This window comes from Elephas maximus, chromosome 16 (assembly GCF_024166365.1).
Source record: "Elephas maximus indicus isolate mEleMax1 chromosome 16, mEleMax1 primary haplotype, whole genome shotgun sequence".
Lineage (NCBI taxonomy): Eukaryota > Metazoa > Chordata > Mammalia > Proboscidea > Elephantidae > Elephas > Elephas maximus.
The window spans coordinates 49,131,064-49,412,895 of NC_064834.1; the positions used below are offsets into that span (position 1 = coordinate 49,131,064).

Consider the following 281,832-nt stretch of genomic DNA (forward strand, 5'->3'; position numbering starts at 1 on the left):
CAGTTCGGCTCTGATACTCATGGGGTCTGCATAAGTCGGAATCGATTCCACGGCAACCAGTTAGTTAGCACTTAGAGACAAGAGCTATGGTGAAGAGGGATGGACACTGGGTTAGGAATCCCATGTGGGCCGGGTTACTTCATCCTTCTGTGCCTCAGGTTTCTCATCTGACAAATGGGGAGATGACCTTTCTTTATAAAATTGTTGTATTATTTGGGAATATGTATGGAAAGGCCCATCACATGAACCCTGAGGACAGTGTTAGAGTTAGGTTCCGGGGAGCAGGAATAGTCTTTAGTGATGTGCAGACTCAATGAAGGGTAAATTTGCTGCTTTGGTATCTAGTATTTAATTGTTTTTTCTTTCTTTGTTTGCCGAAAGGAGGTAATCGAGTCTTCGCCATGCTTCCAATGCAGACTCTGATCTTTTTCAGTTTCGAGGTCATGTTGAAAACAACACATTGAAAATGTCAGCTCACCTAATTGCCTCACTCATAACAGGGTTTTCCTGGCCATGGTGAACTGGGTCGTTGTCATTCCTCAGCATACAACGAATGCTTATCCAGAGGCAGCGAATGCTTATCCAGAGGCAGCGGGGACCATTGGCCTGATGAAGCTCCTCAGTAATCCTTCCCATTCCAAAGCCCTTCTGTTCTGGTCACCCGTCTCCCTCCTTTTTGCTAAAGATATAACACACAAAGATATAGGTTGGGGAAATTGACAAAATATAAAAGGGATTTTTTTTTTTTTTGCTTGTTTAAGGAAATTACTGTCTAACCTGTTGTCGTTGAGTCAATTCCAACTCATAGCAACCCTATAGGACAGAGTAGAACTGCCCATAGGGTTTCCAAGGAGCAGCTGGTGGATTTTAACAGCTGACCTTTTGGTGAGCAGCTGATCTTGTAACCACTGTGCCACCAGGGCTCCAGTCACCATCTCGGTGGTGGATATTGTTGTTAGGTGCCGTTGAGTCGATTTTTGACTCATGTTAACCCCATATGGCAGAATAGAACTGCCCCATAGGGTTTCCTAGGCTGTTTTTTAATCTTTATGGGAGCAGATCACCAGGTCTTTCTCCTGAGGAGCCATTACGTAGGTTCAAACCACAAACCTTTCAGTTAGCAGCCGAGTGCTTAGCTGTTGTGCCACCAGGACTCCTTACAACCATGATTAAAATTTGCCTTGGACAAAACTATAGTTTGAGCTAACAAATGAGTGGTTTCCAGGGGCTGGGAGCAGAGGAGGGTATGACTACAAAGGGGAGCACAAAGGAATTCAGGGGGATGATGGAACTGTTCAGAATCCGGATTGTGGTCATGGTTATATAAGTCTATACAGGTCTTAAAACTCAGAACCCTACTACACTAAAACCACAAACCATACTGAACTATAAACACACAATATTTTTATTGTGGTGGTTACACGGGTGTATACAATTGTCAAAACTCAACTAATACTTAAAATGAGTTAGTTTAACTATATGTAAATTATACCTTGATAAAGTTGATTTAAATTTGCCATGAAGGACCAAGGCAATGTATGCCTCCTGGATTCTCTATAAGTCAAATGATGTGGGGAAGTAAGAGAGACAAGCAAGTGGGCTGCTGGCCGCATGCCCAGACCAGGCCTTCCAGGGAGGGAGAGGTCCTGGCAGGGTCACCACAGCCTGGGGCTCAGCTTGAGAGGCCGTAACTCCATCCATTCTGTCATCCAACACACTGACGGGTGCCTACACAGACCTAGGCACTGTGCCAGGTTCTGGGGCACAGCAATCAACAGTGGAGCCAGGCCTCACAAAGCTTAACAGTCTATGTAGGTGCCCAACACCTAATCACTGGAACCTGTGAATATGATCATTTACATGATAAAAGGGATTTTGCTGATAGGATTAAATTCAGGATTTTGAGATGGGGAGATTATCCTGGATTATCTGAGAGGGCCCAATGTAATCACAAGGGTCCTTACTAGAGGAAGGCAGGAGGGTCAGTGTCAGAAAAGGAGATATGGTGACAGAAGCAGAGATTGGAGTGATGTCATTGCTGGCTTTGAAAAGTGAGGAAAGGGCCACAAATCAAGGAATGTGGGCAGCCTCTGGAAGCTGGGAAAGGCAAGGAAACAGATTCTTCCCTAGAGCCTCCGGAAGGGAATGCAGTTCTGGGGACGTACGTGGTTTTAACCCAGTGAGACCCACTTTGGACTTCTGACCTCTAGAACTAAAATTTGTGTTCTTTTAAGCCACTAAGTTTGTGGTCATTTGTAACAGCAGCAACAGCAAACCAATAAACAGTCTTCTGCAGAAAAATGCGTAAACAAACAACTGTTGTACCCTATCCTAGATAGGTGGAACCAGTCACTGGAGAAAGACAGCAAGCGTAGTAGAGATCAGAGAAAAAGAAGACGACCCTCTGTGAGATAGATTGACAGTGGCTGCAACAATGGGCTCAAACATAGCAGTGATGGTGCAGGACGGGGCAATATTTCTTTCTGTTGTACATGAGGTTGCTATGAGTCGAAATTCGAACGGATGGCAATGAGTTTGGGTTTTTGGGGTTTTTTTTTGTACCTTAGGGGTTATAAAGGGTTGGGTACTATGATCATGAAGGTTGTGTGTCACCTTGGCTGGGCCATGATTCTCAGTGGTTTGGCAGTCACGATGTAATTTGCACCTTTTGTATCAGATGTAATCACTTTCATGATGAAATCTAATATAATGTGATCACCTCCATGATGGGATCTGCTGTGAGTAGCCAATCAGCTGAAAGGGGGTTAGTTTCCTTGGGCCTGCATCCAATATGCGTGAACTTTCTGGCAAGGTTTGAGGGCTTTTGCTTGCTCTGAATCCTGCAGCTGGCTCCTGTTCTGACCTCCAGTTCTTGGGGCTTGAGCTCGCAGCTTTCCTGCCGATCTTGGGATTTGTTAACCTCCACAGCCTGTGAGCCAGAGACCTGTTGTCTGATCTGTCTATCTGGGGTTCACCAGCCCCTGCAGCTGTGTTGAGTCATGAGAAGCCTCCAGCCTGACCCATGGACTTAGGACTTTACCAGCCTCTACAGCCACATGAGCCATTTCCTTGGTATAAATCTCTCTGTATATATGTGTGTGTGTGTAGATAGATGTTTCACTGAGTTTTTTTTTAATTGTGCTCTATGCGAAAGTTTACAAATCAAGTCAGTCTCATATAAAAGTTTATATACACCTTGCTATATACTCCTAGTTGCCCTCCCCCAATGAGGCAGTATACACCTTCTCTCCACCCTATATTTCTGTGTCCATTCAGCCAGCGTCTGTCCCCCTCTGCCTTCTCATCTCCCCTCCAGACAGAAGCTGCCCACATAGTCTCATGTGTCTACTTGATCCAAGAAGCTCACTCCTCACCAGTATCATTTTCTATCTTATAGTCCACTCCAATCCCTGTCTGAAGAGTTGGCTTTGGGAATGGTTCCTGTCTTGGACTAAGAGAAGGTCTGAGGACCATGACCTCTGAGGTCCATCTAGTCTCAGTCAAACCATTAAGTCTGATCTTTTTACAAGAATTTGAGGTCTGCATCCCACTGCTCTCCTGCTTCTTCAGGGTTTCTCTGTTGTGTTCCCTGTCAGGGCAGTCATCGGTTGTAGCCAGGCACCATCTAGTTCTTCTGTTCTCAGGCTGATGTCGTCTCTGATTTATGTGGCCCTTTCTGTCTCTTGGGCTCCTAATTACCTTGTGTCTTTGGTGTTCTTCGTTTTCCTTTGCTCCAGGTGGGTTGAGACCAATTGATGCACCTAGATGGCCACTTGCTAGCGTTTAAGACCTCAGACGCCACTCTCCAAAGTGGGATGCAGAATGTTTTCTTAATAGATTTTATTGTGCCAGTTGACCCAGATGTCCCCTGAAACCATGGTCCCCAAACCCCCACCCCTGCTATGCTGGCCTTCGAAGCATTCGGTTTATTCAGGAAACTTCTTTGCTTTTGGTTTAGTCCAGTTGTGCTGACCTCTCCTGTATTGGCTTTACTGGTTTTGCTTCTCTAGAGAACCCAACCTAAGACAGGTACCAAATGTAGCGGTGGTTAAACCAAGAAGAAACAACCCAGTCGCAATGAGTTAGGAAAGGTATTCTGGAGAAAGTGATGCAAGCTGACACCTTAAGGATGGTGTGGCAAAGAGAGTTCAGAAAAATCCATTTCCTCTTCCCTGGGAGCACAGTTAGAATGTATTTGCCAGCCTCCTTTGCAGTTAAATGTATCCAAGTGACTGAGTTCTAGCCAGTAAGATGTGAATAGGAATGATGTGTGCTGACCCATAAAAACCTCCCTCCATAAAAACCTCTCTGATCCTGAATGCCAGGTCTATTCTTCCAAGGCACCTCTGGGTGGACTCCAACCCCTAACATTTTGGTTAGCAACCAACCCCATTAACTGTTTGCACCGCCCAGGTGCAATAGATAAACAAAATGTGTCAGTAATGAGAACACCTCACTCAGGAGCTATTTTAATCAGGGCAGGAAGACACCACTGCCACCCTTTCATCAACTTCCCTAGTCCCAAGTACCACCTCTTAACCCAGGCTTTCTGAATATACACTTCTAGAAACCTATTAGCCTTGATTTGGGGTTCCATCTTTCTCTCTTCCTCTATGATGCTTTCATGTTTTCTTTTCTAGCAGGCTTACTGTATGTTTGGCTTTTATTACATAAATCTCTGGATATAGATGGACTGTACATTCAAATAAATAAAAACGGGTATATCCTAAAAAGAACAAACCTACCTACCTTGCAAGGTTCAATTAGATAAAAATTCAGATAATAATACCTCACATTTATCTGTGTTTCTTACCTGCTGTGTACTGAACCCTGGTGGTACAGTGGTTAAAGTGATCAGCCGCTAACTAGAAAGACAGCAGTTGGAACCTACCAGCTGCTCCATGGGAGAAAGATGTGGCAATCTGCTTTTGTAAAGATTATAGCCTTGGGAACCCTATGGGGCACTTCTGTTCTGTCCTGTAGGGTCAGTATGAGTTAGAATTGACTCCACAGCAACAGGTTTGGGTTTTTTTTTGTTTTTTTCTGGTATGTACTGAGCTTTGTGCTTTACATATATGTTCACTTTATCCTCACAACAAATGTATGACTTAGGTATTTTTATCTCTGAGGAGATTATCTCAGAGGAAATGGAGTCATAGAGAAATAATCTGCCCAAGTCACACAGCTAGCAAGTGGGGCTCTGGACTTAGGGTGATCTGCCATCCCAGTTTGCCTGGGACTCTCCTGGTTCTAGTGCTGAACGTCTTGTGTCCTGGGAAATCCCAGTCCCAGGCAAACGGGGATGGTCACCCTAACTCGGTGGTTCTCAGCCAGAAGCAGTTTTGCCCCTTAGGGGACATTTGGCAACAGTAGCTATTATAATAACGGTAATTATTTTTATTACTATTACTACCACTAATAATTTTCCAACTTCTCACACTCCCTCCCCTTACCCCCACGGTATCCCTAAGAAAGTATTCTTTGTTCTGTCAAATCACTTCCCGTGTTTGCCGAAGAAGGAAAGGAGTTGTTTAGGGAGTACCCAGGATGAAGGGCACCAACGTTTTACTTCTTTTTTAAATTGTAGTAAAAGATACATAACAAAATTTAACCGTTTAAACCATTTTAAAGTATACGACTCAGTGGTATTAAGTGCATTTGCAATGTTGTTCAGCCATCACCACTGTCTATTTCCAGAACTTTTTCATCATCCCAAACAGAAACTCTGTACCCATTAAGCAATAGCTTCCGCCTCCCCCCACCCCAGCCCGTGGTAACCTCTACTGTACTGCCTGTCTCTGAATCTGCCTATTCCAAATATTTCATATGAGTGGGATCGTAACAGTATTTGTCCTTTTGTGTCTGGCTTCTTTCACTTAGCATAAGGTTTTCAAGTTTTATCCATGTTGTAACATACGTCAGAACTTTATTCCTTCCCATGGCTGAACAGTATTCCATTGTATGTGTGTACCACATTTTGTTTATCCATTCGTCCACTGATGGACACTTGGATTGTTTTCACCTTTTGTCTATTGTGAGTAATGCTGCTATGAATGTTGGTATACAAGTTTGTTTGAGTCTTAGGGTTTTCTTGGCTGTAATCTTTATGGAAGCAAATCGCCAGGCCTTTCTCCCACAGGGCTGCTGGGTAGGTTCAAACTGCCAGCCATTCAGTTAGTAGCCAAGTGTGTAACCATTGCACCACCAGGGTTCCTTATAAAGCTACTAACATGCTAAAATGACTCATTTCGTTTGTCCCTATCCCCCATGAAGACTGGGGTTCTGTTTTCTTTGTTCACTGTTGTATCCCCAAATCAGATCAGGTCAGTCCCCTATGCCCTCCTTCCCACCCCCTCCCATTTGAGTTAGGATAATTTAAGTAGCACCCTTGCCTCCTCAGCTTCTTCTGCGCTTGGCTGACCCACTGTCCTCCTTGCTCCCCTGGTTGGGCAGACAGCCTCAAGTCAGTTCTTTGAAGTCGTCAAACTGTCTTCGGCTACAGGGCCTCTGCATGTGCTATTCCCTAGTCTAGAACCTTCTTTCTCCCACTCTTGCCTATGGCAGCATGACCCAAAAGTGGTTTCAAGGAGCTTTAGCAGCACCCCCCGCCCCCTGCCCCAGAAACATACAATCTAAGTAAAAACAGTGAGTCTGCTCTGCAAACAGCTTTAAGACAAGTCTAGCACACCAAGCACACCTTCCAGCCGGATTGCTGCCCTCAACGCCTAGGTATCTAGACATTTTGGAGCCTTGGTTATTTACCTCCCTAAGGCCTTCTCACCCTTCAGGACTCAGCCAAGTGTCACTGACTCCGAGAGGCATCCCCCAACGGTCCCTTCCTCCAAATGGGATCCTTTCGTAGCACTTATCATGTATTTTATTTTTATTTATTTATTTAATCTGTTTCCTCCTCCTAAGCTTCCTGAAGCCAAGGATCCTGTTTGTTTTGCTCACTAAGATATCCTGAATGCCTCACGAAATGTTATTTTGGAAGGAAGTTCTTCATTTAGAATCAATTCTCAATGAAAGTGTGTGGCGGGGGGGAGGGGGAGAAAGAGAGACCAAGAGAATGAATGAGAATAAGGGATGTGTAAGAAGAAAATGAGGAATCACTGGGTGGTGCAAACAGTTAAGCACTCAAATAGCTAACTATCAACCGAAAGGTTGGCAGTTCACATCCACTCAGAGGGGCCTCGGAAGAAAGGCCTGGTAGTCTGCTTCTGAAAGGTTACGGCCTTGAAAACTCTGTGGAGCAATTCTCCTCTGCATATGAGAGGTTGCCATGAGTCGGAATCAACTTGATGGCAACTGGTTACTGGTTGGTTAAGAAGAAAATGATCAAAAGGAAGAAAGGAAGGACTTGCAGGCCGATTCCATTCCCTCTCCTTGAAAGGGGAAGAAGAAGGAATACCTAGCAGGCAGCCTTGCCCTTCACTGTCAACAAAGCCAGTCCTGGCACAACTCCCACTGAGTACCAAGAGTGAAGTCACAGAGGTATGAACAGATAGTTGGTTTTAGTTCCCATTGTCACAGGGCTTTGGGAGCACAGAGCCTGGAAGTTGATGAGCGGGAAGGTGAACAGCTACTGGTGTCCCAACTGCACAGGTTTTGAAATTCACAGCCAAGCCTCTTTGCAACACGCTCTTCTCCCCAGGGCTGCAGTTGCAGCAGCGTGGGCTGGAACCCTGGAGGCCGGGGCTCTACCTTACATGACCTGCTTAACTTTGTGCAAACCACTTATTCTTGCTGCCTTTAGGTTCTCAGCTGTAAAATGAGAATCATGACGACAACCATAATCATAACGTGACTGTTGCAGGAATCAAAGGAGATAGTGGGTGTGAAAGCATCTGGTGAATGGGGGAGCTCTGTGAGAGCCAGAGTTGTAATTACTTCTGCACCTGCACAGGAGATTCCGTCTGGTAGGCGGGGATCCGGTATGTCTGTGCACGTGACAGACGCTAGGCCCTGTGTGAAGTCCTGGGGAGGGGGGCCACATGGCCCATGTGACTGTCCTCATGTGGGCAGGAAAGAATTTCCTTCAGAATAAATGTTACACGCCAGCTTGGCTAGCTGGTGATTATGTGTGTTTGTTTTAGAGGTGTACCCCACCTACTTGCAAGGAGTTGAGTGAGCTGCTGGAATGATTACAGAAGGCATTTTTAGATAAGCGTTAGCACAGTGACCCAATCAATAGCCACAGTGTGTAAGATCTGCTTGGGTAATGTACCTCATCATTTTTGTGAGCATCTTTATGACTGAGGGTTGGTCCCTGGTTATCGGCTGTGTATGTAGTTCAGACTCAGTGGTTTCCCAGTACGAGATCTAACGCAAAGCAGCAGTTCTGGTCAATGTACCTTTCACGTGCTCGCAGAACCTACGGCTCCTGTGAGGACTATACAGCCTATTCTTGGCATCATTCACAAATCCATCGGCCTGTTGTCAGTGTTTCAGATCCTCTTGGAAATTCTGACTTAAAATTGTTTCAGCTCTGGAATTGGTACCTTGGGGGTACAGGGTGAATCCCTGGAGTTTGGGGATCTGGCTGTCCTTTGTAAATTAAACCCTTCAAGTCCACACATGATGGACAGGATTAGTTATCTGTCCAGGCACCGGCGGGAACAGGACGTCTCCCTGGTGAAAGCCGGAAGAGCTGGGTTTGGAAACTCAATCCAGGCACGCCTGCATGTGAAAGAAGCAGGAGCCTAATTAAGTCTCAGAAAAGCTTCTGAACAGCAGGAAAGTGGCTGCAAAGAGTCTAGAAGACACCAGAGAGGAAGGATCTGTCCGGTCTGTGGCACTCGGGGGGAACAGAGGGGGACCCAAAAGGCTGCTAGAACAGCCTCAGCTGTCCCCATGGAGATAAAACTGTCCTACCTCAATGACACTATTATGAACATATCACTTCCACTTACTCAGTTTTTATGCATGCGCAGACCTCCGATTTGATATCCTATACGAGGGGATAGTACGTGCGGAATAGTCACCATGAGTTTATCTTGGGCTCCATGGCAGTTATGTTCCTCCTTACAAATTATCATTTTGACTAGGCCTCTTGTGAGTCTGTTTTTCCTCTCTGAACCTGATCAACCCTGATTTAGACTTGTAAAGTTGGTAGCCAGACCCCAGCCCAGAATGGGGCATGTGGGGCTGTGAGCCACCACATCCTCCGTCCTGCCCTCGTGCTTAATCAGTCCTGTTGTTGTTGTTAGCTGTAATCAAGTTGATACTGACTCATAGCAACCCAAGATGACAGAGTAGTTTTTTTTTCTTGGCGATAATCTTTACAGGAGCAGATCGCCAGGCCTTTCTCCTGTAGAGCTGCTTGGTGGGTTCAAACCACCAACCTTTTGCTTAGCAGCTGAGGGCTTAAAGGTTGCACCACCAGGGCTCCATTAATGACTCATATTTACTGATTATTGACTACAGCCTCAAAATCCTGCCCTAGGCATTTCCACTACCTGTCGAGAGGACTTGGTGTGGGAGGAAAGAACATGCCTCTGCCGCCCTGGCCCTGGCTGACTCCACCAGCCTAACAGCTTGGTAAGTGTGTCTAATGCCCGCAGCTACATTAAGCATAATTTCAGCAAACGGTGAGCCAGCTTACATTGCCTCAAATCAGGGTTATTTTCTGGGGCCCAGTCATCTATCCATGATAATGTATATCAAAAATAGAACAAAGAGTAGTCATCATGTCATTTTCTAAATATTGCTTGGCACCCGATCTGGCATCCAGTGATGACATTAAATTCCTGTGTACAGCAAGAAGCCACATACTGATGGACTCAAACAGCCTTTGTAAATAAACCGCTACGTTTGCCAGGCAGATGTTTATACCAGTTCATCGAATATGTTTATGAAGCATTTATATTGGGGGGATAAAAGCTGTGTGTTATAGTCAAGTGAAAATTTAGACTATAAAGTTGTATTAAAAAACTTAATTTTTTTATTAAAAAAAAAAAAAGGCCCCTCTAGCTGCTAACCAAAAACTTGGCTGTTTGAACCCACCAGCCGCTCAGTGGGAGAAAAGACCTGGCGATATCCTATAAAGATATCAACCTAGGATAGGAAACACTGTGGGGCAGTGTTCCTCTGTCCTGTAGGATCGCTATGAGTCAGAATTGATGCAACAGCACACAACATCAACAGCAACGTAGAAAAAACAGGAATGAAAACTGTGGGCTTAACAGTGAGAACCTAAGTGGAGGAATTCTATTCCTTGCTTTACTTTTCTGTTTTTTTCCAAACGTTCTGAGTCTTTATTACTTTTATGGTGAAATAGAGAATACATTTTAATTTTTAAAGTTACTCTTTGAAGACATAAGCAACCAAGAAAAAGAATGGGGGAAGGACTCCGAGGACTGAAACAGACTTGAACTTCACATTTTCTGACATGTTGCAAACAATACAGAAAAAACATCCTTCCTGGGACTGATCAAACGCAAGTACCGAGGCAGGCTTGCAAATGAGACCCCAGACCCAGAAAGACTGCCACTGCCAGGAATGAAAAGACTGGACAGTCACCACCAACCATGCCACTACCTTCATGAGAAGTTACCTTTGCAGAGAAGGGAAATAGTGAAGGGATTAAAAACAAGCAAACAAAAAAAGCCCCGTTGCCATCAATTCCAAGGCATAGTGACCCTATAGGACAGAATAGAACTGCCCCATAGGGTTTCCAAGGAGCAGCTGGTGGATTCAAACCGCCCACTTTTTGGTTGGCAGCCAAGTTCTTAACCACTGTGCCATGAGGGCTCCAGTGAAGGGATAGGACTGGCTCAACCTGGCCTATCTGTGTCCAGAAGCATAGTATCGGGAGTCATAATTAGATGGCGTTTGCCAGTCTCCAATGTGAGACCACAGAACCGAGTCAATGCTTGACCACTCCCTCAGCTAATGCAATGTTGCTGTCTTGGTGCAGTTAGGTAGGGGATGTCTGTCTCCTGAGAGTGAACATGGACCCCAGGAAAGAAAGTCTGAAAAATCTCAGATTCAGATATTGCCAAAAGCATTATGAAGTTAGAATAGTAAATCAGGATCTTGGTGGAGGTTCTCGACATTCCTCTTTGCCCTGCAACTGAACAAGTCTTGCCCTGACAGATACTCCCAAGATCCTGGCAGTGTGGTGCTCTTGCCCCTTCGCCACTGTGGAAACAAAAACAGCCTTGACTTGCGTAGCAGACGTTTCAAGCACCTGAAGTTTCTGGGGCAGAAGATTAATTCTTGCCTCTGCATCAAGATAAAATCCATTTGAAGTCTACTTCCAAAAGAACATGGAGCTCGGCACATCATTAATACTAGCTCACCTGCCCATCCCATCTGTGAAAGAAAACAAAGCTCCTCGGAAAACACATTCTAATAAGCGGTTGGCTTCAAACTCTTGTGTTTTGTTTTTAAACATCAGTACTGGTTCATTGGCTAATGCCCAGACCCACTTTTACACAAAGCCTCCTAGGGCATGCGGTTGCATATCCTGAGAAGGGGAATAAGAAAGGGCTGGGATTGGCTTAATTTGACCCACCTTGTGTCCAGAAGCATAATAATGGGCATCATAGTTATACCCCCTTTGCAAATAGCCAGCCACCTCTTTGGACCATCTCTTTTCTGCTCCAATTCTAGGCTGTGACCAAGGCATGTACACAGCGCCACCTTTGGGTGAAGTGTGGCACTTCTCAGCTTCCTAGCGCAAAATCATAGGGAGAGAATGTCCAAATTTTGGGGGGCAATGAATCCAGTTAAGACCTGAGCCCCCTTAGAGGATGAGTGGAGCAGTATCATGGGACAGGCTGCCAGAAGGTGCCCAGGGGCTCCTGGAAGCTTTATCAGAGCCTAGAGCATTGCATTGCGCAAATCTGCTGCAAAGGACCTCTTCAAAGTGTTGAAGAGCAAAGACGTCACCCTGAAGACTAAGGTGCGCCTGACCCAAGCCATGGTATTTTCAATCACATCATATGCATGTAAAAGCTGGACAACGAATAAGGAAGACCGAAGAAGAATTGACGCCTTTGAATTGTGGTGTTGGCGAAGAATATTGAATATACCGTGGACTGTCAAAGAACGAACGAATCTGTCTTGGAAGTAGTGCGGCCAGAATGCTCCTTAGAGGCAAGGATGGCGAGACTGCGTCTTACATACTTTGGACATGTTGTCAGGAGGGATCGGTCCCTGGAGAAGGACATCATGCTTGGCAGAATACAGGGTCAGCAGAAAAGAGGAAGACCCTCAACGAGGTGGATTGACACAGTGGCTGCATCAATAAGCTCAAGCATAACAACGATTGTAAGGATGGAGCAGGACCGGGCAGTGTTTTGTTCTGTTGTGCATAGGGTCGCTATGAGTCGGAACCGACTCGACAGCACCTAACAACAACAACAGAGCATTAAACCAGAGTGGACACTATTGGGGGTTGGGGGAGGGTAGGATCTTATCTCAAATGGGGAGGGTTTGAGATAAGAAAAGCTATCAATCGAGTGTTGGGGGACAAAGCACAGTTCCTCATATGGGACAAGGGGTCCTTGCCTCCTGATGTCTGCTGGGAAAGCACACACAACAGGAAATGGGGGCTGACGGTGCAGCTGCCTCAGGAATGCAGGAGATCTGCACCATTGCCTTCTCAGACCAGACCAAAGAGCAGAGCTGGGCCAGGGAACCACATTTGCAACATAACTTGATCCACTGTCTGGGAAAGAGAATGTGAGGAAATAGGATGGTGGATGAATCGGCGCTTGGCACGTGGAGGGCTCGGTAGACATAGACACTGTGTTGGATAAATGAAGGAAGCTGCTGGGAGAGGGACTTGTTGCCTAGGGGCAGCCTGGGGCAGTAAGTACACGGCAGCCTCCTCCTCCTATTATGAGTCCCTGGTGCTCAAGGAGTACCTTCTGCTCCTCCTGGCCTGCCAACTGCCATTACCTGAGTGGGAAATTGTAAAGTGGAGGCAGGGAGGCCTTCTGACACAGGTGGGCACTTCTGGGCAAGTTCTAAAGTCCAGCCTGTGTACACGGCATCACTCTACATACACCCTGGGTTGGTTGCTGGGAGGTGGACAGCAAGGAGTCAAGCCACTGTTGCCAATGACTGAATACTGTTATTGTCACTGGAGGGGGTGGGTGATGAAACATTATCCAGGGACAGTGTGGGCTGGTACAGGTTTATTCTGAGTCTGGTTGTAAATCTCACACCCTAGTCCAGAGCTAGCCGACAGTGACGTGTGGCTACAAGCAGTTGGAGAGGGATGAGCTAGGTAATCCTTGGACTGTCCATCTGTTGCACAAGGCTGCTCTGGGCAGGAAGCACAGTGCCCCATTGGGCCCACTCAGAAGTGCTGAGGCCACACACATCTCTAGACTCCAAGGCAGTTCCCACCTGGAGCTAAAAGCCTGGGCACTGACCTGGGAGCCAAGCCCTGTTCCAACAAGTCATTCTGGCTCCATGCTCTGCCAGTCTCAGGCACCTGGAGCTGATGTCAAGGTAGCGTGGGGCTGAAAAGGGGCCTCGGGCTGGAGCACAGGGCAGCCCGGGAGCCCTGGGGCTTTAGGGCCTGCGGCGATCCTTTCTTCGGAGTTTGTGTCCTGCCTGGGACCCCCGCTGGGCAGCTTTCACCAGGCCTTTGAATTGTCCCTGTAGCTTCACCTTCTTCCTGTAGGGACAAGGAATAGAAGGGTCACACCTCATTGAGAACAAGCAGCCCTTCCCATAATGTCAAAGGATGCCTCACCCCAGCGCCAGCAGAGAGTAGGAGGCGGAGGCACTGCCCACCGGGCAGCATGTGGACCAGGCAGCCACGTGGGCAGCCCCAGCTTCCACACAGTTCCTTCCTGATTTCACCGTTCTGCTTCAGGCACAATCCCCCAGGAAACGTCCTCCCTTCCAGTACCTCCCCAAGTGTATGTACAGAGATGGTGAAAGCTCACGCTATCTGCCCATCCTCCCATCTGAAGGTAACTCTTCTTCAGCAAAGCACATCTGTGATTGAGTTTGGAACATCAATTCCTTGTATTTGTGTAATATTAGTTCCAAAGCACTCCAAAATATGCTATCCCACGTGACCCTCACACCTGCCCCCAAGAGCCCTAGTTATTAATGGCCAAAAGTTGGAAGCAACACTAATTTCCCACTAATAAGGGATTTGTTGTTGGGTGACGTTGAGTCGACTCAAACTCATAGCAACCTCATGTCATAGAGTAAAACTGCCCCATTGTCTTTTTTGGTTATCATCTTTACAGAAGCAGATTTCCAGGTTTATTTCTGGTGGAGCTGCTGGGTGGGTTTGAACTGCCAACCTTGCGGTTAGCAGCCAGGTGCCTAACCATTGCAGAACCAGGGCTCCAATAAGGGGGAATTAGAAAAGCAAATTACACAAAGATATTAGAAATGATGACTGTGTGGAGCACCCAAAACCAAAAACCAAACCCAGTGCCATCGAGTCGATTCCAACTCATAGCGACCCTACAGGACAGAGTAGAACTGCCCCATGAAGTTTCCAAGGAGCACCTGGCAGATCTGAACTGCCGACCCTTTGGTTAGCAGCTGTAGCACTTAACCACTACGCCACCAGGTTTCCGTGTGGAGTACAGATACTGGGAAATGTTTGTTGTTATCAGGTGCCGTTGAGTCAATTCCGACAGGACAGAGCAGAACTACCCCACGGGGTTTCCTAGTCTGTAATTTCTATCAGAACTGATCGCCAGGTCTTTTCTCCCATGCAGCTGTTGGTGCGTTAGAGCTGCCAACCTTTTGTTAAGCAGCTGAGTGCTCAACTACTGCACCACCAGGGCATCTTGAGAAATGTTTATGAGACACAATACCATGCTAAACATGCGGTTCTTGTCATATGTACACACCAACTATATGTAGGTGCATGTTAAAAAGTAAAAATAGAAAACTGGAAGAGACTTGAGCAACTGAGTTGAGAGTTTAGTGAGAACGAGGCCCTCCCTTCCATGGAGTACTGAGCTCCCTACCGCCAGCCTCTAGCCCCAGCACAAAGGCGTACCTGCGGTTGAGCTTGGTTCTGTTGAGGGGGATGTAGGCATAGGGGTCAAGCCGACCTTTCTTCTTCATGTCACCCTTTGCTTTCTGCTCATCCAGAGAAACAGAGTCAGCTAGGAGTGTGGGGTTCCCCTGCTCCCCTGCCCCCCAGTCTCTCCCAACTTGACGGAGCCATTACCCTTCCCTTCATTCTCTGCCATAGGTGGCACCAAAGAGCCCTGGAAGGCCATTCAACAAAAGCCCCCAACTTCAGGTACCAACTAGAGCTCAGCATGCCCCCTCCCCTTCTCCTTCCTCGGTCTGGCTTCACCCACAAAGGTGCCTCTCGAGGACAGTGATGGGCACAGCTGCCCTTACTCTTTCCCAGATGCTCTGCCTGGGCCGCAGGGCCTCTTCCTTGCCCTCCTAGCATTGTGCAGCACCAGGAGATCCCTCTCCCCCACCTTTAGCTCCTACCTTGGCCTTGTATTCAGCCCCGGGTGTGGCTTTCTTGGCCAGAGGGCGATGGATGCCAGAGCCTCCAGCTAGAGGGAGAACAGAGACCTGAGCCAGGCAGAGCCAGGGCAGCCGCCTCCTGCAACCCTGCGACCTGAAGAAGGGACGCGTACCTTCTCTTCAGAGAGTGGCTGGGAACAAGTGGGGAGAGGCACGAACTTGGCTCTGTCTCCTACCAACCAAGAACAAAGACCTTCCTCGAGGAGGGACTGTCCAGAGATTTGACAATTAGCCCACTGGGCTCCTCAGGTCGACCGAGAATCCTGAGAGACCTATCAGTGACCTGCAGAACATACGTATTCTCCACTAACAAAATACCTCACTCTCTTCACAGCTAAACCTCCATTTGTTCTCAGAGAAAGAACATGGGCTTTGAGGTCACACAGATCCAGGTTTAACTCCCAGCTGTGCCACTTAACAGCCCCAACCTCAACTTTGTGGAGCCTCTTAGCCTCATCTGTAAAATGAGGCACTTTAGAGTTTTTCACAGGCTTTCCTACCCCTTGTGTCATTTGTGCTTCCCACCAACACTGAGAGAGAGAAAAACAGGTATGCATCCCACCATACAAATGTGAAAACTGTGGCTTAGAGAGCAGGGTGCCTGCCCAAGGTCATGGTTAGTCACTTCCAGCATGGATCCCCACAGATGTGGATGGAATCCTACAGTGCTGACACAGGAGGACTCTCTAAGATGGTGAAGTAGAGGCTCATAGTGTGACCAGGCCAATGTCACACAGCTAAGCAGCAGCTGGGCACATAGTCCTATGCCCAGGCCTCCTGCCTCCTTGTCTGGTACTTCTCCGGGACCACATCACCTCAGAGCAGAGAAGGTGAGCTGGGCCCCGGCGTGTGAGGCCCCAGAAGGAGGAGCTGTGAGGTTCTCTAGCCAGGTTAGGATGCCAGAGCTCTAAGGACACATCGGTGCTGTGCATCAGGGTGTTCCCATGGAACCCCTGGACCTCCAGATGCACAGCCAAGGTCCTGCAGAGGCTGCCCTGGGAGGGAGGAGGGGAGATGAAGAATAAAGGCCGCCTGTGGCATTGAGCAGCTACTCTGGGGAGAGGTCAGCCTGGAGGCCCAGAGATAAATGCTACGGGAACCTCTCAGCCAGGCCCAATCCCAGCCCTCCCAATTTCACCCTTAAAACAGGCCGAAGTGGCTTCTCCACACCCAGCCTGACTCAGGGCTGGGGCACGCTGCAAGCCTCATGGGAGGCCTGGGTGAGGGGCAGAGGAGAAGGCTCAGGCTCCTCGGAGGGCTGGAGGTTCCATGTATAAATCTAACTCCCATGCTTCTCACTTCTTTGCCCCAGGCCGCCTCTCCCCCAAGCAGTCTTGGGTAATATACCAGCCAGTCTTTGTGGGTGCCAACTGAGTGCAACCAGGTTGTACAACCTCACGGCTCTGCCACCTCTCCAGAACTCCCTGCCTAGTGCAGGAGACAGGGGACAGCATGTCCTGAGAGAGAAGACCGGAAGCCTCACCTTGGTACTGAGGCAGCATCTCCAGCTCCTCGTCATCAGCCTCTTGGCGACGCTTAAGCTTCTGGTATTTTTTCTATACAGAGCCAAACAGGAAATTAGTGAATAAGGGCACATGACCATCCTGGTTAGTGACAACAGTAAAGGCAGCAGTCACCTGCATCGAGCATGAAAGGCCCTCTGCTAATTACAGCTGAAGAAATGAAGGCTCAGAGAGGGCAAACAACTGTCCCAGATCATACAGCTAGGAAGTACAGAGGGGAGGCTCCTGCCAGGTCCTGACTGCAGAGCGGGTATCCACTGCTTAGCCTCTCTGCACCGAACCCACCCCTCACCCTGCCTGGGCACCCCAACCCTCAGCCTGTTGTTGTTAGGTGCCATCGAGTGCTTCAGAGTGACCCAAGCCCCCCGCCCCCAGAGCCATCACATACCCTCCTCCACATATGCACCTACAACCCCTGGCTGCCCGCCATGCACATCCTTTAGGACCCACCGAGCACTCAGGAAGAGGGCAGGTAGAGAGGGAATAGGGGAAAGGTGTGGGGAATGGTAAAAAGAAGGCTTAGGTCTGAGGCCCCTACCCTCCGCTCAGCAGGAATTACTTACACTCCGGACACCCATGTCTTCCATCAGGTCAGCGATCTCCTCGTTCTCACCTGGAAGGTGGGGCCAGAAGGAAGAGAGGCCTGTGAGCATGCAGGGAGCCCTCCAGCTTTCCCAAAGCCCACCCTTTCCTCCAGATGGCTTCATCCTCCTGTTTGCAAACCTCCCACCCACCCCACATGAGCTGGACACTGTGTGGGGACAGAAAAATGTATGAGACTAAGCAGTTGGAGGGAAGACAAACTCAAGCAAAGTCAACCAACAACCAAAAGATGTCAAAACAGCATGTGACTAGGGGCCAAGGACTGAGCAATCTCTGGGCTTGGCAGGAGTTCCCGCGAATAAGGCCTGAAGGCTGGGGAGCCGCAGAAAGGTTACAATGGACTTGAGCTAGGTCTTCAAGAATGGGGAGGGTTTGGAGAAGCAGAAAAAAGAGGAGGGGCATTCTCAGTAGCAGGAATACACAGGCTAGAGGGAACTGAGGAGCCTGGAAAGGTTAAGGGGTGAGAACAGCGCAATGAAGAGACCCGAGGACGAAACTGTAACAGTACATTTACCCCAGCACAGGTACAACTGTGACCCCACTGCACCTGCATGACCACCCTACAAAGCAGGTAGCAGTACTATGCCCTTGTTGGAGGTGTGAAAACTGCGGCACAGAAAGGTTAAATAATTGTCCAAAGTCACAAGTCTGGTAAGTTAGTGGCCAAGATCCACATGCAGGCAGCCTGGCTCCAAAGTCCAAGTAACCCCCACCTGTACGTGCAGAATGGCACGAAGTCGCACAAGTGGCTAGAAATGTGGAGTGGGCTGCCTGGGTGCACTGCCCACCTGAATGCCCCTGGCACTGAGGGTGCTGGGCAGTGATGAGACCACTGGTGAGGAGGCCTCCACGAGTCAGGGCCCAGAGCGTGCAGTGGGAACCAAACAAAAAGGGAAGACAGGTGTTTTCTAGAAGGCCTAGGCTCTTATGATTCAAGGGATGGATACATGGAAACGGAGCGGGAAATGGTAAAGAGAACTCCAAGATATCACACCTGGTAAGTCCTGGACAGTACAAAACAAAGAAATCAGGAAACTGGGAAGGTGTCTTTCTACCTCTACATGACCTTCAGGGCCTCAGAAGAGTTTGCATTTTCAAAAAAGGAAGGAAAGAAGAACAGAACACAGGACAACAGAGTACATCACACATGGTAAGAGGAAGTACTGTTTTGTGAACATTTTGCTTGCATGACACATGCGCTGTTTAAATGGCTGGGTTGCAACATAACAGATTTCTTAGTGTGGTCATAGAAGTTTGAGAAACTCAAGAAGTTTGAGAAAGTCGCCTTAGAAGCTCCTTATATCAGTCTTCACCTTTGTTTCCCCAACAAATGGTCACTGAGTAAATGAATAAATGAATGAAAGAGGAAATGAATGAACAAGTGCAGGCCTGGCCAGGCCAGAAGCAGCGCAGGCCAGGATGGACAGGTGGCCCCACCTTTATTGCCGTCCTCTTCCTCCACCTGGTCGCCATCGTCCCCCTCCCGGATGATCAGCCGGCCGTCGGCGCTCACCTTGAAGCCGTGGTCCTTCCTCTTGCCCCGGCCTGGCCCGGGCTGAGTGGCTGAAGCAGCAAAGTGTGGGGTGAGGAGGTGGAGGGCCCACCCAGCCCACGAACACCCTTATCATGACCAACAAGTCCAATCTGTGTCCTGGGACAGTGTAAAGTGTGTGAGGGTGCCCACTGGCCTGCCACGAAAGCCCCTCATCTGCTTCCCCCAAGAATCTGGCACAAGTCATGCCTGTTCTCAGAGCTGACAGGCCAGCACTCTGCTTACCTAGGACTCGCTGGGCCACCTTGGGGTCTAGGAAGTTGAGGGGCTCGTCCCCACCACCCTCCTTCAGCCATGCTCTGCTCCTCTGTCGTGCCAGCTTCCGCTGCTCCTTGCCCCGGCTCCTTTCCTGTTTCTCGTCATCGTCCTCATCCTCCGAGTCAGCCAGAATCTCCTCGATGCTGAGGACAGAGACGCCCCAAGTCAGAGTGCTCCCAGGAGGGACGGGGTAGGAGGTCACAGGGGAGGAATCTGGTCACCCAGCCTGGCCCCTTCTCTGCAGGGCCCTGCTGGGCACTGCCTGAGCAGGCTCCAGGATGGGGGAGGCCAGGTTGCCATAAGCCCTGCCGTGGGTCTCACCTGTCACCTTTGCCCTGGGTGGGCTCCGCCTCTTCATCTTCCTCCTCCTCCTCCATAGCAGCCTGGTTCAGGTTACGTTGCCTCTTTGCCCGGGCCTCAGCTTTCCGGATGTTTACCAGGACTTTATGGTACTCTTCAGGCAGCAGCCCCTTCACTAGCTCAAATCTGACGGTGGCAAAGAAGGGCAGTGAGGGGCCCTGGCCAGAGAGCAGTACCCAGAGCAAGAGGTCACAGGGGAGGGACCTGTCACCCAGGCTGATCCCTTCTCTGCAGGACCCTGCTGGGACGGAAAACCCCTCCACTCCTCTGCTATTCAGTGCACAGACCCAAACTTGCGCATGAACTTGGTGAACAGGTTCCGAAGCTTCATACGGAAGTGGCGCCGCATGTCGTCTGAAAGTTTCCCAATGGCTTCCATCTGCCAGGCCAAGCACAGGTCTCAGGGGGGCGAGCCTTCTCCCCCACCTGCCCACTCAGTGCCATCCACACTGGGGCCAGGTGGGTGAGCGTTCTCCCCACCCATCCACTCAGTGCCATCCAGACTGGGGCCAGGGGGGTGAGCCTTCCCCCCACCCACCCACTCAGTGCCGACTAGACCCTGGCCAGGGCGGTGAGCCTTCTCCCCCACCCGCCTACTCAGTGCCATCCAAACTGGGGCCAGGGTGGCGAGGCTTCTCCCCCACCCACCCACTCAGTGCTGACCAGACCCGGGCCAGGGCGGTGAGCCTTCTCCCCCACCCACCCACCCACCCACTCAGTGGTGTCCAAACCGGGGCCAGGGCGGCGAGCCTTCTCCCCCACCTACCCACTCAGTGCCCACCAGAGCCGGGCCAGGCCGGTGAGCCTTCTCCCCGACCCGCCCACTCAGTGCCATCCAAACTGGGGCCAGGGTGGCGAGCCTTCTCCCCCACCCACCCACTCAGTGCTGACCACACCATCGTCAGGAGGGTGAGCCTTCTCCCCCACCTGCCCACTCAGTGCCGACCACACCTGGGTCAGGGCAATCGGGCCCTGCTCCTGGCCCACCCCTCAGTGCAATCACCCTTCCATAACCTGGGCAGCACCCCATCTTCCCCCTAAACCCTCCTTCATGACACAACCCTCCACCACCCCACCAAGATTACAGCTTCAGGATCGTTTGAAGAGTCTTTACATGCATGATCTCACTGGATCAAGAACAACCCAACGAGGCAGATGCCATTCTCATCCCCAGATTACAGATGAGGAAACTGAGGCACAGAGGGATAAGTGGCCACTACGTGGCCCCAGTGGCAGAGGCAGGAGTCTAGGCCAGGTCACGCCCAGCTTCCTCCTTCTCGGTTCCATGCTTCCCTTCTATTACACTGCCTTATTCTCTGGTTGGCTGCTCTCAAACCTTCATCCTGCCTGGTCTGGGTCATCTGTAACAGATCTTGTTATTTGCAGTGTCTCTCAGTGGGGTTGGGGGATAGGGCTTCTCTCTCCTATTCTTGAAGGGCTCTTTATCAATTCTACCATCCCCACTGCAGATCACGGCTCTGACCTGTCTTTGGTTCCCAGTTAGGCTGCAGGCTCTGGGGGGCAGGGGCAGGCTATCCTGACTCTCACCTGCTGCTTCCTGCCGTGACCTAGGGCCAGCCTCAAAGAGATATGCAAGAGGGACCTGGAGGTCTGATGGGACTCAGTCCAGCTGGAAATGGGTAACTGAGGGTTTGGAGGGTAGTCTCAGCTTGCTGAGAGCATGATGCCCCTGGGCCAGGCTCCCCTTGGGTAGGAGGGGGCCATGGACCTAATACCAAAGGGCTCTTCTGACCTTTCTGTAGCCCAAGCAGGGGGTGTCCGGAGGAGCCTCCTCGAACCAGGAAGGTCAAAAGGCAAGACGCAAAAAAAAAGGCAAGAAGGGGGTCCCTGCAGAAGAAGAGCCCTGAGCCTTGGGTTCTGGTCCCAGCACTGCTTCTGACCAGCAGTGACCTAAGGGACTCCCTGCCTCTGTGGGCCTCTGCTCCCCATCTGCAAAACAAGGGTTGGCCCTGCTCACTAGTCTTTGGTTCCCTGGAGGGGCCATGGGGGTAGTGAGAGGCAGCCTGGGCATCGCACCCCACCTCACCTTACCAGCACCCCTTCCAGGGCTTCCGTACCACCTTCTGTTGCACAAAGTAGTCTGTGGCTAAAAAACTGAAAATGTTGGGACTTGCTGGGCTGGCAGCCAGGAGGCTGTCTGGCCACTGAGAGGAGGGGACACTCACCACCAGCTGCACATGCTTGGCCAGGTGTGCTACATCCATGATGACCACCACCACCTTGATGAAGCCCAGCGCAGATTTGACGACATCGCGGGTGCGAGAGGCCAGGAGCAGGCACACATTCTTCAGCAACTGCTCCACCATGCTGGTTCCCATCAGGCCTAGGGTGGAAAGAAGGCCACTGTCAGAGCCGCCACCCAGACCAACACCCCCTCTTGGGAAGTAGCAGCTATCACCTCCCCCTGCCAGGCCAAACAGTAGGAGCTAACATTCTGGGGACTTCCCACATCCTTAGCACAGTTCTTATCACTTCCCATGGGGTAGCTCCTTTCGTCCTTTAACCACCTTATGAGGTAGGTGCCATTTTTCTCCCCCATTTTAGAGATAAGAAATGGAGGTTCTAAGAAAATATTCCATTTTCTATATATACTTGTATGCGTACATATGTGTATGTATACACATTTTTATAATTAGAAAAAAAAGAAAAACTTGCTCACTGTCTCACACCATTGGTGAGAGGCAAAACCAGGACTAAAATCCAGGCATCCGACTTAGTTAGCCTATGGTCCTGATGTAGGAGGCAGGGCAGCTAACCTGCATGGCTGCTTTGCACAGTGGGGCTGAAGGGTGTGCCTCAACCTGGCCAGAAAGGGCAGGAAGACAGAGACTATAGGAAGCAGATAGCCTTGGGTCCAGCTCTTCTTCCTGCTTCCTGTGGCCTTTTCCCAGTCTGGAGGTTATCCTGTCCTGACCTTTCAGGCCGTTTCCTACCCTGAGGGTTTCCCAGGCCTTCAAGGAAGGAAGCATTTACCTTTAAACTCAAAAAGGAGGTGAGTCAGGGCCAGGATGCTGCAGCTGACCATGGTCACAGCGCCCACAAGACCAGGGTAGATCAGGACAAGGTAGCGCTGCAGGGCCTCTGGGGGGCAGAGACCAGGACGGTGTCACATCAGAACAAAGCTCACCCGCACGCGCCATCCTGGGCCCCCCCAGGAGGGGATCCTGGGCCACAGAGGAGCAGCCTTCCCAACTCCAGGACCAGGGAGCTCGCCCCACTTTTTCTCTTTGACCAGTGACTCTGAGGGGTGCTTACCCCCGCCTGGCCAAGAACAGACCTTCCTCCCTCAGCCCCAATCACTTGGGCCTCACCTTCCTGATTCGAGCCAAACCGAAGGAAGGCACGGCCCATCTCCACCAGCAGGGCGAAGGCGTTCTTCCGGGCCCCCACTGACACCTCCTTGGTGCACAGGATCACCTGGCCCAGATAGCCTGTGAGCATACCTCCCAGAACCCACCCACTCCGGGCCTGCTGTCCAAGGCAGAACAGGGCCAGGTAAGGGTACCCATGGTTCCAGCGCAGAGAATCAATCCCCTCTCCACCCCCTGTCCTGCCCTCCCCTGGCCCTCAGGAGCCACACTCCAGGGAAAGCCCAAAACACACCAATACTCCCTCCTGCGCCCCTCACCTCTGGAACAAGGGCAGCAATGAACTCCTCATGCTCCGCCGAGAGTTTCCTCACAATGTGTATCAGGCACTTCAAACGGGGCTGCGGGGCAGGGCGACAACAGTCAGGACCCCTCCGTGCCAACCCCCCATGGCTCCTCTCCTGGCGTTGCCTGCCCTCCCTCCCTGGGCAGAGCAGGCTGCCCAGAGCCCCACCCTCTTGGCTGGCGAGGACGTGCTCCGCAGAGAGTCCAAAAGGGTCTTCTTCAGGTCGTCCAGGTGGCTCTGCACGAAGCGGGCCCCAGGGCCCTGGGGGCTGGCACACACTTCCTCCAGCACGCGGTAAGCCTTCTTCTGCACCCCGTGCGCCTTGCTCTGGGAGGTAGCACAGCAGTCAGGGGTGGGTAGGGAGGGGGCAGGGACAGCACCATCCACCCCCACTCCGTTCACTAACATTTACAGAAACATTTTCTGAGCATCCACCATGACTGTGGCCAGCCCTGGAGGGGATTCAGAGAAGAATCTGGCCCTGCCCTCCCAGGGCTCACGAGTCTGATGAGGCCAGCGGAACATGGACAGAGAAACTAACTCCTGTTCCAGGCACTGGGGGCACTGCAGCGAGTGAGCCCTGCATGGCCTCCAAGCACTGCACTCGCCCACTCCAAGCAGCACACACCCAGCAGCATGAATGCCCTGGGCCTGGAACGCACAGGGCCTTTGCACCTGCTCTTTCCAGCTGGAGCACTCTTCTCACCCCTCCTTCGCCTGGCTGACTTCCTACTGTTTCAATGTAGCTCTTACCCCCAGGTGCCTTTCCTGAGGTTAGGTAGCCCCGTCCTGGACTTGTGGGTTCGCCTGCATGGTCCCCCCAGAGCACTTCTCATGCTGTTTGGTAACTGATTATTAATCAGCCTCAGGGTGAAGGCTTTCAGGAGACCCCCACGGAGCTGTGCTTGCATAGTGGTTGGCTGCAGTGGGCAGGGCGAGCATTTCAAGCAGAGGGCCTAGCATGTGGAAAGGCACAGAGGGGCCTGCTATATCTGAGACTCTTAAAAGCAGCCTAATGCGGCAGGAGTGGCAGAGGAGGGTAAAGATCAGGCCAGTCTTGGATGGGCCTAGTCAGAGAGCCCACCAAAGGAGCCTGGCTTCCGTTCTACATAAGAAGCCTTTGCAGGTGAGGCCTGAGCTCAGCTATGTAGTTCAGTCGCCCCGGCACCTACGTGATAGACAGGCCAGACAGGTGCAGGGAGAAGCCACTCCAGAAAGCAGACAGGGGCCTGGTCTGGGGCAACAGCAGGGGATGAAGATGAGAAGGCAGGCCCCACCTTCCCAGGAAGCCCCATCTCCCTCCAGGGGTGGTCACTGGGACTCTGGGCCTCCCAGCTCACCTCTAGGTAGGGCTGGATGGTGGAATACAGCTTGCTGATTGCAGCTTCATCAGCATGAGGAGCCAAGGCCACGACCAGGTCCAGGACAGACAATCTGCTCAGGGGCAGGAGACAAGGAACGGGTTGTAGGGCGCTGGAGAAGGGCAGAGACTGTCAGTGGTCTCCAGTCTTCTGGTAAGGGGGTGGTCGAAGTCAGCATGAGGAGGACAAGAGGCCCCTAAGAAGCCTGTGAACGATAATGCCAGCTGGTACTAACTGAGCAATTATAATGTACCACGCGCTGCTCAAGGTGCTTTATAAGTTGTTTCAATTCTCACAGCAACCCTGTAAGTCAGGTACAGCTATCATGCCCATGTTACAAATGAAGACACAGAGGCAGAGTGGGTAAGTAACTTGTCCAAGATCACACAGCCAGTAAGTGGTGGAGCTGGGATTTGAACCTGGGCACCATGTCTCCAGGGTCCTCATTCCTCCCCAGTAGGCTATATGCCTCTCCAGGAGAAAGAAGTCAGTCAAGCCTCATGGTAGAGCTGTAACATTCAATATCTCAAGACTTTCCCAAATAATTCCAGAAAAAAGCCACAGGGCTTCTGCCAGGCACACCTCTAGCCCCCTGGGCTGCCCCAACTCAAGTGGGGAAGCTTGGAGCACGTTACCTGGTGAAGTCAGAGCTGGCAGGGTCGAGCACCTTCTCACTGGCTTTTTCCAGGAAACCATTCACCAACTGGCAACCCCAAGGGGATGAGAAGGAAGGGGTGTTGGGGAAGAGAGATACACAGAGAAGCAGCAGCAGGTCCCAGAGTTGTCTGACCCTTCCCTGCCATTGATACTTAGAAGCCGCCAGCCCAGCCCAAGCCACGACCACTGGTATCTGGTCTCCTGTCCTCCATGTGGCAGAAACTCAAAACGAGCCCCGGTGGTTTTCCAACATGCCTAACCCAACACTCGCCCACCTGAGAGCATTCCTCCACCCCTCCACCAGCTCACCTGAGGCTCGGTTATGGTGAGGTAAGTTTTGATGGTTTCAAGCACGGCCCGGCGAGGGGCTGGGGTGTCCCCAGTGGCAACAGGTTGCCCGTACAGGTTAAAGAGGATTGGCAGAAAGTTCTTGGCAAAGCGGCTCACTTCGGCTCGGTCAGCCTCTGGCAGAAGGACCACAGTTTGCATGAAAGGGGCTGGAGCTGTCCCCGCCAAAGGTCACCAGGCTGCAGCCTATGGGCATCTTTTTGAGGAACCCTGTGGCAGGGCCTGGGGGCCCTGGTTTTATGCTTCCCACTGACAGGAGAGGCTGAGGTCAGGGCACAGAGAACGAGGTGCCACAGTGGTCTACGCTCCTCCACGGCTCCTGTCCTGGGGCCAGCACTCTGCTAGCCGCACAATAAAGCCTTCAACGTCACGGAATAAATCCACAGCAACTGTCAGTACACTGGGAGCAAAGAAGAGAGCCGGGGCAGTTTTCAGCCCCCTACTAACTCCTCGAGTCCTTGCAAAGGATGAAATCAAGAGGCTAATTTCTTTGGCTCTGCCTAGCAGTGACCAGTGGTATTTTTAAATACCAGGCCAGGAGGTGGAGGGCAGGGGCACCCATGTCATCCCAGTCACCTGCCCTCTCACCCCGAGCCCACACGTACCTGCCTCACAGCCCTTGGTGATGAGGGTACGCAGGGCCTGGCACACCGTGACCCTCAGGTCTGGACGCTCACTGATGGCCGTGCCCAGCGTCCGTGCCAGCCCTTTGAAGGAGGTGGCCACATCTGTGGGCCTCGTGCAGAACCCAGGCAGGAGGGTCCAGATCTGGGGAGGAAGGTGATGGTTAAGGACAGTGACACCTAGCAGCCCGTGCCCTGTTCTACCCACCCATGCTGCCCCCACCCCAGCTCCATACCTGCCACTGGAGCGTGTCGTAGATCTTGGACTCCACTGTGCTGCCCACCTGGGCCAGCTCCATTGCTGGAGTGTGAGACAAGGACATAGTGTAACCCAGGGCACCCACCTGGCCAATGGCGTCATTTTACCAAAACCAAAAGTCTGGTGACGAGGGTTGAATTATCAGTGATTTCCTTCTCCCCATAAATAAAAACATAGTTCTTGTCCATTATAGGAAATAAACCAGACCTAGATCAAACAGAGAGCCAAGACCTCCCCAGAATCTTACTCTGCAGAGATAGCCACTGTCTCCTCTGACTTTATTAAGTCTCTGAACACACTCACGTGTATTAAAACATAAACAGGACTGTACAATACATATATCGGTCCGTAACTGTGATTTACTTGATGATAAACAGAAGTTGGTAGCGTTTATCAAACAGTTTCTACGTGCCAGGCTATGTAACGTGCACTTTCTATGCATCATTTAATTCTCGCAACATCACAATTTTCCTCCTCGCTTTACAGGTGTGCAGACCCCGAGGCGTTAAATAACTTGCCCAAAGTCACCACACCGTGGAGTGGCTGAGCTGGGATTTGAATCCTGTTGGTTCAGCTCACCATCTGCTACACACATCCATGCCCCCTCACGGCCTCTTTCTTTCTTTATAATGACTACATCATATTCCACAGGGGGCTTTATCTTAACTAACTTAACCGGTACCCACTGAGGGACGTCATGTAGATTGCCTCGGAACTTCTGCTAGTATAAACCACAGGGAACATCTTTCCACACATATGAATCTGTGTGTGCTTGTCTATTCCCTTAGGCCAGACACCTACATGCAGTATTGCTAAGTCAAAGTGCGTGTACAACCGTGAACTTAAGAAAATTTCCAGCGGCGTACTGCTAACGTTAATGACACACATTGGGGGCTGTATTTTCTTGGACGGGCAGGCACATACTTCTTTTGTAACCAGAAGAAAGTGTTATTTTTTAAATACCAGAAAAAAAAAATTTATGAATACGTAAAGTTACTAATATAAAAAGCATAATTCCAATTTAATAAAAAGATACTATTTTTACAAATAGGAAAAAAATGGAAAAGGAAATGCTTTAAAATTTTAGTAATAATTATCTCTGGTGGGGGGGAACTGAGTGGTTTTTAGTTTCTATTTTAAATGCTTCCTGTATATTCTCCCAAAACATGCATATTCGACAAAATACTGCTTGAAGTAAGAATGGCACTACTGCCATTTTGGGCCAGATAAATGTGGTGGCTGTCCCGTACTTTATAGGCTATTAACTGTGACAACCAAGAATGTCTCTAGCTTTTGCCAAATGTCCCCTCGGGGGCAAAATCACCTCCACCGAGAATCACTGCCCTAGACCAGGGGTTGACAAACTCTGTCAAGAGTCTATATTGTAGGCTTTGCAGGCCATATGGTTTCTGCTGCAACTACTCATCTCTGTCATTGTAGGGTGACAGAGCCACAGACAATATGTAAAATACGTGTCTGTCTTGCAATAAAACTTTATTTACAGCAACAGGCAGCAGGTAGGATATGGCCTGCAGGCCATAGTTTACCCTAGACCCTCAACATCTAATGAAAACAAGAACTCCTGGAGCCATTGCCTGGCCAGGAAAGGTGCCACTGCCCCTCTGCCTTTCCCTCATGTAGGTCTGAGTCTGCTAACACAGGACACAAGTAAACGAGAGGGTGCACAGAGGGATCAAGAATATGGGATATGAGAAACTATGCCTCAAAAGGAGATGAGGGACCAAGGACAACTAGCCTGAAGAAAGGGCATCTCAGAGAGGGCAATAACCACCTTTAAAAACTTAAGAATCCCCATTGTTATTGTTTAAGATAGATACGAACACGTGTGTGTGTGTGTATATATATATGTATTTATAAACAAACATATTACAAAATTTCTTTAAAAATCTGCTCCAAGGGAAGAAGAGGCAGACCTATTCTTTGGGATCCAAGGAGAAAGACAGCCCTAAGGTGGAGGCTCCCTACTGGAGGAGGGGAAGGGTCTGTATCAGGTTCTGGCCATGCCTCAGAAGGCTGGGCGTGAGCCCCGAGGCAGACATTCGAGCCCTGGCTACTAACCGCTGGCAGGGGGATGCTGCTGAATGCCATGAGGGCTTGAGGGTGCTGGGCTAGGACCCCTCCCAGCTGAGGCTCCAGGACTGTGGTTAGCCCTGGGCGGCACACAGGTGAAGGCCCCTTACCTTTGCTTTTCAGGGTGTTCGCCAGGGGCAAGAAGTAGGTGGTGAAGAAACCAAGTCGAGTTTCCTGGACATGGTCCCGGATGACAGGCAGCAGCCAGCTCCGTGGGAAATCCAGAGTCTCTCTGGGAAGTGGGAGGGAAGGACCAGGGAGGCAGAGGTGACAACCTGGCTGCTGAGCCAAGGAACAGCCTCTCCTCTGGCCTCTCCTGCTGACCCTGCCCAGCACACAGACCTCAGTAGGAGGAGTGGACACCTGTCCCTGGGAGCAAACAGATTGTCTGACTTTCCTGGTTCATAAGGAAGCCAACTAGGGCCACACTTACTCAGAGCCATCGATTTCCAAAGGCACAGCCTGCAACACCACCTCAGGTCCCATGCTGGTCACCGCAGCCCCCACTGCCTGGTCCAGTGCTGCCGTGTGGGGGAAGTGGGGGGATAGGCGCAGGTCACACAGGGACTGTAGGCACTGGAGCAGAGAGGCGAGATCACACGTCAGGGCAGCTCCTCGAGCAAGGACAGTGGCTAAGCCAAGCCTCCAAAAGGATGAGGTCTGGATCGTGGGCCAGGTTAATGCTAACCCAGAGTCACAAACTGACAGCAAATTCACCCCACTGATGTTTGATCCCTCACCCCCAGAATTTAAAAAACTCTATACTCACTAGTGATACGTAACAATCAGGAGATTTTACATACAAACCTAGACTTCTAGCTTATCTTGAAAAACGGGAATCCACAAAGGCAAGGATGGCCCATGCTGCTGGCACGGTGAAAATTAGCAAAACTAGCAAGCACTGAGAAGCTGGCCTCAGGGCAGGGACACAGCTGTGCCCTCTGGCTCACAACAGCCCCACCCCCACCTGCCAGTCTCACTTCTTACAGACCCACCTGACCTGTAGGAAGCTGAGTTGGCCACATTAATTACCCACGACACTGACCAGGCCGCTCAGGAAGCTCTACCTTCCCAGGGTTGCCCCTTTCTCCAAGCAGCAATGAGAGCCAGTAAGGAAAGCCCCATGAGGCTAGGTGTTCCAGCAATGGATGGGGGGGTCTATGCCTGTCCTCTAGTCTGGGTCTGCTCAGGATCCCTGCACTGTAGTGGCCTCCCTGAGACCTGTTGTTGTTGTTGGGTGCCACTGAGACAATTTCAGCTCATAGTGATGCCGTGTGACAGAGTAGAACTGCCCCATAGGGTTTTCTAGGCTGTAATCTTTACGGAAGCGGATTGCCAGGTCCTTCTCCTGCAGAGCTGCTGGGTGGGTTTGAATTGTCAACCTTCGGTTAGCAGCTGAGCGCTTAGCCATTGCGTCACCAGCGCTGCTTAGGCTAGAACCTGAGGCAGCTTAAAAACCAACAACAGTGCTAACTCATTACGGAACATTCAGACAATTACAAACGAAAAGTTGACAGGGTCGGAGTGGGGGAGAATCACACTGGTTCCCTGAGAGTTTCAAAACCATCCACCCCAGCTAAGACCAGCAGGCAGGTGGGGGTGGGAGAGGCTTCTGCCTCCTCCCCTTCCTTTTCTTCCCACTTTAGTCCATTTACCTTCCTGGGCACTCTGTGCTCTGCTGGGGGGCAGGGGATAGGCTACAGATATAACAAAAGACATGCCCCCACCTTCCAGGAGCCCACAGCCCAGTACTTAGGGGACCCAAACCCCAGACACAGCCCAAATACCATGTTGCCCCCCGGCCCCAAGCTCGCCTCACCTTCTTCATCACAGGGTGGGCCTGCCGCCCACATGCCTCGAAGAAAACACACAGCAGCTGCAACACGGAGCTCCATGCCGCGTGGAATTTGTATGTCAGGCCTTCCTCCACTGCCCTGTCAAGGGAGCAGGCACGATCAAGGCCACGTTCACGCCCACCCCAGGCCCCAACCAAGAAAAGGTGATGGCTGGCATCATAAGCTCTAGACCCCCAGCTGGTCAGTAAGGGTGGGGCCGTAGGAAAGGCAAAGAACTAACATTTATGAAACATCCACACTGCTCCAGACACTCTGCTAAGACTTTAATTTATGTGATCCTAGTCCTTAAAAAACCTGTGAGGTAGAGTACTTGTCTCATCTTCAGATAGGGAAACTGAGGCTCAGAGAGTATAAGTAACCTGCCAGGATCACTCTGCTGGTAGCCAAACTAGGACTCCAGAGCCCATTTTTTGCCCACTGTGCCCTGTTCTCTAGGACTGACCATGGCAGAAGGGCAGGTAAGCACAGGGTGGTCTGGGCAGAGGGGAAAGCTGCCGCAGGAAGGAGGGCTAGCCCAGCCTCCAGTCCCTTTCAGCCTGTGCACCCCTTCGTCTGCTTCATCCTCCAAAGAAGTCGAGCCCCTGGAGGACTTAGGCTTAGTCTGGGGAAAGGGGTGGAGTTGGGAGGGGTGGTGGTGGTGGTAATTCTATTCCTTGAGTTTTCCTGAAACTTCTTCCCAGACGAATCCCCAGGAAATAGGCCTATTTCTCATAAGGGATGGTAACCAACGTGTCATACTTGGAGCTGAGCAGAGACCAGATCCAGAGGGGACACCAAGGTTTCCAGCCCCTTCCTAGGAACGCTCAGGTACGCCTGGCTGCAATTCCTCCCAGCAGGGCAGGTGGGTGGCGGCTGTGTCAGTGAAGGGGGTAAAGGGGGTGAAGGGCTCTCTCGCAAGTGTGGAGTGCAGCACAGCACAAGAGGGGCTCTGTGGTCAGGCTGCCGCTTACTCATTGGGTGAGCCTCTGTGTCCTCAACTGTGAAATGGGGTTAGTACCTAAAACCTAAGAAACCCTGGTGGCACAATGGTAAAGCACTCAACTGCTAACTGAAAGGTCAGCAGTTCAAACCCACTAGCAGCTATGCAAGAAGACTTGGAAATTTACTTCTATAAGGATTACTGCCTAGAAAACTCTATGGGGTAATTCTACCCTGTCCTATAGGGTTGCTGTGAGCTGGAACTGACTTGGCAGCACATGGCAATTACCACCTAACTCCCAGAACCATAAGGATCTCTAGTAGCAGCAGTAGTAATAAAAGCTTATATTTACTGAGTACTTAACTATGTGCCAGGTACTGCTCTGACAATCTGACATGTATGACCTCATTTAATCCTCACAACCTACAAGGTAGAGAGCAAGGAGGAAACTGAGGCAAACAGAGGCAGAACTTGCCCCAGATGACTGGGGTTGCAGTCAGCAGAGCCTGCGCCACACTGTGCCACTCCTCGTGCCGGACAGGCGCCTGGAACGTGATGGCCACTCTAGTGGAGGCTCAGTAAACACAACCTGAAATACCATGAAGCACCTGGAACTCTGTGTGTGGCCCACAGGAAGGGACACACAGGGTACTTGTCAGTATAACGGACTCTCCACCCAGCACACCTTAGGCCCTGCTAACATGGATGCCACATTCTCACCTGAACATCTTTGCAATATATTGGGCAGGCCCTGGGGCTGCGGAGGTCACGGAGCCAATGCTGGCCATGTGAGGAGCAACACATTCCTTCAGAATCTCCTGCAAAAAGAGGCCACAGGCTGGCTGGGCCCAGGCAGCCCCCCAGTGCCACTCACCCCTCCCAGGGAACTCCTTCCTGAAACTTCTAGAAAGCTCATTTCCCACCCCAAGGGCCTCCTGCCGGCTCTGGAAGGCAGGGCAGCGGTGGGTCCTCTTGCGTTCTCTGCTCCCTCAGCTGAAGTGTCTCTGGGGAAGCTGGGAAGTGGGGTACCTTGAGGCTCTGGGTGGCTGCAGCCACCACCTGTGAGTGCGGAGACAGGAGGCAGGTCATTGCAGTTCCAAAAAAGCGAGCGAGGTGGCCCAGCCCCAGGTCCCGCTGCAACCTGCCAAGACAAAGGGCTTCTGTGTGGTCTGGTCCTAGGCCTTGGGGGCCTGAGACACTGGGCTCAACTATTCAGATGGCCCAGGCCTGACAATAATCACTGATCTGCAAGGCTCTGCAGGGCCCTGACTGCGGGCAAGCTGAAAAAAACAAAATGTACTGTTGCGCCAGTAATAACTAAAAAAAAAAAAAAATTCCAACACATAATCAGGGTATACAATGAAGAGCGTGCCTTCCCTAACAGAGCCTTCTCCTGGACTGTCTTCAGACCCACTTTCCAGGGGAAATTATGGTTAAGTTTCTCAAACAGTCCTCCAAAATCTTTATGCATATACAAACATATAATAATGACAGCTAACATTTATATGGCATTTGTTGCATACCACACTGATACAACACTCACTAATTCACTGGAACCTTGCAATAACCAGTGAGACAAGTCCTATTACCACCTCCACTTTGTAGATGAGGAAACAAGCACAGAGACATCAAGTAACTTGCCCAAGGCCACCGGGTCAGGATTCACACCCTGAGGCTCCGGAGTGTGCCAATAATCACACCCACTGTGCTGTTCTGCGCCTTGCTTTTCTCATTCCATCTTGGAGACTTGCCACATAGCATGCACACATCCACACTAAGTACTTCACTGTCTGGAAGGACTGGCATTTATTTAACCAGTCCCCTCCTGTGGGACATGTAGGTTGTTTCTGTTGTTGTTAGATGCCGTCAAGCCTGTTCCGATTCAGTGACCCCATGTACAACAGAACGAAACACTGCCCAGTCCTGCACCATCCTCCCAACCGTTGTTATGCTTGAGCCCATTGTTGCAGCCACTGTGTCTACCATTACCCACAGTGCTGAAGCAAACACCCTAGGGCATGGAAGGTGGACACTGTGGGAGTGCTCCTGAAGGATGAACCCTGAGAAGTGGAGAATGAGGCCATCTGGCCATTTTCTGGCACCTCTAGGTGAAAGGCAGCTTGGTGTAAGAAGACAAATGTGGGCCCCATAAACCTGGGCTAGAGACCCAGCTTTGCTCCTGAGTACCTGCATAACTACTTAACTTGTAGAACCTCAGTTTCTTTTTTATAAAATGAGCTAATAAGACCTTCCTTAGGAACTCTGGTGGCACAACAATTAAGCACTCATCTGCTAAAGCTGCTAACTGAAAGACTGGCAGTTCAAACCGACCCAGCAGCTCCATGGGCCAAAGACCTGGTGATCTGCTCCTGTAAAGATTACAGCCTAGAAAACCTTATGGGGCAGTTCTACTCTTTCAAATGAGGATGCTATGAGTCAAAATCAACTTAATGGCACCTAACGACAAGACCTTCCTCATAAGGTTGCTGTGATTAATGAGAATAAACAACAGACATGAAGCACTTAACACAGTGCCTGGTCCAGAGCAGGCCGCTGAGTCCCCTGAGGGGACAAAAGAATCACAACTTAGTGGAGCCAGAGGGGCCTTCAAGACCCTCCATGCAAACGTTCGGATAGGAAAGCAATCAGACCTGGCTAAAATGGGAGGTATCACCCTGCCCCATGCCTCATAAAAACAAGAGCTGGTTGTCATCACACACGACATGGAAACACTGCCAATCCCCAGGAAGCTGAATGACCTTTCCAGCTCTGGTTCACATCTCCCCCATCTGCACCACAGAGGAGGTACCCTTGTATATGCCCCTTCACAGTGGGACCTACCTGACCAGGTTGATGTGGGCTTTCTCCATGACTTTAAGCCAGGCCAGCAGGGGTTGTAAGTCATTCTCACTGGGGACGTAGTCGTACAAGGCCTGGAGGAAGAACAGGGAATAAGCAGGTGACTCAGTGAGTGCATTCTGCAGCAGCCTCAGTGACAAAGACCCCTCCCATTCCTAGGGCCCAGCCCGTGATCCTGGACCTCACAGCCATCTTGGCTCTCCCAGTTCCTGCCTTGCCCTGCTCCATAAAGGTCTCCTGGTTCTGATTCTTTTTGGAAGAAAGCCTCCAGGAACAATGGAGGACAGGCTGGTGTCACACACCCCTTTGTGAATCTGACAGAAGTCATAAAGCCCCTCTCCAGAAAAATGCACAAGTACAAATACACAATTTGCAAACAATTTTGGGGGGTTACACCCCCTTCCCCAGGTTCATCCATTGATCCCTAAGGTCAAGACCCCAGGCTCAAGGTATCCATTAACACCATGAGACCATGCTTAAATTGTCTACTAAGTTAACCACTACTAGGTCAAGAAAGACACCCTTATCCACCCAAGTCAGGTCCCCCAGCCACTGTGGACACTTATGTGACTTATGTGCTCAGTCTCCTGTCTGCCTGTCCATCTATTGTCCTCCTCTGATGAAGCAGCCCAGTCCAGCCCAATTCAGCCTCACTCTGCAGACAAGTAACAGGGTTGGCCCCACCAGCACAGCAGGGACCCTGCTGCCCCACCATCGGGCCTTACCGTGATGATCTGGGCGTTGAGCTCTGCCGTCAGGGTGCCTGGGCCAGGCTTGGCGTGGAAGAGGCTGTGAAATGCCTGCATGGCACAGGCTGTCACCAGCTGGAGAAGACACAAGGCTTAGTGGGGGATTACAAAGCCCATGGCCCCTGGAACCTCAAACATGCCCCTACACACGGACACTCAGAAAGATACAGCAATCACTGAGAAAATACTAATGTTTTAAACAAAGACAAAGGAGAAATAAGAATGCTTCTAACATGATAGTGAGCCAAAAAAGCAGGCTATAAACGGTAAGCATACTATAATTACAGCTGTAGTTTCACGTATTTTTATGCTGGTTTGTTTATCCACAGAGAAAATGTCTGGAAGGATACACTGCAAGTTGTTTGCACTGTTTACCTTAGCAAGCTGGACTTAGAAGAAAAAAGAAGCTTATTTTTTACTTTATGCACTTCTGAATGGCTTTTTTTCCTTTTAAACAATGATCACACTGTTTATATAACAAAAAACTTTAAATATGTACATGAACAAAAATTACAAGAGAATATACAAAGATTAACAGAATTGTGTTGTTGTTAGGTGCCACCGAGTCAGTTCTGACTCACAGCGACCCCATGTGACGGAGTAGAGCTGCCCCCACTGGATTTCCTAGGCTGTAATCTTCATGGAAGCAGACTGCCAGGTCTTTCCCCCGTGGAGCCGCTGGGTGGGTTTAAACTGCCAAACTTGCAGTTAGCAGCCCTACGCTTAACTACTGCAACACCAGGGCTCCTTAGAATTGTGCTAGGCTGGTAGAAATGCAAGAGGTGGTTTTTAATGCTCTTTAAGGCTGTTTTTATTGATGTGCTGGTAAGTAAGCAAAAAAACGAAAAGCAGAAGTGGGAATAGCTGTCAGTGACTCTAGCTGAGTCGAGCTCATGGAAAGGAGAGGAAGGAGGCTTTACAGCCCCACAGCCTCTCTGTCCTGAGGCCAGCGTCCAACTGTAACACGACCCAAAGGATGGCCCACTCCGCCTGACACCACGGACGAAATGGTGTCCTGAGATGGAGCAGAAAAGTGGGGCAGGGCAGGGAGACCTCAGGCCCTGCAGTGCCTGACCTGTGAGTTATCCAAGCACCCACACTGCGTGCCTGGATTCCGGAGGGATGCCTGCCCCGCCCTCCTCGGTGTGCCCCACCCTCTGGTTCTCCGCCCAGAGCTCACCACATGGCTCAAGGTCATGATCCTGAGGAGAGTCTCACTGCAGCTCTTGACCAGGCCTTCTGGGAAGCTGGGCAGCAGGTCCTTCAGCAGCGTTAGCATGTGCAGCGTGGTGGTGGCCTCCTTGGAGCCTGGCATACACAGGGGAGCTGAGATTCCAGCCCACTCTGCAACAGGTCCCGTCCTCCTGGCTGGCCACTGCCTCCCATCCCCGCTGCCCTCCCCCGGCTTCCCCACCTCCAGACTTCTCAATCTCCTGGATGCAGAACTTGGCAGTGGAAACAGCAGCAGGATGATGTGCAGGGGCCTTTTCACCAAACATGAACTCACTGCCCTTGAGGATCGAGCACACGCCATGCTGGGCAGCCTTCCGGATCTGAGGGGCAGGGAGAGAGGGAGAGAACAGCCAGGGCTGGGTCAGCATCCAACCACCAGCCACTAAGCCCGAGCAGAGCACCTACTTTATGTCTAATGCTCTGCCAGGGGCTCGTGTGTATAAAATCCTGAGCTATAAAGCAAGACAAACCTTCCTTCAAATCCCTGCTCTACTACTACTCACTAAACAGCCCTGAGCAAGCTAAACTACTTACTCTCTGAGTCTCAGTATCCTCATCTTTAAAACAGGATTTATTCATCATTCATCCAACAAATCCTGGTGCTGGCAACGAAGGAAGGGTAATTTCTTGTCCTGTCTTTGTCATTCCCCGGCTGAGTGACTGGGCCAGGAGTACCTCCCCCTTGTTAGCCTCCTGCTTTGTAGCACACGGGGCCACACCAGCTGTTCTCAGAGGCCCCTCTGGGCTTCTGACTATCTATGTTCTAATGAACTAAGCAGACAACTCATATTCTACTCATTTAAACACCAGAAGTTTAAAGTGCTTTGCAGAAAACGAAGCAAAGGTTGCTACTTTTTATAGGGTGGTTAGGAAAGAAGTCTCCAGTGAAGTGATATTTTAGCAGACCTGAAGAAAGGGAAAGACCACCTGCATATGTAGGGGAGGAGACTGAGCACACGCAGGATGTTAGTGATTAACACGACTACCACTATTATCACGGAGCCCTGCCGGCACAATGGTTAAGAGCCCGGCTACTAACCAAAAGGTCATTAGTTCAAATCCACCAGCTGCCCCTTGGAAACTCTATGGGGCAGTTCTACTCGGTCCTATAGGGTCACTATGAGTCAGAATTGACTCAATGGCAATGACTTTGGTTTGGTTTTTTATGATTATATGCTCCCTGCCCTTAATCTTGGAAAGAAAAAGAGCAGGGAACCACCATGTGCAGCCCCTGCTGTGAGCCAGGAGCTGACCCCAGGCCTGTGGTGAGCACTGGAGTCTCATCACGACCTTGCAACAAGGTTGGTATTTATCAGCCCTCTTTCACAGTAAGAAAACCAAGACTCAGAGAAACTAAGTAACTTGCTTAAGACCAGCAACAAGTGGTCAACTCGGTATCTAACAGTATGATTCCAATGCTCACACCCTCCCTCGCCTGCCAAAGTTAACAAATCTGCTGGAGATTCCATGTTACGGACTGATGAGGCATCAGAGACTCAGAGGGCCTGGCAGTGAGCATCCCTCCTGTACAAGGGGAGTTGCCTTGCCTTCTAGATCTTAGCAAATGAGGCCTCAGAGGCAGGATGTTGAGCCTCAGGGCAAGAGCCCAGTACTCAGAGCAACATCTCTGACCCCACTCAGATGGGCTAGCATCTGCGCTGCCCACTGGACTGGGCTGGGTCCCAGGGGTGGCTGTGCCCCTTCCCCATTTTCTGGGGTCCAGCAGTCTCACCTTGGGCTTGCCATGCACGGTGAAGCTCAGCAGCCCGTGGTACACCTGCAGGGTCACAGGGTAGCTCCAGGCCTCCAGGTTTTGCTTCCGCAGAAGGGTAGCCAGACAGGAGAGGACCTTGAAAAAGAAAAACACAGTCCCTCAGCCCCACCAGTCTCTACCAGATGGGAAAAGAGCCCAGGTTCTGATCAACTCCAGAAAACCTCAAAGGGATCAATCTGAGGGTTCACAGTGCATGTAGACCCCTCCCAGGGAGCATCCAAGCTTTAGGCAAATCAGGTGCGCTCTGGAAGACGACAGAGGAGAAACTAAGACCAGGACACTAACCCATCGGAGGGCAGACGTGGAGCCGCTGCTAGCCTGCGCTGACATGATGTCCATGAAGGCTTTGGAGGTGTCGGAGAACTTCTTAATGAGAACAGGGCTGGGCACGCTGTGGGGAGAGAACATGGATAGTCGGAAGCCCAGAGGGGCCTCTGAGAACAGCTGGTGAGGCCCGGTGTGCTACAAACCAGGAGGCTAACATGAGGGAGGCACTGCTGGCCCAGTCACTCAGCCAGGGAATAACAAAGACAGGACGAGAACTTACCCTTTCTGACACCCAGCTCAGCACACTCTCCACCACAGCTGAGCTCCTTGCCTCCCTCACCTTCTCCACTACCCACTCCCAGATCACCCACAAGATGGCCCTGCTAAGCCCGTGCCAATCCTCTCCCACCTCTCCCCTGGCTACAGTATCCAGAGAGCCTGGTGCCAACGTTCTACGACCTTTCTGCCCCACTCACTGCACCAGGGCTGGCCCTCTTCCCAGGGCCCAGGCTACCAACACTCGCACTCCTTGGGATGACAACCCAAGCTGCCCCCGGAAGCCTGATGCTGTAGAATGTCACCTGTTACCAGAGTATCTTTTAATAATTCCTTGATTTTGTTCATCACCTCCCGTCCACAATCCCTTCTCCCCCACCTCTATGAAGAGACCTGGGGTTCAAACAGGAACCAGGACTCACCGCTTTAGGACAAGGTTCAGCAGGTAAGCTACGGCGGCCAGAGACTCCGGAGACTCCACTGCTTCCATTGTTGTCATCTGAGGGCCAGATCAGGGGGGTATGAATGGGAAATGGGTCCTGCTGGGCAAACAGGAGGAGTGGGGCAGGGAAACCATGTGCCCAGTCCTGGCTCTGCCACTTACTAGCTGTGTGACTTTGGACTGGTAACTTAACCTTTCTGTGTCTCAGTTTGTAAGATGGAATAACCATATTATTTGTTAAATAGGAATAATACTGGTACCTACCTAATAAGTTGTTGTGGGGTTCAATGGAGTTAATACATGCAAAACATTTGGAACACTGCCTGGCATGTGATAAACACCATATATTGCATCTAATTTATTTCATTATTCTAGAGCAGGGGTTGGCAAACTTTTTCTGTCAAGGGCCAGATCGTAAATATTTTAGGTTTTGAGGCCTCATACAGTATTTGTTGCATATTCTTCCTTGGGTGTGCGTATGTGTTTAAGTAATCATTTAAACATGTAAAAACCATCCTTAGCTCCCAGGCCCTGGGTCAGATTTGACCCCCAGGCCATAGCTGCCAACTGCTGTTCTAGAGTAGCAGTTCTCAGACTTTTACATCCTTAAAAATTATTGAGGACCCCAAAAAAGTTTTGTGTCTGCAGATTATCTCTACTGATATTTACCATATTAAAAATTAAAACTGAGAAAACTCGAAAACACACAAGTACAATTCCATTAGCTGTCCAAATAATGATATCATCAGATATCATGTAACTTCTGGAAAACTCCACTGTCCACGCACGAAATAGAGTGAGAAAGGTAAATGCTCTAGTACTATTATAGAAATGTTTATGTTCTTGCCAACCCCCCTAAAAGGGTCTTGGGAACCCCCAGGGATGCCTGGACCCCACTTCAAAACCACTTTTCTAGAGGCTCTCTCAGATCTTACTCTGTTTCATAGATCAAGAAAGAGAAAACAGAGCAGTGAGTTTTTGTTTTACAAGAATCATGTGCCAAATACCACCAGCCCCGCAAGCCACCTGAGAATGGTGGGCCTTCACCTGTTCAAGGTTGTCTTTCTAGAACCCTATGTGCTAGAGGCAACCTCTGATTCTGTCTCCTCTCTATAGCCTGCACAAGCCACCGCTCTGAACACCCACCCGCAAGCTGCACCCACTCACCAGTGCAGCAAAGTACTCGGTCTCCGTCTCCTTCCCTCCCTGGGAGCGGATCACCTCAGTGACGGCAGCCAGGACAGCACAGATCTGCACATGAAGGAGAAGGCACCCGTGACAGCTCCTAGACTCAGCCCCATCCCACAGTAGCTTCTTTTTTCCTTGCTTCTTTACAAGCTATCCTCCTGAGAAAGCCCAGAGACAGACAAGACGAGCAACATTCAGAGCCAGGAGTATACACCACAGGGCCAAGCAAACGGGAAGACGCAGAACACGTCTGCCAAAGTCCCACCTCTAGAACTCTAATAGAAATATCTGCACACGAGTGCAAATATTTATGCACAAGTATGTTTACTGCACCAAAAAATTGGAAACACCAAGTGGCTATCAACAGGGGATTAATAAAGTATTATTGCAAACCACCACGCCTGTTGCCATCGTATCGATTCCAACTCATAGCGACCATATAGGACAGAGTAGAACTGCCCCATAGGGTTTCCAAGGCTGTAATCTTTATGGAAGCAGACTGTCACATCTTCCTCCTGAAGAGCAGCTGGTAGGTTCGAAACACCAACCTTTCAGTTAGCAGTCAAACACTTAACCACTGTGCTACCAGAACTCCTTAGATATTATTACATGATAAACAATGAAACATTCAAATACTATGTAACCATTAAAAAGACTGAGAAGTAGCTATATGTATTCACTTACAACTATAGAAATATAGTCCAATGGGGAAAAAGTTGCAGAACAGACAGCATCCGTAAAATATAATTTGTTTCAGTATATCTAAATAATAAAATGTGGGTGAAAAACATCCAAAAAGTCTAGGAACTGTGCTATTAGTGAGGAGCTACTGAGCACATGAAATGTGGCTAGAGTGGCCGAGGAACTGAATCTTTAATTTTTTTAATTTAAAAACTAATACTTGACTCAGTTACTGGAAAACATATATTTGGAACATCTTGGGTGTATGGATCTACTATTTCAACTGTGACTTTTATGAAACCTAAATACAAATCAAGCATTTCCAATAAAAATTTAGCATCCAAATGAAAATAGCCTGTAAATGGAAATATAGGTTAGATTGTGAAGATTTAGTATAAAAATAACGTACAGTATCTCATTAATATTTTCACATTGATCATGTTAGAATAATATTTTTAGCATATCAATCAATGAAATATATCATTAAAATGAATTTCACCTGTTTCTTTTGACTTTTTTAAATGTGGATACTAGAAAAAGTAAAATTACATGTGTGGCTCATACTACATTTTTATTGGACAGCACTGATCTAGGAGGATACACAGCAATGTGTTGACCATAATTTCCACTAAGGAGTCAAACATGGAGAACAACTTTCCCATTTTATTTTAGTCACTTCAGTACCATTTAGAATTGTGACATTTTTCATTTAGAAAGTGAAAAAAAAGTATAATTTAAAAATCTTAAAATAATATAAAATATATCACTTAGTTCTCTAGATAAAATCTTTTCTAACCACTGTTATTCAGCATTAATTTTCTCAACAAATGTGGCTTGAAAATATTCTATGTAAAAAATCCTATTAGGAATAGCTGGGATAAATGCTTGGAAGCTACTTCTACACTCAAGAACTTTACACTTCAGTGGGGAAGATGTTCTTACAAAAAGCAGGAAGTGGGACCTGCCCAGTCGTCGTTATGTGCTGTGGAGTCCATTCTGGCTCACAGCAATCCTATATGACAGATTAGAACTATCTCTATAAGGTTTTCCTGGCTGTAGTCTTTAAGGAAGCAGGCCACCAGGTCTTTTCTCCCACAGAGCCATGGGTGGGCTCCAATCGCTGACCTTTCAGTTAGCCGGTGAGCACTTAACTGCTGCTCCACCAGGCCTCCTTGGATTTGCCCTAAGCGAGCTAACAAGGAGAGGACAAAAAAGGGTAGGAGAGATGACACATCTTCCAGGAATACTAGGTGCTGTCATCTGACAGCAGGCAAACCAGAGCTGGAGGAAGATAAACATGAATCCGACTGCTGCGCACTCCGGCCCTCTCCCCCTACCTCTTTGTGGGCAGCCGAGTTGGACTCCCAGAAGCGCTGCACTTTGCTGAAGGTGACGTTTGTGCAGTCGGAGAGGCCGCTCAGGAAGGTGCCCGAGGACTTCTCGGTGACTGCCAGTTCCACCTCTTCTTCCATGGCCGTCTCGGGGGCTTCGCTTTTGCCCACGCGCAGCGACCCTGACTGCAGCTCATTATGTAACTTCACAGCATCAACTGTCAGGTCGCTCTTTCCTGAGAACCAGAGGCACTAGGTAAACCCCACCTCTACCCCGACCTCCCTTTCGCCGAGAGAACGATGTCTACGAAACAAACCAGGGAGTCCAGGCCCCAAACCCGACGGGCTCTTTAGCCCACTGTGCGCCTAAACTTAGAAAACCAAGAATAAAGCGTACTCAGGTAAAAGTTTCTGCTTCCCTGTCCCTATGGCATAAGCGCCAGCTGTACCCATGGCGCCTGGAAAATGAATGAATGAAGGTGAAGGCGCTTTGTAAAGTGTTACCTAGGGTTAACTGCGCCCAAGAGTTCCAACCTGTACACCTGTAGTAGTGCCGTACACAAATCATTCCCCAACTCAAGACTCCTCGTCTGCTAAATCAGAAAGGCAGGCCTTTACGGCGCGCTCCAGATCCGACATTTTAAGAGACGAAAGCTCCAACGCCTGGACTCCGGGCCTTCCAGAGAACCCCAGTCCCTTCTGGACTGAGGCCGGTCCAGAACCCCGCCACCCACCGCCGGAGTCTCCACCCTGCTACCTGAGGGCCGGCTGAAGAAGCGGCTACGGGCAGCCTGCCGGTGGCGGCAAATGGCAGGGTTGCTGTCGCTGCTGTGACCTTTCTTCCAGCGCTTCAGCTTAGCCGAGACACCGGAGGGCAACTTCCCGGAGCGACCCATGCCGACCCAGTCGCTGCTCAGAATGGACTTAAATGACTGGCTCCCAGGGACGCAGAAACACGCGCACAACCCACGTGGGTCTCCAGCCCCTTTCACTTCCTCTTCCTCTGACGCAACTTCCGAATTCGCTGCCCGTTACTATGACAAAGCAATCAACATCCGGTTTTAAGATTCCTCCAGGCTCCCGGGGAGGGAGGGGTTCCAAGAGGACGCTTAGCTGGAGGAGTGTCTGGAGCTCTGTCGCTTAAGAGTCTCCGGGGCTCGTTCTCCAGGGCTACGGTTCTTGGTCACAGGAGTGAGCCTATAAAACTGGAGTTCCTTTGCAGGATTAAAAAAAAAAAGTGCTTTTATATTATTTTTGAAAATCTAATTTCAAAAGTTAAACATAGGCACAAATTTATTTGAAAGTCAAAACCTATCCAGGCCTGAAAAAGTGAAAATCATCTCGGCCTGAAAAGAGAAAAAGCAGCCAGCGATGCTCCAGACCCCCTTTGCTGTTTTCATTCATTACTGGGACTACCCAGTTGCTGAGGCACCCTCACTTCATGCCAGCACTCAATCCCTATTTAATCCCCCCCCCCTTTTTTTTTTTTCCTAATCCTGCTTGAGAATCAGCACTCAATCCAAAGTGGATCTGTTACCCGATTAGGGTCCTTGCCCTGGAGCAGTTGAGCCAATGAAACATACTCCGAGTCAGAAAGAGTAAGAAAGTTTATTAAGGAGATGTATCCATCACCAGGGACCCAGCAGCAACACAGGCTGTCTCTATGGAGTCCCAAAGAGCAATTTTACATTGCAGCTTATATAGAATCTTAAAAGGGTTACAAGCGTCTTTGTGCCTGGCCTGACCTGAGGTATGCTCTCAAGAGGAGTTATTCATTACAGGATAGTGACAAAAGATACCTGTCAAACATTTCTTTACTAGGCTAAAGATATACATATCAGATACCTAGGCTCTGGTTTTCCTGTGGTTGTACTCCACAGGTGGTCAGACAGAACAAAGTTATTTGCATCAGGTTAAAACAAAGAACAAAGTCATTAGCATTAGGTCAAAACAAAGTCTTTAACTGAGGTATGGAGGCAAGCAGAGGAAGGAGAAAACACAGGTTCTTCATGGCTTAGTTAAGTCAAGCTCTCAGTTGCCCATTTTGAAAAAGGAGAATACATGCTGGGGAGTGTTGGGGTCACATATTCTTGCTTCCCTCTTCAAAATCCTTCAGCTGGAACCCAAACCTTGCAAAAGAGGGTTCTGTCGCCCTCGTGCCAAGCAGCATTCCAAGGTTCCTCTGGAATTCCCTCCCTCACTGTGAATTCATGAATCTGATTTTCTCGGGCTAAGTTACCCGTTTCTGGTGGGTTTGGGCTGATTAGGCTTTAGCACATACATTTCACAAACATTCTTTAGCTAAGTACGATACTAAATAGGATACCTATAGTCCATCTCCTAAATGAACCAGAAGTCCATATAGTTCTTAGAGTCTGCTTTTATCACTTGGTACGGTATGAATTTTCCCCCATGTTCTTAAATACACATCTGCAACAGCAGTTCTCACAACTGCTGCAGCAGAGTCACTGGAGGACTGTCAACAGGAACTCCTGTTACCCTCTTCTGGCTATAAGTGCCGTGAGGAAAGGAACTTTGTTTTTGTCATTTACATCCCTAGAACATTGCCTGGCACATAGTAGGCACTCAATGAAATTCTGTTGAATGAATGAGTGTGTGTGTGTTTTGTGGAGGGAAGAAGAGAGACTGAGACAAGGCTTCACATTATAATAACTCAAGGATGAAATGTAAATTAGCAACTTTGCATTCCTGGGATAAACCCCACTTGTTCATAATGTTTTATTCTCTTTATATATTGTTGGGGATCTCAGTGAAGGGTATACAGGAATTCTTTGTACTATTCTTGCAAGTTTTCTGTAAAACTGAAATTATGTCAAAAAATTTTTTAAAAATGCACCTTGACTCCTGCCTTACACTGTACACAAAAAGAAATTCCAGGTTAATTTTAGATCTACATGTGAAAGGTAAATCAATGGAGCAAATATGGAAGATATCATAGAAGAATATCTTCATGATCTTGGAGTAGGCAAATATCTCTTCAATGAGACAGTACTAACCGTAGAGGAAAAAATTGATAAGGGGGAATATATTAAAAATAAGACATTCTGCTCATGAAAAGACACCATTACCATTATGAGCATTAAAAGGCAAGCAAAAAAGTGGGAGAAGATATTTGTAATACATATAACTAGGAAAGTACATCCCGAATATTTAAAGAACCTACAGATAAATAAGAGGAGGCAATCTGATGAAAAGAGTGGGCAAGAGATGTGAACAGGCACTTTACAAAAGATGATATCCAAATGGCCAGTAAGCATGTAAAAAATGCTGTCTTAATCATCTAGCGCTGCTATGACATAAATACCACAAGTAAATGGCTTTAACAAAAAAGAAACTTATTTTCTCAGTCTAGTAAGCTAGAGTCCAAATTTAGGGCATCAGCTCCAGGGGAAGTCTTTCTCTCTCTGTCGGCTCTGGAGGAAGGTCCTTGTCATCAATCTTTCCCTGGACTAGGTACTTCTCTGCACAGAAAGCCTGGGTCCAAAGGACATGCTCTGCTCAAGGCATTGCTTTCTTGGTGGTATGAGGTCCCCAACTCTCTGCTTGCTTCCTTTTCCCTGTATATCTTGTAAGATGAAAGGTGGTGCAGGCCACACCCCGGGAAAACTCCCTTTACATTGGATCAGGGATGCGACCTTAGTAAGGGTGTTACATTCCACCCTAACCCTTTTTAACCACAGACAGAGATTATGATTTATAACGCATAGGAAAATCCCACAATGGAGGACAACCACACAATACTGGAAATCATGGCCTAATCAAGCTGACACATATTTTTGGGAAACACAATTCAATCCATGACAGATGCTAAATCTCATTAATCAACAGGAAAATGCAAATTAAAACCATAGTAAAATGCCTCTATACACACACCAGAAAGGCTAAAATTAAAAAGATTAGCAATACTAAGTGTTGGTGAGAATGTGGAGTAACCGGCACTTTCTCACGCTGCTGGTGGGCGAATAAATTGAAACAACCACTTCATAAACTGTTTGGTAATATCTACTAAACTGAATAAATGCTTACTCCATAACGTATTAATTCATTCCTGGGTATATACCCAAAAGAGATATATACATATATACATAAAAGACGTACACAAGAACGTTCATAGTAACCAAATAGTGGTAATGACCCAAATGTCCATCAACAGTAGAATGAATTAAAAAAATGTGCTATATTGATAAAATGAAATACTATACACTGCATAGCAGCTGTATATAGCAATTGAGACATAGTACACATCAACGAGAATGAAGAAACTATTTCTACATGCAACAACATGTATGATTTCGCAGACATAGTGTTGAGTGAAAGACTCCAGATACAAAAGAGTACATATTGCATGATTCTATTTGTATGAAGTTCAAAAACAAGCATAGTTAATCTACAGTATTAGAAGTCACTTGGCAGTAACCACTGGGAGAAGGTAAGAACTGAGATGAGGCACAAGGGGTGCCTCTAATTTTTTGTCAGTAAAACCCCAGTAGGGAGTGTAAATGGATGTATTCACTGTGTGAAAACTCATTGAGCTGTGCACCTATAATTTGTGCACTTTTCTGCATCTATATTACGTTCCATTGGTTTACAAAAAATAAAAAACATAAAGCAGAGAGAGGAAACTGAGGCCCAAATTGAGACTCATCTGAGCTGTGGGAAATTTCACAAAGGTCACTGACCAACGTGGAATGGAATTTACCCAAATTAGATGAACAGGAACAAAGGAGACACGGTGGAGACACAGTGGTCAGAAAATCATGTAAACCCCTTTTTGTGACAAGACGTCTGTTAACCATGAATTCGTTTAAAATTTATGTATCGCAAAGAATTTAACTTTAGGTAATTTGCCTTGCTTCCTGAGACAGAATTCTAAAACTTTAGATTTTCCTGAGCAGTTGAAGTGCCTTTATTATTTTTAAACCTCCAGATTACACCGTAAGATTTGTACAAATGAGTCGGGGGCTAGCCAGGCGACAGGGACCACCTAGTAACCTGATATCAGCTGATCGCGCAAAGGGGGCATGATTCAATTAGCCAATGGTTTAATTGTCTACTCTATTTCTTCCTTTCCTCCTTAAGACCTCATAATAACTAGCTTACACGAGCCCTCCTGTTTTTTCTTCTGAACAGATGTCCCTGTGTGCATATAAGTGAATTGCTCAAATAAACCCTACATACTTTCATTTCTTTGTGCTTAATTGTGTGTGTGTGTGTGCCCTTTAGGTGAAAGTTTACAGAGCAAATTAACTTCTCATTCAACACTGTATATACAAATTGTTTTGTGACAGTGTTTGCAATCCCCGTGATGTGTCAACACTCTCCCCTTCCACACCCCAATTCCCCATTTCCATCCATCCATTTTTCCTGTCTGTTCCTGCCCTTTTGTCATTGCTTTTGGGCAGGTGTTGCCCTTTTGGCCTCCTATACATGATTGAACAAAGAAGCACATTCCTCTTTGTGTCTCATTGTTTGTTTTATAGACCTGTCTAATATTTGAAGGGTGAACTTCAGGAGAGGTTTCAGTTCTGAGTTAAAAGGGTATCTGGGGCCATAGTCTTGGGGGTTAAATTCTTTTTTAAAAACTGTTAACGTTAGAAAGCATTGCTGCAGAGAAGGCAGAACTCAGCACTGACTCTGGGCCTCAGCCCTTCCAACCTTAGGAGATACCACCACCACCCTCCTGTCGGGGCCCCCACTCCTGGGACACAGGCTGAGACCTGGGCGGTAAGGCTGAGAAAAGGGAACTGGTGGCCTGAGGAGGAAAAGGAAGCAGAGTTTGGAAATTATTGTTACCAAGCTGGTGCTCACGACCAGAGATCTAGATGTGAGGACAGTTGCGGGGAGGGGGGGGAGGGGGGGCGGGAAGGCTGAAAAAAGGATTGAATTCAAAACTGGGCCTACTCTACAGCATGATACTGAGCAAGGCATTTAACCACTCTAAGCCTCTGTTTTATCTTCTGTAAGGTGACAAAAATAATGCTGAAAGCCACTGGGTTACTGTGAAGATTAAATGTGAAAACGTGTGTTTGTCAAAAATACACACCACTACAAAAAATTGTTAGTAGGCCCTTGCAAAGGATGCAGTGGTGCATATTTGCCACCAGAGGGAGCTCTGAAAACAACCGGCAGCTTGCCCTGTTAGCGCGAAAACCCTACAGACAGGCGGCAATACCAACTGAATTGGCTGGGATTTCACAAATCAGATGGGGAGATGAAGAAGCCAGCCCAGGTTCATGGCACCCTTCCCATCTTTTTCCCAGGCAGCAGAATTCTGCTGGCCTCCAAATTGAGTCTGCATTGTAAATAAATATAGCCCCTTGATGAGCCACTACTCTGAAAGGGGTGTTAAGGGGCCACAGGCAGCTACTGGTTCTCCATCCAGAGGCATCTGCTAGGAGCCCCTCCAGGAGGCATATGGTGTCAGGACAAGGGACAAGTGGCAGCCAGATGGCCAGAGTACGCTCTCTCCCACCCTGCATCCCAGGCTTCACCGTTTTGGTGAAGGGCCAAACCCTCAACCCTGAATTCCAGCAGGGTCTTCCTCCTACCGGCGTTAGCTGCCTCCATGACTAGCCACGCTACACCCGTTCTAATAAGAACCGCTCATGTCTATAGCATCAGTTCTGCAGTTAGACCCTCTGGGTTGGAACCTGAGTACCATCACTTGCTATGTGAACTTGAGCAAACCACCTAACTCCTTGAGCCTCAGTTTTCTTCATCTGCAATATGGGGATGACAGCAATGCCTACCCATAGGGTTTAAGAGAACAAAATAAGATAATGCAGGTACTTAGCACATTGCTTGGCACATAGTGACCAGCCAATACATGTGAGTTGTTGTTATCATCTGAAAAATTCATCAAAGGTTCCAACACACCTTCTCATCTATTATCTATGTGAGGAGGACAGAGCAAGTGTCTTATTTCACAGAAGGTTAACTGCGGTCCTCGGGTCTCAATGATACCCCCAAGGTCACACAGTTGGCTGATGGGCAGAGGGAGCTCCAAGTCCTAGCCCAGGCACCCTCTCCAAAGCCATTGTTCTTAAAACCGTCTACAAGGCTCAGTGGAGAGATGAAGGCGGCTGCACCCAGGCTTTGAGCCCACAGGAGCAGGAAAGCCGTTTTTAGGTCAGCAGAGTTGTAATCTGTTATGACACTGGGCAAGAGGAAAGGGAAATTGAGGCTTAGCCTCTTGCCCCAAAGAGGAAGTGAATGGTCTGGGTCTTTAAATTAAGGCTGAAGCTCTTGGGGTTGGGGGGAGGGGGAAGGCTTTATCACCCTGGGCAGCCCATTGCGGCCAAGGCAATAAGGGCTGCAGCTGCTCCTGAGGCTTGTCCTAACCACTGGAGCTGTGTTAAAGCCTAGGCTTTGGAGCCACACCATAGCTGTGTGACCTGGGGCAGTGGCTGAACTTTCTCAGCCTCAGAAAATAGGGTTACTATCGTGAGGCTAACACAAAATACGTCAGGCAAATGCTCAGCACGGTGCTTGGCCCACGATTGCCGCAGACCGACCAAATGTACCTTGGCTCTGCGGTGCTTACATTCTGTTTGGCCAAAGAAGAGCTTTTAGAAGGAAGCACTTGCTTCCTAGAGTAAGCCAGCGGGAAGGAGTGGATGGCCTGATTTGCTAGAGGGAAAATGCGTTTCCCTCCCAGAGATGAGGAGGACTGGAATCTGGGCCATGGCAGATGTGTTCGTCCTCAAAGGAGGAGACAGTCTCCCAAGTTAGGGTCCACCCCTTTCTTAGTTATCTAGCGCTGCTATAACAGAAATACCACAAATGCGTGGCTTTAACAAACAGAAATTTATTCTCTCATAGTCTAGGAGGCCAGAAGCCTGAATTCAGGGTGCCAGCTCCAGGGGAATGCTTTGTCTCTCTTTCGGCTCAGGGGAAAGGTCCTTTTCATCAGTCTTCCCGGTTGAGAAGCTTCTCAGTGCAGGGAACCTGGGTCCAAAAGATGTGCTCTTGTTTCTTGGTGGTATGAAGTCCCCATGTCTGTCTGCTCAGTTCTCTCTTTTATATCTCAAAAGAGATTGACTTAGCCACAACCGATGACTGCCCTGACAGGGAGCACAACAGAGAACCCCTGAGGGAGCAGGAGAACAGTGGGATGCAGACCCCAAATTCTCATAAAAAGACCAGACTTAATGGTCTGACTGAGACCAGAAGAATCCCCAAACCTTCTGTTGGCCCAGGATAGGAACCATTCCCGAGGACAACTCATCAGACATGGAATGGACTGGACAATGGGCTGGGGAGAGATGCTGATGAGGAGTGAGCTACTTGTATCACGTGGACACTTGAGACTGTGTTGGCATCTCCTGTTTGGAGGGCAGATGGGAGGGCAGAGAGGGTTAGAAACTGGCAAAATTGTCACGAAAGGAGAGACTGGAAGGAGGGAGCGGGCTGACTCATTAGGGAGAAAGTAAATGGGAGTGTGTAGTAAGGTGTATGTAAGTTTATATGTGAGAGACTGATTTGATTTGTAAACTTTTACTTAAAGCACAATAAAAATTATTAAAAAAATAAAACAAAAGAGAGGAAAAAAAAAGATTGACTCAAAATACAATCTAATCTTGTAGACTGAGTCCTGCCTCATTAATACAACTGCCTCTAATCCTACCTCATTAACATCATAGTGATAGGATTTATAACACATAAGAAAATCACATCGAATGACAAAAGGGTGGACAATCACAATACTGGGAATCATGGCCTAGCCAAGTTTTCACACATTTCTGTGGGACATAATCCAATCCATAACAATCCCTTTTTCCCATTTGGTAGTGGGTGCCTACAGCTGGCAGAACGGGTCAGGGCAGGAGAGACAATGTGATCGTCACTCTCACCTGGCATCCTGATCCCTGAAAATCCATTCTTACTCTAAAATTAAACCTTTTCCCATTTACCACTTCAAATCTCCCATTCTCGTTAGGGTCTCTGTATCTGTAATGAAGTGTGTTTAGCTGCTGTAACACAGCTTAAACTCATAAGCGTTAATTCTTTCCCATTCAGGAAATCAGGAGATACAAGGGCAGTCCAGGCTGGTATGTTGGCTCCACAGAATCTCCAGGAACCTGGGCTCCCTCTCCTTTTCTACTCTACCCTTCTTAACATGTGACTTCCATCCTCAGTGTCACTTCATGATCCAAAGACAGGCAGCTGGAGCTCCAGCCATCATATTCACAATCCAGGCTGAGGTTCAGACTTAAAAAAGAGGACGGGAAGAACAACCAAAAGGTGTACCTTCCAATCAAGTCAGCTCTCCTGAGGTCAGTTCCACTTATATCTGATTGGCCAGAATTTAGTAATTTGGCGAAACTTAGCTACACAGGGGGCTGGGAAATGTAGTCTTTTAGTTGGGTATTGCAGTGCAGTGGATTACTTAATATGGCCCTTCTAGCCATAGTCTTTGTGATGTTCACAAAATGATTGGGTGGGACTATGCAAATAAGGTGTATGGAGCCCTAACGAGGTGTGGTGGTTGGTGGTGTATGTTGGCTTTGCTAGGCCAATGATTCCCAGTATTGTGTGGCTGTACTCCATTTTGTGATTTGACATAATTATCCTCCATTTTATGTACTGGAAATCCTAACCTCTGTATGTTAATGAGACAGGATTAGTGTGGGGTGTGTCTTCAGTCACAGCCTTGCAGGAAGGCATGACTCAAGTCCCACCCTTAGTCAAGTCATGCTCTTCCCTGGGGTGTGACCTGCACACTCTGGTGTGGCTCTCTCTACATCTGGATCCTGCACCCAGCTCGTGTCTCTCTGTCCTCTGGTTCTTGAGACGTAAGCCAGAGGCCTGCATATGACCTGCTGATTCTGGGCTTTACCTACTTCTGCAGCCCCGTGCCCTGCAACCTATCATCTGACCTGATTCGCTAGCTTCTGCAGTCTTGTGAGCCAGCAGTCTGTTGTCTGGCCTGGGGATTTGGGTTTGTCAGCTCCTGTGGCCACGCGAGTCAGGAGGAGTCTATGCCTGACCCACGGATTTGGTATTTACCAGCTTCCACATCCACGTGAGCCATTTCTTTGTTATGGTTCATGAGGTCTGTGAGACTTTGCAGCAAATTACAGGACGGGTGGGAAAGTACTGAAGGGGGTTGGAGGGGTTGATGTTAGAAATGATGAAGTGGTATCCAGCAGTTTGGAGAAGTTGGACATTTGGGACATCTTTAAACTCTGCATCTTAGGAACCAGCTTTGTGCTGAGCCTTATAAAAGAAATTACTCATTTGGGTATACTGTAGCCCCCATTCCCCCCCTCACCACCAAAATGTGGGTTCTGTTGCTAAGGTGAACCAGTTGCCATCGAGTCGACCCCAACTTATAGTGACTGAGGTGTGTCAGAGGAGAACTGTGCTCCACAGGGCTTTCAATGGCTGATTTTTCAGAAGTAATCACCAGGCCTTTCTTCTGAGGCCCCTCTGGGTGGACTCAAACATCCAAACTTTCGGTTAGCAGCCGAGTGCGTTAACCACTTGCACCATCTAGGGACTCTGGATTTGGGTCTATCCTACTCCAATATGACCTCATGTTAATTAATTGCATTTGCAAAGGCTCTATTTCCAAGTGCGTTCACATTCACAGCCACCAGGGGTTAGGATTCCAACATACCTTTTTAAAAAAAAACCTTTTTTAGGAGAGCACAGTTCAGTCCATAACAGCTACTTCTTCTCAGAGACCTGGACTAACACATTACTAGTCTCCCAGTCACCAAACCTAATACAAATGAATCCCAAATAACACAGTGTCTGCCCCGTTCCGTACCTAGAATTTAACCTGAAGACCATACAGACTGGGAAACAGTTTCATGCAAATGAAAGTAGAAAGGTCAGAAAGGCTTCCCATTGCCCCGCTCTGGGCATTTTATCATCATAGCTTTCACACTCAGGACCTAGAGGCAGTGGTTCTGGTGCACGCCTGGTCGCTTCTCTTGAGACCAACGAAGCTCCTGTGAATCCAGAGAGAAGGGCTTGTACTAAAGCTGCGTTGGGCACTTGAGTCTGAAGCTGGGTTTTGAGGGCAGAGAAGAAAGCGTGTTGTCAGGGGAGAGGTTAGAGAAGCCACAAACCTGCAGCAGAACCCTCTTCTCTCTCTTCTTGCTAGCAACTCCAGTCCCAGCTGTTTATTTTCAGATGGAAACTGAATTTAGAGGCCTGGAGTGTGAGTTTTATCCCTCTGTGAGAACAGCTTCCTCTCCTAGAAGCAGAGTCCTGGGGCTGTAGCTAAGCTCATCTGGACTCACCCCTTCTCTGAGGCATGCATCATCTCCTCCTCAGGCACCGATGGAGATCGGGAAAGCTGAACATCGGGTGGATGAGTCTGCAAGATGGTGTGTAGAGCCATGTGGTGTCTTGACAGTGAGTCCTGGGGGCTGAGCGCCAGTCACCCCTCCTGCCATGCAATAGGAAACTTGGTTTGCCTGCCTCTGATTCTAAATTGGGTTCTTTACCGAATGTTCAGTACTCCTAAAGGAAGTTATTCTTCTCCGGAAAAAATGGGCAAGGCAGGCTGAGAGAGGTCTTCATTGTCTTACGGGACAATGGAAAGTAATAAGGCTGTGGTGTCTGATTATTATTATCTGGGTTGTTTTGGTTTGGGTTTTTGTAATAGCTTAATCAAGGAGCTGGTTGTTTGAAAGCTGTTGCAGTCCTGGGACTCTGTGAGGCTGGGGATTAAAGCACTGAGCTAGCAGAGGAGGGTGTCCGTCCTGAGTCCAGGGTGTGAGGCTGGATGGAAGCCCAGTTCTGATTTTACTTCATTGATGAGTGTCCCTGGCCCATGCGGTGACTGCTAAGAAGGCTACTGAGCACAGATACCCACCCCCCAAATTCCTGTAAGAAGGGAAACTTATTTGGCCACAGTACCTCTCTCCAGGATGGTGTAAATGGCTAATGCACTGAAATCCTAACCAAAAAGTTAGAGGTTTGAGTCCACCTAAGGCACCTCAGAAGACAGGCCTGGCAATCTACTTCCAAAACCTCAGCCACTGAAAACTATGCAGGATAGTTTTATTCTGACTTACATGGGCTCACCACAAGTCAGAGTTGCCCTGAAGGCAGCTCTTTTTTTTTTTTTAACTGGTACCCCGTTATGGATTGAATTGTGTCCCCCCAAAATGTATATCAATTTGGCTAGGCCATGATTTCCAGTATTGTGTGATTGTCTACCATTTTGTCATCTGCTGTGATTTTCCTGTGTTGTAAATCCTACGTTTATGATGTTAATGAAGTGGGATTAACCCAACCCAGTGCCGTCGAGTCCATTCCTACTCAAAGCGACCCTATAGGACAGAGTACAACTGCCCAATGGAGCTTCCAAGGAGCGCCTGGCGGATTTGAACCGCTGACCCTTTGGTTAGCAGCCGTAGCACTAAACCACTATGCCGCCAGCGTTTCCTCTACTCAAATAAGATAGCAAAATCAACACTTGGCAAATAGGTGGGTACCAGGTAAGTATTATCATGCCCTTCTTACAGATGAGCCTGAGACAGGTTACGCGACCTGCCTAAGCAAATAAAACGGAAGCATGAAGAGTCACAGTTGTGTGAATTAAACTGCGCCTACGGGTAGGAAAGTGACCTGGCGGAGCTAAAGAGCAATTCAAAATTATAAGGGTCATGTTATCACAACGAAGGGCTTACGAATGACGATAGGAAGACAGGATGGCTCTCGCACAACCCGGCCCCGACGCGCGCCAAGGGGACCGCCCGAAAGTCCCGTCGCCCCTCGCGTGCTTACGTGCGCTTCGTGACCGCCGTGGCGCATAAGGTGCCAGCTTCGGAGGCGCATGCGCCCTGGCGTCCTTGCGCTCGCCTCCTCCTCTCGGCGGCGGCGGCGCTGGGGTGGGGCGCATGCGCACACCAGGAGGGCGGCGGGCGGTCTGGAGCGAGCGGAAAGATTTGGACGACAAGGTGCGCGGGAGCAGACCGTGGGGTGCGAGTGCGCAGGCGCGACCGACCGTGGGGCGGGCCGCGACTCCGGAATCTCGGTGAATCTCAGTCAGTACCGCAGCCCCAGCCGACAGCCATGGCCGCCTATCAGCTGGTGCTGATCCGACACGGCGAGAGCACATGGAACCTGGAGAACCGCTTCAGCGGCTGGTACGACGCCGACCTGAGCCCGGCGGGGCAAGAGGAGGCAAAGCGCGGCGGGCAGGCGCTGCGAGGTACGGAGCAGGCCGGGCCGAGGGGGCAGCGAAGGCCCTATCTCAGGGCTTGCAGGGCCCCGGCGTCCTGCGCTCGGCCAGGGCCGCGCTGCTTGCTTTCGCGCTTCTCCAAGAGAGGGGCGAGACTTGGGGCATCATCTCCCCGGCGCTTTATTTTGCCGTTGAGAAAGTGGGCCTGGTGTGGGGAGTCGACTTGTTCAAGGTCACCCAGCGGAGTGTGAGAGGTAGCGCCAGGATGGGGACCCAGGGCGGCCACCCCGCAGCCCGTCGCTCTCTCCAGGACACCTCCTGCGAAGTTCTTCATTCTAGTCTAAGCGTTTCATCTCTCGGGGACTGGCGGTTATGGGCCCTTCAGGGCCAGAGGCAGGCAGTGAGGCCCTGGGCTCCTGGGGGGGATGCTTCACCAAGGGGCGGCCGCGGATCCTGGCGAAGCGGCAGCTGGAGGAGTGATTCAGCCCTGGGGAGTGACCTGCTGCCAGATAGCAAGAGAACCGCGTGCTCCTGGTGGGCTTTCTCGTTCAACAGCATCCCACAAATATAATTGAATGAATGAATGATTGATTTGAATTGATCCTTTCCACAATCCATAGACAGACTTTATCCATCTCCTTTTTGGCCGCTTTATAGTAAAGAGAGTTGGAAAGATGGCTTGTCCAAGGTTCTATCTTCTTATTCCTAGTGCAGTGCTCTTGGCCCAAGTCTGGAATTGAGTACCAGGTAGGTGTGAGGAACTGGTAGGCTGTTGGCCAAGGGCGCTGGGCAAAGTAGCAGGGAGATAAAGGCTTGCCTATCCGGGCTTGCCCCGCGGCAGACAGCTCTCTGTGATTTTGGACGCTTTCCCTGCTGTTCAGCGATTCAAAGAATCTCTGGGCTGAGGAGGTGATTAGCCAGATTCAGCCCTGCTCCCTTGCAACCTCTAGATGAAGCAGCAGCCATTTAAAAGGGCCGTTGAGGCCTGATGCCATGTGGAACAGGGATTTGGCTCCATGTTACTCTCCCCAGCTTCTTGCCTTCACAACTGCAGATCCTTTTGAAATGAAGCAAAGCTTTGGAAAGTCTGGGAGATGTCATCTTGCTGTGGGGGCGTGTGAATGCACTGGGATGGTCTGGTGTGAGGGATGAGCTGGTGTGACCACATGCTCTTTAGGAGGCAGGGAAAGGGGAGCATGCTGGTAAAGGAGGCCATTTTCTTTAGCGATCTGGTAGGAAGAGCTGTATGAGTCTGCTTGGTTTGATCATGACTAGCCCAGGACAAAGCAAATTGCAGCTGTCCTCTAAAGCTTATCAAACGGTTAAACTTGTAATCTGTCTGTAAAATAACAGGCCCTATTTCAGTTTTTAAGTAAATGTTGGCAGCATTATTTTTTAAATAAGGTAAAAGCTGATTTAAATTTTTAACATCTATTATAGGCCTCATAGTTTACATTAAAAAATAAAAGGAAAAACTCTGAATGATGAAGACCATTATAAACCTAATAACCAAATATGAAAGGCCAAAATATATTAAATTCATTAGTGTTTTTGGTGGTAGTAGGGTTTGTAAAATCTTGAATGTGATTTCAGGAGGAAGCCAGTTAGACTGAGTTTCCACATGCAGCCTTACTGCTGAGAAAGGGAGGATGGTCTGCGGGAGGATGGAGTCCACACCACACTGTCCACTCTTGTCCCTAGGCTGTACTTTTTTTTTAATGGACAAGTTAAAGAAGAGGCTTTATGCTACTCATCCTTCAGAGTTTTGTTGAAGAGTCCTAAGGGGAAACTGCTTTTCTCCTCGGGGACCTATCTGCTTATCCAAAGTGAGGCGCTCCGCTGCAAGTGGGAATAATTGCAATGAAACAGCGGTCGCTTTTCAGCCTAGGAACTGAGGCTTGCACTGTGGATATTCACATTCCAGTGACTCAGCTGTTTGTTGGGGAGCCATTCCTCCCCTTACGGTTTGGCAGGAGACGGAAGTAGAGTCTGACAAGGCCTTGTCCTGAGGCTCAGTGATGATACCGTTCCCTTGTGAGTGGGGATGGGAGCCCGTGGTGACTCACTGGTATAGTTCTTATTGGCTTCGTTTTCAGTTGAATGAGTAGCAGGAAATTTCACTTCACATTCTATTAATTACTGTTGCTAGCCTCAGTAAGAGGCAATACCAGGAAAGTTTGTGCTGACTTTTGAAGAGGGCCTGATAGCCTCATGGAGGAAAACAGGAGTGTTTTCCTGGCCCACTACATAAGGAAAGGCCCATCTCCCTGTTAAAAAAGGCCTTTTAGTGGGAAGGAGAATAGTCTTTCATTGAAGCATGAAATAAAGTGGTTAATTGTTGTAACCTATGGGTTGGGCCAACGTGACTATTGATTTCCACCTCTGCCTCTCAATGCTATGTATGGAGGAGAGATTCATTTATAAACCAGTGCACATTGGTTCTGTCTTTAATGAGTGGTTTCTTTTAAATTTGTTTAATAGTTGACCTAAGGTAGGTGAACTCTTTTTTTTTTTTAAATAATATTTTACTGTGTTTTAGGTGAAAGCTTACACAGCAAATTAGGTTTCCATTTAACAATTTTTATACAAATTGTTCTGTAACATTGGTTACAATTTTCACAGTGTGTCAGCATTCTCATTATTTCCATTCTGTTTGTTCTGTTTCCATTGATCCAGCTTCCATTCCTCTCCTTGCCTTCTCATCTTTGCTTTTGGGTAAATGTTGACCATTTGGTCTCATGGAGTTAATTAGTTAAGGGAGCACATTACTTATGGGTGATATTGTTTATAAGGTAGTTGTACTCTTAAGGAACCCTGATGGTGCAGTGGTTAAAGCCTTCGACTGCTAACTGAAAGGTTAGCAGTTTGAAACCACTAGTGGCTCCGAGGGAGAAAGATATGGCAGTCTGCTTCCATAGAGATTTACAGCCTTGGAAACCCTGTGAGGTTGCTATGAGTCAGAATTGACTTGATGGTGGTGGGTGGTGTACTTTTGAGGGTACTAGGAAATAAAAAAAAAAACCAAACCCACTGCCGTCGAGTCAATTCCGACTCATCTAGGAAATAGTACCCTCAAAATACTTTGACCATAGCTGAGAGGAACCATGGGATTAAGAGTCTGTGAGGTGATATATACAACCCATAGTGGAAATATAATTTCATTCAACAAACTGAAGTGGAGTTAAATCAACATCCTCTAAGAGCTCTCACAGACCAGAGGTCAGAGAGGGTTGAAGGTATTAGTAATTATCAGAAATGCCAATTCTAACCAAAATACAAACAGCACAATCCTTGGGGGTTAGAAAATGAGGATAGGTAGAGAAGGTGGGTGGGTAAGAGTCATACAGCTTGGGTTTTGATTTCTTATGTAATAACTGTGACCTTGGATATTTTCTTCATCTAGTAAAATGGGCTTTAAGGATTGTAACATGTTATGATTATTAGGACTAAATAAAATAATACACTAAATTTTTACTTAGTCCAGTGCATGACAGATGGTAAGCCCTCTAAAAATGTTAGCTATTATCGTTTATTAAGAGATTCTAAATTTTTAGGATCCTTACTTACTTGAAAGAATTCAAGCAGAAATAAATTCTTAAAATTTGCTTAAGCACAGCATTCTAGGGATCAGGATAAGGGGCACAGATCTCAGGTTTGCTAGTTGACAGTACATTTAGGCCTGGGTTAGATGAACTGTCGGGAAGCCACTGGGAGATATATCTTCAACTATAACATAAAGTCAGTAAATTCTGTCTTTCCCAAAGGCAGAATATTGTATTATAGAAAATAAAATATTTGGCTAAATAATTTTCATTTGGACTACCTGTATAGGAGATTTATTTGTAAGAAAATTCTGGGTCAGAGTAGGCCTGGTTAGCTTAACCCAAAAACCCCAGGGCCGTCGAGTCGAGCTTATCACTTTGAATTTATCATTTTCAGATGCTGGCTATGAGTTTGACATCTGCTTCACCTCAGTGCAGAAGAGAGCAATCCGGACCCTCTGGACAGTGCTGGATGCCATTGACCAGATGTGGCTGCCAGTAGTGAGGACTTGGCGCCTCAATGAGCGGCACTATGGGGGTCTGACGGGCCTCAATAAAGCAGAAACGGCTGCCAAGCATGGCGAGGCCCAGGTAAAGATCTGGAGGCGCTCCTATGATGTCCCGCCACCACCGATGGAGCCTGACCACCCCTTCTACAGCAACATCAGTAAGGTATGGACAAGCCACGCTCTGGTTCACTCCACCCAGGATCAGGGGATTAGAATCTGTACCTCACTTTTTTAAAAAAATTTGTTTTATTAAAAGTGTCTGCCTAGTCCCACTGAGCGATAATTTGTAAAATAGTTCATTGTAGTCCTCCCTTTTCCCAAGGAATGATCTTCATTTTTTCAAATTTTATAGTTTATGTTGCTTATCCAAGAATTTATATCTCCTTTGCAGTATTTCATAAACTTATTCATAGCCTTAGAGCCTTCCTAAGCCAACCCTAAAGTTAAAGTGAATTGGGAAGAGCCTTGTTTCATAACATTTGCTTTTCTAAGCTATCTTTCAACTGTTAATCTTCCCAGTAGTGGGTAATGGGAGAGGCATGGGTAAGATGATAATTATCCCCTTTTCCAAGCCCTCCTGGTGAGAGACCTTCATGCTCACTTTAAGCCCTCAGGGCATGAGTGGGCAGAATTGATACAGGCTGAACCCATTCCACAGGTGCAACTGCTAATACTTGGTGAGCCTGACTATTTTGGTTGTTTAGGATCGCAGGTATGCAGACCTCACTGAAGACCAGCTGCCCTCCTGTGAGAGCCTGAAGGACACTATTGCCAGAGCCCTGCCCTTTTGGAATGAAGAGATAGTTCCTCAGATCAAGGAGGGGAAACGGGTACTGATTGCAGCCCATGGCAACAGCCTTCGGGGCATCGTCAAACATTTGGAGGGTACGTACATTTTACAGAGTGGCTCTTGAGGGATAAAACAGCTGCCACTTATCAGGGACTTACATAATACAAAGACCTTCAGGAAGGGGCTGGACCATATTGATAAGCCTTAGCGACTCCTACTATGAAAACCCTTTACCTTTGCTTCTCAAATCTGTGATCTGCAGAGCAGGAACAGCGCCCCCTGCCCCAGCTCATTATACATGCAGAGCCTCAGGTCCCACCCCAGGCCTCTGGATTCAGAATTGGCATCTATCCCCCAGGTGACTGGGATGCACATTAAAGTTTGAGCTGCCCAGCCCTAGACTAAGATTGCCAATTGAAACTGCTAATAAAATCCTCCGAGTCACAACTTTTTACAACTTCCCCCTTGAATCTCAATTTGCATCTTAAACTGTTTCACCCCTGAAGGCCTAGAAGCCAATCTGAGATGATTTCTGGCAGGCTGGGTGGGACTATATAGGACATTTTAAATGTGTTTAGTCCTGCTTCGCTGTGGGTTTCCAGGTTCCACCTTGGTAGAGATACCTGGTACACAACTTTCTGTAGTTTGTTGGTGGCCCATCTTAGAATTTTGTATACCCTTTCATATGTTTTTCTTGCTCTTTAGTTCAGTGGCTGTGAAATAAGTCATTCTTTGTTTCATTCCTTGGGTGATAAATCTGCTAGTACAAAGATCAGAACCTGGGTGAAACGGCGTGTTGTTTTCATTTCTATGAAAGTCCTTTGTCACCTGGGGATAAGCAGTAAACCTGGAGAGGTGACGTGGATTCTTGCCTTGCTCGACTGATCTTGGTGGTGGGTATTTTCAGGTCTCTCTGAAGAGGCTATCATGGAGCTGAATCTGCCTACTGGTATTCCCATTGTCTACGAATTGGACAAGAACTTGAAGCCCATCAAGGCCATGCAGTTCCTGGGGGACGAAGAGACCGTGCGTAAAGCCATGGAAGCTGTGGCTGCCCAGGGCAAGGCCAAGAAGTGAAGGCAAGGGGGCAGACTGCTATCCCAAGGAATGCCCTCCCCGCCCATCCCATTCCTCTGCACTGCTCCCTGCACATGTCACACTGACCGCACCTGTAGGCATCTTAAGTTGTAGCTGCAGATGGGGGACCAGTGGCTCCCATTTCAGCCATTTTGTCTCCTGCACCCTCTCCTTTCATACAGACTAGTCAGAATGGCACCTCTGGAGTATGGTCCTCAGTCCAGGGCCTAGGGAAGACTCCTCTCATCCTAGGGAGTTAGCGACTCTGGGGTTTTTGCTAGTGTTTACTAAGGACCTGCTTGAGTAGGGGATAGGGAGGAGCCACGCTAGGTATGACCAATAAGGGGAAGCAAGAGAGCCTATTCCTGTTGCCAGGACCCAGTGGTCCTGCACTCTTCTGTAGTCAGGCTGCTGTCTGAGGCACTCTAGTCATTCCAGTGGAAGATGAATGTAACCCACGTGGTGATTTAAAAAAAATCTATTTCCTCCCTGACCCCAGAGGAGCTGGCTGCTGAAGTTGGGATCAACCCTGAAGGTGTATGTGTTGCATTTTCTTTTACAAAAAGAAAACTATAAGACAAAAACCCTCTGGGGTTTCTAGTGGCATTTGAAATAATAGTACCACATGTGATCATCAGAAAATAAGTCATTCCTCACACCCTGTGGGATAGGCTCCTTGACTTCTAAGGGGTAGTTACGAGTTCATCCTGCTGTGTATTTTAGAATCCTGCCCCTGCCTTACTGTTTTGTGGCAGTGAAATGCCTGTCAATCATGTCCAAATGTGTCTTTTTACTGTGTCTGATTTCTGAATCATGTTCCAGTTGCTTGGCCCTGCCACTTGGGCCCTATGCTCAGTTTGAGCATAACTGTACTAAATCTTTTTTCCAGATCAGTATAATAAAGGAGTGATGTGCAATATTTTCCTGTGTGATGTGTCGTCATATCTCGTGTCTCAGGGAAGCTTAGAATCCAACTTGAAATGTCTCTTCATTACCCAAGTAGGCATTCGTTATGTGGCCGATTAAGAGCTTTCAGACAACAGGCCCTGTTACAACTTTACACAACCTGCCCCAAGAATCATGTTTCCTGCTAGGTTTTCACCTTAGGCTGGAAGGCTAGGTTGTAAGGGGTCTTTGGGCTGAGCTCTTCATTCATGTTGCTTCTCTAGCTTTCTGGGTAGTGCTGGTTACTGAGTACCCCTTGACTGGAAAGTCAAATCTTGAAACTCCATCATGACCTCTTTAAAAAAAAAAAAAACTTTAGGGTAATATAAAGGCTTTTTTGCCAGATCTTTTTTTTTTTTAACCAGTCCTTTTCTGTCAGTCATTTTTAAACTTGATTTACAACTTTTTGGCCCAGAAAATTTTAACCTTGCTAGTAAACTAATATCCTTAAAAAATTCTAATCTCAAAATAACTTGCAGTAGAAAAAAACCAGTTAATTACATTATGTATCTAATAGGGAAGGGGCATTAGTCACATTTGTCTTTTTACCCTGAGGCCTTTGGAAAGATCATCAGAACATCAGAAATCCTGTAAGGCAAGAGAAAGAATATAGATGCCATCTAATAGGAGCAAGTGACATCATCTATTAAGCTCTTATTAAACTCCCCCGTGCCAGTCATTGGGTGAGGGACATTACATACATTAATCTTGACAAACACCTCTGAAGGGGCTGGTACCCCCAGTTTACAGAAGAGGAAACTGGCCAAAAGAGCACTAGAAACTTGCCACCCTTGCCACAGTATACACAAAGTACTGGAGCCCAGATTAAAAAAAAAAAAAACCCACTGCCGTCGAGTCGATTCCGACTTATAGTGACCCTATAGGACACAGTAGAACTGCCCCGTTGAGTTTCCAAGGAGCACCTGGCGGATTCGAACTGCCAACCTCCACTACTCCACCTTGTGACCAGGTGGAGCCCAGATAAAGGACATTAATTCAACCAAATCAAGGTCCTTATTCTAAAACCTAAAATACTTTCCAAGTTAGTTTTTCATTTGATCTACACAGTAATCCCAGGAAGACCAGTAATTTAAGTCTTTAAGAGCCTGGTGAGATGTTAGTTTACTTGGCCTGTACTGAATCCTAGACCAGAAGTTGCTCATTTTGGTTGACCTAGTGTTCTTCACCCAAATCAGATGGGACCAGTTTGCTCAGAGGCCACCCAACTGTAGCTGTGGGCAGGAGTAAGGGAGATTGTCAGTAGCAATATTTTAGTCCACCTTCCCTGTCAGAAAGGAGTGGTGTAAGAGCAAGGTCTATTAAAGGAACCGTGTACTTTTTCCTATCTTCCCATGGTGTTTGCAACCTCTGCTGCAAGGCTCTTGGCTCTTTTCAGTGCTCAATCTGCAAAAATGGTTTAGGATTTGCTTTTCATTGCCCTCTACTGCCACCAAGTGGGGTCAGGGCTAAGATCAGCCTTTCCAAGACTAGGAATGTTATTAGTAGAAAATAGGATGGGACTAAGATGTACTGAGTGCCAGCTTTTTGCTGGCTACTCAATGTATGCTTTCGGACATCACTTGGAGGTAGGTGTTTTTATGCCGATTTTTACAGATGAGGAAATAGGCTTGGGGACGAGGTTAAATGACTTGTCTAAGGTTTCACAAGGATTAAGTGGTAGACTGTTTCAACCTTAGGTCCTACCGACTGCAAGTCCACATCTACCGCAAGATGGCATTTTCCATGATTTCAGGTCTACTGAGATGAAGGGCCAGTGGCCAGCCCAGTGACAGCTGGATAGAGCTATTCAATCTGGTTGACTGGCTCCAAGGAATGGGCAAGGGACCACGACAACCAGGCTGCACTCCACTGCTTGGGAATGAGAGATTAAGGAGACATATCCCTCCTTGCCCCCAAGGTAGTGGGTGCAGTCAGAAGAAAGCTCTACCAGTTCAAATGACAAATTCCCCAAATGCAGAGAGGTCCAGGTCAGCAAGTGCCATTCTGTGGCCAAACAGAAGGTACGACTCAAAAGTTGAAGTTGGCTCTCTGGAGGAAAACTTCTGCCAAATAACCCACAGTGTCATTTGCTGGGAGCTAGCTTTCTGATAAAGTGCTTTTCCGTAGGCTAGCAAAACCAGCCAACTGAAAATGTAATCAATTTCAATTGTAACGAGGTTAGACAGTATCGGTGAAATGATGAAAGGAGATAACTGTCATGAATAGTGTAAGTAGAGACAGGGAGTCCAGAACAAAGAGCTGTTAGAGAAAGCTTATCCATTTATTCAGCTCCATGAGGCAGGCAGACTCTGGAGCTAGTAAAAATTCTAGTCCCTAGAAATATACATTGTACCGTGAGGCAGGTGGAAGCTTTACCACAGGTCCCATGGCAGAACCCTTAATCCATCCAACTCTCTTACGGTTTGTCCTCTTACGTCCTTACCTTTTTCAAAAGCCTACCTGAGCAAAACTGCTCCTCAGAGTTCTGTAATAGTATGAAGGTAATGTCTTAATGAAAAAAAATATTCCTCACTGGGAATCAATTTAAATGTATGTTCTGGCTTAGCAGCCAGTCTTTTGTGAATTAAGGAAGAATGAACTGATTCTCCAAAATCTGATTACCTCTAAGCATACATTTTCACTGAAGTGTGGCAAACCGAGATGACAAAGTTTGGGAGGTCTGGGCAAGAAGCACTCAAAGAACAATGTTATAAGGGGCAGGGAAGTGGCACCAACAACTCTTGCTCAAGTTTTGCCCCTAAATCCTACCCACCACTGTGCTGGGACTCTCACCAGTGCCTCACTTACGTAGTAGGCTGCCCTTTTGGCCCCAGGCTTCAGTCTCCAGGATCAGTCCTACCTTGGGGAATTTGGTAAAATCAAGTTCCTGAGTGAACGAATAGAGGACTAGATTCTAGAAACAACTGTTCCTGTTTCCTAGTTCTCATGAGGCCAGGCTGTCCTCATTTCCTATCCTTACACCCCATCTGATCCTATTACGCTATATCCTTACATCACTTGAGCATACATCAGTCTCCATTTCCTGCAACTTAGAGTCTGGACTAGAATTCCTGCCGTCAGGGCAGGAAATTAACACAAAGCCAGCAACACCTACCATTACCACTAGGCCAGAAGTTAGTATACCTCCAAGACAGTGCTTCCTAACCAGGTGGCACATCAGAATCACCTGTGGAGCCTGACTCACTTGTGGAGCTTAAAAAAAGAGACACCTGCTCTGGGTTCACCCCATGAGATTCTGGGGAAGGGCTAGGGCATCTGCATTTTTTTTTTTTTAAAGCTTTATAGGCAATTCTGAAGTGCTCCAAGCCCGGTGAGAACCCGCATTCCAAGGCATAGAAAGAAAATCCTCCTCTTTACTCTCTAGACCCACTTTCAGATTAGAGATCTCTCTCCATCACTCAGTGCTCCCTAACACTGTTTGAGCGCTACTGTTTAGTCAGCCATGAACATGCTCAGCACAAATTTTATCAGGGATTCAAAGATAGATAAGCCAGAATCCTGTCCTCGGAGAGCTCAGGCTAGGACAGGCAGGCACATAACTAACTTATAATACGATATCAAATGGGTGAGGGCGAGAAATCTAATCGGGCCCACAGCACATCAGGGAAGGCTATTATCCGGTTGCTTCAAATGCTTTTTGGAAACAAGGTGATAAATAAAAAGTAAAATTAGCATCACAACCTCCATTTCTCCATCCTGACCAAAATGATAATATGAAATTACCAGATGCCCTATTGAAATCAATTACAGTAAAACCTACGAAAGCCAGAACCTTTGTAAGTTGATAATCTGTCAGAGAAGGAAAACTCGAATATTTTCCACTAATAGAGAGCAATGGAAAAGTGGTAGGACTGCATGAGACCCAGAAAAACAAGACAGTACTGTGGAGTTCCAGCTCTCACAGGTTTCACTGTCTATACTGTAACTACAAACTCTATCAGCTTGAGAATTAAGCCTAGCTGGAGACCTGTTTCTAGTGAAAACCAACCTCATTTCATTTTTGGTTATCTTTAGTACTGGTAGACTAGGGAAGGGACACAAAGGTAATCATCCTGATTCCAATAAAGCATTAGATAACAACCCAGGTTAAACTACACTACTTTTTTATTACTTTCTGAAATGACAATATTTATGTATGTTTACTTATCATATGTCTTTCTCTACTAAAATGTCAGCTCCACGAGGACTGGATCCTATCTTGTTCACTGCTGTACCTAACTCTAGTTCCTGGAATAGTAGCAAGGAGAGTAGTGACCCGATATATGTTTATTGAATGAATGAAAGTCATCCAAAAAGCACTCTTGATTAATGAACCAGTGTCAATTTGGAGAGGCTCTGCATGCCCAAGGCTGCGTTCAATAACTGGCATAAAGGAGACACCATGGCACAGGCGAGAGCCTGGGCTTTACAGTAAGATAGCCCTGGTTCTGAATACTGCTCTGAGACTTGATAGATACGTGACTTGGGGCAAGTTAATTAATCTTTCTAAGTTTTGTTTCCTTCTCTGTAAAACGTGGAAATGATTGCTACTTTGCAGGTTTTCTGTGAGGTTCAGAGACGATGTAAATGGTTAACAGTGTTGCTGAGATAATCAATTGGCAGCACCTTTCTCGAAGGCAATAAGGAAGGACGTAATAAAAAATTAAAATGTGTATACCCTTTGACCCAGCATTCTACTTCTAAGAATTGATTTTACAAAAGAATTATAGGCATGAACAAAATGGATGGTATAGTGCTTTTCTCTGCAGCTTTGTCTGTAACAGAAAAAAACTGTAAAGTCTTTAAATGCCTGTCAATACAGGACTGATTCAAAAAACTACATGAAAGTGTCTAGCATAAGGCCTGGCATTGAGTAGACACTTGGTAAAAGACAACCAGATATATAATAATAACAATAATATTAGCATACATTAGGCAGGTACTTCTTCCTCCCAGTAATCCTATGAGGTAGGTCATACGATTCTAGATGAGGAAATAGACTTAAGAGAGGAAAATAACTTGCTCAAGTATCAATGTCAACATCTTGGTTGTAATATTATATGAAAATTTTGCAAAACGTCACCATTGGGAAAAACTGGGCAAAGTGTGTAAGAATTCTCTCTGTATCATTTCTTACAACTGCACGTGGATCTACAATTATCAATAAAAATTTCAATTAAAATAAAATATTAAGTGAAGCAATGTGTATAAAGTGCTTGACCCAATGTCTACCACACAGTAAGAACTCAACAAGCTCAGGCTCAAAACTAAACCCAGAAAATATCAAGAAGTTTGGAGATCAGGCTTTGTCCAGGGAAAGCGAGCACTTGATGTATCAGTTAATGAATGACCGCTGGCAAACTCTTGCTCTAAATGTCATGCCATTTAGATTCCTTTCCCGGCTCAAGACAAGAAACTATAAAACCCTTTTAATAAAAATGTTTTGTCACAGCAAAAAATACATATTTATAAGGACAATCAAGAGGAAGAGGCTATTTCCAACATCACACAGTTTGTTTTCTGGTACTTCCAAAAGAGAAGTTTCATCACTCAAGAGAATGGAACCCACTAAAAGGTTCATAAGAAAAATATTCCACTTACAGAGTAAGTTTCTGGCAGATTTTTCTAGAAGTTTCTGGCTGACTCCAGGTATGTGAATAAAGACAACAGCATTTTGATGCTACCTTCATACACGTACTCTTGGAATTAGATTACCCCCCTCCATGGGGTAAGATGTGGCTTCTTAGGTCTGTAAGAATTCAGGCTGTACTCGTGCCACTTTCCGGAATTCTTTAGTGTGGGTTTTAGGGCACTGCATTTCACACCAGCTGATGGGAACCATCTGGACACCTGGAAGGGAAAAGCTGTTGTTGGAGCTAGGACCCCAAATATTTGTCTGAAGACTTCTCTTTTCAGCCAGGTATGACACTTGGCAGAAATGTCCCCAAGCTACCTAGTAAACTTCACCTCGCACAGAATAAAACCTCGCTTATTCCACTGAATTATGGAGTGAACCCTGTTTCCTTTTAGATTTACGTAAGGAGAATCATTCCAATCTCAGTAGTATCTACCCCCATACTGTTTTCTAGATAATTAAGAACAAGGGAAATGAGGGGAGAAAAAGGATTAGTCCCAAACCCAAGCATGGCTCCCAGGCAAGTTATATGAAGCATGAAGGAACTCACCTGACTCACTGTGGGCCACCACCACACCGAGCTCGTTTTCGGCGGTGGTCAGCAGGTAGTTGGACTGTGCGTCACCCAGAGAGATCTAGTGATGGAACAGTGGTGAAGGAAAATGAAGGCATAGGTCTCCCTACCATATAGCTACCTGAGTTGTTTCTCTACTTTGACAAAGGACTCGAAGTCTGCTAGGATAAAGGATACCACTTTGGCCAAGACAATGTCGCCTGGGCGGAAACTCTTATAAATTTCAACCTGTGAGGAAAGAAGAGAAACGTCAAATGAAAGCTCTTGTTCGGCATACATGAAACTACTAATCCCTCTGGGTGGAGCCAGTCTATTCTAATTCCAAAGGATGGAGGCCAGGCAATTATGTAATTACGTAAATGGAATATTTTGAATTCAATAACTTGATCAAGACTTTGAGACAAAAGGCACTACAGCTGGCTCTGAAAGGGCCTGGTGTAAATCTGAGGGAACAGCTATGAATACATACCTGGCTTCAAAGACAAAGAACAAATCGGTCTCTATCTGGTCAACAGAGTGAATAAAATTTGTAGAGAAAGGAAAGGGACAGTGAATTCCATGTTTTACCGCAAGAGAACACATTAAACATCCTTCTACTCCACATTCCCGTGGATCTTTGAAGTTCAGTAGGATAATATCTTAAACAACTGAGATTCCTAAACCCATGGGAAAAAGAAAAATGAACCAACCAACCTTGTCTTTTTCAGTAGCTCGGACATCTTCTTTGCTATATTAAAAAAAAAAAAAAAAAAAATTAACAGAAAGATTAATTATCTTTAAGAAGAGCTGCAAGGGTAGATCGCACGTGTTGTAACTGGGATTTAGCCGCTACCCAGAGCTGCGGAGTAGAAAAGCGTGTCTGCTCCTTCCTGGGAGAGGAAAACATTTTCCCATTCTAAGGCCACAAAGAGCAGCAAGATCCGTACTTCTAACTACAGAAAAATGATCAGATTTGGCAGGAATAATAAGAAGCCCTGCCACTTCAGGAGAACCTGAACAGAAGCACTACAGAACCACATAGAATCCCAAGGCTGGAGAGGGCCTCAAAAATTCAATTATCTGGTTCGCAAGAATTGTTTGTTTTGTCTTAAAGAACCCCCAAGGGGGACAAAAAACTGCCATTTCACCCACTAACCTTTTCAACATTACAACCCTTGGGTTTAATCTAAATCAAATTCAAGAAAAAGAGGTACTCCCTAAAATGCCTTCTGTTTGGTATGAATCCCTCCAACAGGTGATCTTCAGCTCTGCTCAATCCTTTTTGCTTTGTTTTTAAACCCTCTCTCATTAATATTTTCCTTTTATCTTAGCTCATACGTTATAACATTTTCTTTGGCACTACTGGCAGAGAATCAAAGCACAAAGAGGAATTCTAATTGTTCCTAAAACTCCTGTCTCCCATTCTATCCTAATGTCATTCCAGATGCTGAGGCAAATGCAAAGACAAGAATACTTCCTACCGGATAGTTCCGCGAAAAGAGTTCTTAAGTGGTGTAGATCCCACATAAAGGATGTGTACTTTGGCAAAGCGCGAGTTGATGCTAGAGACCTGCGGAATAGAGAAAGGATATCTGCATCAGAGAATCAACAGTTGTCAGCTCAAGGAGGCAGCAATAAACTAGGACTTACAAAGGGTTTAGCCCAAGCAACCCCTACTAAGTATATAACTTAAGGCAAGTTAACTCATATTTATCTCCGCACAAGTGCTATCTGTAAAGTGGAATGAGAACCATTCTGGTCATCTGGTAGTGTTACTGTGGGAATCAAATGAGATAATGAGGTATAACACAAATGGACACAGGGCAGTACAGCAAATCTAGGCCTTTAACAAATCTTACTAAGAGGCCTATACATTGGAGCAGGTATTACACTGCTGTGTTATACCTGAATCACTGTCTCTCCAGTTACTTTCAGAATAAATAGATTTTCTGGTGGAGCAATTTTTAAAGACAGAAACTAAGATCTACAAGCAAGTTTATCCTAGCAGAGGACAGGGATGGGCAAGGAGTACTGGTGTGTCACAGCATCCATTTGTACTCCCCCTAAAGTGTCCTAGAAGACTTCACATCTACCAGGAATGCTAGAGAACAGACTAGGTTTCTGCCTCTCTTCAGAAAAAGGTCTCAGCTTCAGATGTTCAAAAATAGACCTCCCTCTGGTGGCCCTGTTTCTCAAACACAGGTAGAAACTATATACCCAGGGAATCAGCTCAGAGAAAGAGCTACACATGCTTAAGTGGACTACGCTGATCATTATCCTAGAAATCTCCAGAACAGCACAGTTCGATAAAACTTCCAGAAATCCTGTACTGGCTAATATGGCAGCCACTTACCACACATGGCTACTGAGCACTTGATATGTGGCTAGTGTCACTAAGGAACTAAATTTAATTTTCATTTATTTAAGTGTATTTAAATAGCCATATGTGGCTAGTGGAAACTCTGGTGGCATAGTGGTTAAGTGCTATGGCTGCTAACCAAGGTCAGCAGTTCAAATCTACCAAGTGCTCCTTGGAAGCTCTGTGGGGCAGTTCTACTCAGTCCTATAGGGTCGCCATGAGCTGGAATTGCCTCGATGGCAATGGGTTTGGCTTTTTGGGTATGTGGCTAATGGCTACTGTACTGGACAGCAAAGCTCTAGAATGATTGCGATTTCAGCATTGGACAAGTGTCCTAAGCAGGGAGGTTAGGACCAACTTACCTTACAGGTTACAACAGCCCCCACATCTGGCAGTAACTGAGATTCTGTCTCTCTCCTCACAGATACCACAGGAAGCTACAGAGAGAATAAAAAATGGGAATCCTGGCTAAGCTCTAAGTAAAGTTATTTGTGGCTTGGGAATACTAAAGGAATCCCTCGGTCCCAGTTAAGGTCACCAGGGCAGGTCTACCATGGATTGATTTATAACCCATTTATAGGAAATGGGAGGACCAAGATGGGAGAACCAAGGGGTCATGGGAAGAATGCTGCCAGAAAACATCCTGTAACAATTTCGAATTAGTTCTAATAAGTTTTTTTGGTGATTCTCTTAGATCGTCTAGGTAAACAACCATATTGCCTATGATCACTGATGATTTGGCTCCTCCAAAATTTTATTACTTCTTTCTGTTTACTTTTTTGCACAGGCTAGAATTTCCAAATCAATGTTATTTAATAGTGGCCATACTTGCTCTCTTTTAAGGGAATAATTCCAGAGTTTTCTCTTTGAGCATGGTATTGGCACTTGCTCCCTCATTTTTTAACAATCTCCCCCTTGCTCACTATGCTTCAGCTTTCCTGGCCTTCTTTCACTTTCTTCAACTCACTAAATTTCCTTTCACTCAGGAGCTCTGTTCTGTCAGTACTATCCTCTCCCATCTACCCAACTCCCACTTACCCTTTAGGTTCAGCTTAAATGTTACTTCTGTTGACTAAGCTGGGTTTGTCTGCTATAGGTCCTCATGGTACTCTGTAATATTCTTTGAAAGCACTCACACGCTTGCAGCCATATACTCATTTGGGCATTTGTTTACAATTCATGTTTCTGCCCCTTTGATGGCAGAGATTACCTGTATTTGGTTTATTACTAGACCCTCAGAGGTTAGCACTGGGCCTGGCATGTGAAAATGCTCAACAGACCTCTGTGAACAAACTAAGGAATGTTAAGGATATTTTCACAACTGGTTGAATAAAAAGCTCCTCATTTCACAGATGAGGAAGAATCTAATGCCAGAGAGTTTAAATCTTTTAACTGAGGCAGAATCAAGGTCTACTGAGTCAGTACCTACATGTTATAATTCTGAATCCTTTTTCTACTATGCTACTTGTCTTAAGCTGCTCCTTCAAAGATTGCTCAGCTGATCCTGAGCTAATCCTGGATCAGCCTCTGGAACTAGGGAGGATGTTGTTGTTAGGTGCCATCAGGTTGGTTCCAATTCACAGCAACCCTATGTACAACAGAAGGAAACACTGCCCAGTCCTGCGCCATCAAATTTCATTCAAGGTCCTCCTCTTTTTCACTGACCCTCTATTTTACCAAGCATGATATCCTTCTTCAGGGACTGATCCTGCCTGATAACATGTCCAAAGCACGTGAGACAAAGTATCGCCATCCGTGCTTCCAAGGAGTATTCTGGTTGTACTTCGTCCAAGACAGACTTGTTCATTTTTCTTGCAGTCCACGGTATATTCAATATTCTTCATCAACACCATAATTTGAAGGCGTCAATTCTTCTTTGGTCTTCCTTATTCACTGTGCAGCTTTCACATGCATTTGAGGCGAATGAAAACACCACGCCTTGGGTCAGTGTGGATAGTACTACTTATTCATTCAACAAACATTTATTGAACATCTACCTTGTGCTAGGTGCTGAGGGAATGATGGTGAGGCCTGCTTTCCTGGAACTTAAGAGTCTAGTAGGCAATATATAGATGACTGTTTAATTATAAGCTGAAATGAGTGCTTGGAAGGAAAGGAATACAGCTGAGAGTGTTTAACAAAACAAATAAACGACAAACGAGAAGACACAAAACGCTCTTCCCCAACTAGTGGGTTCAGGAGGGCTTCTTTGAGATTATACTTGAGAGACTACTAGGATAGGTATGTAGAGTAGGAGAAGAAAAACTAGGCTGAGGGGAATAGGTAGGAAGGAGGATAGGTGTTAACTAGGCTAAGAGGGAGTGGAGCATGTTCCAGACTGATGGCACATGTATAAAGGCTCTGTGGCAGGAGAGAGCTTAACGCTTTAGCGACGCTGGAAGAAGCCAATATGACGAGATCGCAAAGAACGAGGGTGGAGAGAGTGAAGAAGGTTGAAGCCAGGCGACACTCAGCATTCAGCTCACGCCTGGGCTGGGTTACTGTCAGCTCACCTCTCCTCCCCCCAACCTCCCACCCCGAGTGTTAGCAGCACAACAAAGCCAGATCACCACAGCTGGTCGAGGGTGGCCAGGCGCACAGCAACGAAGATTACAGCTGGAAAAAATTCAGAGACCTAGTTTTTCTATTGGTGAGGCACTGAAAACGCGTTCTCAGCGCCCCTGCCTAAGAACCGCGAAATCAAAGGAAGCCTAAGAGAAAGAGACCGAGGGGACGGAAGGCCGTCGCCTTTACCGCGCCGTTCTCGCTGCTCTTCGTCAGGCAGCCGGCAAGCGACGAGAAGATGTAGCCGTGCCGGGTGTAGGTGCCGCTGCCCGGGCTGCCCTCCTCCAAGTTACACAGACGTTCGCCTGCAGAAGAAGCGCCGCGTCAGCCACAGACCCCCAGGAGCTGTTGGCCGTCCAGCCTCCGGCCTCTGTCCCAATCCAAAACTCGGCAGACAGCTCACTTACCCGGGACGCAGTACCTCACGGGGGGCGCCATGACAGCCACTGTCCCAGAGCCCGGATGAAAACGAGGCCGACTTCTTATTGGCCAAATCCAGGCACAGCTCGTCAGTAACAAACGCGCCAATTGGTGTGTGTTATCACGTGATCTACGGGAGTCCCACCCCCTCCTCGAGGGACAAACTTCATATCCCAGGTTGTCCCGAGACAGGTCCCGGGGCGGAGCTCCAGGGCTCCTGCTGTTGCGCTTGCGCCTGTCTGTGGTCGAGGATGGGCTGGCTGTGGGTCCGGGTCCCCCCGCTGGTGTTGCGGCCGGCGGGCCACGCTGGGTCGGATTGAGTCTGGGCGCCGAGCTGGAGGGGCTGGCAGTGAAGGGCGGCGGAGCCTGCGGGGCTGGATTTAGCTAATCGGAGAGCCGGCAGGTAAGAGCAAAGCCGCGGCTCTTGCTCGCCATCCTGGTCCCTTTTTCTGAGGTGGGGCCCTTTCCTGGAGCCCTGTGGAGTCCCCGGGTTCCTGCTCTCTTTGCTCCGCCCTGCAGGGCCGTGCCCTTCGCTGGCTCGGCCAAGCGCACCCTCCGGGCAGCGGTAACGAGCGGAGCAGGAAGGCCAAGCAACCCAACTCGCTCATTTCATGGATTTGGAAATTCAGATCCAGAGACAGGATTTTACTTGTTCAAAGTCTCGGAGATAGTTCAAGGTAGAGTCCACACAGGAGTTTTTTTTTTTTTTTTTTTTTTAACTTTCAGCCCATCGCACTTTGACCACGCCGTCCTCCTTGAGAAATAAAACCTCTTCCCGATTTCTCTAACTGCAGCTTCGGATTCTGCAGTCGGATTCTCTCAAGCGGAGCTCTGGTCGTGTGGGCCCATCCTTAGCTTCTGATATTGCCACTCTGTTTTCTTCCCAGCACGTTAGTCCGGAAGCGAAGTCATGCAAATGAATAAAATGCTGCCCTTTACTGATGCCCGCCCGAGTTCTGCTGCTTGAGATTGCAGATATCCTGAGAGCAGCATCTTTGTTCAGATGAGATTTGCCACGACTTTTAATCTGTTTCCTCTGCCTGCTGGTGGCTTTGGAATCTATCCCTCTCTGTCTACTCCCCACCCCCATTTCCAGCTTCCCTATGAGGCAGATGGTGATTTAGTGCCTTGGGAAGAAGGGATTCTCCCTTTAGTGCTGTGGCCTACAATCCCTAGTTGGCTGGCAGATGTCACTATGGCCTGTGGCTACCACTGAGGGGTCAGAGTGCTCAGGGCTTGTTCTTGGAGTGACAGTGAAACTGTTTTGCTCTACTTCCTCCCCTGTTCACTCTGAAATCCTCCCCCCCATTTTTTTGAGGTCTGCCCCCCCACCTTAATTTCCTGAGATGAAAACTCCATATGCTTTATTGTAGCCGATGGACTATATACACATCTCTTTCCTGGCATCCCCTCCCCAGTAGCTAAAGTTGGGGAGCTCTGGCTTCCTACTTTGTACACTCAAATCTGTTCTGTACTCTGCATATACAAACTGTTTATGTGTTTGGGTTGGCTTCAGGTTGGACTTATTTTCTAAATGTCTTCTAGCTCTTAAGTGGTATGATTCTAATAGCAGTTGCAGTTTCTCTTTGATCAAGAAGAATGGTAGCGGCAATTGTTATCATTAGGAGTATCCTTGCTGGTATTTGTAGGACAGATAAACATCTGACCAGCCTTTCCACTTTTGCATCACTCATCCAAGTGTTCCAGGTCATTTATTCATTCAAGTATTTATCAAGCACTTCTATGAGGCAGGTATCGTTGTGCTAAGCACTTTATAAACATTTCATTTATACCTTACTGGAAACCCTGGTGGCGTAGTGGTTAAGTGCCACGGCTGTTAACCAAGAGGTCGGCTGTTAACCAAGAGGTCGGCTGTTAACCAAGAGGTCGGCTCTTAACCAAGAGGTCGGCAGTTTGAATCTGCCAGGCGCTCCTCGGAAACTACCGCACAGTTCTTCTCTGTCCTATAGGGTCGCTATGAGTCGGAATTGACTTGACAGCAGTGGGTTTTTATACCTTATTAACTATATACATAGAATCACAAAGGGTTAGAGCTGGAAAGGACCTTAGCATTTAATCCTACCCTCTCATTGTATGGGAACACAAGGAGATTGAGTCCCAGCAGGATTAAATGATTTGCCCAAGATCACAGAACTTACTCAAAAACTAAATCTAGTTTTTGAGGCAGGGCTTTCCTGTGGGGCTTAGAAATTCAAGAGGTGGGTGAGAACGATGGGAAAAGCAGTGAATCTGAGAAGGAAGGTATTTTTTATTGACTAGAAGAGTTGGCTCTACGGTGGCATATAATTTACATTTTTCACAAGTAAGGAATGCAACTGATTTGCCAGCTATACATAGGCAACTCTCCATTAACCATAATGAGGGAATGAACGGTGGTGTGGACAATCCAAAAGCCACCTGGATTTGTTGTGGGGTAATGCTTTGTCCCACTTTGATCTGATGTGGCTGTCCACTATTTTGAAAATTCATGCTTCAAGACAAATCATGATCCCAAACAATAGGAGTCCAACTCAGAGAAAGTGGGAAGTTTGTATTTTTCCTTTTTCTCTTTTCTACCCCCGCCACATGCCTTCTCTTAGTTTCCTAGGAGGTGATAGGAATGGCTCGTTCCTTTACCCTGGTGCAGAGTATGGGTCCCTGTGGATTTGTGTTTCTTCCCTGTCTTTGTAAGCCATGTCTGCTGGGTTTCTGTTTGCCTTAGGCAGTTATAAGGCTTGTGGAAGGAGGTAATTAAGTGCTTTCTTTGAAAGACCTTTTGTGGGGATGAGCCAGGGTGCAAGGAGAGACATTGCTCCGGTTACCGAATTGAAACCTCCCTAGAGTGGAGCAGCCTCCTCCAGTTTCTGCTGGGTTTTGAGCTGCCTGTTAAATAAGTCAGTGGAGTTGCTGAAGACAAAGCAGCCCTCTGTGGCCATCCTGGGGGAAAATGAAATACTTTCTTTTCTGCTAAAGGACTTTAATCTGCAGAATTGATGAGAGGATCATCACAGGAATCTGTTAGAGCATCTCTGTCTTCTGTTCTGGGCACTGCCTGGGCAGCCGACCTCCTTCCATTGTTGTTGGATGAGGTAGACACAGCATAGAGGAGATGGAGGCATTTGCAGGGGTGCTGTGGAAAGGGCTAAAGAGCTGGCTGGAAAGCTTGGGTCCAAGGGCAGCAGGGGGCCCCTCCCACTGCTGGTATTTACTGTCTGTGGTGGTATTCTGCTCTGGATACCTGAGGTTGTCTTGGCTTCTGTGTATCCTTGGGCTGGGGCTGGGGCTGGGGCTGGAATTGGAGATAAGGAATTTTGTGTTATGCAAGGAGCAGCTGAGCTGTCCCGATGAGGAGACGGGAATCTCATGCTGCCAGCTTGGGTCTGCTGGCCTGTAAAGTCAGCCCTGAGTGCACGGGCAGGACTCAGATAGCATCAAGGAAGATCTAGGTGCAAGGTCCGTGTGCCATGCACTCACTCCCCCACTTAGAGGAGCCAGCTGTTCTTGGGAAGAACAGTTGTGAGGAGGAGGACTGATGAGACAGGGCATGCAGGAGACCCATACTCCATCCAGTCATCTGTCTACATAGGTAACTCCAAGGAATCTTCTTGAGCTTAGAGCTGCCTGCCTCTCCTTCACCCCTTTACCGTGGCCCTTGTCTTAGTTATGTAGTGCTGCTACAACAGAAATACCACAAGTGGGGGGTTTTAACAAACTCATTCATTTTCTCACAGTTGAGGAGGCTGGAAGTCCAAATTTAGGACACTGGCTCTAGGGAAAGGCTTTCTCTCTTGGCTCTGGGGGAAGGTCCTTGTTCCTTGGTGATCTTCATGTGGTGTGTGGCATCTGTCTCATATCTCCTTGTGCTTCTCTATGCCTAATCTGGTTTTACAGATTTTAGGATTTAAGACACACTCTACACTTAACACTGTCTCATTATCATAACAGAGAACACCCATTCTCAAATGGGATTATAACCACAGGTTGGGTTTCACAACACGTTTATGGGGGACACTGTTCAGTCCATAATGGCCCTGTACTCTAGATGTTCATCACCTCAGATTTGCTGCGCACCCACTTGGTATGATGTATATAGGATTTCTGTAGGCTAAGAACCTGCAGTCCTCCCATGTAACTTGGTTGAGACATTGGCACTGCATATTCCCATAAGAAATGAAGTGACCTCCATACTTCACACAGCTTGTGACTGGCCTAGCTGGGTCCCAGTCTTAGGTCTTTGTCCTCTAAGCTGGTGCTTTGGGTCTCCCTGCTGGTGGGAATAGGGAGGGACAGGAACCACGCTGGATCCTCACAGTGGTATGCTCTCCTAGGAGCCATGCGGGGCCAGCGGAGCCTGCTGCTGGGTCCAGCCCGCCTCTGCCTGCGCCTGCTTCTGCTCCTGGGCTATAGGCGCCGCTGCCCACCTCTGCTCCGGGGCCTGGTACAGCGCTGGCGCTATGGAAAGGTCTGCCTGCGCTCTCTGCTCTACAACTCCTTTGGGGGCAGTGACACGGCTGTTGACGCTGCCTTTGAGCCTATCTACTGGCTGGTGGACAACGTGATCCGCTGGTTCGGGGTGGTGAGTGACCCCCAGGGACCAGGGAAAGGGATGTTTTGGGGTAGGAGAGGGACACGTTTTAGAGGCTAGCCCTTATCCTTAGGGAAATTCCTGAATCTGCTTGGGTGTTGGCAAGGATCTCTTGCTGGGTCTACCTCACACTTTCAGACCTTACTGGTGTTGGCAGGTGTTCGTGGTGCTGGTGATTGTGCTGACTGGCTCCATCGTGGCCATCGCCTACCTATGTGTCCTGCCCCTCATCCTCCAAACCTACTCAGTGCCACGACTCTGCTGGCATTTCTTCTATAGTCACTGGAATCTGATCCTCATCGTCTTCCATTACTACCAGGCCATCACCACTCCGCCTGGATACCCACCCCAGGTGGGTTCCCATAGTGGCATGGGAGGGGAGGGGGAGTCACAGGCTGTGGAAGCCAGTTCCAGGGGTGGGGAAGGAGGGTGCCTTAGCATCTTCTGAGGTGCAAGATTGGTGCTGCTATAGCTGCCATGATGCTTTTCTCCCTTTGCACAGGGCAGGAATGACATCGCAACTGTCTCTATCTGTAAGAAGTGCATTTATCCCAAGCCGGCCCGAACACACCACTGCAGCATCTGCAATAGGTGGGTCTTGGCTTTGCCCTCTGTGAACCCCAGCTGTGGCCCTTCTGCTGTAGCCCCAGGGCAAAACCTAGACCTGGAATTTAATAATATTTCAATGTTATGATGTACCCGCCATGCACCAGGCACTGTGCTATCTGTGACACCTAGTCCTGAGAATGATCCTACGAGTTAGGCATTATTGTCACTCACAGACACCGAGGTTCAGAGAGAAGTTACCTCGCCCAGTGTGATACAACCAGTAAACAGCAGAGCTGGGTTTGAAGTAAGGCCTGGCTGTCTTCACAGTCTGCCCTTTCCACCTCGGCAGGATACTGGTCCTTGTAGGAAAGGACTGGCACTGACATCTCAAGAACCTTGGCCACTGTAACAGAGCCTGTGTCCCTCCCTCACAGGTGTGTGCTGAAGATGGATCATCACTGCCGTATCCTTTTGCTATCTCTTCTGCCTGAGGCCTTTTTCTTGGCTCCAGAGCACTGCACAGGGTTAATGGCCACAAACCCAAGGCTTCTAGCATCACCTTGGAGAGAGCGCTGGGCTCAGACGTTTGAAGAGATGTGGGGGCTCACCATCTCCTGAGGGGAGCAAAAGGCAGACAGGCTCTGTGGGATGCATCTCCTTGGAGCAAGGATTTGTCCTAGCAGCTCTTTCTCCTGTAAACTATCATGCTGACAGCTGCTGGATGGGTACAGGAGAAGCTCCATGTAATAGGAAGAGATGTCTGGGCTTCTTTGGCTGTCCCTTGGGTGTGCCAGATAGATCCACTGGTCCCCTTCTGCTGTCCCATACAGATATCTGGTTGACCCTAGCTAGGCTGAAGTTCTGGCGCAGATTCCTTGAAGGATTTTAGTTTTCCTGCTTTCCTAGTGGGGCTTGTGAAGGCTCTGAAAAGCTTAGAACACTTCCATCTCAACCCCTGGAAACATCTTCCTGTTTTCCTGCCTTTGGAAAATTAATTCCTGGTGCCTGGAATCCTTGGGCTTGGGTGATGCCATCATGAATCAAGGATGAACCAGAGAGGGACAGCCACCCCTTGAAGTTGTTTGATCTTATCCTTAATCCTTTTCTTACCAGCCTGGCTAAACAACTGTGTGGGCCACTACAACCATCGGTACTTCTTCTCATTCTGCTTTTTCATGACTTTGGGCTGTGTCTACTGCAGCTACGGAAGCTGGGACCTTTTCCGGGAGGCTTATGCTGCCATTGAGGTGAGCCCGTGGTTAGGAGCAGGGCAGCTCAGTAGAACAGAGCTTTGGGGTGTGGAATCTGTCCCTAAAGATGGGGCTGGTAACACCCCATTCTAGAGGCCTGAGAGTATAACCAGCACTGTTTTCAATCCCCTTAGAAAATGAAACAGCTCGACAAGAACAAACTACAGGCGGTTGCCAACCAGGTGGGCCGTCCCCACCCCACTGCCTCCTGCTGCTCAGGCCTGGGGGTATAGAGTTGCTGAGGCAACTGGGGCTGGGCCTGCTAGTTTAGTTGTGGAAGCTGGTTGAGTAGCTCCTGTAGATTGGATAGGGGGTGTTTTGAGAGGCTGTGTTCAATGGGTATTCTTAAGTGGCTTGGGGACAAGCTAGAATGTCCCTAGTATGTGAGTGTTAGGTTACCTATCCCATTATCACCTCCTCTTTGGGTTGAGCAAGGACTCTGCCATGGCGATGGCCTGAGCAGCAAGAAGTCTGTAAGTCTGTGTAATGGGGCTCCAGGGGTCAGAGAGTTCACTGGGCTAGGCAGGTCATCCTTTGCTCCAGGTCATCTGCATCCATGTCAGGATTATCCCTTTCCCACATGTCTTTTAGGACTCTATTCTGAGCATTTCTTGGGCTTGTACAGTTGTACCTTGGGTGTCCCTTCAGATGCTCACGTTTCTCTCCCTTCTAGTCAGTCCATACTGGGTGTGGGTCTGGTCTCCTCTCGGGGATAAAGCCACATAGTGAAGGAGTTCCAGCTGGAGAGTAGAATGGCTTCCCCTGGAGCCCCATTTGTTAAGTCAAATCTAAAGGCCCAGGGTCGGCTCCTTCTGTGCTTTGCCATCTTGTCCAGACCTGCTGTGCCCAGTGTTTGTCCACGTGGTGATGTCTCTGGGCTCAGTCCACCCATCTGGCTGCTGCCCTGACTCCTCTGTGGCTTTAATCTTCTTCTTGGCCTGGGTTTGGATCTCACCTATAGGTGCTGGGAACAAATTGCTGGAGACCACCAGAGCAAATGAGCCACATTTTGCTATTTTGTTTTTTTAGACTTATCACCAGACACCACCACCCACCTTCTCTTTTCGAGAAAGGATAACTCACAAGAGTCTCGTCTACCTCTGGTTCCTGTGCAGGTATCCAGCTCTCATTTTTTTAACAGCTGAAGGGAGGAGCAGCTTGAGGAAAACCTTGTTAGGTGCCCAATACAGGCAGGAACCCATCCCTGTGTAAACTGCCACCATTCTATTCTAATTTAGGCTGGCAAAGAGTCAGCACCAAGGACACTAGCACTGAGTGCTTGTTATGTGCCAAGGTAAGCTGAGTTTATTTTATTTCATCCTCACAGTAACCCTAAAGGGTAGTTTCTTGCGTTTCTTAGATAAGGAGAACTTAGAGGGGTGAAGTGATTTGTTCAGTGATACATAGCTAAGAACGGTAGAGCTGGAATTTGAATTCCATGCTATCAGATTCCAACCCCCTGTGCTTTTACTACCCTGTACTGTCTCTGTGGTCACTGTGAGTCAGTGGGTTTTTTTTACTGTCTCTCAAGTATGGATGGATGTTTTTAGAATCACAAAACATTTTTCTTAATAATACAGACTTATTTCTCCATTCTCCTTTTCACATAGTTTATTCTTAGCCCATGTTGATGCTTTTTTGTTAATGATTTTTATAGACATAATGCAGTAAGAGTTAACCTACAGTATAGGATACTACAACTAAAATAGTAGGCCTTGCCTCAGGCTAGGACATAAGGAAGACATAGGCAGAGAGGTCCCTGTCCAGTTGATTCCGACTCACGGCAACCCGTGTATGCAGAGTGGAACTGTTCCATTGAGTTTTGAAGGCTGTGACCTTTCAGAAGCAGGTCGCCTGGCTTATCTTCTGAGTACTAATACTTGAGCGCTAAACCATTGAGAGGTCCCTACGTAATCGTTATCACTCGGATCAGTTACAGGCCTCCCTCCAGCCCCTCTAAGCTCCACCAATCTTTGCCTCTTTTTTCTTAGTTCTGTGGCACTTGCCCTGGGTGCCCTAACTGTATGGCATGCTGTGCTCATCAGTCGAGGTGAGACTAGCATTGAACGGCACATCAACAAGAAGGAGAGATGTCGGCTACAGTCCAAGGGCAGAGTGAGTAGGGCTGAGGGCCTGGGGTGGGTGGGTTAACAGAATCTGCTGCCCTGTAAACAGGCTAGGGCAGACACCCTAGAACACCAGAACCATGCTTCACTGAGGTTTATCGTAGCTAATTTAGATTTGAAAGTTGAACAGGGATTAAGTAGAAGGGGCTCCTAGAAATATGTGTTCTTCTTGGCTCCAGGTATTTAGGAATCCTTATAACTACGGCTGTTTGGACAACTGGAAGGTATTCCTGGGCGTGGACACGGGAAGGTAAAGTAAAACATCTAGATCAGTGCTGCTCAATAGAACTCTGACGAAAAAATGTTGTAGACCCGTGCTGTCTAAATACAGTAGCCACTGGTCGCATGTGGCCACTGAGCAGTTGAATTGTGGCTAGTGTGACTGATAAAGTTAGAGGACGTTATACTTTTTTTTGCCAACCATGCAACCCCCTCGCACATATTTTCCTAGGCATGCTACGCGCATTGTACGTGCAGGTGTGTAATTTGCAAAAAATTTGGTAATTTTCAATCTTATTTTAATTAATTTAAGTAGCCACGTGTGGTTAGTGGCTATCATATTGGACGGTGCAGTTCTAGGCTCCAGGAATAGAGATCATTGCTTATTGGAGCCAAAGGGGGTTCAGTGCAGAACCACATGGTTTAAATAGCTGATGTGGCTTCAAGATGACTAGAACAGAATCTTGAGAAAGCTCTTCTCCAGAAGAGACCTCTAGGTAGGTAGAGTGGCCACCAGTCACCTCCCACTTGTGTGGCAATGTCTGGAGTTCAAGCCAATAATTTGTGGGACTGAAGGAATTTGTGGCAGAGATCATAAGATCATAAATGAGGCTAGCTCTCTCGGCACAAGGGTGGTAATTTTCCAAATGGAACTACTGAGACAATAACAATCAGGTGACCCTAAGTACCGTCCTACCACCCCCTCCCATCCTCATAACATTCCTGTCTATCACTGGGCCTGCAGTGACCCATTAGAAGTTTAACTTGAAATTTCTAAAGGCTTTCAAAGCACTAAAGGTGCATTCACTGGACAAAAATTAGGGAGAGGAGATTAGAATTTTTTTTACCTTTGTGACTAGTACAATACCAAGGTAGCTTCAGATATATCCTTGCTGAGGAATGAGGATCTAGAAGAAGAAGACCTAGAGCTCTTGGAACTCAGAGACGTCTCCATCTTCTCTTGTAGGCACTGGCTTACCCGGGTGCTGTTACCTTCTAGTCACCTGCCCCATGGGAATGGAATGAGCTGGGACCCCCCTCCCTGGGTGGCTGCTCACTCAGCTTCTGTGATGGCAGTGTGAACTGGAGTGTGTCAGCCGTGACTAGCATTCATTCTGCTTCCTACATTGTCTCAAGGACCTCCAAGGGCAGTTTTTCTTGGAATCTTTGAACAAGAGCCAGTGGGCCTTCCTTAGGATCCCATGCAGGGATAACTCAAGGACCAACCTGCTGGCTACTGCAGAAACAGGGCATGATGTGGGGAAATCCTGGGACTGATGTCCCTTTACTCAGGCAAACAGAAGTTCCAGTCCCAGACGGGCTGTTTGGCAGCTAGCCAGCTTGCCCAGTGCTGACCACAACCTCCTCCGGGTTACGGCACTGGGCTTGGCCACCACCTCTCTCACTTGCTGTCTAAGAAAATACCTGAATGGTACAGTGAGATCCTGACTTCTCAACAGGGCAAAGGTATCAGGCTGCTGCTGAGGTTACTGCCACTTCTCATGTGCTGGTGAAGGGTGCAAAAATAAAGGTATTGGATTTTTAAACATCTGTGCTTCTCACTCTTTGCCTTTACTGTAGGGCAGGGAAGGGGGAAAGTTAGGGTCCAGGCATAGTGAGTAGGTGTTCTGGTCATGCTCCCTACGCCCTACATGTAGGGGCTAAATGCGTTGAAGAAGCCTTGGCTAATCCGTATCAATAGTGTTCTTCTATTGCATGCTAGTGACTCCTCTGGTTATGTGCTCCTGAGGCACAGGGTGGGAGACGGGGGAACACCTGACAGCCCCGTTACCAAAAGAAACCTTTATTCTCCAGCAAGTACACACACATCCATCCACCCTCCCTGGTCCTCAGGGCCACATTCATTTGCATTCACCCCTCAGCAGCACATCTTCCTTTTTCGGCCATATACATGAAAGAGCCCACAAGATCCTTCTTCACATACAAGTAGTCTCACACTTCGTTACTTCACAAACCCATTACAAGTCAGGATTCCTATGTTTCTTGTACAGCCGTGCAGCAGAGGCCCAGCATTTGTGCTGTGTCAGTGGAGAGGAAGTCAGACGCCAGTGGTCTCCCTGCCTTGAGCAAGATGGCTCAATAATTAGTAATCCTGGGTTAGATTGTCAGTGAGGACAGTCACGGCCAAGGCCAAGGGCTCAGCTGCCGGGGCTCCCCAGCAGAAACCTGTAGGCAAAAAAAACATTTGCAGTATTAGTTATGAAGTTCGTTTCGACCCCCATCTCGCCCATCGGCTAGAAACTCACCACTCTCCCCTGGCTGACACTGCTTCCTTGCGCACCAGTCTCTTCTTGTCATCCAGGGGCTTGGCTAGGGCCCGGATCACCTGTGGTTTGTAGGGCAGCAGCTGTGGAGTCAGAAGAAATAATCTGAGCCTTGCTCAAGACCAAGACAACGGAGAGAGCCAATTCTCTGACTTTGTCCAATTAATGTTGAGAAGAAAGCAAAACTTGTCTTGTTTTTCTTTAGTGATTCCAGAGGATGCTATGTTGCAGGATAGTCATTTTATTATAGGGTAGTGGGGATTTACTGAGTCCACTTTGGGCCCAAGGAAGAAAATCCTTGCCTGTCTACACCTTGTAGTTCATACTTCAGTTACACAGCAGGGTTGCTAATCCCATTTGACTAAGGCAAAAAGGTACTTCTCTGGCTCATCTAAGAAATTTCCATGCCAGAGAGGGTCTGAGGTACTCACCACAGGGGTGGGCAGGCGAGTGAGTGCGTGCATACACCGCAGTGCTGCTATCCGGACCGCCTGGAACACAACCATAAGGAGATGAGGGGAGGCATGAGAAGGTGAGACACAGGTGCCAAAGGGTTGCTGGGGCTCAACACACCATGGAAGGGCTAGAGCTGAGGTTCAGAAACTTGGTGACGAGGGTGTCAATGTGAAGACTCATGACTTGGGGTGCTTCCAGTAAAAGAGGCTGAAGGCAGCTGAGGGTGGAGAGCTGTACCACACAGTCAGGGCAGGACAGGGCCTCCAGCAGCAAGGAGAGAAGCTAAGGGACAACAGGAAAGTGGGGGGATAACCACGTTACCCGATGATCCTGGCTATCCTCGTCCCCTTTCTAGTCTCAGCTAGAAACCAATGGCTTTGTCCCTTACTCAGAGGGTCCGACTGTAGGACTTACTGTGGGCAGCTCTGGCAAGAGCACAGGCTTGGGCAGTCTGTTAAGTACATGAGATAGACCCTTCAGGTAATTTGGCTTCACATCTGTAACAAATGGAAAAGCTCAGGGGAGAAACTAGACTTGGACAATAGCTTGAGAATTCAACTCTAATCTCTGAGCCTGGAATATCAGCCAACAAAGAAGTAAAAAACCCCTCAAGCTCAGAATAAGCAAGGTATGCCAATCATAAGGAAAAAGGAGGACAAGAACCTGAAAGTTTAGTCTTGTAGGTATAGACCACGTTACAGCTCTGAAGCAGCACTCAGGCCCTGAATTACCACTTTAGGGAATGTGGTCTGGGCAAAGCAGAGAAGATGTGTGTTTGGGGCATTCCCTTCAGGCTCTCCTCACCTTGCGGAGCAGCATGGAAGCCCTGGACCAAGGCAGGCACGTTATCCGTGAAGAACCGCTGGCGGAACATGATCCGCACTTCAGCATGGCCAGCGCGGGTCAGTACGTCAGAGCAGTCGGACATGAGCAGAGAGAAGCCGTCAGCTGCTGCTGGACCTAGTTCTGGATCACTCAGGAGGCCCATGAGCTAGAAAAAAAAGTCTTTGAGGTACATCAGAGAAGAAGGATCTTGAAGACCCAAGAGGAAAATGGAAGTCGCATCTGGAAGGACAAGGATTGACAGGGAAGTTCCTGGTGAGATCCTAGGCTCTCCTGTCTCCAGAAAAGACTTACTCGGTCTGTGAGGCAGGAGCTGCGAGGGTGGTATCTGAGCACTAGGGCCTTTGTTACCTGTAATCAGAAAGAGAACAGTAAGGGCGTGCACGACCCTCAAACCCAGAACCCTGAGAAGCATATGCTTCTGGTTCATGGTCAAACAGATCTACTTTATCTAGCCAGACATAACTGCCAGTCCAGTTCCTTACCCAGAGAAGCAATGTGAAGGCCTGAACGCTGTATGGCCCAGAGCCCAGGCCAGTCTCCACTTTGTCCATAGCCAGCTGTATGAATTCATCCAACTGCTGCCCTAAAAAGGAGGGAAGAAATGCTGATGTAAAGGCTACAAATTTCTCCTTTAATAATGAATGTAAATCTCCTAAACGCAGCGCTCCCTGAGAAGCTGTTAAAAAAGAACAATTACCACTCTGCCTGTGGACCTTGCCCACTCAGCTCTAGGATGCGGGAGCGTGGAGTTCTCATAATGCAGGGGTGCCAGCATTTAAACAGCAACGGCTGTCTACTTGCAACAAAGAACTGTCCGTAACAGCTCTGCTGTAGGGAGTAGGATGGCAGAAGTAGATCAAGCATTCTGCTTGTACTCACCCCCCCCTTATGCCCTGCAATGCTTTGCCCAACTCTGGTCTTGACTCTCATCCCAAAGGCTGTCCTAGGGCAGTGCCTGAATAGTTTGAGCCCTGTTATACTATCAGCAAGCTCCTTTTATGGTGATTCAGGGAGCTCTTGCCCCAGTCTTGCCCTCAAGCTCCATGCTCATCCCTAGTACCTGCAGGGTGCTTGTTGAGGAGTCCTGCGAAGCACTTGGCAGCAGCAGTGGAGGAGAAGGGGCAACTGTGGCAGCAACTCAGCTCTAGAAGCTCCCGCATGAGTTGGTTCAGCTGAGGGATTTCCACCTACAGAAAACCTAGTCATGTAACGGACCCAGAGAACACTTTGAGAGATACCGAGCAGAAAGTGGCAGCAGGCGCCAGGATGGATGAGAACTAACTTCTCCAATGGGGGAAGTGAAAGAACACCAGCTTAGCCTGTGGCAAATTTCAGCCCAGAAGTCACTTAGAACCTGCCTCCCCTTGTGGTTAAACAAGTATGCCCCCCAAATGTGCTCACGTTTCGTGGCAGGGAGCAGACAAAGGCCATAAGCAGTGCAACTAGCCGCCGCTGTCCTGGGGAGCCACCCTGTAAAGGAAGAAGAACCCTATCAGGCCTGTCCTGCCTGCAATAGGCCTGTCTGCTTCTATGCCCATCCCAGACTTACCCTCATCAACACATTTGAAGGACTTACGTCCTAAGATTCTCTTCCCCGATCCATCAAACCCTCACCTGGAATGGCTGGAATCTGCATGGGAAGCTGTTTTCAGGCAGAAAGGAGATGTTGCCATCCAGAAAGAGGGGCACAATGCAGGCCACACTCTGGGCAGCTAAGCTGAGGGTAGAACATGTGATGTTACCCAAGAAGCCAGGATTCTAAAGCAGCCCTCACCTCCACAGCAAAGCTTTTCCAGCAGGGGTTCACGTTAGAACCGCTGAGTCAATGGGCCAGGTCATGGTCATTCACATACTCAGTTATGAACTCAGCACATGTTATGTGCCAGGCACTGTTCCTGTTCTAGGCCCTGGTGATACATCAGGGAATCAGATCAAGTCCCTATTCCCTTGGTGCTTACAATCTAGTGAGAGAGCTCAGTGTATATTTAAAAAATGCTCCCCAGGTGATTATTATGCACATCTGCAGCTAAGAACTACTGGCCCGTGGCTCACCCGCCCCCAGAGCCCAAAAGCACGGAAAAGCCCTTCTCTTACTTTGCCAGCAAAACTTAAAAAACAAAAAACTGGCTCCACATTTAAACCTGGGTAAAAGGACAGCTCAGAGGGCAGCTGTCTGCTGCTGCTTGTTCAGAATGCCAACACATCTATGTTTTACTCACTCGGGGCTCAGGTGGGTGGTGGCAGTGCCAATGACAGACACCATGGCAGCCAAGACCTCATCCTCCAACAGCACTTTTCTCAGAACTGACGGCTCCTTCTCTGCAAAAACAAAGTAACACACACACATAGAGACCCATGGGGAATCACAAGGCCGTAAGTGAGTGGTTCAGAGTTCCGTATGGCTAGGTCCTATCATTATGACTGAGGTAGGACCCGAGTTACAACAGCATCAGTTTTTAATCTGCCCCTAGTAGTTCTGTAGACCTGAGAACAGTCAAGGGACTGGAGATGCAAGTGGTCTAATCTGAGGCCACAGGGAGCTCTTTGGAACTTTGTGCACAGTCCTTGGACTTGGCAACACTGGAAAACAGTGGTGTCACTAGGGTTGGTGTCACCCCCCTCCGTGGACCTCCGTCCCAGACCATAGAGAATCCTTCATGTTTTCTGCACTAATGTTACTGATAAATCCTAATTCCTGTACAGCATCTCTTCTTTTCCTTTAATTACTTACGTTCTCAAAAATGTTATTGATACGGGTTCACAAATACTAACTACCACATTACCGTAGCTAAAACACCAGGAAATCTGACAGAATCTGTGACCATGGAAACACCGGCAGCAAGGAGAACCACAGTGGGTACGTACAGCAGGGGCTTGCAGGGCGTGCAGATGGAATGTGATTCGAAGCATCATTGTAATTGGGGAAAAGTGACAGCTCTGACCAGAGAGCATGAGAAAGTTAGACAGTCATTTTGGTGTCACCCACTCTGACAGTGTCACCCGGTGTGGTCCACACCCTCTGCACTCCCCTAGTGATGCCACTGGTGGAAAGTAAGTGGACAGCTGATAGGAATGTTTTTAACATCAGCAACGGTAACAATGGTCTTTTCGAAGACTTAAATAACACGGACTTACCTTCATGGGCTCTTACCATTTATAGCAACTATCAAATATTGAGCACCAGCAGTCTGAATCCACCAGGCAGTCCTTGGAAACGCTACGAGGCAGTTCTGCTCTGTCCCATAGGGTCGCTATGAGTGGGAACTGACTCGACGGCAACGGTTTATGTTGCCATGCACTATACATGATCTCGTGTAATCCCTACCAACTACCCTGTGAACTATTATTTTTTCTCTCCATTTTATAAATGTGGAAACTGAGGCTGAGAAGGCTAAATATCTTTGCCCAGGTTAGCAAGTGGTAGAATTGAGGATGAAACCCAAACAGGTCTGCTTGACTCCAGAGCCTAATTCTAACTAATGTCATAGCACTTAAAAGAGAAAAAAAGAGTATATCCTTTTGAGTGTTACTAACACTAATAGATTTTGGTTCCTACCATTGGTCAGGTTGGCAAACTTTTCTCTGAGACAAAGAATTCAAAATAGTAAGCTTCTGAAGGTAGAAAATTGCAGTACTAGCGATTCCCAGAAGGTGGCAGTGCTGTTCTGTACTAGTGGAAGGCAGCCTTCCTAGAGGAGGGGTAGTGAAGGAGAAGAGCAGTGTGGTTACCTGGCATGGAAGCCTGCACAGCCAAGGCAAGCAGGCAAGGTACAGCTGTCTGATGGAAATACCAGCAGCTCGCGGGGTCCTGCTGGCATTTTTCTGCCACCTGCTGGAGGCTCTGACAGACAGCAATAACTTCACTGGATCCTGTAACCACATTCCCTGTGTGGCAAGAAAGTCAGTGTTCCCTGTGAGGTTTGTTTAAAAGCACCTCCAGGTATTTCAGATACAGCAGATGGGAAGAACAATTAAAGAAGAGTGACTAAGGAGACCAGAAAACAAAAAAAACAAACCCAGTGCCGCTGAGTCGATTTCGACTCAGAGCGACCCTACAGGACAGAGTAGAACTGCCCCATAGAGTTTCCAAGGACTGCCCGGTGGATTTGAACTGCCATCCCTTTGGTTAGCAGCCGTAGCACTTAACCACTACACCACCAGGGTTTCCAAGGAGACCAGGAGTCTCTTATTAAAGAGCCAAGGAATTTTATTCTCGCCTATTCCTTTCATTTATTCAATTTTGGAGTTGAGATCTGTTCTGTGTCAGGCTGTGTAACACAAGTGTTCACATACATTCTCTTACTGTTTTCCACAACAATCCTAAAAATCCAACAACTCCACCATTTTGTAGAAGAGGGTATGGAGGCTCAGTGAAATTATCTCTGGTTTTTCAGGGTCACAGTATGTGCAAAGTCAGAAACCAAACCCAGGTCATACTCTGAGCCCACTCTTCCTTTTACTACATAACTGCTGCTACAACAATCACTGCAGACATCCTACCCAAGGGCTGCATGTGCAGAGAGGCAGGGATCCCAGGTGGTTAGTGAGGGCCCATGGTGATCATGCATAGGTCTGCAGTAGCAAGAGCTGCTGTAACTTTTGCCTTGGAGCAGTACTTCTCACTCAAGTTTGAGGGGCAGGGATCTTGCACATTACTTGGGGACCCTGTTCAAATGCTGATTCTGATCAGTAGGGGCCTAAGATGATGCCCATGCTGCTGGGCAACAGACCATTATTTCGAGTAGCAAGGCCTTAAAGTTGTGCTTCTCAAGTCTGACTCCACATTAAAGTCACCTGGGCAGTCTTAACAATTACTCTTGCCCAAGACCCATCCTTCCTCAGAGATTGATTCAGTTGGACTGAGTGAAACTCAAGCACCAAAACTTTTAAAATGTTCTCCATATGACTTTTATGTATAGTCACAATTAGAACCACTGCCTTAGAGGCATCGACTCCGAAGCTGGCCATTGCTCCCTATTCAGCTCAGCCCAGCACTTGGCCCTTGCCTACTCCTTATTTTGTATTGCTGGTAGGTAGTTACCTTTGTCCATCTGCCAGAGATGCTGCAGCAGCAGAGGCAGGGTCTTCTTTACAATGCTGGGATGTGTTGATACAGCCGACAAGGCTTGCAGACAGCGCAGATGCCTTGAGCATTTGGTGGGCCCATCGCCTCTAGCCAAATCTGACTCTCCTGAAAGGAACACGAGACAAGGTTTCACTGTGTGATGGCAAGCATGGAGGTTCCCAAAGTCTTCCTGGGAAGGAGTGGGCTACAGAAGATTAGAGACACATACCTACATGCAACTCCTCAGCAAGCTTGGGCACTAGGTGGCTGCTGAAGGCCACAGGGTAGAGAGTGGCTAGGGTTCCTGATGCTTCCATTGCTGCCACACTGCTGGGGGCACAGGGCAGATGAGCATTAGCTGAGCTCTGGCCCACTATTCTCTTACCTAGGCCTGCCACAGACAGGTTCAGGAGTGTGGGCCCCTGAGGCTGCCTTGCTGAAAATGAAAAGCAGGACTCAGGTACCTATCCCACTGATTTGGACACGACTTCTTAATGCCGAGAGAGAAAGAAACAGAAAGAGAGAGAGCACAGTCCTGCATCTCTCCAATTGGTTAGCAGTCACAGCCAAATATGGGGCCCACCTCCCCTAAGGAGAGCCAAGAGTCAGAAGCAAGAGCCCTGATCCTTGCTGGTTCTCTTGTTGCCAACACAGAGGCAGGGAAGAACTTGCTCTATCTCGCTGCTTTAGATTCTCACCAACTCTGGGACTCCTCCTCCAGGAAACTCAGTCTGTATAGGTGACCCACTGCCAGCTCCAAGTCCCCAGAAGACAGGAGATCTGTGATTAAAAGGGAATGTGAACCTCAGCTTTCCTTCCCCACAGCCACCATACCCAAAATCCTATTAGAAATCTCAAATCATTTAGAGTTGTAGTATGAACTAGGATATTAAGACTGTTCTTCACTTAAGACAGGAAATCACAAGAGAGGGACCAATACCTTAAATTTCTGTCTTCCCTCTTAAGATGTACCTGGCTGGGCACCCAAGACTGTAAGCATACGGATGCCAACAAGTTGAAGTTGGGTACTGGGGTCTGTCAGGTTCATGAACACCAGTGAGCACAGCTGGTCCTTGAAGCCACTCAGAGGCTGTTCATCTAGAAAAAGACAGATTAGAGGGAAACTCTTACATTCCACAGCCCTGACTCAATAGTGATGCAAAAACACCTTGGGCAGGTTTAAGGAGCTTAATCCAGTGGGTGTCCAGGAAGCCCACTGGGAAAAAACAAACAGATCTGATCCAATAAGTTTTCTCTTATGCTACAACCTCAGAACAAGGCCACTGTTCTAAACGATTTCTCTTTACAACTCCTTGCCCTGCTGTGTTTTATAGGGCTACAGTGCTGCACAGCCCTCCAGGTTACCACAACTGAAAGGTGAACCCACCTTTGTCTTCATAGCCCCATTTCTGCTGCAGCTTCAAAAACCCAAGCATCATTTCAAGGATTGTCCGCCGCTGGTTGCTCTGTAATGTTTTAAGTGGTAATGAAATAAAAAAGTCAGAGAGAATCAAACAGAGTATCAATAAGGAAACAGAAAACTTGAATATCACTATGAATCTATTAGACTATATATATATACACGTATATACACACACACACACACAGTCCATTCCAAAACAGTGAATACACATTCTCAAATGCACATGGAACATTCAAGAAGACAGACCGTCTGTTAAGCCACAAAACAGTCTTAGTAAATTTTAAGACTGAAATAATACAAAGTATCTTTTCTGATCATAATGGGATGAAACTAGAAATCAGTAACACAAGGAAAAACTGGAAAATTAACAAATATGTGGAAATTAAACAATCTTAAACAACCTATGGGTCAAAGAAATCCCAAGGGAAATTAGAAAATACCTTGAGATGAATGAAAACAAAAATAAACACCAAAAATTATGGGATGCAGCAAAAGCAGTATTAAGTGGGAAATTTATAGCTATAAATACCTACATTAAAAAAGAAGAAAGATCTCAAAGCAGTAACCTAACTGTATACCTTAAGGTGTACAGAAAAGCAAAATAAACTCAAAGCTAGCAGAAGGAAAAAAATAACAAAGATTAGAGCAGAGGTAAACAAACTGGAGACTAGAAAGAAAAAATTCAACAAGAACAAAAATTGGTTCTTTGAGAAGATCAACAAAACTGACACACCTTTAGCTAGACTAAGAAAAAAGAGAAGACTTCAATTACTGAAACCAGAAATGAAAGTGGGACTATTACTACTGATTTTATAGAAATTACAAGAATTATAAGAAAATACTATGAACAGTTGTATGCCAACAAATTGGATAACTTAGGTGAAACAGATGAATTCCTAAAAACGTGCAAACTACCAAAACTGATTCAAGAAGAAATAGAAAATCTGAAACAGAGCTTTAACAAGGAAATTGAATTGAATCAGAAGCTTTTCAACTAGGGCGTCAGTTGTTTTGTTCCAGTTCAAATCCCTGCTGAGAATTTGCATTTCTAACAAGTTTCCAGGCAATGCTGCTGGTTATGAACCAGTTCTGAAAACCACTAAAAGAGCTGTGGTTTTCAAAATTTATTATACATAAGAATCATCTGGGGATTTTATTAAAATGTAGGTTCTGATTCAGCGTATCTGGGGTAGAAAGAAAAAATCTTCCGCAGGGGTCTGAACTGGTTCAAAGCCAGGGACCAGATGCCTTCACTGGTGAACTCTACAGAACATTAAAGAATTAACACCAATCCTTCTTAAACTCTTCCCAAAAACGGAAAAAGTAGGAAAGCTTCCAAACTTATTCTATGAGGCCAGACTATCCTGATACCAAAAAGCCAAAGATACTACAATAAAAGAAAACTATAGGACAATATCTCTTAGGAAATCCTTAACAAAATACTAGTGAACTGAATTCAATGGAATACTAAAAGGATTATATACCATGACCAAGTAGGATTTATCCCTGGAATGCAAAGATGGTTCAGTATATGAAAATCAATCATTGTAATATGCCACACTAATAGAATGAAGGAAAGAACCCACATTATCATCTCAGTTGATATAGAAGCAGTTGACAAAATCCAGCACCCTTTCATGATAAAAACACTCACACTAGAAGGAACTTCTTCAACATTATAAAGGCTATATAGGAAAAACATGTAACAGCTAACATCACACTCAATGGTGAAAGACTGGAAGCTTTTCTCTTAATACCAGGAACAAGACAAGGATGTCGGCTTTTGCCACTTCTATCCAACACGGAGTCGCTATGAGTTGGACTTGACTCGACAGCAATGGGTTTTTTTGGATTCAACACAGGGCTGGAAGTTCTAGCCAGAGTAATTAGGCAAGTAAAAGAAAAGGCATCCAAATTGGAAAGGAAGTAATAAAATTATCTCTGTTCATTGATGACACGCTTCTATATAGAAAATCCTAAAGAATCCACAAAAAAACTGTTAGAGCTAATGAATTCAGCAGAGTTGTAGCATACAAAATTAACATACAAAATCAGTTGTATTTCTATATACTAGCAATGAATAATCTGAAAAGAAAACTAAGGAAACAATTCCATTTACAATAGCATGAAAAATAATAAAATACTTAAATTTAACCAAGGAGCTGAAAGACTTAACACATTGGAAACTATAAAGCATTGCTGAAAGAAATTAAAAAAGACCTAAACAAGTAGAACAATATCCTGTGTTCATGGGTTAGAAGGACTTGATATTATTAAGATGACAATACTATCCAAAGCTATCTACAGATTCAATGCAACCCCTATCAAAGTCTTAACAGTGTTTTCTGTATAAACAGACAACAAAAAACAAACCCGTTGCCCATGAGTCAATTCCGACTCATAGTGACCCTATAGGACAGAGGAGAACTGCCTCACAGAGTTTCCAAGGAGTGCCTGGTGGATTCGAACTGCTGTCCTTTTGGTTAGTAGCTGTAGTTCTTAACCACTATACAACCAAACCAAAAACCAAACCCGTTGCTGTCGAGTTGATTCCGACTCACAGCGACACTATAGGACACAGTAAAACTGCCCCATAGGGTTTTCAAGGAGCATCTAGTGGATTTGAACTGCGAACCTTTTGGTTAGCAGCCACAGCTCTTAACCACTATGCCATCATGGTTTCCTAATAGAAAAACCCATCCTAAAATTAATATGAAATTTAAAGGGACCCTGAATAGCCAAAGTAATCATGAAAAAGAACAAGAAGGATGGACAACTCACACTTCCTGATTTCAAAACATAGTACAAAGGTACAATAAGTGTGGTATTGGCATAAGGATAGACATATAGACCCAGAGACTAGCACAGACAGCCCAGAAATAAACCCTCACTTATATGGGCAATTGATTTTCAACAAGGGTATCAAGACCATTCAATGAGGCAAGGACAGTTTTTTCAACAAATGGGGCTAGGAACACTAGATATCCACATGCAAAAGAATGAAATTGGACCCTTACCTTACACCATAGAAAAAAATTAACTCAAAATAGATCAAAGACCTAAATTTAAGAGCTAAAACTATAAAACTCTTAGAAGAAAATGTAAGGGAAAAATCTTCAAGACTTTGGATTTGGCAATGGATATGACACCAAAAGCACAAGCAACAAGAGAAAAAACAGATAACCAGACTTAATCAAAATTAAAAACATTGTGCATCAAAGGACCGTATCAATAGAGTACAAAGTTGACCCACAGAATGGGAGAAAATATTTGCAAATCATGTATTTGATAAGAGATTAATACTCAGATATATAAACCTTGAAAACATCATGCTACATGAAATAGGCCAGATACAAAAGGAAAATATTTTATGATTCTACTTTTATGAGGTATCTAGAACAGACAAATTCATAGAGACAGAAAGTAAAATAGAGATGACCAAGGGTTGAGGGGAGCGGGAAACAGGATATTATTTAATGGATACGGGGTTTCTGTCTGTGATAATGAAAACGTTCTGGAATTAGACAGTGGTGATGGTTATACAACACCGTGAATGTACTTAATGCCACCTAATTGTACACGTAGCAATGGTTAAAATGGTAAATTTTATTTGTATTTTATCGCAATAAAAAAAGTGTAAAAAAAAACGTGAGTCAGGGAAAGAGCAAACAAAGGAACCAACAGTAGCTAATGGGGGCAAAACCCAAGATCTACCATCTGGACTCAAGCTCAATATTCGTGTTCCTTCTCTATAAGAAAGAGATCTTGGCAAACACATCCCACCATTTCCCTGAAAGATTCTCCTCCCTTACCTGATTATGCTTGTGGAACTGTTCCAACAGCAAAGGCAGTACGTTGCTGGTGATGTGGTCACAGGCCCGGGCAGATGCACCTGCAGCTGCCTGCAACAGCTTGGTACTTGGCCATACCAGTTTCATGTCTGGTTCACACAAATGGTGCCTGCAGTCTAGAGAGGTAGCATGTCACAGACCTGAGAATAAACTGAATGTTGCCTGATCCCCTGCAGTCCATAAAAGGTAGAGACTGAGACCTGAGACAGTTTGCTAGCAGTTACTACTCAGGTTTGTCTTCAATTCAAAGTAGGATTGCAGCCCTAAATCACTGAAGATGTGGGGGCTACCCATGAAAGGTCATTGGCCCTTAAGCAATTTTATCTCTAGTGTTCACCCCCCCCATTCTGGCTCCGTGGCCCCATTACCCTGTAAGATGTTGTTAAGGAAGGAGTCAAGAAGGTCCTCATCATCAGCCCTTAGCACAGAGCACGACAAGCACGCAGTCAGGGAGTGGAGGGCTGTCAGACCCTCTGCCTCCACTCGCTCACTTGCCGTCTGGAACACCTGTCAGGGAAGATCCCATGGCTACTGAGGTGAGCCTGTACCACACGAGACCCCAGCCATCCACCGTTTATTTCCTTGGGCATGGGAGGTTTGAGAACCTTTAGAGCACAGCAATGGAAATCAACCCCTCGATGAGTTCTTCTCAACTGGTATGTTCTCACCAAGTCCTTAGTCTCACTAGGATTAATACACATGCTTTTGGAGGAACAGAACGCCAATTCTGAGCAGTAGCCGCTGAGGAACCTCTATTCTTGGTCTCTCCCTCTGCCCCTCTATGCAGCATGGCACCATGACCTATGCTTCTTACCAGGGAAGGACAGGAAGTGGGCATTGTGCAAAGGTGATCTAGTGCTATCACTAGGCAGCTGACCCTCTCATTGGGACTTTCTCCCTTGTCATGCAACTGCAAGTATGCCCCCTTGCTTGGCCCTGGGGGCAACAAAGGGAAAAGGACAGGGTATATTATTTTCCCTTATACCTGACAAACGGGGTTAACAGTAGTGAGTTTGTTTAAGTAACACTCACCTCTCTGCGGATAGAAGCCCAAAGGCTGGGGAGGAAGTCCTTCAGTTCCTTCTGTCCATACACAGCACAACAAGCAGTCTGCCAAGTGAACCACACGTATCAGCTATCACACTCAGACTTTCTAGGATATGCAGGCATCTCAGCATAATGGCACCTGAGGGAGCCTGGCTCTCAGCAGAAAAGCCAGCAGTGTTTCATAACAGTCCTACCCAAGGCATAGGAAAATAGGAGCTCACCTGATTGATGAAAAAAGAAGCTTAAAGGGAGCCTTGGCCTACCTTTCCCAGATTACTCCTCAGTTACTATGGGACAAGACAATATGTAGCTGGGAGCTTTAGTCAACATACAGACCCAGATCCTGGGTATCCCTCTTTTGTAGACCATCAAACTGTTCCCTGGCTCTCCTAGAATCTATAATCCTTAGCACCCCTAACTTACCTAAAGGCAGCTAGACCCTGGAAGGAGAAAAATCACTCACTAGAGTCTGCAGAGAATCCAGCTTGGCACTCAGGATCTCAGAATCCACTTTCTCTATCAGAAGGGGCAGCAGGAACTGTGGGAGAGAAGGAAGAACTTAAGCCTGGGATGGTAGTGTCTCAGCTACACCAGGGTCAACACTGCCTCACTGCCATCAGTCCTCAGGGGCAGGTGTTACATCAAGGAACTACATTCAAGTCCAGAGTTAGGATTGAAAGGTAACCTTTCTGCCAAACTATGACCAGACCCCAAGTCACCTGAAAAACGGCCTACTTTGCAAAGCTATAGGATTTCAAAAGACAGTACCACATAGGAACTAGATTACTATTTTAAAGGAAAAGTTGGTAAGGTTTGCTACTTTGGAAGTCTGACTGCCACAAGCCTGAAGATGCTTGTAGGATGTCACTCTCTAAAATGCATACGAGATCCTTCTTTCCCCCCATACTTTTACTGTTTTTTCTTCAAAACTTTCGATGGGCCGAGGCTATATATCCTAATCTTGGTAGACCAACCTCGGCAAATCGGGGTGTCGAAGCCAGCACAGCTCGAAGACTGAGGATCAAGTCTTCTCTCTGGATACCATGGGGATCATTAGGTGGCTGAAAAAGCGAGAAGGGCCATGGGTTTGTATAACTCTTCTTCACACTTGGACATAAATTTCAACCTGGCAACCCTGCAGAACAGAGTAATATTTACACCCAGTCTGGCAGAAGAGTATGATATGAGGCCCCAGCAGGAAGACATGCTTGCTCTTTATGTGTTCTTTGGGGATTTTTTCTTTGTAACAGTAATTTTCTATCTGACTACATTGCTTGTATCTTACCACTCAGAAATGAGCACCCTTAACTGTCTAGTGTATTACTTTTTCTCTCTATATGTAATGACTATGTGTTAGTATATACTATTTCCCTATAAAATATATACTTTAAAAAAAATGACACCTTCTGTACATATGGTTTGTAATCTGTTTTTTCACAATATATTCAGAATATTTTCCCATTATATTAGCATATTCTTTCATAACACTAGTTTCAGTGGCTGATAGTATTTCACTCTGTGGTTGGGCCACAACTTAAATAATGCACCTTTGATGGAAATATCTATTTTACCATCCTTATATAAACGCTGTACTTCTTGCAATATAAAATGCTCCCCCTCGAATATAGGATTTCTCGGAAAACCAAAAGTCTAAAGACATAAAAAGCACTGCAGGTTTCTACATCAAGACGACAAGAGGAAAACATGCGTCAGGTTTTTTCCCCTTTGGAAGCCCCACCAAAAATAAAGGTTTTTTGTTTGTTTGTTTTTAAGACATAAAGCTAAAGGTTGAAGAAAACAGAAGAGATATTAGCAACAAAATTTCAGAAGCTGAAAAGCAAATGGGTAAGAAGAAAATGACTTAACAGGCCCCAGACAACAGAATCCTAGGAAGGCTGGGGAAAGCCGAGTAACTCCTACTCCCAACACCCGGCACAATCCTTGAGAGGCTTAAGAACTGGCAGTACCAGGTACCTTCAGAGCTGGGCTGAAGAAACATTTTGACCTTCTAGCTTCCCTCCCAAACTCCTTCCTAACTGTAGCAGAATCTGGAGGTTTAATTCTCTGGACAAGGTAAAACAGAGGTCTCTGGTCTTGGATATGCAGGAGTATTGCAGTTGAGGGCTTCCAGAGAGGAGGGGATGGGGGAGGTAAGTACAAAGGATTACGAATCAGAAGGAATGAGGATTTATCGACAGCAGCTGAAAACTAGATATAAATGTAGCAATACCTTCAAAATCTTTGGGAAAAAGGATTTCCAATTCTTTGCAATTTTCAGATTTGCAAAATCTAAAAAATGTTGCCTTTGGATGTGCACCATCAAAACGATGGAGTAAACCACAAAATCAGGAATACCTGAACACACAAAAAAGGAGATCTAATCGAAGACAAAGGATAAGGAAATTCCTAGGATAATGATAACGGAAGATCCAATATCTACTCTGCAACAGGAGTAGGGAGCAACTAGTTGAGATTGGATCACATTTAAAAAGTTTGTGGTCAAACTGTATCCATAAGCCAGCCTTCCCTGTAGAGCAGGGGCTGCAAGCTAAACCCCATGGGCTAAAACCAGCCCTACCCTCTGTTTCTGTATGGCCTGAAAGCTAAGAATTGTTTTTACATTTTTAAATGGTTAAAAACAAATCAAAAGAACATTGTGTAGCATGTGAAAATTATATGAAATTCAAATTTCAGCATCCACAAATAAATTTTATTAGAATATAGCCACACCCCTTAGTTATATACTGTTTTTGTGCTATTAACAGCAGAGTCCAATAGTTGCAACAGAGACCACATGGCCCACAAAGCCCAATATATTTACAACCTGGCCCTTTAAGGAAAAGTTTGCTGTCCGTGCTCTAGAGTTAGCACAAAACACAGGGGACAGTGCAAGTCAAAGGAACCCTCACTTGGACAGATGAAATCCACTATGATGATGGCATGTGACCAAACTGGTTGATAAGACAATACTTTTAACAAAAATAGTTACACTACAGCCAGCTATCTCTCTTTTAAATAACATCTGGACAAGATTGCTCTGCTTCCCATAGACTTCAGTGCAGAACAACACACGAAAATCTGCTTGAATAACAGAAAGTCTCCTTTCATTATCTACATAAAAGCTTGTTTTGCCTAGAACATATATAAGTAGCTGGTTAACAGTGATTGTCTCTGGAGGAAAAATGGATGGTGGTAGTAAGAATGTGTGAAAGGGTCTTAATTCTCTACCCTTTAAATGCTGAATCACACTCACTGTACTACCTTGCAAAAAAAGTGAATAAAACACTCTTCCTCTCCCCCAAATTATAAATCCACATGTTCTCTGATCCAGCGATTCCACTTTTAAGAATTTATCCTATCACTGTACTCACAGACATGTAAAATGATACACGTACAATATTAATCCAGTAGAGGACTGGTGAAATTAAGTAGGTATTTCCATGCAAGGGAATATTATACAACCATAAAGAACGAAAAGGCTAATTTATAGGAAATCCCAAGATATACTGTTAAATGAAAACGGTAAAGCACAGGAAAAGTGCGTATGTATGCTACCATTTTTTGTAAAGCATCTGCCTACACAGGAATGAAATAGCTCCGTAAAGATACAGACATAATTTTAAGAACTGATTGACTATGGATGGAGATAGGAGGTTGGTGGTAGGGAGATTTCTATCATTTTGCAGCTTTTGGATTTTGAATCATGTGAATGTATCATGTTTTCAAAAAAACAAAACTCAAAACGAAGAAAAAACAGAGAAACTTAGTAGCCTAACAAGGGGCTTTCAAAAACATATGGATCAGAGATAAGGGATAATGATATGAAAGAGATGAAACAAATTTCAGGAGAGAGGCGGTCCAAGCAATGTGATGTTAACTAAAATAAATATGGAAAGAAAATCCTTACAGTAAAGATGGCCATATAACTTTAAAGGCAGTGACAGTCAATACTGAAATGTTGTGTGGTGTGCTGTGATGTGACTCATTTCATTTCTTCCAAACCATTAATGCTTGCAGTACACATGCCCATACACACATCGTGATGAGACTCTACCCATACACACATCGTGATGAGACCCTGAGTATTTGGAAATAAAAAGGAAATCAAGATACAGAGTGGCAGGAAGCGGCTGAGGGGGTCAGAGCAAACACCTCCTGTACATAGTGTTCAACAGTGCCTTCCTGTTTTGTCAATTTGTTTCTATTGCCTGAGATGCCCTCTACAGCTCCAGAATCATATCCTATGCATCCCTCAGAAACCAAGTGAAACCCTATCTTATCTGTGAAGTCAGTTCCTGCCTACTCTAGCTCACACTGAACTCCATCTTCTCAGAACAACTATAGCACCAGGCATTTAGGTACATAGTCTCATACTGTTACTTAAATGTTTCAATAAATGAAAACTACAACAGAACTAGATTATATTCTTCAAGGGCAGGGACCATGTTTTACATTCCAGTAGGCTCCCACATACCTGCTCAGAAGTCAAATGCTTCTCCATTTCTCATTACTAAAACCTAAGTTCATGGGGGCAAGTATGTGTCTACTTTGTTCACAGCTGTATTCCCAGTGCCTGCAACAGGGCCTGGCACCTAGGAGGCACTCAATGAATATTTGAATCAGATGCTACTTACAGGGGTAAAATCAATAGGAAAATAACAGGATGTCACTTCAAACAACTCCTCCACAAAGGGTCCTATGGGAGGAGACAAAGAATCAGGTTGATTTATAACCTCATTCATCTGACAAGCCTCAACCATCTAATTCACTGCTACCAGAACATACCAAGGCTATAGTCTCTGGAGATGAGGTCATGGACGATGCAGAAGGCCACCAGAAGATTACGGGGATCCTTTTCCCCATCCATCACCTGGATGAAGCCAAAGGTGAAGTCAGCTCCTAAGCCCTTCAGCTCTGGGGAAAAGAGAACAGGGTCACCAATGTCCCACATAACAGAAAGCTTGGGCTTTGTCCTGACTGTGTTCTCCCTCTGCTATCACTGCCTCTCTTTTCCTGCCTATTGGAGCAGAGCAGACCCTGTTGTTTTCCTATTCCAGAAGAAACGGGCAGTGAAGAAGTGATGTATAACATATACACACTGTTATAGAGATAAGGATTTAAAACATTAACTCAAACTCTACCCTCCCTTTATTTCTCTGGGGAGCAAGTGCTCCCCCCACCAGCTTCCCTTTATCATTCTCTCTCAGAGTCCTGGCTCTTCTATACAACATCCAAGCTAAAATGAGTTCTACTAATGGGGGGGAGGGGGCGAGGGGGGAATAAGATGTGCCTGCTTTCCAGATTTCCTAGAAAGCCCTGCTTTACCTTCTTCCCGGGTTTGCATGAAGTTAGTGATGATACTATAGACTGTGTGTCGATCCACCTGTGGCAGGGACTTGGGGGTAAGAGAGAAAGAAGTAAAGAAAATGCTCAAAGAATACTTTAGCTGATACAACTACTCCCTGCTTCACAATCCCTAGTGGGGTAGTATTCTTTACACCAGCATAAGATCAACCTAAGAGGAACTGCAGAGACAGGAATATGGCTATTGGCCCAGCAGTACAGCCAATAACCAAAACCTGTCTGATGTATGCCTTACTTTCTTTAGGGTCAAGAGACACAGGTCAGATATAATGGCATGTATACCTCTCCTTATTATAAACAAAACCCATTGCCATCAAGTCAATTCTGACTCATAGTGACTCTATGGGACAGAGTAGAACTGCGTCCGTAGGGTTTCCAAGTAGCAGCTGGTGGATTTGAACTGCTGACCTTTTGGTTAACAGCTGAGCTCTTAACCACTGTGCACCAGGGCTCCTCTCCTTATATACTAACAAAGAATAGCCTAAACAGTCAAAAGACCTCAAAAAGTTCAGAACTTTGAAAGCGATCTTTTGCCATCTATTTCTAGTTATGTCAAGGGGCAGGAGATAGAGGGAAATGCCAGTGTGGCTGTTATTACTCACCTGTACGTGTACCTCCTGGAAGATGGCTTTAAGCACAGAGACAGCCAGCCCTGGAGGCAAGGCCACACACATGCTCTGTGGGAGAAGACGAGATATGTGAACACCAAAGGAATTCTCTAGCACAGCCTCTATACAGACTTAATTAGCTATAATGGGACACACAATACACTGGTTCAGGAAGATGTGCCAACAGGAAGAAACTTGGTCCTTAGGCTCACTATAGCTCCTTCCAGTTTGGCTGTGAATTCCAGCCCCCCATAACATCTACTTTTCTACGTAAAAACAGAAGTGGTGCTGGTTGACACTAATTTAGTGCCCCGTTTGGGCATCTGTCTCTCAGCACCTGAAGCCTCACCCCCAAAGGACAAGGAGAAAATTCACCAGACAAGAGTTCCCATGAACATGGTTAGGTAACGAAAGAAAAGGAGAACTCACAAGCGCCCTCAGACCCTGCAGGACAGATGGGATCACAAGATGGTGGTCCTTCAGCCGGTTCTCATAGAATAGGATCAGGTGCACCACTGCACAAACCAAAGTCAGCCATTAGTTAACATGGGCTTGGGGTCGGGGGGGGGGCGCTGGTGGGCCTTCCCTGAGCTTGTAAGGGGTGTTCCTGCCTTGGCTTCACTACAAAATTTTCTCTTTCACCAAGAGCTATGTCCCATGTCTGCCTGGGTCCCCTCCCATTTGTGGGTGGCTTGAATTGCTCAGTCAGCAAATAGGTTAACATCTCTTATGCTCCTTTCTTACATGGGTCTATGGTTAAACCCATTCTCTGCTCCAGAACCACCTTTCTATAGAACAGAGGTTGGCAAACTTTTTCTTCAAGAGCTGGACAGTAAATACTTTAGGCTTTCAGGACGTATGGTCTCCATCACAACTAAGCACCTACTCAGTTCTGCTGCTGTTAACATAAAAACAGCCATAGATAATAGGTAAATAAATGAGTGTGGCTGGGCTCTAGTAAAGCTTTGCTGATAAAAACAGACCTACCTCTGTTATAGAAGATGAATAAGTTGGCAGCTTTTTTTCTTTAGGATTTCAAAGAACTTTGATATTTCATTACCTTCCCTTTTCATCTAAGAAATACTACTTTGCCCGTTTTACAAATATGGGAATACCCACTGAAGAAACTGGTCTAAGGCTACATTTGAAAACCATGTGCCTTTTGTCTCAATTCTAATCACCTCTGCCACATATACTACCAGTGAAGAATAAAGACCTTGAATTGGTAGTTCCCAGATACCTCCTGCCCTCCCTACAAAGTTGGTTTGAACAGAATGGGAGGCCTTGGCTCAGTATCCAGAAGACACTTCTTACTAGTGATGCCAGTACCTTCCTTTTCCAGGAGCAGGGAGTGACAGTGGAGTAGCACCTGTGACAAAAGCTGGATTCCTCGTGCCCGAGTTCGGGGTTCTGGATTTTCTAGAGAGGACCTGGGGGAAAGTAGGATAGAGACAGCCTGCCATTACCCAGTCCAAACCTTTGAAGGAACAAATATTTTGCAATTAGTCACGCTCACCCCCTGGCCATGGAAGCAAAGTCTGGTATTAAAGGAGTAAAAACAGCCCAGGAAGATGCTTCAGGGATACCTGGCATTACAGATACTAGTAAGGACAGAAACCTACAACACCGATCCACAGACTGATCTGGCATCCTTAGAGGCACGTGACACTACAGCCAACACAAGTTTCTGTCTCCAGGCACACCAAGCATGGCACCTAGTGGGCACTGTGCTTACTTTCTCCCCAGTGGTATGATTGTGACATTCCTCTGAAACAGAGCTTAGCAGCTACCCACAGGGCTTGAGAGATGACTGGCAGCTGCAGTTTCTACCAAAACAGGAGAATAAACACATTTTTGTAAATTACTGCTAAGAAAAAAAAATACTGGGAGCAACCACCAAGGTCCTAGGAAAACAACTTCATAATTGGAGGGTTACAGAGTGAGATGGCCAGAATACAGGTTTTAATGGTTTAGGATTATTAATATGGGAAAAGCTGGACCAAGTAACAGGGAGATGATTTATCTCCAGAATAATTTTACAGAGATTACACTTAAACATACTGGAAGGAATCTAATCAGGAACAAGTAGGAAATAGAAGATTTCTGGAGGAGACTTGGCCATTTGAGTTAAGGCACAAGGATAGGGTATATATAATTAAGAGTAATAAGGCAAAAATAAGACCACTTTTGATAAGATCCTTAGGATAGGAACTTGTCAATAGGCCTCTGCTCAGGAAGTAGAAAAGTGCATTTTGAACATTTAAAAATGGACCGAGGCACACAAAGGTTCATAGCATCATTGTTTGGAATGACCAAAAAGTGGAAACAACCCAAATGTCTACTGACTAATGAATGGTTAATCAAAATGTGATATATATATCCATACAATGGAATACTGTTTGGCAATAAAAAGAAATTAAGTACTGATACGTGCTAAAACATGGACGAACCTTAAAAACATTATGCCCGGTGAAAGAAGCCAGACACAAAGGATACATATTACATGATTCCATTTATATGAAACATCCAGAATAGGCAAATCCATAGAGATAGAACGCAGACTAGTGGTTGTCAGGGGCTGGAGAGACGGGGGAATGGAAGTGACTGCTAATGGGCATGACATTTCTTTTTAGGGTAATGAAAATGTTCTAAAATTGATTATGATGGTGGTTGCAAGAATTTTTGAATATACTAAAAGCCATTGAGTTATACATTTTAAAATGGTAAACTTTAAAGTATGTGAATTATATATCTCAAAGATGTTATTTAAAAAAATGAACCTAAGCCACAGCAATGGGAGTAGGTCTCTTCTATGAGAAAAACGCGTAACAGTGACCTCGCTTCTCCCCCAAACAAAAAAACCCAAACTTGTTGCCATCCAGTCAATTCTGACTCAAAGCAACCCAACAGGACAGAGTAGGACTGCCCCACAGTGTTTCCAAGGCTATAATCTTTACAGAAGCAGACTGCCGCATCTTTCTCTCAAGGAACATCTGGTGGGTTCGAACTGCCAAACTTTCAGTTAGCAGCCAAGCACTTAACCACTGTGCCAAATTCGTTGCCATCAAGTTGATTCTGACTCACAGTGACCCTACAGGACAGAGTAAAACTGCTCCACAGGGTTTCCAAGGCTGTACATCTTTACAGAAGCAGACCACCACATCTTTCTCCTGAGGAACAACTGGTGGGTTCGAACCACTGACCTTTTGGTTAGCAGCCAAGCACTTTAACCACTGTGCTACCAGAGCTCCTCCTTGCCCCATAACCCCAACAAATATCCAGCTTTCTCTGTTTCAGAAGACATGCTGCCTGTGATAGTTAATAACCTTGCTAATAAAAGACCTGTCAATTTAAATGGTTTACCAATTGTGAAATATGAGGAAAGGAGGCATTAGACTATAAGCACGTATTTCTTTTTGTGCTCGGAACACCTGGTCACCTGGTTATAACACTAATCTTTCAGGTGTTTTCTCAAGGCTCTTCCTTTACTGCGGGTCTGGTGCAGGGTCAACCACCTGGCAACTAACTCCCCAGGCAAGGCCCAAAGCTTGTATGAGTCAGATCCAGGCTGACTAGAACCTCACAGGGATGGGCAGGCCTAAAGTATCACAGGCAGAATCCTAGCTCTGACTAAATAACAGCTGATGGCCTTCAACCACCCACCTCACCCCAAACCTGTGGGCTGAGCCAGGAGCTGACGTGGCCTACAAGCTCTGGGCTCCCCAACACTGCGTTAGGGGCCATGACCTTTTCAGAGCACACAGGAAGGGCTGGAGAAGAGCATTCTAAGGCAGAGGCTCTTACCCAAGGGCTTCCACCACTTGCAACACTGTGTAGCTGCCAGATTTCACATCTAGAGAAGACAAAAGAAAGAAAGAAGGGAAAAAAAGTTACCACAGGGCTCAATGGCTCTAATCATAAATGTTTCCTGTCTACCCTAGGCTTTGTGTCACAGGGCTACTATGCCAAGAGCCCCTCCTACACATTACTATAACCCTTCAAACACACAGCTGCAAATATAAAAATGGAAAAGGAAGTAAATGTATCATTTGTAATGATACAATGTATACCTGGAAAATCCAAAGAAAAAACTGGAATCATGATTCAAACAATGAAATATTTTGTTAAGGTGGCTACAGACAAAATTAATATTCTGAAATTAAAAAAAATTATATATATACACACACATATATACATACCACATATACACAAGGAGACCTGATGGTGTGCAATGGTTAAGCACTCAGCTGCTAACCAAAAGGTTGGCCGTTCGAACTCATCTAGCGGCGGCTCCATGGAAGAAAAGACCTGGCCATCTGCTCCTGTAAAGATTACAGCCTAGGGAACTCTATGGGCCAGCTCTACCCTGTCCTAGAGGGTCACTATGAGTGGAATCCACTTAACAGTACACAACAAGTAACAGTGGTTGCCTCCAGGAAGAAACACTGGATAGCTATGGGGTTCAGAAACTTAAAAAAAAAAAAGTTTTTATTTTGAATAACTTTAGATTTACAGTAAAATTGCAAATCTAGTACAGAGAGTTCCCAGATACCCTTCACCTAGTTTCCTCTAATGTTAACATCTTACAGGGTACATTTGTCAAAACTGAGAGATTAACATTGCCATTACTATTACGGAGACTCTAGACTTTATTTGCATTTCACCAGTTTTTCCACTAATACCATTTTTCTGTTTCAGGATCCAGTCGAGGATTGCGTACTGCAATTAGCCATCACGAATCCTTAGTCTCCTCTGGTCTATATAAGTTTCTCAAGTCTCCTTGTTTTTCATGACTTTGATAGTTTTAAAGAAATATTTAATAGAATGCCCCTCTTTTTTAAGTTTGTCTGATGTTTCCTCATGTTTAGACTGGGGTTATAGGTTTTTGGGATTAAGAGCAGAGTTGAAATGCCTTTCTCATCATATCATATCAGGGATACAGATATCGACATGACTTACCTTTCACTGGTAGTGTTAACTTTGATCACTTGGTTAAGGTAGTGTCTGCCAGTTCTCTCGGCTATAATGTTACTATTTTTCCCCTGCCATACTTTTCTTTGGAAATGTCACCAAGTCCAGTCCATACTCAAGAGGGAGATTAAGCTCCACCTCCTGGAGGGAGCGGTATCTACATATATTATTTGGAATTTCTTAAGGAAGGTTTGTCTCTTCTTCCCCCTTTGTCCAATCATTTAAATCAATCAGAACAGACTCATGTATATTTATTTTATACTCTGGGTTATAAACCCAATACTATGCTATTTATTTTGTTGCTCAAATTGTTCTAGCTTTGGTCACTGGGACCTTTTTTTAGGTTGGTTCCTGTATCTCTCTGACATGCCCCTACCCTTTCTTGAGCACTTTCTTACTTTCTAGCACTACAAAATGCTACAGGGTCATCCTGTAATTCCCCTACCTTTTCTCTAAGAAATCCTAGTTCCTTTTACTGGAAAATGATACTTAGAAACTAAGATCTGGGTGTGGATGTGCTCAGTTCAATTGGGGTATCACTGCTTCTAGCTAGGCTCTTTCAGCAGAGAGAACTGAGAAATACATGCATGTATACAACCCATAAGAGTCCCTGGGTGGCGCACATGGTTAAGTGCTTGACTAGTAACCAAAAGATTCACAGTTTGAACCTACCCAGAGGCGATGTACTTCTGAAGGGTCACAGCTTTGAAAACTCTATGGAGCACAGTTCTACTCTGACACACAGGGGGCTGCCATGAGTCAGTATCAGCTTGACAGCAACTGGGGTTTTTTTTTTTTAAATACTAACCTATGTATACACACACACATATCTATCACTACTTCTGTATCTCTTCACATATATATATATATATATATACTAAACTAAATATAAGTTCACATCAAAGTCTCCAACTCTAATCCAATACCACAGGGCTCATTCTGGCCTTCCCCCTTGCTTATTTGTAATTTTTTTCTCTGACAGTGAGAAACATGGTTCTCATTATCTACCATTTATTATTTGTTCAACACTTGTATAGCTGTAAAGTACTTCCAGAATTGTTAACCCCTACCCTGTGAGAAACAAATCAATGAGCAAAGTTTTATCTTTAGTTTCCAGACGAAATACTGTTTTTGAAGTTACTTAGGTCCACTTCATTTTTCCCCAGCCCTTCAGTGAGAATATGCCATCTGCCAGTAATACAGTGAGCTTCATTTGTCACAGTCTACATTTCATCTTGGGATGGAAGAGAGACTTCTCACTATGTATCCTTTTGCACCTTTTGAACCATGTGAATTTATTACTTATTTTTAAGAATGCAATTTTAGCATGTAACAATAACTCACATAGATCTAATAGAAGCTTCTTAGGATGTATGTTCGAGGGAAAAACAAAGAGTAAAAAGTGAGTAATCTTCCTAAGAGTTTGGTTAGCAGAGAGGAGTTCTAGCTGAAGTGTGGCAGTTAGGGAATTACTTCAGTAGCCTATTCTGGGTTTCCAACTCACCTACCTGCAAATGCAGGACCTAATTAACTAGTCAGCTCTCCCAACACAGGACTTTGGGTAAAGTGAAAGAGGCTTGAGAAACCTCCTCAACTTCTAGTTCCCATTAAGTCTGTGGTCTCAGAGCAACAATTGTGAGCTGAGCTGGGCAGAAGCTCACTCTGGTACTAGAATAGGGACAAGCCCAATCAAACTGAGAAGGAGAGCTCTAGCCAGGATTCATAGCTGTGACTGGCACCAATTTAGACATCAGGCACTCTTAGCCCCACTCGTGCCAGGATGTGGAAGGCCCAGCTGCTGCCCCCTGCTCCTGAGAAAGAGCCAAAGGAAAAAATGAGCAGGCTGCAGGGTGGGGGAAGGGGCAGCAACCAGACTAACAGCACGAACGAACCAAGGAGCTAATAGTTGGCTTCGACATCCAACTCCTTAATGGCAATACTTACATGAAGAGACATCTCTGTTTCTGGGTTACACAGCATGAAAGAACACTGCGCCATGGGGGGGGGGGGGCGATGAGAAACAGTATCTTTTTGGAAGCCCTTGGCAAGAGCCCAAGAAACTCTGCTGAAACTCAAAAACTTATTTCAGTAGTGGGCCCAGAAGGAGTTAGCAATTGTACATAGGAAGCCAGAGGGACTGATAACTGTTAACAGCAAAGGACATCACTGAACAGGATCATCTTTTTCCAGCAACACCATCAAAGTCCCCTGTGGATGCTGGACTAGGATCCATCTTTGGAAATATCTCAAGTGCCACAAGACAAAGACCTGCCTAATAGGTCCCTCTCTGTTGCCTGTAAATTTTCATTAAAAACAAACACACACAATGTTGAGGTAAATTTACAAACAGTGAAATGCGCAGGTCTGAAGTGTATGAAGTGATGAGCTTTGATAAAAGCACACATCTGAGTAACCAACATCCTAATCAGGACATGGAACAGTTCTATCGTCTGAGAAGTTCTCTTACTACCTCTACCAATTCCTATACCCATAAAGAAAAAAAAAATTTTTTTTTTTATAGGCTGCCTCAAACTTTATAACTGAGAAGTATTTCTTTAGCATTCAGCATACATCAACACGAAATCGGCTACAATATAACTACAAAGAGACATCAATGTGCATGTGACTCCCTGAATCCCAGTATGTGGTGAACTCTCCTGGCCGAGCCCATTAGTCTTCATATCTTTCGCAAGGATCCCATCTGGAATTAATGCAGCACAAACATTAAAGAAAAATCAAGTACAAAAGTAACACAGAATGAAAAAAAAAAAGATGCAATAAGAAAGGTATCACACCATAGTAAGGAAAACGGTAAGAAAGGTGGCAAAAAAAACAAACTACAAAGTACAGTATTTTACAGATGTTTTCACAAAGGCTAAACTAACATCTTATTCCAGTTCTATTGAGTCTTATCTTGGCAATGTCTTTCAAACATAGCTCTTCCTTTTCATCCCCTCTAACCAAACTATGGAGCCCTGGTGGTACAGTGGTTAAGAGCTACGGCTGCTAACCAAAATGTTGGCAGTTGAAGTCCACCAGCCGCTCCTTGGAAACCTTATGGGGCAGTTCTGCTCTATCCTATAGGGTCAGCACACAACAACAAAAACCAGACTATAACAACAGCCTTCAAAATAGCCTTCCACTTTTTGGAGTGGTGAAAATGTACTGCAATTAAATAGTGATCAGTGTACAACCTTGTGAATGTGCTAAAAGCCACTAATTACACACTGAAAATGATTAAAACGGTGAACTTTATTGCAATTAAAAAAAAAAAAAAGGTCTTCCCATCCATCCACCTTCTCTCCAGAATTACCATTTAAAATGCACCTTACTTCCCTGCTCACCAATCTACATTTACTCTTTATTGCCTTCAGGTAAGACCTAACTTCTTGGCTTGGGGTCCTTCACAATTTAATTCCAAATTCCCTCTAACCTCACCTTTTACCCTGAGTCCTGTCATTCAGTCACAGGAAATCCCAACATGCCAAGCCCTTCCATACCCTTAGCCCTGCAAACATACTGCCTCGGCCTGGAATGCCCCTTTCCCCTCCTTTTCTGTCAGGAATTTCAACCCATCCTTTGAGAACCAGCTCAAATATACACTCTTTTGTGAAGCTTTCCTTGATTCCCCAAAACAGAATTATTTACCCCCATCTTCTGTGGTCTCGCTATACTTCTTTAAAAAACGGTCATATGTGTTCATTTTCATTCATTCATTTATCCAGCATTTACTGAGTACCTATTACAAATCAGGTACTGTATTAGGGCTGGAGATAAAAATAAAGACACGAAGTTTTTAAGGAGCACACAGACTGGTGCCAGAGAAAGACATCTATGACAATTACAATGTTCAGTGTTACCATAGTGATATAAACAGGGACTGGGTTAACACAGGAAAGGAATAAAATTTCTGAGTTTATTGACCATCCCGTCACTAACTCTGAGTGATTACCATAGTTTTCTCAATACTTGAAATTCTCCCAAATAAGAAATCTGAATATCTGGAAATATTATTAGTTATATACTTCGAGTTCTGGGTAGTCCCACTGGCCTTTCAAGCTTCGTACAAAACTCAGCTCAGGTAGCATTTAGGAAAAAGTAAGTATAAGTTCCTTTCCCTATATAAGCAGGCCTAACTTTTTCCAAAGTGTCCAAGATTTGCTCTCTAAAAATGGGCCTACCAGCCCCTCCTAACTACCCACACTTCCCTCAGCAGGGCACCAGTTCGTGTGAAGCACTAAGAAGGAGTCAAAGGAGTATTTATATGAGCACTGACACAGAATGCACAATCAGACCTCTGTCTAACGGAGTTGCAGCCTCTTGAGAACCCGGAACGGCAGCCAAGGGGGCAGGGGTTGTGAAGGGCAGGAGAGAAAGAAAAATCTCAACCAGGACTTGGTTCCAGTCAAGCTGTCAAGATGCCCTTTCTGCTGAGGATGCCACAGACATTTCTCAGGCTATGTTTTGTTCTTTAACAATCTTCTAGTTTTGGGAATAGTGGCTTCCTCAGGAAATCACAAATGTGGGAAAATACAAAATAATAAAGACTGAAACGAAGCAAAATCCAAATAACTAGGAGGAAAAAAAATTATATCAATCACGTGTAAATTCAACACATCTAAAATTCACTGTCCGAAATCATTTCCCTCCCCGTTTTTGGACAGAGCACTTCTTCTCTCCTCATCCTCAGGCTTAAAACCTTAGGGTCAGCTGGGAGTCCTCCCTCTCCTTCAAATCCTACTTACTTAGACCTCAGATCTCACAGAGACTTCCTTCAATATCTCATTTCAGTCACTTAGTGGTTTTTTATTGCATATTTACCTATGCTAGTCTCCAGGAGAGTCTGGTGGCAGGAATGGGAGGATAGGCTGTGAAAATGTATAAAGAAATGGCTAAGAAATAAGTCTGCTAATCAGGATATGAGCGGTTGAGAAGTTCTACATAGATTCTGAAGTGTACGATGATGTCTGACTGGGGTAATCAAGAAACACTTGGGGGGATTACACTCAAGCTGGGCCTTCAATCCTGGGTCTAACTTTAATTAGATGAAGCTGGTAGAGGCAAGTGGGAAGGTAAACACTCAGGAAATAGTGACTGAAGGTGGCTGACTGCAACTCAACGTTCAAGAGCAAAGGCTGGGACCAGGTAGTGGCAGTCTTTGAATTTCTGGCTTAAAAAAAAAACCCTTTGCCATCAAGTCGATTCCGACTCATAGCGACTCTATAGGACAGACTAGAACTGCCCCATAGGGTTTCCAAGAAGCAGCTGGTGGATTCAAACTGCTGACCTTTTGATTAGCAGCTGTAGCTCTTAACCACTAAACAACCAGGGCTCCAAAAGAGGCCTTTAACCACTTAGGCAGCCAGGCCATTTCTCTTCCATAACTTGCACCTTCTGTACATCTGACACCTACATTCACCAGAAACACAGGTGCAAAACAAAGTTGGAGGTAGATGCCTACGTGATCGGTGGGTGCTCCTTTTGCATTTACTACTTGGAGAGGCTGCTGCTGTGGCTAACAGAGAACATTAACAAAGTTTCATTTTGTCTGAAGGATTAGAAAGCACATCTTACTCTGAGGATGCTTCAAAACTGTCAGGCTTCCACATAATCCTAACTGGGGTTGTGATCTAAGACTGAGAATACCAACTTAATCCTTCTAAACTCATTGTATGGCTCCCTTGCTCAAGGATCTACAATGACTCCTATTACCTCCACAAGGTCATTCAAATCCCTCTGCCTAGAATCCAAGGCTATATATAATCCAACCCCACCAAACCTTTTCAACCTTATGTTAACTACCTCTCTGTACCAACCTTTTTCTTTTCATCAGAAGGATTAAATTTCAACAGGGCTAGTAGTTACAGAATCTCGTTAGGTGCCACTGAGTCAATTCCGACTCACAGAGACCCTTGGTACAACAGAACAAAACACGACCCAGTCCTGCACCATGCTCACCATTGTTGTTATGCTTAAGTCTATTGTTGCAGCCACTGTGTCAATCCCTCTCATTGAGGGTCCTCCTCTTTTTCACAGACCCTCTACTTTACCAAGTATGATGTCCTTCTCTAGGGACTGATCCCTCCTGATAATATGTCCACAGTATGTAAGACATAGTATTGCCACCCTTGCCTCTAAGGAGCATTCTGGTTGTAATTCTTCCAAGATAGATTTGATCGTTCTTTTGGCAGTCCATGGTATATTCAATATTCTTGGCCAACACAATTCAAAGCTGTCAATTCTTCTTCGGTCTTCTTTATTTATTGTCCAGCTTTCACATGTACAGGAGGCAATTGAAAACATCATGCCTTGGGTCAGGTGCACCTTAGTCTTCAAAATGACATCTTTGCTTTTCAACACTTTAAAGAGGTCCTTTGCAGCAGATTTGACCAACGCAGTGCGTCTTTTGATTTCTGGACTGCTGTTTCCATGGGTGTTGATTGTGGATCCAAGTAAAATGAAATCCCTGACAACTTCAATCTTTTCCCCATTTATCATGATGTTGCTTATTGGTCCACTTGTGAGGATTTCTGTTTTCTTTATGTTGAGGCATAATCCATACCGAAGGCTGTGGTCTTTGATCTTCATCAGTAAGTGCTTCAAGTCATCTTTACTTTCAGCAAGTAAGGTTGTGTCGTCTGCATAATACAGTTCGTTAATGAGTCTTCCTCCAATCCTGATGCCTCATTCTTCTTCATATAGTCCGGCTTCTTGGATTATGTGCTCAGCATACAGATTGAATAGGTATGGTGAAAGGATACAGCCCTGATGCACACCTCTTCTGACTTTAAACCACACAATACCCCCTTGATCTATGTACAGGTTCCTCATGAGCACAATCAAGCATCCTGGAATTCCCATTCTTTGCAAGGTTATCCATAATTTGTTATGATCCACACAGTCAAATGCCTTTGCATAGGCAATAAAAGACAGGTAAACATCTTTCTGGTATTCTCTCCTTTCAGCTACGATTCAGCTGACATCAGCAATAATATCCCTGGTCCCGCCCCCTCTTCTGAATCCCGCTTGAATTTCTGGCAGTTCCCTGTCGATATACTGCTGCAGCAGCTTTTGAATGATCTTCAGCAAAGTTTTACTTGTGTGTGATATTAATGATACTATTTGATAATTTCCGCATTTGGTGGGATCACCTTTCTTGGGACTAGGCATAAATATAGATCTCTTCCAGTCGGTTGACCAGGTAGCTGTCTTCCAAATTTTTTGGCATAGATGAGTTAGCACTTCCAGGGCTGCATCCGTTTGTTGCAACATCTCAATTGGTATTCCGTCAACTCCTGGAGCCTTGTTTTTTGCCAATGCCTTCAGTGCAGTTTGGACTTCTTCCGTCAGTACCATCGGTTCCTGCTCATATGGTACCTCCTGAAATGGTTGAACGTCGACCTACAGAATCTTAGGTGAGCTAAATTTAAACTAGATAATAGTTTAAGCCATTTTTCAGGCATAAACAAAAAGGTAAGTTTTACGAACATGTTTATGATAACTTGACAGTTCTTATCAAGCTGTCTTCTCAAAGTGTGCTCTGAATCTGAAAAAATCAAAAATTGTTTCCATAATGTATAAATGTGAAAAAAGAGTTAAAAATGACACTGACACAGTAATGTTCTTTATCTTTACAGTGTAGGATTCTGGATTATACAAGTATACGTATTTGTTGAAATGAGTAAAAGAAAAAGATACTGCAAACAAATACTGAACTCTAATGATATGCATACTGAAGTACTTAGGGGAAGTGGTATTTGTTGAAATGAGTAAAAGAAAAAGATACTGCAAACAAATACTGAACTCTAATGATATGCATACTGAAGTACTTAGGGGAAGTGTTATTTATATCTGCAGTTAAAATAGATGGGCAGTTACATGATAAAGCAAGTATATTAAAATGTTAATGGTAGCTCCAGGCAGTGGGATATGTCTGTTCTTTATAAAAATCTCTAGACTTTGCTGTATGTTTGAAAAAAATTCATAAATGAAACACTGGAAAAAATGGCATTGATAACACACTGTACATGTTAAAATGTTGTAAGCACTAACACACTTAGCGGAATGGCAGCACCGGGCATTTACTTGCTCCCTCACGCTTCCATTTCGAGGGCACTGGGTTTCTGGTCACGCTCCCATGGAAACCCTGGTGGCGTACTGCTTAAAAGCTATCGATGCTACCCAAAAGGCTGGCAGCTCAAATCTACCAGGCACTCCTTGGAAACCCGATGGGGCAATTCTACTCTGTCCTACAGGGTTGCTATGAGTTGGAATCGACTCGACGGTAATGGGTTTTGCTGCTTCCGTGGTACATGAACATACTTCTTATGCCCCTTTTCATGTCTACTGCACTTACTCTATTTACATGATGTCCCTCCCACCACAATATGAGTTCCTGAATGGCACGAATCTAATTTATATTTATATTCTTATTGCTTTGCATAATGTTCGGTTAATAATATGTGCTCAAAAATGGTGGACTGTTTGAATGAAAGTGGAATATTGCTAAGGATCAAACAAAATACTCTTTCTAGCAGATGCACTTTATTCGCTTCCCACATATTCTAAAAGTTAGTATGTTCAGTTTTCAAGAGAACGTTAATGTCCTTTACTCTCCCGCAAACATGCAAGATTTCCAAAGACTTTAAAAACGTTACAAACTCATCTGTACTCACGTGATTAGTTTGTATTCTATTACTTAAACCCGAAATCTGAAGCCCTCCTAATATTTCATAATTTTTCCGTACATACATTTTCTAAAAGAGCAGTCTCAAAATTCCAAATCAAAACCGTTACAGTTGAGTCGATTCCGACTCATAGCGACCCTATAGGACAGAGTAGAACTGCCCCTTAGAGTTTCCAAGGAGCGCCTGGTGGATTCGAACTGCCGACATTTTGGTTAGCAGCTATAGCACTTAACTACTAGACCACCAGGGTTTCCCAAAATTCCTCTAATTTGTTTTATTCAAATCTTAGATAAGCTGTCAGAACTAAGAGATCCCTGAATGGGTCAAATGCAGGAAACCGGACATCTAGGTAAAAAACAAAAACCACGTAAAAAAGTCGTGAACCAAATTAACCAAGAACTGTACCAAGAAACTGCGGGTACTGTGAACATGTCAAGCTCCCCCTTAGCCGGGCTTCTCTCCTCCCCTTTCCAATTACAGCCAGTCAGAGATGGCACCGCCCGGCCGCTCCCAAGATCCCACGCGACTGGAGCTGAGGCAGCGGTGGGAGCATCCTCTCACGTCAACCTCCCAGAGACAACGTGCTTTCGTGGCGTAAGCACCTGATTCTGAACTGGAAGACCCAGGTGCCAGTCCCAGCTGCCCCACCTGCCTAACCCGTGGCCCTGCACAGGTCTCTTCCTCTAGCTAGGCCTCAGTTTTCTCATCTGTAAAATGGTAATGATTACCCTAATCCCGCCCGCCGGGAAAACGAGGAGCGTAAAGAAGATGCAGGAGACTGTCAGTTTTGTTACAGCTTTTAAGCACGCGGTGCTCCCCACCCAGCCTCGGTACCAGTCTTTCACAGTCACCTCTGTTCCTCACTCCCTTCCCGCCCGGCGCCTGTGTTGAGGCCGCTCCCTTCTGCTGGCCCCATGCGGAAGCCGCGCGGCGCCATCTGCCGTACCTGCAGCGACCTGGTCAGCGGGACCCTCCTGCTGACCCATGACGAAGTCGTGCACGAGGCCCCACAGGGCGCCCGTAGGCGCCACCGCCTCCAGAGCGGCGGCGGCGGCCATGACGCGAACTAGGGACCGTGGGAGGGGAAGTAGGCGGTGGGAGGAAACGGATCTTTTCGCGCATGTGCCTCATGAGCCAATCACCGGGCTAAGGTGGAGGGGCGGGGCGCTCCCGGGGTCACGTGCCTGCCGGCTCCTTGCCGGGCAGGTCCAAGGAGGGCTGGGACAGCCCTCCTTAAGGGGCGGGGCCTGGGGTCGGGGCGGTGGTGCGGGGTGGGAAAGCGGCTGCTGGGCACCCAGGCGGGGGCCATTGAGGCCGAAAGACTCCCTGCCTGGCTCCCAGGGGACTGGAGATGGGGCGGGCACCTGGCTGGGTGGGCCCCGGGGGCGGTACGCACCCCGCGAGAAGCCAATGAGAAAATCAGGCCCGGCCCGAGGGGGCGGTGCCGTCGGTCACATGCGCACCTGGGGCGGGCGGTGGCATCACCCGCACCGCGGGCCGGCGGAAGGGAGCGGGGCCGGGCTGGGGCGGGGTTAGGCAGGTGAGTGACAGGCTCCGGGGGGACGGCCTCAGCTGGGAGCCCTGAGCGAGCCCGGAGTAGCTGCGGTGGTGCCCGCCCCCTCTCTCCGCCCCTCCGGCGGAGCTGGTCTCCGGCCGGGCACCGTCGCGGACCCCCCTGGCCCGGCCACCTGGGGCCGTGCTGGGGAGTCGGCCACCTCCCTCTCTCCCCTCGCCCGCAAAGTTTGTGGCGAAGCCGGCGCTGGGCAGAGCGCGCCCCCGGGGGGGAGACCGGGGAGCGCCCGATGCGGGGCGGCAGGAGCCGTTGACCCGGGACGCCGCTGTCCGAGGCAGGAGCGCGGAGCAGCCGCCCACCCCGCCGCCCCCGGTGCATGGGGCCTGGCTGAGGAGCCAGCATGGGCAACTGCGTGGGGAGACAGCGCCGGGAGAGGCCGGCCGCCCCGGGACACCCCCGCAAGCGAGCAGGTAACGACGGGGAAGGGAGCAGGGCCACGGGCACCGTGCCAATTGTCCCCCTTCCTTGCCAGAGTCCCGGCGTCTCGAGCGACCACCCACGGCTCCTGGCGCCTCAGGTTTCCCCGATGGCTGCTCGGGAGCCATCCCCAGCTCTGGGTGGCCGGAGGAGCTGAGTTGGGGAAACTGCGAGCGCTGACCCGACTGCTAGACCAAGTCGCTCCAGCCGGGAAGCTCTTGGTGGGGGTGGGGGCAGGAAATGTTTGCAGACAGCCACAGGGCCGACGGAGGGGAGGGCCCGGGGCGAGGGCGCCGCTGGCCTGGCACCCGGGCCGGGGTCGGACGACTGCCCGTCGGGCGCAGGCAGCCGGACGTCCCCAGAACTCGGAGCGAGCGAGGCGAGAGCAGTCAGTCCTTCCAAAGACTGTCTGTGTCATTATCGGGCTTGCAGATCGTGTCTGCAAGAATCCGACTTGCAAAAGCAGCGCAGGACTCTGGGAAAGAAATCTTTATTTTCCCGCAGGGCTTTTTAAAACCTCCTGGCCGTCTTGGGGTCTAGGAAATGTGGGGTAGAGGGGTGAGAATCTCCCTCGGGTTTGTTGAGATCCTTCCCAGCCTTGAGAATGGGATCTGCTCGCTGATGATCCGCGAGGGCCAGGCAGCGCCTTCTCATTTTCTTAGTACACCCCTCCTATCCTGGCAATTCGCCCCGGGAAGAGGTCTGGCCGCCGTTTCCCCAGGGCTTGTACTCACTTCCTTCTCTAAGAGTGTTGCAAGGACCTTCTGAGAATGATAAAATCGTAGACTTAAGAGCTGAAGGGGACTTTAGAAACATGTCTGGATTCCAGATAGACCTACCGTCTTCTCTCTATATCCAAAAGCCCAGACCCAGAGAGGTTGAGCAACTAGCCCAAAGCCACACAGCGTGTTAGTAGCACAGCTAGGGCTAGAACCCAGTTTCCTCTCCACCCAATTGCCACATAACATTTATATAAGAGGAACCACAGGGGAAGTTGTTAATGAAGTGGAAACTCCAGCTGGAGTTTCCTGTCTCCTTTGACGCCAAAGGTGTGTTGCTTGGGGTGCGGAAACTGGGAAGGAGGATGGGGGAAAACATGGAAGAAGCAGGGAAGGATGTCTGTGTGGTGGACAGGATGACTTGAGGAGGAAGAAATGTGTTTTTATAGAAAGAATGGGGTAAAACTTAAAATCTTCTTACCTGAAGGCAATCCTAGCCATTCTTCTGAGAAAGTTGACTCTGAAACAAAGGCTTCCTTCCTCCCTTCATTCATTCAATAAATATTTATTATTTATGTACTTGTCCTATTAATTGATTTTGTAGCATTTTTCACTGTGGACAGCCGTCTCCTACTTGCAACTCTCCTTCCTTCCTTCTTAGCATTAGACTGGCTTGGTTTTCCTCTCTGATCAACCTGCCCGCCAGGTATTTCCTAGGGGTGGGCATACCCGTGGCTTCCTTTGACATTCTGTTTTTTCTCTCATGACACTCCCTGCCAGAGAAATCTTATTCAGTCCCACAACTCTTTATCCACTGAGAAGATCCCTGTGCTGTTACCTTCTACTGTTACTTCTCTCTTAATCCCCACTTCCACCTCTCTAAAAGACGTTCATATCCTCTAGATATCCTGGGAGATTCAACATCTTTTAAACTAAGTTCTGCCATCTCTCCCCCTCAGTCGGCTTCCCTTCCTTACTCTTATATTCTCCCAGCTGCCTAGGTTTGTACCTTGTCTCCCTGCTGATTTTCTCTGCCTCCATGTTCTCTGCCTCCCAACCAGCTAGTCCCTGGAGTCTACTGGTTCTTCCTTCAGCAGGACTTATAGACCTGTTCCTTCCCACTCTACTTCAAGGCTTTGTCACCTCAAATCCAGTTCCAGTCTCAAATTGGCTCACCACCAAAGGCAAGTTCATCTTCAATCATTCATTCAATGCAGAGTACTTGCACACTGTCGTCCCCCAGAAGGAGTTTAATTTAATCCACTGGTGTCACTAGAGGGGTTCAGGGGATGCAGACCACATCTGGTGACACTGTCAGAGGGGTGACACCAAAATGACTGTCTATAAAGTTTTTGTGGAGTGTTTTAGCAGAAATATATTGTTTTAAATAAAAATATTCCTGTAGTTAGATATAACAACAAAAACATTTTTTGTAAGCCCAGCTTACATGTATCAATGTGCCTACAAGGCTAAAACTCTATGCTTATTTACTTTTTGAACCTTCTAATGCTCTCTGGGAAAACCCTGGTGGCATAGTGGTTAAGAGCTACAGCTGCTAACCAAAAGGTCAGCAGTTCAGATCCACCAGGCGCTCTTTGGAAATTCTATGGGGCAGTTCTACTCTGTCCTATAGGGTTGCTGTGAGTTGGAATCGACTCGATGGCAACAGATTTAATGCTGTCCGGAGCCCTGGTGGCTCAGTGGTTAAGAGCTACAGCAAGCTACGGGTTCTAACCAAAAGGTCAGAAGTTCGAATCTACCAGCTGCTCCTTGAAAACCCTGTGGGGCAGTTATACTCTGTCCTATAGGGTTGCTGTGAGTTGGAATCGACTCGATGACAACGGGTTTAATGCTCTCCGGAGCCCTGGTGGCTCAGTGTTTGAGAGCTACAGCAAGCTACGGGTTCTAACCAAAAGGTCAGAAGTTCGAATCTACCAGCTGCTCCTTGGCAACCCTATGGGGCAGTTATACTCTGTCCTATAGGGTTTCTATGAGTTGGAATTGACAGCAATGGGTTTGTTTGTTTTAATGCTCTCCAGTCAGAACTGTCATCATTACCCAATTACAATGATGCTTTGAATCACGTGGTTTAGTCTGGACAGGCTCCAGGCATGCGCTGTTGTTTTTGTTGCTGCCACTGTTTCTATAGTAGCTGATTTTGTCAAATTTTCTGGTGATTTAGCTACAATATTGTGGTAGTTAGTATTCGTGAACTTATATCAATAATTTTTTTGAGAATGAAGTAGTAATTAAAGGAAAAGAAAGAGTGATACACGGGAATTACGATTTACAAGTTAACAGTACAAAAAACATTATTGTATGGTCTGGTACAGGAGGAGGTCAGTGGGTTGCGGGGGATGACACCATGAGTTACCACATTAGATGACACCAACCCTAGGGACGTCACTCATTTATCCTGTTCCAAACCCTATGATTCTGTTTTCAAAAATGTGTACCATCCTGCTGTCTACAAGAACTTTGGCTTTCAGGGCTATTCAAGTCTTGCCCTTTCAGGACCTTTTTTTTTTTTTTTTTCTCCTCTTCCCTAATATTAAGACCACCAGTTTGTGCCATTTCCCCTTTCTTATCAAGAGCCTTCTTCACGTCAAGGCCCAGCTCAAGTCCCATTATCTTCTTTGAAACACTTTCCCTGACATCGTCCCCCAGCAGAAGTGATTGCTGCTTCTGAGAACTCCTGCAGATGCATTATCTATGCCACTTAACAATTACTTACTCCATGTCATTAGTCCTGACTTTAATGTTTACATTCTTAAATCAGCAACTACATGGCAAGCCTTGAAGACCTGGGTTCTACCTTATTCTTATCCATGTGTGTCTCTGTCTCTCACTCACTCACACACACACACATCACTTAGCACAATGACCAGTACAGAGGAAGCAATCAATATTTGTTGATTTTAGAAAGCTAACCAGACTTAGGAAACCCTGGTGGTGTAGTGGTTAAGTGCTACGACTGCTAGCCAAAGGGTCAGTAGTTCAAATCTGCCAGGCGCTCCCTGGAAACTCTATGGGGCGGTTCTCCTCTGTCCTATAGGGTCACTATGAGTCAGAATTGACTCGACGGCACTGGATTTTTTGGAACCACACTTAACCTTACCATCTGCATTTTTCGTGTAAATGTTTAAATGAGGTATATAGCTACCCTTTTTTTTTTTTTTTAACGTGCTAGCGTATCATCGGAAACCCTGGTGGCGTAGTGCTTAAGAGCTGTGGCTGCCAACCAAAAGGTCAGCAGTTCGAATCCACCAGGTGCCTCTTGGAAACCCTGTGGGGCAGTTCTACCCTATTCTGTAGGGTCGCTATGAGTCGGAAGCGACTTGACGGCAGTGGGTTTGGTTTTCTGGTTTTTAGTGTATCGTTATTTCAGTTCCGTGGGTCCCACTATTAGTAGCTTTATTCATGAGGTCCAAATCCAAGAGGAACTCTCTAGGATGACAGAAGTTTGGATGTAAGGGGAGGAATCCTTCTTAGCTTCACAGTGTGTACCTGGCATTCCTGTAACTTACCTACGACTTACTCTTTGACAAGGGCGTAGTTTTATGTTGTAAGGCTCATTCCAAAATTGCATAAAACTCCTCTAGCACTCACTTAGAGCTCTGACGTTTCCTTTACCACTAGAGTAATGGAAGGAAGCCCTCAACAGGGAGCTAGAACCTGAGTTAGAGTCCTGGGCCTATAGCTGGGTGATCGTGGGCAAGTCATCAAACCTCTTGGGTCACAATTTCAATATCTCAGAAAGGAAACGAGTTATACAAGATCATTATAGTTGTTTTTAATCATCGTCACAAGGCAGCTGTTTTAAGCTGGAAAGTTATTGAGTTGAAGTCTTATGTCTTGTAATGCCACCCTTTGCCTTAGTTCTGTCTTCTGAGTCACTTGATGGGTGAAGCAGAGACATGACACCCACTAGTCAGGGAGTCTGACATTCTTCATATACCTTCAGTAAGTCTATTCCCTACTCCCCTCACTCCCCCGCCCCGCCCCAGGTTCTGGCAGTCCTTGCAGGCTTCAGAGAATACTTGGGAATTTACTGCTTTGAAGGGTTACCTGTCATCCCATACATATCAATGGGTAGATCAATATCCCTGCGCTAGAAGTGGGTGATACAAACCCTCCCCCAGCTACCGCAGGGGAAATAGAGGTGGTGGAACAGGCAGGTCTCTTGCTGGGCTCCACCCTTTGAGAATGTGGCAGGGCTGAAACCCAAATATCTGACTCTGTGAAGTGCCAGGTGTATCCACTTACATTCTGGAATCTCAAGCTCAGGGTAGACAGTCCCTGAGCCCTGTTTTGGGCTGGTTGGGCTTGGCACTGTGGTTGCAAGAGAATCTGCTTCTTGTTGCATGGGCTGCTGTGGCTATTCTTGAGGGAGGAACTGGGCAACTTCTCTATTTGCTCAGTAAATATTTACTGAGTGCCAGGCACCATGCTGGCTGCGAACAGACATAGTCCTTGACCACATGGAGCTTACATTTGGGGGGCAGTGGGGGTAGGGCAGATAATAAACTCAGTCATACAAATTATATATGCTTGATTGTGTAAATCGTGTCTGATTATATGTACAAGTATATATTATATATGCTGGTGACTCCCACATTTATCATTTCAGTCTATCCTCTCCAACTGCTGCCTACTCAACACATCTATTGTCCAAAAGGCCAATTTAACGTGTCCAAAACAGAATTTCTGAGCCCCCACCCCCCACTCATCCTAAAGTCCTCCCCATCTCAGCCAATGGTGAGTTCTTCCTTCTGGTGGCTCAGGTCCCCAGAACTCTAGAACCATCCCTGACTCCTCTCTTTCTCATACATCCCTTAAATCCAATAAATCTTGTTGACTTTACCTTCAAATATACCCAGAATCTGATTGCTTCTTACCATCTCCACCACTTTCACCCTGGTCTAAGCTATCATCAGTCTCTTGACTGATTTTCCTGCTTCCTCCCTTGTCTCCCGACAGACTGTTTTCATCACAGCAACCAGAGTGATGCTGTAAACTGTAAGTCAGATTTCGTTACTCCTTTGCTCAAACCTTCCTGTGACTCCCCATCTCATTCAGAGTCCTTGTACTGGCCTGCAAGACACTGTAATTTTCACCGCTTACCCATCTTATTTTTTTTTTTTTTACCCATCTTACGCTATCTCTTACTCTTCATCCCCTTGTTCTACCCCCTGATATATGAAAGGTTCCCTCCGTCTCCTCCTCCAGCCCTTCTCATTCAACCCCTACTAGGCCATCCTATTTAAAATGAATCCCCTTGCCTTCCCTCCACCACCTGCTCTCAGCACTACCGACCTCTGTTCCCTGTTTCATTTTTTCTGGGAACTTACTATCATCTGACATTGGAGGTCTTCCCCTACTTCAAGCAGTCCGAGATTTTTGTTTGTTCACTAGGTGGTACTTAGAGCAGTGTCTGGCATAGTAAATATTGTTGGGTGAAATGAGAATTGATGAGGTCTATTGAAGAGCAAGAATGAGCAGACCTGATTGATCTCTTGTCTTAGCTGGTTGTTAGAGCAGGTATCCTAATGACAGTATTTAAGCTCCTGGCACCTCAGGCCAGGATAAGGTCTCAAGTACCTGGGGTACGATTCCTTGTGATTTTGGAGACTCTTACTAGAAGATACCTGGACTGAAGCAGAACAGAGTGAAGCTGCCTGTTGGGGTCCTAACCAGGTAGTAGCACTTCCTTATCATTTTATGTGTCTATCTGTGTATCTGTGTAAGAGTGGACCCCTCTCTCGGCACACAGGGTGTTTGTGGGTCTCAGCTGGCAAGGCAGGGATGGAGCAGAGTAACAGACTAGGAGGCAGGAAGTCAGTGATCCTGAAGTCCAGTCCTTTCTACCCATTGACTTGCTGGGGAATTTTTAGAATCATAGAATTTGGGACTGAAAAGGAACTTAAAGATTACTTTAATCTCTTTTTTCTTTTCCAGCTATTAGAGAATAAAAAATAAAAGACTACTCCCTGCCAAGTTCACAGAAATATGGTGCAACCTATATAAAAACTACTTGGGCACTTTTAAGTTTTGAGTATGACAAGAGCAACGCATCATAGGGAAATCATCAAGGTTAGGTGTATTCAAAAGGGAAGGGCTATAGCCTCTTTGCCACTTTCTTGAGTGGTGATCTTGGGCAAATCATTTATTTTGTGCTCAGTTGATCCTCTGTTTAAAAAAAAATGGTGAACTGGTAAGTCATTGCTCAGTGGACACTGAGTTTCTGTTAAGGGTGTAAAGAAATTGGGAATGGATGGTGGTGACGGTTGCACCACATGATGAAGATAATTAATGTCACTAATTTGTACGTGTAAAAATGTTGAAATGACAAATGTTTTGTTGTGTTGTATATATATATATGTGAATTTATCATGTTTTAGGTGCAAGTTTGCAGCACAAATTAGTTTCTCATTCAAAAATTTATATACAAATTGTTTTGTGACATTGTTTGCAGTCCCCACAATGGGTTAGCACTCTCTCCCTTTCCCTTTACAACCCAGGTCACCTTTGTCCATTTGTCCAGGATTCCTGTTCCTTCCTGCCTTCTCGTCTTTTCTTTTGGGCAAGTATTGGCCATCTATTCTCTTATACTTGATTGAACTAAGAAGCACATTCCTCATGTGTGTTATCGTTTGTTTTATAGGCCTGTCTAATCTTTGGCTGGAAGGTAGACTTTGGGAGTGGCTTCGGTTCTGAGTTAGCAGGGTGTCCAGGGGCCATAGTCTCTGGGGCTCCTGTAGTCTTTGTCAGACCAGTAAGTGTGGTCTTCTTTTGCATGTGTGTGTGAAGTTGAATTTTGTCCTACATTTTTCTCCTGCTCTGTCTGGAACCCTCTATTGTGATCCCTGTCAGAGTGGTCGTGGTGGTAGCTGGGCACCATTTAGTTCTTCTGGATGTTGTATATATTTTTACCACAATAAAACCATCGATGATAGTATTTCCAGCTTACTTCAGAGAGATTTATGGGGATAAAATAAGGCAACTGTTTTAAAAATTACTTTCATGGCTGCACAGTCTGCTCAGATATGAGATCCCAATCCAGAGTCTCATCTGGCATTGGTGGGAAATAAGGCCTTGATTCTTGCTTCCTTCCTGGTTGTGTGTGTGGCTTTGGGCAAGCCTCTTGATCTCTTTGACCTCAGTTTCCCCATTTTTACAATAGTATAAGTACCACCCTGCTCACCTCTCAGAGAAATTGTAAGAATCAAGTGAGATCCTAGATGAAAGGAAGTTTTGTGAACTTATAAAATTTCTATTACTCAAAGCTGCAGGATTTTTACACACAAAAAATGTAGCAAGTGATTTTTTCCTCCAGATCATTGAAGCTTACTCTTTTAAGGCACAACACTAAAAAAGAAGTTTTTAAAAACTATTTTTGGATAGGACTGTTTCTGAAATAAATGATGTACTTCCGAGCAAAGTATACCGAGCATAAATAACGTCCTCTCTACGACTCAGGGTCACTTACTTCATACCTCGTACATATGAAGCACCTGCTGGGTGCAGGGTGGGGACCACAAAGGTTCTTTCTCTCAAAAGCATGTTATCTCTGAAAGAAGAACTTATCAGGGAGTGAACTGGTGGAGGGGCAGAAGGAAATGGTGGTGGAGAGCCCATACCTAGAGTGCTGGGCGTCAAGGTCCCAAGTGGCAACATCGGTGTCGGGAGGCGCTTACATCATTTTCCAGGTCCTCAACGAAAAGAGCAAGTCCTGCCTGATCAGTTATTATATGCATATAATAGTGTGGGGCCTCTGGGCTTTTAAGATTGTAGGGCAGTGGCCTCCCAAACTAAATGGTTCCCGGCTGCCATGTTTTTGGGGTTTATGTTTCCACCCATAAGCATCGTTCTGTCTTCTTCCTGGTAGACAGTGGTCACTCATGAGATTCTATCTGGCAGTCTGAAATAGCAGCCTCTGAAGTTTCCTTGGGAAACAGACCACTAAGCTTGTTAGGATTGTGCCTAGAGGAAGAGTAAATAGGCTCAAAGTGGCAGCCTGAGGGGTTCTCCAGAGAGTGAAGTGCATGAGTTCCGGTGGGTAGATTCTGTGACATCTCTTCTGGTCAGTCCGAACTCATTTTTGGCTTGCTTCTGGGTTTCTATGTTGTCGATGGTTGGGGTTGATGGACGGTGGCTTCCAGTTAAGCATAGCAGGTCTGTGTTGTTATAATTCATCTGGCTCCCAAAGAAGGTTAATGCTATCTTATTTGGAGTCCCTGGGTAGTATAAATGGTTAACATGTTCAGCTGCTAACTGGAAGGTTAGAGGTTTGAGTCTACCCAGAGGCTCCTTGGAAGAAAAGCTTGGCAGCCTACTTCCAAAAAAACCAATCATTGAAAACCCTATGGACCGCAGTTCTACTCTGACACTCATGGCATCACCACGAGTTGGAATTGACTTGATGGCAACTGGATTTTTTTTTTTTTTTAACTCCCTTTTGCATGTGAGAGATACAGGACTATGCTTCAGCAAAAAGAGGGGAAAACATAGGAATGAGTAAAAGGTAAGTGTTACAGTGACATGTCAACATGGCAAGCTTGTCCCATTCTTGAGGTCAGTTTGCTTTTTTCTGAGCCTTTGGAGGCCATAAGGAAGGGAAACCAAGCTCAGTGTGCACCCTCACTTCTGACCTTCCCCAACCCTCAACTCCCTTTCCTCATCAACCTTGGAAAGATGATCCCTTCAGAAAGAGGGCAGAGCTCCTTCCACCACTGAGTTTGGGCTGGAGGAGGAGAAAGGGGGATGGCTCCTCTCCTGTACCACCCTCTCGGAAGCTGATACCAGGAGCAGAAGGTAAACTCTGATGCACTGTCTTCTCAGAGCCCAAGCCTAGGCAGCCAGGCATCAGCCTGGGTCTTAGAGACAAACGAGTCCGTGGATGGTCATTTTTTTTTTTAAGGGCTTAAAGGGGTGCAATTAGTAACAGCTTACCTTTGCTGGGTGTTCACCATGTGCCAAGAGGGTCACAAGTGGTATCTCAGTCAGTCCTTACAAGCATCCAGTGGGTGGATACTATTATCACATTTTTACTGGTGAAGAAATTGAGCCTTCTTAGAAAGGCAGTGTGTCCTGCCTAAGGCCACACAGCTTGTAAGCAGCAGTGGCAGAATTTGAACCCAGGTAGTCTGATCTCAGAGCCTGAGCTTCTGTACAGCTTATCCTCATTGGACTGGAAGGACGAGAGCATATGTAATTAATATATTTAGTAAGAGTTTATTGTTATTGATGCCTTGAGGTACCATGCTAATTTTCTTTGATTCTCCTGGTTTACCTACAGGAACATTTCTACCCATTTTACGTATGGGAAAACTGATGGTCAGGAAAATGAACTAATTGCTAGTGGTTACAATGCTGAGAAGAGGCAGAGCTGGAACTCAGCCTGACTACTTTCACCTAAATTCCAGTGTTCAGAGCTCAATCCATTGTGCTCCAGCCATGAGCGGTGCTGATCCACCTTCCCTCCTCCCCATGAAAAGAAGCTGGGGAAGTTAGCTGTGATGGCTACAAAGCTTGAGGGACTGTAGTCACTTCCCTCCCTTCCCATTGCTGCTTCCTCCGTTAAGTTCCAGGCCACCAACCTACCACCTCCACACCTAAGAGCCATGAGGCCATTATCTTGGATGAAAGTGCTTGGCTCATAGCAGATGCTGAATAAATATCCACTGAATGTTGTTTGGGGGCAGTGTGTGCTGGAGGCAGTAGAATCACTGCCAAGACTGTGCTCCTAAAGAGAAACACACCAAAACCAAAACCCATTGCCATCAAGTCAGTTCTGACTCTTAATGACCCTATAGGACAGAGTAGAACTGTCCCATAGGGTTTCTAAGATGGCGCTGGTAGAGTCAGACTGCCGACCTTTTGGTTAGCAGCGGAGCTCTTAACCACTGTGCTACCAGGGCTCCGAGAAACACAAGTAGAATGCTAATATTGTTCTGCTTCCTCCTCCTTCTCCCACGGTGACCCTCCACTTTCCAACTCCCAGACACCAAGGACTTGAAGAACAGAGCGCCCTGGCTCTGCAGACTCTGGGAATTCCCAAGGGAAAGAGGGACTGAAGAGTCACATTAGCTAAGTGCCTGCAGGATCAGGTGTCACTCTTTGTAATTAATAAGACTAAGGAGCCCTTGCTTTGCTCAGCATTTTGCGGTTTTCAAAGTGCTTTCTCAGGTGTTACATATCATTTGATCCCCACAACCACCCTGTTTGGTAGGCAGGGAAGGAATCGTTTTTCCCCGTTTTACAGATGCGGATACTGAGACTTCACGAGGATGTTAAGCTGCCTAAGGTTATGTGACTAATAAGTGGCAGAGGGTGGCAAGGTAGCAATGGCTCTACCACTTTCTCACTGTAGTGAGAAAGCCTCAGTTCAGAGCCTCAGTTTCCACATCTGTAAAATGGGACAAGAAAAGACCATTTAGAGTAGCCAAGAATTAAATGTGATAATGTATGTGAAGTGATCAGCACAGTGCTTGGCTCACAGCAGATGCTTAGTAAATGATGGTGGTAGGTGAATGACAACAAACAAGGCCAAGTTCATTGTTACTTTGATGACTTGTTCAACCTATTGATCCTTATTCAAGGAAGAGTCTTGGGAGGAATAGGGTGTAGCCTTCTCCCATCCCCACCTGAAAAATCTGATTCTGGTCACCCTTCTACTCTTCCTCTGGAGTCAGAGTATATAATAGTGTGGGTTGACCATGAATTTCTTTGATATGCAGTGTCTGAGGGTTTTTTTATTATTATTATTAGCGTACTTCAGATGAAAGTTTACAGAACAAACTAGTTCCTCATTAAACAGTATTCGTATTGTTTTATGACATTGGTTAACAACCCCATGACATGTCAACACTCTCCCTTCTCAAACTTGGGTTCCCTATTCCCAGCTTTCCTATCCCCTCCACCCCGCCCACCCCCCCACCTTCTAGTCCTTGCCCCAGGGCTGGTATGCCCCTTTAGGCTCAGTTTGGTTTATCTGTTTGTCTAATCTTTGACTGAAGGGTGAACCTCAGGAGTGACTTCATTACTGAGCAGAAAGAGTGTCCGGGGGCCATACTCTCAGGGTTTCTCCAGTCTCTGTCAGGCCAGCAAGTCTGGTCTTTCTTTTTGAGTTAGAATTTTATTCTACATTTTTCTCCAGCTCTGTCTGGGACCCTCTATTGTGATCCTTGTCAGAGGAATCAGTGTTGGTAGCCGGGCACCATCTAGTTGTCCTGGACTCAGTCTGGTGGAGGTCATGGTAGATGTGGTTCATTAGCCCTTTGGACTAATCTTTCCCTTGTATCTTTAGTTTTCTTCATTCTTCTTGTTCCTGAAGGGGTAAGACCAGTGGAGTATCCTGGATGGCCGCTCACAGGCTTTTAAGACCCCAGATGCTACTCACCAAAGTAGAATGTAGAACATTTTCTTTATAAACTGTTATGCCAATTGAGCTAGATGTTCCCCGAGACCATGGTCCCCACAGCCCTCTGAGGGCTTTTAAATAGGACATATGTAAGATAGTTTTCTTCTGGTGTCATGTGATTATGACAAAGTCCCTGGGGAGTATAAACTGTTAACATATGTGGCTGCTTACTGAAAGACTGGAGGTTCAAATCCACTCAGAGATGCCTTAGAAGAAAGGCCTGGTGATCTACTTCTGAAAAATTAGCCTATTGAAACCCTGTGGAGCACAGTTCTACTCTTTGACACACATGGGGTTGCCATGAGTTAAAACTCACGCAGGGGCAACTGGTTGGTTAATTATAACAGATATTTTAATCATTCAGTATCGGTTTGCATGTTATTATTCCAGCTCCTTCAGGCCATTAGCTATGTAACCTTGGGCAACTTGTTTTAAAAATTTCAACCTCAGTTTCCTCATCTGGAAAATGGAGATAACAGTAGTAGCTACTCCATAGGTTTGTCATGAGGATTAAATGAGTTAATGCATATAAAGTACATAGAACAGTGCCTGGGACATGGTAAATAATAAATGTTAGTTATTTTTATTATTATCATTGTGCTTGGCACTGTATTTAAGCCAGGTGTCCCTAACGTTCCTTTTCCCCTCAAGTTGAAACCCATGTCCGATGAAGTTCACATCCAATGCTTAACTTCCACAAGGTACCCTGAGTTATCAACCATTCCTGTAATTCCACTCATTCATTCAGAAAAGCAGATCGGAAGCAAGTTGAGGGAGACCGATGTTGTTATAGAGATAACCTTGAATCTAGTTTCCTTTATTAAAATGTGAATCATTCACAAAAAAGTGAGAACTTTAATTCTTAATAGTAACAAATTATTTCCAACACATCCCACAACTCCTGCGGATTCCAGCAGCAACCAGTGGCTACTTTTCGGGGCCATCTCCTAACTGAGGAAAACATTTATTGCCTGTTAGGTCAAGGCTGGCTAGTGACCTTGGTTTGCTTTGGCCCATCTTCAGCTTTGCAGAAGGGGCTTCCTTCCTTGAGCTTTGCTCACTATGATACACTTTGTCAACTGCAAACATCCCCTCCCTGAACTTCCAAGAAGCTGGTGATGAGCATCCACAGTAGAGCCATCCCTCCTTCCGCACCCCGAACTAGATTCCAGGGACCCCTGATGGCACAAATGGTTAATTGCTTGGTTGCTCACTGAAAGGTTGGCAGTTTGAACTCACCCAGTGGCTCTGTAAAAGAAGGACTGGCTATCTGCTTCCGTAAGGATTACAGCAAAGAAAACCCTATGGGACAGTTCTGCTCTGTCACACGGGGTCACTATGAGTCATAAACAACTCGGTGGGACACAACAACAACAAGTAGATTCCAGACTGAAAACTAGTTGTTTTTATTGTTACTACATGTTACTACTTACTAAGCAACCGTGTGCCAGGCACGGCAGCAGGTACTTTACACACATCTGATCAAATCCTCCTGGTAATTCTCAGAGGGGAGATTATTCTCCTTTTAGGAGAGGGGCTCAGTGACTTTAACTAGCTTGTGCAGGGCCACACAGTGAAAATGGAAGATTTTGAATTCTAAATCACTGTTTTTGCCTCTTAACCCTGGGTTCCTGCCACGCAATACTTACCTCACTGTCCATGTCAACAAAGCCCTTACCAGGCCCTAAACAGGTATAGCTGGTTTATTGACGTCATTACCACCCATGACTAACAAGTAGTCCAATTCTGCCAGTTCTTGTACTTACGTCTTCAGTGTACCAGAAAGTGTACTTGGTGACAACCTTCGTGGGTTTGTCCCTCCTCCCACCCTCTATTACCCCCACACAATGGGAAACAGCCCACACTCTGTCCTCTGTAATATGGGGTATTGCACATGGCATTGATTTTTTACTTAGTGAAAGCACTCTGTTCCCCCCAAATAGACTATCACATGGCCCAAACGTTTCATTTTCTGAGCCCTCATAGCAGCTCCAGGAATCCCCATCACCGAAATCAGTCCCATTTATTAATCTCTGACCACGTGTGTGCTAGGCACCCTACTAGGTGTTTGTCATCACTGTCTTAAATTTTCACATCGGTCCTATAATGTAGGCATGTGTTATTGTTAGGTGCCAATGTGTAGATTTCAACTCATAGCAACCCCATGTGACAGAGTAGAGCTGCCCCACAGCGTTTTCTTGACTGTAGTCTTTATAGAAGCAGATTGCCAGGTCTTTCTCCCAAGGAGCGGCTAGGTGGGTTCAAACCACCAACCTTTCAGTTAGCAGCCGAGCACTTCACTGTTTGCGCCACCAGGGCTTCTAAGGTAGGCGTAACGTATGCATCATTACCTCCATTTTAATGTAGACTTAATTGCCTCAATTTTGCAGAAGAGGAAACTGAGGCTTTGGGAGGTTAAGACACTGGCCCATGAAGGTGGAGGAGTGCTCTTTGAATCTTGGCGTTTGGTCCCAGGGAGGCTGTACCTTAGCTACTATGGTAACTGCCTCTAAATATTTACTGCACCTCTCTTGTCCCAGGCACTGTGTGAAGTGTGAGGAGCACAGCATGCAGAGAAAGTTCCCTCCTCAAAGAGCTCGCAGTGTGATGGACTAAAGAATACCGGAGTGTCTGTGATTTATTTTTATTTTTCCGAACCCGATCGGCAGATCCGTAACCCACAGTGCCAAGGGTCCAGAGTGAGCTAAGGAGGCAGGTTCCAGGGGAGCCAGGCGATGCTCTCCACGGTGTGTTTATGCCCCAGGCTGACTTCTCCATTTGCTCCTTGTCCTTCTTCCCTCTGTGCTCTCACTTCAGGTTCCCTGGACCCAGAGCCCGTTTGGGTCTGGCCCAGCGTGGCATTCCTGATTGTGGCCCTGCCCAGATCTGGCTGCCGAGGAGAAAGGAGACCTTATTTAGTTGGAAACTTAGTGCTCTTCTGTCCTCTTTGTAAGGTTCCGATGAAATTAAAAAAATGAAAACCCACATGCTGTATGCACAGTTATTTGGGAGCCCTCTCTTTGAGGCCAGTAGGTAGAAAGAAAGATACATTGGGCCCTTTAATCTGCAGCCAGCTCCTCCTGGTTGAAGCTGAGTTTAGTTCTGTCCTGACGACCGGGGTATGCCCAGATGCAGGTGTCCTGTGGAAGGAAGATCCAGGGCCTGGATATCTGGTCCGTCACTGGCCTTTAAGCACTTTCCCTGCATCCCTGAGCAGAGATGCTCAGCCTGGTACTTTCCACAGCGTCACTCCTTGGGCATTTTTCTGTGCCAGGGGCCCTGGCCCAGAGGAAGTGTCCAAGGAAAGACTTCAGCCTGAAGGCCCTGTTCTTCCAATTGTCAGGACCATCAACCAGTGCTAATTTGGGTAGACCCTTTTGTAGGCTGGGCCTGGGGCCTCAGTTTTAGAGGAGAAATGATCCCTTTTTTAAAAGCCATGAGGTTGGGGAGGCTCGCTCATCCATCCTTGTCTTTGGTAGTTGTTACCAGTTGGCTTTGCGTCGGTTCTGAGTCATAGCGACCCCGTGTATGGAGAGTAGAACTGCCCTCCGTAGGATTTTCAAGGCTGTGATCTTTTAGAAGCATGTCACCAGGCCTTACTTCTGAGGCACCCCTGGGTAGGTTTGAACCACCAACCTTTTGGTTAGTAATCCTGCGCTTAACTGTTATCACCCAGGGACTCCCCTTATCTTTTAGGGAAAGGGAGTTCGTATTAATACGGAATTCAGCTGGAGGAACTTGGGGACTGGTTCAGAGAGGTCAAGCCACTGGCCTGTGGTCTATCCTGCACAGAGGTGGAGGTGGTATCTGATCCAGGAAATCTGACTCCATTTCCTATGCCCTTTCTGCTACTCCGTCCTGCCTCATTCCTGCCAATATGTGTGCACGTGTATGTATGTCTCATCTTCCATGATGGCTTACAGTCTACCTGGAGGAGGAAGAAAAGACAAAGATGTGAAACAGTTTTCAAGCAATGTGTAGACAAGTGCTAAGTCATGCAGTGTAGACAAGTAGAGACAGGCAGTGTGTAGACAGTTTCAGAAAGAGTTGAGATGGGAGAGGTCTCTGTGGACTGGAGTTGTTAGGGGAAGGCCTCTGAGGGGGTTGCTCCTTGAGGAGTTGGGGTAGGATTGGGGTAGGGCAGGTATTAAAAATACATGAGCATAGTTTGTAGAAGGATCAGTGAAATGAACAAGGGGTGCAGGTTGGGGAGAAGCAATCAATAAGATTTAAAATAATTTTTTTTTTTTTTAACTATCATAAAAGTAACGTGTTCATCTAAAAAATGTGACCATTACTAGATAATCTCCTTGGTACTCCTACCACCCAGAGAGAGTCCCCGTTTCTGTTTGGCCTTTCTCCTTCCGGTCTTTTTTCCTTTCTTTTTAGGTGGTAGAATCAGATTGGTTGGCTGCACCAAGGTTATAGAAGGTCTCGGATAGGACATGGGCACGTTGCGTGAAAGGGAACCTCTGCTGGTTCTTGCACATGGGGTGCAAATGAATGAAGTTGTATGGGAAGAGTCACCCGCCATCTTAAGCAGGTGGGATTGGGGCCTGGAGGAAGCAGGGCTCCACCACTCCAGGCTTGGGACTTGGATCTCACTACCCACCGCACAGGAGTCTCAGGTGTACTGTTCTTTGCCAGCGCCCAGCGTCCAGGGAAGGAAGCCTGCCCCTCTCCATCTGCAGACTCTGCTCTTGCCCATTCACTGCCCAGTTTCTCCAGCAGCGCTCCCCTCTCCTGGAGTTTGGGACGTGTAGCCAGCGTTGCCGCACTACAAACCTTTGCTGCTGCGTGAGGTCATTTCAGGGGAGAAACTATATATAGCAGAGGAGGGGCATCAGGACAGTCCCACATTGTTCAGACGCTCAGCATTGCCCTTCCGCTGAGGCATGCAGGGGTCACCTCAGGAGCACCCAGCCACTGGGCACTGTCGGGAGCAGTGAGGAGCTGGGGAAGTTGTCGTGCCTTCAGCGCCGTCCTCATTCACTGGCTAGTGCTTCCCCTCAGTGGAAGGGTGTGCCAACCAGTCAGGGCTCAGGTAATCCTCTGACGGAGCAGCCTCTGGCGGGAGACGCCCCAAGTTCTCTTCCAGCTTTGCCACTTGGCCCCTGCGTGGCCTTAAGTCAGTGAATCTCTGGTTCCTTATCTGAACGATGAAGGGGTTGGTCTGGGACAGAAGTTTTGTACTGTTTTTTAAAGCCACTGGAACCCTTTCAAACACAAGCTTACAACGTAGCTTGATATATACAACCAAATGAGTGCTGCACTGGTTGAAGCCAGGGAGAGGGGCTGCTAAGGGGTTCCACTGAAATTGTAGGGTCCTGCAGAGCACGCAGTTTGAAGATCACTGGGCAAGAAGACCCTCTGATGTTTCTTCCAGCCTTAGGATTCATGGGTCTGGCCTCATATGCAGTGTGTGGCAAAAATGACCCTTCAGGGTTTACAGGCTTTGTGACCTCTTGGAGACTGTGGTGGTCATCTTGCATAAAGAGGACAGAAATCTCAGGGCCTGGGTTTCTGGAATGGAGACAATCTGGGGGTCGTACACAGGTTGCAGATGTAGTTACACATGCCGACCGTACTTCCATTGGCTTGTTTTTTCCTCACCTGCTCCTGCCTGCCTTTCCTTTTAGTGTTGATTCATCCCACAGACAAAGATGGAAATGAAGAAGTAACACATTTCAGGCAAGCAAAGTGCATTTAAGTTGCCTAGGGCGCAAATGGTTAAGTGCTCAGCTGCTAACCAAAAAGTTGGCAGTGCAAGTCCACCCAGACGTACCTCAGAAGAAGGTCCTGGTGATCTACTTCCATTTCAGGTAGATCCATTGAAAACCACAGTTCTAAGCTGATGCAAACGGCATCACCATGACTCAGCATTGACTGGACAGCAACTGGTTAACTGGTTAGGGCTGAGCTACACTCAGAGAATCTCTATGAATCTGAATCAGCCCAACAGCACACAACATTTATAGGGCTGGTGGCACCTTTGACAAAATAGGAAAGCCAGTTATCTGAGGCTAGGTTTCCTTCATTCAGCATGTGTTTGTCGAGCACATGGTTTGTATTCTTGGAGAATCATAAGGAGATCCCACGTGTATTAAGATCCCTTTGATTGCAAGTAACAGAAACCAACTGAATCCAGCTTGAGCCGAAAGGCCATTCATTGTAGGGCTTCTGGGAGGACCCCAGACCCCACAGGCAATGACTGGAAAAACCTTGTTAGATTCTCCCTTTGTCTCTGGACTCTGTTCTCCTTGGGCTTCCTTCTCCCTCCTCAGCCCACCTGGTGGGGAACAGATGCTGCCCCATGGCCCCTGAGTGTCCTGTTGTAGTTCCAGCCACACTCAGACTGATCCAAACCTCCCAGTCCACATTCCCAGGGTAGAGGAGGGTCTGGTATGCCCCACATGGGTCAGATCTCTACCCGTGGTCCTCAACTCCAGCCAGTGGATAGTATCAGATACTCATGTATGACAAAACGTGTCTGGCAGGCCCACTCCTGACACCATGTGGATGGGGCCAGCTTCAGGGAAGGGGGACTTGTGAGCTACACAGACAGCTCCAGAGCTGTCACTCACCCTGCCCTAAATGAGCACTCTGGGCCCAGGGAGGACACCAGATGTCTGTGAACACTTAGCAGCCATGCAAGGAGCCTGTAGAAGAAGTGTCCCTCGGCACAGCTTCTGCACCCCAGGCTGTCAGACAGAGGGCGTGGCTCCCAGATCCCAGTGTCCCCAGTGCTCAGTGCAGGGAAGGGGGCCTGTTCAGGTTAGGTCATGGGGAAAAGGGTGTGTTGGAAGGATTATGGTGAGGCAGCCTACCTCACGAGAGCTGGGACGGAGGGCAGTCAGAAATGGAGGTGGCTGTGCCTTTTGAGGGCTGCCTAGCCTCTCTGCTTTTGAGCATCTGCTACTGGCCTTCCTTCAGTAGACCCAGGCTTCTCCCCTTACTCATGAACTAGCTCTGTGTTTGCTCATCAGGCTCCCCACCCTTGGGTATCCCCCACCTACCCCTCCCACCCAGGATTATTTCCACTTTAAGACTCACTGCTGATTGTTAAGGGAAGACACTGTGGCACTATTGAGAGTCAGAGCACACTATTGCCAGCATTCTGGCAGCTGGTGGTTTGGCTTCCCTGGGTTGTGGGTCCTCCCAGGTGCAGGCAGTGAGTTGGGGGACCACATCCTGTGATAGGTGAGGGTGCCCTTGAAGGGCTTTGGGCAGGGCAGGCAATAAGAATCATCTCCTCACATCCATGTCAGGGAATGCTTGTCGTGGTGCAGGAGAGCGGAGCCTTGAAGGGTGGAATGGGGCGGGGGTGGGAGGTTAAAGTGAGGGGCTGGTGTGAGCTAAAGCCAGGGTGCAGGACAGGGCTAGGGGGCTGCCATGCACTTTGGGGAGTGGACAGTAAGCGGCAAGGCCCAAAAGGCACCTTGCACACCGAGGTGTGGAGGAGGGGTATGGGGGGGATGGAGAGTTGCTGGCCACATGTGGCCAGGGTGCTGCCATGGACCTGGGAGGCAACTTCTGGACTGTGAGAATGAAAAGGATGACTGGAGAGGGATGGGGCAGGATGGAAGACAGGGAGGCCAACTAGGAGGCTGGCAGTGCTGCAGGCAGGAGGGGAACAGGGTCTCCCTTGAAGGGTTGGGAGCGGAAGCCACTTTGAAGAAAGAGTCCACAGGATTCAGCAATAGATTGGCCCAAGGAGATGTTGGAGGCCATGGGAGGAGCACTGGGGAGAGCCTGGGACACTGGGACTCAGGGAGGGAGCTTGGTGGCAGTAAGAGCTGCTGGAATGTTTTTTGTGTTTTCAGACTCTATTTAAAGCAGAAAGGGGAGTCCCAGTGTAAGGAGGAGACTGCTGGAGAATGGGGCTTGGAACTCTACTTCTCAGGAACTATGACCCTGGCCAAGTCACGTCTTGGAACTCTACTTCTCAGGAACTATGACCCTGGCCAAGTCACGTCAGCTTTCTTAGTTTCAATATGGGAACAATATCTGCCCATTCCCCTTGCATAGATGGGGGAAAGTCAAAGGTTGTTTGTGTGACAAGGATTTGTGCACCACTGGCAGCATTGTTACTGTTGCTGCTCGTGCAGCGACTCTGGACAGTGACCCAGACATTTCGTTGGCCTATGTGGGAGGAGGGTAACATTCTTCTTGGACCTGGGACATGACTTGATGCCAGCTCCACCGCAGCCACCCCACTTTCCCCAGGACAGATGACATTGCTGTTTACTCTGTATTACCTGGGGGCAGTAGATAGAGGAGTCCCTGGTGGTGTTAATGGTCAACGCACTGGGCTGCTAACTGAAAGGCTGGGAGTTCAGATCTACCCAGAGACACTTCGGAGGAAAGGCCTGGCAATCTACTTCTGACAAATCAGCCATTGTAAACCCTACGGAGCACAGTTCTACTCTGACACACATGGGGTTGCCATGAGTCAGAGTTGACGCAACGGCAACTGGTTGAATGTAGAGAGCAGCACCTGTCCGAAGCTTGAGTCTGGGGTGTTCAAATGACCAACGAGGTCTAGGATTGATTCACCTCCAACCGACTTTTAGAATCTGCTCGTGGGTGGTGTGTGTGTATAGAGACCAGTGGGATGGATGGCTGAGCTCTCCCACCAAGGAAAAAGAGGCAGTTGGAGAAGGGGGCTGAGTCTGGGCAAGGTTAATCCATTTACATTTCAGTGAGGAGCTGGAAGGACCGTGCTGAGAATGGCTTGTTCTCTGCAGAGAAAACCATGGAGCACTTGTTTCAAAGATACTGGGAAAGGGGGAAATGATGAAAGCCAGCACCCCGTCTGCCACCAGCCTAGGGAAGAGGACCCAGATGGGGACAGTATGGCAATGTCTGGAGTATTGGCTAAATCTTGGGGCCTTAGAGTTGGGTAAACCAGAGAAGGACTGAAGAGGGGACCCATGTCCACCATGGGGGCAGGCAAGACCTGTGGCTTCCTTCCCATTTTGTCCCATTCTTTCCCCAAGCAGTAGTTCCCAGTGGCCTGGTTCTTCGCAACTGCCCCCCCCTCAGGATGGGGCCCAGCTTTCCTCCACTGCCCGCATCCTGCTTTTTCTGTGCATGCCCGGCCGAGGCTTCCTCTGGCTCACCTGCAGCTTCCTTTGTCAGGGAAGGCCCGGCTTCCTGTGCCCCACTCTGGTCCCCCTGCACTTTCTCTTTCACACCCTCCAGCCCGGTTGTCCTTTTCTGTCCGCTCTTCCTCCCACGGAAACCCTGGTGGTATAGTGGTTAAGAGATATAGCTGCTAACCAAAAGGTCGGCAGTTTGAATCCACCAGGCGCTCCTTGGAATCTCTATGGGGCAGTTCTACTCTGTCCTATAGGGTCGCTGTGAGTCAGAATCGACTCAACAGCAGTGGTTTTGGTTTTTTTGGTTTGGTCTTCCTCCCACAGTGCCTCTGCTCTCCCCCACCCCAAGCCAGACTTTGTATTCTCCTGCCAGCCCATTTCTAAACTCGGACCCCTTGGAGTATTACTTTTCCTAAAACAGCAGCTGTGAATTCCCCTGGCCTGTCCAGCTGTTCTTGTTACTGACTGCAGAGTTCATGTCATTTGTAACAATAAATAGGAAATGAGAATGAGCGGGTTATCAGGTGCCTCGTGCCTCCGTTCTAGCTGCCTGAATTCCTATCGAGAAACACTAATAATAGTAATAAAAATAACAGCTAACCCTATAAATACTTTATAAGTTACATTCCAGATACTGTGCTAAACATTTTACAGGTATTATATCATTTAATCTTCATACTAACACGATGAAGCTAAGCTGTATTATCACAGTTAAGGGAAACTGAGGCTGAGAGTGGTTATGTTATTTGTAGAACATCATCAGCAAGTTGGTGGCAGAACCAAGACTAGAACCCATATTGGACTGACTCCCAAGCTCATTGTCTAGCCACTGCATTATATTTGTCTCCCACAGGAGGAGTAGAATTGCCCCCAGGGATTGCATTCCCAAAGCCCACTTAGCTTCAGTTCCCTGTTTTCCCCAACCCGTTGCCTGTTGAGTCGACTCCAACTCATAGTGACCCTATAGGACAGAACGGAAGCAAACTGCTACATCTTTCTCCCGTGGACCTTTTGGTTAGCAGCCGAGCTCTTCAGGCACTGCGCCACCAGGGCTCCTTTGTTTCCCTCAATAAAAAAAAAAAATTTTTTTTTTTTTTTGATGACCAGCCCAAACTAGGAAACTTTACAGTGTCCTTCTCAGAACTTCTCCATATCCGAACAATGAAAAGACTTTTGGAGAGTAGAGGTCATAGTATTTCTCTTTGTAGTGGACCTCAACCATACAAATGCCCATTTTACACTTGGGAAAGTGTCTTCCTAAACTCTTAAGAACTTCATTTGACATTACCCTGACAAAGGAACTGCAGGACAAGAAATAATAGCTGAATCTCTTGACTTTCCCTCTGATGATCTTCCCACTTGGATCATATTGCCATTCTGTTCTGAGAGTGCTCGAAATACCCTCCAAAGATTGCACAATCTACACATTCTGTATCAACTTAGAGCATTTCTGCTCTTCGTGGTAGGCCCTGTGTGCACTATTCTTGTCTCTGAGCGGCGATTGTCAATGAGAGAGTATCAAAATCTCGGGGCTGGGGCATGTAGGAAATTTGAAAAAGCATATTCAGTATCATAATAGACATTTTAGATTTGGAAAAATACATTGTTTTTGAAATGTAAACCCCTAAAAGTTAAATTTGACAAAATCTTGCCTGGGATTACAGCATTGCTTAAGTGGGGCATGGCACAGTCTTGGGTAGGGGGTACCTGTGAAGTTTGAATATTTATCAGAAGAAGAGTGTGCTTAAGGAGGCTGAGAAATGTTGTCTTCCAACAAGAGACTGCACGTGTCCTGTCATTCTACCTCCTACAGCCCTGAGGACGCCACCATACTGGTGCCCATTTTACAGATGGGAAAATGGCTTCCTAAACTGTTAAGAACTTAATTTGACATTCCCCTGACAAAGGAGCTGCAGGCGCTTAATGGAGGTCTCTGAGAATGGTGTTTAGGACAGGAGAAGAGATCCAGGGGCTTGGAGCAGGTGCCGTAAACACTGGTTTGCTAAGTTGGACCAAAGTCCTATACAGAGAGACCTTGGAGCTCAGTGGTTAAGAGCACAGGCTTGGATCAGACCGTGGCAGAGTTTGAATTTCAGTTCTACCATCTACTGGTAGTATTCCTTAACCTCTCAGTTCCCTTGTGTGTTAAATGTGGATGGTGTTGTCATAGTGTTGCTATGAAGATTAAGTGGAGTAGCGCACTTGAACACACTTAGCATAGTGCCAGCACCTAGCTGGCACTCAGTGATGGTGGACACAGTTATTATCCATCTTGCCTGCCTTGTCTCAGTTGGATCAAATCATCTTGGGGGTCTAGGTGGTCTGCTCATTGGTCTGGCCGCTCATCTCTGCAGTATGCTCAGATGAAGGTATTATCTGGTGTAGAGGTCAGGTCCTGGACAGTTCAAGGCTAATCTGAAGTGTATACTGCTATAACGTTCAGGCATGCATACAGTTTCTATGTGCCAGCCCCATGCTTGGCCCTGGGTATGCAGGTGAACAAAATACATGTGGCCCTGGCCACATGGAACCCTCGGTCTAATGAGGAGACAGGTTATGCTCAGATAGTCACCACGTAACACATGCTACAAAGGAAAGAATAGGGTGCTGGGAGAGAATCATGGGGTAGGAGAATTAATTAGTTTGGGGTATAGGGTCAAGAAGATGTCTCTAATAAAGGGACACCTGAGCGACACCTGGAGGCTAACACTGAAGTATCCATGCTTAGTAAGCAAACACCTGGCCAGGGCTTCCTGCTGGCCCTTGCCACACTTTCGGGTGAGCTAGAAAAAGATGCTTCTGTGGGCAGAGGCAACCCTGCCAGGGCCATCGCTAGTGAGCCAGGTTTCAACCTCTGCTGACCCCTTGGCCTGGCGCTCACGTACTGGGCGCAACCCAAGGAGAGGCCCCTTAACCCTTAACCCAAGCTGGGTAGAGGGAATCGCATAGGTAAAGGCTCTTGAATGGCAAAGAGCTTGATGCCTTCTAAGAAGGCAAAGAAGCCATTGGAAGAAGCAAGTGGCCACCTCAGTTTTTCTCCCTCCTGGTCAGGAGGTGTTTTCCGTTTCAAGAGAAAGGAGAGGCAGGCAGTGTCTGGAGCTCTGTCTGATACTGCTAGGCTGGCTAGCAAGCTCACAGTGTCTGGCTTCCATGGTGCTGCAGTTGGTAACTATCTTCTCTGGCCTTCTTCCCCTAGTAGATGCCCCTTCCACAGTGTCCTATGAAGAGAGAAAGACCATTAGAAGAGAGGAAGGAGTTCTTCTGGGGAATCTGGTCTGGGACCAAGGCTGCCAGCTCCAGTTCAGCCTCCCCAGGACAAGTGCAGAGCTTTGTCCAATCTTGTTATTTAATCTGGAATATCAGGGACCTTTCTTCCTTTTTCTCTGTCCTCTCACCTGGAACACACAATCTTTAATTCTACAGGTAGGGATGGTGGACTCAAATGCAAATACTGTTAATAAGGAGAGAGACTGCTGGCCTGGGGGAGGGTAGCAGGGAAGGCCTGGTTGAGGAAGTAGCATTTGCGTTCACGTCTGGGTGCTAGAACAGACCTAAACCATTGATCGATGGGGTAGATGAGACTCTAAGCTCTTGGAGGGAGGGATCGTGTCTTGGTAGCCAATGAATCAAGTGTAATGCCTGCCTCTTTGTAGGTGTGCAGTGTAATTTGGAGATTGAATGGTGCCCCTCCAGCACTTCACCAGGAGGGACACCTGTATCTAATTCAGGTTTTCTGACCCTTTGACCAAGGCCTGGCATTGTGCCATAGCTGCCTAGTGACAGAGCAACTTAAGGATGTTTGGGGGACTTGAAATCTCGTCATGAGGAACAGGGACTGTTCAGCAAGAAAACTCAAAGACACAGAGAGATCAGGAAGTCTGTCTTTAAACCCGCAAACTGTCATCATGATGTTATTACCCTTTATCAAGCCCTTCCTGTGTGCCAAGTACAGTGGTAGGGACTTCATATATGTGTATACTGTCTTGTTTAATCCATACAGTCATCCAATGAGGAGGATGTTATCCTAGTATTTCATACAGGAGGAAACTGGGGCTTAGATTAAATGACCCATCCAAGATCATCTACCTGGGATTTGAAATGAGTCTCTGACTCTGAAGCATGTAATTATTGAGTAATGTTCATCATCACTCAGTGCTGCCTGGAGATTTTGTTATGTGATGTCAGCACGCAGAGCTGACACCCATGGGTAGAAGTTCCAGGAGTTAGTTTGCTGTCCCCCGGAGGGGAGCTGTCTTTTCCTAAAGGAGAGCAGTCAGAAATTAGAACGGGCTGCCTTCTGAAAGCCCAGCCTCCAGGGTGGTCAGGGTCAGCACAGAGGTCCTACAGGGCCTCCCAGCACCTCTCCAGCTCCCATGGGATCTGGTTCTGCAAAAGTTGAAGCTGTTCTGCCCTTGCCCAGCAGGAGCTTTTTCTGAATTGAGCCATGAGGGCCACACTTAGCTAGACCTGAGCAACGGTATCCAGGCTTGTTGGGACCATCTCAGCCTGCGTCTCTCTGTTTTGGTTCCCTGAATCCCCAGCCATGGGGCCTCTGGCAGCTGGGCCACTCTCCTTGGTCCAGGTTTCCTCCAGCAGGAGCTGGGCAGCAGTGTAAGCCTGGCACCCTTTGGAATGGGTCCTGCAACCACCTGGCCAGTCCTCTGGGCCCTAGCCAGGAGGTCAGCACTAGGATGGGCTTCAGGGACAGGGCAGTCTGGCATGAGCACACCTGTTGTGTACTGCTGTTGCCAACCAGCTGGCCTTGGGCTCCTTGGAGCCACAGATGTGTGCGTAGTTGGATTGATTGTCCTTTGACTTTGGTTTGGCCTCCCTGACTTCCTGTGGCCACATGGTTGGCTCCAGGATGCAAAGGGGTGTGGTGAGGCTCTGGACCCCCTGCCACAACATCGAGTGAGTTGATGTAGGTGGAAGCCCTCTGTAAACCACAGAAGGCTGCAGGAGCAGGTTCTGAAAATGATTGGAAACGAGCCCTGCAAGAGATAGATGAGTTTGCCTTATCAACTCGTGGTGGCAGGACATTGGAGTTGGAAAAGCATTAAGGTCATGTCCAGCTGCCCACCTAGTATGGAGTTGCTCCTCTTGACACCCCTGACAGGCGGTCAGCCAGGCTTTCCTTGAGCGAGGATGGCTTTTAATGGCTGTAATGAGTAGAAGCCTTTTCTTGCACAGGCCTGGCCCTCTGCAAAGTGTACTCCTGTGGACTGTCTCGTGGCCCTACTCTGCAGCCTTGAGAGGGGTACTGCTGATCAGTGAGGCTGGCGGGAGCCCAGGTAGTGCCTGCGTGTGTCTCCCACCCCTGGTTCTGCATGAACAGGTCTATCTCCCTTTGGTGAAGTTTTCTTATTATTGCTCCTGGGATTTGAGTCAGGGGTGAGCATCGGTGACCTGTCTTACAGCACAGTGAAGGTCAAAGAGAGAGTGTGTGCCTTTCCCAGGTCATCCAATGTTTGTAACCAGGCAAGAAACACAACCCCAGAGATGCTCGAACTTGTCCTTTCACTGCTCAACCACATTCTGCCTCCTTCCTGACCTCCGGCGTGTTTTACGGAATATTCTGAAAGCTCTTTCCAAACAGCAAACTCAAACTTTTAACTTCCTTCCTCTTTCAAATGTACCTGCATGGTGGGGTGAGGGTGGGGATGGACATGCAGGAGCCGGGAACAGGACAGAACAGCTCGGAGGAGGGATTTGGAGGGGGACCACGGTGTGGTGGGAGAGCTCCTTAGAGAAGGGCCCCAGCTGCAGGGGCTTGGGCCGCCTTGCTGGCTTCCTCCCGTTTCTCCTTTGGAGCCCTTCAATTTCTCGTCTCCTTTCATTTTCTGCTTTTTTTTTTTTTCTTTCTTTCTTCTACTCTTGTAGGAAGGAGCCCTGGTGGGTCAATGGTTAAGTGCTCGGCTGCTATCTGAAAGGTTGGTAGTTTAAACCCACCAGCGGCTCCATGGGAGAAAAGACCTGATGATCTGCTCTTGTAAAGATTACAGCCTTGGACACCATATGGGGCAGTGAGGCTACTCTGTCCTAGAGCATCGCCATGAGTCAGAATCGACTTGATGGCTCACAGCAACAACAACTTTCTTGTAGGGGAGTCCATGAGCTATTCTGCCTTCCAGCCTCCATCGCATCCTCTCCTCTGCTCACTTGGAGATTCTCAGGTCTTAAGATTTAGCATCCGTGACACATCATATTTCTTTATAATATCTTTTCCTTCAGGGCTATGCAGCCATCCCTGCAGCTTCAGAGCAACCTTCGTTTGCACCCAGGAACTTTAACATCAGAACCTCTACAAGACCCTGGCTGCCTGGCTGCCTCACAACACTTAATTATCTTCTACAGGCGGTGGCATCACTCTTCAGGGACATGTCACAGACAGTGCCTTCATCCTGGGCCTTCATCCTGAAGGCTAGGTTTCGTGGTAGGAATTCTGCCAACAAAGAGGACATTTTGGGGCAATAGAAGGAAATTGACACTGGGGGGTACCTACCATGTGCCAGGCACGTGCCGTAGTTTCATCTTACAGTGGCCCTGGAGGTGGGCATCATGGTTTCCATTTACAGATTCCAGAACTAAAACTCGATTACGGTCACAAAGCCAGTTGATGGGTGGGGTCAGAATTTGAATCCTGTCCTGCTTATTACCAGAGACCGAGCCCCATCCTCTAAACTGTGCTGCCCTTTGCCTTGCGTTTTGGTCACACCCTCACCCCAAACATGCTGTGAAGATGCTCTGCAAAAGGAAAGGAGCAGGAAGCATTTTCCACCCTCTGCTAGGTTGCCACCAGGCGCTCCTTGGAAACTCTATGGGGCAGTTCTACTCTGTCCTTTAGGGTTGCTATGAGTCGGAATTGACTCGACGGCACTGGGTTTGGTTTTTGGTTTTTGCTAGGTTGTTAATGCCATGAGAGCAGGGTCTTTGTCCCCTGCACCATTTCCTCACTGCACTGAGCCCAGAGCCTGGTGGAGTCATAACATGATGGTTATGGGAGGAGGGGCAGAGCTAGTGTGGTTGGGTGGATGATTCAGGCACCCTGGGGTGTAGGAGGAGTCAGTGGCCGTCCTCTGTCTTGTACCTTCTAGTTGGGTGTGACTTGGTGGACCCAAAGCTCAAAGTTGAGAGTATCCAGAAGTGGAAGGAAGGAGAGATGGTGCTGGGTGTCTCAGACCCAGGTTTAAGCAGGGCTGTGCGTCAGGATCCACTCAGCGGCAACGGGTTTGGTTTGGGTATGGGTTGATCTCGGTGGGCTTCTGAAGCTGATAAATACACAGCTTCCCTGGTTCCTGATTTCTCAGTGGGAGCTGGCATCAGTGAGGTTGTGCCCTAACCCCAGGGCCAACTTCCCTATTTCTCTTGTCTCCCCTTTCACCCCTGTGACAGCCAGCAGGGCAAGTGTGAGGAGCCCCATAGAGGGGCTAGAAAAATCAATTGTGCATCCCTTAACCCTTTCTTATCAGCAGGAGTCAGTCTTTTAAACATTGGGGACCAGAACTGTCTTCTGGTCTCTTTCCCTGGCTCTGATGCTGTCTCCCCCCACTTGTCACAGAGCTCTCTCACCCCTGTTCGTGCCTCCTTATTAGAGTTCCTTCTGGAGTTTTGCCCTGACTCCTGCACCCCCTTCATCTTGCCTCCTCTTCTGACACTCCTGAATCTTGGGCTTCTACTGAAGTGGGCTGGCTGGGGGTCAGGCCATCGCACCCCCCTCCCCCGCCCAAGGCATTGAGAAAGGGTTTTGAGGATGATGAAGACATGTTTCAGTGCTGCTTAGTTCATCTTCTGGAGGAAAGCATGTTCATTCACATAAAGCCTTACTGCTGTTTGTTGTTGTTAGGTGCCATCGAGTCGATTTCTACTCATAGCGACCCTATGTGACAGAGTAGAAGTGCCTGTGAGGTTTTCTAGGCTGTAATCTTTAGAGAAGGAGCTCTGGTGGTGCAGCGATTAAGCCCTCGACTGCTAATCGAAAGATTGGTGGTTTGAACCCATCTGCCACTCTGTGGAAGAAAGATGTGGCAATCTGTTTCCGTAAAAATTACAGCCTCGGAAACCCTATAGACAGTTCTCTGTAGGGTTGCTGTGAGTTGGAATCAACTTGATGGCAGTGGGTTTGGGCTTTAATCTTTATGGGAGCAGATTGCTAAGCCTTTCTCCCAAGGAGCCACTGGTCGGGTTCAAAACACCAAGTAACAGCCAAAAGCTTAACCATTGCGGCACCAGAGCTCCTTAAAAAAGGCCTAATGATATGGTGACTTAAAAAATGAGAAGTTTATTTTCCTGTTTCACGTAATAGCTCCGATGTGAACAGACCAGTGAGTGGCAGCCCTGCTTCTTGTAGTCATTCAGGGATCCAGTATTTGGAGTTGTTGCTCTATCATAGGAGATTGTTGTCTGCATGGTTGCATCTGGGTTATTACCGCCATGCCTAGGTTCTCGCCAGTGGAGGGAGAAGGAAGAGTAGAGGAGACCTGCCTGCTGCCTTTCAGCCCAGGCCCTTAAAGCACACATCCCTTCAGCTCATTCCATTGGCCAGAGTATAGTCACATGGCATCCTTGACTGCAAGGCAGCCTGGGAAACATCATCTGGCCAGACTGCTGTGTGCCCAAGAAGGGGAGAATGGATTTTGGTAGAAAATTAACAGTCTACTCTCAAAAGATGGAGAGTCTTTTCGTTTGCCTGTGCTGAGAGAAGAATGTTTCTCTGCCAATAATGTGCCCACTGTCTCTGACAACTTGCATACTTGCCGCCCTCCTCGACAAACATCTGTGGGCCAGACTCTATGCTGCATCCACTTAGTGAGCCAGAGCTGAGTGAGGCAGTTCCTGCCTTGTAGCAACGCACAGCAGACTCTGGAGAGGGCCTGTGTGGAAACCAGACAGTCTGCAAGTACCCACATAGAGATTCTTTGATTTGTAGTGTGTGAGGCACTACAGATACAGAGCTAAAAGACCACCCATGTCCTCCACGGGTTCACAGTCGTGTGGACAAGAAGGTGAAAAGTGCCAGGAGTGGATCTATCTTGGAAAATTAGGAGAGCTTCCCAGAAGAGGTAACATTTGAGTTGAGCATGCAAGGGTTAAATTTCAACAGGTGGAGGAGAAGAATCTTCAAGCAGAAAAAAATATATATATAGCAAAGGCAGAGGCTTGGAGGCCCAAGGAGGGCTGGTGGTTCAGGCGCAGTGGAGGGGAGTGGGAAAACCTGTGCCCCAATACGTGTATGCTCGTGCCTCACCCCATCTGGTCTCTGCATGTATCTCCTGTCAGAAGCTGGGTTAGTCTTCTAGCGCTGCAATAATGGAGTATTTCAAACTGGGTGGAACCATCTACCTTTCTGGAGACCAAACCAAAAAAAAAAAAACCCATTGCCATGGATTCCAACTCATCAGCGACCCTATAGAACAGAGTAGAACTGCCCCACAGGGTTTCCAAGGAGCAGCTGGTAGATTTGAACTGCCGACCTTTTGGCTAGCAGCTGAGCTCTTAACTCTGCACCACAAGGACTCCACCCCTGTTTTGTATAGTACCTGGCAAACAGTAGGTACTCAAATATTTGTTGAGTGAATAAGTGAATGGGAATGTGAATTGAAGATCATATTTTGGAGAATGTTGATTTCCATGCTAAGAGTTTGGCTTTTGCTTTATAGGCCTTGGGGAGCCATGGAACTTATTATTATTTTTTTTTAATAGTATTTTATTGAGTTTTTTGGTGAAAGTTCCCTTGTGACAATTTTCACACAAATTATTCAGCGACATAGATGCATTTATCACAACGTATCAACATTCTCTTTAATTGTGTTTTGTTTGTTCCCTTTCCAGTACTCTAGTTTCCCTGCCCCCTTATCTTCTCATCCTTGTTTTTGAGTAATTGTTGACCTTTTGGTCTCATACTGATCGTTTTTAAGTAGGGCACTGATCTCACGGGTAACATCCCCTCAAATCCACCTCCACTAAAACTATGTCTGTCACACAGTAGACACTCAATAAAAATGGAAGCCCTTATGTTCTGTCCTGTGCCAAAGCAGCAGCCTTCTGACCAGTCCTTCCATCTCCTGTCTAGATTGCCTTAGGTCCACCTTCTGCTTGGGTTCCTCAGTGAGCTGTCAAAAATGCATGCATTTCCTCTGCTTCACTCCTCCAGGGGTTCTCCCACCTCTGATTTAGGGATAATGTACAAGCCACTTCACTGGCCTAAAGGCCTTCCATAACCTACCCCTGGCCCTCTTGGGCTTCATTTCTGGCCACCTTCCATCTTGCACAATACACTCCATCAGCATTGCTTGCACTTCTGCAAACCCAGCTCAGCGCCCTTGCTCACACTGTTCCTGTGCCTGGAGAACACCCCCTTGCCCCTTCACCTGGCTGACCCCTGCCTATTCTTTAAGATTCAGAGCTGAGTGCAGAACCTCCCACAAGGAGATGGGTGAGACCCCATCTCCTGTATTCCCACGATTCCTTTTGTTATCACTCTCCTGGCTCTTGTACGTTAGTTTCTAGTTACCAACTAAAGGTATGTCTTCCCTGCCAGCTCGGACCTTGAAGGCCTCTTATGCCTTTGTGTCCCTCTTCCCAGCACAAGGCGTAGTGCACAGTAGAATCTCAATAAATGTTTCTTGAATAAATGAATGATTTAAGGTTTTTATGTTATGAAGAAATGCATCTGGTACGGTACCCAGCACATAGTAAGACATAGTGAATGATTCTGTGTGAAATAAAAACCATTTGCTGAGCCAATTTTTAGGGGCAGAACTTGGCCACTTGCATGTTTATGGAACATGCCACAGGTGAACCTGATGAGCAACAAGGATTGAGAGCCATTAGTCCAGAACCTGGCATCAGATGAAAATAACAGGATCGAGGACGCAATGACAGTAGAATTTTCAGTTGTATACACCGTACGATCCCAGCATTGTGTATGAGCATTGAGAAGAATGAAAATGCAATACCTCACCATGTTATTGCTGGTTACTTTGCGTTGATAAGATTTAGGTGACTTAATTTTTTTTCTTTTTATGTTCTTATATGAGTTTTCTCCATTTAACATGTCACTTTTTAAAGAACATAAATAAAAATCAAAAGAAACAAGGTGGGGCAGGGGACTCCTGTTTGTTCTGGGCACTGCTGGGTCACGGAGTCAGCTCTAGGCTGCAGCCTTCACCTGGCTCCTGGTGCTGATTCTTGGAGAGGCCAAGGGTGCGTGCACCTGGCCCTTTGGCCCTATCTGAGCGCCGGCATCCTGGTGTCCCAAGCAACTGCTTGGTGACCTGGGGTCTTGGAAACTGCGATAGGCAATTCCTAGGCCCAGAGGAGGCTGCCATGTGGTTTCCAGACCCCAAGTGAGGGAGGCACGTGAGGATGTGACAGGACCTTGGGGCGGTGGGATTTTGCTAAAAACCTACCACCAGCAGGCAGTCTCCAGTGGGTCCCAGGACAGAAAAGCTGAGCTGGGTTGGGATGGAGGAGGACCACAGACCCGGGGGCCATGGCCAGCAGGAAGACTTGGCCAGCAGGGGCATTGTGATACTGGGGGGCTAGCTGGTCAGCCAACCTGGCAGGCAGTTGGAGGCAGGGAGGGGCAGCCAAGTGGGACACCAAGGGTTACAAAGGTGAGAACAGTTAGGGAGCAGGTAAGTGGGGACTGGCTGAGTTGGGGAAAGCAGAGGGAGCCCCTGAATCAGGGTGCTCTCAGGTAGCCATCTCTTAGTTCTGGAGCAGACCAAGCAGCTGGAGTTGTGCACAGGGGCATATGTGTTTGCTTGCGTGTGCTTTAATGCTGTCTTCCTCCCGGAAGCCTTTTCTGAGTCTTTTCCCTTTATGGTCCCAGTCAAGGTGAGATCTTTCCCTCCTTTAAGGCCCTGTTGTTTTTTTGTTCATGCTTCTCTGACCGTTATCAGTTTCTGATTTGGGGATTGTGTTTCCAAGGTGTGTACTAGGTCCCTCCCAAAGGCAGAATGGAGTCTCTTGCATCTTTGCACTCCACACAGGGCCCAGTGCAGTACTGGGCCCGTGATCAGGGTCCCGGGAAGGGGAAGACTTTGCATCCACTCTCTTAGCTGGAAAGGTCAAGGCCCAGTGCTAGAACAGGGGGCACTCTGCTCCAGGCCTTGGGGCTGGCTCTGCCTGGTGGTTCCCTACATTGCTACAGTGACAAGATGCCCACTGGAAAGCAAAGAGCACCCCCCCACCTCTACCCTCCCCCACCCCAGGCACTGGGCTGCCAGCCTCAGCAGTTCTTGACCTCTAGCTGAGCTGAGCTGAAACTGAGAGGATACCTTTTCCAGCAGCCAAGAGCCAAGCTCACAGGGCTCCCTCTCGACACCCTTGGTAGCTGTGCTGAAAGCAGATAGCCCCTGGTGCCCCTGGTTGCTGCCTCCTCCTCGCCACTCACTGCCAGAGCCTGTCTGCATGGATGTTATGGAAGGAGAGGAAGTTTGAGGCAAAACCTAGCCCCTAACTACCAGCTGTATCCTATCTGCAAGGAGCCTTCCTGGGGCCTGTCTTCCTCCCAAGCCCCATGCAGGGAGATGAGGAGGCTGCTCCTGCTGCCCCTTGGGCTGCTGGGGCACACTTGACCTGTCTGCCCACCCCCAGTCTGACTCAGCTCTTAAGCTCTGGTCAGACTGGTCTCCAGAAGGGAGATTATGTGGGCCATGATCCTCTTGCCCCAAGTCAGCCAGGCCCTGCAGCCAGCAGCTCTCTCCTGGGCATTATAGCCTTCTACTCTGTAGAAGCCTTGCAAGCAGGACCAGCTGTGGCATTTCCTGACCGCCCAGCTGCCTGCTTTCCCCTGAAACAATGGCCTAAGGATGTTTCCACCTAGAGCCCAGCTGTTTGCTGCCTTTTGGCAGGTCTCCCCCATTGCCCGTTTCTGGCTTCTACCCCTACCCTCTTTCTGAGAGACCTGAGGTCTCATCACCTTCCATTGTGATCCTCCACTCCGGGTTTATTCACTGAGCCTTTATTGAGCACCTGTTGTATGCTGGCCTTTTGGTTAGAAAGATGTGGCAGTCTGCTTCTATAAAGATTTACAGCCTTGGAAACCCTATGAGGCAGTTCTTCTCTGTCCTATAGGGTCACTATGAGTTGGAGTCGACTTGATTGCAGTGAATTGTTTGTTTTGCTGTGTTGTGTGCCAAGCAGTAGACCGAATCTGGATCGAGCCCTGAGATACATAAGGCACAGCCCTGTGCTTATAGCTTTTTTGCAATGCAGTGTGTACCAAATGGGTTAAATAGGAGCTTTATTTGATCCAGGACAGCTAGAAACAGTCGTTCCTTAGAGGTGCTTTGTGTGTAGAAGACACCTGAAGTCCCAGCTGAGAGCTCAGCCTTTCCATGACGAAGATCCTTTTACTGCCTTTCCTTGTAAGTCTCTTTCCCCATAAGATTTTTTATCAAGCCACGTGTCAGTGAAATCAAGGAATACACACATATATGTATCCCCATCACCATTGCTATCACATCGATTCTGACTCACAGCAACCCTATAGGACAGAGTAGAACTGCCCCATGGAGTTTCCAAGGAGCACCTGTGGATTCGAACTGCTGACCTTTTGGTTAGCAGCCGTAGCACTTAACCACTATGCCACCAGGGTTTCCACATATATGTATAATTCTTATTTTTAAAAAGTTGATACATTTTCATATATGGATCCTAGAAAGTTAAAGCCCCATTGTCCCATCCTTCTGGAGGAACAACTGCTGTGTATTCCTCAGATGTTTTTTTCCTTGCAGATACTGACACTGTCTTTACAAACTTGGGCTCATTTGGAGCTGCTGGTTTTCTTGAGAGGCACACAGCCTCCAAGGGTGGCCACCTGAACCCCGGCAGTCACTCTGGCTGCAGACTCCTGCCCTCCCCAGCTGGTTCAAGCCTGGGATGTCTCACTGCAGAGCCGAAACGGTATCAAGCTCACTGTCCTCCCGTCCCCACCACATTGCACCAAGTCAGAGTCTAAAGTCCTGCATCTGAAGCATTGGCTGGCCAGTCTGAGGGGTGGCCTCTGGCCTCTTCTCTCTCATCAACCCCAGGCTCCTCTTCCCTTAAAGAGGAGGACTTGTATGCCCAGTGGGGGAATCTCCCATCAGGACTCTGGAGACTGGAAACTTCTGGACTTTTCTACCCATTCTCCTCCCTCCAGCCATATTTACCACCTCTGTTCATGCACCTGGAGACCTGGAGAAACAAGTCACAGAGGCATCCTAGCCATCCAGGTTGACAAGAACATCTTTTCTTGGCTGGCATTCTTTCAGCTCGGCAGGAACCACTAGTTTTCATACGCTGATCAGAAGCTTTCATCAGCTGATACGCCTTAGCATTTCCATTTTAAAAAATTAATCTATCATCTCGACGTAGCTTGGGAAAGGTTCTTTGGAGACCTGGAGGAAAAGGTAATAAAAGGGTCTTTGTCATGACAAGGTTGGGAATCACCTTTCAGTCCCACAGGGGTGGCACAGCTGGTTAGAACTGGAACCAGTCAGCCAGGGGCGAAGGAAACTCTAGAAAAGAAGAAAATGGGGCAATCCTGAGGGCGCCTTGGCTAGCATTTGATTTAGAAATAAGCCCTGCTCACCACACTGCAGCATGTTCAGATATTTATGTAGCCCTCACTTTGTCAATGAAAATTGAAGACCAGTGTTTAGTAGGCTGGGGAGAAGGGCTCCCACCAGGCTGTGAGGTCCCCTCAGTCTGTCTTGCTGGCTTGCCCTTGATGGGCATGTTGCCCCCTTTGCTTCCCCACTGCCTTCTGAATCTTCGATGCCACTTCCTGTGTATCTGGTGTGTAGTCATGTTACTTGTCTTCACCCATTCACTGAGTATTAGTGTTACTTAATACTGAGGACCTACTCTGTGTAAGGAGAGACCAAGGCCCTGCATTTGAGGGGCAGACAGTCTAATGGGGGAGACAGGCAGAAAAATGAGAAAACAACAACAGAATTGGAATAAACACTACTTGGGAGAAAAGGGGAGAGATGGCGAATGGGGGTGTCCACTTTAGTTAGGTTGTCAGGGAAGGCCTCTATGAGAAGATGCACTCAAGGTAATTAACGTCATCTTCTCAGGCCCCTTGAGTGCCTGGCGGGACCTTGGACACAGTGGGTGCTCTGAAATTGCGTTTTGTAATGAATCTGGGCCATGACCCTTTTGTCTGGGCTTCAGCACTCTAGGAGCCAAAAATCACCTCTCTCTTCAGCCTTAGGGCTCTTGAACCCCACCTCCAGCTGTCATTTGACCATGAAGAATTGGGTTACCTTGGGGGTGGGGAGGCAGGGCCCTGTGAACTTGGGTGTTCCCAGGCCAAGCCCATCAGCACCTGGGGGTGGACAGAGAGCAGGCCTCCAGACAGCCCGCAGGCTCTGCATGTAACCAGTGGGTCCCCTTATCTCTGGATCCTTCATCAGGGATGCTTCACCTCCCCTATCACCACCTTTATCCCATAGGGAAACTGAGGCCCAGATCTTGGAAACTACCTCTTTTCTTCCTCCAGCAACAGAGGCCAAAGTAGGGCAGGGTGCTATCTGTGAGGATGGGGAGGTGGAAAGTCTGAAATGGCAGGCATCAGGGTGAGCTTGCTACCACCCTGGCCCTCCCAGCCTGCTGGCACCTCTTTATTATCAGAGTCCTTGTCACAGAGAGACAGAGCTGGAAGCAGCCTTAGAGGTGATCTGGCCCAGCTTCCGCCCACCCCTTTGGCAGATGGCGTGAACAAGGCCTGTCTGGTCAGGTGTGTGCTCCCAGCATGCTTTGTACATATCTCTATTCCAGCATGCGGCATTTTGCCTTCTTATTTTTTTGTTTTAACAATTTGCATATGCGTTATGCATTTGTATATATATTTAAAAATATATCACAGAGTAACAGAAGGGTTTCCGAAATTATGTATTCAAGTGTTTTCAAAATAGTGAGGACGAACATAAAATATCACAAAGAAAAAAGGGTCGGGAGCATTATTTGCGTGATTCAGCCCCAGCCAGATGGTGCTATACGCTCCTCTGGTCAGTGTCATGCTCACCTGTGCGTCCACAGAGGATAACCAGTGAGCGTTTGATGAATGACTGTGTGACTGATCTGAGCTGTCTCCACTTTAACAAGGTGCTGGGGGCTTTTGAGAGTTTCTCTCCTCTGGGTCTCGGTGGTTTTTTTGCACAGAATCATAGCTCTTCTGTGTGTGTGTGTGTGTGTGTGTGTGTGTGTGTGTGTGTGTGTGTGTGTGTGTGTGTGTGTGTGTATTCATTATTGTACATAGTTTGTCTTGCGATCTTTGTGCAGGGGCTGTGAAGTTTTGGAGGGCTTGGATCATGGCTTAGCTGTCCTTGTGCTCCTCCTGAGCACTACGCAGGCTTTTCCACACTGGGGGTTTGGGTTGAGCCTTAGAGCTTTGGGAGTCCAGATGAGCCCAGAAGGGCCTGCCCAAGGTCACCTGATGTGTTAAGGCAGTGCTTCCTGCTGTCCTGGGACTGAGGTATCTGACTTTCACACAGAGCTAAGTGGGGAGCTGGGCACTGCCCCTGGCATGAAGGGTGACTCGTTGCACAAGGGGCTTTCTCAGAGAAGCCTGGGGTGGGCAGTGGCAGGTGGGTGCTGGAGCTGAAATTTTGCCTTAGGAGCCTGGAGTTTCACGGAGGTGTCAGAGGGGAGGTCATACTGTGTGTTGCCCCTCCCCACAACCAGAACAGATTCACTTTACCAAGCTTTTGCCGTGGGGCCGATTCTGACTCATAGTGACGCCGTGTGTTACAGAGTAGAATTGCTCCATAGAGTTTTCTTGGCTGCAGTATTTACAGAAGCAAATCACCAGGCCTTTCTTCTGCAGCTCCATTGAGTTGATCTGAATTGTGAGCCTTTAGGTTAGTAGTCCAATGCACACTGTATGTGCCACCCAGGGACCCCTCATACTGTCGCTGCTGCTGCTGTTGTTGTTGTTAGGTGCTGTCAAGTTGGTTCCAACTCAGCAACCCTACGCACAACAGAACCAAACACTGCCTGGTCCTACTGCACCATCCCTACAATCATTGTTATGCTTGAGCCCATTGTTGCAGCCGCTGTGTCAATCCACCCTGTTGAAGGTCTTCCTCTTTTCCGCTTACCCTGTACTCTGCCAAGCGTGATATCCTTCTCCAGGGACTGATCCCTCCTGACAATATGTCCAAAAGGTGTAAGACGAAGTCTCGCCATCTTTGCTTCTAAGGAGCATTCTGGTTTTACATCTTCCAAGACAGATTTTTCATTCCTTTGGCAGTCCATGGTATATTCAATATTCTTCACCAACGCCATAATTAAAAGGTGTCAATTATTCTTCAGTCTTCTGTATTCATTGTCCAGCTTTCACGTGCATATGATGCGATTGAAAATACCATGGCTTGGGTCAGGCGCACCTTAGTCTTCAAGGTGACATCTTTGCTTTTCAACACTTTAAAGAGGTCCTTTGCAGCAGATTTGCCCAATGCAATGTGTCTTTTGATTTCTTGACTACTGCTTCCATGAGTGTTGATTATGGTTCCAAGTAAAATGAAATCCTTGACAACTTCAATCTTTTTTCCATTTATCGTGATGTTGCTTATTGGTCCAGTTGTGAGGATTTTTGTTTCCTTTATGTTGAGGTGCAATCCATACTGAAGGCTGTGGTCTTTGATCTTCAGTAAGTGTTTCAAGTCCTCTTCACCTTCAGCAAGGTTGTGTCATCTGCATAAAGCAGGTTAATGAGTCTTCCCCCATGGGTCTGTCAGTTTGTCGTACTGTGGGGACTTGCCTGTTGCTGTGATACCGGAAGCTATGCCACTGGTATTCAGACACCAGCAGGGTCACCCATGCAGGACAGGTTTCAGCTGAGCTTCCAGACTAAGACAGACAGGAAGAAGGACCCGGCAGTCTACTTCTGAAAAGCATTAGCCAGTGAAACCCTTATGAATAGCAGTGGAACATTGTCTGATATAGTGCTGGAAAATGAGCCCCCCGGGTTGGAAGGCACTCAGAAGATGACTGGGGAAGAGCTGCCTCCTTAAAGTAGAGCCGACCTTAATCACGTGGATGGAGTAGAGCTTTCAGGACCTTTATTTGCTGATGTGGCATGACTCAAAATGAGAAGAAACAGCTGCAGACATCCATATTGTTGTTAGGTGTTTTCAAGTCAATTTTCTACTCATAGTGACCTTGTGTAACAGAGTAGATCTGCCCCATAGGGTTTCCTAGACCGTAATCTTTGTGGGGAGCCCTGGTGGCACAGTGGTTAAGAGAATGGCTGCTAACTAAAAGGTCGACTGTGGGAATGTACCAGCTGCTTGTTGGGAACCCTGTGGGGCGGTCTACTCTGGCCTGTAGGGTCACTATGAATCAGAAACAACTCAACAACAACGGGTTTGGGTTTTGATTTGAATCTTTGTGAAGCAGATCGCCAGGTCTTTCCCCTGTGGAGCCACTGGGTAGGCTCGAACTGCCAGCCTTTCCATTAGCAGCCACACCCTTAACTGTTGTGCCACCAGGGCTTCTTCCTTTTATATTAGTTTTCTGCATACGATTTTCTTTGAAACAAGGGTTTTGCTACTTTAAAAAATTAAAAAAAAAAAAAGTTTGACACCGGTTGTTACAGACCAACCAGGCCTCATCTGCCCACTCCCTCAGGCCTTCCTGTGGGGGAGAGGGGGGAGGAGGGCCTGAGTAGGTGGGTGTGAAGCTATAGACTCCTTGTGCAGCTCAGGGTTTAGCTGGGGGTCTTGCCCTGGTGGCCTGGCTGGAGGGTGAGGATGTGCTCCTCCACACAGACGTCCTAGGGCGGTTCCTAGAAGCTGCTCGCCCACTCTTTGCTCCCCGCCCTCCAGGTCTACTTCCACCTCAGGCGCTGCCAAAATAAATAGCTCTAGATGAGGCCCAGGCAGCCCCTGAGGCCCTTCCACACAACTACCCTCAGGGGTACCTCAGAGAGCTAGGGACACAGGCAGAGCCTCTGGCTCCTGCTTCTCCCTGCCTGAGGGGCTAATACCCTGGATGTGGAAGCCTCCCATCTGGAACCTTCTCTGAGGAAGAGGGAGGGGCATGGAACTACCAGGGTTTGGATCCCTCGGCCTCTCCTTCCAGAAATCTGGATCCTGTTACCACCTCTAAAGGGGGTAAGGAGGCTCTGTTCACGGTCTTTTGTTTTGTTTTAATTTTTTAAATTTGTTTTTGATTTTTTACTTTGTATTTTACAGGAACTTCCCATAACTCAGCTAGACTATACACAGAATAGGACTCAGATGGGAAGAAGTCGATTCATCGATTCATCTTAGAAACGTTTCTGAGCATCTGCTAGACTAGCTCCCATGTATTGAGCACTTACTACCTACTAGGCACTTGATGTTCAGGAGAGGCAGTGTATTGTGTGGAGGGTCAGAATGGGGGTTTCGGAGCCAGCCTGCCACCTAGCTATATGACCTTTGAATTAGATGACTTCATACAGATAAAGTGCTTAGAAGAGTGCCTAGCATATGATATGCACTTAAATGTTGGCCATTATTGTTAATGGCATACTGTTACTGTAGGTTCTCATCATAACATTGTAAGGTAGTTACTGTTATTATACCCATTTTCCAGATGAGGAAATGAGGTTCTCAGAGGTTATATAACATGCCTGAGCCATGCAAGTAAATCACAGAGCCAGGGTTTGATCTCAGGCCTGGAATCCGAGGCTTATGGCCACCCAACTTGACTGCTTATCCAGCTCTAGGCTAAAAAAGACCCCAGACCAACCCATGGAGCAGCTGGTGGTTTTTAATCTTTTAGTTAGCAGCTGAGTGCCTAACCTCTGCACCACCAGCGCCCTTAGCTCCAGCTTAGGGAATGGGAATTCAGACACCTCCATTAGAGACCAGGGGCTGCCCTGAGGAGCTCACAGCCTGCCATGAAGGCCGACACACATCAGGGAAGTTCTGGAGGCACGGCTTGGGTTAGTGCTGAGCCAGGCTGGCTGGGAGGTAGAGCAGGACTGGGCAGTAGTCTGAGCAGCTGTGCCTTCCCTCGGGGCTGGAGGCAGAGCTGAGTCTGTTCCTGTCCAGTGTGTGTGGGGGGGTGGGGGGGGCCACCTTACCCCAGCCTGGGGGGTTCTTTTTACCGCCCTGGGGTGTCAGGCAAGCGGGTTGGGCAGGTGGGCACACATTGAAACCACTCACTGGATTCCTGCCACTTCTCCAGGGTCTGTTAACCTCAGCTTCCTTATCTGTAAAATAGTAGCAATACCTGCCACACAGGATTGTTAAGGATTGAGTAAAATGAAGTATGTGGGAAAAAATCCCTTTAAAATCCTAAAACAAGTCTTTACACTACTACTACTAATAGCTACCATCTTTGAACTCCTACCCTGTGCCCCACACGGTACTGTTGTTAGGTGCCGTCGTGTTGATTCCAGCTCATAGCAACCCTATATGACAGAGTAGAACTGCTCCATAGTTTTTAATCTTTTTTCTTTTTTTTATAACACAGTGCAAGTTTATTTCTCACTCATGCCACAAATTCAACTTGAGGTGGAGGGAGGATGCTTGTTGTAGTAACTCGTGGACTGAGGTTGACAGGGCTTCCTCTTGATAGGTATTTTCATAGTCATGTTAGCAGGAGGAAGAGAACTTGGTGAAGCGCACACTGGTTCTTAAAAAGTTTCTTCTTGGAAGTGGCACATACTAGCTCTGTACATACTTCATTTGCCAATGCAAGCCACCTGGCTATACCTCCTTCAGAGTGGGTGGGAAATGCGTTTGGAAGGCCAGAAGCAGAAAATATCTGGTGGACAGCACTAATGACCAATACTTTTCCATTCCGTTCCATTTTTTGACCCACTGGCTATTAGAAAAGCACCATGATAGACCCAAGGCTAAACTCTGCAAACAAAAGGATGGACAACACTCAGTTTTGCCCTCTCAGAACTCATGAAAATACACTAGTAAATTGTGGACTTGGTTGTTTAAGCCATAGCTGATGGGGCTATGAAAGATGGCGGTGATGGAGGATTCAGGTCTAGCAAGGGGAGGAGAGGAACCCCCCCTCCCCCACATAGGCTGTAATCTTCATGGGAGCAGATTGCCTGGCCTTTACTCTGGTGGAGCTGCTTGTAGGTTCGAACCGCCGACCTTTCGTTTAGCAGCTGAGCACTTAACCATTGTACCACCAGACTCTTTCACACAGAACTAGGAGTATACATAAAAATACATACAGTAGTTTATTTAATCCTCACAACAATCAAGATGAATATTAATACGCTCATTTTCAGAGAGACAGCTGCCCGTGGTCACCCGTGTGAGGGGGTGGAGTTAAGAGTCAAACCCTGGTCCTCTCTGATTCCAAAGCCACCTCTCTTGTCTTCCTGTCCTTCTGAGTCACCTTCCCCTCCCTAAGTTACTGAACCAGCAGGAGGAGGGTATGACTGGTTGTTAGGGGCCACGCTAAACCAGGCGCTTCTGCCAGGCCTGGCAGCTGGTGGTGGGCAAGATGTGCCCTCCAGCAGTGGGTGGATGGTGGGTTGGGTCTTACCTGCCCCCCCCCCCCCGGCCCCCTGGTTGTGGTGGGAGCAGCAAGCTCCACTCCCTGCCCCGTCTGGCAAGTAAGTTTTGTCGGCCTGTGAGTCACACAAGCACTGATGAGTCAGGTTTTTCCCTTCTTCTTGCCCAGAGCATCTGGGGAGGGGGTGGGGAGTTTTCTTCGGAAGTAGGACCTCCCTCCCTCCCTCTGCTCTCCCTTTGCCTTGGGACTGTTCATTTTCTATCCAGAGGGCAGATAGGCCCTGGAAGAAGAGTCCTTTGTGTCCCCAAGGAAGAGGGTGCCTGGGTGCCAGCCACACCTTGGGCACAGATCAGACCTTGGGTTGGGTTGAGCCGAGTCAGGAAAGGGTTGGAGAGGCCTTCCTTGTGAGTAAGAAGAGTAAAGGGCAGCATTATCCCCATTATGTACACTCCAGGACTCCCTGCTCCACAGCCTATGCTCTTGACTTTTGGCTTACTCTCTCCTTTCTGCAAAGTGGGCCTTGGCCCCTATCTCCTGGGCAGTGCAATGAGGTTTCTCCAGGCAGAGGGTCCCCTGAGCCACCCGCTTCTTGCCTTATGACCGGCATGGCTGCGAGCCTTGTAAGGACTGTCCAGATGGCCAGCCTCAGGCAGGCATGGGGTTCTCCCTCAGCGCCCCCCGCCAGGCCCTTTCAAAGGCCGAATTAAACACAGTCCAAGCAGCCAGCTGGGCTGGGCAGCCTAGTTCCAGATCAGTGGTTCTCTCCCTTGGCCACGTCACCTAGAGAGCATTTACCTCGCCCACCCCCATGCCCAGGCATACCCCAGAGCAATTAAATCACCATCTCTGGGGGTAGGGCCCAGGCAACCAAGCTTCTAAGACTACCGCACTGGGTTGCCTCTGAGAGCCTGCCCTCCAGGAGTCCACAGTCAAGTTGAAGGATTACACGCACACAGGGAGCACGAACACAGGGCAGAGGGCGATTCAGGGCTGGTGTGCAGGCTCAGGCGCTGCAGGGTCAGGAGAGAGGGGTGGGGACAGCAATGGGAAGAGGGCTTCCATCCCGCATCCTGATGGATGGAGGGTGGATCAGGCCGTGCTTGGGAAGGAAACCAGGGAGATCCTCCTGACAGGCTGGTGATTCAGGGGCTATAGAGGGTAGAGGAGGAAGGGGAAGGGATGAGTCAGGCCCAGCTGTCTGCACGGCCTGAGCCTGGCTTTGGAGGAGAAAGAACGTGCTCAGATGACGAGTTCTCTGTTGATCCACAAAGGGAATGTTGTGGGCCCTGAGCTGTGCCACAGAAAGAAAGAGGCGACCCTTAAAAAGATGGGGTTCCAGAGCTCAGGAACGTGGGGATCTGTTGCACTTCTCACAGGAACTCCCTGGAATATCTCGGCATCTCTGTAAGGTGGACAGAAGCGTGGCACTTACATTTGGCAGATAAGCCTGGAGAGATTAAATGCAGGGCCCTGGTCACCTAGCAAGTTACATGGAAATGGACCTTTCTGACTTCACGTTCACCCCACATATGACACAGGCCTGCAAGATGGAAAGTCAGCCACTTAGGGCTAGTTGCTGGGCTGAGAACTGTAAGTGAACTATAGGGCTTAAGGGAATTTAGAACCATAGCCCAGGAGAAAGATTATGGGGGTCTTTTCTAGCTCCCTGCTTGGTGCAAATGGTTAACATGCTCAGCTGCTAACCAAAGTGTTGGCGGATCGAGTCCACCCAGAGGCACCTTAGAAGAAAGGCCTAGTGATTTGCTTCCAAAAAATCAACCCCATGGAGCACAGTTCTACTCTGAGACACATGGTGTCACCATGAGTTGGAATCAGCTTGATGACAAACAGTTTTTCCAGGCCTTGGCTCAGCAGTTCTAGGCAGATTGCTGTAGTGTTTCTGTGGAGGCAGAGGAGTGAGTGCTCGGATCAAGCAGCAAGAGCCTGGAGGGGCTTGGTGCTAGAGAGACTTCACCTGGGTGTTAGGTTAGTTCACAGGATAAAGGACTTGGAGAAACAGCAGGAGGGAATAGGAATCTTAAAATTGGAGAAGAGAAAAATGTCTGATAGCCCAGTGGAAGAGGTTGTGACTTGTTCTGTAGCAGTGGGCGTATCTGTATGTATATACACACACACCAGGATTTTATATGTGTGTGTATGCATGTATAAAGACAGGACTGTGTGTATGTGTGTGTAGCCCTGGTGGCGCAGTGGTGAAGCACTCAGCTGCTAACTGAAAGGTCGGAGACTCAAACCCACCAGCTGCTCCAGAGGAGAAAGATACGGCCTTCTGCTTCCTTAAAAATACCTGTTGCCGTGGAGTCGATTCCAACTCATAGAGTTCCTATTGGAAAGAGTAGAACTGGCCCCATATGGCTTCCAAGGAGCGGCTGGTGGATGTGAACTGCTGACCTTTTGGTTAACAGCCGTAGCATACAGCCTTGGAAACCCAGTGGGACAATTCTGCTGTGTCCTATCAGGTCGCTGTGAGTCGGAATTGACTTGATGGCAGCGGGTTAGTGGGCGTGTGTGTGTGCATATATATAAAATTGGGTCATGTGTGTGCGTGTGTATCTTCTTCAGATCCAGAAACAAGAGCCTGGTGGGATGTTAGGCTACTTGATTTATTATATATAATCTTCTTGATTATGTTAGTTGATTTGTGTTTATAGATCTTCTTCAATCCTCCCAGCCTCCCTAAGAGGTGGGGACTGTTACCACTCCCTGCTTCAGAAAAGGGAAGACCAGAATGCCTAAGGTGTTCGTCCAAGGTCACTGAGCTAATTAATGATGGTGTTCAGACCCTGGCCTGCCTGACTCTACCGCCTGTACCTTCAGCCTCTGTGTTTCTGGTTCTACTGCCTGCCACATAGTTAGTGCTCAGTGAAGGGTAACTATAATTACTATTCGCTTTCTAGCCATTAGATTCATCCAACAACAACAGAATAGGCTTCCTTGTGGCGTAGTGTGCACCTCCTCTCCAGAAGTGCACACAGAGACATAGGGTGGGGTGGCGTAGGAGGCTGGTCTCCATCACTGAGCCCTGAACCAGCTATGCTGAGTTGGAGTCTCTGGCTGGTGCCCTGAGTGGGTTTCTGTCAAGCCCACAGGAGACCTGGGCACACAGGTGTGGGCACCACTGGCCTGGGGGTCCTAGGAGAGCCCAGCTCTTATACCCCATTCTTCTCTAGTGGGAACTAGAAGGTCAGGCCAGACTCTTAACTCCTCCCCTCTGCCTCCTGATGCATGTCTTACTTGCTGCTTTTCCCACGGGCACATTTGTCATCTCTTTGTGTCCAGCTCCTGACATTTTAATATTCTAGTTCTAATTCAGCTTTTACTGACAGTGGAATGGTTTGGTAGAAAGACCCTTCCTCCCACTGTCAACACACACACACTCACACACACACACACACACACACACACACACACACAGAGGCATAAGAGCTGTGGGGTTTGAGGCAGATCACTTCCCTCTCAGAGCTTTGGTTTCCTCATCTGTAAAATGAAGTGGCTCAGCCAGATGACATTCAGGTCACTTCCAGCATTAGGGTTCTGCTGTACTCTACGGGATGTGCCCCGATGGAGCAGGGTACATCTGGGTGAAGTGCTTGTGGCAGTTGACACCCAGTGGGCTAGAGTCTTGGGTGTCAGAAGCTCAGGCTATGCCATCTGGCCTCCACATGCCTGGCTGCCAAGTAGATGCTCTCCCTGGGCAGCAGGGAGGGCCTTTGGGCTATTACCTCCCAGCTGTGGAAAGCTCAGTGGCCAAAATGACCTGCCTCCCCACCTTAGGTAACAGGGGGAGCCAGCCAGATACAAAGGGCCTTTTAGCAACCTCCGGGGAGTTTCTGTTTTGTTTATTAGTTGCCTTCCTCTCTCTCCTGCCCCAGGAAAAGTGCTGACCCTGTCCTGGGTGGCCTGTACATGGGAGTGGGCATCCATCAACCCGCTCTCCGTCCCTGTCAAATGTAACCTGTCTGACCCCTGCATTCTCCTGTATGGTGGGGTCAAAACCAAGAGTTGATTACAGCTGATTTTCCAAAATCACAGAAACTTCAAGGAAAAAAAGTCACTTTTAATTGTATAATGGTAATAAGAATTTATTGACTTGGCTCGATTACCAAAGATCTGCCTCTAAACAATAGCTGCTGTCTTTTAATAGTCCCTAGGCGATGCACATGGTTAACACACTGGGCTGCTGACTAAAAGGTTGGAGGTTCAAGTCCATCCAGAGCCACCTCGGAAGAAAGGCCTGGTGATCTACTTCTAAAAAATCAGCCATTGAAAACTCTATGGAGCCCAGTTCTACTCTGACACACGTGGGGTCGCCATGAGTTGGAATTGACTCAGCAGTAACTGGTGATTTCTTCTAACAACTGGGAAGGGTGGTCTCATTTAAATCTTACAGCAGTCCTATGAAGTGGGAATTGTATCCTTTTTACGGATGGGAACACTGAGGCTTAGGATAGTTAGGTCATCTGCCCACGATCAGTAGCTGAGGCCAGCCTCGAAGTAGCCAACTCTGAAGCACATGTGGAAGTGAATGAATAGCCAGACTGGAAAGGGAAGCTACTTTTGACGCTCTGCACCCACTGCTCGTGTAGCTCCACTCACCATTCTCCCTGATCTAGGCTGCTGGAAGACGCGTGGAATCGAGTTTCCCTCTAGAGCTGGTTACCCTGGGACTGTTCATGTTAAGGCCAGGACTTTGGCTGCACGTGGGAACAAATGCATAACTATAGGGTGAAAACAAGAATATATTCACTACAAGAAAGGAATGGGCTGTGTTAAAAAGGAAAAAATCAGACGAACTTGAAACAAGGAGAAATCGTCATTTCCCACACTTCTCCCAGACTCCACTTGCCAAGTACAGTATTCTCTCCAAACCAGCCTCAGAAAGTGGGCTGTTAAGTGGGTGACAGACTTGACCCCAGGCAACCTTGAGGTTGTCTGTAGTTGACATCAGACAGGCATGAAATGATACCAGTGTGCAACAGTAAATAAGAACACCACCCTTCCACCGCAGCCTGATCTGGGGGACTAGGTGGTAAGCAGCCAAACCCGGGGAAGCTGCTGCCTGCCCAGGTACCACCAAGGGCCTAGGCTGCACGCTCAGACCAGAAGGCAGCTGAAGGCCCTGTTCCCCTTGAGCACAGCCCAGGCTCCCACCTGGTAAATGTGCATGTACATGTTGTGTGCAGCACAGTGAGAACACGCCCTGCCTCAGCTTGTGTGCCCACAGCTGTCCAGTGGGGAGCCCTCCAGATAGGGTGGTTTTTCTTGGCTCACTGTCGTTCTCTAGTCATCATGGAGGTTGCAGGCCCTAACTGGGCCTGCTCTCTAACACCCAGCCGCACACCCTCCAGCAGGCTGCCTCACTGGGCTCCTCAGGGACTGTGTCTTGTCCCTCCTGGACTCCACCTCCGCCCAGCCCCTAAGCTGCTTGCCCAATTCATTCAGCAGTCATTGAGACCTGCTGTATGCCACCCCTGGGCTCATCCCTGGGATCACAGAGGTGATCTGGGGGCGATCTCAGCCTCAGGTTGACAAGCAAGATCATTGCAAAGGCCTGCAGTTATCCTGGGCTGAGCGCCACCATAGAGTTGCCTATGGGTTCCCAGAGGAGGGGCGCCACCCTGCTGAGGACCCCCTGGGACTCATGGGTCCCCAGGAGCGGATACAGTTTAGGGAACCTGGCCTGTCGCTTAGCAACTTGCCCCCCCCCCTTCCCTGAACCCTAGTGTTGGCCTGAAGGGAATGGAAGGGGAGAAAGGAGAAATGGATGGGGAGAAAGTCTCCCACCAGGCCCACAGGCCTGTAAAGAGGCCAGACGAGTAGTTCGAGGGTGTGGGAGGCCACAGCTGTGCATTGCCAGGCCAGCACTTCCCTGTGAAGGTTACCCAGGCTCTGAGGGTCACCCTGGGGCTAAGTCTAACTATAAATACATGCTTCCTGAAGGGATTACCTGGGCCCCCGCTTCCCCCAGCTACACCCTCTCCTCCGCCTTGGCTGAGCATTTCTCTGGGGCCTGCTGTTCTTTCTGACCTCTTATCCCCTCTGCCAGGTTTGACACTTAGCCCGTCTCTCCAGCCCACAGCATCCTAGCTGTGACTGCTTTGGGGCGGGAGGGGGAGGGCGGCGAGAGAGAGGTCAGAGCCTGCCTCCTGGCCAAAGGGCCCTCCCCTGCAGCCCAGGGTGTTGGAGTAGGGAGGCCCTCTTCTTTGCCTTCTCCTCTGCCTGGAGCCTCATGTCTCACACCGGCAGGAGCAAGCTCAGACTTGTCCCATAATCGGCACTGCTGGAGAGGAAACTGCCAGCCCTATCCCTGGAGCAAGGGCCTGGGAATGCAGCTTGGTAACCGAGCTTGGGGATTGCCACCAGTATAAATAGGGCAGTCTCCTTGCTTGGGTGGACTGATTGTCCTGGGAAATCTCTGGTCCCTTTGGTTCGTCTCAAACTTGGTATCAAGTCCCAGGGGCTCAGTTCTGCCAGTCCCTAAGGCCATAGTAAGGATCTCTTAGGGTCTGAAACCAAGAAGCAAAGGGATGGCCTGACTTCTCCCCCTTCCCCCCGTGCAGACTTTTTCCTGCTCTCCCTGGCTGTCCTCTGCTACTCTCACCCTCAGTTTCCCCACCAGGCTTTCTGCCCCGCCCCCCACCCCCCACCCGTGTCTTTGTCAGTCCCATTTTCAATTCCATAGACACTTGGTAAGAGCCTGCACTGGGCCTGGTGGTCTGCAGGGCTTTGGAATATTCAAAGGGAAGTGGCCAGCATCGACTCTGTTGTTTCTTCAGGTTCTTGAGAAGCCCCTCTTCAGTGTTGTCTTTCTAAACTGGTCAGGAGATGGGAGCAGACATACACACACATGCACACACTCATGGGCACACCAGCTCCAGGCAAATTGGGAAGGACCCTTAGTGCTGTCTCCCCCACTTTTCTCTCACACCCTTCCTTGGGGGTGGTATTGCCAGACACCATTCATTACCGAGGCCAAACCACAGCATCCACCATCATTATCCTCCCCCAACCCAGACATGGTGCCCTCTTGGTCTCCTCCCTCTTGACTTTCCAAATCTGCTCTCAGCAGCAGCTTTGGAGGCGACTTCCAGAGTTGGACTCATTTAAGCTAAGGTGTGGATGAGTGTGCCGTTTCCGCTTGTGCTGTTTGCTGTGTTTACAAGTAAGGTTCTTAAACAGAAACAAATGTGTGCCCTGGCCCAGCCCCTGTGACTCTGACTCTGGGCCTGAGGTGGGCCCTGGGGATCTACCTTTTGAATTAGTACCCCAGGTGTGTGTTTCAGACACCCTTTTGGGACCTCAGCATTTATCTCTGTACTCAGACACACACGTTCTCTGGTCAATCACAGATGAGTTTTGCCCTGCCCTGCCCTGCCCTGCCCACCGTAGTCACAGAAAGCCCCAGTTTTCGTGGGTGCTTTGCATCTCTGCCTACACACGCAGGTTCCTGGACTACAGCAGTGATCTTTTATTGTTTTTTAAAATGTCACTTTTTGTCGACTTAATTAAGGATAGGGGCTATTTATGTTACTCTGTCTTTGACCTGACGCTTATCTGGGACAGGTGGGAGACGTAAAGTAGAAGCCACTAGTTGCTTCTGCTGCTGAAGCCAGCAGAGCCTCACCTGGCCCTGAACAAAGCCACCCAGAGCTGCCAGCAACTGAAATCCTAGAGGCTGTGGGCCTTGGACTTTCCGGCTCACCACTAAGCTCAAACCCCCACACTTGGCTTCTAAAACTCTTCCTACTTCTCTGTGGCTGCTCCTGTACCACCTTTTCTTATTAGTAACTTTCATTTTATTATTCATATCCTTGGAAACTCTACGGGGCAGCTGTACTCTGTCCTATAGGGTCACTATGAGTCGGAATCGACTCGACGGCACTGGGTTGTTGTTTGTTGTTGATTACTGAAGTAAATAGGTGCCTCTCTTCCAAGGCACCTCTGGGTGGACTCGAACCTCCAACCTTTTGGTTAGCAGGCTAATGTGTTAAATGCTTGCACCATCCAGAGACTTCAATCAGAAATAACCACTGATAACATTTTGGTGTATCTCCTTCCAGTCTTTTTAATATAGATGACTATACATACAGGTAGCCCCCAATTTATGACAAACCGCACTTCTGATCATCCTTTTTTTTTTTTGTACGTCTTATCGTTAGTAATATGTACTACATACAGTGTTGCAGCATGTAGTTTGCTGATGTTATCGTGCTCAGGTGTGATGTTTCCAAAGACAAAGATCGGATATATAAAGATACTGATAATAAAAGTCAATAATAATGAAAATGATACTGGTAAAGAGTGAGCTCCTTGGATCAAGTAGACACAAGAGACTATCTGGAGCTCCTGTCTGGAGAAGAGATGAGAGGGCAGAGGGGGGCAGAAGCTCACCAAATGGATGCGAAAATAGAGTGGAGGGAAAGAATGTGCTGTCTCATTAGAGGGAGAGCAACTAGGAGTATATAACCCAGTGCCGTCTGCACACCAGCAAGAACAAGGCTAAATACAATCTGGATCCGTGCAATGTATCCGTGATGCCATTCCGGGGTAGCGTGCCAGAATGCCGAGTATACAGCAAGTATAGGAGTATACAGCAAGTATAGGAGTATACAGCAAGTATACTCCTATACTTGCTGTATACTCCTATACAGCAAGGTGTATATAAGTTTTTATATGAAGAGACTGACTTGGTTTGTAAACTTTCACTTAAAGCACAATAAAAATTTTAAAAAAAAGTCGATAATGAAACTAAAAAAAATGAGGCACTTGATTTACGTCAGAATCAACACATAGTCATTGGAACAGAACCCCGTCTTAAGTCGGGGACTACCGCTACATTTTAAAAACAAAACTGGAGCACAGCATACTTGCTGCTGTGTAACTTTCTCACTTTATTGTGGGCGTTGCCCCACGTTACTCGGCATTCTGGCACGCTACCCCGGAATGGCATCACGGATACATTGCACGGATCCAGATTGTATTTAGCCTTGTTCTTGCTGGTGTGCGTTTAGGTTGTTTCTAGCTTTCCCTTGTTAAAACCCCACTAAGTTAAACAGCTTTGTAGATAAATCTTTGCCACACACTTAAAATCATTTTCTTAGAATAAATTCTTAGAAATCAAATTCCCAAGCCAAAGGGATGCAGGTTTTAAAAAGTCTTTTGGTGCCATACCAAAGGCCCTCCAGGAAGTCTGTGCCAATTTTTGCAGCATTTGAGGCTTCACACCCTGGTGGCACAGTGGTTAAGCACTCAGCTGCTAACTGAAAAGTTGGCAGTTTGAACCCACCCAGTGGCTCATTGGGAGAAAGACTTGGCCATTTGCTTCCATAAAGATTACAGTCTAGGAAACCCTATGGGGCAGTTCAGCTCTGTCACATGGGGTCACTATGAGTCAGAGTCGACTTGACAGGACCCAGCAACACCCTTTCCACTGTCCAGTATTTTTGATTCAACTGACTACGGAACATCTTTATTTCTAAAAGCAAATGAAGTTAAAATGTTCGTCAATTTGCTTGTATGCTTGGGTTAAAACCTTCTTTTTATGGTTTTGTTTCTTTCTGAGCCTCAGATTGTAAGCACCAGTGTGTAGGGCTCCAGATGCATTGGCATGTTTCTTATACCTGCAAACCTTGGGCTTGAAGAACTTTCTCGGATGCTTTTATATTTGATTCACTAATAAAGGAACACCAGTCCTGGCCCAGAGGTGCTACTGCTGCCCTCTACTGGCTCAGAGAGTCATTGGGGAGATGCAGGTTAGGATCCTGCTGCTGTTTTCTTGTATCCACCCTCCCCACTTCCCTCCACCACCACACCGCATTCTAATATTTTCAGCCCAAAAGGCCCTGTATGCAGAGCGAAGATTTAAAAAAAAAAAAACTGTATCCTGGGTCACTGCACATGCTGTTAATACTTGGAGAAGTTCACTCACATTGTGCCCATCTGTGGATGATGTGTGTACCTGACAATTAGGAAACCGTGCTTCAGTGTGTGTTGTTAGGTGACTGTTTCATGAGGAACCCAGAGATGTGACAGCAAAGGCAGCATCCCTCAGGTAGGCCTGTGGCCTCCCGAGGTGAAGGCTGTGAAAGGTGACACCTTGGGGCTATGTTTGTTTTAAAGATCTGTCCTTTGGTCTTCTCTGGGGAGAGCCAGAGGCATGAACAGAGCCATAGCTCAGGTGTCTCAGGGTCACCACCCCTGCAGCCTCAGTTGTCGGGAGCAGAACCAAACCTGGTGTTTAAAAAGGGGAGGAGCAGGAAAAATGGATGTCCCCAAGCAATCTCTTTAGGAAGTCTCTTTCTTAGAACCTAGTATTCTCAATTTAGATGATGCTGACAAGCTTGTCAGGCCTTTTCTCAACCCTCAGCAGGTTAGAAGTGGCCCATTTAGCAGGACCTGACCTCTCCCCTTACTAGGAGCAGCAGTAGGTGGAGAGCAGTAAGAAGTGACATCTGGCAAAGACAGAGACAGGAAGACCCTAGACATTGGACGCAAGAAGTTAAAGAGCCCAGGTTTGGGGTCATTAAGTAGATGGGCCAAAGCCCCATACTCCAGTGGTCCCTGAGGGAATCTTCAATGCTGAGAAGTCAAAGGAATATAGAAATCATGAAGCAGAGCTACTTCCTTGATTAAAACAAAAACACCCGCAGGCCAAGCTTCTGCAAAAAGGCACATTGATCTTGTTTCTCCAGTGCCTCCTTTCTGTATTTCATGCTTAAGTCTTTGATCCATCTGGTTTTGATTTTTGTGGCTGGTGTGAGGTAGGGATTTTTTTTCATGTTTTTCCATATGGAAAACCTGTAGTCCCAACCAACCAACACCATTTGTCAAATAGTCTACACATTTGCAATACTTCCTTTCACGTTAAGCAAGTTCCCATGTATGCCAGGTTCTAGTTATGGATGCTACTCTATTCCATTAGCTCTTTTCTCTACCCATGACCCTGGGTGATGCAAATGGTTGTCGCACTCAGCTGCTCACAGAAAAGTTGGAGGTTCAAGTCCATTCAGAGGCACCTTGTAAGAAAGGTCTGGCAGTCTGCTTCCAAAATCAGCCATTGAAGACCCTATGGTACACAGTTCTGCTCTGACACACATGAGTCCCCCAGGAGTTGGAACTGACGGCAGCTGGTTCGGTGGTTCTAGTACTATAGTTTAATAGATAGTATTCGTAACTGGCAATGCAAATTCCCCCGCCTTATTCTTCTCCAAGAGTGTATTTGTTTTTTTATATATTTTAAAATCAGCTTGTCAAGTTCCTTAAAAAACTCCCAGTTAGAAATTTTATTGGAATTGCATTGAATTTATAGATCTGTTTGAGGAAAATGGACATTTTTATGATCTCTTCAACTATTGCTTTATCCCCATACCTCTGGTGACACAGTGGTTAAAGCAATTGACTACTAACCGAAAGGTCATTGGTTCAAAACCACTAGTGGCTCCATGGGAGAAAGATGTGGCAGTCAGCTTCCGTAGAGATTTACAGCCTTGGAAACCCCATGGGGTCACTATGAGTTGGAATTGACTTGATGGCAGTGGCGGGTTTGGTTTTTTGGGTTTTGTTATTGTTAGTGGCCATTGAGTCGATTCCGACTCACGACAACCCCATGTGTGTTAGAGCATCTCAATTTCAATTGTTGTATTTTTCATTTCTAGAAATTCTATGTGGTTCTTTTTTTAAAATCTACTTGATCATTCTTTATAATCTGAATAACCTCTTACTCTTGTTCATATTTCTGAAACATAGTTTTTCATAAACTGTGTCTGCTCAGTCCCAGATCTGAAGTCTTTGTGAGTCTGACTCTTCCATCTCTTGTTTTGCTGGCTCTGGCTCATATGGCCTTATTTCTTTGTTTTTTTTTTTTTTTTAACTATGACCTTATTATCTCACTTGCTTGGAACTTTATCCTGAGAATTCCTTGAGGCCTAGCTTAGAGTTGTTTTCCTCCAAAGAGGGTTTGTATTTGCTTCTGCCAACTGAGGAACACTTAAAATTAAATGTTTGGCTTGAGATTTTCCTGCCCACACACATAGCCTGAATTCAGATGGCAGACCCACAGGAGGACTGTTTGTGGATTCAGTCAGAACTGAGAGGGAGCCTTTACTCTGCCACTTCCTGTGTAACCAGGGGCAAAGCATTTGATCTCTCTGTGCCTGTTCCATCATCTACGAAACAGGGTTGCTAACACCCACTCCCTAAGGCTATAGCAAGGATGAGATGGGATAATTATATAAATAAAATGAAGCATCAGTGGTTCAGTGGTAGAATTCTCGCCTTCCATTTAGAAGACCCCGCTTCAGTTCCTGGCCGACGCACCTCATGCGCAGTCACCACCCGTCTGTCAGTGGGGGCTTGCGCCTTGCTACGATGCTGCGAGGTTTCAGCAGAACTTCCAGACTAAGACAGACTAGGAAGAAGGGCCTGGGATCTACTTCTGAAAATCAGCCAGTGAAAACCCTATGGATCACAATGGTCTGATCCACAACCGATTATGGATGGGGATGGCAAGGGACTAGGGAGCTTTTTTTTCCATTGTGCATAGGTTCACCAGGAGTTGGGAGCCCAACTCAACAGCAGCTAACAACAACAACATATAAATAAATCATTTACATGAGGTTCTTTTACAAAATGGGTGGGCAGTGAGTGTCATTTTCTCCCCTGAGCAGCCTCCTCACCTTCCCCAGCCAGTGGGAGCAGCCTGGTAGTGGCCCTGAACTCTAGTTCCCTGTCTCGCTGCGGCCTGAGGTAGGATATATGAGTTACAGTGGAAGCAGAGTGCTTAAGACCTCGCTCCTGTGGATCACTCTGCTTTCAGCTTTGAAATGACTGAGCCTCCCAAAGCCCTCAGAGAAGGCCTCTATCCTCAGTCTTGACCGTGGTGTGGAGTTGTCTTAGCAATCACTCAGGGCTAGGTAACAAGAAAAATGACATTTGACAGAATTGTTTCTTTCAGATGCTGAGGGGATTTTTTGTTTGGTTTCTTTGCTATTATTTTTTTTAAAAACATCCTTTGAAACTGTGTATGGTGAAATATTAATAACAAGTCATTAAAATTGTTCACAATTTTTAATCGCATGGGAAATTGACTAATATAAGTGAAATAAGCAGAAAGTTGTATTTTGGCATAAAAACATCTTAAATCCTTTCTGGAATAAAGAATATAAAGAAATAAATTTAATAATATGAAACTCAACTCTGTTGAGAAGTATCGGGGAATGGCGTCTGGAAGGAAATCTGTCTAGGACTTAACAGTAGGCACTTTGAATGGTGGAATTCTGAGTAATTATTTTTCCATGCCAGTATGGCACTGACATTAGTCAGAATGTGGGCTTGGGAGTCAGAGAGTCTTGGGTTAAATTAATACTTGTGTGACCTTAGACAGATGACAAACTCTCTGGGTCTTTATTTCTCCCTCTGTTGGGTTGAATGAATAAAGGGTCTAAAGTACCTAGCCTGTGATCTAGCACAAGCAGGCTTCCTAAATGGTGGCATATTTTTACATATTTACATTCTTTCCAGATTTTTTTTAAAAAATTATTTTATTGTGATAAGATATATATAACATAACATTTTCCATTTGAACCTTTTTTTAAAATTTTTATTGTGCTTTAAGTGCAAGTTTACAAATCAAGTCAGTCTCTCATACAAAAATTTACATACACCTTGTTATAAACTCCTAGTTGCTCTCCCCCTAATGACATAGCACTCTCCTTCTCTCCACCCTGTATTTCCGTGTCCATTCAGCCAGCTTCTGTCCCCTTCTGCCTTCTCATCTCCCCTCCAGACAGGAGCTGCCCACATAGTCTTGTGTGTCTACTTGAGCCAAGAAGCTCACTCCTCACCAGTACTATTTTCTATCTTATAGTCCAGTCCAATCCCTGTCTGAAGAGTTTGCTTTGGGAATGGTTCCTGTCTTGGACTAACAGAAGGTCTGGGGACCATGACCTCCTGGGTCCCTCTAGTGTCAGTCAGACCATTAAACCTGGTCTTTTTACGAGAATTTGAGGTCTGCATCCCACTGTTCTGCTCCTTCATGGATTCTTTGTTGTGAACCCTGTCATGGGTGTCATTGGTCATAGCTGGGCACCATCTAGTTCTTCTGGTCTCAGGATGATGTAGTCTCTGATTTATGTGGCCCTTTCTGTCTCTTGGGCTCATAATTACCTTGTGTCTTTGGTGTTCTTCATTCTCCTTTGCTCCAGGTGGGTTGAGACCAATTGATGCATCATAGATGGCCACTTGCTAGCGCATTTGAACCATTTTTAAGTGGTGAGTTCAGTGACATTAATTACATTCACAGGGTTATGCAACCATCACCATGTCTTTTTTTTTCCAGATTTTTTAACTCTGAACATGTACTACTTTATAATCAAAGGTAGAGAAACATTAAAACTAAAAACAAACCAAAAAAAAAAAGAAAAGGCAGTAAATGCTTTGCTGACAAAAGGTTGAGTATAAGAAGTTTCCAGAGACCTTCCAGATACCAAGGAAGGGCCCTAGAGACCTAAATACTTGGGAACCAGTGCACAAGGTGCCAAGCAGGTCAAGCCCTGGCCAGGGAGGCGAGGGGCTGGGTGGAAGCCAAGCTGCAGCCCTGAGTGGCTTTAGAGATGCTGACCCTGTCCCTCTGTCCTGCCCAGGACGCAATGAGCCTCTGAAGAAGGAGCGGCTGAAGTGGAAGAGCGACTACCCCATGACTGATGGGCAGCTGCGGAGCAAACGGGATGAATTCTGGGACACGGCCCCCGCCTTCGAGGGCCGCAAGGAGATCTGGGATGCCCTCAAAGCTGCCGCCTATGCAGCCGAGGCCAATGACCACGAGCTGGCACAGGCCATCCTGGATGGAGCCAGCATCACCCTGCCTCATGGTGAGCAGGCAGGGCTGGGGCTTTGTCCCCACTGAAGCAAGGGGGCAGTCAGGGCCATTCAGGAGTAGAGGAAAGGCAAAGGCCAACCACATGCCAGGAGTTTCTATCCAAGCTTGTGGGTGGGGGAAAAAACTGGTGGAGTAGGTTGTGTGAGGAGCCCTGGTGGCGCAGTGCTTAAGTGCTCAACTACTAACCGAAAGGTCAGCGGTTGGAACCCTCCAGTTGCTGGGGGAGTGGGCGTGGGGGGGAAAGACGTGGAAGTCTGCTTCTGTAAAGATTACAGCCTTGAAAACCCCATGGGCAATTCTGTTCTGTCCTATAGGGTCGCTATGAGTCAGAATCAACCCAAGGGCAACAGGCATGGGTGTATATGGCTATTTGCACGTTCATTCAAGCAACCCTTACTGAGCATGGACCAGGATTGGGGGTGAAAAGAAAAATGAGACACAGCCCCTGCCTCCCCAGTGAGGGGACAGAAAGCACACCAAGGAGGCTGCAGCAAGAGGTTTGCCCAGGTGCTTTGGGATCCCAGAACACCTGAGGTACCGAACTTCTATTCGGTGCTTACTGTATGCTCAGCAGTCAACTAGAAGCTTCTGCTGCATTATTTCATTTAAGTTCACAGCAGCCTGATAAAGCTGTGTAGACTAGAGGGTAAGCGTGGAACTCCAGAGTCACAGACCTGGATTTTAACTGGAGCATCTCTGTTTCCTAGCTGTGGGACCTTGAGCTTCTCAAATTTAAAACCCAGTGGCTTCAACTGGAAACCCTGATGGTAGTGGTTAAGAGCTATGACTGCTAACCAAAAGGTCAGCAGTTCAAATCCACCAGGCGCTCCTTGGAAACCGATGAGGTAGTTCTGTCCTGAAGGGTTGCTATGAGTCAGAATGGGCTCCACAGCAACAGGTTTGGGCTTTTTTTTTGGTGGCTTTAACTCTGAAGTGGGAATACCTACCTCTTTTTTTTTTAGGAGGGTTGTTAGGCTCCAACAAGATATGAGTAACATTGTCTAGTCCAGTGCCCTGCACTGAGTAAGTGCTCAAGACCCAGTCAATATATTTCTATGTGCAGCACATTGTATGACTAAGGAAATTGAGACCCACTAGGGTTTTTTTAGGGTAGGATTGGTCGGAGCCCTGGTGGCACAGTGGTCAAGAGCTTGGCTGCTATCCAAAAGGTCAGCAGTTCAAATCCACCAACTGCTCCTTGGAAACATGGGGCTGTTCTACTCTGCCTTATAGAGTTGCTATGAGTTGGTATCGACTCAATGGATCTGGGTTTTTTGTTTTTTCAGGGGGAGGGGGTTTTAGGATGGGGTCAGAGTCCTTGGGTGGCACAGGTGGTTAGGTGCTTGACTCAGGGCTTCAAACCAGTACATTCCAGTCTGAACCCCTGCTGAAAATTCTAACAAGTTTCTAAAAAGTTCCTTGCTGAGAATTTGCATATCCACCCCAGATATTTTGAATCAGAATCTACAGTTTAACAAGATCTCCAGATGATTCTTAGGTGTGACTTCCTGGAAAGTTGTAAGAAATGCAAATTCTCAGCAGGGATTCAAACCAGAATGAACCAGGTGGAAGCCTATGCTTGGCTACTGTCCAAAAGGTTAGTGGTTTGCACCCACCCAGAGGCTCCTCAGAAGAAAAGCCTGGCAATCTGCTTCCAAAAGGTCACAGCTTTGAAAACCCAGTGCAGTACAGTTCTACTCTGCACACACAGGGTCACCAGGAGGTGGAATCAACTTGACAGCAACTGGTTAGGGTGGGCTATGAGTCAGGGTCCGACTTGACAGTAGCTTACAACAACAACGAGGTTATAAACTACTAAGAGCAGGGCCTGTGCTGTTTCATCCATCTGTATATCCCCAGTCCCCAGCACGGAAGGAGTTGTTGAATGAACAAATGAAAAGTGATTTGCTGGGGCTGAACGAACCAGTACATGGGGCAGCCTGGGTGCAAGCCCAGGTCTCCCTGACCCCAGACCTGTGTTCTCCCAGTTATGAGGTGGTCCCTCAGAGGCCTGACTGTGTGGTGCCATGGGGACCCTGGAATAGCCGTGGCGGCCCTGAGCAGACTCTGACTGCCCTTCCCCTCCCCCAGGCACCCTCTGTGAATGCTATGATGAGCTCGGCAATCGCTATCAGCTGCCCATCTACTGCCTGTCACCGCCCGTGAACCTGCTGCTGGAGCATACAGAGGAAGAGAGCGTGGAGCCCCCCGAGCCTGCTCCCAGTGTGCGTCGTGAGTTCCCACTCAAGGTGCGCCTCTCTACAGGCAAGGACGTGAGGCTCAGCGCCAGCCTACCCGACACGGTGGGCCAGCTCAAGAGGCAGCTGCACGCCCAGGAGGGCATCGAGCCATCCTGGCAGCGATGGTTCTTCTCCGGGAAGCTGCTCACAGACCGCACGCGGCTCCAGGAAACCAAGATCCAGAAAGATTTTGTCATCCAGGTCATCATCAACCAGCCCCCACCACCCCAGGACTGACGGGCCTATGGACCCCTGGGAAGAGAGGCTGAGGAGGGCCTCTGCGGGGCTGAGAGGCCTCCCACCTGGAGCACTAGGCCCCCCCACCCTGCTGCTGCCTTTGAGTGCTGTTATTTTCTTGAGGGATGCCTCCCCACCAGTTGGCTGCTGAGCAAGCCAGGAAGGAACCCTGCCTCCCAGGGGCGTGTGGGCTACCACTCCCCAGCACTCAGGAAGCAGTGCTGCCACACACAGGCCTTGGCAACCTTGTCAGAGAAAAGGCCAACTGGGGCCCTCTACCCTGCCCCTTTCCCAAGGCAGGTTGGAGCCACGAGGGTTGGCCTGGAGGCCCGCGGAGCCCAGACCCATCATCTGGTGCTGCCAGCTGTGCTCACTCCGGTTTTCTGCTCAGGGTCTGAAGCAGCTGCTGTCTCCTGCCCCTGCCCCTACCCTCTGACTTTGCCCTGGGCACAGTGCCAGTCCCCTGGTGGGGAGGGGTCCACCCCTGGGTCCCAGGGCATGGGGAGTCTGAGGCGGGCCTCTGCCTCTCCCTGCCCCCAGCACAACTGGCAGAGATGAGGTGGTGGCTGGACAGCTGGGCTGTTGTAGCAGGGGTCTGCACAGGGCCCTCTCCCAGCTGTAACCCAGGCAGTGGGGGGATCTGCAGCCTGGTTGTGGCCCCACAGCAGGGCCCTGTGTACAGACATATCTGCATATTTATCAATAAAGCCTTTTGCTCCATCTCTCTCGCCTGGCATTTGCCTTCGAGTTCTCCTGCAGCTTTGTGGTGCCCCCAGAGCCAGGCCCTGGTTTCCAGGAGCAGTTCTGGTGTGGGAAACGGCGATGTGGTGCCTCCCCCAGTTGCTCTGAGGAAGCTCAGTATACAGTGGAGTAAGCCTTGAACCACTAGTCTTTCGAGCTCTTATCCTACCTTCTGAGCCCTGATCCCACCTCAGGAAAAGCCACTTAACCTCTGAACCCACTTTGCTTATCTTTAAATTGGAGATGTTGCCGCCTATGCTGATGCTTCCCTCGGTTGTTGGGGGAATTAAATGAGGTAACATGAAAGTGCTTTGAAAGCAAAGGCAGCACCTCAGGAAGGTGGCATTAGTTACTGGCTAATCTGCTCCAGGACTGAGGTGTGTGGAAACTGTGGAACACCATGCTCTTGGTAACGCCAAAGCAGACTCTCTACTACAAATGTAGATGATGAGCATGGATCAAGATTTTGTGTCAGGCTTGCCAGCGAGAGAACCAAAAAGAGAAAGAAACCAGTTTCTTGTGCTTCCATAAGGGAATGTGTTCATAAAAAGAGGAATCCAAGATAAGGTTGTTTACCCAAGTGAGCTTTACCTAACCAAAAGCTGTGGCGCCTGCTGCTGGGTCCTGATGACCCAGGGCTCACTCACTCCCAGAAGTTAAAGGTGTGCAACCAAGCAAGGAAAGGTCTGCTTTTTCTCCGGCTTGCTATATTTTCCTCTCATTGAGCATGGCCGCCCTGGTCACCCTGATAGGGAAAGGCCAGGAGAGGATGAGCAGGGGCTGGCTTGACACTGCAGTCTGACCCTCCCAGTGAATTCCTGAGGCCCCTCTTGAAGAGAGACCCTATAAGTCCCTCCTCAGAGGCCTCCTGAGCACTTGCCCTGAGGCAGTGACTAGGGAGGAGACAGATGAATGAGGTTTGTCCATGACTAATGAACACACAAGTAGCCCTGGTGGGGCAATAGTTAAGCACTCTGCTGCCAACTGAAAGGTCAGTGGGTTCAAACCCACCAGTAGCTCTTCAAGTTAAAAGACCTGTTGATCTGCTCCTGTAAAGAGTACAGCCTAGGAAACTCTATGGGGCAGTTCTACTCTGTCATATAGAGTCGCTGAGTCAGAATCTACAGCACACAACACGTAGCCAGATGCAGGGATGCCCCACTAGGGGGAGCTGTGGGACCCCAGAAATGGCCAGCACCACCTGCAGGCAGAGCCGCTGCCCTTGCTCCCACACACTCCCCTAGCGCTCAGACCTGGCAAGGCAAAGCAGCAGGGCCTGTCCACAAGACAGCCTGGGGTGCAGGCCTGCCTTGGGTCCCCACATTTGGCTTTCAGGCCCCCTCACTGACACTGGTTTGTCAGAGTTTTCAGGCACCTGGCAGGTAGCACTGCCATCCCAGGCAGGGCAGCCAGCAGGCCCCTTGTGCAGCCCAGTGGCCCTGGTTAAGGTCCAGCTGGGCCCCAACACACATGACAGAGGCTGGACTAGCTCCTTCCTGCAGCCTCTGCTCTTGGGGTTCTGTACTTTACTGCCCCAATAGGCCATGGGTGGTGGGGGCAGCTGTCCCGTCTCCCTGGGGCTGCCCGGGGTGAAGGTGACAGGTGGGGGAGGCAGGTGGAGAATTGGGCCAGTGAGCTCATGGCAAAAGCACCCAGCCGGGCGGGGGTGGGTGCTCTGTCCTATAAAGCCCCTGCAGCTCCGCAGCCCACAGAGTTGGGGACGGCACCATGGAGGGCTCCGAGGCAGTGCAGAAGGCCACAGCACTCATCGAGCAGCGGCTGGCGCAGGAGGAGGAGAGCGAGGTGCGGCCAGGGAGTGGGGGCCTGAGGGGGATCTGAGGAGATCCAGCTCTGCTGTTGGAGGGGAGAGCTGGCTGCCGCTCTGCAGTGGGGAGGGGGCAGATGTTCCCAAGAGCCCAGCTGGCCCCATTCCTGCTCCAGGATGCTCTGGCCAAGGGGCGGTGGGTGACTGAGGCTTTAGCCGTAAAAACTGAAGTACAGTGGGAAGGGGGGTCGACGCTGGGCTCCCTGAGGACCTGCCCACCCACCTGGGCTTGGGGAGACAAGCTGGGCAGCACAGCATGGAGCAGCTGGGGCACTGCCTGAGGATGCCAGGAAGCCTGGAATTGGAGATGCCCCAGCTGCTGTGTGGGAAGCTAGAATGGGAGAAACTTCAGTGTTTTGGCCACTGAAGAACAATACAGATGGGGAATGAGGGAGGGGTTGGTGGGAAAGGGAGCATGGATTGTTCCCAGGACCACGGGCCCTAGTTTGGGGAGGCCTTTGGAGCCTGGGGCTCTGGGCGATCATATTTCCCCTGGGATAAAGAGTGGGGGACCTGGGGTGCTGGCTTGTCTTTTTTAAATTAACATGTGACCTAGTGTCTGCTCTGCCAAGGGTGCTGTGATGAATGGGAGGATCAGCAAGGCCCAAAGCCTGCCTTCTTCTTACCAGCCCAGCATTTATCTTAACCAGCATTTGCCAGATTTAGAGTCAACTTAGAAACAAGGCTGAGTGGAGAAGTAGTTAGATAGAGGTGTCAAGTCAGGAGCGAAAGAGCACAAGGGTGGGAGAATCATCCCAACTGTGGGCCCTCAAGGACTGCTCTGTGGATAGGAGGGTATTTGAGCTGGACCTTAAGGGATAGTATGTGGCGATCAGGAGGGAGGAGGGTGTTCCGGCTTAGGAAATGACAGCTAAAGTTTTGGGGAGTGAAATCATGTCTGGAAAGAGAAAGTCTGGAGCTAAGGCTGGGAATGGAGGCAGAGACAAACCAGAGAGGGCCATGTAAAAAAAGATTTATTCTGTGGGCAGTAGGGAGCCACTAAATGATGTTGAGGGAGGGAGAATGGAGTCATCTGACTTGTTTTAGGAAGGCGGCTCTGACAGCTTTGAGAAAGACTTGTTGGAGAGGGAAAGACTGGACCTAACAGAACGGGAGGGAGGAGATCAATCCATCTGGAGAGAGACTCCCTTCAAAAAAAAAGACCAATGGCTGAATGAGGGGGTGGTGAGGAAGAGGTAAGAATCAGGACTCCAGATAAGAAAAGGGAGGACTGGGAAGGGAGAGCAGGTTTGTCAGGAAGGGCTTTGGCTAAGCCTGCTGGAGTCCTGGCCAAGGTATCCCTGGCTCTCCAGGCATCCAGTGCACTCAGGCCGGTGGCGTCAGGCAGGTGAGTCATGCTGCCAGACTATGCCTGGAGTGCTGCCACAGGACACAGGACCTTCAACAAGGGGACATGAGCAGTCCTCATCCATTCATTCACTGAACAGATAGAGCTGCAGGGCTCTCAGGGTGCTATGGCCCACAGTGTCAGCCTCCCACTAACGACCTGTGGTGTGCCAGGCACCGGGCTAAGCATTTTACAGTCATTCTCTCATTTCATCTGAACAACAGTCTATGAAGTAGGGGTGGAAGTTTTGTGTTAGTGAATAGCATCCAATTCAATATACATTTATTGAGCCCCCACAAAGGCAAACCTGAAGTGAGGGGTTATAGAGTCGGGGTAAGACGTGGGTGGGTATTAGAGTCCCCAGTTGTTCCCACCAGGCCTCGGCATAGTAGGGCTCTGGGAGGAGAGCCTCTGCCCAGCTTGTGCCACTTGGGGAGAGGAAGAAGGTCCTGGAGGCCAGCCCAGGGTTGGGGCCCTATTGTGGAGCACTTACTGAGTCAGGTCATCACTAACGACCTAGGGATGGGCAGAGACGCTGAGCCTACCAGCCACCATCCACTCACTCATCTATTCATGCATTTCACCAAACATTCTCTGAGCATCTACTGTGTGTGAGGCTCTGGCATAGCTGCGAGGGATAACAAGATTATAAAGACACAAGTTCTGCCCCTCTAGATGCTCTGTGAGGAGCCCCATCAGGGCCAGACAGGTCCTACCTGCAGCTGTAGTCACAGCCTCAGGTCATTCTTTGTTCCTGGAAGAAGATGCAGTGTTTTGGCGGGGGGGGGGGGGGGGGGGAGGGACCAGCATGTGTAAGCCAGATGTGGATGGGAGAAAGCAGTAGATAGCCGAAAAACCAAAACGAAACCCATTGCTGTCCAGTCAATTCCAACTCATAGAGACCCTATAGGACAAAGTAGAACTGCCTCATAGGGTTTCTAAGGAGTGGCTGATGGATTCGAACTGCCAACCTTTTGGTTAGAAGTTGAATGCTTAACCACTGTGCCACCACGGCTCCCAGTAGATAGCAGGACCTTCAAAATGAAAACCAAAAAAAAAAAAAAAAAAAACCAAACCCATTGCCGTCCAGTTGATTTTGACTCATAGTGACCCTATAGGACAGAATAGAACTGCCCCATAGAGTTTCTGAGGAGCACCTGGTGGATTCGAACTGCTGACCTTTTGGCTAGCAGCTGTAGCTCTTAACCACTATGTCACCAGGGTTTCCAAAATGAAGACTAGGGAAATCAGCTGTACAAGCCACCCTGAGGGGTATATAACATCAGAGCTCAGTGAGAAAGGAGAAAGGCAGCTAAGTACTCAGTAAAGCGTGGCCGTCCCTCCCCAGCTACCATCTTGATTCAGCTCCCTCTAGGCCGGGGCTCAGGTCAATGCAAGCCGCCCACAGAGACTCTGGAAATGGGGTGCCAGTACTTCACAAAGAGCCATTTCCTTTAGAGAAGAGAAGGTCACGAGGAGGTAGCCCAGGAAAATCAAAGCTACAGATGGATAGAGATTTGGAAAGAGGGTAACCTGTGTTACTATAGTAAGATTAATACCTAGAGTCCACTTCACGTGGAAGGCTGAGGAGCTTTAGCTCCCATCCGTTCCCTTCCCTTAGAGCAATGGCTTCCAAGCCTTAGGATTTTAGAGATCGGTAAAATTGGAGAGAAAAAAAATTGGCGGCTGACATAGACTTGCTAGATTTTTATATTGCCAAGTAAGGCCATTTAAAAAACTATCACCTCATCACAGTTATTTCATTAAGTGAATTTTTAATGCCAAAAAACGTAAAGCAACATGAGCCCAGTGTTTGAAAAAGTAAATATATATATATATTTGGTAATTAAATTATGATATATTTGAACTTGATATGTTTTTCAAGTCACAAATACAGGTATGCAAGTATATTACATTACTACCCCAAAATGAACTTAATTTCTATATTGATTTCCCAGAAAAATAAATATATTTAATTCCATGAAAACATTCCAGTTGCCCTTAATCTTCTTTAGGCCTGGGCACAACACAGTCAGTGCGCAGGGAGGGATTTGAGCTGGGGCTGGAGTTCAGACTGAGGTGGGGAGTTGTGGAACTTGCCCCATTTTGGGGTCCCCTTCAAGGGCCCTCAGGACGGGTCAGGAATGGGGCGGACAAAGGGCTCTGAGGTCACAGGAGGCTTGTGGGAACATCAGACCCAAGCCTGGCATTCCTGGGATTTCCTTGGAGTGGGTATGGGGGCTTTGGGGGAAGCTGCCTGTCTCCTCAGGGGCTGCAGCAGGTGCTGGGCATATCCTCCCCTTCACTCACCAGAAGCTCCGAGGAACTGCCCACCAGAAGTTGCCCATGGACATGCTGGTGTTAGAGGATGAGAAGCACCAAGAAGCTAAGAGTCAGGCATTACAAAAGGTCAAGGTAAGTGCAGGAGAACCTAGTGTCTGTGCTCAGGCAATATGGCCCCACTACTCCTGCCCCAGTACTCCTGGTGTGGTTCTGAGGCTTGTCAGAAATGCAGAATCTCAGGCCCCACCCAGAACTGCTGAGTCAGAACCTGCATGTTAAGACCGCAGGTGATCCACATGCCTATGAAAATTTTAGAAGCTGAGTGATGGGAAAGCCATACCGAAGGACACGATGGCCAGCTCAGGCCCAGGGAGACCTGTGTGGGCTGATGGGGAAATATTTCCACGTCATTAAGAGAAAATAACAGGTCCCAGCAGAGCAGGAGGAGGACCATCCTATAGGACATGTTGTAGGGGCTGGACCTGTAAACCAGACCACAACAGCAGATAGCTGTGGGAGGAGGAAGACCCCCTACTTCTTACCTTTTATGCTTCTGTATCACTCTCATTTTTTATAGTAGCTGTGTATTACTTATTTATGATCGTGCACACAAAAAAATTATTTTCATTTTGAAAATAAAAAGGAATTGCTGTGGAAAGCTAAGACTTCAGACCCTGTGCTGAACGCCTGGGCTAAGAAATGCCCTGGAGTTTCTCTAATCTGACTCCCCATGCAGCCCTGAAGTGGGGCAGCTCCCCAGCTGGCCCCTGATGCTGTCCCCCATCTGTGCTGTGTGTCCATGTTGTGTCTCATTGGCTTCTCCTAGTCCTGGGACAGAGAGGTAGGCCGGGGTTCCTCCTCTCTTGAGAAGGCCTATCAGCTCCCCCCCAGGCTTAGCTCAGGGGCCCCAATCCTCCCGTGCTCCTTTGTGGGAGTTGATTGGCCATCCCCACGCAGGGCCAAGAGCGAGTGCGCAAGACATCCCTGGACCTGCGGCGGGAGATTATTGACGTGGGCGGGATCCAGAACCTTATCAAACTTCGGAAAAAACGGAAGCAGAAGAAGCGGGAAGCCCTGGCCGGCCCCCAGGAGCCACCTCCAGAGCCTGAGGAGATTGTAAGGGCCCTGGGGCAGAGGCCTAACTATGGGGGGTAGGGAGGAAAGGGGAAGGGGCGGCGAGGGCACATGCCCTGGGCATCACTTGAGGCAGGTGCCAATGAGCAGTTTCTATTGGCAGTCACAGTTACCGTCACCAGCTGTAAGAGACCATTCATTCAGCAATGTAACACTAATTACCATGGGTACTGTTTTCTGTTGATGGGCCCCTGTGCTGGGGAGGACATGTGCATGGTCCAGCAGAGCCAGGGTGGGCCTGGGATCCCTGCAGGGGGAGGAGAGGGAATGAGGGGTGCAGCCCTCACTGACTGGACTTATGCCCTGCAGACTGGCCCCATAGATGAGGAGAGATTCCTGAAAGCAGCGGTGGAGGGGAAAATGAAGGTCATTGAGAAGTTCCTGGCAGACGGGGGTTCAGCTGACACCTGTGATCAGGTGATGCCCCCACCCCGCCCCTGTACCTGCCTACCTTTCAGAGTTGCCACCCCCCACCCCGCCCAGATCTGGGGTCAGCCATTTGTGGGCCATTTGAGAACAGTCATGATGTCCTCTCGGGCGGGGGGCCCCCTCAAAAGATTTGAAATTTATCTAAATACTTCTTAGACCCATTTCAACTTGAAACACCTCCAGAGTAACAAATGTCACGTGTTTATTTAGGAAGAGGAATAGAATAAAATAAAAAGAGCTGAGACCAGGAGATTTGGACTCAACTCGCATCTCTACCTGTCACTAGCTGTGTAGCCTGAGGCTAGGTGTGTCACCTCCCTGTGCCTCAGTTTCCTCCTCTGTAAAGTGGCCTTCCCTCAGAGGGTGTAATGGGGATCAATAAGTATTTACTAAATGAATGAAAAAACTAGAAAGCACATGCTAGGATAGGATATTAGCAGCAGTGGTGGTAGTTCAGTGTTAGAATTCCTGCCTTCCATGCGGGAGACCTGGGTTCGATTCCAGGCCAAGGCACTTCAAGCACAGCCACCACTTGAGTGTTGGTGGAGGCCTGTGTTGCTGTGATGCTGAACAGGTTTTAGCGGAGCTTCCAGACTAAGAGGACTAGGAAGAAAGGCCTGGTGACATACATTCCTAAAAATCACCTAATGAAAACCCTATGGGTCACAATGGTCAGATCCTGTTGTGCCTGGGGTCACCATGAGTCAGGTACTCAACAGCAGCTAATGACAACAGGACAGGATATTTTATTCCTGTTTCTCATAATCAAATATAGTACTTTCTTTTGTTTTCTCTGAAGCTACCTCTTTTCACTTTCGTGGGTGCTTTCTTGTTTTCGTATCCTGGGATTAACCAACCTGATGGTGACCCGCCTTCGGTCTGCGTTGTTCTGGGCTTTGACCAAATGTCCTTTCCATTCATTAGACTCTAGAGACAACGCATTTGGTCTGTCCCAGCACCTCCCATGTCCAAGCATTGGGACAGGTGCTGGGAGCACAAAAAAGAAAAAGACACGGGTTGAGAGTAGTGAGAGGCTGGTACACAGCCAGACAATTAGAATAAGGAAAGGTAAGTGCTATGGTCTGAGTATAGGGTCTATATAGGGTCGCTATGAGTCGGAATCGACTCGACGGCACTAGGTTTGGTTTTTTTGGTTTTATGGTCTGAGTGTTTCGAGAGTCCACAGGAGAAAGGTGGCTGTACTGGGAGGGGAGGAAGTTCATTCCTTCCTTGACTCAGTAAGCAGTGTGCATCTGCTCATCTAGGCCCTGCGCTAGACACACAGGGGAAATAGAATCCAGCAAGACTTGGCCTGTCCCCAGAGCTAGAGTCTGCCTGGGCCTAGGACAGCTCTGGCCTAGAGGTTTCAATAGGATGATGGCATTTGAGCTGCATCTTGAAAGAGTAGCAGGGATTCATCAAGCGCAGAAGGGAACGAGGGCAATGCCAGCATTCCAAGCAGAGCAAGCAGCCTCTGCAAAGGCTTGATGTCCCTGAGGGACAGTGAGAATGTCAGAGTCCCCAGGGCAGCGGGGGCCTCCGAGCCTGCTCGGTATAGAGTACGGAGGAGCTGGCAGAACATGGCAGACATGGGGATGTGCCCAGGGGTCAGAATTGAGCTGGGGTAAGGCCTGGGCCTCAACTCAGGTGGGAGGTGGGTGCAGGTTGGGGCAGAGGCCAGGTCCTGACAGCCTCTCTGGGGGCAGTTCCGCCGAACAGCACTGCACAGATCCTCCTTGGAAGGACACATGGAAATCCTGGAGAAGCTTCTGGAGAGTGGGGCCACTGTGGACTTCCAGGACAGGGTGAGCAAGAGAGGCAGGTTTTGGGTGGGAGACAGGCAGTGGATCTAGCACCAATAGTGCCTCTCCCCACAAACCTGTGCCAAGCTAGGACACAAACAGGCTGTCTCAGGGGCTGGCCCCATTCTAGCATGTTGTATGACCTTGGACAAGCCCCATCCCCTCCCTAAGTCCTTTTTGCATGACTGGTTTGGACTAGATGAGCCCTGAGGTTTCTTCTGCTCCCTTTGGTCCATTGCCCATGCACAGGAGTGTCCCTGTCCTTCCCAGTGTCTTCCCCTGAACACCCCCCTGCCCTCTTTGTGGGGTCCCTTTCCCCCAGGGCACTTTCTTCCCTGCAGCTCTGCCATTAGGTCCTATCCTTCCCTTCTAGCTGGACTGCACAGCCATGCATTGGGCCTGCCGTGGGGGCCACTTGGAAGTCGTGAAACTCCTGCAAAGCCGGGGAGCCAATACCGATGTGAGGGATAAGGTGGGGCAAAAATGCTCACAGGTGTTGGGGTGGTTGTGTGTTTGGGGGGGCAGAGGGCAGAAAAACACAGGGGGCAGGAAGGTGGTGAGCTAGTCTGGTTTCTAGAATGACTAGAAAGCAAGGAAGCTAAAGTAGTGTACTACTGGGGCCACCACCCTAGGGATGGGTCCCTGCCATCATCTGCAGACCTTAGGGGAGCACCATCTGGGGGTGGGGCAGGGAGAGCAGAGGAGAGGGAAGAAGAAGAGATCATTATCTTGGCTTTGGGACCATTCAAAAGATGCAAGGTTTGTTCATCGATGAAATCCCTCATCATTCTTCTGTCTGTTCATCTATCCATCGTCCATTCGTCCATCCGTCCATCCATTAATCTATTCATTGGTTCACTTATTTATGCATTCGCTATCCTTCTGTTCATTGATTCCTTCATGTATAACCTTGGACAAGGGATTTAACCTCGGAGTCTCTATTCTGTACCTGCAAAACGGGGGAAATAATATCTATATTGCAGAGTTCTTAGGTAGATTAGTCAGAAAATGTATGTAAATAAATAATTTAATTCATCCAATATTCAACTACAAACTTTTGTGAGTTTTTACCATGCCCATCACATAATCATCTCTCAATAAATGGCATCTATTATAATAAAGAAGTCCTGGTGGCGCAGTGGTTAAGAGCTCAGGCTGCCAACCAAAAGGTCAGCAGTTCGAATCCACCAGCCACTCCTTGGAGACCCTACAGGGCACTTCTACTTTGTCCTGTAGGGTCCCTATGAGTTGGAATCGACTCATCGGCAACGGATTTGGGTTTGGTTTTTGGTATTGTAATAACAGAAGTACAGAGGCGTGAGCAGTCCCTTGCAGCTGGGTGAGAAGGAGATCATAGAAGGCTTCCCAGTGGAGGTAGCATTTGATAAATTTGGAGTTAAACCATTGGGTGCAATAGTGGAAAATTGTACCACTTCCCTGCGCCTCCAGGGCTCAGGCTTGGCAATAGGACTTGGGGGAGGGATTAGGCTGGAGTTAGGATGGCCCCTCTAGGGGCACCCCAGTTCAGGCCCTCTCCAGCAGTTTCTGCTTATTCCCCACCCAGCTGCTGAGCACCCCTCTGCACGTGGCAGTCCGGACGGGGCACGTGGAGATCGTGGAACACTTTCTATCCCTGGGCCTGGACATCAATGCCAAAGACAGAGTGAGTGCCCAGGTGCCCTCCTGCCCAGCCCCACCATGGGATGTGGGCAGCCCTAAGGCTCCCACATGTGAGCGGTCCTTCCCTCTAGGGTTTGGCTCTTGAGCAGGGGCTCTAGCCTACCTCCCGTCACCCTGGTCCTGTCCTGCTGCCTATATGGGCCATGCTGAGTGCCATACTGGCTCTAGGAAGGGGACACTGCCCTGCACGATGCTGTGAGGCTCAACCGCTACAAAATCATCAAACTGCTGCTCCTGCATGGGGCTGACATGATGACCAAGAACCTGGTAAGTTGGCTTCTTCCCAGATTCAGGAATCAATGTGCACTGCTTGTCCAGGCCGTGGAGGAAGCTCAAAGGGTCCAGCAAGACTCAGTCAGCCTTCAGAGCACTCTCACATGGGAGGGGGTCTTCCTGGGCCCCAGGGTAGCCCAGCCTGAGGACAGATATCATTGGCTCTGGCCTGTCACCACAATACCAGAAGAGTAAGGTCCTCTTCCAACCACCCACTTTCCCTGCTCTCTCTGCATGTCTGTTTGTGTCCAGAGTGCAAGCACAGAGAAACAGCCAGGAGGGGCAGTAAGGGGACGTCCCAAAGGCTCCCAAATAGACCAACAGGGGGGTCCTAACATCTGCCCAGGGCAGCCAAGATTATGCAGAGACAGAAGTGGCAGGAACCTAAGCACTTAGTTGGCACAACCATTCCTAGCACCTCACGTGGGATCCTTGTGGTCCTTGAGTTCCCTTAGGAGCCTATGTCCCATTGTCCAATCTCTTCGCTGGGGTCCCTCTGGTTCACGAAAAAGCAGGAAGATTTGGGGGAGGTTTCTCAACCTTGGCACTACGGACATTTTGGGCCAGATAATTCTGTGTTGTGGGGGAACCATCTTGTCCCTTGTAGGCTGTTTACAGCATCCCTGGCCTCTGCCTACCAGATGCCAGTAGTGCCTACCCACCCCCAGATGTGACAGCCCAAAATATCTTCAGACATTGTCAATCACCCCCGGTTGAGAACCACTGACGTAGAGGAGGCCAACTCCTGGCACAGACTCTGAACAGTGAACCGATCTCCTCTTGGCTCCCCCCAGGCAGGAAAGACCCCCACGGACCTGGTGCAGCTGTGGCAGGCTGACACCCGGAATGCCCTGGAGCACCCCGAACAGGGGTTGGAGCAGAACGGACTGGAGGGTCCTGCCGAGAGTGGGCGGGAGACCCCCCAGCCTGTGCCAGTGCAGTAAAGGTCTGTCCAGCCCCTCCCCTGCCTGCAGGCGGATGGTCACGGTCCCCAGAGCCAGCTCAGAATTAACTCTGAGGGCCCAGCCGTTCCACTGCTTAAGTGGCATTTCTTCTTTGACCCGAGAGCCCTCAGCAAGCAACTGCAATAAAAAAGTCATTTTTGCTATTGGTGACATTTGTTTCCATTTGTGTCAGAAATACTTAGGAAGGCAGGAAGAATGAGGGCAAGGGTGGGCTGCAGCGAGGGAGACTTGTAGCCCTTGGCTCCCCTGAGCCGGTGCGGCTTCCTCTGCCACACAGTCTCTTCTCCTTGCTCCTGCCCTGTTTTCCCAATTCCCACGGCCGGGTTGGACCCTGAGCTGATCAACTTCTCCATGTGCTCAGCCTGGTCACCGCTCCTGGTGATTGCTGTCCCTGGGGCTGTGTATGGCCAGCACAGGCCTGTCACATGAACCTTGGTGAGAAGAGCTTGGCAGGCGAGTGGGACAGCAAGGGGCGGGCTGGGCCCTCACAGGCAGGGCAGGGCCCGCTCAGCCAATCAGCTCCAGCTGCAGACCTGCCAAGCGGAAGTCCGGCCGGGCTCCCGGCTTTGGGCTGGGAATTGTGGGAGGAGGGGCCCAGACCCGGCTAGAGACACCTTTTTATGTTGAAACCCCAGGAACCAGCCCTCCATCTGCCCAAAGGAACAGTGGCGTGTGGCATTTCTCCAGCTGCTGCCCAGGGGTCAGGAGAAGCCCTTGCCCCTTGCCTTGCCTCTGACCAGGGGGGTGCCCAGGCCAGGCCTGCCCCAGCGTTTATGAGTCAGGGGCAGCAAATCTTTAACTTGACACATTGATCATTAACACGGGGTAAGAAGGAGTCTGAGCTCAGCCTCACTTGAGGGCAGAGACCAGCTGGGCCTAGGGCCTCCTGTGGAGATGCTGGTCCCCCAAGTCTGGTCCTCTGTGAGGCAAGGGCTGAGCAGGGGCTTGTCCCGGAATGTGGGGGGCCGGCCGTCAGGGGAAGGGAGGAAGGTGGACATTTCGGGTATTTACCCCCCAGTGACCACCCCCTTCACTGCCACCGCAGAGGTGGACTATGGGAAACTGGAGGAGAATCTGCACAAACTGGGCACCTTCCCCTTCAAAGGTAAGTGGGACCTGCCTGCTGTGGGCATCAGGGAGATGTTAATGACCACGTGCTCCTCAGCCAGAGACCACAGGGAGGTACACAGGCTCTGTGGTTCTCATGGCTTTTCAGGCCACTTGGGGCCATTTTATTATGGGAGAGGAACAGGGGGCACTGGTGAAAAGTTTCCTGCTGGCCTCTGACTTTGGACTGAACCTTACTGGTCTGTTTCCCCAGCTATAAACTGCTGAAGTGCCTTCTGAGCACTTTATCATGGGGATTGAACTGGAGAATGAGTGTGAAAGTCCTTGTCGACCAGGCCTCTGTGCAGATGTGAGGGCACCTCTTCCTGCGTGGGCAGCTGGCCAGCAGCCTCACTTCGCTCCAAGCCCTGCACACTCTCAGCGGGGCAAAGCCGCCCTTGGCAGAATTAGTTCTGCCTGCTCTGGCTCCTGGACCAGTGGCGTCTGATCCATTTCCTCCTTTTACACACGGGTATCCTCCTCTCTGAGGTCAGGGGCCAAATCACATTTGTGGTACTCAACACCCAACAGAGACACAGGCACAATAAACGAAGGAGAAGAAATGGTGAGTTCTGTCCATCCTGCCCTGCTTGTCCTCACCAGTCACCCATGACAGTCCCCTGAGGGAGCATTCTCAATAGCACCATTTCACAGATGGGAATCTGAGGCTAAGACGGATGCGGTCACTTGCCCAAGGTCACTCAGTTCGTACATGGCTGAGCTGATATTTGAACCAAGGTCTGACTGCATGGCCCATCCTGCTTCACTCCACTGCACTGACTCTCATTACAGGTGCTGAGTTGCTGGACCAGACTAATGGGGCCCTTTCAATAAAAGAGTCTGATTGGCACTAGTTTTGGGAATGGAGTGGCTTAGACCAAGTCAATGCAGTGTAGCAGTTAAGAACATAGACTCTGAATTCAAATCACAGCTGCCTGACTTGGCTGTGGGAAGATCTCTCTAAACCTCAGTTTCCTCATCTGACATGTAGGAGTAATAATGCCCATGTCATAGAATGGTCGGAAGGAAAAAAAAAAAAAAAGAATGCAAGCAAAAGCATGCTATAAATTGTAACGAGTGAGATACATCAAACCCAATTGCCACGGAGTCATTTCTGACTCATGGTGACTCCATGTGTGTCAGGGTAAAACTATACTCTGTAAGGTTTTCAGTGGCTGATTTTTCAAAAGTAGATCACCAGGCCTTTCTTCTGAGGTGCCTCTGGGTGGACTTGAACCTCCAGCTTTTTGGTTTATTAATTCCAATGAAAATAGTTACTAAAATGACAGTGTGGTTGGGCATTGTGGGCAAAGCTGCTTTGTGACAGTGACCACGGGCCTGGCTGAGACCCCATTCATATCTCAGCAGTGTGTGATGTGACAATGAAGGAGACAGTGAAGGCCCTGTGGACACCCACAGTGAGCAGGGACACAAACAACAAAATCTACTGTTGTTTCAGGCTCATAGAGGCCTGAAAGTTTGGGCTGAGGCTTAGTTCTCTGGAAGCAAAGCGAGAACCTCCTTGAACCTCTGAGAGAAGTCTCTACTTCAGCTTCAAGGGTAGCCTATCATGGGGGTGGTAGGGTGGACTTTGTAGCCAGGGTCTGCCTGCTACCTGGAGGACCCATGGAGACCTCCTTCCCTCCCACTCACGCTGGCATGGGGGTGCCCCAGGAGCACAGGCTCCCGCAGATTTGGCAGCCTTGGGGCACACAAGCCCACTAGACTGTTTCCCTTGCAACGGATGGAGCTTCCTGCTCCCACTTCCTCTCTCACCCACACACCAGGGAGCCAGTGGCTGTGCTAGAAAAAGCCCAGCATCCAGAGTTAGAAGACCTGGGTAAGAGCCCTGGTTGTGCCGGTGACGGTGACCTTGGAGAACTCACTTAACCTCTCTAATCCAGTTTCCTCATTTTAAAATGGGAACTGAATTTTCATGTTCCTGGCCACAGGGTTCAATGTATTCCTTCCAAGGAGCTCAAGCATGGAGCGATGGCACAGAGAACATGAAGCCTTAGGGTCCTGTCGCTGCTCCCAGGACGCAGCCAGAATGCCCTGGGAGGGATCAGAGAACAACTTTAGGTCTAAAATCTGTGTTTCTCTTGCCCTATCCTGGCCCCTGGGGTAGGCTTTGTGGCCTTACACTCAGAGTCAGAGGAGGGAAACGTTGCATAGCACACAGCAAGGTCCTCCAGCAACAAGTTAACGATCCTCCACAGCAGAGGAGGGAACCTGTCCTTGCTGAAGCAGTGAACAGTCAGAGATCCTCTGGAACTGTATAACTTTTTTTTAGTGTTGTTAATTTGTACCAATTATTTGAAAAAAGAGTTTTCTTTTAAAAATAAAAGTTATAACCAGAGACAGGAGGGAGGGAGGCAGTTGTTGCAGGAAGGCCTTTTGGCCCTGAACTCACTCACAAATGACCTCAAAGATGGACTTTGAGTTGTTGTTTCTAAATGAGGACAACCACAGAGCTACCGCAGCAGGACTGGGGAGGAGAGGTTCCCATAACACTTTGAAACTTGTGTCTCGTTGCCTCAGAATGGCAAGTGCACTGTGGTATCTTATGATAAGATACAACGTTTTTGTGTATTTTAAAATTATCACTTTGCTAAATCAAAAAATCAGATCTCCTGTTTAAAATATCATATTTTTTACAACCTTATTTTGTCATTTCTTCTTCTTCTTTTTTTTTAATATACTAGACGTTTCTGGGGGAAAAAAATAGTGTCTGTTCCCTGAGAGGCCCTGGGTATAACTCAGGATTGTGAGCCGCAGTCTCAGTTTTCGGCACCTTCAGAAAGCCATCTGGTCCCCCTACTCACAACCTGATCCATGCCCATTTACCTGGGGCAAATTCTGGGTTTGTATCACTAAGGCACGGGGTAGCAGCCCCCACCGTGGAATGGCCCCAGGAATCTGGGACCCAGTGAAGTCCTGTCCTATCTGCCTTCCCAGCCCACTGCATTTCCCCGCCTCAGTTGTGACCTCATGTTATTCCAGAGTGAGCTCCCTTCCTGGGCCTGTTTTTCTGCTGGGCCCTGCCCCAGATTGTGGCAGGGGGCTGTGGTGGGAATGGAATGCACTGAGCTGGCAGCCGTGGAGGGCCTGGCTTGGAGGGAGACACCTGCTCAGGTGGCCAGGAATGGATGCCAGCCCAGCCAAGGGGGTCCTTGTGCCATGGCCAGCCTGACCCAGCAGGCTTCGCCCCTAGTGGCCACCAGGTAGGGAGGGGGAGAAACCAAAGACTAGAAGGTAAGAAGGATTGAACTGCAAAATGGGCCACAAAGCGGAAGGGAAAAGAGACTCAGATTTGGGGAAGCTACCCTTCCACTGGCCTTCGGGACAGCTGTCAGGGTAAGAGACAAAGACCCAAGCCTCAGACCATGCCTCCCAGGCAGCACATGAGGGATGCTGGCTTCTCCCCACCCCACCCCCCAGCTGCCTTCCTCACAATGGGCTTCATTGCTGAGGTGGGAGGGGCCGCCCAGGGAGGGCACAGCAGGAGGCCTGCCAGACAGCCCCGGGGAGCCTACCTTTCAAGCATGAGCCAGACCACCTGGGCTCCCTCACTCCCAGTGTGCTCTTAGCTCTGCCTGCCTGGCCTGAGGTCCTGGAGACCTTCTTGGAGCTCGTCCAGCAACCATCATGCAAGGTGGTGCTGGTGGCTGCCCTCTTGCTAGGAGGCGGAAGCCTCATGCTGTGGATTCAGAAGAAGAGAAGAAAGATCACTGCTGGGTCTGTAGAAGACGACTTCGAGGCACCAGAATCCCATAAAGCAAAGAAAGAGGACTGGATCAAGTCTCACTTTAGCCGCCTTTCTGATGAAAAGCTGGAGGCCAGCAGCCATGCCACCATCGCCACTCCCCAGCCGGAGAGTGGGAGTGGGGAGGCAAGCACCAGGATCCGTGTGGACACCTTCACCACAAGGCATGGAGAGGGAGGCACTGCTCTCCAGCGGGAATCCTTCACCAGTAAGCAGCGGACATCGGGGTCCTCAGTGACCAAAGAAACCCACAAGGAGTCTGGGAAATCCTCGTCCACGGATGAGGCCACCTGGGCCGCAGTGGCTGCCTGCACCAAAGAGATTGACTGCAAGGGGAGGCACCTGGCAAACTCCATGCTACAGCGAGCCAGAGCTTGCCAGCTCTCAGGCCACCTGGAATCCAAAGACATCAACCAGGAGGAGTTGAAGGCCCTGGAGGAGGTGGAGATGAAATTGAAAGGGAATTTCCTCATCCAGCAGGAGAACACCACAGCTGGCATGAACCACACTCACACCTTCCAGGGCCACAGTCACTACGGCCACCAGAGCCACCAGAGTCATCCAGTCCACCAGGGTCAACCAGTCCACCAGAGCCACCAGGCTCATCCAGTCCACCAGAGCCACCAGCCTCATCCAGGTCACCAGAGCCACCAGGCTCATCCAAGTCACCAAAGCCACCAGAGTCATCCAGGTCACCAGAGCCACCAGAGCCACAGCATGCCCAACCGCAGCCACCAGATCTATGACCCCTTTGAAGCCACCTAAACATGGATGAAGATGTCCCTTCCCCCAGCAAGGCTGGCATACATACCCAGGCAGTTTTCTCTCCTATGTGGCAACCTACATGGCCCAGGGTGAGATGCTGCTGGCAAAATCCTCTCTTCTGCAGCCCCACAGGGGTCCCGGGCCCCTGCAACTCTATGCATGGGGTCTGCCACAGATAACAGCCCCTGATGTTGGGAGAGCTGAGAGGAGGCGAAGCAGCTGAGACACTCTGAGGCTCCTGAAGACCCATGGAGAGAAGACAGACAAGGCAGACACCCAGGAGCAGTCAGGAGCCCCACACTGATGCCAAATGCCTGAAACTGAGCCAATAAAGCCTTGTGTACCCTCACTCTGAGTCTGGAGGCTCTGTGGCCAACCTGAGGTCTGGGCAGGGAATGGAGAGAGAGCTCCTTCTCCAGCAGTCCTCAGTGTGGGGGCCATGGCCTGGGGTATTTTCACTGGGCTCTTTTGAGACTCCTTAAAATGGCTCCCTGGGTCTCACGTTCCAGGGATGGGATATCTCCAAGGAATTCAACACTCATCAACCTGGCTATGACAGCCAGGTGTTGGAGATGAGGGAAAGAAATGGGCTTTCAGAAGAGGGTAACCAAGTGGTGTGGGACATAGGGCTCCTGTCTTCTTTGTGCCATCCTCATCATGCCTATTTCTTCTCAAGCTATATGACGTCCCTCACTGCAGTTCTCTCTCCCTGTCCCAGTGCCTCCCCAGGCCCACTGGGATCCATGTTTCCATGTCGGTACCTCCCCACCGCCTACCTTCAGAGCTGTTATGTTGGTATAATTTCTGTTCTTGTTTCTGTTACTATTGCTGTGCCTGTGAATGTGGCTGCTACCCTGTATTAGTAATACCAGTATTACTAATACTTCCAGCTTCCTCTTTTTGAGTTTTTAGCACATGCCATGCTCTGTGTTAAGGGTTAAATGTTAAGTCACAGCCCCATGAAGAAGGTATTATGTTATTTCTGTTTTTCACATGAGGAATCTGAGGTTCAGAGAAATTATGCTGAGAAGACATAGATTGCAAGTGATGTTGCTAGGATTAATCCCAGTTTTGCCAGATTTCAGACCCATACCACTAATCTCAGCCCTGTACAGGCTTCTTCCCACCATCCCCATGGGGGTCTACTTCTCTCATCCTTATTCCTCACCTCTTCCTAGATATTCTGATGCTTTCTCTGTTCTCATGCAAGCCTGGGACTCAAACTGCCTCCTCCTCTTGTTTCCCAAGAAGCCATTTCTGGGGCAAGGGGTGACCCCAAGTCAGTTAAAGCGAGGCAGCTGCCTCTCCCATGAAATTTGAGACAAGTCAGCTACAAGGTACTATCTAATCCCAAGTGACTACAAGAAATTTGAACCATTTGGATCTATTATGAATTTACCAGTGGTTCCCAGCCTGTGGACCTTAAACCCCAGCAAGAAGGGTGGGGGAGGGGAGGAAGTGCACAGCATTACTGCAAAGGATGGATAAACCCAAAATGTTGTCATTTAACTTTATGAAGTACAGTTGCTAGGAGTATTTGAATTTTTTGACATAACTAATAGATGACAATATTAGAAAAAAAACTGTTACTGTCAAGTTGATTCCGACTCATAGCAACCCTATAAGACAAGAAGAGCTGCCCCACAGGGTTTCCAAGGAGCAGCTGGTGGATTCGAACTGCCGACCGTTTGGTTAGCAGCCGAGCTCTTAACCACTGTGCCACCAGGGCTCCATGACCATATATATATGTATGTGTATGTATGTATATATATGTGTGCATATATGTATGTATGTATATGTCACGGATTGAATTGTTCCCCCCCCAAATATCTGTCAACTTGACTAGGTCATGATTCCCTTGTATGATTGTCTACCATTTTATCATCTGATGTGATTTCCCTATGTGTTGTAAATCCCATCGCTATAAGATGTATTAGCAGCAGTTATGTTGATGTCGTCTATAAGATTAGATAGTGTCTTAAGCCATCTCTTGAGATATAAAAGAGAGAAGTGAGCAGAGAGACATGCGGGACTTTATACCACCAAGAAAGCAGTGCTGGGAGCAGAGCGTATATCCTTTGGACCTGAGGTTCCTGTGCTGAGATGCTCCCAGACAAAGGGAAGACTGATGATGGGGACCTTCCTCCAGAGCCGACAGAGAGAGAAGGCCTTCCCCTGGAGCTGGCGCCCTGGGTTCAGACTTCTAGCCTACTGAAGTGTGAGAGAATAAAACTTTCCTTTGTTGAAGCCATCCACTTGTGGTATTTCTGTTATAGCAGCACTAGATAAATAAGACAGTTTGTATACATGTATGTGTGTGTGTACGTACATATATACGTACACACACACACATCAAGAGGCAGTCGTTTGAACAGAACGAGGGGATACTGCATGGTTTAAAATCAGGAAAAATGTGCGTCAGGGTTGTATCCTTTCACCATACTTATTCAATCTGTATGCTGAGCAGATAATCCGAAAAGCTAGACTATATGAAGAAGAATGGGGCATCAGGATTGGAGGAAGACTCATTAACAACCTGCTATATGCAGATGATACAACCTTGCTTGCTGAAAGTGAAGAGGACTTAAAACATTGGTAAAGATCAAAGACCACAGCCTTCAGTATGGATTACATCTCAACATAAAGTAAACAAAAATCTTTACAACTGGACCAATAAGCAACATCATGACAAACAGAAAAGATTGAAGTTGTCAAGGATTTCACTCTACTTGGAACCACAATCCATGGAAGCAGCAGTCAAGAAATCAAAAGACGTATTGCACTGGGCAAATCTGCTGCAAAAGACCTCTTTAAAGTGTTAAAAAACAAAGATGTCACCTTGAAGACTCAGGTGTGCCTGACCCAAGCCATGGGGTTTTGAGTTGCCTTATATGCATGTGAAAACTGGAGGAAGAATAAGGAAGACCAAAGAAAAATTGACGCCTTTGAATTGTGGTGTTGGCAAAGAATAATGAGTATACCATGGACTGCCAAAAGAACGAACAAATCTGCCTTGGAAAAAGTACAACCAAAATGCTTCTTAGAAGCAAGAATGGCAAGACAATGTCTCACATACTTTGGACACGTTATCAGGAAGGATCAGTCTCTGAAGAAGGACATCATGCTTGGTAGAGTAGAGGGTCATCAAAAAAGAGGAAGACCTTCAATGAAATGGATTGACTGCAACCATGGGCTAAAGTATAACAATGATTATGAGGATGGCGTAGGACCAGGCAGTGTTTCGTTCTGTTGTACATAGGGTGGCTATGAGTTGGAACTGACTTGATGGCACCTAATAACAACTATATGTGTGTCCTGGTGGTACTAATGGTTAAGCACTTGCCTACTAACTGAAAGATTGGCAGTTCAAACCACCCAGTGACTCTACGGGAAAAAGACCTGGCGATCTGCTCCCATAGAGATTACAGCCAAGAAAACCCTTTAGGGCAGTTCTACTATGTTCCATGGGGTCGCTATGAGTCAGAATTGACCCCACAATTTTAGATATACAAAGCTATATGTATGTAGTCAATCACATTGGCAAATTTTGGAGACTGCTAAACTAGACAAATGCAAGAGGGGGTTTGGCTTCTGAAAGTGACTATCAAAATTTGTGCACATATCTGGACCACCTTAAATCCCTTTTTAAAGCTCATTACATGAAATTTTAGCGAACTACCACTTTGAAATCTTAAAAATAAGTTTTTTAACTGATAAAATTTAAATAAGGTCTTTAGTTAATGTTATTGTACAAATGTTCATTTCCTGTTTCAGATAATTGTACTAGAGTTGTGTATGACATTTTGGGGGGTGGGAGCTGGAGGAAAGGTGTATGGAAACTCCCTGCATTCTGCAATTTTTCTGTAAATCTAAAAGTAGTTCAAAATTAAAAGTTAAGAAAGTTTTCAGACAATTTAGTTAAGAGTACACGGCAAAGTTTTAATTACAGTTGTACTGCAAGGAAAATAGTCTCTAGCCAGCCAACTTAAGGATATACTCTTCGTAAGGGCGTTTTATGAGAAAAGAGAATGGCTAGATGATCATTGTTAGATTAGATACAAAGAAGATTTATCTAGTCTGGGCTGGTTTCTCAGAGAAAGCTGAATACCACTAAAAGTTCATCAGGAAATTGCTTAAGCATTTTATCAAGAATGCATACTTCTTCCCAGAGGGAAGTTCTGAATAACATCCCTGCAAAAAGGTTCTGCCCAAGACCAGGTTTGGGACAATTTTTCTTTTACACAACAAATTGCCAGCAGGCATTGTGCTGGGTGTCATGGAGCCCAAAATGAGGAGGACACTATCCATGAACTGGATGATTCTAGGCACAGCAAGACAAGTACTGCACGAGGCGGACAGGACGCTGTGGAGCACCAAGGGGTAAGGAATTGAAGAAGAGCTTAGTGACTCTTACGGCATTTGAGGTGCTTCAACTAGGGAGGCGTTCCAGGCAGAAGGGAATGGCATGAGCAAGGGTTTGGAAGCGGGGAAGGGGCAGTGTGTCTGGGGGAACCTGGACAGTTTGATTGAAGAGGAACGTGTAGAAATAGGCATGGAGTGGGAGAAAAGGCCAGAAAAATGACTCTAAAGCTTAGTGCCAAGGAGGACTTTGGAGACCATCCAATCCAATTCCCTCATTTAAAGTGAAGGGCAGACTGAGAAATTTTGCCTAATCCTAGGGGAGGAGGGACTTGAAAGGTTCTAAGGCCCTCTGTGCATTTGAGTAGGTAGGCAGCAAGGAACTGGTAATGGAAGTTTAGAGGAGAGCTGTCCAGTGGAGGGATCCCAGAAAGAAAGAGGAGGTGACAAAGATGAGGGACTGAGATGGCATAACAGTGACTGGGGACACTCCTTATATAAAAGAGACTGTGATTCCTCTTGGCCATGGTAAGTCACCATGTCGCTGGTACATCTCAATCCCAAACACCCAGTCCCCTTCCCAGGCCACACTGGCTTCCCTGAGCAGCCAGCATAACCATGGGGGCAGGGGAGAGTAGCTTCTGAAATGAGAATGAGCCTCTTTGGTCCTTGAGTGCTGTCTCCCCTCCAACACCAGCTGTCCTCCTTCTCAAAGGAAAACTGCCACCTTCCTGATTTAAGTCTTGAGCACTTTCTCCTGAGGCCATAATAATTACAGCTCACATCGAGTGCCAAGTTCTATTCCAAGCCCTTTACAAATAGCATCTCATTTAAACCTCAAGACAGCTCTGTGAGGAAGGTACTAATATTACCCCTATTTTTCAGCTGACGAAGCTGAGGTTTGCCTAAGCCTTTTACCCAAGATCTCATAGCTGATGAAGGGCCACACTGAGACTTCAATCACAGCTTCTCTGACTTCAGAGCCTATGCATCGAACCATTCTGCTTCTCCGCTACTCGCTTGCCTCGGTCCCCTGCGCATGAGGGACCCTGGCCTTTTCCTCTCCTCTAGCCCCCTCTCTACATGAGGGGAGGCATGCCAGGCCTGGCAATGGGCAGCTAGCCAGGGAGAAGGAGGGAGCTCTTTGTAGCAGTTGGTTTTGTATACCAGCTTTGCTCCCGGCTTCCTTTTCTTTCCTTTCTCCCAAATATCTATTTGTGATAATCCTTTTGTATTGAGTGCTCTAAACTATTTCAAAATATTTTGGGGATGGAATGGAGTGGGGAGGAGAAAGAAAAGAAAGTTAAATAAAAGTTGAGAGGAAAGTGATTTTACCAATAATTCCTTGATAATCAGATTCAAAGTTCTTTCCTGTACATTTTCTTATTTTAAATAGTTTTTATAAGGTAGGCTTGGAAAGGATTTCATTGCCATTCTACTGAGGAAATGGAAACTCAGGGACATGCTGTGACATGCTAAAAAGCCAGAGACGACTCTTGCGTTCAGAGCTCCTCTGGCTACACCATACTTCCCTCTTCCTTGTCAGGAGTCTGGCCTGGATCAAATGATCCCTTAAACGAGAAAAGAGAGAGGGCTGTGCCACCAGGAGCATCGAGCGCAGAGGCCTGCTTCTGCCTCTTAGAGGTGAAGACTCAGAAATCCTGCTGTTCAGGGCAGGTGCCATGGACCTGTCCACCCATGGGGAACTGACCACCAGGATGAGGAGTGTCCTGGACATGAGTACTTATGACTGAAGAAGGACTGTAGCAAGCATGAGCCCCAGCCCCCAGCCCAGCTGATACCTGTAGCCAGTCCTTGTTAGAACAAATGACTGATAAAACAGGAAAATGCAGGACTGGGATAGAAGATGTCTTTGGTATTTGAATAGAAATGGCAAGAACTCGATCCTTAAATATTTAGTCAGAGGGTGCTGGCCCGGTTGTGGATGGACTCGGGCTCTCACCTAAGGCTGGCAGCTCTGCGCATGGGTGTGACCTGTTGCAGAGGACTGGGGCAGGATGTGGCAGGATGTATCAGGATGTAGTTAGGCTCCTAGCCTGACACTGAGGAATGGATCCTCAAGAGGCCACCAAGAGAAACCAAGAGCTCTTTGCCTCCAGATGTTCCCTGGAATGTTACCAAAGCAAAAAACTGGGAGAAAACTGCTAAATGTCCGGTGAGAGAGATTCTGGCCATCTACTCTGGGATTGAATGGTGTAGTTAACAGCATGGAAAAAGGTCTGTGGTATAAAGTTGAGTCTACATCACACTGTGTCCCCGTAAGGATGACTCACAGGAACAATTTCTCTTAGTTCCAGTGCCAGGAAACTGTGCTTCTCCAGGGCAGCTGCTTTGCTTTTATCTTTTGGATTCTACATACGTGTTAGCTGACCACATTTCCTTTTTAGCTTTGTCGGGAAGCTCAAAGTCAAATTTATGGCCCATTCTCACAACTGTACGGCAGGGATTTTGTATGCTCCTGGTTTCATTTTTTTCCCCCATTCTCCCAGATATCTTTCTATTTGTTGATAGTCCTGGGGTATGTATGCTGTCCTGGGGATCACAGTGGTCCAATTCGCGGTCATGGAGGTGGTGCAGGACTGGGCAAGCTTTCATTTTGTGCATGGGATCGCCATGAGTTGGGGGCTGAGTCAACGGCAGCTAACAACAACATTGTTTGCTGTGTTTGTAAAATACTTTGCTCTTTTTGGGGGGTGGGGGATGGAATGGAGTGGGGAGGAGAAAGAAAAGAAAAAGTTAAATTTTAATAAAAGTTGAAAAGTGATTTAACGCAGGACAGTTCCTTGTTATCCAGCTGAAGAGCATCAGTTCTGCTGGTCTTTCATGGATATAAAAGGGTTGACATCTGTAGCTAGTACACGTTAGAAACCCCTCAGCAAATCATTGATAAAACAGAAAAATGCAAAGTAGAACAATGAGATGTCGCTTTTCATCCAGCAAATTGGCAAAAATTAGTTCTGACAATACCAAGTGTTGGCATGGATGAACACTAACAGGCTCTTCTGTGTTGCTGAAGGGGTACACACTGGTTAATTAAAGAGAAGTTTGGCACATGAAGATGCACGCACATATGACCCCCAGTTACGCCCCCAAGTATCTTAACTATAGAGAAAGTCCTGCACATGTGCACAGGAAATATTACAGAAAATGTTTGTCTCCACATGGCTTGTAATAGCAAAAAGAAGGAAACATTTTAAATGTCCTCAATAGGAGAATGAAAAATAAATTGTGGTCTAACCATACAACAGAATACTGTACAGCAATTACAATGAATGAATCAGAACTTAATGTTGAGCAAAAACAGCAAATGGCACGAGGTTATATAAAATTTGGGAGTCCCTGGGTGGTGCAAACAGTTATTGCATTCAGCTGCTAACCAAAGTTGGAGGTTCAAGTTCACCCAGAGGCACCTCAGAAAAAAAGCCTGGTGATCTCTGAAAAAATCAGCCATTGAAAATCCTGCAGAGCACAGCTCTACTCTGACACACATGAGGTCGCCATGAATCAGAATCGATTCAGTGGCAAGTGGTTTATATAAATTTGATCCCATTTACAAGAAGTTTAAAATTGCCAGAACTAAATTGTATTTCACTCATGGGTTCATATGTACGTCTTCAGTGTAGAAAAAACATGGATGACAACAGTAAACACCATTGTCAAGACAGAGAACAGAAAGATGATGATCAGGGGTGGGTTGCCTTGGGTGTTGGGTACACTGATGTGGATTATATTATTATTATTTTGGGTATATTTAAAACATTGTATTAAATAAAGAAAAATGACTTGCAAACTCTCACTGTAAATGGATAGGAATACATTCTGGCTGAATCAGGGAAGGAAATATGTGAAAAAGCTGTGGCGTGAGGGAGGGAGGAACCTGGGTGAGTATAATACCAATGCCCTGGTTGTTCATAAGAGGATGGGCAGGTGTTGGCTGGCTGTGATGGGACCTGTGTTGCAGGCTTCGTGGTCCAGGGCTCCAATGGCGAGTTCCCTTTTCTGACGAGCACCGAGCGCCTGGAGGTGGTGAGCCGTGTGCGCCAGGCCACGCCCAAGGACAAGCTCCTGATCGCTGGCTCCGGTTGCGAGTGTGAGGACGTGATGCCCAGGGCCCTGGGGGTGGCTGAGGATGGGGGGTCAGGCTCCTTGGCCCTGGGAGTTGGGTTCAGTCTACTTCTGCTTCTTCAGAAACACGCTGAGGCATCCCTTGTCTGCCCCAGGGTCCTAGCCCAGGCCTTTTATCTCCTGCTCTTGCCCTCCATGACTCATTGAGAAGACTCTGCCTTTCCTCCTGCAGCTACTCAAGCCACAGTGGAGATGACCGTGAGCATGGCCCAGGTCGGGGCTGATGCTGCCATGGTGGTGACCCCTTGCTACTATCGTGGCCGCATGAGCAGTGCTGCCCTCATTCACCACTACAACAAGGTGGGTTTGACAGGTGGTTGTTGGTTTCAGGCAGGGACTGAGGAGGCTGGATGAGATGGAGACAATGCTTGGGGATAGAAAAGGACAGGGGGTGAGCCTTGTTGTTGTGTCTGTCAAGTCGATTCCAACTCATAGTGACCTGATGTGACAAAGTAGAACTGCCCCACAGGGTTTTCTTGGCTGTACTCTTTATGGGAGTAGATTGCCAGGTCTTTTCTCCCTTGGAGCCACTGGTGGGTTCGAACTGCCAACCTTTTGCTTAGCAACCAAGTGCTTAACCATAGCATTACCAGGGTTCCTTTATGGTGAGCCTATGTCACATGAATAGCAACTGTAAGATAAGCACGGAGCGCTACTATGTACCAGCTGTGTGACACCAGGCAATTTACCTAACCATTCTGTGTTGCTGTTTCCTCCCCCTTTAAAATGGGAGGAATAATGGTATCTTCGTCATAAGTTATTGTGAGGGTTAAATGAGATCATGAGTATAAAGGGCTTACAATGGTGCCCTGCACTTAGAAAGCACTCAGTAAACATTGCCCATTATTACTGCTTACAGTTGGTGTCCATAGCACTTGTGGCTTATCGTTAAGGTGATGACCTGTCCAGGTAGCACTGTGGTGACCTAGGCCAGATCCTTGTTGGTAGTGGGCAGTCACTTGGGATTTGATGGTGTGGGCAGCTCCCATTTTCCCCTTCTCTCTACCTCCTTAGGTTGCTGACCTCTCCCCCATCCCTGTGGTATTGTACAGTGTCCCAGCCAACACAGGGCTGGACCTGCCTGTGGATGCAGTGATCACTTTGTCCCAGCACCCAAATATCGTGGGCATCAAGGACAGCGGTGGTGATGTGAGTGGCAGGCCACTCCCAGGCTGGGGCAGGTCTCTCCTTCTCTGGGCTCTAGCACTTTTGCTACCAAAATCAAGGCAGCTCTGGGATCAATCTGTCTTGGGCACCTGTTTGGGTTCTGTCTGTGCTTGGGCACTCAGGGCTTTGTCTGAACTTTAGGGCATCTCTCCAGGAATGGGGATCTCATATGATGCTTCCCCAGCCTTCGCTCCAGGTTGGCAGCCAGGGCTCTGGGCCCAGTGCTCACTCCGGGTTTGCTCTTGTAGGTGACCAGGATTGGGCTGATTGTTCACAAGACCAGGAAGCAGAATTTCCAGGTGTTGGCTGGATCGGCTGGCTTCCTGCTGGCCAGCTATGCCTTGGGTAGGGCGCCCACTGCTCTCAAACTGTGATGGGTGACCAAGATACACCAGGGCACCTGGGGTCTGCTGGGAGAGCCCCTGAAGGCTGGGACTGGGGCTGCAGAAGGCGTTTGCCAGCTTGTGTGCTCTAAAACATCAGGAACTTAGCCACACTGCTTGCCTTTCTGAATACTGAATGCTGTGAGTGACCTTGGTGGGCATGGGGTGGAGGGTGGCAGTTACAATGCCTGGCCTGTACAACTCCTGTAGGAATGCCTGCAGTTTGTCCTGAGTCCCGAGCTCCCTACCTAGGTGACAAATATAGCTGCTCTAATCACGTCATGGAAGAAGTACAGCCAGAATGCCCCTCCGAAGCGAGGATGGCAAGACTATGTCTCACATAAGTTGGACATGTTATCAGGAGGGACCAGTCCCTGGAGAAGGACATCATGGTTGGTAAAAATAGAGGGTCAGAGAAAAAGAGGAAGACCCTCAAGAGAAGGACTGACACAGTAGCTGCAACAATGGGCTCAAACATAGCAATGGTTGCGAGGATGGTGCAGGACTGGGCAGTGTTTTGTTCTGTTGTACATAGGGTCGCTATGAGTCAGAAGTGATTCAAGGGCACCTGACATCAACAACATATGTACTCATTCCAATTGTCTGCTCTTTCTCCAGCCTTGAGGCCACTGTGCATTGAATCATTCCTAACTAGTTTTAGAATCACACTCACAGGCTCGCAGAAGCAGCAGGGCCTTCTGAGATCACAGCCAACACATTTTCATTGCCCAGATGAGAACAAAGGGGACTAGAGAGTCTGTGACTTAGCCAAGTTCACACAGCCAATGGGAGGAAATGCCAGGTCTCCTGACTCTGCGTCCAGAGCTCTTTCCAGCCTCCCCGCCCTTCTGTCCAGGCTGGATTTGGGCGGGGGTGGGGTGGGGTGGGGTGGGAAATACGGTTTCAGAAGAGCCAAAGCTTCCCCATCCACTTCACCTCCCCCCAGGACTGATGAGTCAGGGGCTATTGGAGGAACACTGGAGGTGTGAACTGGCAGGTGGGAGCTTACCAGGGGGGCACGATGTGGGGGCAGGGAAAGAACTGTCCTTATTTAGCTTTCGACTCTGCTCCCTGCCCCTTACAGAACAGCGCTGAGCAGCACTCAGTCTGTAGGATTCTGCTTTGAACATGCAGGCAGCTTTCCTCTCTGGAAATCTGTACTTCGTGGACTCAGACCTTGCCTTTGACATGGCCAAGCAGTGCCACATAAATTGCATTCTATCTCCCCAGAATAGAGGTGCCAGGGGGCCAGGGCTGTGCATTCTCTGTGGGAAGAGGCTCTGCTGATGTTCTGCGTCCTACTCTGCGACAGGAGCTGTGGGGGGTGTGTGTGCCCTGGCCAATGTCCTGGGGGCCCAGGTGTGCCAGCTGGAGCGACTCTGCCTCACAGGGCAATGGGAAGATGCCCAGAAGCTGCAGCACCGACTCATTGAACCAAACATTGCGGTGAGCTCCCAGCCCAGGGCAGCAGGGATTGGGGGGAGGGACTCTGTGCCCTCACTAGAGCAGGAGCCAGGGCTGGCACAGGGGTCCCAGTCTCTTCTCTCTCAGGACATCCTTTCCAGTGTGGGAACTTCTTTTGCCTCCCCAGCTAATCCTGACTTCAGATAAAGTTGAGCTCTATTGCTTCTCACACTTAAGTGTGCATTAGAACTCACTTGGGGAGTTAGCTAAAATTCTAATTTTTTAGGTCTGGAGTGGGGCCCAAAAATATGCATTGAGACAAGCATCCTAGGTGATTGACATAATCCTGGGAGCTGATGTAGAGATGCACTGCCCTCCAGCGAGTCAACCATGGCCAGCTTTATCGGGGCCAGATGCTAAAAAACAGACTGTTGGGAGTAGCAGAGGATGAGCTGGAAGGTTGGAGGAGAAGCCTGTCTTTAAAATCTGTTCTGTGGTCAGACCACGCACCCCAATTCTGTGCTGGGCAAGATGGGGAGAAGAACCCAAGATGTCAAAACCTACCTAGTGCCAGGCAGAGTTGCGTGGAGCCATACTGGAGTCTGAGAGAAAAAGAAAAACGTGTACCCCTATACACATGGTTTTATGTATTCTTTTTAAATTACACTTTTTATTTTGACATACTCATAGATTCACATGCAATTTTAAGAAATAATGCACAGAGATCCCATGTACCTTCTATTTAATTTCCCCCAATGGTTACATCTTACAAAACTATAGTGCAATATCACAACCAGGATATAGAGATTGATATAGTCAAGATGCAGAACAATTCTATCATCACAAGTATCCCTCATGTTACTCTTTTATAAGCATGCCCTTTCCTCATTTCCTTTTTGTTTAGAGAACTTCCTTTGGTGGTTCTCAAAGCGTTGGTCTGCAGATGACAAATTCATTCGTATGAGAATGTCTTGATTTCTTCTTCATTCCTGAAGGATATTTTCACTAGTCATAGGATTCTGGGTTGACAGTTTTTTTTTTTTTTTTCCTATCAGCTCTTGAAAAATATACCACTTCCTTCTGGCAACTCTGGTTTCACAAGAGAAATCTGTTGTCATTCGAAGTGTTTTTTTCCTCTATCGTAAGGTGTTATTTCTCTCTCACTGCTTTCAAGATTTTTTTCATGTTCATGGTCTTTAATTTTCTGAAATTTGTCTTTGTGTGGATTTCTTTGTGTTTACCCTGTTTGAGGGGTTCGCTCACCTTCTCGAATCTGTAGGTTTATGTCTTTTGCCAAATTTAAGGAGTTTTCAGCCATTGTTTCTTTGAGCACTTTTTCAGTCCCACCCTCCCTCTGCACTCCTTTGGAGACTCTGATGACACAAACGTTAAATCCTTTGTTACAGCCCCACAGGTCTGTGTTCTTGTCTCTTTTGCAGACTGAGTAATTTCTGTTGTTCTATCCTCCAGTTCACTGATTTTTTTTCTCTGTCCCCTCCATTCCACTCTGGAGCCCACTGGGTTTTTTATTTTGGTTATTGCATTTTTCAGTTCTAAAGCTTCCATTTTGTCCTTCTGTATATCTTGTTTATTTGCTGATATGTTCTATTTCTTTGCTACAACTTTATATTTTTTCCATTTGAGTGTGTTCATATTTGTTGAAGCATTGTTATGATGGCTGCTTTGAAATCTTTGTCAGATAATTCTCACATTTCTGTCATTTTGGTGTTTCCATCTATTACCTTTTTGAGATTTCCCTGGTTTCTGGTATGGGAATGATTTTTTCTTTTTTTTTACTCTGTAAAAAAATATATAATACATTTGCCAATTCAACATTTTCCAGGTATACAATTTAGTGATATCAAGTATGTTAATCATGTTGTACAACCACCACCTGTGAATGGTTTTTGGTATTGAAACCTGTACATTTTGGGTATTATGTCTTGAGACTCTGGATCTTAGTTAATCAAGCCTTCTGTTTTCAATGACTTTCTCTGACACCACTCCAATAGGGCAAGGGGAAGCACTACCTTGTTACTGCCAGATGGGAGTAGGGGTACAGTATCCCCACACAGCTTCCACCGACAGTTGAGAAAGTGCTCCACCTTACTGATAGGTACGGGTGGGGGTTCTGGTTCCCCACCAGGCCTCCACTGATACCTCCCTGAGTGGAAGGGGTAGGAGTGCCTCATTTCTGCTCCCCAGTGACATCACCTACGTAAGAGGGGATGACCTCCTGACACTCCGCCAGCCCTCCTCTGAAGATCCAATTGTTTTAAAATTTTTTTTGCCAGAACATTGAAGTCGTTGAAAAATTAAAAAGTAGGTATATTTAAGTTCACAGCATTATTTTAAGTTTAAATATTTTATTTATACCAAAAGCATAATTATAATCTTACTTTCCTGGTGCAATGGAAGCAAATCCATCAATAAAGATTTTTCAAAATCTACTTCTAGAAAAAAAAAAAATTGTTGAAAAATACATTAAAACCTGTATATACGGGTGCACGCTTTTCCTTTTGCCTCAGGCTTCAATATGGTGGGCGTGGCACTATTTTTATTTAAAATTTTGACATTTTGTTCATCATGGATTTTTGACATTTATCTTGATCTTCAGAAAACTGTTGTATTAAAATATTATTTATCTTGATTGCTGAGTTTTTTGGCACCTCCTTAAATTTTGCATTGCAGGCAAGTACCTTCAGACACGCTACAATATTTTGTTTGGTTCAAGTGGCGGGTGTGCTCTTGATCTATCTCATAGTTTGTATCCTTACCTCAAAGGGGCAGACTAACTCAGGTTTAGGGAAAGAGCAGCCGAGGAGGCAAGCACGAATCTCCCTGGATGCGAAGGTTCTCCTGGGATAAGACACTCTCTGCATAGTATGTAAAGGACCACAGAAATGAGAGCCTTTTGACTAAATTCCCTCAGGGCACAAACCCCCTGTATATGCTAGACATTCCACTAGGGTGGAGCCTCTGCTTGCTCATTCCCATTAACCTGGGAAAGAGAAGATCTGAGAGCCTGAATACCATACCAGGAAGAGGAGGAGCTTTCAGGGCTCTTGGGGACTGGTCTAATATTAGTGGTATTTTTCTCATCTGGCCCTTGTGACATCTCTATGGGGTAGGCGTTGTTATGACTTCATCTTACAGATGAAGCAGCCTGGCTACCCCTTGGGAAGAGAGGATATCTTGCTGCCATCCTAGCTCTCTGCATGTTGTCCTGCCTTATCCTTCATTTGTGCCTTCTCCTGTGCCAGCTCTGGGCACACACTCAGGAATGCCTGGAACACCTTTCTGCTGCCTGCGCTATAGGCTCAGCCACCCCAAGAGTAGCTTGATGTCACCCTATTGCCCTGCCCTGGTTGAACACAATGTCCTTCTTCTACCTTTCCACCCAGCCACCCTCCTAACCCCACTATATTTAGGACTTTCCATGGTCTTTACCACCACAGCATTCAACCCTTTCTCAGAGTCTGAAGAGGGGACAAACCAGTGACCTTCAGAAACCCATGGTAGAAGCAAACTTTCCTCTTGTTTCCACCCTCCCCCCTAGGTCTTTCTCACCCTACTCAGGTTCTGGGTGAAAAGGCCAGGTTATTAGAACATCATGGCTGGGGCTGGTTTACCACCCATTCCAAGAAAAAATCCCATGCGTCTTAAAGCCTACTGGCCTCTAGTGGTGACTAGTTTTAGTCAATTATCCATCAGTGGTTCCCAGCCTTTTTTACCCCAAACAACCTTTCTTATCTTTTCCTTTCATGGAACCCACACTTCTGAGGTTTTACCTTCTCTCCAAATAAAACATTACTGAGTAATGATTGGTTTCCTAGTTTTTAGGTAGTCAAAGATTCATCTAACTCTTCCAGTCAGCATGAAATAACCAATGGCTACACCAAATGTAAAGAAACTTGATGCTTCATTTATTCTATCCCATGCATGATTTAAATTATGACAATGGCTTTAGGACTTGCATTACAGTGGAAAAGATTTTAGAGATCATGTTGTTCAGCCTCCTCATTTTTTGGACCAGGGACCTTGCTCAGAGATGATAAGTAAATGACACAAGGTTACACAACAGCACTTCTTTAGGCAATGACTCATTGTTTTCCCTGTGAGAAGCATTTAGAGTTGGGGTCAGGCAGGAGCTATGGTTGGGTGAGGGGAGCCCTGCTGCTTGGGGAGTGGAGGTCCTGGTTGTGCCTGAGGCTCTCACAGGCCCTTCTGCTTCCTGGCTTCCTAGGCCTGGTGTGCCCTGGGCCAGGTTCCAGGGAACTGGGCTATAGACTGGTGATGCTCTAGTGCCCACAGTCATTACCGCTCTCCCTCCTGCTAGACTGGATTTTTCTCCTAAACCTTCCTTCATTAATCTGGGGCTTATGCATTATAATAACGTGCTTTCTGGTCCCTAAATCTAAATTCCCAATCTGCCCTGGGTGTCATAGATTTGGTAGAGTAACTTCACTGGGGGCAGAGGGTGGGCACACCAATTTTCTGAAAGTGACAGATGCCTAGGCCCCAGATATGGGTGTTCAGGGAATTTCCCAGTCTCTTCTAACAGGCCCTGCTTCTCAGGTGACCCGGCACTTTGGCATCCCAGGGCTGAAGAAAGCCATGGATTGGCTTGGCTATTACGGTGGCCCCTGCCGTGCCCCACTGCAGGAGCTGAGCCCCACTGAAGAGGACACGCTGCGCATGCATTTTACCAACAATGGCTGGCTCTGAGAGTGAGGTGGGAATAGGCCCAGCCTGAGGCCATCCCAGCCTCCAGCCTTGCACCTGCCACCTGAAGGGGTGCACAGGGAAGCTAGGGGTTAGACATGCCTTTCCCCGTCCAGTCCTCCAGGTGGCCTCTCACCAGGCACCACCACTCACATCTCCTCACAGCCCCATGACTTCTCATCATTGTATCTAAATTCTGTGTCTCTAGAGCCCCTTAGTCTAGGAAGGAGCAATCTGTCTCTTTGCTGTGGATGCTTTCCTATCCCCCAAGATACAGGAACCAGGAGCCAGAGGGAAAGGATGGGTGGGCACAGTACAGAAGTTTGTGTTTCGGAAGGGAAGATTACTTAGGCTTGGCAATACAAATATGAGTAGCACAGCACAGCTGGAAGCCAGGGCTACTCCTAAGAGCCCAAATTCTGACTTCTTCCAAGGAAGTATGTAGGTCAGGAAACTTGATCAGGAAAGTGTCACTGGTCTTTGAAATGCTCCCAAGCTGCATTCCAGCCACACTGCCCTTTCTTAAATCTCTATTTTCTCTCAGCTCATATTCTTGTCTCTAGCCTTGGATCCTAACCATTGAAAAGCTAGGAGAGCACTAAGACAGCCCAGCAGCTTGCTAGAATTGTTAAATAATGACACCTGGTGGATAAACGGAAACCCTGTTGGCATAGTGGTTAAATGCTATGGCTGCTAACCAAAAGGTCAGCAGTTCAAATCCACCAGGCACTCCTTGGGAACTATATGAGGCAGTTCTACTCTGTCCTATAGGGTCACTATGAGTTGGAATTGACTTGGTGGCAATGGGTTTGGTTTTCGTTTTTTGGTGGATAAATGTTAGTCTAGAACCTCATTCTGGCCAGCCTAGGTCTGAAACACTAGAGAAGGGAACTTGGCCTGAGGCAGGACCATTCTCTTATCTATAGGCACTCTGCTTTTATTGTTAAAAATAATTACTTCATTACTGCAATAAAGTTTAGTAAGTACAACTAGTGTGGCTATGTACAGATCAACACTCCACTGCTGTGCAGATTGCAAGGCCTGCCCCTGCAAGTTTCCTGCCCAGATGCCAAGAACCTTGCAGTAAAGGCAATTCAGCTCTCAAGGTCTGCTTAGTCCCAGCCCTGATACAGGCCCTATCAATACTGAGGAAACATAGGCACTAGATTCCTGGTGGTCTAGGGGAAGGCTTATGAAGGTTCTGAAAGGGAAAGGAAAGAGGCAAAAGGTTCAATTGAGATATTCAGAAACACTTAGCACCTTAATCAAAAAGGCCACTTTCTTCAAAATGCTTAACCCTTTTTAGTGATGTGACTAGTGTCAGGAAAACTGAGATGAATGTTTTAAAAATTACTCTGGTCAAAAAGAAAGTTTCCAAAACCAAAACCAAACTTGTTGCCATCAAGTGGATTCTGACTCACAGTGACGCTATAGGACAGCGTAGACCTGCCCCATAGGGTTTCCAAGGCTATAAATCTTTATGGAAGCAGACCGCCACATCTTTCTCCTGTGGAGCATCTGGTGGGTTTGAACCACTGACCTTTTGGTTAGCACCCAAGCACTTAACCACTGCACCACCAGGATTCTCAAGAAAGCTTAAGGGGAGGTAAATACACCTACTCCTCACTAATCGACATGGTTAGGTTCCAAAGACCCAGTCATTATGTGAAAATTGGCATTATGCAAAAATGGAGGATGACTACATCATTACATAACTGTCAAATCACTGAGAATCATGGACCAGCCAAGTTGACACATAACCTTAACCATCACAGCCAGTGTTATTCTCGCCTTGCACCTTGCTGTTTGTTACTGCCAGCTGTACATTGTTAATGCACAAAATAGTTAGATAGTAGATTTTTTACTATTATCATAAATGCAGAATATCAGATAATGAGACAGTCAATAAGTGAGGACAGGGTGTAGATCCTAATTTAGGGCAAAGGTTAGAGGAAAGAAGAATATAAGGAGGTATCAATCTTCAAATGAAACTGGGCATCTGGATGGCACTGAAACTTGGGACTTAGCAGTTGGGCTCTTTTCACAGCAACATCCAGAAATTCTGCAGTGTCTACAGGACCTTGGGGAAACTTCTCCGAGCCTCATCTGTAGTGGGAAAATAATAATACTTTCCCCACAGGGCTGTGGTGAGGATTGAATAGGATCATGCGTATGAAAGAGTGAGCATGGTAAGTGTTCCTCATTAGCTGATTTAGGGAAGTAATACCCTACTGGCTGCTAAGAAAATAAAATCCCAGCAGGAGCTGACTTGCATAAGGTAACCCAGCAGATTTGACAATAACTGGCCTCAGAACGTGTGCACTGGAACACTCAGAGATGAGAGGAATACAACAGGAAGTTCTTTGGAATCAGAAAGACCAGGACACAAACTCCACCCAGCTCTGCCACTTACTAGTTTGGGCAACCTGAGCTTGTCTGTTTTGAACATTCATACCTCCTACCCGGCAGATTTTTTATGAGAATTAGATGATATTAAGTAGTAAGGCAGGCAGTCTCAGTTCCAAGCTCCAATCTCTAACTTTTAGAAACAGCAAATGGGTTCATACTCATGAAGATACAGCAGAATAAAGAAAACTAAGTATAGGCAGTCAGGTGATTTGTTTATTCCTCATAAACACTTGTTTCTACAGTACAATTCAGAGATTAAATAGAGGCACACGGCTATGATTTCCACCACAATCTGCTGTTGAGGAGACATTCAGTGTGAGGATAAGGGGCTGAGGGGGTGTGTTTGGGTCACAGGGTAACTGGAGGCCTCTGTGATGTACCATGTGGGGATCCTATCAGTTGAGATCTGATCCCCAGGCCTGATAGCCAAGGCTTGGGATGGAAGAGATAACTAAACTAAAGGAATCAAGTGCTCTTTTAGTTCATTGCAGTCCTAGGATGGGTCCAGTTCTACCTAAACCCCAAGGGGCTGAGATTGGTCTGACCTACCGGTCCACTGGGAAGGAATTGTATCAGCCCAAGCCATCCTGAAGGATCTGGTTCACTCCGTGATAGGGCCCGAAGGGGCCCAGATATGTCTGCCTTTTTCCCTGGAGTAAGTAATAAATGTAAATTAAAAAGATCACTGTTTACGTCAGTTTCTTTATTGACTACTTTCTTGACCATCCCATAAAGAGATCCTGCCCCATGGCTAAAGAAGGAGCAAGGCACAGATGGGGATTCTCTGTTGGAACTCAGGAAAGGAAGACAGCTCATAAAGTTGAAGGAGAGGGAAACCACTCTACAGGCTCCTTCACAGGGGGAAGGAACAGAGGCGAATGGCCAAAGTAGACGGCCTAGAGCCATGATGCCAACCAGCAGTAAATGAGGGGGTAACATACAGAAAAGCTCTCATCTTGACTTTCACAAGACTACCGTACTAAGTCACCCCTATCTTTTTCCTTATTTCTCCAGGGTAGCACAAAGCACTGGCCCTAAGTTGGGACTAGGGTCATCTGCCCCAAATGTAGGCAGGATGAAGACATTCTGCATAATTTGGCAGAAAATGAAAAAGAGGGAAGCAGCAGGCCTGCACTGGGTGACCCAAGGTTTAGAGAAAAGGAGGCTCCTCTGACCTCTAGCACATACGCACATTAAAAACAAACAAACGAAAAGAAACAAACCCATTGCCATCGAGTTGATTCCGACTCGTAGAGACCCTATAAGCACCTTGGATCTACTTAAGGGAAAGACAGAACTGATAACAACTGCTGCAGGGTCTATGGGCCAGAAATCCTTAGAACTCTTCTGTGAGCTAATTCCTGATTGACAGGTGATGGGGCATATCACAAGGCTTCTCTGTGTGACAGTCATTCGCATCTCAGGTCTGGTTCATTTGTCCACCTCGAGTGAATAACTGGGGCATTTGCTTTATCCAATACTTGCCAGCTGATGCACACACCCCATCAGGCTGTGAGGTTCCTGGCTGACTTGGAGGCACTCTGAGCCCTCTGAACTACTGCTGAACACTTCTCGCGCCGCAGCAGCTTGTTGTTCTCAAACAGACCTTCATTGCGGGGTATTCCATGAGAACCATCAGGGAAAGTCAGCAGGCCTTTGAGGACAGAGAAAACATGGAAGTGATAACGGCATTAATGTCTCAGAGACCAGCTCACTGGGTGGAGGCTGAGAAAGAGAAAAACTCACGGCTCTACTCAGGAGTACTCAATTGGGAAGTTCAATGCATAGGCATTAGGGAATAGTCACTGGATTGCTGGACATTTGTAGAAGAATTAAAGCTAAAAAGATGTACTCCCACCCAAATTATGCTCACCTAAGTCACCCATCCTGCTGGGCTGAAACTTACCAAAACCATCTACTCTGCCATTTTTAAACTCCCCCTCAAAGGTCATGTTGTCGTGCCGAATGAAGACTCCAACACCATTAAACTTGCCCTGGGCAAACTCTCCCTCATACCTGTGGAAACACCAACATGTTAGTCTTTTGGGGGTGGTGGGGAGTTACCTGTCCAGGTTAACCGAGTCAACTAGCTACCAATTTAATAATGCCAAGAAGCAAAGCAGATTCCATTTGTCTCAGAGCTCTACTCCCCCACCTACCCCACTCCCAACCAACAGAGAAGGGTCAGAGAGTATGTATGATATGAGGCCCTAAGGTCAAGGAAAGAACATAGCAGCATGGTGGAAGTAGGGTGGAAGGTCACTTACCTCCTCACCATTTCCAATTTTAGATCTACTTAAAAAAGTAACTAATGAAAGAACTGCTTACTCCTTGCCTGTTTTCTGCAGGGTCTAAGATAAGCTCAGGGTTAACCAGATACTTATCACTGTCCCATTTTTTCATCAGAGACTCCCTAGCTCAAAGCTGAGAAAGAAGTGACCCAATACCCACCTTGAGCCATCTGAGAAGGTCAGTACCCCGAAGCCATTAAACAGCCCATTCTCAAAATGACCCAGGTAGGTGCCACCATCTGCAAACATCAGCTGACCAAAACCATGTCTACGGCCTGAACAAAGAGGACAGGTGTCAGGTGGAATGGCGCAGCTGCAGGGTATTTTCTCACTCGCATAGAATCCCTTACCTTCCATCTCCCCACTTACAAAGTGGGGAAGAGAAGGAGTAACATTACCAAAAACCAAGCTCATTGCTGTCAAGTCGATTCTGACTCACAGTGACCCTAAAGGACAGAGTAGAACTGCCCCATAGAGTTTGCAAGGAGTGCCTGGTAGATCTGAACTGCCAACCTTTTGGTTAGCGGCTGTAGCACTTAACCACTATGCTACCAGGGCTTCCATATTAGAGGGCAGAAAACTAGTACCCTGAGCCAGGCACCTAGAAAACCTGGCTCCTGGGACCTTCCCATTTTAAGTCACAACCATCAGGTTTAGAGGAGGTCCTTCCAAGTATGAAAGATAAGAGCACTTAAAAACTACAATAACATTTATAGACTTTAGTACTTGCCAAGCACTCTTCTAAGCACTTTGTATTATTACCTTATTTAATCCTTATGACAACCTTATGAGGCAGGTATAGTACTATTATTATTCCTATCTTACTGATGAGGAAACCGAGGCAAGGAGAAGCTAAATAACTTAAGTTCACAGAACTATTAGGTGGTAGAGCCAGAATGTAAACACAGGCAGTCTGACTCTAGAGCCCTGAACATGTACTGTACTATACTGCCTCTGAGAAGTAATAAAAGTGCCCCTTAGCACCGTAAAGCTACTGGGCAAACCTAACAGCCTGACTAGCAACACTGCTTTGAGTTCTTTTATATCAACAGGGGGGTTTACCCAGTGAACTGACCAGAAAACACAGCAAGACGATGGAGGAGCAATAATACTCTTGAAACAGAATGCGAGGGAGTTCTTTTGTTAGATAGACTGCCTGGGAGAGCCTCAGGAAGTCTCTCATTTAAAGGTTATATTAAAGGGGACAGCAGGTGTTTAGGAGACAAGAGAAAAGGCTTGGGATGTCAGAAGGTAAGGTCACATCACAGCTGCACAATTTCTCCTTTCAAAGCTAAAAAATTCATCAGCTGCAGGGCTCTAATGTGAAAGGAATGAGGTTCAAGTCTGGTAAAAGCTTGAACCGCTCTTCACCTGCAAAGCTGTAGAAAATCAAGTCTCCTAGCTTGCTAGGACTGGACCCAAGAGACCTTGAAGGGCCAGACTGTGTTCCCAAACTGAACATGGTTAAAGTGCTTCTTGTATAGTCTCAGGCTCCGAAGAATTTTGCTACCATTCCTATGAGTAGGTACTTCCAAATGTAAGGAGCTGTCACAGGCAATTCAAGCACTGAACATCACTTGCTCTTGGGTGTCTGCCCTAATTTCCAGATCTTAACATCTTAAGATTCACTGGGACCAAGTCACTGCAATGAACCCTGTAGTCTCTCTAACTTATGAGTACTTAAAATATTTAAAATAATTCATTTTACTCTGCTGGGTACATTACCATTCATAAAAACAATTCCCAAACGGCACCACTAATGGATGTTGAAACACTTCAAATTTAGAAATAGGAAGATTTAACTCATTTCTGAAGGTTGGATTAACAACAGAATTTTCAAATTCTTGTATTTAATCCTAAAACAGAATAAAAGGAGGACGCTAGCTGGAATTAAAGACCGGCGTTGGAAATGAAGATCCACAAGCTGACTTATGTATCTCGATGCATTTATCCTTTAGCCAAATGAAGTGTTCATCACTGGATACCCCACCCCGGGGGTCCTTCTCACCCTCCTTCCATTCGCCACGATATTCCTCCCCACTGGAGTAAGTGAAGGAACCTTTTGTCAAGGTCATGGTGACAGCTTATGGAAGACAAGGATGGAAACTGCAAGAAACAAGCAGAGGAGAACTAGTGTCACAGGATGGCTGGAGGAAAGGACTGTAAGCAACTTTGTAGATACATTCTAAAGGCCACCAGCCCTGCTAAGTATATGCAACCTTGGGTACATTTAACAAAAAATATCCACCTCTGCACCCACCACCACCACCATCATCACCTCTGCCCAACCATTCTTATCCTCCTGCTTTTCTTAAAAAATTTCAGCCAATTCCTACATTCAAAGACCTGGGATAGAAACTGAGAGTTAATCTACGAATAGGAGAAGTTAACTGATATATCCAGGTAAGAGATCAGGAGGCCTGGACTAGGGGGACAGCCAGTGAAATGGGAGAAGAATGGATGACTACAATAGATATAGGAAAACACATACACACACACACAAATAACAAAGACTGGCTAGATATTACTTTATACCAGTGGTAAAGAATAAGTTTGTACCTAGGGATAGCCTGTAAGACCAACAGCAACGACAAAAAAACTCAGCCCGCTGTGAATAAGTTTGTGCCCAAGGATATCCTATAAGAACAACAACAACAAAAACCCCAAACCCGTTGCTGTCGAGTCAATTCCGACTCAGTGAGACCCTAGAGGACAGAGTAGAACTGCCCCATAGGGTTTACAAGGAGCGGCTGGTAGATTCAAACTGCCGACTTTTTGGTTAGCAGCCGAGCTCATAACCACTGCACTACCAGAGACATTAAAATCCTCAAAATATCATTAAATAAAAGTAGAGACAAAGAGAATAACATATCAAAAAAAAAATGCAATCCCTATTTTCTTTTTTAATTTGCTAAGTCTTTTTATTCACTCCTTCATCTTTTCTAGATGTGCACAATACAATGTTTTCCCAAGTGATTGTGGCAATGCAGATTCCTAGGCCCGACCTAGGCCTAATGAATTAAATTCTATACAGTTAGAGCTTGAGAATCTGCAGTTTTAACAAACATATCATGGGATTTTTATATGCTCGAAAGCCTATGGACTACTGCTCCAATCAATGGAAATACTGTGTGTGATAAGCTCTCTGAACTGTAAGTCACCACAGAAATGTCCCCTATTATTAATAATTAAACTGGAGTCTGATAGCAGGCACCTGGCTGCATTCCAAGAGGACAAGTGCACCTCTTCCTCAGAGCACCGGGGCCAGACCTGATGGATAAAACAAAACTGGACCCTTAAATCACTTCAGTCTCTAGTTCCCTGCGGGCCTGGTACAACGGCTAGCTTCCTTTTCCTCTCGATGAAGTTCCAGAGAGGCCAAAACCATACCCAGTGTTAAGGGTGTATCGAAACCTTCACTGTGAAAAATCAAGATAGGGGTTCCAAAGAGCAGGTTCCACAGCTCCACAGCACAAAGGGACCTGGCATATTTTGTACAAAAATGATGCTTAAATGTTCTACTAGTAGAACATGTATATTAGGTTTCTTTTCCCCAAATTGTGGCTATGGTCTGTGCTAGGTTATTTACACCCCGAGTTAGCTAGCACAACACTCATTAATCAACTGAGCTAACCCCAGGGAAGCTTCTTGAAATAGCTTTGTAACATCAACTAATATTAACTGACTACTTATTTTGTGCCATGCTCTGTCCTGCTTTTTAAATATATTATTTAATTTCATCCTCACAGAAACTCTTTGAGGTGGGTACTATTATTATGCCCACTTTACAGATGAGGAAACTGAGCACAGAGAAGATAAGAATATTAACCAAGGTCATCCAGCTAACATGCAGAAGTTAGAATCACAACTCTGGCAATCGGCCTTTAGGGTCCATGCTCTTAAACACTATCTTATGCTATCCTATCCTATCCCTCCCAGTACGGAATAGTGGTATTGTGGACCTCAATAGGAGAAAGATCTGGGTTCAAATTCTGATTCACTGTGTAAGCTTTGGCAAGTTACTTAGCTTCTCTAAACCTCAGTCTCTCATCTATACAGATTATACACCTATTTTATAGAGTGGGTACGTGGATTAAATTAAATATACATGAAAGTACCTGCAACACTACCTGGCACTGTCCATTAAATGTTAGTTTTTTTGCTTCCTTCAAAAAGAGACACCTAAGCTCACACATCTACTTACTGTAATGGGAATTTCTCTAAAGTCTTTGTTCAGCATAAAAATGCTACCGACATAATTCACATGACTAAACCCACTGCCATCAAGTTGATTCTGACTCATATCGACCCTGTAGGGTTTCTAAGGCTGTAAATCTCTACAGAAGTAGCTTGCCACATCTTTCTCCCGAGGAGGCACCAGTGCGTTCAAACCGCCAACCTTTCAGTTAGCAGCCAACTCCTTTAGCCACTGTGCCACAAAAAAAAATTCGACAATTTTGACTAATGAGGTATATACTAAGTAGATGAAAAACAAACTATAGCTGCCATCCACCTGTTCTTTATCAACATCCTATGGGAGATATTGTCGATACACTGCTGCAGCTGTTTTTGAATGATCTTCAGAAAAATTTTGCTTGCGTGTAACATTAATGATATTGTTCTATAATTTCCACATTCAGTTGGATCACCTTTCTTGGGAATACACATAAATATGGATCTCTTCCAGTCAGTTGGCCAAGAAGCTGTCTTCCATATTTCTTGGCATAGATGAGTAAGCACCTCCAGAGCTGCATCCATTTGCTGAAACATCTCAATTAATATTCCATCAATTCCTGGAGCCTTGTTCTTCGCCAATGTCTTCAGAGCAGCTTGGACTTCTTCCTTTAGTACCATCGGTTCCTGATCACATGCTACCTCTTGAAATGGTTGAACATTGACTAATTCTTTTTGGTATAATGACTCTGTGTATTCCATCTTCTTTTCATGCTTCCTGCAACGTTTAACATTTTCCCCATAGAATCCTTCGCTATTGTAACTCGAGGCTTGAATTTTTTCCTCAGTTCTTTCAGCTTGAGAAATGCCAAGCATGTTCTTCCCTTTTGATTATCTATCTCCAACTCTGCGCACATGTCATTATAATACTTAACTCTGTCTTCTCGAGCCGCCCTTTGAAATCTTCTGTTCAGTTCTTTTACTTCATCCTTTCTTTTGCTTTATCTGCTCAACATTCGTGAGCAAGTTTCAGAGTCTCCTCTGACACCCACCCTGGTCTTTTCTTTCTTTCCTGTCTGTTCGATGACCTCTTGCTTTCTTCATGTGTGATGTCATCGATGTCATTCCGTAACTCCTCTGGTCTTCGGTCACTAGTGTTCAATGCGTCAAATCTATTCTCGATATGGTCTCTAAATTCAGGTGGGATATACTCAAGGTGGTATTTTGGCTCTCGTGGACTTGCTCTGATTTTCTTCGGTTTCGCTTGAACTTGCAAATGAGCAATTGATGGTCTGTTCCACAGTCGGCCCCTGGCCTTGTTCTGACTGTTGATATCGAGCTTTTCCATCATCTCTTTCCACAGATGTAGTCAATTTGATTCCTGTTTGTTCCATCTGGTGAGGTCCATGTGTATAATCGCCATTTATGTTGGTGAAAGAAGGTATTTGCAATGAAGAATTTTTTGGTCTTGCAAAATTCTATCATTCGATCTCCCACATTGTTTCTATCGCCAAGGCCATATTTTCCAACTACTGATCCTTCTTTGTTTCCAACTTTCGCATTCTAATCACCAGTAATTATCAATGAATCCTGATTGCATGTTCGATCAATTTCAGACTGCAGCAGCTGATAAAAATCTTCTATTTCTTCATCTTTGGCCTTAGTGGTTGGTGCATAAATTTGAACAACAGTCATATTAACTGGTCTTCCCTTATGGATATTATCTTATCAGTGACAGCATTGTACTTCAGGATAGATCTTGAAATGTTCTTTTTGACAATGAATGCAACAACATTCCTCCTCAAGTTATCATTCCCAGCATAGTAGACTATACGATTGTCCGATTCAAGATGGCCAACACCAGTCCAGTTCAGCTCACTAATGCCAGGATATTGATGTTTATGCATTCCATTTCATTTTTGACGATTTCCAATTATCCTAGATTCATACTTCCTACATTCTAGGTTCTGATTATTAATGGATGTTTGCAGCTATTTCTTCTCATTTTGAGTCGGGCCACATCAGCAAATGAAGGTCCTGAAAGCTTTACTCCATCCACATCATTAAGGTTGACCCTACTTTGAGGAGGCAGCTCTTCCCCAGTCATCTTTTGAGTGCCTTCCAACCTGGGGGGCTCATCTTCCAGCGCTATATCAGACATTGTTCCGCTACTATTCGTAAGGTTTTCACTGGCTAATGCTTCTCGGAAGTAGACTGCTGGCTGAGTCCTTCTTCCTAGTCTTAGTCTGGAAGCTCAGCTGAAACCTGTCCTCCATGGGTGACCCTGCTGGTATCTGAATACCGGTGGCATAGCTTCCAGCATCACAGCAACAGGCAAGCTCCCACAGTACGACAAACTGCCAGAAATTCAGGCTGGTTTCAGAAGAGGACATGGAACCAGGGATATCATTGCTGATGTCAGATGGATCCTGGCTGAAAGCAGAGAATACCAGAAGGATGTTTACCTGTGTTTTATTGATGATACAAAGGCATTCGACTGTGTGGATCATAACAAATTATGGATAACATTGCGAAGAATGGGAATTCCAGAACACTGCGCTCATGAGGAAACTTTACATAGATCAAGAGGCAGTTGCTCTCACAGAACAAGGGGATACTGATTGGTTTAAAGTCAGGAAAGGTGTGCGTCAGGGTTGTATCCTTTCAACATACCTATTCAATCTGTATGCTGAGCAAATAATCTGAGAAGCTGGACTATATGAAGAAGAACAGGGCATCAGGATTGGAGGAAGACTCATTAGCAACCTGCATTATGCAGATGACACAACCTTGCTTGCTGAAAGTGAAGAGGACTTGAAGCACTTAGTAATGAAGATCCAAGACCACAACCTTCAGTATGGATTGCACCTCAACATAAAGAAAAAATCCTCGCAACTGGACCAATGAGCAACATCATGATAAATGGAAGAAAGACTGAAGTTGTCAAGGATTTCATTTTACTTGGATCCATAATCAACACCCACGGAAGAAGCAGTCAAGAAATCAAAACGACACATTGCATTGGGCAAATCTGCTGCAAAGGACCTCTTTAACGTGTTGAAAAGCAAAGATGTCACCTTGAAGACTAAGGTGCACCTGACCCAAGCCATGGTATTTTCAATCGCATCATATGCATGTGAAAGCTGGACAATGAATAAGGAAGACCGAAGAATTGACGCCTTTGAATTGCGTTGTTGGTGAAGAATATTCAATATACCACGGACTACCAAAAGAACGAACAAATCTGTCTTGGATGAAGTGAAACCAGAATGCTCCTTACAAGTAAGGATGGCGAGACTGCGTCTTACATACTTTGGACATGTTGTCAGGAGGGATCAGTCCCTGGAGGACATTATGCTTCGCAAAGTACAGGGTCAGTGGAAAAAAGGAAGACCCTCAATGAGGTGGATTGACACAGTGGCTACAGCAATGAACTCAAGCGTAACAACGATTGTAAGGATGGCACAGGACCGGGCAGTGTATCATTCTGTTGTGCAGAGGGTCGCTATAAGTTGGAACCCACTGGACGGCACCTAACAACAACAACATAAGAGATATTAATTTTGGCCTTACGTCATAATGATTTTTGATACAAATGCCGGAAGCCCAGAAACGGTCTGATATGAAAACAGCCCTGTTTGAACATAGGACTCCATCACATCTGCTAGGCCCTGGACCTGTCGCAAAGCTTTAGTTTCATCCCAGCTATGAGGACAGATGAGCTCTGGAATCCCCTTGTTACCACCCAAATACAGAGGAATGTTCTTTTTTATCCCCAAAAGGAAGGCTAGCTTTGTGGAAGCTGTTCTAGAGATGTTTGGGTGTCACTCCTACGGGCCCATCAGGAATTTTCTCACTTTTCCAGTTATCATTCAAGAACTCCATGCCCAAGGTCTCTCACATGGCAGAAGATATCCCAAGGCAAGGATCACTTTCTTCTTGTGCTACCAAACCAAACCCGATCTGTTGCTGTGGAGTCAATTTTGACTCATAGCAACACTATAGGTCAGAGCAGAACTGCCCCACGGGGTTTCCAAGGAGCGGCTGGTGGATTTGAACTGCTGACCTTTGAGTTACCAGCCAAGCTCTTAACCTGCGGGGGTTATTTTCTCAGAGGTGATGCTGGTACCTGCTGTGCCATCTCTGTCCAGTCCGTGCTCCACAAGGTCAGTATCCAGTTTCAGGCTCCCAAGCCTCTTATCGTCAGCCCAGCATCAGAATGTGCTTGGGGTAGAGACAAACAGGACCCCATTGCAAATAAAACATTAGAAATAAAACCATTAGAACGCAAAAGGAAAACTCTTTCCAGCCCAGGTAGGCACTTTGATAGCTAGGGGCCATCTTCAGTTCTTCCCAGGACTACTAAGTCACAGAATTAAAGTCAGCATATGCTATAAGTCTGAACTATTTCATTCCTTCAAAGCAAGTCAGTTAGAATCTGAAGGGCTGTGTCTTCTACTAAATCTTATAACAACAATTCCAAAACATAAACACAAAATATTTATACAGAAAGATTATAATATAAGGGCATTTCCTTTAAATGTTTGGCAGCAGTTGGCCAACTGTTGTCTTCACTGAAAAATTTGGAAGGAGTTAGTATAGTGTGATTTGAGGAGTCATATCAACTATATTTAACACCCATGGAAGCAGCAGTCAAGAGATCAAACAACGTGTTGCACTGGGCAAATCTACTGCAAAAGACTTCTTAAAGTGTTGAAAAGCAAAGATGTCACTTTGAGGACTAAGGTGTGCCTGATCCAAGCCATGGTATCTTCAATTGCCTCACATGCATGCAAAAGCTGGACAATGAATAAGGAAGACTGAAGAAGAACTGATGCCATTGAATTATGGTGTTGGCGAAGAATATTGAATATACCATGGACTGCCTGAAGAATGAACAGGTCTGTCGTGGAAGATGTACAGCCAAAATGCTCCCTGGAGGTGAGGATGGCAAGGCTTTGTCTCATGTACTTTGGACATGTTAACAAGAAAGATCAGTCCCTGAAGAAAGACATCATGCTTGGTAAAGTACAGAGTCACTGAAAAAGTAAAAGACCCTTGACAAGATGGATTGACACAGTAGCTGCAACAAGGGGCTCAAATATAGCAAAGACTGTGAGGATGGTGCAGGACCGGGTAATGTTTTGTTCTGTTGTACACAGGGTCACTATGAGTCACAACTGACTCAGTGGCACCTAACAACAGCAACCGTGAGGCTACCATGCTTTGAAGAAGCCAAGCCACACAGAGAGGGCATCTGTTGGCGTTCCAGTTGACAGTGCTCTGTTTCAAGTCTTCCCAGCCCAGATGCCAGGCATGAGTGAAGAAGCTTTCAGATGATTCTAGCCCCCAGCTATGGAGTTGTCCTACTTGAGGCTCCTGATACCACAGAGCAGAGGCACATGGTGCCTGACATGGACTGAACTGTGTACCCCAAAAATATGTGCATCAATTTGGCTAGGCCATGATTCCCAGTATTGTGTGACTGTCCACCATTTTGTCATCTGATATGATTTCCCTAAGTGTTGTTAATCCTAATCTCTGCCTGTGGTTCATGAGGCAAGATTAGATTATGTTAAAGAGGATTAGGGTGGGAAATAACACCCTTGCTCAGGTCACATCCCTGACCAATATAAAGGGGGTTTCCCTGGGGTGTGGCCTGCACTACCTTTTTTCCTACAGGAGCAGAGAGTGGGGACCTCATACCACCAAGAAAGCAGTGCTGGGAGCTTTGTACCTGGGGTTCCTGCACGGAGAAGCTCCTAGTCCAGGGGAATATTGATGAGAAGGACCTTCCTCCAGGGCCAACAGAGAGAGAAGGCCTTCCCATGGAGCTGATGCCCTGAATTTGGACTTCTAGCCTACTAGACTGTGAGAAAATAAATTTCCCTTTGTTAAAGCCATCCACTAGCTGCCCTAGATAACTAAGACAGTGCCATGTTTGAATTTCTGACCCACAGAATCCATGAGCATCATAAAATGATTGTTTTAAGCGCTAAGTTTTGGGGTACTTATGTTATGTAGCAATAGTAACTGAAACACTCTCATTATCCCTGCCGTCATCCTCTCCCGTTTGTTTTTAAAAATCCATACTACAAATTTCCATTCCTTTTTGATCTAGGAAGAATATAGCAAATTCCCTTCAGCACTTCCTTGTCAAAATGATGTCCATTCCAAGAATATATCAGATGTGCTAATTAAAGGGAACACATGTAGGATTCATGAGTTTCAGACCACAGTTGGACATACTGGGCTAGACACTGCTACATGTGCTCAAATAATTGATACTGTCACTATCTAGGATAGTGTTGAGGTTTTCATCTATGCTAATAGTTTTACAGCCACTGACCAGAAAAGTAATTTCATCAGTATCCATGGTAATATACACAAAATCTAGTTTAATAAAATACAGGCAGTGCTGATGAAGACTGAAAAGCCATAATTAAATAAGGGATGCAAATCAGTATTTGTATCAGTAATTCAAGTAATCTTTTTTAAAGAGCATAGATGGCCTAGCGATCTAGGCTCTGCACAGAATCCAGTCACAAAGCCAAGATGATTCTAAACAGACACCTACCCCTTCTGAGCTCTTGATAGATGGGTTGCAAAGGATCAGTTCAAATATTTACCTAAAAGAAAATTGCTATTTTGCCTCTGTAAACCAATCAGTCTGTACATTAAATTATATCCCTGCTCTTTGTGTTCTCCTGCCTTGGCCATTTCCAAATAGAACTCTGAGACAGTAATGAAAACTTTTGTTTCCAATCTGCCTTTTTAAAATTTTAGAAATCAAACTTTAGTTAAATATTTATGCATTCACAGTAATGTGTGTTCAAATTAAGAGGATATAAACAAATACTAAAAGGGGAATAGATTTTCAGTCAAAGGATATTGTTCGGAGGCAACTACTTTGACTATCCGCATATACTTTCCTGTTGTTCGTCCAAAGCCACCCTCCCCAGGATATGACCATCTTGTCAAAGTTCGCCTTATATATATATATATATATATACACACACATGGCAGTTATTAGGTTTTCAGAATCCTAAGAAGAAAATGAAGATTTTGATGGATAAAGATTAGGCTTGTAAGGAACCTAGAACAAAAGAGTCAAATATTCTAAGTGTTTTTAAATGAGCTTGAAGTAACTTTTTATTATACGTCTTAACTCCCCTTAGCCCATTCTAATGTAAACAAATGTATCATTACCATACAAAGGTCTTATTCAGGAAGTATATCGGACGGTTAGATCGAAGAAAGTGGAAGAAAATCCTGGCACCAAAGAGAAGGTTAAAAAAAAAAAAAAAAGGCGGGGAAGAGGGTGGGAAGGACCCGTGGAACGAGTAATACTGCCAAAATACTATTCTATTTCATGGGAAAAGAAAATGTCTGAGCCAAGTTCTAATATAACAGAGTTACTGGTGCTGATACCCAAGCTGCCTGAAGATGCTGGGCTGCAGGAAGGTCACCCATCAACTAATTGAGGCATCCCATTCCCCAAACCTCTACCTGTGGGACGTGTCTCCTCTCGGGTGAGACACGTTTGCCCCAGAGCAAACAAAGCCCAAGACCGGAATAAGGCAACACTTCCTGAGCGGCTTCCCCATTCTTTCTCGCACTACATTCTTGCATTCAAACATAGCTCCTTCCCTCTCTCCGGGTCTTCTCTCTCACCCCAGCCGGGTACTCTGGTCACACAGGTCTGCCAGTCCCTACCGACGCAGCCCCCACACTCTCTGCTTGCTAACCCAAGTGCCGTGGGTTCTCCTGGGCCTCAGTCTCCACGATCGAGAGAGGAGGCCCGGATTTGGGACCCCCACGGGCAGCCGCCCGAGATGGAGCCGTGCTCCCCTGCACCTCGTCTTCCCTGTACGGCGCTTCAGTTCCTGACCCACCCGATCACACTCTTCCGGCCCCCTCCCACCCGCGCTGCCAGCCAACCTGGGCTCTGCCTTTCCGGATGACCGTCGCGCCCCGGCGCGGGGCTCCAGAGGCCCAGACCTTTGCTCCGGCGGGCTTTCCCCAAACACGGTACTCTACACAACCTCCACCAGTGCCTGGCCCACTTGACGCCGCCATCCCGGGCAGCCACACTGGGCACAGTTCCCGTTGCCCATTGGCTGTTACCTAGGCAACCGGTAGCAACGCCACTCCCCATTGGCCCAGCCGAGGCTATGCGCCATCTTTGCGTGGGGCGGAGTATTTCAGATCCCGCGCCACAAATCTGAAAAGAGGGGTGGGTGAAGCTGTCCCAAAACGGAAACCCAGATAACCTGGTCACGCCTACCCAGGAACAGCTACTCGAAATGTTAACCCCTGCATCAGAAGCAACACTGACCATAACGTAAGTGGTTTTGATTCTGCTCCGATTCCCACTGTTGTAAAAGGCCCGCCCCAGAGTTTAACAGGGCTTAGATCCGGCTCCAGTCAATTGTAAAAGCGCTGGACTGGACATCGAGTGTCAACCCTGTGCCCACCCATAAAAACCCAGTGCCCTCGAGTCGATTCCGCTGTAATATGAGGGCACTTTTGCGTGCATTATAGGCATTTTTGTTGTCGTCGTTATTACCCAGATCTTTTGTGTCTGAAATATGGTGCCAAGATAGGAGCAAATCCATCCAAATACCACGCACACGAACCCATTTATCCCATATCTCTATTTACTGAACAATATGAGTGCAGCGTGGTGCTAGATTTTTTTCTGACTAGACGACACAGGGTCGCTGCCCTCATGAGACTTACTGCCTGGATGCGGAGAAGAAAAGATTCATGCACATGAAAAATACAAGACTATAATTATTAAGAGAAGGCAAGTACCTGAAAAGAGTAAGCAAATTGGCTCTCTAAATTGAGATTTCCTCATCTGTAGAATGGAAAATGATAATAATAATGACAAAGGCTCCATAGGACTGGCATGAGAATACGATGGAAAATGCTCAGTACTGTGTCTGAGACAAAGTAACCAAAACCCTTTGCCATTGAGTGATTCTGATTCATAGCAACCCTACAGGATGGAGTAGAACTGCCCCAAAGAGTTCCCAAGGAGCGACTGGTGGATTCCAACTGCTGATCTTTTGGTTAGCAGCCGCAACTCTTAACCACTAGGCCACCAGAGTTTCCAAGACAAAGTAGTGCTCAATAAACTGTAGTTTTAAAGAAGTTAAAAAGTCTTGGATTTTGTGTTCAAATTCCAGCTCTGCCATCGACTGTGTGTGATTCTGAGCAATTTATTAAACTCTCTCGCCTGTAAAACAAAATTGGAGCACTATAGCAGACCTAGAAGATTCAAGGCAGCTCTAACACACAATGGTTATACATGATAAACTGTGTGACATTGTCTATAGGTATACTTTCAGTTGAGAGAATGGAGTGTCAAGGAAACAGATCCTATTGGACTGGAAAATGTTTAAATATAAGGTTAAATATGTTGGCTGAGGCCAAATTATGGAAGGACCTGAAAATTAGGGGGAAGATGTGGTTTGCAAAGTGTAGTTCCTTGATTAGAGGAGTGACATAATAAAACCAGTGTTTTAAGAAAACTAATCTGGTAGTGACACCCAGAGAGAGTCAGGGAAAGAGGTTGGAGGCAGAGAAACAAACTCAAAAGCTATTGTAGGAATATAGCTATAACATCCTGAGAGGCTCAAAACTAATGTGACCTTAACGGAGATGGAAAGAAAAGAAGAGAATGTGAAACACGTTTCACAGGGATATTTAGTAAGAAGCAATTTCGTGTTAAAAGCATGGAGCCAATCTGCCTGGACTCAGATCCATCTCTGCCACTTACCAGCTGTGTAACCATAAGCAAGTTACTTTACCTCCCTAAGTCTCAGTTTCCAACATCATAGGGGTTGTTATGCTGGTTATATGAGTTAATCCATGTAATGCACTTAGAACAATCTCTGGCACATGTTTAGCATTCAATAAATGTTGGATCTTTATATGCATTCCAAACCAAACCAAACCAAACCCACTGCTGTTGAGTCAATTCCAACTTATAGGGCCCCTATAGGACAGAGTAGAATTGCCCCACAGGGTTTTCAAGGAGCAGCTGGTGGATGTGAACTGCCGACCTTTTGGTTGGCAGACAAATGATCAGCCATTGCACCACCAAAGCTGCAATTAGGAGTGCATTTTCACTCTTTTCAGTAAAAGGAAAATCAGGTCCTAAGAGGTAGAACTTAGGGTTTTGCATAGAGAAAAAAATTTTTAGAATTCAAGGGAAAACTCTAAATCTAGGACCTACTCCATGACCATAATTTGAAGTTCAGGGGCTAAAAGAGATGAATGATATTGTCTTAGTCATCTGGTACTGCTATAACAGAAATACCACAAGTGAATGTCTTTAACAAAAAGAAATTTATTTTCTCACAGTCTAGTAGGCTAGAAGTCCAAATTCAGGGCGTCAGCTCCAGAGGAAGGCTTTCTCTCTCTGTCGGCTCTGGAGGAAGGTTCTTCTCATCGATCTTCTCCTGGACTGGCAGCTTCTCTGCACAGGAACCCCAGGTCCAAAGGACACGCTCTGCTTCCGGCGCTGCTTGCTTGGTGGTATGAGGTCCCCAACTCTCTGCTTGCTCCCTTTCCTTTTATCTCTTGTAAGATAAAAAGATAGTGCAGGCCACACCCCAGGGAAACGTCCTTTATGCTGGATCAGGGATGTGACCTGCGCAAGGGTGTTACATGCCACCCTAACCCTCTTTAACCACAGGCAGAGATTATGATTTATAACACATAGGAAAGTCACAAAATGGAGGACAACCACACAATACTGGGAATCATGGCCTAACCAAGCTGACACATACTTTTGGGGTACACAATTCAATCCATGACAGATACCAAGAGATCACCTCTGGCTGGGACACAAAAGGCAGGTAGGAATGATTATTCCCACTTTATGGATGAAGACACTGAGACTTCAAGAGGTTAAGTAACTTATCCAAAATAATAATCGTGGAACCAGAGTTTAAACTCAAATTTCTCTGATTCCTAAGCCCATGCTTGTAACCATCATACTGCAAACTTTAAAAGGTAGTGTTAGTATAAAATTTTAACTGAAACACCCCTGGACACTCTTGTAACTTAATACTGAGGTCACTCCTGAGGTTCACCCTTCAGCCAAAGATTAGACAGGCCCATAAAACAAACAATAATACACATAGCTCAACCATGTATATGAGACTAAATGGGCACACCAGGTCAGGGGAAGGACAAGGCAGTAGGGGACAGGAAAACTGGACGAATGGAAATGAGGAACCCAAGGTCAAGAAGGGGAGTGTTGACACGTCTCAGGGCTGGCAACAAATGTCACAAAACAATATGTGTATTATTTAATAAGAAACTAATTTGCTTTGGAAACCACCTAAAGCAAAGTTAAAAAATTATTGTTACATTATTAGCTGAAGCCCATAATTTACATTAAATTTTTTTTGACTGAAACACTGTTCCCCGGATTTAAATATGTAATTACTCCAGTTATGCATCCTGCTTCAGATGCTACCCATACTCATTCCAGAGTTACTTATTGGTGCCTGGATCCAGGGTTGTCCTGCTCTACATCATTTCCCTGTTCCAGAGCTGTTCTCTAAAGCTATCCGTGGCCCCTCAGGTGCCAGGCATCCTTTCTGTGTGGCTTTTCAGGTCTTTGGTAACTCGGCCCAAGCCCATTTCCCCTTGAATGAAGCAGGTTACTATCTGTTCTCTACATGCGCTAACCTTTCTCTTCCTTTCCTCAGGAGACTCCCTCAGTTTGGTGTGCCCTCTTTTCTTTGCTCTTTTCCTGTCCCCTGGTGATCCAATCCAGTCTTCCTCAGTACAGCTCATAGGACAAGTCCCACTTAAGGCCTTTGCTAACACTCCAGCCCCATTCCCCAATCAGTGAACTTCTATTAGTGTTTTCAGCTCCTTCTCTTTAAGTGCCTCAGATAGCTGTATGTCCTCAGGCTGAGGACAGGGATTATAGCCTCCTTCCTTCCTTCTATTAATAAAAATGTACTGAGTGCCCACTGTGTTTAGACACTGAGGTTACAGCAGCAAATACAACAGGCTTGGCCTTTTACCTTGTGGAACTTTATGAAACCACGTCTTTCTTCAGTTAACAAATGAGCATTGAACAATTGCACCAGAGGCTTGTGTAAGGTGCCTAAGTGCAGGTTTTTTCAAAAACCTTTTATGGAGGTAGAGCAGGAATTTTCTTTCTTTTGTTCATTGCTGTCTCCCAGCACTTAGAACATAGTAAGTGCTCAATAAATATTTAATGAACAGATGCACAATTGAGTGAATGGATACAAAAATTACATTTCTTCAGTCTCACAGCCAGTTCATAGTAGGTACTCAATAAATGAGTGATTGGTTATGTAGATTACTGTTTTGAAACGGGTTCAGATTGAAGAAACTGGTTCGAACCCCCAATGAGAATTTGCATTTCCACCCCAGATACACTGAATGAGAATCTACATTTTAACAAGATCCCCAGGTGATTCTTATGTATAATACATTTTGAGACCCATTGCTCTATTAGTAAGGAGCCCTGGTAGCACAATGGTGAAGCGCTTGGCTGCTAACCGAAAGGTTCGTGGTTCAAACCTACCAGCCGCTCTGTGGGAGAAAGATGTGGGAGTCTGCTTCCTTAAAGATGACAGCCTTGGAAACCTTATGGGACAGTTGTACTCTATCCTACAGGGTCCCTGTAAGTCAGAATTGACTAGATTGCGGTTGATTTGGGTTTACTCTACTAGTCATTCTCAGAACTGGTCCCCAACCATCAGCATTAGCATCAAATTCTCAGCAGGGGTTCGAGCCAGAATCAAACAGTTCGAAGGCCTGCTCCGAAAGCTCCCAAAGACGTTCGGGTCAGCCAATTGGAAGTTAAGGGCGGGGCATAGGATGGTAGGGGCCAGAGGACGTGCTCCACCCAGGTTTGGCTCCTAGAGCATGCGCAGTCTTCACAGAAGGTGACGGGAGAAAATTGGGGCGGGAGCGATTGCGTTGGAGCTGGTTCTGATTGGTTCCCCCCCAAGTGCGAGGGATGGTACTTACTCGTCGCCAAGTAAACAGGGAAGGGTAGGGGCGGTGCCAAAGAGGCCTCGCGACCTGGTTGGGCAGACAGGGGGTGGGGGCTGTCGCGGATTGGTCCTGGCCACGAGCTCAGCTGTGTTGAGCGCGCCCGGTCAGGAGCCGGCGGCCTGAGGGATGGACGAGACTAGCCCACTGGTGTCCCCCGAGCGGGTCCAACCCCCGGACTACACCTTCCCGTCGGTCTCGGGCTCTCACTTTTCCCAGGTGCCGGGGGGCGCGGTCCGAGTGGCTGCTGCGGCCGGCTCGGCCCCCTCTCCGCCGGGATCGCCGGGCCACGACCGGGAGCGGCAGCCACTGCTGGATCGCGCCCGGGGCGCGGCGGCCCAGGGCCAGACCCAAACCGTGATGGCGCAGGCCCAAGCTCTGGCCCACCAGGCCGTGGTGGCGGCGCACGCCGCGCAGGCCCACCGCGAACGGAATGAGTTCCCCGAGGACCCCGAGTTCGAGGCGGTAGTGCGGCAGGCCGAGCTGGCCATCGAGCGCTCCATCTTTCCCGAGCGCATCTACCAGGGCTCCAGCGGAAGTTACTTCGTCAAGGACCCTCAGGGGGTGAGAGCAGGGGTGGGGGACGCAGCCGCTGGGTTCTGGGCGGGTAGGATCCTGGGGGCCGGTCCAGGTGAGTTTGGGGCTTCGCACAGCCAGAGGGAGAAGAGGGAATTGAAAGGCTGCAAAAGGGAGAAACTTCACAGTGCGCAGCCCCGGCAGGATTTTGGGGTGCTGTGGAGGACTGAAGATGGGTAAGCTCTGGGGAATGGAGAAATAAATCAGAACGTATTTGGTGGGGGAAGGGTGAGCGGAAAATGAAAAGAGGAAACTGACCAGATACAGGAGAGGGGGCCAGCGGTGTGGTGGGGCAATCTGCCTCTAGGCAGAGCCGCTCTACGAAGTGCTGCTTTCTAGTAGGTTCCTTAGCTTTAAACTACTGGGACTACTACTCGGTCGTTGACATAGAGACTTGAGGCTTTGGGCCTATTTTCTCTTTTTTGGACCAAAACCATTGTGTCCCTGTCCATTGAGGAAGACGAATGAGCCGTCAGGGGCTCTGAGGATTCAATTCCAGCCTTCCGTGTTGTGGGGATGTCTCCTGCCACTGCCCCAGGTCTCTTCTTGGCAGACATTGATGGTAGAGTGAGTGAGCTCACCAGTTTCATCTGCGCTTGAAGCGGGTGCCCTGGTTATTGCTCATTTCTTCTGGAAAGTGATTCAAATGCTTTTTCATGGTTCCTCAGTTTAGGATGTGGCATTTTAGAAACATAGGACTGTCAGCCACCTTTTACTTTCATTTCTCTCCCAGGACTATCAGCAGTTTGCTTTTAAGCTACTCAGGCAGAGTGTTTGCTGACCTTTATTTTGTCCCTGTGTGTGTATAAAGGGGGGTGGGGATGGGATGGAACTGGGTATGGAGTGACCAGAGCATCAGAAAAATGAGTGACCTTTATTCTTGATAACTGAAGAAGAATTTAAGGCATAGATCTCGATCAGACCAGATTCAGATCAAACCAGAGATGTCATTTGGAAGACCCAAAAACCAAGCCAAACCCGTTGGCTTCAAGTCATTCCGATTCATAGGATCCTGTAAGACAGAGTAGAACTATCCCATAGGGTTTCCCAGGAGCAGTTGGTGGATTTGAACTGCCAACCTTTTGGTTAGCAGCCAAGCTCTTAACCACGGCACTGCCGGGGCTTGGATTGGAAGGACAGTGCATCAACAATTATCAAGTCTTTTCTTCCCTGTCAGAGTTCTCAGGTGTGTGTGGCTGGTTAATTGAAAAAATCTATTGTTGTAACTGTTAAAATGACAGGTGTCAAAGTTCCCTCAAACTTTCACTGCATCTTTCCTGTATTAACGCTTTAGATTAAACCTGTTGCCCTTGAGTCAATTCTGACTCATAGCGACCCTATAGGACAGAGTAGAACTGCTCCCAACATAGTTTCCAAGGAGCGCCTGTGGATTCGAACTGCTGACCTTTTGGTTAGCAGCCATAGCTCTTAATCACTACGTCACTAGGGTTTCCAGCTCTTTAGGTTGGTGGTGTGCTTTTTTGATAGAGGAGTCCAGAGTGGCCAGGATGGGCTGCCATTAATAGCTCTTGGTTAGGTTCATTGAATGATCTGGTTATTCTCCCAGATGTCGAGTCATCCCTGAATTACGAAGAACCAGAGAGCAATTCTGCCGTCAACTCAGTTTAATACAAACTGAGTTGGGGAAAGTTTCAGAAGTAGTAAGTCTTTCCAAGGGATAGTAAAATTCTGCTCTCAAATGAAGAAAACCACCAAAAAAAACCCAAACCCATTGCCATTGAGTCAATTCCAACTCATAGCGACCCTATAGGACAGAGTAGAACTGCCCCATAGAGTTTCCAAGGAGCGCCTGGTGGATTCAAACTACCAACCCTTTGGTTAGGAGCCACAGTACTTAACCACTACACCACCAGGGTTTCCCAAATGAAGAAGCAGCAAGTTAAATGGAAAGCTCAAAGGGGAACCATCACTTCTAAGAGCAAAGAAAGGTGGGTGTTGAAAAGTCTGACTGTTAGCAAGATGCTTTCATTTTTTTTATTTGAGAACCAGATGATGTAAGACAGGGCTAAGATTATCTTTGATAGGAACAGGAACAGGAGGAAGATTTTTGTTTTTCTTTCATGAGATCATTACAGCTCCGTTGGAAGTGTGTCAGGTCAGCTGAGAAGGGATCTGGTGCTATGACAGGTGGCAGTAATATGATCTCTCTCTTCTACCTGGCAGGTAAAGCCCTACCACCTCAGTACATAGGCCACAGAGAATGATGGACCATGGATATGTTTCTTGGTGATTTTCAGGATCCCAGTCTCTAAAATTTCCTGGACATTATCCTTTTGTATAGGGGAAGTCAAAACACAGATGCCCTGACAAAACTTACTAATGTGACCATCCCGTTGCCTCTGAGGAAAATGAGATTTAGAGAAGAGGGTTACTTCTAAATGCTGTTGGTGGGTCATACTGGTCCACAGACTCACTCTAGTTGGTATTGTCATCTTTGGTCCTGCTCCAAATGTATTTATTTGTTTTATTTAACAAATACTTAGATGTTGTTTTTAGCTACTGTCAAGTTGGCCCTCGGCTTATGGTGACCCCATGTGTTGCAGAGTAGATCTGTTCCGTAGAGTTTTCTTGGCTGTAATCTTTATAGAAGCTGTTCACCAAGCCTTTGTTCTGTAGAGCAACTGGGTGTGTTCGAACCAGCAACCTTTAGGATAGCAGCCAATTCCAAACCACTTGCACTATATGCCAGGTACTGTTTCAGATGCTTCATAAATAATAACTCATTTAATCCTCAGAACTACCCTCCGACGTGGGTACTATTATTGTTCCCATTTTACAGATCCTTACACTGAGGCACAGAGTACATAGCCAATTTACCACAGTCTCACAGATAATAAGTGTAGAGGCAGGATTTGGAACCAACTGGTCTAGCTTCAGAGTTCATGCTCCTAACCACTCTGCTGTGCTGCCTCAGAAAGTTGGTTGGTCATCTAAATTACTGGTTTCTCCTTTCAGCTACTGTATTGGTTAGGATTCTACTTGGCTATGTGTGACAGAAAATCTAAAATAATAATGGTTTGAATAAGAGTTCATTTATTGCTCTCATAGAAGAAGTCTACACTCTGCTCAGGGCTAGCATGGAGTTTCACTTGATGAACGATGCAGGCTCCTTCTATCCAGTGGATCAGCTGTCTTTAGCATGTGACTTCTACCTCATGATCCAAGATGGCTGCTTAAGCTGCAGCCCTCTTATGTGCTTTTTTTTTTTTTTTTTGGCTTTAACGAAGATAAATTTATTTCCTCACAGTATAGTAGGATGAAAGTCCGAATTCAAGGCGTCAGCTCCAAGGGAAGGCTTAAGTGCTTTTAATTCAGTTGGAAGAAGAAAGGAAAGAGAAAGAGGGCATGCCCCTTCCCTTTAAGGATGCTGCCTAGAAATTGCATCAGACCCTTCTGCTTACATCCAATTGTCCAGTCTTAGCTGCATTGGTAGCTAGTGACTGTAGTCTTTTGTTCCTAACTAAAAATCGGGTCCTGTGTCCATGGAATAAGGAAGAACAAGAGGTTGGGGGTAACCAGCAGTTTTTGTCACAGCTGCTTTTGGAGCTAAGTTCCCAATTTAGGATGGTTTCTCTCTCAGGGTAAGCAAGTGGGGACTTGGAATAGTGAGATGGAAAATGCTAGATCAGAAGTCATGGTGGAGAGTGCTCAAGTTACCCCTACTCACTTACATCCCTGCTCTTGAGGTTTCATGCTCACTCACCTACAGAAGTATTCTTTAGCATCTTCTGTTTGTGAGGCCAGTAAGATTAGATGTCTGTATTGCTAAGAATCACAGAATATCATGTGACTCACTGGTTTATTGAGAGGATTGAAATGAGATAGCACACATAAAAGCCCCTGACATAATTCCTGATACTTAGTAGGAGCTCAATCAGGGTTTTTGTTTTATTTTTAAGTTATATGTCCACTGACACCTGCATTAGGCTTTTTGGGATTACATGGCACTGACTAAAACAAAAAATTGTATAATTTTGATAAGACGCTCTCCTAACTATTGAGAACAGTAATTTGTTGTTGTTAGTTGCCGTCAAGTCAATTCCAACTCTTGGCAGCCCCATGTGGGCAGAACAGAACTGTTCCATAGGGTTTTCAAGGCTGTGATCTTTCAGAAGCAGATTGCTAGGCCTTTCTTGCAAGGTGCTCCTGGGTTCAAACCACCAACCGTTTTGGTTAGGAGTCAAGTGCTTAACCGTTTGTACCACCCAGGGACAGTAATTCATTAGATAATGCTAATTAATATTTGACATGCTTCAAAATTTTACACAGACACTGCCCACGTGTTCTAGAAATTTGGATTTTATCAGTAATTTTCAGCCTTTTAAAACTACTTCATCCACCACGAGTTTGTCATGAAAATGGTATAGAGTATTTCTTTGCCCATATTTCAAATATAAAAATTTGTTATAATATTTAATGTGTCTCTTTCAACTACCTATGCCTTCCAAAATTTTACTAAAATGTTAAGAGGCAGTCAAGTTTGTATATCATATACAAATATAGGTCTTGTGATTTTAACCATCATTTTCCCATTGTAACCCTGTCCTAGGCCGCAAGTTGTAATGGGTGAGACAAATTGGGTTGATGGCAGTGGAGGAGGAAAATAAATACGGGCTGAATCTTCTTCACTACATTCAATTTGAACCCCGTGTTCTTTCAGGGTCTCATGTATTTGGAACAGCCCCATCCCTCCGTTTTGTAGGAGTTAACATAAATGGGGCTTCTCTGCCAAAATAGCTGGGCCAAGGGCTGATGTTTCCCTCCTACCTCCGTCGAATACAGCATTTCTAAATGTGTAGTCCAGGGACCCCTTGGAGGTTCTGAGACCGTGTTGGGGGTCCACAAAGTCAAAATTATTTCTGTAATCATGCTAAGACTTTATTTACCATTTTTACTCTTTTTGTTATGAGTATCCAGTGGCTGTTTCCAGAGGCTACATGATATGTGATATTGGAACCCATTGAATACTGAGACAGACATGAGAATACAGCTGTCTTCTATTAAACCAGACAAAGAGATTTGTAAAAATGCAAAACAACGCCATTCTTCTCATTAAAACTTTTTTTTTTGGAAATAGTTTTTATTGTGCGTTAGGTGAAAGTTTACACAGCAAATTAGTTTCCCATTCAATAATACATACACAGATTGTTCCGTGACATTGGTTGTGATCCTTGCAATGGGACAGTACTCTCGCCATTTCCACCCTGGGTTCCCTGTTTCCATTCCTCCAGTTTCCCTGTCCCTTCCTACCTTTTTATCTTTGTCTCCTGTAGATGATTGTTCTAAAGAGCACGTTCCTTATGGATGTTATTGTTTATCTTATAAGCTTGTCTGTCGTTTGCCTGAAAGATAATCTCCGGGAGTGGCTTTAGTTCCATTAGAAGGTATCTTAGGACCATAGTCTCCAGGGTTCCTCCAGTCTCTATCAGACCAGTAAGTCTGGTCTTTTTTATGGATTTGGATTTCATTCTACGTTTTTCTCCCTCTCTAACCAGGACCTTTTATTGTGTTCCTGGAAAGAGTGGTAGGTAATAGTAGCCGGGCACCATCTAGCTCTTCTGGTCTTAGGATAGAGGAGACTGTGGTTCATGTGGACCATTAGTCCTTTTGATTAATTGCTTCCTTGAGTCTTTGTCTTTTTTCACTTTCATTTACTCCAGATGGGAAGAGAGCAATGGTTGTACCTTAGATGGCTGCTCACAAGCTTTTAAGACCCCAGATGCTACTCAACAAATAGGATATGTAACATTATCTTTATGAACTATGTTATGCCAGTTGACCTAGATGTCCGCTGAGACTATGGTCCTTAGCCTTCCTACTCAGTAGCTTAGTCCCATGAGGTGTTTGGTTATGTCTAAGAAGTTTCCGTAACTGTGCCTCCTATGTGCTCTATCATATATATGAATATACATATAGCACATATAAAGATATATGTAGAAATAGCCACAATCATGTCTCTATATGCACACAAGCGCATTCCTGTACGATCTCCCACACCTGTTTAGCATACATTTCTGCCTTCGTATCCACTTATAAACTATTGTTTGTTGTTACTTTTGTTGCAGGATTGTATATGTTATAGTATTTACCGTGTTGTTGTTCTTGTTAGGTGCCGTCTAGTCAGTTCCAACACATAGTGACCCTATGTACCACAGAACAAAACACTGCCTGGTCCTGTGCCATCCTTAAAATCCTTGTTATGCTTGAGCCCATTATTGCAGCCACCGTGTCAGTCCATTTCGTTGAGGGTCTTCCTCTTTTTTGCTGACCCTCTACTTTACCAAGCATGATGTCCTTCTCCAGGGACTGATCCCTCCTGACAACAAGTCCCAAGTATGTAAAATGCAGTCTCGCCATCCTTGCCTCTAAGGAGCATTCTGGTCGCACTTCTTCCAAGACAGGTATGTTCGTTCTTTTGGCAGCTCATGGTATATTCAATATTCCTCGCCAGCACCACAATTCAAAGGCATTAATTCATCTTTGGTCTTCCTTATTCATTGTCCAGCTTTCACATGCATATGATGCGATTGAAAATACCATGGCTTGGGTCAGGTGCACCTTAGTCTTCAAGGTGACGTCTTTGCTTTTCAACACTTTAAAGAAGTCCTTTGCAGCAGATTTGCCCAATGCAATGCGTGGTTTGGCTTCTTGACTGCTGTTTCCATGGGTGTTGATTGTGGATCCAAGTAAAATGAAATCCTTGACAACTTCAGCCTTTTCTCTATTTATCATAATGTGGCTTATTGGTCCAGTTGTGAGGATTTTTGTTTTCTTTATGTTGAGGTGCAATCCATACTGAAGGCTATGGTCTTTGATCTTCATTAGTAAGTTCTTCAAGTCTTTTTCACTTTCAGCAAGCAAGGTTGTGTCATCTGCATAACACAGGTTGTTCATGAGTCTTCTTCCAATCCTGATGCCCCATTTTTCTTCATATAGTACAGCTTCTCAGATTATTTGGGAAACCCTGGTGGCATAGTGGTTAAGTGCTACAGTGCTAACCAGAAGGTCTGCAGTTCGAATCCACCAGGTGCTCCTTGGAAACTCTGTGGGGCAGTTCTGCTCTGTCCTATAGACTCACTATGAGTCGGAATCGAGTCAACAACAGTGGGTTTGGTTTGCTCAGAGTGTTTGCTCAGCATACAGATTGAATAGGTATGGTGAATGGATACAACCTTGATGCACACCTTTCCTGACTTTAAACCACTCAGTATACCCTTGTTCTGTCTGAATAATTGCCTCTTGATCTGTGTACAGGTTCCTCATGAGCACAGTTGAGTGTTCTGGAATTGCCGTTCTTCAAAATGTTATCCATAATTTGTTATGATCTACACAGTCAAATCCCTTTGCATAGTCAATAAAGCATAGGTAAACATCCTTCTGGTATTCCCTGCTTTCAGCCAGGATCTATCTGACATCAGCAATGATATCCCTGGTTCCACAACTTCTTCTGAATCCGGCCTGAATTTCTGGCAGTTCCCTGTCCATATACTGCTGCAGCTGCTTTTGAATGATCTTCAGCAAAATTTTGCTTGTATATGATATTAATAATATTGTTCGATAATTTCCACATTCGATTGGATCACCTTTCTCGGGAATAGGTGTAAATATGGATCTCTTCCAGTCGGTTGACCAGTAGCTGTCTTCCAAATTTCTGGACTTAGACGAGTGAGCATTTCCAGCGCTGTATCTGTTTGTTGAAACATCTCAGTTGGTATTCTGTCAATTCCTGGAGGCTTGTTTTTTGCCAATGCCTTCAACGCAGCTTGGACTTCTTCCTTCAGTACCATCAGTTCCTGATGAATGCTTCCTCTTGAAGTGGTCGAACATGGACTAATTCTTTTTGGTATAATGACTCTGCGTATTCTTTCATCTTCTTTTGATGCTTCCTGTGCCCTTTAATATTTTCCCCATAGAATCCTTCACTGTTACAACTCGAGGCTTGAATTTTTTCTTGAGTTCTTTCAGCTTGAGAAACGCCAAGCATATTCCTCCCTTTTGGTTTTCTATCTCTAGCTCTTTGTACATGTCATTATAAAACTTTACTTTGTCTTCTTGAATTGCCCTTTGAAATCTTCAGTTCTTTTACTTTATCATTTCTTCTTTTTACTTCAGCTTGACGTTCAAAATCAAGTTTCAGAATCTCCTCTGACATCCATCTTGGCCTTTGCTTTCTTTCCTGTCTTTTCAATGACCTCTTGCTTTCCTCGTGTATGATGTCCTTCCACAACTCGCCTGGTCTTCGATCATTAGTGTTCAACGCGTCAAATCTGTTCTTGAGATGGTCTCTGAATTCAGGTGGGATATACTCAAGGTTGTATTTTGGCTCTCATGGACTTGCTCTGATTTTCTTCAGTTTCAGCTTGAACTTGAACGTGAGCAATTGATGGTCTGTTCCACCATCGGCCCCTGGCCTTGTTCTGACTGATGGTATTGAGCTTTCCCATCATCTCTTTCCACAGATGTAGTTGATTTGATTCCTGTGTATTCCATCTGGTGAAGTCTGTTTATGTTGGTGAAAAAAGGTACTTGCAAGGAAGAAGTTATTGGTCTTGCAAAAGCCAATCATGCAGTCTGCAACATCGCTTCTGTCACCAAGGCCATATTTTCCGGCTATCCATCCTTCTTCTTTGTTTCCAACTTTAGCATTCCAATCACCAGTAATTATCAATGCATCCTAATTGCATGTTCGATCAATTTTAGACTGCAGAAGCTGGTAAAAATCTTCAATTTCTTCATCTTTGGCCTTAGCAGTTGGTGCATAAATTTGAATAGTAGTTTTAACTGGTCTTCCTTGTAGGCATATGGATGTTATCCCCCATGTGTCTGTCAGTTTGTTGTAATGTGGGGGCTTGCGTGTTGCTGTGATGCTGGAAGCTATGGCACCGGTATTCAGATACCAGCAGGGTCGCCTGTGGAGGACAGGTTTCAGCTAAGCTTTCAGACTAAGTGAGGCTAGGAAGAAGGACCCAGCAGTCTACTCCTGAAAAGTATTAGCCAGTGAAAATCTTATGAATAGTAGCGTAACATTGTCTGATACAGTGCTGGAAGATGAGCCCCCCAGGTTGGAAGGCACTCAAAAGATAACTGGGGAAGAGCTGCCTCCTCAAAGTAGAGTCAACCTTGATGACGTGGATGGAGTAAAGCTTTCAGGACCTTCATTTGCTGATGTGGCACGACTCAAAATGAGAAGAAATAGTTGGCAGACATCCTGGAATGTATGAAGTACGAATCTAGGAAAATTGGAAGTTGTCAAAAATGAAATGGAACACATAAACATTGGTATCCTAGGCATTAGTGAGCTGAAATGGGCTGGTATTGGCCATTTTGAATTGGACAATCATATAGTATACTATGATGGGAATGACAACTTGAAGAGGAATGGTGTTGCATTCATTGTCAAAAAGAACATTTCAAGATCTATCCTGAAATATAATGCTGTCAGTGATAGGATAATATCCATACGCCTACAAGGAAGTATTTACCGTAGTTGTCCTTTATTCTTGTGTTTCTCTCAGTGTCTTCCTTTGCCTCGGTCACATTGTGCTGACTTCCCCCATATTGTGTATTGCCTTTCCTTTCATCAAAATTAACACATACGAGTCAGAATCAACTCGATGGCAATGGGTTTGGTTTTTTTAGTTACTATCTAGTTAGCGATTCTCCCTCCCTCACCCCTAGGGTATATATTCTAAGGAAAAAAGATTCACGATATGAATAGACATGCATGTTCATTGCAGCATTATTCACAATAGCAAAGAGATTTGGAATAGCTTAAGTGCCCATCAATGGATGAATTGATAAACTGTGGCACATACAGTGGAATACTACACAGTGATAAAGAACAATGATGAATCTGCAAAACGTCTCACAACGTGGATGAATCTGGAGGACATTATGCAAAGTCAAATAAGTCAATCGCAAAAGGACAAATCTTATATAAGACTACTGTTATAAAAAGTCAAGAAAAGATTTACACACTGAAAGAAACACTCTTTGATGGATACCAGTGATGAGGGGTGAGTTAGAATTTTGTTCTACATTTTTCTCCAGCTCTGTCCAGGACCCTCTATTGTGATCGCTCTCAGAGCAATCAGTGGTGGTAGCCTGCCACCATCTAGTTGTACTGGACTCAGTCCGGTGGAGGCCATGGTAGGTATGGTACATTAGTCCTTTGGACTAATCTTTCCCTTGTATCTTTAGTTTTCTTCATTTTTCCTTGCTCCCGAAGGGATGAGACAGTAGAGTATCTTAGATGGCCACTCCAGGCTTTTAAGACCCTGGATGCTACTCACCAAAGTAGAATTTAGAACATTTTCTTTATAAACTACGTTATGCCAATTCAGTTGGATATTCCCCAAGGTCATGGTCCCCACGGCCCTCAGCCCAGCAATTCGGTCCCCCAGGGAGTTTGGATGTGTCTTTGGAGCATCCGTGACCTTGCCTTGTAAAAAGTTGTGCTGACTTCCCCAGTATTGTGCAGTCGGTTATTTCTTGATACCGTCTTGACATCCTGTCCCTATGGAATTTCTATAACTATACCATTTATTCCCCCTTTTTGTTTTGAAGTTATCATCATTTACAAATTGATGTCTCTGGTTTCCTGTTTTCAGTTTTGTATCTGTATTTTACTTTTGAGAATTCTTTATTTGGGTGATACTGTTGTGTGTCTTAATCTCAGGTTGTTGTCTGATGTTGGTTCTCTGTCTGAAGAACTTCTTTTAATATCTTCTATAAGGTTGGTCTGGTTTTTACAGATTCCCTTAAATTCTTTTTATCTGGGGATGCCCTAGTTTCACCATTGTATTTGAGAGACAAATTTTGCTGGCTATATGATTTTTGGTTGGCAGTTCTTTTCTTTCAGGGTTTTATATATGTCATCCCATTGGCTTCTTGCTTACATGGTTTCTGCTGAGAAATCAGAACATAGCCTTAATTGGTTCCCCTTTGTGGGTGAGATTTCATTTTTACTGAGCTCCTTTTTTACAGTAAGCTGCTTTCCTTGTCTTTTGTTTTGGAAAGTTTGATTATGATATGTGTTAGTGACTTAATTTTGGGGTCTATCATGTATGGGGTTCCATGAGCTTCTTGGATAGAAGCTTTCTCATCTTTCATGATATTAGGGAAGTTTTCTGCCAGCAAATCTTCAAAAATTCTCTGTGCTTTTTTTTTTTTTTTTGGTCTCCTCCTATTCTAGAATTCAATCACATGTAAATTATTCCTCTTGATTGTGTTCCATATAACTCTTAGGCTTTCTCCATTTTTCTTCATTCTTCTTTCTGATCATTCCTCAAACAAATTAGTATTAAGGGATTTGTCCTCTATTTTGTCGATTGTCATGCATTGATTCAATTCTACTCCTGTGTCCTTCCATTAAGTTAATCTGTTTCTTCTATTTTATTATTAATCTTCTGGATTTCTAGTTGCAGTTTTTGTATGGTTTCTAATTGTTTATTTTGTCATTTTGTTCTTATATTGCTTTCCTGAATTCTTCTGGAGTTTTGTCTGTGTTTTCTTTGGTTTTGTCTGTGTTTTCCTTGATCTTTTTGAGGATCCTATATATGACTCTTTTGGATTCCTTATCATGTATTTCCATTACCATTTTTTCCTCAGGAAGGTTTTCTACCCCTTTATTTTGGTCACTTGCTTGAGCCATTTTACCCTGCTTCTTTAGGTGATTTCATATTGTTTATAATCTCCAAGGCATTAAGGTTTCATTTTATTGATTGATTGTTAGTTTGTATCATCTTGATTTTTTGTTATGTTTTGTTTTAATATACCTGGGTGGGCAGGGTGGGCATGCTCTACTGGTCACTAGTCTGGCAGCACAGGAATGCTCACCACCTGTGTAGGTGGGTGGGGCTGAAGCTGACAGTGTGAGGGCAGGTCTCTGTTTCCTGGTCCTGCAGGGTGGGCTGTTGGGTGTTGGCCACCACCTGACCTCCATCCAGTGGCACAGGTGTGGTCAGGGGCAGGAGCACGCTCTCTTCTGTGGTGGGTGGGAGTTAGTGGCGTGTGTGCAGGCTCGTGGGAGTGTGCTTTCTGCTGCTGTCTGGGTCAGTGGGTGGGGATGGGTGGCAGGAGCGCAGGAGTGCTCTTTTTGCTGTTGGCCAGGTTGGCAGGTGGGGGTGGGTGGCAGGCAAGTAGACGCGCTGGAACATGCTGTCTGTCTCTTGCGGGGTGAGGGGGTAGGTAGCAGGTGAGCAGGCACACAGGAGTGTGCTTGCTGCTGCTGCTAGGTCAGCTGGCAGGGGTGGTGGCAGATGAGCAGGGGGTGGGCAGGAATGTGCTTGCTAGGTTGGTGTGTGGGAGCTCAGGAGCATGATCACTGCCGCTCGTCAGGTGGGCAGGGGGGATGGCGGACAGGGCTGGGTGGAAAGGGGAAGAGGAAGCTTATTATGGTTCCTGGGTGAATGGGGTAGCAAGGGTATGGGGTTTTCCACAGCTAATGATCAGGAGGGTGGGGGGAGGAGAGTGTGTCCCTCTGATCACCAGATATGGTTGTCTGGATACTTCGCATTGGCTGCAGCCAACAGGACCTTGCCCCTACCAAGTGCAGGGGATGGGTGGACTTCCTGGATTCTGGTCAGGTGGGGAACCTCTCTCTGACACTCTATGGATCTATTATTTTGTGTGTGCCACACACCCCTAATGATCAGGGTCTACCACTGGTGAGTATACTGTCTCTGAGTCCTGGTTCCCGCCCTAGTCTGTGGACACCGGGATCCCTGGAGCTCTTGCCCTCCTTCCTGTACTTTCCCTCCTTAGATCCAGGGTCTGATCTGCTCACCTTGTTTCACTTCAGGTATGTCTACGCAGTTCTCTGTCTCTTATTGGGAATTCCATGAAGTTGCCTTCCTGTGTTCCTCACCTGGGGTTGCTAATGGCTTTGTCTCAAGATGGTCATGCTCTGTCAGGATGGCCAGTGGGCCACTTCCGCTCTGTATCACTCCTCATCTGCTGCATTTGTTCAAATTCTACTTCCAATTGGTGTTCAATTCTTTTTTGTTTTGTTTTAATAATATTTTATTGTTTTCAGTAAAGGTTTACACAACAGTGTATGTTCCCATTCAACAATTTCTACACAGGTTGTTCAGTGACATTGGCTACATTCTTCACAATGTGTGAACATTCTTATTTCTGTTTTAGTTGTTCCATCTCTATTATTGTAGTTTCCCTGCCGCCTTGCATTCTCATCTTTGTCTTAAAGTAATTGTTGACTGTGTGGTCTTATATAGATGATTTTTTAAAGGGGTATGGTATTTACAGGTGCTAGTCATTATTTTTTGAGCCAATTTGCTATGTAGGTACAAGGTAATCTCACAAGTTTCGGTTCAAGGTTTGAAAAGTATCTCAGGGCAGTAGTCTTGGGGAGTCCTCCATTCTCAACCAGGCCAGTAGTCAATTCAATTCTTTATCCTTCATTTTGATGTTCAGAGTTCCAGGATTGTCATCTGTATCTGTCTCACTTGGTTTCTCAGGTCTTTCTGTAGAGGGACCGCATGGTGTATCTGACAGCCATATTGGCTCCTCAGAGCCAAACTAGTTATTTTCTCATAAAATTATGTCATGTACGCTAACATGTAATGGGTTTATTTTTATTTTTAAGTGAATTAATAGTTCAAAATTTTCATCGTAATGTTTAATACAGCAAATATTGAGTTCATCCACATAAACAAAAGCTTAATTTTTAAGAGTACGAAGGGATCTTTAGACCAAAAAGTTTGAAAACTATTAGTCTAGTTGATTGAGAGATACCAAACTTCTTGGTTGAGAGGTCCCAACTGCATAAAAAACTGTTTTATTAAAGGTTATTTTTGCATATTGCACCGTTCGTACAAGATAAGTGATATGCTTGAACTGCCTTAGATTTTAGGTTCCTCAAGGAAAGGACCTGTTTCAGCATAAAACCCTCATTCTTGTGGCTGCTGGATAGACACAGGAAACCGTTTGCGCTCCAGGTTTCAGTAATTGCTTGTGGGTCCTGACATCAGCCAGTGAGTGGCCTCTTTCCTCCTGTGCTGTTCTATTTTTATCCCCAACTTCATGGACTGCAGCTCCTTGGCTACCTGCGTCTCACCTCCTTTGTCAAAAGAGGAATTTGTAAGTCGTGTTAAGAAAAGGTGTTTTAGAAATATTAGCACCAAACTGAGGCTTTCTCCTGGATGTGACAAAGAAATTGAAACTATATTAAAGAGGAGAGAGGATGGTAAGAAAAATTAGGCAGTAGTCATTTCCCGTCACAGCCAAATACTGGTGGGTGTCTTTTTTATTTGAGTCGTTTTGGAGTTTGTTCCCTATGAACGAGGACAGTATTATTTTCTTCTCTTTTTTAATTTTATTATTATTTTTATTTTCAATGAAAATTTACACAACAAAGCAACCAGTTCATCAATTTCTGCATATACAGTTCAGTGACATTGGTTACTTTCTTCAAGTTGTACCACCTTTCTCAACAACCTTTTCCAAACTATTTCAGTATCATTAACACAAACTCACTGTACCCCTAAGCCTGTCACCTATCCTTTTGAGTCCTGTTGCCAATTTGATGACATATAATTCTTTGACAGAGTATAATGCTTTATGCAGACATTCTTTTCTGATTAGGCTAAACTGTTCTATGGTTCAAAGATGACTTCAGGGAATAGTTTCAGTTCAAGGTTTAAAGATGTCCTCAGGGTAAGAGTTTCAGGGGATCTTCCAGTCTCAGTGGTTCCAGAAATTCAGGATTCCATGAGAATATGAAATTGCGTTCCTCATTTTCCCCTTTTTGATCTTCTGGGTTCTTCTGTAAAATTCTTGAGCTAAATATTCAGTAATGATACCCGGGTACCATCCTGTTCTTCTGGTCGTGGTGGCACGGGCATATATTCCATTTCCTCTAGTGATTCCTGACTCTCCTTCTTCCTCTGGTGCTCCCAGCAAACAGAGACCGATTGTACCTTGGGTAGCCCACTCCCAGGCTTTTAAGACAAGACCCTAGGCACTATGCAATGAACTAGGGGGTAGAAAGAAGCACCAAAATCATCATTAGGGCAGTTGACTGGAATGTCCCAGGAAACCATGACCCTAAGCTGAGGAGGATATTTTCGATTATTCAGTAACATAATTGATTACATAAAGTGAATATTAGCTTTGGAAATTTGGCCAGAGGCAGTTTGTTGTATATTTTGGAAACCTGCAGAGTGTTTGCACCTTGCACAAACTAGAGATGGAACAAATGTTAATGGGATTGAATTGAACTGAGGCCTAAACTTAGCCTTGAAGGGTACTTCTTGTTTGTCCCTTTCTTCCTCTCAGTGGTTGCATCAGAGGTGACATGGATAGGTTTTAATCTTCCCAAATAGCAGTCTAAGTAAAAACTGTGCTTACTATGCAAATTTAGCTTTAAAACAAGTTCCTTAATCCTGCTTCTCCTTCCTTCCCATCTACAGATTGCCAGCCTTGAACCTGTCCTCTTTAAATATTCTGGTACTGCCACTGTTTCCTCCATGCTTTCCGCCCTACTGTTTCCCCCATCCGTCCAGTCCAGACAGTGTTCGTTAATGAAACCCCTGTAATACTGAGATGCCGTAGTAACTGTGTTCATGTTTTTAGAGTCAATGAACTGCTTCATATGGTGGGAAGAAATTGAGAAGTTTGAGAGGTTAGTCTATAAATGACCCTTGGCTGCAACCTGGGTCATCAAGTTCTACTTTCTTTAAGTAGAACTATTTAAACCTCAGGTCTGGTATTTTTCAGCCAATGCTAGTAGTAGGAATGTCTTGGTCTTCTTTTTGCTGGGGACTAGCATACTGAACTCTGCATTATGCTTCAGTTGAACTGACTCTTACGTTCTGGGATATGCCTTACTCACGTTGCCCTGTGGTTTCAAGGAGTTATAGTGGACTCATCAGTCATTCTCTGAGTGGTAAGCCCATTGTTACTGCTGCTGTGTTGCTAGAACCTGGAACTCCAGCGGAGCAAAGGCAGAAAGATTATTAGGCCTCTTGCTAGCTTCTTTGGATAAGAAAATAATTCTGAAGACTTATGATAGGAAGGTATGCATTTTACTTTTTCCAGTGAATAAATAAGTTTATCTTTAATAATAAATTAATTCTTTTTGTAGGGAAGGGGGGAGTTCAGTATTTCTCTTGGCCATCTCAGATCTTTGCAAGGCTTCTTGAAGGAACCACCTTCAAGGTTAACCAATTATTGTTAAAGACAGGTACCTTGCCAATTCCTAATGAGTACTTGCTTAATGCAGGCAGATGAGTGTATGTTTTCTGCTACGACCTGCCATTCAGGAAGTGACACCCACAGACTAATATCCTATGACCCAGACCAGTTTGAGTTGGCTATGGGATGAGGAGAGAGGGAGAATCATATGATAGGAAGATGAATCACTTGGGTTGCATATTTGCTTTTCTTCCTTTGAATCACTAGCTGCTTGGGGACTGGAGGAAATGAAATAAATTTAAAACACCCTCAGAGGCTGACTGATCTGGGGAGAGAAACCTTCAGGAGGGAAGGCCATAGTTGTAGGTTGCAGCAGCTTCCCATATTTCCAAGGATCTTTGAGCATTAAATTACTGTCGGCTAGAGAAGATGAATTTAATCTTTGTGGCACCTCATGTCCTGGTCTCTTGCCTATCGGATTACTTAAGAGAACCCCATTCTTGCCAGGTAGCAGTTTCTTTTTCCTGCTTTGATTTTCCTCCCTGGTTGCATTCTTAGTTTGTCATTCCTGAACTTTTTATTTCAAGGTCTTGTTAACACCCAGAGGGATAGTAAGGCTGATAGAGGAAATCAGCCATTGGTGAAAGAATTTTCTTAACTTCATTCCATAATACCCTTTTTATTTCCTTTCAGTTGATAATTTGAGTCTTTACATAATTGATTCAAAGCAACATTGTGTACATTTGTACCTCCCAACCTTGGGAATTGGGGTTTGATGGTGTTAAACTTATGGTAGACAATATAAGGTCTTGTAGGATAAATGGGATAAGAACACACACACACATACACATGATCCATGATTAAGTAAGTTAATTCCTTACTGTTTTTTTAGAGCCCTCAATACTTTCAGTGTGGTGAGATTGCCTTTCTGGGAGGAAAGAAGCAGCATTGTATTGGCATAAGATTGCTGCCAGTGACTCAAGATCTGCCACTGTGTTGGCGTCTATATCTTGCTTCTAGAAATGCAGAAATCCATTAACCGTGTTTGTTAGAAGCACAAAGTTAGAAGTAGGTATTGATAATGAGGGAAGAGAGAAGGACAAGTGAAGCAGCCAGGAAAAATGAGGAGACTTGGCACCTTCTTAGGTCACAGCTGGTTCTAGCAGTGGGTTTCTTACCTGCACATATGAGCTGATATCTTTTCCTTACCAGCTGGGGAGAATCCTGTGTATGAGTGTAAGTGAGGATTTTCTGCCTATGCCCTCTGCTTTTCTTCTAGGTACCTGCTGACTTGGTCTTGGGTCTTCTTTACTCAACTTGCCTTTAACTTACTCTTCCTCTGTTATCTCTGTAGAAGATCATTGCTGTCTTCAAACCCAAGAATGAAGAGCCATATGGGCACCTTAATCCTAAGTGGACCAAGTGGCTGCAAAAACTATGCTGTCCCTGCTGTTTTGGCCGTGACTGCCTTGTCCTCAACCAGGGATATCTCTCAGAGGCAGGGGCTAGCCTGGTGGACCAAAAACTGGAACTCAACATTGTGCCCCGTACAAAGGTAAGTGACTCATCTCTAGGGAGCCTTATTGCCTGGCCAGAATTTTCCTGGGGCCTAAGCCCTGGTAGATGTTAGTGGGAACATTAGGTCCAGTGAGGGCTATTTGTACCAAGTCTGAGGTTCTTAACCTTTTTGTTTGGCGGGCGGAGAAGATTAGGCTCATGATTTGATCATCTGATGAAAGCTATCCTCAGAAGGATACACATAAAGTCTTTGCATACAATTTCAGGGAGTTCACAGACCCTCTGATGCTCATCTATAGGTTCCCTGGATCTTTAGACCCCAGGTAACCCCAAGCTGGTTTACAACATATGTACTTTTATGGGTGACTTTCTTGGACTTCCAGCCAATCCAGCATTTAGATACAGTCTAGGGTGGACTAGCTGTTATCAGCTAAGCACTCAAGCAAGGTTCTGGCAAGAAAGATTCTAGGATGGACTGCAGGTTAGAATGAGGATCTGGCCTAAACCTCTACAGGGAGCTGACATGGAATTCTCTTCACCCGTCCTTATTCTGTAGAATTCTGGGACATGTCTGAACATACCAAAGTAAGAGTCCTCTTTCCAGGCAGATCCACTATGGTCAATGGATCGCTTTTATATGCCTTTCTTGCCATGGTCTTGTAACTCCCACCAAATAGCTAGGTGGGGTTATACGAATGAGGTGCTCATGGCCCACCAAGGGAATTGGATAGCTTGCTAATAATGCAAGTAAGGTGCATGGCACCCTTGTGGGGAGGGTGGGACCATGCAAATAAGATGTATAGAACCCTAACAAGGGGATTGGTCAGTTTTGCCATCCCATTAGGCTTAAAATGAGCCATTCCAGAGGTGGACAGTTTACTACCAACAAGAAAGAAGAGCTAGGAGTGGGGTGTGTCCTTTGGACCTGGGATTTCTGTATTGAGAACCTCCAAGAACCAGGAGACAGAAAGCTGTAATACTGAAGATGGTAAGAAACAGTGAGAAGCAGTGGCGGAGGAATGGCGGCAGCAGAGGCAGCAGAACCAGGAGACCAGCAGGAGATGGTGCGGCGGGCTTCCCAGCCCACAGAGTGAGAAAGCCAAGCACCTTCAGGAGGATGCTTGCTGATGGAGTGGGGTGCCTCTGGGCACTTGTTGGCAGAGCTAGGCTTGCTGACTCACAGAGCTAGAGAGCTGAACACCTTCGAGCTGAGGCTTATTGGAGGAGACGGGTGCCTCTGGGCTTTTATCGGTGGAGCTAAAGAGCTTTGTAACACTTGCCCGAGCAGGGCAGAGGCCAGACCAGCCCAAGAGGCCCAAGGGGCTGAGGGCCAAGAGGGCGGAGGGCCAGGGAGAGGCCTGCCTACGGGCATGGACGAGAAGCTGTCCTGACCAAAGAACTATATCCTGAGTGGTTCCGGATACTGAATTGTAACCTGTTACTTCCCTAATTAACCCCGTAATTATGAGTATTGTCTGTGAGTTCTGTGTGGCCATTGCAATGAATTATTGAACCTAGCACAGAAGTAGAGAGTACTGTGGGAGGGATAGCTGGTGTCAGATTTGATAAACGGGTTGGAGGGAGGAGGTATGTCTGACCTCTGCTTCATAGGAGTCAGCCTTGGGCTGATGCTGATGGTGATCCTCTCTCCCCCTTGTGAAGACAGAGGTCAGACGCCTCCTCCACGCAGTTTTTACATCCACACTTAGAATCTTAACTTTGTGTTATAGACTCAGCTGAAGTTCTCATAAGGGTTTAGACCATCCCCCCAGAAAAATGTGTTTAAATACAGAATTGAATTGGATTCACTTTCAGGAAATTTACTGATCCCAGGTTAAGGACCCCTGTACTATGAAACTTTCCAGGGGTTACGAGGGGAGGGAATCTGCTGGTCAGCATATGAACATTTAAGAATCCGTCATCACCCATTGAGTATATGCATACCTGAGGTTTAGTAACAACTTAAGGTGAAACTCTGATTTGGTTCCCTAAGGCTGTAGGGGCAGCTCTGTAGCTCCAGACAGGGTGTCTGGGTCTTGGCCCTCTTTGAAAATGATGAAACCTGTAAATCCTGTCCCCAGAAAAAAACACACATATTTATAATCATTGTTTTGCATATAATTTCAGGGGGATAGTTCATAGTCTAGTTGAAGTCCATCTCTTGACCCTCTAAGGACCACGGCATCTAGATTAAAAATCCCTGCTTGAAATTTTCTTTGCAGTTTTAGGTTGCAGACTCTGAGGGCAAAGAGATTGATCAGCAGACAGCAACTTCCCTTCAAACCTGCTTTTCTTTTTTCCCTGGGTGTTTTAGAGGAGAATGTGATATAGTAGATGTTTTGTTGTGTCTACTCCTTTGCCACTAAACTCCCAATCATAAGGCAGCCAGTTAGTAAGTTTGTAGAAGTCAGGGACCATTTCTTGAGATTTCTTTTTCCCATTCTCAGCACCTAGCAAAGTACTAATAGCATTCAGTAAATACCAGCTGAACCGGTGAGTGAGCATCACGTCATGAGAAGCGATACCAAAGATGCCCCTGCATCAGATCTATGGAAGGAGTGTTTGGCTGGCTTGTCATTCCCATTGGACTTCTAATTGGCTGCCTGGCCTTGAGTAGCTCATTCCATCCCTTCACGCTTTAGTTTCCTCTGTTCATGCAGTTAGTTAAAACAGCACGCTTTTAATATCCTGTATGATAATTAATGCTCCTAAGATCTCCTGTCTAACCTGAAATCCTCCTGTTAGGGCACTGCTAGACTCCAGAAACTTTAAAATACTCTTTGCTCATCACTCTGTAATTTCCTTCCTTTGCTAGGCAGATAGCAGGCTGCCCCTGGCCCTGTGCCTGCCTGTTCTGACCATGTTTCTGGAGTGCAGTACCTGAGAATTAGAGGGCTTGAGTTTGAATTCTGGCTCAGCAGCTTTTTATTTGGGTGACCCTTGTCTGAGATGCTGAAACCCTCCTATGCTTAGTTTCCTCACTGTGAAAAATAGGAATGTAAATAGTTCCTGTTTTATAGGGTGATTATCAAGATTACACGAAATAATACACGTAAAGCATGTATGTAGCGCAGTGCCCTGGCATGATGTCAATGGTCTGTATGTGTTAGCCTGTGGTGTCGTTATGAGCTATTGTAATTACTAATGTCACCCCACAATCCCTTTCTTCCCCATCCCTGGTCTTCCTCTTTCCCTATTAGAGAACCTTAATGAGACCTGAGGATCTTTTGCATCAAAAAGTCAGCAGCAACGAAAACACTTGTATTCTGTGAGTCTGAGATGAGACAGAACTTTGCAAATTTAAGAGACAGCTGCTGGAGGATAGAAAGAGGAAGTCTGTCCCCTCTCTCCCTCCCCCACCCTTGTGACAGGATTCTGTCCAGTTGATCAGAGTATCTGTCACTATGGAAACGGGACTCACTTGCAATGGAGCTTCACATAGTAAGGCTCTAATTCTTACTTGCTAGTAGTCTTTTGGTGTCCCGGTGAGGTTCCAGGTTATGATAGTTTCATTACTTTTAAGGGAAAAAGTGGTTTGTTAAACAAAAAGTGATCAAAAGTAAATCTTGGAGGGGGAAAGGGTGGTTTATGGCTTGCATTGGTTTGAGAGAGCCAGGGTTTGCCTTAGGAAAACCCTTTCTGCCTTCATTGCTATGGCAATTTCCTGATGTTGTAAGGGGGGAGTGCCTGCAACAGTACTTTGCACATCTGTTTTAGGACTCTGTTAACACTGAATGGATGGATGGAATTATTTTGAACTATCTGCCGCCAAGGTATATGGGCAAGATAATTAGTTATTTGTAATGAATTTTGCAAGGCTTAGGAAAAGAAAGGATTATCCTATAAATTTGATCTTAGGTGTTTGTATGGTAAAACCCACTGGTTGCTATCTCATGCATTCATTCATTAAACATTTAATGAGCATGTGCCAGACACTGTGTTAGGTGCTGGGGATGCTAATGTGAATAAGATGTTTTCTACCTCCTCAAATTGTATTGGTCTTAAGAGAGAAGTTAAACATACATACAAATAAATAATTGCAAGACACTATGATAAATGTGATAGTAGATATGTATACAGACTATAGTGATGTCACTGCAATTTGACAGTCAGGTGTAATCCTGACGGCTAATTAAAAATTCTTGTGAATAGGCAATGCATACAAATAGTGCAAAAATAAGACACAGAAGAGTAAAGAGAAAATTATTCAGCTTCCCTCCCACAGCTGTCTCCCAGACACCGAGTTTCCTTCCTCAGAGTCAGCTGTTATCACTAGTTTCTTGTGTAATATACCAGATACAGTCTATGCATAAATATAGCAATATATTAAAAATTAAAACCAATTTTCATGTGTTTATTTTCTAAAATATGAATATTTACACATAGTAAAAAAATTCAAAAGTAAATAAAAACATATAAATTACAACCTGTTTTGTTTTTAATGATATTGTGTTTTTGATGGAAGGTTTACACAGTAGTTTAGGTTCCCATTCAACAATTTCACAAGTTGTTCAGTGACATTGGTTACATCCTTCACAATGTGTGAACATTCCTATTATTTCCATTCTGGTTGTTCCATTTCTATTAATCTAGTTTCCCTGTCCCTTTACCTTCTCATCTTTGTTTTGAAGTAATTGTTGCCTGTTTGGTCTCATATAGGTGATTTTTTCAGGGAGCACAGTACTCATAGTGATATTCTTTATTTTGTGAGCAAATCTTATTTAGCTAAAAGGTGACCTCAGGGGCTTATTTCAGTTCAAGGTTTAAAGAGAATCTCAGAGCAGTAGCCTCAGGGAGCCCTCCAGTCTCAACTGTACAATCTGTTTTTATTTGGAGAGAAAAATATGCCTCCCTTAGATAGGCTGTCTCCTCATGTGAGGCATTGGGCCATCACCTCCTAACCTGGAGGGTGGCTGTATTAGGGTCTATCACTCTAGCTGCTCTTAACAACCCCGAACCTCAGTGGTTTAACACAGTAAGAGTTTATTTCTTGCCCATGTCACAGACCCATGCCAGTTAGGCAGCTCTCCATGTAGTGACAGGGGATCTAGGCTTCTCCCGTGATGTGGCTCTGCCATCTTGGGGCCCTTCATTTCCAGCTGCACAGATTGGGGAATGGTGGACTAAGGGTCATGTGGGGGATATTTGGGGCCAGGCCTGGAAGGAGTGTGTATACATCACTTCATCCACATTCCATCGGCCTGAGCTGGTCATATACCCTATCCTAGCTACTAGAAAGGCTGAGAATGTGTTCTTTTTGTGTGTTCTGGAAGAGGAACAGGATTGGTGGGCATCTAGGTGTTCTCTGCCATAGTGGTCTGATTCCTTAAACTTGATTCTAACCTGGATATCTCTGCTCTCTCCACTATAGGTAGTACACCTGGCCAGTGAGACCTTCAACTATAGTGCCATTGACCGAGTGAAGTCCAGGGGCAAGCGGCTTGCGCTAGAGAAAGTGCCAAAAGTTGGGCAGCGGTTTAACCGCATCGGGCTACCGCCGAAGGTATGGACTGAGGTTCTGAACCTATGTGGCTTCTCAAAGGTGATGTGTGATGATTTTAGTGGCATAGTGATCCAGGTGGTGAAGGAAGGTACCTGCAGACTCACAAATGCCTTGCGAATAGCCTGTCTTGAGGCTTTCTGTCAAGGATCTGAGGTTTGGGGAATAATTCTCCAAAAAGTAGGAGACCCTAATGTTCTCACTTTACCCCTCTGAGCCATTTGAATGGGCTTCTTGAATTTGTCTGGGGAATCATTGTCACACCCTTTTCTCCTGTAGTTGCAAGGAAGTGAAGATTTTGAAAATGTTCCTTTTCTCTGATACAAACTCCACAGGGCCTTGGTGGGTACCTGACTTCTTCCCTGGGTCTTTGGACTTGGGCTGTAGGGAAATACCTTGTGTTCCTCACTCTTGGTTCCAGGTGGGTTCATTCCAGCTCTTTGTTGAAGGCTACAAAGATGCAGACTACTGGCTGCGGCGTTTTGAAGCAGAGCCACTCCCTGAGAACACTAACCGGCAACTACTGCTGCAGTTTGAGCGGTTGGTGGTGCTGGATTACATCATCCGCAACACTGGTGAGCAGCTGTAGGTGGTCCCTTGCCTTGTGCCAGATGGTGGAGGCATGGGGCCCGGGGAGGCCTGGAGGCTTGCAGGGTTTGGAAATCAGAATGTCTTACCAGGATGAGGTTTTTCTAATCAGGGTGATTATGCACATTTGGGGAGGGTCTCAGAGAACACTTTCCCACATCAAGCCACATCCTGTGTCGTTATCAGAGGTGGTAAGGCCTGCAGCAAGTCTTTATATTTATCCTACCATTTTTCCTGATCCTGGACAGAAGACACTTGACTCTTCCAGAGCTCTGTGATCTTATCCTTAATCCCCAGTCATTCTTGTGACTTTATGTCTAAAATGACAAGACTTTGATGTCACAAGTCATTCTTGTGACATCAGAGTCTTGTCTTTTTCTGATATCTTGAGGCAGATGCTTAGGTCATCAATTCTTAGCCTTTCTCTTTTTCTAATAAATACATTTTAAAGGCTTAACTTTGATTTTAAGCACAGCTTAGCTGCATCCTACCAAATTTTTTCCATTGTTATCAGTTCAAAATATTTTCTGACTTCCATTGTGCTTTCTTCTTTGACTCATAGTTTACTTAAAAGAATATTTTTAACTGTTTATTATGGAAAATTTTAAACATTTATAAAGGTAGAGAGAGTGGTGTACTTATTACCTATGTACTCGTTACCAGCTTGAACATTTATTACGTAAGGCACCACTTGCTGCTGTCCCCATTTCCTGCTGGACTGTTTTAAAGCAAATCCCAGAGATCATATCATCCTATCTATAAATGCTGCCATATGTCCCCTAAGAGATAAAGACTTTTTTTTTCGGTATAACCACCATCTAATGTCTTGTGTGTTCAGAATTCCCCAGTTGACTCAGAAATGTTTTTATACAGTTGATTTGTTCAAATCACAATCCAAACAAGGTCTAGATACTACATTTGCTAATATGTTTCTTAAGTATCTTTTAATTTAAAGAATGCCCACCTCTTTTTTTGTTGAAGAAACTGGGTTATTTGCCCTGTAGAATCTCCACATTCTGGATTTGGCTTACTTTCATCCCTTTGGTGTTATTTAATACGCTCTCCATCCCCTGTGTTTCTTGTTAAGTGGCAAGCTAGGTCTAACCACAAAAACCAAAAACCCATTGCCGTTGAGTCAATTCCGATTCCTAGCGACCCTATAGGACAGAATAGAACTGCCCCATAGAGTTTCCAAGGAGCACCTGGTGGATTTGAACTACCAGTCTTTTGGTTAGCAGCTGTAGCGCTTAACCACTATGCCACCAGGGTTTTGTCAAATTTGGGTTGGTACATTTATTTTGACATAATTTCAGAGTAATAGAAACATTGCAAGAATAATATAAAGAATTTCCATGTATTCTTCACTCAGGTTCCCTAAATGTTAGCATTTTACTACATTTGCTTTATCATTCTCTTATCAGAGAGAGATATATTTATGTGTGTATGTGTATTTGTTCCTTAACAATTTGAGAGTAAGTTGCAGAAATGTTACATCTTTATCCCTAAATACTTCAGTGTATGTATTTCCTAAAAACAAGGATATTCTCCTATACAACAACAGCAGCACAGTTATAAAATTCAGGAAATTAACATTGACACAATGCTATTATCCATCTAACCTATAGACCATATTCAGATTTTCCCAATTTTCCTCATAATATCCTTATAGCAAAAGAAAATTCTGGTTCACATATTACATTCAGTTATCTCTTTAGCTTTTTTTTTTTTTTTTTTTCAATCTGGAACAATTCCTCAGTCTTTCTTGGTCTTGCATGATACTGACATTTTTAAAGAATACAGGCCAATAATTTTTAGATTATCTCTCAGTTTGGGTCTGTCTGATGTTTCCTCATTATTAGATTTAGGCTATGCTGGTTTTGTCAGGAATACTTTGGAGTGATATTTTGCTGTCTGTGAATCATGTCAGAAGCCACATAGTGTCCTATTACTGGTAATGTTCACTTTGGTTAATGTGGTATCTGTTAGACTTTCTTTACTGTAAAGTTACTTTTTGTTCCTTTGTGGGGGAGAGGCTCTGAGACTATGTAAATATCCTGTTATTCAAACTTTCATCCACCAGCTTTGGCATCTGTTGACGATGATTGCCTGGATCAATTATTACTATGATGGGTGCCAAATGGTGATTTTTTTCTAATTCTGTCATTCCTTCTTCATTTATTAGTTGAAGTTCTACTGTAAGGAAGTGCTTTCCTCCCCCCCCATTCATTCATTCAAATATATATATATATTTGTGTGTGTACGTATACGTATATATGTATCAGTATGGACTCATAAATTCTTATTTTACTTAATAAAGTATAACTACTTACTGTCATTATTTATTTTGATGTTCAAATTGTCCCAGATTTGGCCAGTGAAAACCCCTTTAATCTTACTGTATATCATTTTGGTAGCCCCCATCATTCTTTGAGCACTTTGTTACTTTCTGTCATAAAATAATAAAGGTTTATCTTATACTTTTCTAGTCCCAACCCTGAAATCAGCCATTTCTGCAAGGAGCCCTGGTTTCTCTTATTGGGCAGGTATTTGGAAGCCAAGATCCAAATGTTAGATGTACTCATTGTTACTGTGGTATCATTGCTTCTGAGACCTCCTAGTGGACAGAACCACACCAAAAAACCAAACCAGGAATGGTCACAGGGAATATAGGGTGGAGAAGAGGATTGTGCTATCTCATTAGGGCGAGAGCAGCTAGGAGTACATAGCAGGATGTGTATAAGTTTTTGTATGAGAGACTGACTTGATTTGTAAGCTTTGACTTAAAGCACAATTAAAAACAAAACAAAACAAACCAAATCTGTTGCTGTCGAGTCAATTCTGACTCATAGCAACCCTATAGGACAGAGTAGAATTGCCCCATAGAGTTTCCTAGGAGCACCTGGTGGATTTGAACTGCCGACTCTTTGGTTAGCAGTGGTAGCGCTTAGCCACTACACCACCAGGGTTTCCCATACACACACACACATGTATATAAAACTTCACAAAATAATGTCATTGTCATTATTATTAGTGTTATTAATAAACTTTTTATTGTGGAGAATTTTGAACATATACAAATAAGCAGAATAATGAACCCTTGTTTACCCATCATCCTAGCCCCAACATCCACCATTGATCAATAGGCCAACCTGCCCCGTTTACACCTCCTTTCATTTACCTCTTTTATTAATTTAATGTAAGCTTCATATATGATTTAATTTCATTCATAATTATTTCATTATGTATCTCCAAAAGGTAAGAACTCTTAAAAAAATATACTATTATCACACCTTAACAAAATTAACAATATTTATTTGAATTTACTAATATATTTACCCATTTTATTACAAAATTTCTTTTTGCCTCTCCAGGCTCCTATTTGAGATTCTTTTCCTTTGACCTGGAGAATATTTTCTTACTGGTTTCCTGGTGATGAATTCTCTGTTTTTGTCTGAAAATGTCTTTATTTCTTCTTTATTTTGGAAGGATATTTTTACTGAGTATAGAATTCAGGGTTGGTAGTTATTTTCCTTCAGTAGCTTGGGGAAAAAGTATTCCATTGTCTTCTTGCTTCCATGGTTTCTTCTGAGAAGTCAATTGTCCATCTATTGTTGCTTCTTTGAAGATAATCTGTTTTTCTTTTGCTCTCTTTAAAATTTTCTGTCTTTGGTTTTCAAGTTTTACTATGCTGTGCCCAGGTACAGTTTTTGTTGTATTCATACCTATTAAGGATTAACAGGGCTCTTTGAATCTGTAGTTTGTAATCATTTGTCAGTTTTGGAAAATTCTCAGCTGTTATTTCTCCAAATATCCAATTACCCATTTTCTTCTCCTCCCCTTCTGGGATTCCAGCTACAAGTATATTAGATATATCATATTTTGATGCAAATAATGTGTACCTTCTACATTTGTTTGCCAGCTGCCCTCCCCCTGTGTTTTTTTAAGAGTACTATGCTAATTTTTTTTACAGCAACATGAAAATACCTCCTGGTTGGGGGGTGAGTGTGGCTGGCAAACAGACATAGAAGGCATGCATTTTTTGTGTAAAAATATGGTACATCCATTTATACCCCCACCACCACCACCACGTGCTTCATCCTCCTATTTTTTTCTGACCTGTCTTCCAAATCACTCCTTCTCTGGTGTGATTTACCATTAGGCTCATCTATCGGATTCTTAATTTGGTTATTGTATTTTTCAGTTCTGGAATTCCTACTTGATTCTTTTTTTATAGATTGCTGTTTTCTGCTGATGCTTTTAGTGTTGCCTTTTATCTTCTTGAACATTTTAAAGTTTGTGTCAGATATTTCCATCATTTGGAGCCCCTGTGGGTCTGTTTTAATATTCTGTTGTTGCTCATTTATGGCATCTTGTCTCTTTCTTTGCCTGGTTATTTTTGATTGTCAGGTACTGTATATCAAAAACTGTAGAACTATTTGGGGGCTAGGATGCTAATATAAATCCTCCCTGAGAAAGGTGTTTGTTTTTGTCAAGCAGCTAGGGACCACAGCAATCTAGGATCACTTTAATCTAATTTCAGGTTTGAGGTGAAGCTGGACTTATTTCTAGGGTATAACCCTTTGGGTATCAACCCAAAGTATGGGTGATTTACTGGGCTCCCCTCATGCTTAACAGGCACTAGATTACAACTTTTGTCTCTCTAGCTCCACAAGGCTGTTAGAATACTACTTCACCTCTCAGCCTCTAACTCTTTTCAAATCAGCAGGTGCTCTAGGAGAAAAGATGCCACAAATGCTGGGCTCCTCTCTCTAGATTTCCTTCCTTTCCCAGATCCTGACACTGTAATTCTTAATGGTTTTTTTTAAAATTGTTCTCAGTGGAATAGTTGGTCCAGGCATCCAAAATAACTAGTCCATCATTAACTGGAAGTGGAACTCACTCCCGTATTCTCTGCTAACTTTGTTTCTGTCCACAGATCGAGGCAATGACAACTGGCTGATTAAATATGACTGCCCAATGGATAGTTCTAGCTCTCGGGTAAGAGGTTGATCCATATCTTGAAGAAAGAGATGAGGCAGGGTGTCTGTATAATATGGAAGCGTATAAATGGTCAGAGACTTAGGTCACATTAAGTTCAGAAGAATCACGATGGCACAGGTGTTTAAAAGTGATAGAAAAGTTAATATTTATCGCCTTTTTCAAAATTTTTTAATTGACTTTATTTTTTAGAGCAGTTTAGATTTATGGTAAAATTGTGTAGAAAATAGAGTGAGTTCCTGTATACTCCTTCTCCACTTGCTTGCTATACTGGTGTCACTAACATCTTCCATTCTTGTTGTAATTTGTTACAGTTGATAAACCAATATTGATACATTATTATTTACTAAAGTCCGTAGTTTACATTACGGTTCTTCAGTCCGTGTTAGGGAATGCTCCTCTGGTTAATGTTAATAAGAGCGGCATGAAGAAAAGGTCAAGTAAATTTGGAACTGTATGTTTCTTGGAGATCCACATTGCACAGTAGCATAGTAAAGGTCTGAGCAATACTGCATTAAATGAACCTGTTTAACTCTGGCCCAGTGATTTCTAAACTTTTTTGACCATGGAACACTTTTCTTCCAACAGAGCACAATTCCACAGAACACTTGTTTAGAAAAAGCTGCGGCTTGCTTTACCCTCTTGTTCCTTTCATCCTCATCCTCTACCACACTTCTCTATCCCCGCTTAGTCTGCGTGGTTTTCAAAATTAGTGGGATGGCTTCCTGGAGAAGGTTGTTTTTTTTTCCTTATAGTGCGTCTGCCTCATTCTCTCACACAGGTAATCCCTGACTTATTGACGGGGCTTCGTTCCAATGACTCCGTCATAAGTCAGTTCTGATGTGAGTCAAATACCTCATTTTTTTTTTCTCATTATTATTGCATTTTATTATCAGTATCTTTATAACTCCAATTTTTATTTGTCTTTGGGGGTTGGCACGAGAATGATAACACCAGCAAACGATGTGCTGCAATGCGTGTGTAGTAGCTGCAATGTTGTGTGTAGTACATATTACTAACGATAAAATGTCAAAAAAAAAGGGTCAGCCCTAAGTATGCTTCCTTGTAACTTGAATATGTTGTAAGTTGGGGACTACCTGTAATGGTTCTCAAATTTTGTGCGTCAAAATAACCTGAAGACCTTGCTAAAAATAGTGTAGATTCCCCAGGCTTTCCCCCAGAGATTGATTCTTCAGGTCTGGGGTGAAACTCAGGGTTCTACATTTTCAATAAGGTATCCTGGGGGATTCTGAGGTGGGTGTCCTGGAACCACAGTCCCTATTTCTGGATGGCACCAATGAACCTGAAGCATGGATTCAGGTAGGGAGGCATGAGAGTCCCAGATACGGGCTGTCCCATGTGACCTACCACACTCTGTTTGCATTCACCTCTTGTGCCTTTCCTTTTTATGTATCACTGAAGCACGGAAACAGACTCCTTTGTGCGAGAGCAGCCAAATGTTATCTTCCATGGTTGTTATCTCACTGGAAAATGTGGTCACTAGAATGAAGTGGCTTCTGAGTCAACGGCCACAAAACAGGACCTTGGCCAACAACATTGATTCTTCTTCTTTTCATACTCTCAGGATTCTAAGTGCCTTTCCCTAGGAGTAATGACTTCTAATTATCTCTTGTTGTTGTCATTTCCCTTCTTATCAAAGGTAGTAGCAGCTCCTGGAGAAGTATACATTTTCCTAAGATGAGAAAGGTACTCTGAGAACCTTGAACAAGCCAGGTCAGAGGTGCCATAAACGTACTAAGTTCGGGTAACAATATGGAAACCAGTTCATAGGATAGCTCAAAATACATTGAATAAGGGGAGTGGCTGAGGGAGTTGAGATAGAATGCTTTGCTTCTTTAAAGAGCCTGAGACAGATGGGATCCTATCTGAAAGTAATTAGTCTCTCCTTGCTTTTCAGGACACAGACTGGGTGGTGGTAAAGGAGCCTGTTACCAAGGTGGCTGCCATAGACAATGGGCTGGCTTTCCCACTGAAGCATCCTGACTCCTGGAGGGCATGTAAGTCTCAAGACCACTGTGGTCTGGCTCTTTTCTCACTTAGTCTCAGTTTTCTCATCTGTGCAATGGAGAAAATAGTATCTCTATCATAGGATTGTTCTAAGAATTAATACTGGTTATGCACTTTAACACAATGGCTGACACATGACAACTACCCCATGATGTAAGCTATTATAATTTTTACTTTATATTATTCCCATTAGAAGCATGAAGTTTTATTTTTTTATCACTACTTCCCATTCTTCTGATTTTTTCTGAGGATTAGCTTATTATAATGTACTCTCTTTGTATCTGTAAATATAAGCTGCTGTCAGTGTTCTATCTTCCTTGCTAACATCCTAAAAGCTAGCCCCTACCCCGTTAAAACTGAAACTTTTGGGAAGGGAGAGAAATATAAGCAGGAGTCACTAGCCCCTTCTGCAGTACTACTCTGTCTCTTCAGAAAGACCGTCTTAATGTCTCACTGGCAAGTAATTACTTCTAGATAGGCTGGGTCTTGGAAGGTCATGTACTGTCTGGGAAAGAGCACAGGCTCTGGGACTAGACGGACTTGGGTTTCAATCCTGGTTCCTCCACTTACTAGTGTAACTTTAGGGTTAACAGCCCTTGTAAGTTTTCTTTTCTGTTGTGTATCAGGGAAAGAGGGGTTCTGTCTCTCGCAGCACTCTGATGGGCAGAGGACACAGATGGACAGGGACTCTTCAGCTCCAGCTTTGTTTTGGGCCTTTCCTTTTCAGATCCTTTTTATTGGGCCTGGTTGCCACAGGCAAAATTCCCATTCTCTCAGGAGATCAAAGATCTGATTCTTCCAAAGATTTCGGACCCAAACTTCGTCAAGGACTTGGAGGAGGACCTGTATGAACTCTTCAAGGTTAGCCTTTGGAACCTTGGTCTTATTACCATAGAGGAAGGAATTCCTAATGATATTTCTAATTGGTCCTGATACAAGCTGAGGGGATGGCTAATACCCTTCTGACTTGAGTTAGCCAATGGAGGTCAAGATTCCCATATGTGGACAGCAAGACCTAGTTCGGATTGGTTTGAGAGAAATTGACAACTGCGATGGATTGCACTGGTGTGTATCCTGTGCTCCATGTGGCTGCAGTATATTCACAGAGCTCTCATTTCCAGTTGGAGCACTAGGAGCCTAGAGCTCTGAAGAGCAATAATGAGATTCAGGACAAGATATTTACTTGTTCTGTTTCCTCATCTGTGAAACAGGAAGAGCTTGGCGTGGTAGTTAACTTCTCCAAGCCTTTTTTTATTGGAAAGTTTCTAATTGGGGGAGAAAATGGGCTCCTCTGAGGGATTTATGCAGGTTCTATCTCCATCTCTTCTTTTGCAGAAAGATCCTGGTTTTGACAGGGGCCAGTTCCATAAGCAGATTGCTGTCATGCGGGGACAGGTGAGCCTGGGACATCCTCCAGATGCCTTTCCTGGGATCTCTCTGGGAAATATATCCTCATGTTGAGCGAACGTGTAAAGCTTGTGTTTTGCAGCCCTTTTTAGTCTATGACATATATATTTGTGACTCTGCCAGGACACATGAGAGAGGAAAGGTAGCCCTCCCAAATCTCCCATCTCTTCCATGTTACCCAGTGTTTTGCAAAGCACTTACTACGTGCTTATCTCTGTGCCAGTTGATGGATCATTCATCAGTAACTACACCTAGTCCTCATGTTGCGCAAGGCAGGTAGCTTGGTGGTTGAAAGCTGGGTCTGGAGTCAGGTCACTTCTCCACTTAAGAAGCTCTGGGGCCTTGGGCAAGAGCCTCTGCTTCCTTGTTTATAGGATGGGACAGTGATAATAATTGGCAGAGGTGGCTGGAGGGTAAATGAGAGAGCACTTATCAAGTGTTTAGTGCAAACAGTGCCTGGCACATGGTAAACACATAGATACTGGCTATGATTATAACATTTGTTGTTACAGTCCTAGTCACATTATTATTTTCTTTCTACTTCACCTTCCAAAGGGAGCTAAGGAAATTTAAGTACTGTTACTATTCCAAAGCATAAACCCCCCAAAAAACCTATTGCCATCAAGTCGAATTCCAACTCACAGTGACGCTATAGGACAGAGTAGAACTGCCTCATAGGGTTTCCAAGGCTGAAAATCTTTATGGAAGCAGGCTGCCACATCTTTCTCCCGCGGAGCCACTGGGTGAGTTCAAACCACCGACCTTTCAGTTAACAGACAAGTATTTAACCACTGCACCACCATGGCTCCTTTCCAAAGTATAGTCACATTATAATAGTAGTTCATTATCTCCTTTCTTTCCATTCAACAATTGTGATCAGTTTTCCATGCCAGTAAATTTATTTCTGTACATTTTAATTGCTCGTTTCTTATCCTTAAATTATCAACTAATCCTGTACTCTTGGGCATTTGTAATTTTCACTGTCATAAACAACACTGCATTATATTCTTTGAAACGAAATGTTTCGTGCATATCCGTGATTATATCCTTAGTCCACATAAATGGAATTGCTGAGTCAAAGAGTCTGTTCATTTTTAAGCTTTTGATTATTTCAACTTGCCTTTTCCAAAAACCGTACCAACTTAAAGTCTCGTAACAGTGCCTGTTTCTTTAACTCCCCCCACACTGAGTATCACTCCTCTATATTTTAGTAACTGGAATGGCAAAAAATAGTAGGCCCTTGATTTCATTAGTCTTTTTAAAATGACTAGAAAGGATTCTACTTTCTTTTTATTACGCTTCTGTATTCCTACTTTTAAATAGCCTGTCTATATGATTTACCTGATTTTCCATTGGTGTTTTTTTTTTTTTAATGGCTTATAGAAGTGCTTCATCTGCCAGTCTCCTTCAAGTGCAGACCTGGAGGCCCTAAGCCTTTCCTTTACTGATCTCCTTTTCCCCACTGCAGATCCTAAATCTGACCCAGGCCCTGAAAGACAACAAGAGTCCTCTGCACCTCGTCCAGATGCCACCAGTGATTGTGGAGACGGCCCGTTCCCATCAGCGGTCTGCTAGCGAGTCCTACACGCAGAGCTTTCAGAGTCGGAAGCCCTTCTTCTCGTGGTGGTAGCCCTAGAGGCAGGCCAAGGAAATGTTGTCTGAGACTTGGGCTGGGAGGAAGCCTGGGGAATAGTTTGCAGGAAAAGCCAGAGAAGCTGGTGGAGAGCAGTGCCCTTAAGAGCCCTCCTTCTGTGCTCACCACCCCCTCAGGGCTTTCCCAAGCATAGGGAGAAGCACAATCAGAGGTACAGTGGGTGCTCCTGGGCCCTTCTGAGTACTGGGGAAGGCTGGAGCTCCCTGCAGGGAGTCTAGATGCCTGGGAAGGAGCATCTCCCTTCTAGCATCTCCTGGTGGCAGGCCGGGAAACCCCCTTCCCTCCTTGCTCTGCTGCAATTACTCATTATTGGTTATATTCTGCATCAGAAGAAAGCAAAAACAAAAAATTAAATGCTAGTAGCAAAACCCAGGCAGAACCCCTGAGCCCATCATAGCAGAAACCTCCAGTCCAGACCTACGTTTGCATGGACCTAGACACTACTCCCGTGAGCCAGGCTGTGTCTGATCCAACTAGGTGACTCGCAGAACTGGGTCAGACAGAAGCCACACGCCACATCTTTCCTTTGGGTTTTTGCCAAGTCTTCTTCCCCTTCTCCTCTCACCAGTGCTATAGACTGGTTGGAAGCCTCCAAACACAATCCTTAGGACTGCTCTAGACCTTCCGGCAGTTCTGCAAATGGTCATGTGACCTTCCCTGCTCTCTGCCCTACTGGGGACCCAACATCTCTAGCCCAGGCCTGTAGCTTGCCTGACACTCAAGCAAATGTGGTTGGGGCTAGTCTTATTGTTTATATTTTAATAGGAAGACTCTCCAGCATGTAAAAGTGAGCCACATGGCCCAAGTATGCTTGGAGTTGTGATTGGCCTGTAGTTGAACTTAGCCCCATTTTGTTTCCTGAGTCCTTGGACCTAGCTGATAAACTTTCTCAGTCCTTTAATTTGTTCCTCTTGTTTTAAACATGTTTTTCCCAACTCTTAGGGCTTCATTTCTGGTTCTGGGGTGCATCTTGGCTCAGAAGAGGACAGAATGTTAGATTCTTGGACTTTTTTTTTATGCTACCACTGCTGCTTGATGGATTTGCTGGGACTTGTCTTCCTAATTGGCAGCTTCCCTTTGCTCTCTGACTTCTTTGTCCTGGGCCAGTTTCTCCATGGCTTCCTAAGAAGGGCAGGGCCCAAAGGAGAGTAGCCTTCAAACTGTCCCTCAGTTTCTGCCCAGCTCAGTGTGCATCTTCTTGCTTTCATGAGTCTTTTCTCCTAGCTGCCCCCCTTTCCAGGTGTCTAAGCCCTTTCTACACCAAAGCAAAGAATGGCCTCAGGAGGGATTAAAGAGGGTGTCATCTGTGGCTAAGGGCCAGCTGTGCTCATGCCCTATGCTACTGGACACTTGGCAGCTCTGGCACCCTGCGACTGGTCAATCAGCCTTGGAAAGAAACTATCTTGAAGGTTTGAAAAACCACCAAAGAGAGGGAGCGAGGACTTTGCCTGTGTGCCCTCTGCTTGCCCAGCTCCTGGGATCCAGGAGGCAGAGCCGAGAGCTGCAGCCCACTTTAGCTGGGCCAGGTTGGTCTCCTTCCATCCAGCTCCAGGAGCCACCTTGTCCTGGGCTTCCACCCAGCAGACAGGAAAAGTTTCTAAGAGCTGGATATGCATGCCCTGTGGGGGAAGGCACAGCTTGCCTGTCCCAGCCCTGACAATCCCATCCAGCTGAGACCTTGCGAGTCTTTGAGAGAATACCTGCCCCAGACTGCAGGAAGCCAGAGGGAAACCCAAGTGTATGTGGCTCTGCACAGACATCTTTACATAAACACGGAGGTGAAGCTGTCCACATGCGAGCTGAGGAGAGCCTGAGGAGTCTAAAGGGGAGCCTGGTTGCCTCACCCAGCCAAGCCAAATGTGCACATTGTTCTGATCCAGACGAGCTTTGTGATCAGAAGGAAATTGGGTCCAATATGAGAGGGTGCTGGTTCTGGTCCCTGGCAGGAGTGAGTGCAGGGGCATCCTTTCCTGGCCTTTCTCCGTTCTCCCTTGGAACCTGTACTCAGTTTGCCTTGAATGTGGACTTTGGGGGAACCAGTTGCCCAGAGTGTCAGGGCAGGCTTCTGGGTGGCACTCCTGATGTTCCGTCCCTCTGCCAGCCACAGCCCTGTCCCCTGATGTCAGGGAGTGGAGGCTGGGCTGTGAGTGCTGCTGCCACCTGTATTGTTCTTCTAATGCACTGTAGAAATTGTAATGTATTTAAATCAATGCAAATGTATGAATAACAAACCCAATTTCTGATATTTTTTGTCCAGCTTTCTTTGGGGAAGGGAGACAAAAAGTTGAATGTACTTTTAAGGACAAAAGAAGGCTGTGTTTCCATGGAGTTGCTGAGTTATGGCTCCTGAGGCTTAGGGGGAAATGTGTGCTATCCTGTCAAGTCCAACTCTATAGGGACCCTTTATGACAGAGTAGAACTGTCCCATGGGGTTTCATAGGCTGTAACCTTCACGGGAGCAGATCACCAGGTCTTTCTCCCAGAGAGCAGCTATTGGGCTTCAGCCACCAACCTTTTGGTTAGCAGCCGAGCGCCTAATCGTTTGTACCACCAAGGCTCCTTTAGGGGGAAATACAATTCGTCAGTTTGAGAGTCCTGACCCAGAAAACTAAAAGTGTTTTCATAACTCATTTGATGCCCAAACTTGGCCTTAAAACAAAACAAAATAAAACCCAAACCTGTTGCCATCAAGTTGATTCCCACTCATACAGGATAGAGTAGAACTGCCTCATAGGGTTTCCAAGGAGCAGCTGGTGGATTCCAACTGCTGACCTTTTGATTAACAGCTGTAGCTCTTAACCACTGCACCACCACTTCATCTGACTTTTTTTTGTGTGCTTTAAGTGAAAGTTTACAAACCAAGTCAGTCTCTCATACAAAAACTTATATACACCTTGCTATATACTCCTAGTTGCTCCCCTTCTAATGAGACAGCACACTCCCTCCCTCCACTGTCTGTTTTCATGTCCATTCGGCCAGCTTCTGACCCCCTCTGCCCTCTCATCTCCCCTCCAGACAGGAGCCGCCCACATAATCTCATGTGCCTACTTGATCTAAGATGCTCACTCATCACCAGTATCATTTTCTATCCCATAGTCCAGTCCAATCCCTATCTGAAGAGTTGGCTTTGGGCATGATTCCTGTCTTGGGCTAACAGAAGGTCTGGGGAGCATGACCTCTGGGGTCCTTCTAGTCTCAGTCAGGCCATTAAGTCTGGTCTTTTTCCAAGAATTTGGGGTCTATATCCCACTGCTCTCCTGCACCCTTAGGGGTTCTCTGTTGTGTTCTGTCAGGGCAGTCATCAGTTGTAGCCGGACACCGTCTAGTTCTTCTGGTCTCAGGCTGATGCAGTCTCTGGTTTATGTGGCCCTTTCTATCTCTTGGGCTCATAATTACCTTGTGTCTTTAGTGTTCTTCATTCTCCTTTGCTCCAGGTGACTTGAGACCAGTTGTTGCATCTTAGATGGCCACTTGCTCGTGTTTAAGACCCCCGACGCCACTCTCCAAAGTGGGATGCAGAATGTTTAATAGATTTTATTATGCCAATTGACTTAGATGACATCTGACTTCTTTTTGATGGTAAAACCTGACTAATGATGGGAAGCTATTTATAATCATTGTATCTCTCTTAGGGTGAATATTTGTTGCAGAAATGTTACCATATTTGGTTTAGATGTTCCGCTACTGGGGATTATACAGTATATACATTGACTACTTCCTCAAAGTAAAAATACTTCTGGATTCCAAATCATCTAGCCCCAAGGATGTAGGATAAGGGAGTGTGGACCTGTGTTGAGACGAGATAGCGGCTTATCTGCCACAAGAGGGCAGCCCTGCCCTGCGTGTTTCTCAGTGGCCCACTAGGAGGAGCATTCTGGATCCTGGCTCTTTTGAGTGATGGATAGTCATGCAGATAGGGTGGGGGTAGGGAGGACAGCTGACTGCTAATAAGTGTATTTCTTTTTTTGTGTGTGCTTTAAGTGAAAGTTTGAGTATGTTTCTTTGGAAGTGAATCCAGGATAGCAGCAGTAAAAAATCCTCATCTGAAGCCCTTCCAAGCCATGGGAACCCTAGGATAGTGCAGGAGGCTCAAGAATGATTGGGCCAGTTGTTGCCCAACCTCAGGATGGTCGGTCAGCCCACAGAGTTGAAGAGTTTGATTGCAGACTCTTCCAACCCAAAAACCCACTGCCCACCACATGGCTGACCGGAATAGCCTTCCCCTTTCTGGAGCTGGGAAACCCTGGTGGCATAGTGGTTAAGAGCTACGGCTGCTAACCAAAAGGTCGGCAATTTGAATCCACCAGGCACTCCTTGGAAGCTCTATGGGGCAGTTCTACCCTGTCCTGTAGGGTTGCTGTGAGTCAGAATCAACTTAACAGCAATGGTTTGTTTTTTGTTTTTTTTTTTTTTTGGTTTTCTGAAGCTGAGGCACCAAAAACCCTATCTTTTCCTGTGGATCAGGGCTGCCTACCTCCCCTCCAGTCCAATGGCCTCTGCCAAAGGAGGCTGCAGCACAGCAACTCGTGAGGCTGGGGAATGAGAAGCAAAGAGGCCAGCCCTGTCTTTTTCCTAGAAGCACTCCTTCCTGCAATGAGCACTACCCCTCACTCCCTAGCTCCAGAGCCTCTGTTTCAGAATCCTCCCCTTCTGTGACAGACACACAGTTCTTGATGCAAATGTTTTTATTTGCCACTTGGTCCACAGTGTCCTTGTGCTGGCCTGACAAGGGGCAGGTGTGTGGGATGGGCTACTGGATCATGGGTTACAGTAGCAGGAGGATCAGCAGTAGGAGTGATATGCTGAGCCAGCATGCTGGTCACTTGCCTCCTGGGGGGAATATCATGCAGCCCAGGTATAGTGTTAGGTTGGCAAGGGCTGAGGCAGGAACTGCTGGGTTTTTTCTCAGTCTGGTGAGGAATGGGTTCGATGTAACAGGCCTCTAGTCCTGTTCTGAATTGAACAGACCAGTGGCAGTGGTCTCTTCCTTTCATTTTCTCATGTGGGCCACCCACCTCAAGTCTCTGTTCCTTCTCCACGCTCTAAGCCTTTTAGCAGAAGTCCCTGTGTTTCCTGGGAAAGATACTGCTGTTCTCGGCCCCTTCCCTGGATCAGTGTCTGATCCGGTGGAGGTAGCTTGTAGGGCTTGGCTTCCTCCAGTTCCGGCGGATCCTGGCACTTGTCCTCCGAGAGTTCAGATACTGCTCACTGGTGGCTGTCTCCACAGCACTACTCTGTGGGTCGACCAGTGGAGAGCGGGCTTCTGGGACTCTGCAGGGAACAAATGTGACAAGCCAACATTACTAGGGAGGGTAGAATGAGGTAGAAAGAGGTTTTGGAAGGTTGGACTGTAAAGCTCACTGTCCTAAGCAAAACAAGGCCAGAGCTCAGGTCTTGTCTCTGCCCCTGGAGAGCTGTACGATTTTAGGCAAATCATTCGGACACTTCTGCTGTAAAGAGGGTTGGACTATCAGGGCATGCAGTACTCAACAGTTCTCCAGCTTCCCTACCCTGTGCTCATGGCAGAATCATTCATCAGCCATGATACTTCCCACCTCTTCAAGTGACCAGAGGGACCAAGTACCTTGCTTTGCAAGGTGCTTTAAGCAGTGATTACTAATCATTCAGAGTTGATACAAGTAATGACACTGATTAGCCATTCCAGGACCAGATGATCTCAGAAGACTCACTCATGTCTAACGTTCTGATTGTGGGCCCCAGAGAAGGTAGCCAGAGAAATGGAACCCAGATTGTAACCTGTAGTGATCACTTTAGGCCACGTGGCGGTTAGCTCGGTCTCTTGGGGCTCACCATTGCTAAGCAGAGAGGTGGAGGACTAGGGAGAGATGCTATCTCCTTAAGACATAGTTAACAATTTTTAACCCGTACCTCTATGGTACTTTGTCATATTCTGTGTAACCCCACCAGCCATGATTTTAGCCAGGCTTATTTTTGGATGTTGGCATTCTATAATAGGTAAATTGATTCCCCCCCCTCCCCACCAAACAATACTCTCTCCCACCTGGCTGAGAATCACTGCAAAATGAGATGGTGCTGCTAGGACCCAGGCACCCCTTCTCATGGGAAGACACATGTATGGGAGTACACAGGGCCATATATGACTCCAGTAGTAACAGCAATCTTTTGAGTGCCAACCAAGTGGTAAGCACTGTGTAGACCTTACAAGAGCCTCACTAGTAAGTACTAAAACTACCTGGAGGTCACACAGCCAGGAAAATGGTGGAGTGGGCATCATTAGTGCCCTCTTTCCCTCACCCTTCCTGTCCCAGAAACCTACCTGAGCCGGCTGCAGTGGTAGAGCGAGTGGCCCAGGGGCTTCTGCCGTGGGGTCTTCTTCCTGCGCAGCTGTTTCAAGGCCTCCGCCACACGGTGGTCCCCTGCACACTCCCAAATGATCTGTGCCCGTTCCTCAGCCAGCTGGTCCCCGCTGCGCTGAAACAGACCCTGGATCTGCAGCAGCTCAGCATCCTGGAAGATGTTGGCCGCGGCCTGCTTGCGGCCCCGGGCCACCATCGGGGCCTGCCAAGGGGGTGGCTCACTCACTACAGAGGCTGGGGTGCCCATCCTGGGTGCTCTGAGGAAGGAAGACATGGGGGCATCAGCAGCTCAGCAGGCCCTTCCCAAACCTGGCAGCCCTGGCTGATGCGGGGGCTTCTGGTGATTCCATTCTCCAGGAACCCAAGCGGACAAAGTCTCTTGACCGAAAACCACTCTTAATTTCCCAGGGCACCTTGGAGAAGTAACAATGACAGTCAAACTTTACTAAGTGCTTATTACGTGTCAGACACATGTATTATTTAAGAATCACAGCAGCCTGAGGTAAGAATTATTGTTTATCCGCATTTTACAGATGAAAAAGTGACTCAGATTCAATGACTTGTCTGTGGTCACAAAGTCATTTGTGTAAGTGCAGAGCCAGGAGTAAAACCCAGGTCTCTCTGGCTCTAAAGTCCAAGCCGAAGACCACATTACCCAGGTCCTAACACTAATGCCAGCAGTAGCAGCAGCTCAGATTTGTTGAGCACTTAACATGTATCAGGCACTGCTGCTATGAAAACTTGATATGCAGAACATAACTGAACTGTAAGCATAGCATGAGGGCTGTGGGGACCATGATCTTAGGGAACATCTAGCTCAATTGGTATAACATAGTTTATAAAGAATATGTTCTACATTCTACTCTGGTGAGTAGCGTCTGGGGTCTTAAAAGCCTGTGAGCGGCCATCTAGGATACTCCACTGGTCTCACCCCTTTGGGAGCAAGGAAGAATGAGGAGAACTAAAGATACAAGGGAGAGATTTGTCCAAAGGACTAATGGACCACATCTACTATGGCCTCTACCAGACTGAGTCCAGTAGAACTAGATGGTGCCTGGCTACCACCACTGACTACTCTGACAGGGATCACAATAGGAGGTCCTGGATAGAGCTGGAGAAAAATGTAGAACAAAATTCTAACTCACAAAGAAAGACCAGACTTGCTGGCCTGACAGAGACTGGAGAAACCCTGAGAGTATGGCCCCTGGACACTCTTTCAGCTCAATAATGAGGTCACTCCTGAGGTTCACCCTTCAGCCAAAGATTGAACAGGCCCATGGAACAAAACAAGACTAAAGGGGTGCACCAGCCCTGGGGCAGGGACTGGAAGGCAGGAGGGAACAGGAAAGCTGGTAATAGGGGACCCAGGGTTGAGAAGGGAGAGTATTGACATGTTGTGGGGTGGTTAACCAATGTCATAGAACAATGTGTGTACTGTTTGATGAGAAGCTAGTTTGTTCTGTAAACCTTCATAAAGTACAATTAAAAAAAACTAAGCACAGCAGCCCTGTGAGGCTACTTTTATCCTCCTCATTTCACAGATGAGGAAGCAGAGGAACAGAAAGGTTAAGTCACTTACCCGTGGTTATGCAGAGGGACCAATTCTCCCTGATGCTAAGGCCCAGGTTTTGTAGCACAGAGGTAAGACAGGGGTCGTGGAGTTGGGTTACTGGGGCTGGAATCCTGCTTCTATCCACCTTTGCCCCTTACTGGCTGGCTGACCCTCTATGCCTCAGCTTCTTCATGTGTAAAATTATTAGCTGGTGCTAGTACACCTACTTCATAGGGTTGGTCTGAGGACTGAGTGAAGACACAGAAAGCACTTAAGGCAGTGCCGGGAGCATGTTAAGTGCTCAGTGTTGTATTACTCTGCTTTTCCATCTATAAAAGTGAGAAAAGTCATCGCCACTTCCTATTTTCAGACCTTAGGGACACAACCAAGTCCATGTAATTTAACAAACACAGTATGAAATCAACCAATCAGATCTAACCACAGAGAGAGAGGTGGGGCAGGAGAAAACAGTATCTTTCATGAGCAGAGGTTGAAATTTATGAGAAAATCCAATAAAAATTAGGCTCTTGTGTCAATCATATCCCATCATATCCAGGAAATGAGAATTATCTCCCTTGATTCTAGACAGTTTGCTTTGAATAATAAAAGCATAAGAAGCTCACTCACCATATTCTTGAGTCTAGTATAGCCTGAAAAAAATTATGGGATTGGAAAATAGCCTGGAGACAAGGGAAGACCAAGAACTTTGGCATTACACTGAACTAGGTTTGAACCCCGGCTCTGCCACATTCCTAGCTGTGTGACCATAGGTCAGTTACTCAGCCTTTCTGAGTCTCTGTTTCCTTAAAATGGGGATAATAAATACTTCTCAGGGTTATTGTGAAGATTAAATGAGCCCACCATAGTATCAGGTGCCCAATAAGAGTTAAATATATGCAAGTGCCCATCTCTTTTGGCCTTCCTGACCTTTGTACTTGGGTCAGGGGTATGATGTGGACCCTTCTTTTCCACCAAGCAGCCTGGCCTGAGCAAGCTGAGGACATGCCTGTGCTCCTTCCCCACCTCCCCCCCAGCACTATGTGTACCGGGGTAGGGGAGGAGGTAGAGACAGCCTCACCCTGCTTCTTGGTTGGGGCCTGGCTACCTGAGTCTGTAGTTCCACTGCTTGCCACAGCTTTGAAAAGGGAAAAAAAAAGTTAAATTACATTTAAATATTTGCATGCTCATTGTTAAAAAAATTCCAGAGGTACTGAATCTTTTAAATACACAGTCAAGCAGCTCAAAGCACATCTCTTCACAATGTTTCAGTGAGGAGTGCTTCACTAACTCATGACGGGGAAAACCCTCCAATAGACAGGTGAGGCAGGGGTGGGGTTGTGAAGTTTATTTCAGTCCATTCACTAGACTTTAGTGCCAAGGGCTATTTAGTGGGTGACAGGCTGCCCCAGCCGTGAACCTGTGGCACTCTGAAAAGCCCCAGCTTCCACAAAGCAAATCTGAAACTGCAATCCAGCCACACATACAGAGCACTGGTTTGTGAGTCAGAGGACTGGGTTGGAGCCCTGGCTCTGCCACTCACTTGCTGAGAGGCCTCAGGCAAATCACATTGCCTCTCTGGGCTTCTGTTTCTTTCTTACAACTCTAAGGACAGGTTGATGCTGATGGTCTCTGAGGGTGTGTCCCAGTGTTGAGATTCCTTGACTGGGCCAGGTCTGTAAGGAAGGAGGGATGGGTTTGCTTGTCTGCCAGGGCCTGGGGTGTATCAGCACGTATGGATATGTCGGGGTCATCAGGTGCCGGAAAACTCCCCAGTGAGTAGCTGCCCTTCTCTTCCCTCCGTCATCGTCCCTGCACAGTCCAGGCCCTGTAGTGGGCTGTGGGATTAGGTCTGGTAGGGGGTAGAGAATTCAGTGCTCTAAAGCACTCTAGTGACCTAGGCTAGCTACAGCCAAGCCCCAGGGCAGACCTCAGACTCTCAACAGGAAACTCCCACCACTCCTGGGAGAGAATGGATCAAGTAGCAGCGCCTTCTGGAGGAAATGGCTTGGAGCAGGACTTCCCAGAGTCCCAGCAGCCTGTGCCAGGGCTCCAAGGCCCGACTCTGCAGCCTTCAGCCAGTTACAAACTCACCAACAAGAAGCCAGCTAGGACCGTCTCAGCCTCCAGCCTCAATATGCGCTCCTCAAACTTTGGGGAGACCTTGGCACTTTCAGATTTTGAGGTTTCTCACTCTTGGCTCTGTCTCCTACCCTGGGATTCAGACATCAAAGAGAGGCTGGGGATAGAACTCTGCATATTTCAGGTAAGTTTAGATGACAAACTTTGGGAAAAATGATGAAGTGATAAATCAGAACACTGTTCTATTATTGTTATTAACAATCTTTTTCTGTGTCATTCAGTGTGTTAAGTTGTTACTTTCCCCCTAATTTCCAGAACAAGATAATAATCCAGGAACATCAGCGTACACTTGAACAATGGTACTTTTTGAAACTGGAAAATGAAACCACAGGGCTATAAAAGATCACAAAGGATCTTTCATTTCAGAGCTGACCTAAAAGATAAGCATGGGTCTGTGAGCGAATGAGTAAATACTGATTGCAAAACACTTCTGGCACAAACTGGGTTAAAAATGAACCCCCAAAGTAAATACCAAATGCTGAAAATGACAAAGTTCAACTTGTCTTGAAACAGCCAATATGCTAAGAACTGTAGAGCTCTAACAAAGAAATATATTTCACAAGTGACTCACCATGCAATGACTTTGCAATATATAAATGGGGTGCACAATTGAACAGTCTTCGTCACATATGAAGCCTGGTTCCGACCGCTATGCTAGGCAAATATCTCGCTGTGCTTTCAGAGAGGCACAGGTAACCATGAGGGACAGAACGTACTGTGAGCTGAGACACACCTGGTTCCTCACAGCCTGCCCCCTTCAGATAACCCTGGTGACTGGTAATCCCTGTCAGCGGAGGCAAAGGGCCTTTTTGAAAACACTGGAGGCTCAGGACCAAGGCCAAATCAACACTTGTGGCCTTGGCTTGCTTCCCTGCATAGACATACCACTGGACAGCAGCCAAAGCCCATGGCTTCCCAAGGGGGAGAGCCACTCTTGTGGGCCTCCCTCAGCCATGTATGCCTGAGAGAACTGAACACACGTCAGCCTCCAGGTCTGTATCCCAGGAGGTGGAGAAAGGAACTGGGCCTTTCCCCCAGAACAACTCTCAGATAAGACCTGGAAATAAACTGCTACTAGATCTTAGAATAACTCTTTTCCAGAGTACTACAACATACACCAATGTTCACTGCAGCAGTTTTCACAATAGCCAAAAGGTGGAAACAACTGAAATGTCCATCAACAGATGAATGGATAAATAAAATGAGCTACATACACTCAATGGAATATTATGCACCTGTTAAGAGACATGAAGTTTTGCCACATGCCATAAAATAGATGAACTTTGAAAACATTATGCCGAGTGAAATAAGTTAGTCACAAAAGGACAAACCCTGTATGATCTCACTTATATGGAATAAGCAAATATATAGCAACTAAAGATTTTTTTAAAGATTACTAATGGTTACCAGGGGTGAAAGCGAGGGGGAAAGAGGGAGTTTTTATTTGGAGGCATTGAGTTTCTGCTAATAGTGGTGGAATATTTTGGATGAGGATAGCAGTGGGTGGCACAACATGAAAAATGTTATCAATGTCACTGAACTGTAAATGTGGAAGCTGTGTTGGCGATGTTTTGGTGGATATGTTTTCCCCACACTTAAAAAACAGAAAAACAAAAACAGCATATAGCTGCATTTTAGAATCCAGCCGGGAGAGGAGAAGAGTTCTGGCCATGCCACTGGTAGCTAGGTGACTAGGAAGTTTGTCTCCCCCTGCCTCAGTTTGTTCATCATCAAAATGGTGAGAAAAAACAACCCTTAAGGGGATAAGGAGATAAAGTATGAGGAAGC

General features: G+C 46.7%; 13 protein-coding genes across 22 annotated transcripts in view; 7 read left to right on the forward strand and 6 right to left on the reverse strand.

The window, feature by feature from the left end:
• Positions 1-13,133: 13,133 nt before the first annotated feature.
• Positions 13,134-55,223, reverse strand: RRP12 (ribosomal RNA processing 12 homolog). 2 transcript variants are annotated; one of them, XM_049855968.1, is made up of 35 exons: positions 55,137-55,223; positions 43,126-43,402; positions 42,375-42,604; positions 40,336-40,419; positions 39,149-39,225; positions 38,469-38,574; positions 38,142-38,258; positions 36,591-36,729; positions 36,357-36,484; positions 35,153-35,251; positions 34,410-34,501; positions 32,598-32,709; positions 32,289-32,386; positions 30,613-30,727; positions 29,227-29,369; positions 28,904-29,025; positions 26,680-26,744; positions 26,426-26,588; positions 25,782-25,936; positions 25,451-25,518; positions 24,795-24,888; positions 23,623-23,781; positions 23,429-23,509; positions 23,112-23,217; positions 22,774-22,881; positions 21,966-22,123; positions 20,067-20,158; positions 19,741-19,905; positions 19,387-19,562; positions 19,047-19,172; positions 17,570-17,619; positions 16,967-17,039; positions 15,445-15,512; positions 14,993-15,075; positions 13,134-13,636 (listed from the first exon to the last, which is right to left on the reverse strand). In XM_049855968.1, exons 2-35 carry the CDS (start codon positions 43,262-43,264, stop codon positions 13,531-13,533), a joined length of 3,897 nt encoding a protein of 1,298 aa, XP_049711925.1. In that variant the 5' UTR covers positions 43,265-43,402; positions 55,137-55,223; the 3' UTR covers positions 13,134-13,530. The 2 variants fall into 2 exon arrangements, with proteins under 2 accessions (XP_049711925.1, XP_049711924.1); XM_049855967.1 differs by lacking the exon at positions 55,137-55,223 and adding an exon at positions 53,642-55,026.
• Positions 55,224-55,322: 99 nt separating this feature from the next.
• On the forward strand, positions 55,323-62,370 carry PGAM1 (phosphoglycerate mutase 1). The gene is made up of 4 exons (XM_049855980.1): positions 55,323-55,563; positions 59,473-59,747; positions 60,289-60,469; positions 61,282-62,370. The coding sequence occupies exons 1-4, from the start codon at positions 55,425-55,427 to the stop codon at positions 61,449-61,451; spliced, it is 765 nt and encodes a 254-aa protein (XP_049711937.1). The 5' UTR covers positions 55,323-55,424; the 3' UTR covers positions 61,452-62,370.
• A 2,286-nt stretch (positions 62,371-64,656) lies between these two features.
• Positions 64,657-74,000, reverse strand: EXOSC1 (exosome component 1). The gene is made up of 8 exons (XM_049855983.1): positions 73,916-74,000; positions 73,698-73,813; positions 71,306-71,380; positions 70,066-70,154; positions 69,299-69,332; positions 68,783-68,833; positions 68,582-68,666; positions 64,657-68,246 (listed from the first exon to the last, which is right to left on the reverse strand). The coding sequence occupies exons 1-8, from the start codon at positions 73,944-73,946 to the stop codon at positions 68,140-68,142; spliced, it is 588 nt and encodes a 195-aa protein (XP_049711940.1). The 5' UTR covers positions 73,947-74,000; the 3' UTR covers positions 64,657-68,139.
• Positions 74,001-74,096: 96 nt separating this feature from the next.
• ZDHHC16 (zinc finger DHHC-type palmitoyltransferase 16) lies at positions 74,097-84,213 on the forward strand. 2 transcript variants are annotated; one of them, XM_049855977.1, is made up of 11 exons: positions 74,097-74,331; positions 78,257-78,504; positions 78,671-78,865; positions 79,016-79,104; positions 79,497-79,525; positions 80,176-80,309; positions 80,447-80,494; positions 81,342-81,427; positions 82,304-82,427; positions 82,618-82,688; positions 83,625-84,213. In XM_049855977.1, the coding sequence occupies exons 2-11, from the start codon at positions 78,262-78,264 to the stop codon at positions 83,737-83,739; spliced, it is 1,134 nt and encodes a 377-aa protein (XP_049711934.1). In that variant the 5' UTR covers positions 74,097-74,331; positions 78,257-78,261; the 3' UTR covers positions 83,740-84,213. The 2 variants fall into 2 exon arrangements, with proteins under 2 accessions (XP_049711934.1, XP_049711935.1); XM_049855978.1 differs by lacking the exon at positions 80,447-80,494 and having other exon boundaries at positions 74,098-74,331; positions 83,625-84,212.
• Positions 84,214-84,445: 232 nt separating this feature from the next.
• On the reverse strand, positions 84,446-118,363 carry MMS19 (MMS19 homolog, cytosolic iron-sulfur assembly component). Of its 5 annotated transcripts, none has more exons than XM_049855970.1 (31): positions 118,207-118,363; positions 107,407-107,455; positions 104,932-105,032; positions 104,032-104,117; positions 103,597-103,671; positions 102,956-103,025; positions 102,416-102,544; positions 102,265-102,326; positions 98,605-98,691; positions 98,094-98,168; positions 97,616-97,693; positions 96,952-97,090; positions 96,545-96,699; positions 92,697-92,775; positions 92,282-92,407; positions 92,008-92,089; positions 91,539-91,636; positions 91,286-91,435; positions 89,974-90,129; positions 88,464-88,563; positions 87,859-87,961; positions 87,646-87,714; positions 87,305-87,431; positions 86,727-86,827; positions 86,536-86,592; positions 86,203-86,389; positions 85,813-85,895; positions 85,516-85,680; positions 85,374-85,433; positions 84,925-85,025; positions 84,446-84,844 (listed from the first exon to the last, which is right to left on the reverse strand). In XM_049855970.1, exons 1-31 carry the CDS (start codon positions 118,316-118,318, stop codon positions 84,817-84,819), a joined length of 3,090 nt encoding a protein of 1,029 aa, XP_049711927.1. In that variant the 5' UTR covers positions 118,319-118,363; the 3' UTR covers positions 84,446-84,816. The 5 variants fall into 5 exon arrangements, with proteins under 5 accessions (XP_049711927.1, XP_049711928.1, XP_049711926.1 ...); XM_049855969.1 differs by having other exon boundaries at positions 84,447-84,844; positions 91,539-91,639; XM_049855971.1 differs by lacking the exon at positions 85,516-85,680 and having other exon boundaries at positions 91,539-91,639.
• Positions 118,364-118,387: 24 nt separating this feature from the next.
• LOC126059387 (translation initiation factor IF-2-like) lies at positions 118,388-119,151 on the reverse strand. Its single transcript, XM_049855092.1, has 2 exons — positions 118,724-119,151; positions 118,388-118,628 (listed from the first exon to the last, which is right to left on the reverse strand). Exons 1-2 carry the CDS (start codon positions 119,149-119,151, stop codon positions 118,388-118,390), a joined length of 669 nt encoding a protein of 222 aa, XP_049711049.1.
• UBTD1 (ubiquitin domain containing 1) lies at positions 118,610-180,064 on the forward strand. Its single transcript, XM_049855982.1, has 3 exons — positions 118,610-119,243; positions 176,624-176,851; positions 178,951-180,064. Exons 1-3 carry the CDS (start codon positions 119,174-119,176, stop codon positions 179,334-179,336), a joined length of 684 nt encoding a protein of 227 aa, XP_049711939.1. The 5' UTR covers positions 118,610-119,173; the 3' UTR covers positions 179,337-180,064.
• Positions 180,065-181,701: 1,637 nt separating this feature from the next.
• Positions 181,702-192,174, forward strand: ANKRD2 (ankyrin repeat domain 2). The gene is given in 10 exon segments (XM_049855248.1): positions 181,702-181,792; positions 181,795-181,880; positions 185,564-185,665; positions 186,491-186,649; positions 186,977-187,084; positions 188,803-188,901; positions 189,272-189,370; positions 190,463-190,561; positions 190,747-190,845; positions 191,646-192,174. Coding segments are annotated over 10 exon segments (1,077 nt in total). The 5' UTR covers positions 181,702-181,716; the 3' UTR covers positions 191,796-192,174.
• Positions 192,175-192,272: 98 nt separating this feature from the next.
• HOGA1 (4-hydroxy-2-oxoglutarate aldolase 1) lies at positions 192,273-218,516 on the forward strand. Of its 2 annotated transcripts, none has more exons than XM_049855246.1 (7): positions 192,273-192,921; positions 205,796-205,924; positions 206,132-206,259; positions 206,974-207,108; positions 207,375-207,471; positions 208,822-208,955; positions 218,454-218,516. In XM_049855246.1, the coding sequence occupies exons 1-7, from the start codon at positions 192,711-192,713 to the stop codon at positions 218,484-218,486; spliced, it is 867 nt and encodes a 288-aa protein (XP_049711203.1). In that variant the 5' UTR covers positions 192,273-192,710; the 3' UTR covers positions 218,487-218,516. The 2 variants fall into 2 exon arrangements, with proteins under 2 accessions (XP_049711203.1, XP_049711202.1); XM_049855245.1 differs by lacking the exon at positions 218,454-218,516 and adding an exon at positions 213,492-216,872 and having other exon boundaries at positions 192,275-192,921.
• Positions 195,591-198,177, forward strand: C16H10orf62 (chromosome 16 C10orf62 homolog). Its single transcript, XM_049855247.1, has one exon. It carries the CDS (start codon positions 196,621-196,623, stop codon positions 197,452-197,454), a length of 834 nt encoding a protein of 277 aa, XP_049711204.1. The 5' UTR covers positions 195,591-196,620; the 3' UTR covers positions 197,455-198,177.
• On the reverse strand, positions 209,315-230,603 carry MORN4 (MORN repeat containing 4). Of its 3 annotated transcripts, none has more exons than XM_049855251.1 (6): positions 230,453-230,603; positions 220,347-220,444; positions 218,499-218,613; positions 217,954-218,063; positions 217,549-217,701; positions 209,315-210,711 (listed from the first exon to the last, which is right to left on the reverse strand). In XM_049855251.1, the coding sequence occupies exons 2-5, from the start codon at positions 220,411-220,413 to the stop codon at positions 217,553-217,555; spliced, it is 441 nt and encodes a 146-aa protein (XP_049711208.1). In that variant the 5' UTR covers positions 220,414-220,444; positions 230,453-230,603; the 3' UTR covers positions 209,315-210,711; positions 217,549-217,552. The 3 variants fall into 3 exon arrangements, with proteins under 3 accessions (XP_049711208.1, XP_049711207.1, XP_049711206.1); XM_049855250.1 differs by lacking the exon at positions 209,315-210,711 and adding an exon at positions 226,641-226,735 and having other exon boundaries at positions 217,533-217,701; XM_049855249.1 differs by lacking the exon at positions 209,315-210,711 and having other exon boundaries at positions 217,533-217,701.
• Positions 230,604-235,652: 5,049 nt separating this feature from the next.
• Positions 235,653-274,465, forward strand: PI4K2A (phosphatidylinositol 4-kinase type 2 alpha). The gene is made up of 9 exons (XM_049855192.1): positions 235,653-236,134; positions 253,677-253,877; positions 259,212-259,343; positions 259,762-259,915; positions 264,865-264,926; positions 266,845-266,944; positions 267,682-267,815; positions 268,290-268,349; positions 269,830-274,465. The coding sequence occupies exons 1-9, from the start codon at positions 235,700-235,702 to the stop codon at positions 269,989-269,991; spliced, it is 1,440 nt and encodes a 479-aa protein (XP_049711149.1). The 5' UTR covers positions 235,653-235,699; the 3' UTR covers positions 269,992-274,465.
• AVPI1 (arginine vasopressin induced 1) overlaps positions 274,404-281,832 on the reverse strand; it is an 8,513-nt gene continuing 1,084 nt past the window's right edge. Inside the window, exons 2-3 of the mRNA XM_049855193.1 lie at positions 276,314-276,610; positions 274,404-275,286 (exon numbers count right to left, since the gene is read on the reverse strand). Coding sequence (XP_049711150.1) covers positions 275,127-275,286; positions 276,314-276,600 — 447 coding nt within the window. The 5' untranslated portion in view covers positions 276,601-276,610 and the 3' untranslated portion in view covers positions 274,404-275,126. The remainder of the gene's footprint in view (positions 275,287-276,313; positions 276,611-281,832) is intronic.

What these genes read in the sequence shown, in the direction of transcription:
- LOC126059387 (XM_049855092.1), bottom strand. Translation starts at nt 119,151, where the DNA reads ATGCACCGGGGGCGGCGGGGTGGGCGGCTGCTCCGCGCTCCTGCCTCG. An exon ending in GATGCCACCGCCCGCCCCAG is followed by an intron (nt 118,629 to 118,723) that starts GTGCGCATGTGA and finishes GGGCCCACCCAG; the next exon opens with CCAGGTGCCCGCCCCATCTC.
- ZDHHC16 (XM_049855977.1), top strand. Translation starts at nt 78,262, where the DNA reads ATGCGGGGCCAGCGGAGCCTGCTGCTGGGTCCAGCCCGCCTCTGCCTG. An exon ending in GAAGATGGATCATCACTGCC is followed by an intron (nt 79,526 to 80,175) that starts GTATCCTTTTGC and finishes TTTTCTTACCAG; the next exon opens with CCTGGCTAAACAACTGTGTG. An exon ending in CTGGGCGTGGACACGGGAAG is followed by an intron (nt 82,689 to 83,624) that starts GTAAAGTAAAAC and finishes CTTCTCTTGTAG; the next exon opens with GCACTGGCTTACCCGGGTGC.
- PI4K2A (XM_049855192.1), top strand. Translation starts at nt 235,700, where the DNA reads ATGGACGAGACTAGCCCACTGGTGTCCCCCGAGCGGGTCCAACCCCCG. An exon ending in ACATTGTGCCCCGTACAAAG is followed by an intron (nt 253,878 to 259,211) that starts GTAAGTGACTCA and finishes TCTCCACTATAG; the next exon opens with GTAGTACACCTGGCCAGTGA. An exon ending in TGGATAGTTCTAGCTCTCGG is followed by an intron (nt 264,927 to 266,844) that starts GTAAGAGGTTGA and finishes CTTGCTTTTCAG; the next exon opens with GACACAGACTGGGTGGTGGT.
- EXOSC1 (XM_049855983.1), bottom strand. Translation starts at nt 73,946, where the DNA reads ATGGCGCCCCCCGTGAGGTACTGCGTCCCGG. An exon ending in GGGCTGTTGTAACCTGTAAG is followed by an intron (nt 70,155 to 71,305) that starts GTAAGTTGGTCC and finishes TCTATTCCGCAG; the next exon opens with GTCTCTAGCATCAACTCGCG. An exon ending in ACATTGTCTTGGCCAAAGTG is followed by an intron (nt 68,667 to 68,782) that starts GTATCCTTTATC and finishes TTCCATCACTAG; the next exon opens with ATCTCTCTGGGTGACGCACA.
- UBTD1 (XM_049855982.1), top strand. Translation starts at nt 119,174, where the DNA reads ATGGGCAACTGCGTGGGGAGACAGCGCCGGGAGAGGCCGGCCGCCCCG. An exon ending in ACACCCCCGCAAGCGAGCAG is followed by an intron (nt 119,244 to 176,623) that starts GTAACGACGGGG and finishes TGTCCTGCCCAG; the next exon opens with GACGCAATGAGCCTCTGAAG. An exon ending in CAGCATCACCCTGCCTCATG is followed by an intron (nt 176,852 to 178,950) that starts GTGAGCAGGCAG and finishes CCCCTCCCCCAG; the next exon opens with GCACCCTCTGTGAATGCTAT.
- MORN4 (XM_049855251.1), bottom strand. Translation starts at nt 220,413, where the DNA reads ATGACCTTGACAAAAGGTTCCTTCACTTACTCCAGTGGGGAGGAATAT. An exon ending in TCGTGGCGAATGGAAGGAGG is followed by an intron (nt 218,614 to 220,346) that starts GTGAGAAGGACC and finishes CTCTTTGTTCAG; the next exon opens with GCCGTAGACATGGTTTTGGT. An exon ending in ACCTTCTCAGATGGCTCAAG is followed by an intron (nt 218,064 to 218,498) that starts GTGGGTATTGGG and finishes GTGTTTCCACAG; the next exon opens with GTATGAGGGAGAGTTTGCCC.
- MMS19 (XM_049855969.1), bottom strand. Translation starts at nt 118,318, where the DNA reads ATGGCCGCCGCCGCCGCTCTGGAGGCGGTGGCGCCTACGGGCGCCCTG. An exon ending in GAGGAGGAGTCCCAGAGTTG is followed by an intron (nt 91,640 to 92,007) that starts GTGAGAATCTAA and finishes CTGTGCCCCCAG; the next exon opens with CAGTGTGGCAGCAATGGAAG. An exon ending in GCTCCTGCCTCACAGACCGA is followed by an intron (nt 86,390 to 86,535) that starts GTAAGTCTTTTC and finishes TTTTTTTTCTAG; the next exon opens with CTCATGGGCCTCCTGAGTGA.
- C16H10orf62 (XM_049855247.1), top strand. Translation starts at nt 196,621, where the DNA reads ATGCTGTGGATTCAGAAGAAGAGAAGAAAGATCACTGCTGGGTCTGTA.
- HOGA1 (XM_049855245.1), top strand. Translation starts at nt 192,711, where the DNA reads ATGCTGGTCCCCCAAGTCTGGTCCTCTGTGAGGCAAGGGCTGAGCAGG. An exon ending in TCATTCACCACTACAACAAG is followed by an intron (nt 206,260 to 206,973) that starts GTGGGTTTGACA and finishes CTACCTCCTTAG; the next exon opens with GTTGCTGACCTCTCCCCCAT. An exon ending in TCAAGGACAGCGGTGGTGAT is followed by an intron (nt 207,109 to 207,374) that starts GTGAGTGGCAGG and finishes TTGCTCTTGTAG; the next exon opens with GTGACCAGGATTGGGCTGAT.
- PGAM1 (XM_049855980.1), top strand. Translation starts at nt 55,425, where the DNA reads ATGGCCGCCTATCAGCTGGTGCTGATCCGACACGGCGAGAGCACATGG. An exon ending in CGGCGGGCAGGCGCTGCGAG is followed by an intron (nt 55,564 to 59,472) that starts GTACGGAGCAGG and finishes TATCATTTTCAG; the next exon opens with ATGCTGGCTATGAGTTTGAC. An exon ending in CATCGTCAAACATTTGGAGG is followed by an intron (nt 60,470 to 61,281) that starts GTACGTACATTT and finishes GGGTATTTTCAG; the next exon opens with GTCTCTCTGAAGAGGCTATC.
- RRP12 (XM_049855968.1), bottom strand. Translation starts at nt 43,264, where the DNA reads ATGGGTCGCTCCGGGAAGTTGCCCTCCGGTGTCTCGGCTAAGCTGAAG. An exon ending in GAACACCCTGAAAAGCAAAG is followed by an intron (nt 26,745 to 28,903) that starts GTAAGGGGCCTT and finishes CTCACACTCCAG; the next exon opens with CAATGGAGCTGGCCCAGGTG. An exon ending in CCTCCTTTTTGAGTTTAAAG is followed by an intron (nt 22,124 to 22,773) that starts GTAAATGCTTCC and finishes TTTCCACCCTAG; the next exon opens with GCCTGATGGGAACCAGCATG.